We start from the raw sequence: 288,358 nt of genomic DNA on the forward strand, positions 1-288,358 counted from the left end.
AGAAATGATCACCATGTCAGAAGAACCCGAAGAATACCATAACGACCATGAAGACCACATCAACCATGTTAACACTAGAGAAATTGAAAAGCAACATCGGACAACTTGAACCATAAACATCACTGTCAATGCTGAATATACTGGATTGAATGCTGACTACGAAATTGAACTTGTGCAACTGATCTGACAAGATCCTCCTAGATCAAATCCTTTCTTGGCCAGATCAATTTTTTCAAACGATTTGTCCCTGATTTTTCACAAATTGTCTTGCCTTTATAGAACATGATAAAAAATAAGGCAGTATACAAATGGGGAAAACCGAAAGAAAATATTTTGAATCAATAAAGCAAGTCATAATAGATGCCCCTTCATTATCAACACCCATTTTTTCTAAATAATTTGTTCTATATACTTTTTCTTATGAACAATCATACACATCAGTTTTAACCCAACCAAATGAAGAACAAGTTGAAGCTCCCATTGCCTTATTTAGTTATAATCTACAAGGAGATGAGTTAAACCATTCAAAAGTGGAAAAACAAGATTTTGCATTTTTTAAGTCAATAAAACACTTTAGACCTTTTCTCCTGAAATCACATACGAAAGTGATTGTTCCTTTCCCAGAAGTTAGACAATTGCTTATTTAGAGAAAACTAGGAGAAAAGAGAGCTAATTAGGTTACTGCCTTGCAAGAATATGACCTAAAGGTAAAGCCAACTAAAATAGTTAGAGGTCAAGATTTTTGCAGGTTAATAACTGAAGCTTTTGACAGTATAACTAAAGAAGATTCGGGTAACAATGTTTAAGTTTCAAAGGTATGTCATATTGATACTAACTCTCAATATGTTGATTTACTTTTTTATTTGAAAAATAGTTATGCTCCAGTAGAAATCGATTATAGGAGAAAACGAGCTTTGAGGCTTAAATCCAATCAATACCAACTTGTCAACAATGTCTTTTTTAGAACAAATTACGACTTTGTCTTACTAAGATGTCTAGAGAAACCTAAAGCAGAAAAAGTGTTGCAAGAACTACACGATGGACCAGCTGGTGGACACTATAGCGGGAATACTGCTGCTCATAAGATCCTTCATGTTGGTGACTACTATCCGACTCTTTTCAAAGCACCCATGCTTATGTAAGGAAATGCAAATTCTGTTGAATAGCTTCAGGGAAAGAAAGTAAGCCAGCCTTTCCTTTGCATCGAGTTAATATCGAGCAACCTTTTGAACAATGGGGATTGGATATCATAGGTGAGATCGTTCCACACTCCTCTAAACAACATAAGTATATTTTAACTGCTACGGATTAGTTCACCAAGTGGGTGGAAGCAATACCCCTGAAGGTGGTCGATTCTGAAACTATTATCGATTTTATTGACCAACACATAATTACCAGGTTTGGCCTTCCTTGTGCCCTCATGTTCGACAATGCCTCTTATTTTTCTAGAAATGCTATTACTGAATTAGTACTCAAGTGAGGTTTTAAAGTAAAATATTATGCAAATTACTATCCTTAGGGAAATGGATTAGTAGAATCCACCAATAAAAACCTTATAAAAATCATTAAGCAAATTGTTGATGAAAATCAAAAGAACTGGCATAAAGCTCTAGTTTTTGCTCTATGGGCTGACATAATTACTCATAAAGCCTCTTTAGGCACTTCTCCCTATCACTTAGTGTATGGAAAAGAATCTATGTTGCCTCCTAATTTAGCTTTTCCTTCACTAGCCCTAGTGCAATCTATTGAGTAACAAATTTGCTCTGCTTTACAGTTAAGAATGTATCAAATTCTAAAGTTAGAGGAAGGAAGAAATAAAGCCAAACAAACTCATGCTCAACATAAACAAATGGCCAAGTCTTGGTTTGATGTGAGTTCAGTAAGAAATAATTTTTTTGAAATCGGTGAATTAGTTCTGAAATGGGATAAAGCCCATGAAGAAAAAGGTAAACACACAAAATTCCAAAAACTGTGGCTCAACCCATTTCAAATCATTGAAAAACTAGGCCTATCAAATTTTATCCTTATAGATTACATGGCAAGAGAGATTCTCTTCTCGTGAATGGGCTAGTTTTGAAAAAGTATTTTCTTGAAAATGCATATTCTGTTGTAAATATGTAAATAATCATATGTACATATCGGTGTCTTTAGGTTAGTTATGTTGAGTAATACTCTTTTGACTTCATATTGGGTTCTCTCATCATTAACATGGAGTTTTATTAATTAAAGGAGAAATTTTTAGAAAGAAATTATAACATTGAAGTTTAGTATTGCATCCATTATAATCTCTAAAATCTTTATCTCCATTAGTTTGTAAATATTTCATGACTTGAAACATTAAAAGATCTTGTTATCCTTTGATCTGTCATGTACAGTTTCTTAAAAAAAAATAAAAAATATCTTGAAGTTTTAGCATCTTATGACTTTGATTGTCATCCACAACTCCTAAGGAGTAATTTTACCTCCCCATTCACTGATTTTACATTTTTAGAGCATAGTTCAAAAATATTTAAAACTTGAAAGATAAGGGGTCTCATTATGAGTCAGCTTACCATGATCACAGGGAACTAATAATATTGACATTATCACGACTGGTCACCAAGCTAGGATAATGGCTTATGGTTGCATAATTATAGGATAAGAGGTCTCATCACGAGCCGACTTGTTCAATACCATTATAACCTATGAATGGAATTGTCATTATCTAGCTACCAAACTACGAAAATGGCTTCCAAGCAACTAAAAGAAAATTTCAAAAATAAGATTAATACCTCTATTAAAATATTACTAAAAGTGGATGGGATAATGGTATTATTCAGTTAAATGGTAATCCTGTCGAGGCTTTGGACGCCTAGTGGTAGCAATGGCTCTACCAGTGATAAATAAGTCAATCTTAACGCTAAACTTCAATAGTTCTCTATTTGATCTTTACAACTGATAAAATGACTGACAAAGATAATGAAGGTTCTTATAAATAACAAGTTATGGAATTTTACAAAATAATGAGATATTTTTGTTCAGAGTAAACTTAATCAATCTAAATTTCAAAGTATTTAGATCTTTCTAAGTCTTTTTCTTTAGTTATTAAAATTTCATTTACTTTTATAGAGATAACTGCTTCACCCAGTATGCTGCCAGTTGTTGTAGTATTCAACAACCCCCCATTTATTTTTACTTAGTTATTAATAAAAAATGGGGACCCTTCTTCTATTTTAATAAAATTCTTCAAATTTCAATAAATTTAGGACATTTTTGGATTTGTTATAAAATTTGATAAGTTTGAAGGTTTTCCTTTATCAAAACCCATATGTCAGAGCTCCACCTTTAAAAAAGTTACGATAAACATAAATCCTAATAAGCCCTCACTCATAAAGTCAAAGCTCCATTGGAAGAATCCATTAGATCCTTATTATATCATAACTTCCCTTTTAAGAAAGTTACGATAAAACCCATCTCCAATATGACTTCCTCCCGATCATTGCTTTATTAATATAACCATATTAAAGGGGCTTTTTACCAAGGCTTATGACAAGTGTTGCACGCCTTCATATAATGAATATAATAATCCCCTGGACCCACGACTGTCATTTATTATATCAACACTTACATTATCGTAACTTTTATCATGTGACACTTTTGATATCTTACTCTTCCATATCTTACTCCTTCGATATCTCACTCCTCTAATGTCTCACACCTCCGATGCCCTTCACTTTCGATATCTCTCGTCGTTGATACCTCTGATATTCCCATTAAAGCTCTCTATCAGAACTTTTACATCGGAAACATGTTCCTTAAATCCTCGATACAAAACCTCCGATATGCCACCTCTGATATGAGTCTCCCGATATCGCTTCGTGCCTCTTTTAAATAGCTGTTACCTTCATTGGAATTCCCATACATCAGAAGTTCTCACTATCGTAACTTTCTAACGCATCCCTCCAATTCATTTCTCTGATATTTATCCTTCGATATGCTGATTGGGAAAGCCCACATGATTTCACGTTTCCGCACCTAATGTTAGAGAGTGGTGAAGTTATTATTTTTGAAATCGTAAATGCTTTCATTCATTTCAGTTCAATTTTATCAAGATTTGCTTTAAAGAAGGGATTGTTGTTGTAAAGTCTCATTATTTGTGCTAAGTCCTCTATGAGTAATTTTTTTTCGCTCATCCCTGTGTTTTCTGCTACATGCTAGCCCCAACCGCTGGATCATTGAAGAAATGTCAAAAGAACAAAAGGGAAAGAAGAAAACCGTAGCACAACAACAATCTGCCACTCCTTTAGTTGAAAACATTGAAGACAAGAATGCTACACTAGGGTTGTTCTCCGATACAACCTGTTCTAAAGACTCTAGACAATCCTCATGGGAATCCATGTATAAACTCTTTGAAGATGAAGGACCCAAGGTCACACAAAGGATAGTGACTACTGACGATTCTACTCTAGTCTCAAACACTACCTACAATGATGTGGCTAATTCCTTCTTGCACAGGATTGCAACCAGGCCTAAAATTATTCCTTATACAGACATGGTTTGGTGGGTTGTAGACAATTTGAGCATTGCTAACAGGAAGATTGTTACAAGTAAGCAAACAGTCATCAAATTTTTTACCGGTGAAGACTTGAGGAGGATGTACCATCTTCCCGAGGCATAATGTAAATATGACAAGAAATTCATTGAAGCATTTATGAAAGAACATGAACATGCATCAGAGTTGATTAGAGGATGGAGGAGGGATCCAAACAAACACAAGCGAGAGGAAACCGGTAAGTATGTTGTAGATTCCCTTGTTGGTCCCTATTTCCAGGTAGCTGCTATGATGTGTATACTTTTTTCTCAGCCTAATACACATAAATTATTGATCAATGGGTACCACTTATTGATGGGGCTTCAGAGGGTTTTATCTTTGATTGGGGTAATATACTCTCAGATAACCTAGCCACCCATATCTTGTCTTTTAGAAGTAAGTGCAAAGTCTCTGAGAACATAATTCCCCCCTTGTTATAGACATTTTTGTGCCTTACAGCATAGAGCATGAAATGTCAATAATCTAAGGGATCCAAAGTCCCTAGACATGTTGTTCTTACCCTTAGAGGAACAAGGTCAGCAAACCACAGCACTACAAATCAGTTCTCCACTGAAAAGCACTCAAAAACAGGTCAATTTTGGATCAAAGCAACTGCTCCAAAGGCTACCTGCGCTGCATAGCAAGTGCAACAAGGGCTACCTGCGCTGCATAGCAGGTGCAACAAAGGCTACCTGCGTTGGGCGTACTTGGACATGTGGAGGAATCTTTTTCTCAATGTGCCAGTGCCCAGGAAGCTTCCAGAAAGACACTTGATCATAAGATTCGCCTAATGATGAGTTAAGAGCTTCTAAAACTCCAAGTGGAAGACAGAATCTCCAAGTGAAGAACTAAAGAACAACTGGAGTTGAAGAGGACAACAAGTCACACATCAAGCTGACTTATCTTCACTCCGAAACTCTATATAAGGATCTCATCCCATGGGATCTGGAGGGCGGAATTTTGTGCAAAGAATTGTTGTTGGTTTACAGTTGTGAGCATTGGGTGATTGCTTGAGGGAGGTGAAGAAGAGATTTCTCTCCGTCGGGAAGGTGATGCTGGATTGGACCTCTCATGGTTGTATCACCGCCTGAACCTTACTTCCATATATTAATAAAGCATTTGAGGTTCTTCTATTCGCATGTGTTTCAATGATGTATTGTCTTACCTGCGTATTTGATTTATGCTAATCCTTGAATCAGTTATGAATGCATGCCTCTTGTAGTTTCCTTTCTTTGTCTTGTTTGCAGGATCTCGTGTAGCTGGGCCCGTGAAAAGACTTGGAGCTGGGAGCAAGCGGCGAATAGAGGAGATTGGACCGACCATTTGCACAAGACATCGGTAAGTGGATCTCTTCCTTCTATCTCTTGCATGTCATAAAGAAGAAACTTTAGATAGCTTTGCTTTCAGCTGTTGCTAAGGAACTTTCACCCTTAGAGTGGGTTAGGGTCATTCCGAGTTGGATACTTTCCCCCACAACAGACTGGCGACTCCGCTGGGGATCGTGTCTTGTTGGTAGCTTGTGTTTATTGCTATTCATTTCTTAAACAAAGGGAGTACCGAATCGAACTGCATTCGAGTCCTTCGAATGCAAAGTAGAGGGCAGCTACTCTAGCCCAGTGCTGGGCATGTTTATGATTTGAAGAGCTGATCCACAAGGACTCTTTTTAGCTCTTTGTGATAGTGTTCATCTTCCTTTAATCATCCTCTAGTGTATACTTGACTGACAGCCTCTGATTTGGCCAAAAACCGCTCATTTTTGAGCAAACTGTGACCCGGAATCTGAGAGAGACGTGACTTGTCTCATCAGTGCAGCTGCCACAAAGGCTACCTGCACTGCAACGCAGGTCCCGAAGGGGCTACCTGCGCTGCATCTCAGATTCACAGTGCAGCACCTGCGCTGATCCAGTTTTGCCTTGTGCAACTTGGATTCTCCATTGTCTGTTGCCCAGTGTTCAGTATTGTTTTTGCAGCCAGTTGTCAACCTTTATACCCAGCTGAAACCACTTCTCTTTGCCTTCATTCCGCCTCAGTTGTATGAAGAAACCGTGATTGTTCTTATTGTATTTCTTGCTGTCATTCACAGTTTCCCATAGCGAAAGTGAACTAGTCTTGCTATGACCTCTTGAATCTAGACCTGTGAGAAAGTGTCGTTGTGATTCTAAGAGTTAGTTTATTGCTGTTCATAGCTGCTTGAGCATTTGCTTTCGTTATATGGTTCGAATTTCAGTATTTCTTGTGTTGAAACGAGTGAATCTTAAGGTGTTCTTTTGATTATTGGACAAAAACTTGTTTTCTTTCACTTGAAATTGAATTCGAAATTATACAACAGCTTTCTTTTTGTGATACATCAACATTAAGGAAGAAGAAAAGAAATACTTGCATTGTGCATGTGCATTTTGGCAGTTTGCATGTCGATTTAGGAAAAGTGCATCAGTGTGTGCTCTATGATCTGTTTGAAAAGATGATGTCTTTCTTTTCCTTCAGTAGTTAAGGTTTTCATAAGTTAAAAGAATTGAAAAAAGCTTGCTTATCATTCTTAGACTGCATTTAGGAGTTGTATCATACATCACGTGGTGATCCATAAAGGCAAACTGCTAAGCAAGATCAACCTAAAAAGAACTGAATTTATCTAACAACGCTTTGAAACATAACGAAACACAGTAGAGGTCTAGGTAGAGACGTGAACCGACGTCGTTAAACATAGTGACTGTCGATCTCTACGAAGGTGGGTGATTCCTCCTGAGGGACGATGGCACTAATACGGACTTGTGCCCCCGCGTACCGTCGCGTATATTGGGGGACCCCTATAGGAACAAAGCCTTTATCCATAGGAAGCCGTGTCGGCCGCCCTACTGATCGCGATGCAGTGAACACAACATTCACGAAGATCGACCACTCGTACCGTAAAACGTATTCTGTGGTTTCGCGAAAGGTTTGGCACACCCTTGCCTAGAACTCCAGAGTAGTTTCTTTTGGCCTTTTTCAAACTCTATAACTGAAAAAGTCCATCCGAGCATTTGTCACTTCGGGCTCGTTAATACATCGAAGGAGACTAGAGTCATCTTTAGCTTTTTCTCGACTCTTAAAACTGAAAAAGCAAGTTGTGTCTTAAAAGCGTCTAAAATTAATTCAATTCGAAAACAGATTTTACCCTGTGCATTGTTGGTTGATCAAGTAATCCGCAATCGTGGAAGAAAGTCAATCGATGAACCGTCGTTCGCGGAGGAACACGAGACAAACGTCTTTGTCCCTGGAATCGAAAACAACCCGGGCAAAGCGACCTCGTTCAACTGGTTCCAAATCTCCTGTCAAAGTTAGAACAAGTGTTCCAACGACATCTGAGGTTCCAGTTACTCCAAACATTTCTGGAAACCCTGCCCCTATTGAAGAAGTTCAACAGCCCCAGAAGGACAGTAACACTGATCCTAGTCTGAAAGAAAATACTTGTGTTACTGAATCAGGTCCATCAGTGATCGGTTCAGAGAGTCTTGCTCCTCAAACAACTGTCGCTGTCGAAACAACCCCTTCTTCGGCACCAGAGATATTCTACGGACCTAACGGTCTTCCTCTTCCACCCGGTCTGATCGCAATAGAAGAGATTGTAGAAGATCCGCAAGCAACTACTCCAACACATTTTGGAGCAGGGATCACTCTACTTCCTACTGCATCAGAAGCTAGCCTATCACCCAGAGAAGTTCCTGAAGAATCACTAGGCAATCTACTGGATAGACTCAAAATGTCTGAACAACCGTCAACATCTAGGACTGTGCCAAATGACATAGCGACAGCAGAACTCCCTGCAGTCATTCCGACAATGTTCGCCGGCATACCATCTGTCCCTAACTCTCAACAGCTGGAGGGGGTCCCTTCGGGGGCCATGACGACAGTATGGTCTGTTCCTGTTTGTTCTCCCGGGATAATGCCCGGTAACTCCTATGTTGGAACTCAACAGATTGATCCTTTTGGAAATCAGTTGGGGCAATCCGGTCCTCGAGGTGTAATAAATCCTCTCGGTTCCGGGCCACCACCGTATGGGGGGCAATATGCCTTTTCATTACCCCCTCCGGGAGGTTACCCATACGGGAGTTCACAACCATATTCAGGTTATACTGGAATAACTGCAAGTGGTTGGATTCCTATGCTACCCCAGCAACCAAGAGTTGTGTATTCTATGCAACAACAAATGCCTGTGACGAACATCCCGACGACACCAGCAATTGTGACTGTGTCGCAAGTTCAAACGACACCTGTTGCATGTCAACCTCAGTTTTCTCAGGTTATAATGCAACAACCCTTTGACCCTGCAACCCAACCGCAATCGCCGACTGGCGGGGCGACACAAGCACAAACGGGTACCCTTACCCCTCATCTTGGCCCAGTGGTAAGCATCGCACAACAACCAATGGTATCACAACCATGGTTGGTGCAGTATCAACAACCTCAGTTCCAGCAAGTGTACCAAGGTACCGAGCAGCAAATTTTTGCGAACAATGGACAACCGTACCTATAGTACGGTCAAAACCAACCACTCTATAGTGGAGTAGTCCATCAACCGTATCAATCATATCAGCATCAATTACATTATGCTGGTATGCAAAGGCCAACTGCTCAGGCAATTCCGTCATACCCTGGGTACGCTTCACCTAACTTGAGTCAGCAGCTGCCATTCGTGGCAACTCTGGAGTTACCCGATCTACATCGGTTGACAAACGATCCTATCGCCTACGCCCCTTAGTGGCCCATGATTCCTCACAATCTTCCATCGGACATTCCTAAATTCAATGGAAATCCAGGTGAAGACCCGTCGAATCACGTCATGACCTTTCATCTGTGGTGTTCATCGAACACCCTGAACGATGATTCAATAAGACTTCGCCTCTTCCAGAGGACATTGACAGGTCCGGCGGCTAAATGGTATATAGAATTGCCAAGAGCCTCTTTCGACAATTTCAGCTCCTTAGCCACGACTTTCTTAACCCATTTTCAATTACCAATCAGGTATGAAACAGGAACCGAAATACTGACCAACTTCAAACAGACGACAGCTACTCACATATCTGATCATATACATGAGTGGCGTCGTCGACGTAGGATGGTGAAAACATACGTTCCTGATCAGCTATTAGCCGAATGGTTTATAAAGTCATTACTTCCAGCTATAACGGAAGATGTGGCCAAGGGGGGAGTCGTAACCGAGGAGCAAGTCATTGCTCGTGCTCAATATTTAGACTTGGTATATACTCAGTCTGGCACGCTCTATGACAAAATACCTGATGCCCCCAGACCTGAATTTTCAATTCCTCCCCCTCCTAAATCGAATATTGACTCTCATGCCGGAGATGGCGTGATTGGCACTGCAAGCGCGAAGTCGAAAAAGGCTTCACCTCAGAAAGCCCGTAAGACTTCAGATCGAAATGCCCATGAAGAGATTCTTGCTTCGGAAGTAAATGCCATATCAGCAGATAAAGGCAAAGAAACCAATCAACCAGGAAGCAAGAAGAAGCAAAACAAAGGGAAGAAGAAGCAACAGGGCGATCAGTCACCTGAAAAAACTTCTTCGAACTCTCCTGAGAAAGGGAAAAAGAAATGGTCCTGTTCGATATGTGACGAAGATCACAAGACAACAGAATGTCCATACAAAGCCAAGCTCAAGAGATTCTTTAAGAGTCCAAAGAACCCAGCGGTATTGACTGATCCTTTTCCCAAACCAGGTCAAAATATGGTTGATAGTGGAAATGCTTCCCCGTCGCAAGTGCTAATGTTGTCGATCTCTAAGCAGCAAAATGATGCTTTGATTTCGACAAGGAGCAAAGATTACGGGAATCCGCAACTGTCAAACGAAAAAGGTAAAGATCAACCTAGTAGTTCGACAACAACTTCGACAGAAGTTGTCCCACCCATAATGCCAGAATTAATGAAAAAACCACCTAAGGGTGTAGTACACAAGTCGACTTTTAATCCTCGTGCCAGAGCGGTGCAGCATTATAACATAGTAGAAGATTTGGCTCAATCGCCATCCGCTATGTCGACTCTAGAAGTACTACAAAATTGTCCATCCCAGAGGCAGGCATCGTTATCGACAATAGGGGGGGTTGATCCTAAGGATTCCAATCTTGTGTCCTTTGATCACAAAGGGTATGACCCTCAGTTACCAGCTCAGCTAGCTTTCCTGATTCAAGTGAAGGCCCTCAACAAAACTGTTCACAGAACAATTATTGACGAGGGAGCATCGACATGTATTATGTCAATGAGCTGCTGGAAAACGCTAGGGTCACCAACCTTGTCGAGATCTTCGACAACACTAAAGGCTTTCGACGGTAGGACATATACCCCTTACGGTATCCTAAGTAACTTGAAAGTTGAACTAGGTGGAAAAACAGTAGAGATTGATGTTGAAGTCATAGATGGAAATCTAGATTACAACATCCTACTGGGAAGACCATGGATTTATGCCATGGCAGCTGTCGTGTCGACTTATTTTAGGAAGATCGCTTTCCCGTTTGAAGGAGGGATTACAGTCGTCGACCAACAGAACTTCCTCCTTAATAGTTCGCAAGTTACGGGAAGCATTCCCATGATCCATGAAAACGACCATTCAATTCAAGATATAGGAGTAGGCCTGTTGAAAGACCCCACGATGATGGGGACTTTCTCGCTACCAAATCATATGTACATAGGAAATGTACCATTGGTGGCTACCTGCAACATGATATCTTCCACGAAGGTCGCAAAAGACAAAGTCGTCATGGATCGGGCAATGGTGTTACACCCGAGCCCAATCGAAATATTGTAGCAATCAATGTTTCAGGCATGGGAGGCGAGCCCAAAACAACGCTCGTCAAGCATGTGGGTAGATAGGTCAAGAGAATGTGGCACCCCTTTGGATCCTTGGTCGCGAGTGCATGCAAGTGACGAAGGAATCCTGCAATCAATGATGATTGAGGGGGCACCATGGGATGATAACCACCATCGTTCCCTTCCAAAGGAAGATACTCAAGGCAACCTGTATCACCCTTCAGTATTTGAATTCCTAACAAATACTGTAAATACGGTGGATTCCGAGAGAAACCTATCCAATATAGAAGAGTCTATAGCCATAAATATCTCGACCAAAACAGACATTGTAGAGAATATTTATGTTGGCAAAGGTTGTTCCCCTTCAGAATAAGAAATATATAAAGCTCTTTTCCGCGAATTTAGAGATGTCTTTGCTTGGTCCTATGATGAAATGCCAGGCATCGACTCGAGTATAGTTGAACATGAAATTAAGATGTATCCTGATGTCAAACCAGTAAGACAACGGCTTCGGCAGGTGCACCCCAAGAAAGCCGCTGCCATCAAGGCGGAAGTTGAAAAGCTCCTCCATGCTGGTTTCATCTACCCGGTTCCTCTAACCGATTGGGTATCGAATATTGTCCCTGTTATGGAGAAACAAGGAACAATACGAGTGTGCGTCGATTATAGGGATGTAAATCAAGCTTGTCCAAAGGACAACTACCCTACACCCTTCATCGACCAGATAATTGATGAATGCGCCGGATGCGAAATCTTTTCGTTTATGGACGGATTTTCCGGGTATAATCAAATTAATATCCGCCCACAGGACCAGTCAAAGACTGCATTTATTTGTCCGTGGGGCACCTTCGCTTATCGAAAATTACCCTTTGGTTTAAAGAACGCAGGGGCGACGTTTCAGAGAGCAATGAATTATGCTTTCCATGACATCAAGAACATCGTTCAACCTTATCTCGACGATCTTCCAGCTCATTCGCAAAAGCGGACTGATCATCCGCATCATTTAAGAGCAATATTTCTACGTTGCCGACACTACAAGATAAGACTCAATCCACACAAATGTGTGTTTTGCGTCGATTCTGGTCGTTTACTTGGCTTTATAGTCTCCAAGGATGGGATTCGTCTCGACCCTTGCAAGGTGCAGGCAATCATTAATTTGCCTCCACCTTCGAACTTGCTTCAGATTCAGAAACTCCAAGGGAAAGCAAACTTTCTGAGGAGGTTCATTCCAAATTACGCAGAACTTGCTAAAGGTTATACCCGTCTCCTGAAAAAGGATGTACCTTTCGTCTGGGACCAGGTTGCACAAGCTTCCTTTGATGCTTTGAAAGAAGCGCTAATCAAAACATCATTAACGTACGCCCCAGACTATCTAAGGGATTTTAACCTGTATCTGGCTGCAGCAGATACGACCATTGCAATGGTTTTAGTTCAAGAAGTCGATGGAATTGAACACCCTATATATTATTTAAGTAAAAACTTAAATGATACGGAAAGTAGATATTCTCATGTTGAAACGCTGGCATTAGCAGCTGTTCAAGCGATTCAAAGGTTTCGACATTATGTCCTCTTTAGGAAAACCACTGTATTGTCAGATTGCAACCCCATGACTTACATACTGTCGCGACAGTTGCTTGGGGGCAAATATTCAAAGTGGATAGCTATCCTTCAAGAGTTTGATCTGGAATTTGTGAAATCCAAATCAAAGAAAGCTTTAGTTTTCGCAGAATTATTATGCGATCTCTCGTCATCATACAACGATGAAACGTCCAAAGAATCGATCGTGGACGAAAGTTTGTTTCTGATATCAGCGAGTGATGAGTGGTATGGAGATATAATAGTTTATCTCCAAACCCAAAAGTTTCGGCCAGACACCTCTCACTTAGAACAAAAACGCATTCGATACCAAGCAAAAGACTACATAATCGTCGGTGATACGCTTTACCGTCGTGGTGTCGATACGGTCCTGAGAAGGTGTCTCACCCCATGAGGAGGCCGAAAAAGCCCTGAATGAATGTCATTCAGGCACCTGTGGGGGGCATCAATCTGGATATGCTACAGCACAAAGAATCTTACGAGCAGGATACTTCTGGCCAACCATGTTCAAAGATTGCATAACCGCAGTTAGAAGTTGCCATGCATGTCAGATTTTTGATAGCAAAACCAGAAGACCCCCCGCTCCTTTACAGCCAATAATAGCTGTGGGGCCTTTCGCCAAGTGGGGCATCGATTTCATGCAATGTAACCCCACCTCGACCGGGGGGCATGGGTATATTATAGTCGCAGTTGACTATTTTACCAAATGGGCCGAGGCGATGCCTACATTGGATAACACTGGTGAAACAGCAGCCCTATTCTTTTTTAATCATGTGGTCGCTAGATTCGGCGTGCCACAGGCCATAGTAACAGATCATGGACCGCATTTTCGCAATCACATGATGGTTGAATTAACTGCCAAACTAGGATTGTCTCATGACAGCTCTACTCCGTACTATCCGCAAGCTAACGGACAAGTTGAAGCGATCAACAAAGTCCTGAAGCGCATGCTGCAAAGGATGGTGGGGGTTCACAAAAGAAGATGGCATTTGATCCTGTACTCGGCTTTGTGGGCCTACCGAACATCGGTAAGGAACGCCACTGGGTTCACACCGTTTCAACTGGTGTATGGCCTGGAAGCGATCCTACCAATCCAGTGTGAAATCTCGTCCCTTAAACTCGCAATTGATCTCCTCCCCGGAACCTCAGAAGAAGAAGCTCGTTTCTTAGAGTTAATCCAGTTGGATGAAACTCGTCGTGATGCCGCCTTGGCCAACGAAGCCCATAAGAAACAAGTCAAAGCGCAGTTCGACAAAAATGTCAAACCCCGCGTCTTCTCGAAAGGTGATTTGGTCTTGCTTTATGACCAAGAATCCGATAAATTGGGAGCTGGGAAATTCAAGTCCTTATGGATGGGCCCTTATATTGTTAAAAGTGTATTAGCAAAAGGTGCCTACGAGTTGGTAGATTATGACGGAGTTCCACTGGCGCAACCCCGCAACGGGTTGTACCTTAAGCGTTACTATGCCTAATAGTAACCTGTATGCTTTTGTTACATTTTTGTTTTCGCTAAAGCGTTTGTTCCGGTTTAAGTAATCCGCTTTTTACACTTATTGCAGATGTCAAATCCATTGGAACCGTGGGTTGGATATGCTGACGGAGCGAGTCGTAGTTCGAGGAACCTATCCTCTGCAGCATGGGCCATTTTTAACCCAAGCGGCGAGTTAGTGAGTTTCAGGGGGGTATGTATTGGTCAATCAACAAATAATATCGCTGAGTATAGCGCGTTGATAGAGCTCCTCTCTGATGCCATCACCCATGGCATACGCCGGCTAGTCGTCAGGCTAGACTCACAGCTCGTGGTACTACAGCTCAATGGTACCTACTCTGTCCGAAATCCAGCTATTTATCGCAAGTTCCTAAGAGTTAAAATCTTGGAAAGACAGTTTGATTTTATCCAATATCAACACATTTCCAGAAACTTAAACACATTAACCGACTCATTAGCAAACTATGTGTTAGATAGACATTTGCAAAATTGATAAAAAGAGAAGCATCATCGATGTTTCATACATGGATCACATAAAAACTGGAATAAACCCCGAAAATCAAAAATATATATAACTGTTTACGGTTTACATGTAATGTTCTGTAACCAAGACAAAATCGGTCATATGACCCCAAAACTCAAAAATGGCTGGGGGGCACCCTAGCCTAGTGATGCTCATGATAACATGCCACGGCCTGTGCGATCATGCGCAGAAGACGAGACCATCGTCTAGGAACACCAGCAGTATGTCGCTGCAATCGCAGAGGCAACTCGTCAATCCGTACATCCGGAATCCCGAAGGTAAGACCCTCGACCTGTTCCTGCACAGCTGCAAGAGTCTCGGCCAAGTCAAGGTCACGGAGAATAGCTCTCCCTGGAGCCTCCCCTGCTGGGGCAGCGGCCGGAACTCCCGGACGAACTGCTGGACGGACAGGGCCCACATCTGCATGCACACATGAGTTTGATTAGAGTCTTGATAGAGTAAAGCACAAGGACATTATAAATAAAAACAGTAAACAGTGATAAGGTCAAAATATTTACCAAGATCACCCCACTGCTCGCCATCCGGTAGTACCAAATCCGGATCACCTCGGAAGTCCATGCCAATATATGGATACTCGGAAAAAGCCATATCCTGCCGCTCAAACCACCTAAAGAAGGCATCAGTAAAAGTAATCTTAGATTGACCCGCATGTCTAGCCATGTGGTCAACCCACCTCTGCATGCGTGGCTCAGTAGGAGATGGCAAGTCGAGAACAATGTACTGAGGTTGCATCAGGGGTATCTTCTCCAAAGCGAAGGCAGTCAAAACTGAACCAAAGCCAAAATTCTTCAGTCTCCTGTCCTTTACTTTGGTCAACTGGTTTTTCATCTGAACCAGTACTGCATCACACCAGTTAAAAACTTTCGGCTGAAGACACTCCAGGGCGTGCTGCACATATGACCTGTTGGCAACATGAGGGGATGCACTACCGGCCATCCTACAAATCGTGTACAGAATAGACCTGAGAGACCTGTCAGTGACATCACAGATAGAAATCTTGCCGTCTCTGCTCGGCTGAGATCCCTCCCTGCAATACTGACGGATATAATCTTTCACGGAATCACTCCCTCGGGCCGAACCGGACAAGGAAATGGGGGCACCCCGCCTTGACAACCCAGTCAAGAAGTAAATGTCCACTATGGTCAAAGGGATGGACTTGCCCCTAATCTGGAACACTTGGTTAACAGGATCCCAAGCATCAAGCAGGTACTGCAGTAAACGTATCTGTGCCCTCATGCTAGATATGCGGAAGAATTTTAGCAAGCCACAGTTCCGCAACGCGCTCACGGTAACAGGATCATGGAGGGCAATCATGTCCTCCTCTTCATGCTCTCGTTCTCGCCACGTAAGAGTCATTCTGCTCCAATAAACTCTGCAAAACAAACAAGAGGAGGAGTAAGATCCCTGACTCAGTAAAGAAAATGGCAAAATCTCATGAAAAATTATGCAACCAAGATGTTTTCTGCGCCCAACGCAGGTAGGGAAGGGTCTCACCTGCTTTGGGAGGCAAACTGCCTTTGAAAATGAGAACCCCCAACGCAGGTTTCGATATGGGGCACCTGCGCTGATGGCAGAGCGCCCTAGAGAAACCCCAGGGGCTCATGGGGGCAGGAAAACAAGCATAAAACTGAGAAATAAGACCATGAAAAGATAGAGCTAGGGTTTAGCTCCTACCTGGTGGAAGCGGCACTGAAAATCGTCCACAGAATCTCCCGAAATCAGCTGGTGAAAAATCAAGAGAAAGAGGCACCTCCAAAGCTCCAACAAACCAAATGCACATGAAATGGTAAAATGAGAGGTAAAAACATCTTTTAATTGCTTTTTACGTAGTTCAAAGTGGAATATTAGTATTTTTACTTCATGTTATCCGTTTCTAACAAAGTTTGTTGCAGCAATTGATGATACAGTACTATCTCTGAAAAAGAAAAAGCTAGTCATGGTAAAATATGAATTTGATCTTATCAAACGAGCAGTTTTGGCATAGTTCATGCTCGTTAAAAAATAAACGCAAAACCGAGCAGTTTTAATGCGGAAATTCATGCTCGTTAAAAAATAAACATAAGCATGTGAGCAAGCTTCCCCCAGAGTTCAAGCTCATTAAGAAAAATGAACCGGTAAATAACCATTTGAGACCGTAAATTCATCAGCCATAAAAGCCTTGGTCGTGTTTGTGCACCGTCACCTCCACTTTTCATTTGGCCGATCATTCACATCCACTTGATTGTTTACCTATTTTGAGGAACAACTGCGAAGAGTGATTTCACCTAGCCATCCTTGTAATACTGCCGTGATTGGAAAATTCCAACCTGTACCTGGAATCTGCTGCTATCCCTGTTTATCACTCGTTCCTCAAAAGACGAGTCTTCTTTGAGCTCTTTTCACTGACTCGTAAAATATGAAAAGTTTGCCGAGTTTTGGCCTTCCAGCTCGTTAAAAGGACCGGAAGAGCTATCCCTCCTCTAGATTTTAATCTTTTTGGACCTGAGGGATTATTGCACAAAAAGATCGAGCGCTTGTCTAGTTCGGCTCGATAAAGATATCGAACATTCATCCCTTCTGTATTGTTTTATACTTTTTCGGACTTAAGGGATTAGATGACGAAAAAGGACCCCTGGAGTCTACTTTATGTACCCTTTTCAGACTCTCTAAAAAAGAAAAGGACTGAGTTGTCTTTGTCGCTGGGCTCGTTAAAAATATTAGATAGCGACAAACTTGTCTTTAGACGAGAACGAGTTTCCCTATCGCTAGGCTCGTTAAAACATAGCGATGGGCTTGCCCGAAGGGCAAGTTATAGAACAAGCATATGTTATCCTCCTCAAGCTTGACAAAAATAAAGAGGTACTGGTCAGAAATGACTGGGGAAAAATTGGGAAGAACCTCAAAGCTTAATGGTAGCAAGTCGCTCTTGAACATGACACTTTTGCCTCCGTAAATATCGGGTTGGTTATTATCATTCACCGGTCCCTTCACCATGGTCTCACCATACCATCCATACATGGGGTAATGCTACCGATCCATCACATCAGTGTCGTTATATGTTCAAGAGATGTCATTCAGAAAGTGTCAACCGGGTCCCATCCACTACCATACATCATCTTTCATCCTTCCATGACCGCCACCCTGAATCATATTTCACAGATCGTTTTCACCATCATCACTAGCTCCGTTCCGTGTCACTGATGTGGGATTCATTAAGGCCCTCCTTTGACGGATCACTTCTTGTCGACATCAGCTCATTATCCAAGAAGGTGATCTAGGAACACCCCCTCAGTACTTTGAAGCTTGCATGCCTCAATGGCAAGTTTCTCACTCCCGGCGATAGGTATACATTAATGACCTTCGACCAGGAGACTTTGCGTGGTGTTCGACGTCAGATCCTATATTCACACCACGTGAATTGTGCTGCAGTACCTTGAGGGTCATCATCATTATCGGTGATTCCTCTCGCGCTTGTTAACAGTTTACATTATTGACTGGTAATCAAGCGAGGTCTTTCCATGTTCGACTTCGGGAAATTCTCACATGGATCGACATGTACTAGAGTGAAGATCGGACGAGTTTGAAGACCCCGGATCTAGTTTCATCCATCCGGGCTGCGATATATATTCAGAGACATGTGCAGCAGATGATCATCCTACTAAAAGAGGATGATAACTAAAAGCAGAGAATTATCAGTCTATTATTAGACGATCGTCTGTTTATGTACGGCAAATGTATTTATAAAGCTGATCATGGGAAATGCCCACATCAGCTAGATCATGAAAAGAAAGTATGAAAAGATAATGTATTGTATTGTATTTTGTTACAGGTCACCTCCCGGCGATTGAATGAACTTCGGATCCTCCTAATAAAGCATCTCACCCGATAAACGACCTCATACTTTAGGGGGCAACTGTTATAGACATTTTTGTGCCTTACAGCATAGAGCATGAAATGTCAATAATCTAAGGGATCCAAAGTCCCTAAACATGTTGTTCTTACCCTTAGAGGAACAAGGTCAGCAAACCACAGCACTACAAATCAGTTCTCCACTGAAAAACACTCAAAAACAGGTCAATTTTGGATCAAAGCAACTGCTCCAAAGGCTACCTGCGCTGCATAGCAAGTGCAACAAGGGCTACCTGCGCTGCATAGCAGGTGCAACAAAGGCTACCTGCGTTGGGCGTACTTGGACATGTGGAGGAATCTTTTTCTCAATGTGCCAGTGCCCAGGAAGCTTCCAGAAAGACACTTGATCATAAGATTCGCCTAATGATGAGTTAAGAGCTTCTAAAACTCCAAGTGGAAGACAGAATCTCCAAGTGAAGAACTAAAGAACAACTGGAGTTGAAGAGGACAACAAGTCACACATCAAGCTGACTTATCTTCACTCCGAAACTCTATATAAGGATCTCATCCCATGGGATCTGGAGGGCGGAATTTTGTGCAAAGAATTGCTGTTGGTTTACAGTTGTGAGCATTGGGTGATTGCTTGAGGGAGGTGAAGAAGAGATTTCTCTCCGTCGGGAAGGTGATGCTGGATTGGACCTCTCATGGTTGTATCACCGCCTGAACCTTACTTCCATATATTAATAAAGCATTTGAGGTTCTTCTATTCGCATGTGTTTCAATGATGTATTGTCTTACCTGCGTATTTGATTTATGCTAATCCTTGAATCAGTTATGAATGCATGCCTCTTGTAGTTTCCTTTCTTTGTCTTGTTTGCAGGATCTCGTGTAGCTGGGCCCGTGAAAAGACTTGGAGCTGGGAGCAAGCGGTGAATAGAGGAGATTGGACCGACCATTTGCGCAAGACATCGGTAAGTGGATCTCTTCCTTCTATCTCTTGCATGTCATAAAGAAGAAACTTTAGATAGCTTTGCTTTCAGCTGTTGCTAAGGAACTGTCACCCTTAGAGTGGGTTAGGGTCATTCCGAGTTGGATACTTTCCCCCACAACACCCCTTTTGCATGAGTGCTTATATCATGGATTCCTTGTGTTTCACCATGAAATTTTCCTCTATGGGTTGGAAGACCCAACCCCTATTCACATATACCATGATATTCTTTGGGATTCCAAATATCTACCACATTTCTACAAAATATATCATGTAGTCATGCTACCCATCTACCAGATTATTTTTTATAAAAGAACTCCATGAGTATCTCTAGAAGTTGAAACTAATTTGCTCCGAGCAGGAAATTGATTCAGTGAGGAATTGTTCACCTATGTTAGAGTCTATGGGATTCTAGCCCACCCACATGTGTTACCTATGTTCATCCCTGCCAAACTTCTTTCTAGAGAGATAGCCTATCAGACAATGGGAAACGATATTTCTAAGGAATCCAATAAAAAGGTCTGGCATGTTTTTCTTGTCCAATGTGGTATATATGCCTTCGATAATTACAAGCATGCAGTCATTGAAATTAATGTTATTCAAGAGCTTGGTTTCCCCACTATTCCCAACAGACAATATGACCCTCATCAAACTGTCAAAAAGGTTACACCTGCATCAAGCATCAGGAAATTTTCCCATTAGCCAGATAAGTTTGATGATTTGTTAGAGAGAGCTTATACTTATTCAATGGTTGTGAAACTAGTAGAGCAACAATTAACTCCAAAAGAAATGATTCAGTTCACTCAGTACAGGGCCTCAAGGCTAGTAAATCTGCATATGGATTCATTACAGATTCCTCAAGAGAGGATAATTCCTGATGATGTTGTAATTGTTGGTTCTACACAATCTGTTGGTGCTTCTCAGTCAAGAGAAAATATCTTCTCCTCTTCTTCTCAAGCAAAGGATTTTATATCTAATGCTAGGCTAGAAGGGAACAATACAATCAGGCTCTAAATTTTAAGGTCGATGAACCTCAAGTTGCTAAAACTCCTTCACAAGAAAAGATCCAAGACACTTCCAAAAGCCATGAACAGACTTTGATAACAACAAAGGTTCTTGAGAAACCTTTGGAGGATAAAGATGTTGAAATTATACAGGCTTTCCCTTCTTCCGAGGTTGTGTTAATAATTGATTAATTTCCTCCACTGGACATTTTTTATATCTTTAGTCATCGGAGAATCCACAGTAAGAACGATTTTCTGCCAACGTTTCGAATCCCAACCGGGATCCATCATCAGGACAACATGAATGCTTTGATAGAAGAAGAGCAGACTATTAGGGTTTAAATAGAAATGAGGAGGGAAAATAAGGGAAGGGAAGGTCGGCTCTCAATTTTTGAGAAGTCGGCTCCTTCATGATTAATTAATTTTAAATTTAATTTTTATATTAATTAATTTTAATTATTATTATTATTATTATTTTTATTAGATATTATCTAAATAATAATTATTAATAAGTACTATTAAATATATATTATTAAAATTAATTGAATTGAATTGATTATAATTATTTTTATTCTTATTAATATATAAATTTTGAGTGAAAATTATTATTACTTCAACTGTTATTATTGTAATGAATATAGTTTTTTCAAGTTAATTGAAATGATTATAATTGTTTATTTATTTATTTTTTATAGCCTTCAACACAAGGCTGTGGTCAAGAGGGAGAGGAAGAAAAGAAAACTTGACCAGTCTCAGGCTCTAGTTCCTGACAATGCATCTTTTGAGGTATTGTGGAAAGGCTCTTTGGCAACTCCTACAGAATAATTGGGTAGGCTTACCCAATTTACAGGTGCCTATGCTTCAACTATAATGGACAAGGCTACAGGGGTGAAATAGTTGCTAAAGGAGAAAGAAGAAAGGATTGTGATATTAGAACAAAGCATTGAAACTAAGAAACAAAAGATCACATGACATTGGCAAGGATAGGTCACAGAGCTCCAGAACAAGTTTAACTCCCTTAGAGTTCAATATGATGTTGATTTACAGGTGCGAGACTCTTAGATTCAGGAGCTGCAAAGAATGATTGAACATCTGAGTGTCAATCCTGAATAACTGAGTTTAAGAAGGAGATAAAAGAGTTGAACACTCTTCTCACTCAACAACAAATTGTCTTTTGTCAGAAATTGGCAAATATTCATGATCAATGGAAGACAACTAGTTCACGGGTAGACCAATTATTAGATGTCAAAACTTAATTTGAGGACATAGAAGAGAAAATTGTTGGTTTCTTAGCATGGCAAGAAAGCATTGATGGAAGATTGGCCAATCTTCCCAGAATTGAAGAATCACACAAATAGATTGTTTTTAGAGAATGGGAACTTCACCTCAAGCAAGCAGAAGCAATAATATTTCACGCAAGGGATATTTCAAATAATCTCATTGAAGAAATTAGTGATAACTTGTTTCAATCCAATCTAATATCGAGTTGTCCCGAAGGAGCATACCTGATATCAAATAACTTACTAAGATGTGGCAAGATTCCTCCAAGAAGCGAGACAAGTTTATCAATCAACTGACCAAAACCAACTTGGAGAGTCATTGGAAATTTTTGGTCAAACCACACAATCAGTGGTTGATGCTATGATGTTTATCAAATACCACCACACAAATGTTGCCAACGTTGAGGGTTGCAATCTTCATTAGCCACATGCGAATACAACTAAGGTCTCCATCCAAGTTAAAGAACATGGTAGATATCTATGAGCTGTAATAACGAATCAAAGGATAGTCTTCCTCCCAAGCTTAGATAATTTGTTGCAATAGATTCTAAATTTGTCCCTTTTTGTTTATTTTGGTTACGTTTGTTGAAACCGCCTGAAGTTGTTATTGTATTTTCTATATTTTTATTTCATCATGAAGCTATAAATCCCCTCCATTAGTCATGAGAAGGGGTTTTGAATTTTTGAAAAGAAGGCTTAAGTTGCACTATTGTAACTCGGGTTTTTCTTAATATATAGTTGAACCATCGCCATTTTTCTCATGAGCAGAGCAATGATATATCAGGTACTATTATCCTTTTGTTATTCTTTTGTTTAGAGTTGAATGGAAATTTGATTTTGTTCATAATATATGTGTTTAAGCAATCGTGCATTATCACTATTGATATGTTGGATTGAAATCATAAATTATATGTATGAACAATGAGATCTCAATATATGTGACAAATTTATAAGATAATTTAATTAACTATTTAATTAAATTAGTTATCTTTCTCTGCGTTAACTTCATAGTTACACGATAATCTACATTGTCATGTCAATTATGAAATCTCTATAATCACATATACCAAAAACATTCTCGAGATAAATAATAAGTTTATTAATATTTATTTTTCAGTTTTAGTTATATTAGATCTTTATGCTTTTATTCAATCCATTTCATATAATTTCATATAAAGGAAAACTACTTCCATAATTCAAGCGAGAGCCATCATCCCAAATGGAAAAGGATCTGCTCTAAGGTCCCGCCCAAGTGGTTTCCCTCAATGTTGATGCTAACATTTCAGACCATCAACAAAACCCAAGGTTGAAGTTTTGCACCCATTGTTGTTTGGGCCAAAACCATGAGTAATTTTGGGTATGAGATGGATGGAGATGATAGAGGACGATGAGGAGAATCCAACGCTTCAAGAATCATCAAATTCTAAGATGTCCTTAATGAGTTATAAATTTTTGAAGTTGAAAAATGTATTTTTGGCACATAAGTCATGTAGGCTTGGTGTGAATGTGCCAATAGACATGTATATTCATTGACCCTTCTAAAGTGTATAAATAGGAGGTGTGTGAGGCTCATTTAGAGCATCCAAGTGCATCAAATATCATCAATACATCTATGAAATTAGGCCGAGCTCAAGAGGAGGACATGGCGTGGGAGTAAAGGATTGTTTTGGAGTGAATTTACATCCACAACAGGGCCGAGGTGCTACAATATGACAAATTCAAGTCTAAAGGTGATTTATGGGCATTTTGTGTGAGATAATTTGTCAATTTAAAGTCCAAATTAAGAGCAGAAGACAACCACTTGGAGAGAGGGAGTTTTTGTTTGTTTTGAGGGTGGTTTTGTGTGGGTAATACCTCTGTTCATGAGGCTATAGCCCAGATAGAAGACATGAGTAGGTCGTAGGCTCTACTATCCCTTGAATAGGGATCCATGAGGGGTATTAAGGGTTGAAAAGGAGTCTAAGGGAGAAACGTAATAGAGGAGGAGGCACAGAAAACAAAGCCGCAACAGTTAGGTAGATTTTGGTGGAGAAAAGCGGAGTTGAAGCAATAAGCTATCAACCCTAACCAAAACCAAAATCTATTGCAATCAAACTGATCTAAGAACAAGGTATGTTTTGGTGAATTTTTTGTTGATTTGATGCAAGGGATGGTATCCATGTGTGACATAATTTGTAGCAGCCTGTGATAGCCAATTGGAAGGCTTGTCTTGTTGGATGAAAGGCTATCCTAGGAGCAGATCTTGCAGTGAAGTATTGGGTGCAATTGGGCAGGTGGAGGGAAACGTGTTGGATACCCAAACTAGCCCTTGACAAGCAGTCATAAAGTGATGTTGACAATTGAAGTTTGGGTGAAGTTTGGAGCCTAATGTGTGGCTCTTTCATGGAAGAAAGAGGCTACTAGCTTGGTAGATTGGAGATCAGGTGTTGGCCAACCTAAAAGAGAAGATCGGAGCTCAGGTGTTGGCCAGCCTAAAAGAGAAGATTGGATAAGCTTGTGTTCATTGTAGAAGAAGTGACTTGCAAAAGTGATAGGTGGCAACCCTCCTAGAGACTCTATGTGTTGTCTCTTGATGGACTAAGGGGCAACTAGAGAGAAGAACGAGAGCAGAGGGTCAACAAGATGATATACGACATAGAGACTGCAACAAGACTGTCATTGTATCTTGTATCCCTTGTATGGGAGCCCTAGATGTCGTATGACTCAGTTGGTTTAATATAACCAAGATTGGGTTGTTGTACATATTTGTACAATATTTTGTAAAAAGTTGTCTATACTTGTTCATGTGTGATTTATTGCTTTATATTTTCCATTGTGAAAAGTAGCTTTTGTTGAGATTCTTGGTTTGGTAGCATCATAGATTCTATGTTAGGGTCCAACCCTAACCCCTTTATTTATGTAATAGGGTCGAGTCATAGTTATAGTTAGTTAAAGAGTCAATAAAGCTCGTATTAATAATTGTAAGTGGTTGACCCGCATTTAAGAAAGGGACCACAGTTAGTTGCAAATGAGCCATGGTATTAGATAGATGGTTTTGAGAGAACCATGGTAATGACCCATGGTATTGTATGTATGAATCCTATATAAAGGATAGAGACTCCCCATTGAGGAATATTGAGTCTTATTTTGTAATCGAGCTTTGCTCTGCTGGAGGTTGACCCCTCGAAGAGGCAAGTGAACATTGCTTTCATCTCTGAATAATAAAATAATTGTTGTTTTGAGGCTTTTGCGACCAGTGCTTTGTGTGTTGTTTTCTTCTGGAGTTTTCGCACAATTATTGATTTATCCTGATGATGAGCCATGTTGGAGGGCTCGAAACGTCGATACAAACAAATGATGGATGCGAAAAATCCGGAAGAAAACAACAAACAAAATAATTGTTGTTTTTCTCATTTTGTTTTGTGTTCTGGATTGTATTTCTTCTCATATTTGGTATTTTGGAATTTCTCGCAGGTCAAGAGCATAACAAGTGGTATCAGAGCACTTTCTAGGGCCGGTGGTACCTCCATTTTTGGCATTTTTTTTTTAGGCTAGAGACATGTTCTGGCATCTTTAAACCACGGGATCTGTCATTGAGCGCATAAACCTGTGGATTTGGGGAGGCATGCACGCAGGAAATACAAGAGGTGGTCACGCTTGTTAGACTCCCTTGTAACCCCTGTGGGTACCCCTTCGAGTAGTAACACATTAGACAGAATTGCGCAAGAAATGCCTTCCACGTACCCTCTGGGTATATCGAAAGCCCCCTAGGCTCACCTGAAACCTCGCCTTAGATAAACCGTCAGCTGTCTTGCTACTATAGTACACCGAGAACAACACTCGGGGAGATTACTCATGCGTATGATAGGGTAGTTGGGTAGCACAACTAAGGGTATGGTTGATCCTCCTTAGTTAGTGCCCCGAAAGATTGAGCAGAGTACTATTGTTGGACCCTTACGTATATTGCGATTTGTAGCACCTGAATTCCTTTGAGACCATAGTTCCCTCGACTCTCTGAATATTTCCCATTATCTTATTTTCCAGATCAGATCTAGCAGTTGGGGTTCTGTCGTCAGCGTAACAATCATATCCACCAGTTGAGGTTCTACCGCCACAGTACCATTCAGATCTAGCAATTGGGGTTCTGCCGCCACTGCATTCCAACTCGCATTTAGCAGTTGGGGGTTTCCCAGGTAGAACGGACCATTTGCGCAGTGAGCCTTGTGGCTCCTATAGCCTGGAGCGATTCTCGTAGGACATTGGGCAAGATCAAGTTTTCTAGAATTTGGCCACTGCAGTATTGATAAGATTTCCCGGGACGCTTACAAGAGACTTAGCCCATAAGAATCAAGACGACGAACTGATCAGAATAGTACCATTCACTTGTCAGCTTCAATTTTTGAGCGGTCCCAAATTTTTTCAAAGTGACAATAAGTGACCAAGATCTGTGTATGGTAGCAACCAGAGCTTAAGTCATGGCCAACGAGAAGATCGTGCGCCTTGAAGAAAAGTTGGATTCTTTCCAGAGCCTAGCAGACCAGATGAAGGAATTCTTGGCACAATTCAAAGTGATCACGTCGGGGTTGCATTCAGCTGCACATGGTATTAATGAAGACCTTGAAGGAGAATCTAGCCATCATGTTCACTTCCATGGAAATCACCAACATTCCCACCCTCACCCACCCAAGCTGGATTGTATAAATTTGATGGCTCTAATGATCCTTCTAAATGACATCCGAGATGATCCAACTAAACTACGTGTGGAAGCCCTTTACTTGGACTAAGAGAGATGGCAATGGTGGTAGTGGCAACAGAAATGCTATCCCGGGAACATAACTTGGCAGGTGTTCTCAAAATATCTTTGTGACCACTTTGATAGAGACTTTAATTTTTTGTGTCGTCTTACTAAGCTCCGACAGACAAGCACAATAAAAGAATACATTGCAGCCTTTGAGACATTGGCCATCCACACAGAAGGTCTAGGAGATGAATTCTACTTGGAATGTTTTATAAGTGGTCTCAAAGAAGCCATCCAAGCACATGTTTAGATGCACCACCCACCTACATGGATAGACGCTTGCAACAAGGCTATCAAAGTGGAACGTGCTTTAGCTACCCAGTCTCCTCATCCAAATTTCATAGCCAAGGGACACCCCACCTAGGCTCAGGGCCCTACCCAAACACTTAAGGTTCAAAAGGTGTCTCCAACAGAAATGGCTGAAAGAAGAAAACAAGGATTGTGCTACTACTATGATGACAAATACTCCCCAGGGCATAAATGCAAGGAACCCAAATTCTTTCAAATTGATGTTACTGATCACAGCTCATCTGAGGAAGCCCCACCCCTTGAGGGACTAGAGGATGAAGTTGAGGAAACCTAGCAGGACAATGAACTCCCAACTATGCCAGAGGAACCAATTATCTCGCTACATGCTTTGGTGGGCATTTCTGTGCCCCAAACTCTCAAAATCAGAGGCTTTATTAAACATCACCCTGTAGTAGTATTGATTGATAGTGGCAACACTCATAACTTTATCCATCAGTGAGTCGCTGAAGCTATTCATTGTTTTGTCAGGGTAGTCTCTAATTTCCAGGTCCAGATTGCTGATGGGGGGACAATGAAATGTGAAGGCCGCTGCAAAAATATCAAACTTCAGATGGGAGACTACCACCTAAAGACCCACATGTTTGCGATTAACATGGGTGGTTGTGACATTGTCTTGGGTGCTGAATGGCTTCACACACTAGGCCCAATCACCATGGATTTCCAGGAGTTATATATGAGCTTTAAGCAGAATGACCACATGCATACCCTCCGTGGACTCCAAGCAGGTGCTCCTTCTATCATCAGCTCGCATCGCATGGAAAAGTTGTTGAAAAAGGGCCATCATGGAGTTATCGCCCAGTTTAATTCCATCCAGGCCATCGAGCCCACTACTCTTCATATTCATCCTAACATGCAACAGGTCTTGAATCGACACCAGTAGGTATTTGACAAACCTAAAGAGCTTCCACCCTCTAGAGGGGAACATGATCATAGCATCACTTTGGTCCCAGGGGCACAACCGCTGAATGTGCGGCCATATCAATATCCTTTCGCCCAAAAGAATGAAATTGAAAAAATCATCAAGGAACTCCTTGAAGCCGGTGTCATTCATCCTAACATCAGTCCTTATTCATCACCAGTGGTCATGGTGCTTAAGAAAGATGGGGAATGGCACATGTGTCCAGACTTCAGGGCCCTCAACAAGCTCACGGTCAAAGACAAATTCCCTATCCCGGTTGTTGATGATCTGTTGGATGAACTACATGGTGCTCAATTCTTTACTAAGCTAGATCTTCGCTCTGGCTATCACCAAATACACATGAAAGAAGTAGACATTCCCAAGACTGCTTTCTGAACTCATGAAGACCATTATGAATTCTTGGTCATGCCATTTGGTCTCTGTAATGCCCCATCCACTTTTAAAAGGCTCATGAATCACCTGCTGAAACCATATCTCCAAAAATTTGTCCTCGTTTTCTTTAATGACATTCTCATCTACAGCCGAACTTGGGAAAAACATCTTCAGCATGTAGACTTGCTCTTGCAACTGCTCCGGAATCACAAATTATTTGTCGAATTGTCCAAGTGCTCTTTTGGCATGGAAGAAGTCGAGTCTTTGGGCCACATTGTGGGTTGTGCAGGTGTCCGGGTGGATCCCAAAAAGATACAGGCAATGTAAGATTGGCCCCAACCGAAAACCTTAAAGAGTTTGAGGGGATTCTTAGGTCTCACCGGCTACTATCGCAAATTTGTCTGCAATTATGGTCGCATTGCTAGACCCCTAACTAACAAATTATTTGTCAAATTGTCCAAGTGCTCTTTTGGCATGGAAGAAGTTGAGTATTTGGGCCACATTGTGGGTCGTGCAGGTGTCTAGGTGGATCCCAAAAAGATACAGACAATGCAAGATTGGCCCAAACCAAAAACCTTGAAGAGTTTGAGGGGATTCTTGGGTCTCATCGGCTACTATCGCAAATTTTTCTGCAATTATGGTCACATTGCTAGGCCCCTCACTAACCTTCTCAAGAAAAAATCATTCCTCTGGACTAATGCAACACAATAGGCATTTATGGCTTTCAAACAGGCCATGTGTTCCACTCCCTTATTGGCACTAATCGATTTCACCAAATCTTTTGTGATTGAATGTGATGCTTTAGGTACTGGTATTGGTGTTGACTTAATGCAGGAAGGTCAACCCTTGGCTTTCACCAGCCAACAACTAAGTGGGAAACATCTGGGACAATCTATCTATGAGAAGGAGATGATGGCCATCTTACATGCAGTAGATACCTGGAGACCATACTTATTGGGGCGGCGTTTCCAAATCTGCACAGACCATCAAAGCCTCAAATATTTTTTGGAGCAACATCTATCCTCTCCCCAGCAAAATAAATGGCTGGAAAAAATGCTGGGATATGATTATGAGATAATTTACAAGAAAGGGCATGACAATGTAGTAGCGAATGCTTTATCACGCCAATTTGAGGATGAAAGCACCCTGCTATCAATCTCTCTTCCCATACCAGATTGGATTGAAGAAGCCCACAAGGAATGGTTTTCACATCCCTCTCTCTCCCAACTCATTAATAACTTGAGAGCAGATCCTAATTCCTTAGTTGGCTACTCTTGGAAGGATGAGATTCTTCACTACAAGGATAGAGTAGTTATATCACCGACATCCACCCTCAAAACACGCATTTTGGCAGAGTTGCACTCATCTCCCACTACAGGCCATGCAAGCTTTCAGAAGACTTATGCTCGCACTCGTCATTCTTTCTTTTGGACAGGCATGAAAACTGACATTCTTACTTTTGTAGCTGAATGTGATGTGTGTCAATGCCACAAAGGAGAAACAATCAAGTCACCAGGCACCTTACAACCATTGCCCATCCCTGCCTCAATCTAGATGAATGTTTCTATGGATTTCATTACTGGTCTTCCGAAGTCAGGCAACAAATCAATCATCATGGTGGTTGTGGACAAACTTTCTAAATATGCTCATTTTTGCGCTCTACCCCACCCATTTACCCCTACTTTGGTGGCTCAATCTTTCATGGACCAAATATTCAAACTGCATGGCATGCCCACTTCCATTGTGTGTGATCATGACTTGACTTTCACCAGTAACTTTTGGCGAGAAATTTTCAAGCTACAAGGCACCTAACTCCAACTAAGTACTTCCTATCATCCCCAAATTGATGGTCAAACTGAAGTAGTCAACAAATGTTTGGATACATAACTAAGGTGCTTCACTTCAAAAAGCAACATCAATGGGTACAGTGGCTATCTGTAGCTGAATGGTGGTATAATAATAATTATCATGCAACCACCAAGATGACTCCATATGAAGCAGTGTATGGTCAACTCCCACCTTCACATATTTCTTATATCCTTGGATGTTCTAAGGTGCAAGCAGTGGATCAAATCCTACAAAATCATGTAGCCATGCTAGCCCGTCTCAAAGATAATCTCCATCAAGCTCAGAATCGCATGAAGCAACAGGCAGACCAACATCGTTCAGAGCGCACATTTCAAGAAGGGGATCAGGTATTCCTGCGGTTGCAACCATATAAGCAAACATCGCTCAAAGAAAAGGGTTGCCAAAAATTAGCTCCAAAATTCTATGGACCTTATCAAATACTTCAACGCATTGGAGCAGTAGCCTACAAGCTAGCTTTGCCACCAACTTCAAAAATCCATCCAGTCTTCCATGTATCATGCCTCAAGAAAGTGGTGGGGAACAATTGTAGAATTCAAACCAGTCTACCTGAATTGGATGAAGAAGGTTCACTCTGGCTCCAACCTGAACAGGTCCTCGATACGTGAGAATGACATTTGCGCGGCTACATGATCAAGGAAGTCCTCGTCAAGTGGAAAGACACCTCTCTAGAAGATGCAACCTGGGAACTAGCCACTATTCTTCAACAGTTTCCGTAGCTTTAGCCTTGAGGACAAGGCTGCTTTTTATGGGGGAGGGCATGTTAGGGTCCAACCCTAACCCCTTTATTTATGTAATAGGGTCGAGTCATAGTTATAGTTAGTTAAAGAGTCAATAAAGCCCATATTAATAATTGTAAGTGGTTGACCCGCATTTAAGAAAGGGACCACAGTTAGTTGCAAATGAGCCATGGTATTAGATAGATGGTATTGAGAGAACCATGGTAATGACCCATGGTATTGTATGTATGAATCCTATATAAAGGATAGAGACTCCCCATTGAGGAATATCGAGTCTTATTTTGTAATCGAGCTCTGCTTTGTTGGAGGTTGCCCCCTCAAAGAGGCAAGTGAACATTGCTTTCATCTCTGAATAATAAAATACTTGCCGTTTTTCTCATTTTGTTATGTGTTCTAGGTTGTATTTCTTCGCATATTTGGTATTCTAGAATTTCTCGCAGGTCAAGAGCATAACATTCTAAGGTTCTATCAACATGGTATCAAAGGGTGTTTGAGCTACTTTGGAAGACAATGAATCAGAGTGTGCACAACGAAGTACAACTTAAGAGGGAGTTGGTCACATTGTAGGTGAAGGGCTCACTACAATGTCGAAGTTGCAGGTTGGTCTCCAATATGAGGACAGGTTGGAGGGGTTGTCCAACTATAGTCCATGGAAGGAAAGGATCAAGTTGGTCTTGCAGGTCAACAGGATCTGGGAGTTCGCCGAGAAATCCATCAAGAAGCCAACTGACCCAAAGGAGTTGGAAGTGTACGAGGATTTGGATATGAGGGTGAGATTGATCATCCTTGATGGTGTGAAGGATCCCCTAATACCTCATTTGTCTGGGAAGAACACTACACATGAGATGTGGATGACTCTTCATAATTTGTTCCAGAATAAGAACGAGAATCAGATACTGATATTGGAGGATAAGTTGAAGTCCACCAAGATGATACAGGGTGAAGGAGTGACTTCGTATCTGACGAGATTGTCTTAGGTCAAAGATGAGATTGTTGTTGTCGGTGTGACTATTTCAGATTCTGATATGGTGAGGATTGCTTTGAAAGGGTTCACCAAGGAATGGAAGCCCTTCATCAAAGGGACTGCTGCGAGAGAGAAGTTGCCAAACTGGAATAGGCTGTGGGATGAATTCATTCAGGAGTATTTGCAAGACAAGGATCTTCATCTGAAGAAGAGGGCTTTAGATGATGACATGGCACTTACAACAAGAATGAAGGGTAAGCAGAAAAAAGACTTGACTAAAGTCAAATGTTTCAGCTCTGGCAAGATGGGTCACTTTTCTTCGAGCTGTCTGAAGAAGAAGAAGGGAGATGACGAGAAGAAGAAAGGGAAGAAGGTCGTCGGTGTTGCCACTTCCATTGAGATAGATGGTCTCACCAGAAGATTAGAGGAGGATGAATTTGCTATGATATCTCATTTCTCGCAGGGTACTATTGATGAGGATGGATGGTACATAGATAGTGGTGCGTCGAAACATATAACAGGGTCACATGAGGTTTTTGAGACTCTAGCTGAATGGGACTCGAAGTTGCACATGGTGTTGGGCGACAAGAGTTAGAAGGAGATCCGAGGATCAAAAGTTGTGCCATTCAGGATGGAGACATGACGAGTGATGCGGTTCCAAGATGTAATGTTTGTACCAGGACTCAGATATAGCATGACATTTGTTTCACTTATCGAGAAGAAGGGGTTTGAGGTCTTGTTCCAGGATGGGAAGGCAAGAATCAGATCTAGAGGCTCTATCTCCACAAGTATAGTGCTTGGAGTTAGAGAGCATGGTCTATACAGTTTGACAGGAAAGCCTATGGATCATGGGAAGAAGATTTAGGAGGACCAGGTACAAGTTCTAGAGAAGCAGGTGTAGGTGCAAGCTTTAGAGGGGCAAGTACAAGTTCCAGAGAAGAAGGTACAAGTTCCGGAGACTCAGTGAGAGTCGACTTTTAGAGAGAGTTTGCAGATTCAAAGGGAGACTTTGCAACCCAAGAAGAGATCGTGGTCAATGGGGAGCAAGGGTGTTTCTACATCTGCCAAGAAGGAATCATGGAGAGAGTGGGAGACATTCCAGGAGAAGAAGAAGAAGCAGGATGATTCCAATGACAACGATATTTATGATAGAGGTGTAGTTCATACTACAAGGTTCACTGCAGTATGAACAAGTGAGTAGTGCGTATGATGATGAGTTAATTCCTAGTCTTGGAAGTACCTCCCTCACTACGAGGGAGTGTTGATTTTTGAGTAGCTTGGGAGGTACTCCAAGCCCTAGGGTTCAACGTTTGGAGGGTAGAGCACCACAAAGTCATTTGTGGGCTTAGAACCCAACATTGGGGTTTTGTACCCATCGTTGTTTGGGCCAAAACCATGAGGCATTTTGGACATGATATGGATGGAGATGATAGAGGACAACGAGGAGAATCCAACGATTCGAGAATTGTCAAATTCTGAGATGTGAGTTATGAATTTTTGAAGTTGACAAATGTATTTTTGACACATAAGTCATGTAGTCTTGGTGTGAATGTGCCAAGAGACATGTCTATTTGTTGACCCTTCTAAAGTGTATAAATAGGAGGTGTATGAGGCTCATTTAGAGCATCTAAGTGCATCAAATATCATCAATACATATCTAAAATAAGGTTGAGCTCAACAGGAGGACATGACGTGGGAGTAAAGGACTGTTTTGGAGCAAATTTGCATCCATAACAGGGCTGAGTTGCTGCAATAAGACAATTACAAGTCTGGAGGTGATTTCTAGGCAGTTTGTTTGAGATAATTTGTCAATTGCAAGTCTGAATTAAGAGTAGAAGACAACCGCTTGGAGAAAGGGAGTTTTGGTTTGTTTTGAGGGTGGTTTTATGTGGGTAATACCTTTGTTCATGAGGCCACAGGCCAGATAGAAGACAGGAGCAGGCCACAGGCCCCATCGTCCCTAGAACTGGGATCCGTGAGGGGTATTAAGGGCTAACAATGAGTCTAAGGGAGCAACGTAATAGAGGAGGAGGCACAGGAAACAAAGTCGCAATAGTTAGGGAGATTTTGGTGGAGAAAAGAGGAGCTGGAGCAGTAAGCTATTAGCCTTAACCAAAACCAAAATCTATTGTAGTCAAACATACCTAAGAACAAGGTATGTATTGGTGAAGTTTTGGTTGATTTGATGCAAGGGATGGTGTCCATGTGTGGAAAAAATTTGTAGCATCCTGTGGGAGCCAATTGGAAGGCTTGTCTTGTTGGATGAAGGCCTATCCTAGGAGTAGATCTTGAAGTGAAGTATTGGGTGCCATTGGACTGGTGGAGGGCAGCTTGTTGGCTACCCAAAGTAGCCCTTGACAAGCAGTCATAAATTGACGTTTACAGCTAAAGGTTGGGTAAAGTTTGGAGCCTAATGTGTATCTCTTTGATGGACGAAAAAGCCTACTAGCTTGGCAAATTGGAGCTCAAGTTTTGGCCAACCTAGAAGAGAATATTGGATCAACCTGTGCTCATTGTAGCAAAGTGACTTGCAACAGTGATAGGTGGAAACCCTCCTGAAGACTCTATGTGTTGTCTCTTGATGGACTAAGGGGCAACTAGAGTGCATAATGGGAGCGAAGGGCCGACATGACGAGATACAACATAGAGACTGCAATGAGATTGTCATTGTATATTGTATCCATTGTATGGAAGCCCTAGACTGTTGTATTACTCAGTTGGTTTAATATAACGAACACTAGGTTGTTGTACATATTTGTACAATATTTTGTAAGAAGTTGTCTATACTTGTGCGTGTGTGATTTACTACTTTATATTTTCTGCTGTGTAAAGTAGTTTTTGTTGAGATTCTTGGTTTGGTAGCATTAGAGATTTTAAGATTCTATCCTAGACCCAAGATCATGGAAATTCAACAGTTGGCATTTTGTTTGAATCCATTTCATTAGATCACACTCTCTCAGCCAAATTCCCATGAATTTACAAATCGGGGTGCAATCCTTCGTGTATTGCAAGGATTCCTCAAATTTATTATGTAGCACTACAAACTTAGGGTTTGTTGTAGCCTTCAGTAAACACCTACCCTTGAGGCGGGATTGCCATTGAGCACCAAGTACCAATTTTTTAGTTTTGCTATTATTATGAGTAGAGGATCCGACCTACCCTGTAGTAGGCTAGTGGGTACCAGCTACAACATTTCGTTAGAAGGGGGTCGCAACCCTCCTCGCGGCTCCACTCATGCAACCAATCACAATGTCCCAACTTAATGTTTATTGGGCTTTCAATCGTGAAGACCTGTGTTCAAGTTTCCAACACTTAGTGTTTAGAAATTTTTATGAAAAACTATAACCCTAGCAGAACTCCTATTAACTAGTTTCAAATTTATTGAAAAATATTATCTAAAACTTGATTTAATATAAAAATTATTAATAATTCTAAAATTATTTAAAATTAGAAAATAAACACAATAAAATAATAATTAAATATACATATCATAAAATATTTTGAATTCAAAGTGATAACTCTATTCTATAAAATAGAATAAAACATTACCCTCTTCTATTTTATATTATGCCACATAAGTGTGAGAACTGGTTAATTAAAATCTTTCACTAAAATAATAATTAATTAATTACACAATAAATATTCAACTTAGCCTAGTGTTTCGCTCAAAAAAAACTGTTTTCCACTCATGAAATACAAAAAATTGTTTCCCACCCATGAATTCAACACAATATAGATTTGTGAAGATCTATGGCCAAGTGTTTTCCGTGTTCTCCGTCTCCATTCTTAATAACATTGACCACTTGCGATTTCGATGCAATATGTACATTTGTGAAAGATTTATGGCCAAGTATTGTCGATGTTCTCTATCTCCTTTGTTTATGGTATTTACTATTGACCACTGCCAATTTCGATGAAGATGGCAATGTGTCTGGGGACTGTTGATTTATTTGCAACCCGTTGTGCTAATGCAAAGGCAACAAGGCTACACAATGTGGGTGCTCATTTCCCGTCTCCTTCTCTGTTTCCTAGTATTCCAGTGCGACTCAACTGGTTGTTTACACGGGTATGGCGCTGTCCTGGCACTGTTTTCATAACATCCTCTGTGGGTAGACGATCACTGTGCGTCGCTTGCCTCCCCTCTTCAACTTCGCAGGACGGACCACCAGCACCATCTCCTCCTCCCAAGCCTTTCTCAACTAAGAAGCTTTATATTGGCAGTATGTATGCTTTCATCTATGCCAGTCTACTTTTGTATCAGAGCCTAGTATTTACTGTAATGAGGATCAATCAGTTATTGTTTCTACTTCCTCTCTGAGTTTTTATGATTCAGTCTTACAAGGATAAATCTTTCATGAAGTTTTTAATGTGCTCGTTTATACCCATAGATACAATCTCAAAGGATATCACACCGTAGTGGTTAACTCTTTTCATAGATGCCTCAGTATGAATTCCTATATTTCAAACAGCCATTCATTGGACATATTTTATTGAAAAATTTAAGCAGAGTCTCGGTGCTAGAAAATTAGGCGCATTCCCTTGTTTTAAACAGCATGTTTGGGTCCATCAGATTTTCCAATTCTGGTTGTGATTTCTTAAATTGGCATTAGACCTACATATGACAATTGTATTGGATGACTAATTGAAAAAAAATCCATCCACCCACATGAGGTGCAAATGCCAGTTTGAGCATTGCAAACAGGGCACCATATTAGCTACTGGTGCAAAGGTCCAGCTAAACTTCTACACCAACTGAGGCAGCCTAAACCAGTATATCAACTATAAATCACAGTTGCTCAGAGCACTGGTAGATTCTTTCGAGGTTGGAGCAAAAACTGACATGTTAGCACTTCACACCTATGCAGGAGTTCTAAACTGTGGGAAACATTGGATCCCTATGTATATTTCTTGCTGTACTGTTCACTGTTTAAAATTTAAATATAAGATGGATTTTCTGGAAAAAATATAACGGATCTTCCATGTCTTCTAGTTCGGCCTTAATTACTAATTCATGTAGGAGTTCCATACAAAACTGAAGGGTGTTTTGGCTCCAAGGGTGCAAATAATATACTTATACTGCACCAAAGGAAACTGGAGTTCTTTTAAGGCTCATGTTACTTGAGTTAATTTGAGGGGATTTTCTCCCAAGTAAACTCCAAAGTGGCAAATAGTTTATTGCTTTAGTCAAAACATGGATTGAACAATATTTAAATAAGTTGCAGGAGGCTTGCATCCCAGGCTCACAAGGCTATTAGCATGTGTTTTGTTGAATAAATCTTGGTTGGAGTTGTGGCATATCCGTAGTATATTCCGACAAGAATCACCGTAACCATTTCCAAACTAACCACCATATGGATAGAGTGAAATTTTCCGGTTACCAGAAGGTGCTATTAACCTAGTATATTATTTCTATTACTTATACACAACACATTTAAATCTTTAGTTGAAAGTAATAAATAAAAACATGAACAACACACCATTCACCAAATTAAAATTGCAGCGAAAATGTGAGAAACCAATCACACAATTAACACAAGTATTTTTGGACAAATGTCCCTCGAAAAACCTCAATGTGGGGAAAGCCAATTCTCAGCCTGAGGGTTTTATTATTATCTTCAGCAAAAACTGCTATTGAGAAAATACAACAACTGCTTGTCTCTCACTAGCAAAGCTCCAACAAAATAATTGATCTCCACCTCTGTTAATCAAATCGACTAGGGAAATAACCCTTCAGCCCCTTTTCTGCAATGCGTACTGCCTCCAGCAACTCGCACTAGCACTTTGGCATATCACATTGGCTCTCTGGCAAACTCGCACTACTCACATGTGCAACCTTTTGAAGCTTGATCTGCCTTCCTGGAAACTTTATTTGTCTTCTAGGCAATTTGCATTGATCCCTGGAGAATTCACAGTGTGTCCTAGAGAACTTGCGCCTTCTCTGGCAAACTCGCATTTGCTCCAGAAAATTAACTCAATCCTCTCTGCAGAAAATAAACTAATAGCAAAACTTCCCTTTGAAACTTGGAAGCTGGAAGTCTTTCAAATGAAGAATAACTCCGAAAAATCTCTTCCCAATCATTGCTGCTGAAACCCTCCTAGTGTTTTACTGAAAACTAACCCAACTCGAATGATCTCTTTGATTTGATCTGTCTCCAATGTTGTCCATCGATCTCTGTTAAATTTAGGTATGTTCTATGCTTAGAGCAATTTACTTCAATTTTTCATATTAGCCCAATGTCAATATTCAGATTAGCAATCACATCAGCGTGATAGTAAAGTGCAGATAGATCATATAACATAAACATAAACAGTAGAAGACAAGCCAAGACAAGAGGACACAAGATGTGGCACCAGCCAGGGACAAACTCCAATGTGGGGAAACCCTTGATCAATTCTTCTTATATTCTTCAACAATTCAGTAGAGAGAGAAAAATAGTACAAGTATACAACTTAGATATTGTATGACAGCAGCAGTAAGTCCATCATTCTGATAATGATGACTGTTCCAGGATGCAGCACCAACAGACTTCAAACACTCCCGAAGAGTACTGTAGCATATCCTTTTAGTTGATCATCGATGCTGCTGCAATATTCTTCTGATTGCCTGCTCCTGCAATTCTAGTTAGGGCACAAGAAGAAGCCCTGTAACCTTCCACGCTGTCAGCCAACTAAGCCCTTCAAGGGCTGCAGTCCACCTAGGAGAGTCTCTCCTAATCCACGCTGCCTCCTGAAATCAATGTACACTGCAATGCTACCTCAGAACAGCCTTAGCTGCTTGCTATGGCTTGCAGCCTAGCAAAGCAGCTAGCTGTAGCTTCAGATTCTTCCAACAGGCCCAAATAAATCCTTAACTCATGCCTAGTCATAACCTTTATTACAACGCTGTCACCTACAGCAATTCATGCTGCGTTAGGGCTCCTTTAGCAGTGGCTTGGAGTTTCTCTTAACTGCGTCTTGAGGCCTCTCTTTAGACTGCGTTATTAGGGCCTCCTTCTAGCTATGACTCCTTTGTTGTGGATAGGCCTCTTCTAGACAGCGTCTAAAACTCCCGTCTGCGGCTAGGTGACCTTGCTTTTGCTGCGGATAAGGGCTACACCTTTCAGCGGATTAGGGCTTCCTTTAAGACTGCGTATAAGGGCTTCTTTAGGCTGTATACAGGAGCTTATTCAGGCAGCGTATAGGACCTTTATTAACAACATATTAAGGCTCCTTTAGATCTCGGTTAGGCCTTCTTAATTGATTGCGGATTAAGGTCTCTTCTAGACCTGCGGGTATGGCTCTTTTAGGCCTTCCTTTAACGGCGAATTAAGGTCTCTTCTAGACCTGCGGCCTGGGCTCTTTGGGGCTTCCTTTGACAGCATATTGAAGCTCCCTTAGACAACGTATAGAAGCTCCTCTTGGCTATGGATTAAAGCCTCTCCTTGCTGTGTAGAAGAGCCTCCTCTTGCTGCATATAAAAGCCTCCTTGAATGTGTAGATTTCTCCTCTTGACTGCGGCCAGATCCTTCTCTTTTCCTGCGGCTATGTCTCCTCCCTTTAGGACTGCGTATAGGGCTGCAATTAGGGCTCTTTCCTTTAGACCTCTCTTTCCACCAAAACCCAAACGAGTGGAGAGAGAGATCACAAGAGATGAGTGTGTGAAATGACTTGAAGACCTCTTCTATTTATAATGCAACGTTGAGGATAAGTTGGGGTAATTTGGTTGCTGGCCGACCTTGACAAATTGTCAAATAACATAAATAAATTCATATCTCCATGAATACATGTCGGAATTGGATGATCTTTAGATCAATCCTACACCTCTCGGAGAGAGGAATCCAAAAAAAATATCAGCTGCCATAAATAAGATGACCCACATGGAGTTTAGCCCTAGTTGCCAATTTTAACACTCCCTCTTAACTAAGGAGAACTCCATTTGCTAATCCATTTGCCAGTCCGTACTATTGCTGCCATCAATGCAGTGCCCTGCACTGCTCTACTGAACTATGAAGAAGAAGAAGTGATCGAGAATATATCATACCATTCTCTACTGACCCAAAATCAGTTCCAAATAAAGAGAGTGTCTCATACCACTCTTACTAATCCGAAATTAGTTCCAAATAAAGAGAGTGTCCCATACCACTCTTACTGATCCGAAATCAGTTCCAAATAAAGAGAGTGTCTCATACCACTTTTACTGACCCGAATTCAGTTCCAATTGATCCCAGATCAATATCATCCTAGCATAGGGAGTACGGTAGTACATGATGTGTCCATCGGTAGTACTATGGTCCCTATCCTCATTTCTCTGCTCATTGGCTAAATGAGAGGTACTTCCCATGAGTCCCAGACTGCATGGGTAGGATGTCTCAGCAGGAGAAGGATGAACCACTCATCCTGCCTACATGTCGCCAGGGATATCCCAAGGGAAGGCTGAACCACTCACCTGTTGATTTTTGGTAGCATTGGATGTGCTCTAGCCTTGAAATTTGGAGGAGAGGCTAAGGCACATGAGATCTCCAAGACCCAAAAATCGTTTTGAGAAATTCCACCCGAATGAGGAGTTATTAAAATAATTAATATTTTTAATGGGTTCCTAAGTCTAAACTTAGGAAAACAAAAATATTAATGGGTATTAATAAAGATAAGGGTGGGAAGCTTCTAAGAGACGAGGATCAAGTTTGTTTTAATCTTAGTCGTTGATTAGGGACTTAATCTCGGTTGTTGATTCGTCAACATGAAAAGTATAAGAGAAGACTTGAGGTTCATTTGGAGACACACCGGCAGATACTCAGTATCTTAAGGAAAATTGATTCTCAAGTAGAGAAGATCGATTTTAGAGGGAGAGTTGAAGGGTGGAGGAAGAGGAGGGCATCAACAATAGGCAGTGACTGAGGAGGAGGTGTTGTAGGGACAGTGGGAGACAATGTAGAGAGAGATGCAGTCCAAAGGAGAGACGCAGAGCTTACATAGATTGACGCAGAGGGACGCAAAGCCACGCTGAGCCACGCAGAAGTGGGAGCAGGGTCTCCAAAGTGTAAGAAGGTCTCAAAGGGAAAGTCTCAGGTGTTTTCTTTCAGTTTCTCTGTAAAATCATTCCTTGTAAAAACAATTGCTACTGAAGATTAATAAAGCCATCATATGCTGCAACTGTTTTCCCACATTGGGTTTTTACGGGCACAGTTGTCCAAAACTAACTGTGTTGATGTGATTGGTTCTTGTGCATGTATTTTTCTTTGGGTAATTGTGTGGTAATTGCAATAGAATTTATTTTAATATTTGCTGAAGGGATTTCGTAAATAACTTATTGTGAATAATAAGTAGGTGAAATAAATCAGTTACTGCAGCAGTAGAATTTCAGTTTAGAAATTTTCACATCACCCTGTACACAACAAATCACTAGGGGAAGGCTGAACCACTCACCCTATGATTGTGTCTGTTATGAAACCAGCTCACAAGAAGATAGAAAAGAAAGATAAACGCCTTAGAATTCAACCTCTTCGAGAGGGCAACCTCCTTTACATTACACAAATGAATATTTTTTGGATGATACAAATGACAAGACTTCCTTTCTATATATAGGAGTCTAAGGGGTCATAATATAATCAAAGCCGACATAACAATAATAATGTAAGGCCACAATAATAACAATAGTGGGCTTCTATGGGGCACAATAATAAGAATATGGGGACTACATGGGCACAACAATATAATAAGGGGGTTGTACTAATAACAATAAGGGGTTACACTAGTAGTATAGGGACCTAACATGCCCCTCTCCTTCAAAAAGTGTTGTCCTCAACAGTTGAGTAGTTTTTGATGCTTCTGTATAAAATTCTTGTCCTCCCATGTGGAATCTTCAACGGGTAAGTTCTTCCACTTGATGAGATACTCTGAAATTGATCGATTTTGTAGCTGTCGGGTTCTTGTTTATGTGACTGCTTCAGGTTCCAATATGATTTTTCCTTCCTCGTCAAGTTTTGGTAGTATTGTTTGAACTGGGATCTTCTGCAACTTTTGAATGAGTGACCACACTTCTTCGTCCTTCTTCTATTCACCCCTTGCTTTGTTTATCCAATCTCGTTGGATAATAGAAATAACACAAAACAATGCTTCCACATCCTCATCATTTCTTACGAGTGCATCTACAACAACATTTTGCTTCCATTTTTTGTGGATGATTCCAAAGTCATAACCGAACATATTTGTGACCCATTTTTTCTGTTATTCTAAAGATAATTTTTGTTCTAAAAAGTATTTAAGACTATAATGATCCATTTTTATCTTGAAGTGTCTTTCCATTAGGTAAGGTCGCCATTTCTTAAGTGCATGTAGTATTGCCAACATTTCCTTCTCATAAATAGTTTTCTTGAGATGTAGCCGTAAAAATACCCAATCGCCTACATCAAAACTTCTTTCACTGCGATGTTGATCTGCATGTTGTTTCATTCGATTCTGCACCAAAGTGGCGTTATCCTTTAAAAGTTGGAGAACTTGTTGTTGATGCTCGATGTGATCTTTCACTGCTTGAATCTTTTTCTTCTTGATATGTCCTTCTATCTTGAGAGTTTGAGGAGTGGTAATTTCTTCCAATGCATTACAAGATATGGTTGGATTCATTTCTTGATGCTCGATGTGATCTTTCACTTCTTGAACATTTTTCTTCTTGATATGTCCTTCTATCTTGATAGTTTGAGGAGTGGTAATTCCGGCCAATGCATTACAAGATATGGTCAAATTCATTTCTTCTTTCTCGATGTGATCTTTCACTTCCTGAACCTTTCTCTTCTTGATATGTCCTTCTATCATGAGAGTTTGAGGAGTGTTCATTCTTGCCAATGCTTTACAAGATATGGTCAGATTCATTTATTCTTTGTCTGGGGTTGGTTCCTGGTGTATATACTCTTCTTTTGATGTTTCTTGATCCTTTTCTTCCTCTTCTTCATAATCTATGTAAAATCATTTCTTCTCAGCACACTTATGACCTTTAGTGTATTTGCTATCACAATTGTAACAAAGCCCTTTTTCTCTTTTTTCTTCCAATTGTTGTGGTGTAAAACTTTTAAGTTGTGGAAAGCTAGGAGAAAAAGCACTTCCATGCTTATAGTCATGAGTGGTGGGATTCCTTGTTTCCATAATTTCGCTTTTAGTTTTTCTTGCCAACCTGAATGCCTTCTCCAATGAATCAGGTTCCCAAAGATGAACCTCATGTTGAATGTTATCCTTTAAAGTCTCTATGAAGACATCAATCCTTTGCTTCTTTGGAATATAATTTACCCTTATATTCAATTTTTGAAAGTCCTTAATGTGCTCTGCCATTGAACCCTTTTGTTTGAGATTTATCAATTGGCTAAAGAAGGTGTTTCTCTTTGTATCCTCATAATGTGCTATCATTTCCTTTGTGAAAATTGACCACGTGACAAGTGGTTTACGAGAACAAAGCCCTTCATACCATAAAAATTGATTCGGTTCTAAATATAAAGATGCAATACGTACCTTTTGTGTGTTTTTCACATTATGTATATCAAAATATTGCTCCATCGTAGTATCCAATTTATCGGATCCTTGCCATCAAACTTCCTCATATCGCCTTTTCTTGATTTTAGGAACTCGATCTTGAAACAACTGTAACTCTGTAATTTCAGATCTCCAAGTTCTGAAATTGCGTCCTGCAGTAGTCTTCTGAGTTCTCTTTCTAACCCCGTAAGTCTGATCAAGATTGGATTCTGCAAGGAATAGTTATGTCAAATCTCCCACGATGGCCTGATTATAGACTGGTTCAGTAGAGCGAACTTGTATGAAGTGTCACGTGTCACTGTTTCAACCTTAGGACCTGAAACCGATACAAAGAAAACTACAGTCCATCCTCTTTCTGTAACTTCTTACGAAATTTCAATCTGATGCTCAAAGAAAAATTTATGACGATTTTCCCAAGGTCACCTATTTGGAATGTAATTCGGGGGCCTGCTGAAACCATAAATGTCTTAGACCGTATCTCCGAAAATGTAGTGAAGACAAATCTGAAATTCGGGAACGAGCTTCACAAGGTTTTTAGCTCAAATGGGTTTTAATTTCAGAGTCTGAAACTTTGTAGAAAAATAATTATAGCGAAAATGCCACGATGGCCTGTTTGAGATGGAATTCTGGAGCTTGCAAAAACCCTAACTTCCTAAAATCATATCTCCGAAAATATAGCAAGAAAAGATCTGAAATTCGGACTCGAGGTTCAACGAGATTTTGTCTTAAATGGTTGTTTTTTAGCTTCTGAAACGTCGCAGAGAAAACGTTATAGAGGAAATTCCACAATGACCTGTTTGGAGCAGCGAAACCCTAGAATCCAAAGCTCTGATACCAAATGTTATGAAACCAGCTCACAAAAAGATAGAAAAGAAAGATAAATGCCTTACAATTCAGCCTCTTTGAGGGGGCAACCTCCTTTACATTACACAAATGAATAATTTTTGGATGATACAAATGACAAGACCTCCTTTCTATATATAGGAGTCTAAGGGGTCATAATATAATCAGAGTCGACATAACAATAATAATGTAAGGCCACAATAATAACAATAGTGGGCTTCTATGGGGCACAATAATAAGAATATGAGGACTAGATGGGCACAACAATATAATAAGAGGGTTGTACTAATAACAATAAGGGTTTACACTAGTAGTATAGGGACCTAACAGTGTCTCAGCAGGAGAAGGATGAACCACTCATCCTGCCTACATAGCAAACCACTAGGGGAAGGCTGAACCACTCACCCTATGGTTTCTCATCACTCCAAGAAGTACCCCAAGCCCCCTGGAGCTCCTAAAGCTCAATATCCATATCATACAGGACCCTCAAGAGAGGGTCTCTCCACGACTCCTAGTCATTCTCAGAAAGGCAAGAATTTGACCTTTTACAGGGGCTTTGTCAGAGTATTAGCGACGTGCACATCCGTTTGTTAATTTTAGGTATGTTCTATGCTGATAGCAAATTTACTTCAATTTTCCATATTAGCTCAATATCAATTCCAGATTAGCAATCATATTTAGCATGATAGTAAAATGTCGATAGAACATAAACATAAATTGCAGAAGACAAGCCAAGACAAGAGGACACAAGATGTGGCGCTAGTCAAGGACAAACCCTAATGTGGGAAAACCCTTGATCAATTCTTCTTATATGTTCTTCAATAGTTCAATAGAGAGAGAGAGATAGTACATATACATCAAAAGTCAACACTTTGACTTGTCAAGATAAGAGCAGAGATCTTCTCTAAGAAGATGTCTCATGAGGTAGTTGATATGGACTCAGGTGATTCCATCACCTTGCTATACCTATCACAGTGCTGCACCATGTTGCACCATCATACCATGTCCATCATCATTGAGCTGCACCATGTTGCTCCACTGTTGAGTTGTACCTCATCATGCTGTACCCAACATGCTGCACTTCATCATTGTGCTGCACTGTTCATCATGTTGCATCACTGTCACTAAGCTGCTCTTCATCACAATGCTGCTCCCATCACCAAGCTGAACTCAATCATTACACTGCACTACACTACTGTCTCTAACACCATGCTGCATCCAACTACTACATCTAGATATGTAGCTGCATCCATCTGCTGTATCTAAACATGTTGCATCCAACCATGTTGCATATTCCAGAATGCTGTCCTCCTCCTGCATAAGGAGCGACACTACTTTTGTCATGCTGCCAAGACTGATACCACTGTCTTAGCTTCTGGCTATGGCCTACGGCCTACCCCAACAACATGATAAGCTATGATCCCACAATCTTAGGAACAATTTTACTCACAAGGTTGACATCAACATGTGGCCACTGAAATACAATGTTGATCCTTCAAGACTCTATGTGCTATTAGAGCTTCTTCTCCTCAGTGTATTGAGGTTTCTTATTGCTGTAGCAGTTCCTCTAGCCAGCGTAGTAGAGCCCTCCTTAACTGCTGGTTAGAACCTCTTGAGACAACGTATAGGATCTCCTCATAAAGCAGCTAAAGGGACTTCTCCCTTCAACGTGGTTGGTCTTAAGGATTGCGACCAAGATGTGCTAGGTAACAACACCTAAAACACATTCTTTAGGACTGTAAACTTAGCCTCTTTCTTACAACGAATTAGTGGTATAGAAGACTGCAACTAGGGCTCATTTGAGGCTTCCTTTGACAGCGTATGGAAGCCTCCTTGCTGCGTTGAGGAGCCTTCTTTTAGGATAGAGAAAGAGTCTCTATTTACATTGATAACACCTGTAGCTAGGGCATGACAAGACCTGCAGCTAGGGCATGATAGGACCTGTGGCTAGGGTATGATAGGACTGCGCATTAGGGATTTTCCTTCAGCTGTGTATAGGCCTCCTTCATCGTGCTAGATCTCCTCGCTTGGACTGCGGCTAACCTTCATGAACTGTGGCTAAGTCTCCTCGTTTGGACTGCGGTTAGATCACCTTCTTTAGGACTGCCGCTAGGGCAGTATTAGACCTCTTCTTGACTGCGGCCAGACTGTTTCTAGGGCTTCTTGTTTAGTCTCCTTTCCTCCTGCGTCTAGGGCTTCATCCTCTTAGATTTAACAAGTGGAGAGAAATCAAGAGTGAAGTTGATGGGAGTCAGTTGGTGTGAGGGATGATGGAGCGACAGTGGCAGAGCTAGAGTGCCAAAGTCTGAAGCAACGTAGTGGAGTGTTGCAGCAGTGTGGAAGGAACAAAGCAAATACAACAACAACATAGTAGCATCAGAGGGTTAGCATAGATTAGCAGCAGAGGTAGCTTCAGCGTTCAGGGACATCCAAACTGACCAACATGTCAGCTTTTCGGTGGTTTTTTCAGTTGCTTACTTCTCAGCAACTGAGTTGCAGTGCAACAGTTAGCAGTGGCAGTCCTATGGGTAGCATGATGCAACATATTGAGAGGTAGCTACAATACAGATGCAGTAGTGACAATGGCAGTGTCATGGGTAGCAGTACAAATTGCAGCAGTGCAGTGGATGAAGGGTAGCAGGCCGAGCATCAGCAGTGCAGAGGACCGATGTTGTGGATCAATGTGATACTTCTGTTGGGAAGTATTGCTAGAGCATATTCCTCGCTAAGAGGGAGTGTTGATTTTTGGGTAGCATCGAATGTGCCCTTGCTTCGAAATTTTGTGGAGGGGCTAGAACACATGAGATCTCCAAGACCTTGAAATCGTTTGGTGAAATTCTACCGGATTGTATTTTATTAAAATAATTAATATTTTTAATGGGGTTCCTAAGTCTAAACTTAAGAAAATTAAAACATTAATGGGTATTAATGAAAATATGGGTGAGAATCTTCTAAGAGACGAGGATAAAGTCTAATTTAATCTTAGCCGTTGATTAGAGATTAGATCACGACCGTTGATTTCTCACAGGAAAAGTATAAAGGAAGGTTTGGGGTCAACTGGAGAACACACACTAAGAGAGCAACACTTGAGCTAGTTTGAAATTCTGGGGCATGGTTTGCTGAGAATTTCGGAGTGAGTTTCTAGTGCAGAGAGGGGCAATTTGGCAGAGGGACTTCAGTCCAAGGCCGAGAATACATAGTAGATAGGTAGCACAGCACTAGGGAGAGACCATGCAGCTCTAGAAGGGGTGACACAGAGGCTAGAGGAGCTGACACAGTGACTTAGAGGCAGCGCTGGGGTTTCTGTGAGGCAGATCGTGTAGTAGTTCAAAAGATCATTTTCTGAGCCAGGAAGGCTCATTGGGAGGGTGACGCCGCTCCTAGAGGAGGTGACATAGTTCCAGCGCAGCGCTAGGAGTAGCCATCACTGCATAGCACTGGGGACAATGTAGTCACCTGCGGGGTTTGTTCATCCAGTTGCTGGATTCGCCAAAATATCTGTCTTCGGAAAGAGGTACTTCTACCAGGTTTATTCTCTGTTGGGTGAGCCGGATTTGGCACCCTAGTTGTATTCAAAAATATGCTTAATAATAAAACCCTCATATCTGTTGCACCGGTTTTCCCACATGGGTTTTTCCAGGGATGTTTAGTCCAAAAGTAAGTGTGTCCTTTGTATGGTTGTCTCATTTATTTTTCAGTTCTTGATCTATATAGTGGTGTAGGCTGCAGTGTATTTGTATTAATATTTTCTGAATATTTATGAAAATAACTTGGTAAAATGAAGAACACAAATAGGTAATGCAAATCAGTTTAATGCAGTAGGATTTCTGGTTTGTTAGATTCAAAAAATTTCACAAGATTTGCCCAACGAAAAAAAATGTGCTGCTCCCTCTCCCTCTGGAATCACTCGATCTAGAAGGATCGAATTTTTCTGCCCCTCTTAGAAAAAATCAGTCTTCCTTAAGCAATTCGACCTTCTGACAAAAGACTGCGCTGCCCTTGGGAATTTCGGCCTATTGCCCACACTGAGCAGTGAAAATCCTTTTTTTTGCCTCTAAGCTCTCCGACTATTCAATTGTGCTCTGATACTATGTGAAATTTTTATCTACTGCAACAGCTGGAAATAATTCTTCTAACTGAAAATTTAATTATGCAATTTATTTGCTACGACAAACAACAAATAAAATCACAACTACAATTTTAACCGTAAAAATACCGCGGAAAATAAAACACTGAAAATTGAGAAATTCTAGCACACACACAAGAAATTTGACACAATTATTTTTGGACAATTGTCCCTGGAAAAACCCAATGCAGGAAAACTAGTACAACAAATGAGGGTTTTATTATTATTCTTCAGTAGAAATTCTAAGTACAATAATTTATAAGCCCAACTTGCAATCTAATTTGAGGAAAATACTGGCAAAATTATTGTGAGAATTTTCTCTCATCCCACAACTACTTTCTGCCTCCGAAATTACCTCCCTAGCCTCTGCGCTGAGCCTCTTGCATCACCCTCTGTGTAGAGCTTACTTTGACCCTGTGAGAATTTCGTCCTTCCTTTGCCTCTTTCGGGGACTAGAAACCTTCGTCTCGGAATGTTGCTACCCCCCTCTTCCACCTGCTACTCACCCTTTGGGTCTATCTTCTCTGCTGAGCTATTGTTACTGATAAAATCGAACTGCTTGGGCTACTGAGTATCTACACTGGTGTCTCCTCGATCACCACATCGATCTCCTCTTATAATCCACTGTTGGAGCACCAACGACCAAGATTAAAACTTAATCAATAGCTAGGATCATCTCTGGATCGATCTATGTGAGTTTCTAGATGATTCTCACCTTATCTAAATTAATACTGATTAATGAACGATATTCCCTAAGTTTAGACTTAGGAAATATTTACAAAACGGTTAATAATCTAATTGAGATGCTTCTAGGCGGAATTTACAGAAACGATTTCTGTGTTTTGGAGATCTCATGTATTCTAGCCTCTCTATAATGTCCCTTCCTAAATATTTTCTAAGGCAAAGAACTCAATTTTGTAAATTTGTTAATTTTGGTCTAAAGGCAAATTTTGGAGGCAAGTCTTAGGAAAAGTGGGTCAAAGAGCTTTTAGTGGAATGTGGGGGCCACCCACCACAAATAATATGCACCCCTTAGTAGGTAATTTGAATTTCCTAAGGGAGGTCGAAAATCAAAGGAGGGACCCACATGAGACCAAGGGCCAACAAGTATAAATAGGTGGAGAGAAGCATCATTTGGGGCTTTTTGACATTTTGATAACTGATTGTCTCTCTAGCTGTTTAGTTGAGTTACAAGTGCTTCTTAGCACAAGACCTTCTCAAGGAGTGAAGCTCAACCTTTCTTCGATGGACCTTGAATGCCGCCCTAGGAAGGATTTACCTTGCTCTGGAGGCTGGGAGAGAGACATCAAGCATGTACATGCTATTTTGGTTTAGTTGGGACACAAAAGGAGAAGCCATGCAGTCATTGGGGAGGATTGGTACCGGAATTGAGGCCTCTACTGCTGCAGGGGTGTTTCTTGGTCAGATTCCAGCCAAAGGAAGAAGATTTCGAGAGGAAAAGGGGAGTCCTTCACTGCTGTACGAATCGCTGGAAAGTGGTACTACGCCATCCTCTACAGGCCTGTGCAATCCTTCTTGGGTGTTGGTTGTGTGGAGTGTCGGTTGGAGGATTTAGGGGCTGAGCTGTTGGGATTTCATTTGGAGGGTGATTGTGGGGAGATTGCTAGCATTTTGGAGCAACAAACATCATTTTCTGCTACAGGTGGAGTTTTCTGGTTTTGGAGGAGGGCCAAGCTATTTGGGGTCGAATTTGGAGGGTCAAAACCAGAGCAAACTCTTTCTGGGTTTTCTGTGATTTTGGCAAGGATCATAGCCCTAAATTTACAGAATTTTCTGGGCAGTTTTGAGGGGCTAAATCAGGGGGCCAAGTAAGCCAACAATGTAGAAAAACTGGGCCAACGTAGATTTCTGGAGGGAAAAACTATTGCAGTAGTTGCGCATTGAGATATTGATAACCTAGGGCTTGTAGCTTGCCTTGAGCAAGCCCACGTGCATTCCTTCCAATTTTTATTGTACTCCAATAGTTTACATATAAAAAATTGGCCATTTTGGTGTTCCAGAGCATTTTCTATTTATGGGTGTTTGCTGAAATTTGTTTGTGCTGTTATTTTAGTGCATGTCTTTGATTATCGCTATAGAATTTCTATTCAGAATATTACACTCTCCACCAAATTTCGTGGCTAGAACACATCTGATGCCACAAAAAATTAACAGATCTAGCCTCCTAGCTGTTGAAGAATCTTTGGGCAAAGTAGTGTAGTGTGATTCTTCGTTACTTGATAACAATTTGTGGAGTATTTTTACTTTTCCTTATTAGCTTATTCTTCTTCTTCTTCTTATTAGTGAATATGTGTGTACTTCATCAAACTGCTACCAAAACATAAAAACAAGAACACACGAAGTTGGCTCTCTGCCAGGGCCAAAACCTCTCTTCTCTTGAGAGGAAAAACTTTGAGTAAATTTCTCTTATTGAAGCTTCTATTGATCAATGCCAAACCCTAGACCCCTGACAAGAGTATCCTCCAAGCACAAGTCAAGTCCTTCCTTCTTTCTGCACCTTATTCCCCGACACTTCTTCCGGCACTTTGTTTTTCGACACTTCGTCCTCCTTCTTCCGGCACTTCATTACTCCTTGGTGGTAGGCTCTCTTTTGCTAGTTCTAGAAGAGATGTTTCTTCTTGATCCTAAGTGTACCTACTCACATAGGATGACTTTTCTTCTCTTCACCAATCGAGCTTCTTCTTCACGTAAGATTGCAGACTTGATGTGGCAGCACTGCAGCCCTATACCTCGCATGTGTGGGAGGTTTAGTGGTGTATTTGCTTCCTTTCTCCTTCGTATGTGAGACTCTCTTCTTCGCTCCAATGAGAGGCCTTAAAGGCCTAAGTTTCAGGCCCAAACAATAAGAAGTATGGCACTGTATATTGCTCTTGATATGTCCACAAAAAGCCCTCCTTTTCTCGCACATGTGATTGTGTTTTGCCCTAGAAATAGTCCTTTAATCTTCGCTTAGAATTCTCCCTCCTTTGCTGCATTAGAGGCTCTTTATTTTTGGTTTGTCTCACTCTAATCTCGGCTTCTTGTCTTCTCTTATTTTAGAGATCCTTTAATGTGTTATATAGGAGTGGACAACCTCTATATATAGAGGTTTGTCCCTCCATTTAGGCCGACTAGAAGGCTGACTTGTCACCTTGTTTGTAGGCTGACTTTGAGGGTTTTTTGGAGGCCGATTTGTTGAGCAGACTTTGGATAGTTTCTATGGTGGTGTAGCATGCTTGAAGGAGCTTCTTGATGGTGCTTTTGCATAGGAGTAGACTTGACTTTACTTGGAGGTTTTTCTCTTTGACTTTAATATATATTTATACATGATGTAACATGCCCTTAAGGTCTTCAACATAATTCTTTTGACTCTTTGACTCACCTATAGCACTTTGACATGTGCTAGACCTACTTCAATGAGCAAGAAACTCATCGACATATATTATAAAAATAATATTTCTTTTTTTGAATAAGTACAAATATCAAAAGTACATTTATGAAGATTGAACCTAGTTACATTTCCTTCAACACTCCCTCTTAATTAGGGAGGTATTCATACAACATTACAAGGTGTTTGGCTATTATCAATCTTTGAAGAATTCACATAAGAGAAACTGGATTAGCAATCCATCTGTTATAGCATCATATCCATCAACATTGTCATAGTGCAAGGCCTTGACTAACAACTCCATCTCTTCATGAGATCATGAGCTACAATGCTGGCGAGACCAATGATTCATAGACACCTTCAATCATTGTCTCTCAAGGTACATACCCACTCGGGTGTTCATTGAGTATGACCTTCTAGGACTATTCTTGTCTTGGGTTCCCAACCCTCAAAGAATATCGGTCCCCTTGCCTACTCCTGTCTTGGATGCCCTACACATCCTCAAAGAGTATCAGATGCCATATGATTACCCAATCCTCCCATTCTTTCTTCCCAAGTGAAGACAAGAATGTTGTGTCTATCTTATGTCTACATTTCCATTCATGGACTTCATCGGGAGTTACGACTGTCAGTTCTGGTCTAGTGCATGACCCATGAAATGGAAAAACACAATTGTCACTCCTTTGTAATCAGGGGTGATCCAAAACTCCCTCTTGATCAGGGATCTGTCAGAGCTCCCTCTTAACTAGGGACTTTTTCCTTCGTTAGCAACTTCTTCTTCGTGGGTTCTTCAGCTGCTTGATTTCCTTCCTTTCTTTGATGTCATGAAGTCTTTGTTCGAATTTCTTCTAGGTAGGGCACCATCCATCGTTCAATTTCCTTCTTGGTTTGTCATGTCATTGCTTCCTTTGTGGAAAGTTTCTTTCTTGCCATACATCAGGTTTCGTCACCTGGCTACTCTTTTTTCATCTGTCCATGCTTCAGAATACTCTTCTCATGGATGCTTTGTTGTACTTGCTTGTTTACATGCTTCGACCTAGTAGCCCATCATGACTTCATCCTGATATTGCTTCTGTTAGTGTCTATCAGTCCTGCCAGTCACCAGTGATCAAATGTACTCTTTCAAAGTTTTGATAGGGTCCTAAGTCAAATTTTTATAGTTTCAATAGGTTTTCAAATAAAAATTTGGTCATTGGTTAGTGTGTCTAGGTATGTTACTACTACTTTCGTTTCATAGTCAAAATGCCATCTTGGTCATGCAGTCACTCTTTGTGATGAGTCATCAATAAAGTGTCTTGATCACCATCTCAGTCATCATCTCATGGTCAGTCCCACTGCAAGGTTCAAAGTCCAAATCATCAGTTTCATAATCCATTAGGTGTCATTATTAGGTCAAGTCATCAAAATGGTCAAAAATAGTCATGACATCACTTATGGTCAATTATTATGAGAGTAGTAATTAAGGGAAAAAATGTTCAAGGAGATTTCAGCTTGTTTCAACATCCTCATTCATATTTCATGTACCTACCTCATAAATCCCCTCATTCCCTCCTAAACTCCTTTTTCCTTGGGAAAATCCTTAAATCCTATCCAAAACCCATTTTTCCTCTGTTATCATGTTAACTCCCAAACCTTAGTCGCATTTCCATTTCATTTACAAACTCTAGCTACGTTTCCATTGACTTGGTTAATATTCAAACTCTAGTCGTAAACCATTGTTTATCAAAGTATCACATCGCATTATATATAAACCCCGCGCCACTCCCGCTGTAATAAACTGGGCCTGCAGGCCATGTGTCGCCATATCACACGATCTCGCTATTGCATATCGCATGAAACAATAAAACAACCGCCCGTCACGCTCCACCTGTGATTGCGATAAGCTCTCCCTTTCCCGATTGCGATTGTGATATCACAAAGTTCCTTTCCCCTTTGCCGATATCGCATATCGCACGTTCCTCCCCGCCAATTGCGATATCGTAAGTCCCGTAACCCTTCCGCTCGCCGATTGCGATAAGTCTCCCCCCGTTGATTACGATATCACAATTGGGGATCACACGAGTCTTAAGTCCCTCCTCTGCCGACACCCTTTCCGAGTTGCGATTGCGATGGACCCGAAAAGTTATGGATTGTTGTTTTTAAGATTTTAGGCCTGGCATATCGAAAAACCATGAAAAATTAGTGTTAAAGCCCTGTTGACCTCTATTGGTCAACTACCCATGCAGTGCACCCCGTTTTTCTTGACAGAAAGAAGCAGCACCTGATCAGCATATCCGTGCCATCCTGCCATCATCAGCAGCTTGATTTTTTTTGATTGTAAACCCAGTCTGCATGTATTAATTGTAAATAATCTTAGCAGACATGAGTCATGTATGTATTTTGCCTAGGTGGACCTAACTTTCTGATGATAATCTACGTCCCGGAAGGTTTTTCGTCTCACCGATCCACGGATCGGCAGAGTTTTCCTTCAAACCTGACCCCAAAGCCGGGATTGATTTTGTCATTAGAACTTTAGGAGAATCCTAGTGTGTTGATCTGCTAGATTATCGTGGTGTCGCAGAGCTGGGTGATTTATGAGGGTCTGTATTAAGTGGGTTTGTCCCCTTGAGATGTAAATTGTAAAAGTCATGATGTAATGTGTCCTGAGGGTCGATTAAATCCCCTCATGAGTCCTAAGTCCTAGGTCCTAGGTGATGTTTCTGAAAGCTTAGTTCAGTGATCCATGTTAAATGAATTAAAAAATAAAAAAATGAATAAAAATAATAAAATAATAAAAAATAATAAAAAATTAAAAAATGAAGCAAAAACCCTAACTAATAAAATAATAATATTTTAAGTTAATAAATCGACGGATGAGATCAAGAGATGTCTTGATCCTCATCAACGGTCGAGATCATTTCTACATGGATCACTCGAACTAGCCGTTAGGATCATTTCCTTTATATAGGGTCTTAGGGGGTCATTTCAAGGCATTCGATCTGTGAGTCAAAGACTGAAGAAGCTCTCTTGTAAATTTGTTTCTGGTTAATAAAGAAGACTTTGGGGTCCATATCTTGCTGGTGTTACTCTCTTGAAATGCTGTGAGATTGTTTTTTATTTTCTGCATATGTTATTTTCAGCTGTTAAATAGCTTTGTAGAGTATTGTGGGTACAGGTATCTTGCTCACTTTCTAGGGTTTGGGTGCTGTTAGGGTTTCTGAAGTAATGGCAGGTATCTCCATTACTTCCTGAGATCTAGCAGCATTCTTGCCCTCTTTACTGATGGTTGTTTCTGAGCTGTGCAGAAAAACCCTTGCTGAAGAAGATTTGGTGGGCGTTAGAGGAAGTTCTCGGCTGAACTAGCCAACTCCCACAAGCATTTTCTGCTGAGCCCAGTGGATTTGATCCTGGGTCTATCATTCGGTTTTATTTTTCTGATCTGCATGAGAGAATTTCTGAAGTTTTTTCACAGTGACAATCTGAAATTTCTTCTCTTTAAAATTTTCCTGTTCTTATTGTTAAATCTGGCTGTGAAGGGGCTAAATCTGTACATTAAATTAGCTGATCTAGGGTTTCAATTTTTTTTTATTTTTTTATATACAGTTTTCATTAGGGTTTTGTCTTTTTGGCAATTGCAGAACTGCCATCAAGGGTAACACGCCGTCACACTGTGCATAAGCAACAGATTTCAACGAAAGGCATTTTTTGGTTTGCTGGTTTATACATGCACAAACACACTTTTCTGGGAAATATATTGGTTATTACATTTGCAAAATACAACATTCTGCTATTAAAATTTGTGCAAAGCAGTGAGGACGTAGTCTCAGCCGAATCTCATATGCGCGCATTTCTTGTCGTAAAGCTGAAACTTGAAAATCGAAAAACCCTGCAACGAGAGCTGGAAAACCCTGCATCGAGAGCTGGAAACCGCATAACAATCCATCACGCAGTCAACAGCATAAAAAATCGAGATTTGTTTTGGGCAAAGCCTGCTCGTTGTTTTTCAGAGGTTATATGTACCTCCGCCGTCTTCATACGTCTGCAAACCCTCAGGCGTAAGCATTCAGGGTTTTGACTCTGCTCAAAACGATTTCTTCCGGTCCGCCGCTATTACCTGTGCCATCATTTCGAAGGGATTTCATTGTTCATAACGTCACGATTCTGGGCAAACCCGTGGAAGCTCCAGGTAACAAAACCAACTTCTATTCGATCCTCAACCACTGCAATCCGTCCGCTGTCCTTTCTCTCGGGTCAGGTATGCTGCGTATCGATTTATTTTCGTAAGCGTGAATGAGTCCTGAGAGAGTTACGGCTCAGTTTTTGGTTTTGGGTAGATTGTATTAATTTTTAACATTACGCTTTTTTAATATTTACATAGTTCGTAAATCTTTTATATTTAAATTTTGATTTTGTGTTTAGTGTAGTTACGTTTCAGTCATAGTTTTTAGTTAGATTTTATTTTGTTTTATTTAGTTTTGTTTTAATTAAGTTTTTTAATATGTTAGCGTTAGTGCTTTAGGTTAGATTTTAGTTCAATTTAAATTAATTTTAATTCAATTTTTCTTTAGATTTATTTGGTAATTTTTTTAGATTTTCTTATAATAAAATAAAAAAAATAAAATATTTTCTTTAGTTTTATTTTTAATGGCTAGAATTTTTTTTAGATTTTTTCCTTTTTTGATTTTTAAAATATAAAAAATAAAAATAAAAAGGTTTAGGTTTTGTTTTATATATATATATTTTTTTATAGTTTAGTTTTAAAGTTAATTTAGTTTTAGAATTTTAATTTTTAGATTTTTTAATTTCCATAATATTGAAAAATAAAAAAAAAATTGAAAAAAGATTTAAAAAATTTTTGAAAAAATAAAAATTTTGTGGGAAATTATTTTTGCAAGTCTCAGGAGCTTTCACGTTATATCTTTATTGCTGAGATCTAAAGTTTTCAAGCCGAGATGCGAAATTGATATCTGGTTGATGGTTTATGATTCTCGTGGTGATTTAAAGTATTCATCTTTTCAAATTTTTAGCTGCTGGATATCGTTTTTGTCATTCTAAGAGCATTGTGTTTTAGCTGATGATAGATGATTGCTGTTCATGGTCCATCTTTTTATATCATTTAACAAGTAATCATTTTAATAACAATCTCTTAAGGCACTGGTATGCTAAATTAACCAAATCCATTGACCCCCTTTTTTTTATATATCGTATCTCGTGTTTCCCAACCAACTGGTCGACAGTTGGCCTCATCATCTCACAGGGACTACCCCCCTTAGCCGCGGGAAACAAGCTTAAACGGAGGGATCGGGGATCAGAGTGACAGCCCCCGGTCTGAGCGTTGTCGTGCCAATCCGCGCGACAACAAGCCCCTCCTCTGCTTTGCGATAGCGATGCCAAAAATCACCCTCCCGGACGCGATGTTTTATAGATTGTGTCTGTTAAAGTTTCGGGTCTAGCCCATCGGCAGCACACTATGAAACATGGTAAAAGGCCCCTCTCCTTGATACGATTGCGATATACAACGACCCAGATCAACGACCCAGGTTTAATCGGCCCGAATCAATAGTCCCAGATCAACAGTTAATAAATCCTCCCAGATGGTCAAATCAATTCATTTTTTGCGCTCCTGGACACGTTTTTTTGCTGTTTTCATATTATTTCCCTATTGAATGATCACGACCTCCTTTCACAGAGCACCAAATCATCCATTCCACCTCTGCTCAAACAAAATGCAGAAAAACAGGGACAACATGACATAAAAGACAACAAAGTAACAACACAGCTCATCTGTCAGCAGGATTAACATAAATGTCTATTCAAGGCCTCAGTTACCACCAGAATGCCCAAAACAGCACCAGAAACTCAGCTGACCGATATTATTAGCAGTTTGAAACTATTTTTATAATTTTTGTAACAAATCTTGAATTTTGTTTCAAGATATTTATTTTTAAATAATTGTATAAATACTTCAGATTTCGAAGTATTGTGGGTTGGATGTTTGTGAATCATAGCTTGGAGCTAATTCACATTTTGCAGTAATATAACAGGCAGTTGCAGTTATTATCTTGGGATTGTTGTGGTATGTTTCTGTGACAATGTTTTCTCTGATATTTCTTTTTCCTACCAGCTCTATGCTTTTCTTGTGATCATCTCATGAGTTTTAAACAAAATTCATAGGTTATATGCTCTGTTTTGTTGAGATTTTCATGCTAGTGTTTTTTCTTCTTGATGAATGAATTCATGGTTACATCCTCATTCTGATCCTCTACCTTTTCATCTCTGCACCACCCAACAACTTATTTCTGTCACTGATCACGCCTACCTTGCCCCATTATATCTCTGCAATTGATCATTAGAAACCTTAGCCTAGTTCCTAGATCTATGAGCTTCATCCAGCAAAAATCTAAAATCAACACCCTTGAGCTTAATATCTAGCCTAACATTTTATTTCCTCTCCAGTCACTTCATTGGCTGTGAGATCCTTGAGAGAGTCTTTGATTTGGTAGGGCTAGCTGCCAAGTCCAAATATTGGTTTGAGGTTACCTCCTTGGCTTCCTTTCTCAGCCTTGGGACACCGAGGAGTGCTAACAACTTCAACATTGCTTTTTCGTTTGTTGGATGGCTTCTTCATCACAACATCTTCATAGAGTAGAATCAGTTACCTGCATCTTTCATATCTCCAAGGCCTTCATAGGTGTCAAGGGTCCTTCCTTCCTTTGTCAGAGTTGTCCTGCCTTATTTCGGGATATATCTTCAAAGTATATTATCAGATAGTGAATCTCGTAGATGATGGTGTTCCTCACATGCTTGATCTCTTTCTTCATTTGCTCCTTCTTAGGTAGATAGGTCAACCATCTTATGCTTCTTGTGAGAGCATTTCTTCCTTGCTTGTTTCCTGGACTAGTCAACATTTCTTCTTGCTTCGTAGTCAGCAATCTTATACTCCTTATGTGAGCATATTCTTTTGTTGACCTTCATTGCATTGTAGTACATGCCTTTGAGCATGTTCTTGGTGAAAGAGATTCTTTCATACTTGATCATGTTATAGAACTATTCCCATGACTCAATAATATACAAATGACTAAACTTTGATGCATACATACCTCATCTTGATTCTCCTTTGATCATCTTAGCTTCATTTGGTTGTCCTTGGTGTGGCCCTTCTTGCTTCATCTTAGCTTGCCTGCATATCATCCTTTTCTTGAATCCCATGAATGGGATTCCCAATGAGACATCTGCTTTGGTTCATGAACCTTCTTTTGAAGATTCCATCATAGGATCTTAGAGACCCTTGCCTTGCAAATGTTCCTTTCCTTTTGATGATGGAGATCTTCTAAGATTCTTAATCATGATCAATTTTCTTTCATCATGGATGAGGTCCTATACTTGGAATGCTTCTTCTACATGAATATCTCGAGCTATATCTGCCATGCTCCTATACTCTAGAGGATATTTCTACCCATGCATTTTTATTCTTATTATAAATGGTACATCTTCATGAGTATCTAGAACTCTATGTACATCATGCTTCTTGATTCTAGAGGATGGTTCTAGCAATGCAATATTCCTACATGCTCCTATATTATTTAAAAAACTTGAAAGAAGACTAGAAGTAAATAGTTTGACTTAGTCATAGTAGAGATTCGAAGGATCTTCCTTCTTTTCTTCTTCTTTCACCTCTTGAGTCATGTGAGCTTCTTCCCTTTTTCTTTTGTTGTTGTTGTCCTTCTTAAGCTTAGGACAATCCCTTTTGTAGTGTCCATATTTTTGACATCCAAAGCATTGGATTTTGGAAATGTCTTTGTTGTTTGTTCTTCGTGGACCAAACTTGCCAAATTTACTCTTTCTCTTGGCCATGGTAGCAAATGCTTTTTCCTTTGATCCCACATCTTCTTTTGCCTTGAGCCTGGTTTCCTCTGTCCTGCATAGAGACCACATTTCACTGAGAGTGGTTGCTTCCTTCTTGGCATATATGCTTGATGTGAAGTTGCCCCAATCCTCAGGTAGAGCATTGAGTACTACAGTGGTCATTTCTCTGTCAGACATGACTTCCCCAAGCTCTTGAAGTTGATCTCTCATTTCAAATATTTTCATGAAGTAGGGAGCTATTCCTTCCTTTGTTATCTTCATCTTGTATAATTCATTCCTCAGAGATATCACTTCTCTGGTTGTGGATACCGAGAATAGCTCTACTAGCTTATCATAAATTTCTTTCGATGTCTCAAATTTGGAGACATAGGGAATGAGAGAGTCTTTGATTGATTCTATCAGAATCCTTTGAGCTCTTGTCTCATCCTTATTGTACTTGGCTAAGGCTTGAGTTTGTTCCTTAGCAGGGATAGTGATATTCCCTTTGACATGTTCTAGGAGTTCATTCTCCTTGAGAAGTAGATCAGTCCTCTTCTTCCATGCAAGAAAGTTATTGGTACCTACCAATTTATTGCTTTCCTTGCAAAAAGACATTGATGTATATTTAGAAGGGGACATGTACTTACTTGATAGATTTTGAGATGTAATGGATTTGCTTCCTCCTTGAAGACTTGATGGCTTGCCTTCCTAGGATCTTGATGTTCTTCAAGTTGCCTTCTTCAAGTGGACTTGCTTGATGATGAGATTTTCTTGATGACTTGTAGCTTGATGTAGGTCTTGCTTCAATTTGCTCTTCTTTGTAGGTGCCTTTATGTAAGGCTCTTCTTCTAGCTTTGTAGACCTCCTTGATGAATGATGGATTGTAGACCCTTCTTGTCCTTGAAGTGATTGAGACTTCTAGGCTTGATGCTTCGACTTTGTAGATGCTTCTCCTTGATGAGTGTTCTTGAGTTGCCCTTTCCTTGATGTGTCACCTTAGCTCTGATACCATGTTGAAGAATCTTAGGGCAAAGTAGTGTAGTGTGATTCTTCGTTACTTGATAACAATTTGTGGAGTATTTTTACTTTTCCTTATTAGCTTATTCTTCTTCTTCTTCTTATTAGTGCATATGTGTGTACTTCATCAAACTGCTACCAAAACATAAAAACAAGAACACACGAAGTTGGCTCTCTGCCAAGGCCAAAACTTCTCTTCTCTTGAGAGGAAAAACCTTGAGTGAATTTCTCTTATTGAAGCTTCTATTGATAAATGCCAAACCCTAGACCCCTGACACGAGTATCCTCAAGCACAAGTCAAGTCCTTCCTTCTTTCTGCACCTTATTCCACAGCACTTCTTCCGGCACTTCATCCTCCTTCTTCCAACACTTTTTTTTTTCTGGCACTTCATCCTCCTTCTTCCGGACTTCATTATTCCTTGGTGGTAGGCTCTCTTATGCTAGTTCTAGAAGAGATGTTTCTTCTTGATCCTAAGTGTACCTACTCACATAGGATGATGCTTTTCTTCTCTTCACCAATTGAGCTTCTTCTTCATGTAAGATTGCAGACTTGATGTGGCAGCACTGCAGCCCTAAACCTCGCACGTGTGGGAGGTTTCGTGGTGTATTTGGTTCCTTTCTCCTTCGTATGTGAGAGTCTCTTCTTTGCTCCAATGAGAGGCCTTATAGGCCTAAAAGGCCCAAACAATGAGAAGTATGGGACTGATATATTGCTGCTGATATGTCCACGAAATCCCTCCTTTTCTCGCACGTGTGACTACGTTTTGCCCTAGAAACAATCCTTCAATATTCACTTAGACTTCCCCCCTTTGCTGCACTAGAGGCTCTTTATCTTTGGCTTGTCTCACTCTAATCTCGGCTCCTTGTCTTCACTTATTTCAGAGATCCTTTAATGCGTTATAGAGGAGTGGACAACCTCTATATATAGAGGTTTGTCCCTCCATTTAGGCCGACTAGAAGGCTGACTTGTCACCCTATTTGTAGGCCGACATTAAGGGTTGTTTGGAGGTCGATTTGTTGAGCAGACTTTGGATAGTTTCTATGGTGGTGTAGCATGCTTGAAGGAGCTTCTTGATGGTGCCTTTGCATAGGAGTAGACTTGACTTTGCTTGGAGGTTTTTCTCTTTGACTTTATTAAATATTTATACATGATGTACCATGCCCTTAAGGTCTTCAACATAATTCTTTTGACTCTTTGACTCACCTATAGCACTTTGACATGTGCTAGACCTACTTCAATGAGCAAGAAACTCATTGAAATATATTATAAAAATAATATTTCTTCTCTTGAATAAGTACAAATATCAAAAGTACATTTATGAAGACTGAACCGAGTTACATTTCCTTCAACACCAGCTTCCTCCAAGCTGAACGTTCAGCCCAAGGAAGGAATTCGTCTAACATTTTGTAGTGATTCGTGGCAAATTTTTGTGTTTGCAGGTGTTTGATTTTTTTTTTTAGGCCTTAAGGCCTAGCCATTGTTGGAGTCATGATTGCCGTTACACCAAAACCCGCAGGTGGTAGGAAACGAACGCATCGCCAGAGTTAACGGATCCACGAGAGTTGGTTAAGCCATGTCGCGAAACACACGGGGAGCGCTGGATTATCCAATGCCCAACAATCTCCCCCCCAACGTGAGCCAGGTGTGATTCGAACTCCAGACCTTTGGCTTTGATACCACTTATTGGAGTCATGATTGCAGTTACACCAAAACCCGCAAGTGTTAGTAAACGGACGCATCGCCAGAGTTAACGGATGCACAAGATTTGGTTAAGCCATGTGGCGAAACACATGGAGAGCACTAGGTTATCCAATGCCCAACATCCGTCCCCCATTTTTGGCCTAGCTGTGAGGCCTAGTGGCCTCCTAGGGCCCTCGACCCTCCTTTTTCCCTTGGCTGCAACCCTTTTAGGGCTGGCCGTGTCCTCTTAAGGCCGTTGGCCCCCCTCTAGGGTAGCTGTCTAGCCCTCTAAGGGCCTCGGTCCCCTCTCTCTTGCTTGGCCGCAGCCTTGGGCTACGCTTAGAAGCCCTCGACCCCTCTTTTTGCTTACCCGCAACCCCTAAGGGGCCTAAGTTCTAACCCTTAGCTGCTGGACCTTCTAGGGCCTTTTCTTGCCCAACGTCAGCCTCTTAGGGCTTGACGTCAACCCTTGTGGGCTTGATTCCACTCATTATCCCTTTTTTGGTCTCATTTGCTCCATCGTTACCCCTTTGGCTGCTAGCCTTGCCTCTTGCCTTTTCTAGCCCTAGTCTTGGGGTTTTCTAGCTCTATAGCTCTTACCCTATCTTTGTTTTCAGTCATCTCTGATTTTTGCATTGTTTTATTGAGCTAATATCTTGTTTTGTAGTGTGTTTTCTTGCTAACTTGGTGGTTGCAAGTAGCCAAGCTTATTGGAATTCAAACTAGCCCTCAACTAGGCCCTTAGGCCTCTTGGTTTGCCTCTCTTTTCCTGATTTTATTCTCTATTTTGCTACAACCATTCATTTCAGTCATATAACTCTAAATAAAAACCATTAAAAGTGACAAAAAACCAGGTAACAAACACTTAATTCAATTGGTTAATCATTGCAGCTTATTTGGCATTGATAATTTGGCATCTTGTTGGCTTATGGAGGACTGAATCCCTGATTTTCTGAGTTGTTACAAGTATGATATATGTTTTTTTGAGGTCTGATCTGAACATTAAAAGTCTGATCTATAGCTTATAAGCAGTCTCACAATTGATTGGCAATCATTGGAAGGTTTGATGCATTGATTTTCTCGCTTATTCTTGACATCTTGCATTGTTTCTTAACTGCTGATATAAATTTGCAGACCTCTGAAAACAAGGTTACAGCAGTGGTAAATTGCATATGAGTCTCTAAAATTAACTAAGGAATAAATCTAATTCATGGGCATTCATTGTTGAAGGGATTTGGGCTTTGAATTTGGTCAAGGGGGCATTGGTGTCTTGTTTTTCACTCTTGCATAAGCATTATTTCTAAAAACAAGTGCTCTAATTAAATTGATGATTGTTTGATGAATTTGGTTTAAGGAGTAACATTGTGATTAATGCTCTTGTTTCTCATTGTTATCATTGGATAAGTGGATACATTTTCTCTTGTGGATTTTGTAATCTAATACACTCTTAAAGTGCTTAATCAAGTTTTATCATAATTGTGATAAGAGATCTAATTGTGTCCATAAGAAATTTATTCGCTCTCTTGTGTATCTAATTGGCATATTGGTTTTCCTGTGTTATGATCTTGAATATTTGCTAATTGTGCATAAAGGATTGCATCTAATCATTAAGAACATTTATCTTGTCTATTTTGCAATCTTGGCAATATTTCATAACCAACTATTTAATTTAAGCACTTTCTCTTGTGGTGAAGATTGTCATTAATTATTGCTAAGTACTTCATTGTATAAATTGAAAATCATCATAACTTGTCTTTGAGTACTTAAGAGTTCTAACAATCTTACGTTAAGAGTAATCATTCACATCATGCATTTACATTTTAGGATCAGTTTCTTGCACTCATTAATTAACTTCCAAGCATAAGCTTGGTCGATAGAAATATAGGCCCACTTTCCTCACCCAACTTGCAAAGTCTAGAACCTCATTAGTGGTAAACACGGTGACCTTGCAGCTTAAGTTGCACGAAGCGCCGAAAAGTTTCAGAGTTTCCGAAACGGGTATGTTTAGAAACTATACCTCCCAAAAATAGAAACGCTGACTGAAACGTTGCCCGAAACATTGTATATGTTTATATATAAAAAAGGAAATTTATAAATAAGTGAATAACAAATTATCTTGTAAGAAAAAGGGAATAAGACCCATAGATGACAACTTAGAAGGAAAACCAAGTCTATATTAACTCTTATAGATGATTACATGATGGTCGAGTTTCGGTCAAGTTTCAACCGAGTTTTAGAGTTTCAGGTACGGGTATGTCCCGAAACGTCAGGTTCCTAGAAGTTTCGTGTAACATAGCCTCGCAGTCATTAGAGCCATAGTCTTTGTAGCGTCGGAGGCATCGGGTGGTTAGAACCCAAGGGGAGGGAACGTTAATCAAGCCATAACTTGCTTCTCTCTCACAACCTACTTTAGAGACTAGCTCCAAAACAGTTGAGAGGAAGGATTCACTTAGGTAGGCATATAAATTTAAAATAAACCAAGATTCTGCATCTCACTTAGATTGTAAGATTTGCATTTCATATAGGATAGTGAAGCATCTTTTAAGCAACAATTGTTCATCTCGTGACTTGGTAATTATTTTATCTTAAGCAAGTAATTGACTCCATTTAAGGCACTGGTCTTCTACGATAATCTAATAAATCATTTAACTTGCCAATTTAACTAAGTTGCTAGGCCATACAGTTGTGTCTCCCGTGCTTGTTGGTTGCCAACCAGTGTCTCATCCTCACATTCAATGGGACTACCCCCCATAGCTTGCTGTAGGGAGACAACTAGAACGGAGAGGGAGGGATCAGAGTGATAGACCCTGCCCTGAGTGTTGCGCGTATTACCTATCTAGTTTGGGCGACAACACTTCCAATACAAGTGTTGCTAGACTTGAGAGACCTAGGATGGGTCCACACGAGACCTAGGTTTTTAGGATTGATCATGAGAGAGAAACCTTATATGAGGACACTAGGTCAAGACAGGGCTAAGAAAGGGTTAGAAATGATTAAACTTTGATGGAAGATAACCCTCAAGGAAGCCTTTCACTATGACGTCAAAGATTGATCTTCAAATTCCGAGCTAGGGTTTAGTTTTTCTCATAAATGAATCGTTGAAATGTTGTGAAACCTTGTGGATCTCTAGAAGGGACATCAACGCAAAGATTGGTCCAAACATAATTGAAACATCATCCATCTAAGAGATTTCACATGATGCCCTAGCAAGGCTGTGCAAGTGAGAGGCTGAAATTTAAAGGAGGAAGAAAAATGGTAAAAGGAGAGGTGACCACCCAATTTTCTTAGACTAGTGCCTTCCCCTTGGGCTATGGAGTCTTTATGATTTGAATTATGGACTAATTTGTTCCTCAAAGAGGTTGAAAAATGATACCCTAATACCAATCTTTCAACAATTATCCACCCAAGATCAATGGACTTTCATGGAAGAAAAGAGACTTCAATCCACTAGGAATATTCTTCTACTTGTTATCAATGAGTAACATGCACAAATTTGCAATCTAACATTCTTTTACAATGATATTCAACAATTAGGGCATGAAAGAACAAGAGCTAGTTGCATAATTTCCACACATTAGACATTATTCATAAAAAAAAATTCTTCAATAAAATTTACTTACAAGATAAAAAGATATATCCAATCCAAGATCAAGACAATGGCTCCAAGAAGAAATCGAACTAGCTTCCAAAGATATCGAAATGCATGAAAGAGTCTCCAATAATCATCCAAGAAGAAATGCTAATTTCTCAAGAAGAAGTAATCCAAGAATGTGATGATACTCCAATACAAATGAGACTTTCCTTTATTTATATGAGCCTTTAGAAGTTCGAATTAGCCTAATTAAGCCCCTAATAATATTTTAATGTGCAATAACATCTCCTTTGGCGACAAGCCCACAAAATAGCTCAATATGTGAAACATAAGCCATCCCACGAGGAATGAAATAGTGCAAAATGAAGTAAGAAGGGTCGTTGGAAAGCCAAGATGAGTCCTCTGTGTGCCATGATGAAGAGGAGGGCTCCATTAATGATGATCAAGGGGGTGCCCCTTGATTTCCAAGCAAAACATCATGTGGTGCTCCCAAGTGGCTGTGGGGCACAATCAATGGTCACATGAGTCTCCAGTGGCTCAATAACAAGTCGATGCTCCATCAGTGAGGGCTAGAAGATGATACATGCCCTCCTACGTCTCTCTGAATGAGACAAGACCCCATCTAGGCCCTGGTTTAACTGCCAAGTTTTGGATGCAAATGTATGGCCAATTGGGCAACGTGGTCCAAGTGCATCATCATCTCTGTATCGCTGGGGCACGAACAAGCAATGTGTGGTGCTGAAGAAGCCCATGGTGTGGAAATCAATGCTCTGCTATGGTGGAAGCCCATGGATTTCAATGCTCACTCTACAAGTGCCATTATGACCCTTTGGAGGACTTGGATCTCGTATAGGGAGACTAAGTCCAAGATGGAGACCCGCAATCGTGTATAAGATCCATTGCATCTCCTCACCTTCTAGTACAACCAATCATTAGTGCAATTGAGTAAATAAGCTTGCTAATCAAGGGCAAAAGTGGACACTTCATAGTGGCATGCCCTTCCAAATGGGCTTCAGAATGTACAGGTGTTTCCTTGCTCGACATGAGAGGTTAATAAATGACCCTATTAGGTGGTTTAAATCTTTAAGGGAGTTACGGGTCCATGGTCCATCCGTCAAATGGCAGGTGTCATGTGAAGTGATGATGGAACAAAGTGGGGCAATAGGGAAGGCTCCAAGCCACATGCCATGGTACAAGGGAAGCTACAATGAGGGAAACCCGCACTATGGGTATATGAACGTAGGAGGGAGAAATCGTGGTACATGAATTACTCCAACCTTTGTTTTTCCACCCTTCTTCATATGCCTTTTATTGATTTTTCTTCAATTTACCTCTTGGGGCTCCAGGGGATGAGAGCTGTTGATTTGTTGTAGCATAGGATGTGCTCTAGCCATGAAATTGGTGGAAAGGCTAAAGCACATGAGATATCCAAGACCCAGAAATGGTTTGGGGAAATTCCACCCGGTTGGAGAGATATTAAAATAATTAATATTTTTAATGGGGTTTCTAAGTCTAAACTTAGGAAAATTAAAATATTAATGGGTATTAATATAAAACAGGGTGAGAATGTTCTAAATGACATGGATCAAGCCAAATCTAATCTTAGCCGTTGATTAGAGACTTAATCTCGGCCATTGAAGACTCAACAGGAAAAGTATAAGAGGAGGCTTGAGGGTCAGTTGGAGACACACCAAGATTGATCAGTTAGTTCGATTTTCTGGAGTGGGGCTTGCTGAGAAAATTCGAACAAGTGATCTGTTGCAGCAAGGGGCAGTGAGTACATAGCAGAGAGGCAGGGATAATGCCAGAGGGTCAGCGCAGTGACTAAAGAGGCTAATGTAGAGGCAGCTAGGGCTACGTAGAGGTAGCAGAAGCTACATAGAGGCAGCTAGAGACTGCGCAGAGGCTGAGGGGCCTGCGTGGGTGACGCAGAAGGCCAGAGAGCCGACACAGAGAGTCAGAAGGTTGACGCAGAGGGTTCAGGAGCTACACTGAGGCTAGCAGGGTTGACGCAGAGCTTAGGAGAGGCCCCAAAATGAGTTTCGTGGGGTAGACTGGAATTGAGAGGCTGAATATCTGTTTTCGAGAAGAGGTATTACTGCTGTGTAACAATCTCTGTTGGGTGAGCCATTTCGGCACCCTAGTTGTACTCAAGAAATCTGCATAATAATAAAACCCTCAGAACTGCTGCATCAGTTTTCCTGCATTGGGTTTTTCTGGGGATGCTTGTCCAAAAATAACAGTGGCCCTTGTGTGTTTGTCTTAGTATTTTTCAGTTGCTGATTTGTATATGAGTTAAGGCTGCGTTTGTGTTTATTTTCAATATTTATATTTATAAATAACTTGTTAATGGAATAAAAAAGTAGGAGAAGTAAACCAGATAATGCAGTAGGGATTTCTAACGTGTCAGACTTAGAAATTTCAACATAGTATCAGAGGGTTGCAAATCATAGGAGGATTGAAGGCATCAACGATATCGAAAATTTGCAGCAGTAACAGTTGTCCCGAGAGACAAAGCTGCTCCTAAGCAGAAGGCAGCAGAGGAGTGACGCAGAGGGCCTACGTCATCATTTCGAGCCAGAGAGAGGGCCAGCACAGAGGCAAAGAGAGGCAAAAGAGGCTCACAAAGAGCCACGTCATCCTACTCAGCCAGGTAGGCTTGACGCAGTTGGCCAGAGGAGTGATTCAGCCTTTGCCGGGATTGCACAGAGCTGGAAGGCTCAGTTTCTTCAGTTGCCGGGGCCTAGGGAGCTGTGGGCAGATTGTGGATTGGGAAGCTGGTGGGGTGCTGTTTCTGTCGAAGCAGGACAGTACCTAACGGACAGAACCACGGTAGAGGGAGTCGCTACCTTGATTGATTTCTAGCCAAGAAATCCAGATTCGAGTTGCAGTTGCAAAGAGGATTGGAGAGGAGCGGTTTGACATTTGGCGGGAATATTTCCAGCAGGGAAATTAGAACTTAGAGGGAGGTTTCAAGGATGGAAGTCTAAACTCAGAGGGAGTCCAGAAGAGGAGCAAAGATGGCAATGAACGGATTGAGGGATCGGGACAGGTTGGACTGGGCTTCCAACTTTGTCATTTGGGAGGCTAGGATCCTGGTAGTCCTAGATAGACATCGCATCAAGAGCTTCGCCTTGAGAACCGTGGCTATCCCAGTTGACCTAGCTAATAATGAGAAGTATGAGGATGCAATGGCGAGGGCAAAGTGCATAATCCTTGATGGGGTCAAGGATCATGTTGTACCACATATTGCTGAAAAGAACACAACAAAGGAGATGTGGGATACTTTGACGACATTGTATCAGGGCACTTCCGTGCAGCGGAAGATGCTATTGGAGAATCAACTGCGGTCGTATCAGATGCAAAAGGGGAGAAGATAGATCTATACCTCCTCAGATTGCAGGAGATTCGTGACCAACTTACTTCCATAGGGTCCACGTCGGATCAGGAGTTCATGGTGAGGACCACCCTGAATGTAGTCTCCGAGGAGTGAGAGACATTTGTCCAAGGAATTTTGGGCAGAGATACTCTTCCAGGATGGAAAGAGATGTGGGCAGCTCTTCACCATGAAGAGATCAGACGGTTGACCAAGACCGGGAGTAGTGGGAAGGGAAGTCGAATCAAGAAAGAGGAGGAGGATGTGGCTCTGGCATCTATGGAACAACAAGGGAAGAGGAAGAAGAAGGATATCTCCAAGGTGAAGTGCTTCCATTGTGGGGAGCTGGGTCATTATGCATCCTAGTGTCCTAGGAAGAAGAACAAGGGAGAGGCTTCTGACTCTAAGGCAGGTCTAGCTAAGGCAGAGAAAGAAGTCGAGACTGATGATGACTATGCCATGAGTGCTCATGCACCTCTAGAGAAGAGGTGGGGTGACATTGAACTGTAGTCAGGAGGACTACAGAAAATGAGGGGCAGGATCCTTGAGGTGCCCAAACTCTTGGATCATATCCAGCTATGGGAGCCCTTAACGACAATAGTAGGATGACAAATGTCGGGTAGAAGCAAGATGCGATGGAGCAATAAGGTAGTTCTAGAGTGCAGAGGTCTATAGCAGTGTAGTGGGGGTTGTAGCAGTGCGAGAGGCACAGAGGTGTTTGCAGCAGCGTAGAGGCAGCGAGGGAGCACCGGATGGCAGCAGAGGTAGCTTCAGCATCTGGAGGCTTCTAGACTGACAAGGATGTCAGAGTTTTGGGTAGATCAGTTACTTACTTCGCGGTAACTGAGTTGCAATGCAACAATTAGCAGTGGCAGTACTATGGGCAGCATGGGAAACATGTTGAGAGGGAGATGCAGTACAGATGTAGCAGTGGCAGTGGTAGTGTCATGGGCAGCAGTTAAGGAAGCAGTAGTGCAAAGGATGTTGGGTAGCAGGCCAAGCATGAACATAGGTACCGGTGCAGAAGGATCAGTGTGATGTTCAGTGGTGGAGCATTACTAGAGCACATTCCTCGCTAAGAGGGAGTGTTGATTTGTGGTAGCATTAGATGTGATTTAGCCAGGAAAATTGGTGGAAAGGCTAAAGCACATGAGATCTCCAAGACCTGGAAATGGTTTGGAAATTCCACCCGGTTGGAGAGATATTAAAATAATTAATATTTTTAATGGGGTTCCTAAGTCTAAACTTAGGAAAATTAAAATATTAATGGGTATTAATATAAAACTGGGCGAGAATGTTCTAAATGACATGGATCAAGCCAAATCTAATCTTAGCCGTTGATTAGAGACTTAATCTCGGATGTTGAAGACTCAACAGGAAAAGTATAAGAGGAGGCTTGAGGGTCAGTTGGAAACACACCAAGATTGATCAGTTAGTTCGATTTTTTGGAGCGGGGCTTGTTGAGAAACTTTGAACAAGTGATCTGTCGCAGTGAGGGGCAGTGAGTACATAGCAGAGATGTAGGGATAGTGCCTGAGGGTCAGCGCAGTGACTGAAGAGGATGACGTCGTGGCAACCAGGGTTATACAGAAGCAGCAGAAGCTACGCAAAGGCAGCTAGAGACTGCACAGACGCTGAGGGGCATGCGTGGGTGACACAGAAGGCAAGAGATCCGACACAGAGAGTCAGGAGGCTGACGCAGAGGGTTCAGGAGCTACGCTGAGGCTAGCAGGGTTGACGCATAGCCTAGGAGAAGCGTCAAAAGGATTTTCCTGGGGCAGACTAGAGCTGAGAGGCTGAATATCTGTCTCCGAGAAGAGGTATTACTACTGTGTAATAATCTTTGTTGGGTGAACCATTTTGACACCCTAGTTGTACTCAAGAAATCTGCATAATAATAAAACCCTCAGAATTGCTGCACCAATTTTCCCGCATTGGGTTTTTCCGGGGATGATTGTCCAAAAATAACGGTGTCCCTTGTGTGTTTGTCTCAGTTTTTTCAGTTGCTGATCTGTATATGAGTTAACGCTGCATTTGTGTTTATTTTCAGTATTTATATTTATAAATAACTTGTTAATGGAATAAACAAGTAGGAGAAGTAAACCAGATAATGCAATAGGGATTTCTAATGAGTCAGACTTAGAAATTTCAACAAGAGCATGATGTGTATGATGAAGTAGTGATTACCCCTTCAAGGTTGGACAGTTCATCACCCACCAGGGGTTGGTACAATCATGGGTTCCTTAATGATGCAGGGGGCACTCATAGGGGCCCTTAGAACCAGGGTGATGGCCATAGTGATAGGGGTAGAGCTCACGCTTTACTTTTTCCCATGTGCCATACACGGTCTTACTAGCATCATTTACATTACAAATTTGTAGAATGGGTTTACAATGACTCAAGAGCTGATGGCCGATGATCTCGATCTTTGAAGAAAAGTATGGTACCACTGCTTCCTTGGAACTTTGACAAAATGTGTACAACACTCCCAACAACAGGCTATGGGGGGTAGTCCCTATGGAAAACGAAGATGAACGACAAGTTGGCAACCAACAAGTTCGAGAGACACGATTGAGTGGCCTAGCTACTTGGTTGATTTTAGCAAGACTTAAGGATCAAATTAGATTTGAATGTGAGAACAATGCCTTATGGAGTCAACTTCTTGCTTATTACCAATTAAATGCCAAGTAACTGGATGGACAATCTCTGCTTGAATGCTTAACTATCCTATATGCTATGCAAATCTTAAGACCTAGATGTAATGCAAAATCTTGATTACTTTTAATTAAATGGCTATTCTAAGTGTAACCTTTCTCTTAATTGTTTTGGAGTTAGTTTCTAGAGTAGTTTGTGGGATGGAAGCCAATGGGAAGCAAGCAAGGGCTTGGATTAACAATACCTCCCCCTGTGTTCCAACCACCCGATGCCTCTGGCGCCGTAGAGACTGTGGCTCTGATGACTGCAAGGTCACTGTGTTAACCACTAGAAAGGTGTTGAATTCCTCAAGCTTGAGCAACGGTGGCCCTAGATGTCTATCAACCAAGTTTATGCTTGGAGGTAAGTTATTAGTGCAACTAGACTTGGAGTGTGTTGACCTTGCCGCCTACACCTATCTACAAGTTAGTGAGAAAAAGCCTTCAACCCCACAAGGTGTGGTTGGTGGCAGGGAACTTAGAGAAGGGGTTGTCACACTAATCCTGAATCTCTTCGTTTGAGCTATCTCCTAGGTTAGCTAAGGCGGGTGGTCCCTAATGAAAAGTTAAGTTAAAAGATGTGAGTTTATAAGAGAATGTTATAGTGAAAATGGATTACTTTTAAGGATTTATGGGCAAATATGAAGTGAACAACTTGAAATAACAATGCCAATCATTAATATGATTAAAAACCATAAAACTAGTGCCTTATAAGGAATTTGCTCAACAATTTAAAGATATATTTGCTCAAAGTAAAATGCAATGCTCTCAAAAGAGAAAACAAAGTAACCCTGAAATGTAAATAAGAATTGTTAGCACAAGATATGTAAGATACAAAATGCTTTTGAGATAATCAACTTTATAAATCAAAACATGTGAAACATATCTTGCCAAAACCCAAAAATTAGTAATTAACTTGGAAATGTAAAAGAAAGGAAGTGCTAAACCAAGACATCAATATGCAATTAGACTTGAAACATGAAAATAAAATACTTGTTTGAAATGATTACAATACTTGCTTTTGGAATAGACTTTGCATATAAAAACTCAAACCATCAAGAGACAAGTAAAGTAAATGTAATTAACTCTACAACAAGATTACAATTTAACTCTTCAATCCTCAGACCTCACCTTCGCCCAATGATATGGATCTTACAGTGAGGAGTCAATACAAGAGTAGAGGAACTCTAAGATATCTACTTTGTTAAAATTGGCAACCAGGGCAAAACTTCATGTGGGTCATCTTATTCATGGCTAATAATATTTTTATTAGATTCCTCTCGTCGAGAGGTGTAGGATTGATATAAAGATCATCCAATTCCGATAAGTATTCATGGAGATATGAATTTATTTTGATTATGGAATTATTATCAAGCCGACCTACAACTCATGTAGGCTCAGAAGCCCAACAGTCGCATCTATTCACCCACCAACTTTGTGTATAAATATAAGAGGACTTTTCCTCATTTAGACTCACTCAGCTCATCACATCTCTCTCTCTCTACTGCGCAGATATGAGTCTCTTCTCTACTGCGCTGAAATGGGTCTCTCTCTCTCTCACATGTGAAGCCGGAAGCTGTTGAATTTGAAGCTGCAAACTGCAGAAGTAAAGATTGACTTGCGTGGCCTAGAAGATCTCCTCTTTGGAACTGCGTTGTAGGTTCATCTGAACCTCCTTTGAAAGCCACAACTTTTGGTGGTGGAATGAAGTCAATCCGACGAACGGTTTGCAAGATATCGACTGCCCTAGTTTGAAGCCGGAAACTGCTGAAACTGAGGCTGCAACTACAGAAGTAAAGATTGACTTGCGTGGCCTAGAAGATCTCCTCTTTGGAACTGCGCTGTAGGTTCATCTGAACCTCCTTTGAAAGCCGCAACTTTTGGTGGTGGAATGAAGTCAATCTGACGAACGGTTTGCAAGATATGGTCTGCCCTAGTTTGATAATGAAGCCGCTAATGCTGATGCTACTGATCTAGGGTTTGCTACTGCTGATATGAATCAGATTTATTGTACTATTTCTCTCTGCTGAATTATTGAAGATAAAAGAAGATTTGATCAAAGGGTTTCCCCACACATTGTGGGGTTTGTCCCTGGCTAGCCGCCACATCTTGTGTCTCTTGTCTTGGCTTGTTTTCTGTCGATCATTTAATGTTCTATCTGCACTTTACTTTATGTACATGTGATTGCTAATCGGTGGAATATAATAAGAAAAAGAAGTAAACTGTTATAAGCATAGAACATACCATAATTTAACATGGTATCAGAGTTGAGGTGAAGGCAAAGCCCGAGCAAGAGCAAGAGCAATCATTGAAGAGAAGATTGGCAAGGCTATCCTAAAAGAACTATGGGGTCCTCAACACTCTTTCCTGCCGAAGACAAGCTCCATGAGAAAGCTGACTATCACGGATGAAAGATGTCTATCGATCTAACCCTTGAAGATCAAGGAGTGCTGGACCATGTAAGAGGCAATATTGTTGAGCCTTCATCAAATGCATCTGCTGCTGCCTGGAACAAATGGAAAAATAGAGAAGTCAAAACAAAGAAGATCATCCGGGACTCTATCGACAAGCGCTTGGTGGCCTACATCTCTGATCTAGAAACCTCCAAGGAAATCTATGACAGAGTGGTGAGTTTATTAAAGTTAATGATGCAAATCAAGTTTTGTTTCTTAGAAATAAGCTAAGGGAAATCAAGAAGGGTAAAGATGAAAGTATGCAAGCATACTTCTTAAGAATCACCGAGATCAAGAACGATCTCCTATCTATTGGGGAAACTATTACTGACAAATAAATGGCACTCACAACTCTTGAAGGATTACCATCTGAATGGTATGTGTTCAGGACTACTCTTCTGAACTATAATGTAATTCCTGGTTTCGAGGAATTAATGGCTAGATGCATTCAAGAAGAAACAAGGGAAGAAGTGTAAGAAATGCCCATGCCTAAAGGTCCTCCTGCTGCCTTTTCTTTTCATGCAAAGAAAAGAAATAATTCCGGGACTAAATCAAAAGGAAAGGCTGGACCTAAGGCTAGAAGAAAATGACGATGTTACATTTGCGATAAAGCAAGTCACTATGCAAGGGAGTGCCTTGATAGAAAGGACTCACTCTAGGACGATGATCAAAATCCCTCTGATGGCAATCAAAGCAATGACAAATTCAACAACAAAGGTAAGAGGAGAGCTGGGAATCAAGGAAGAGGATAAGCATTCAAGAAGGCCAGAAATTCCAGGATGTATTAAATGCACCTGACCTCAAAAAGAACCTAGTGTCCATCTCGGGAACGAAAGACAAAGGCTACAAGGTAACCTTCAGCGATGGCAAGGTATGTATATGGAAAAATAATGTTAAAGATGCCTTTACTCTTGGGTTTAGTGTTGATTCATTATATCAGGTCGATGGAAGTCTGCTAGGTGTCATGTCTTATGACACATCTCTTCAGTCCGAACTTTGGCATTAGAGGTTTTCCCCCCTTCATTATAAAGCTATACTCGGTGTAAGACAAATGGTGATAGGGATGCCCGATTTCTGAATAGAGAATGAAGGTGTATGTCCAGGGTGTGCTGAAGGAAAGCTCAAAAAGGGGACCATTCCCCTCAAGCCAAAGCAAGACCTCTGATATATTACAATTGGTTCACTCAGGCATACCTGAGGTTGGCATTAAGAGGGAGACTACTACACCACATACTCCTGAGCAGAATGGTGTGGTGGGAAGGAAGAACCGCACGATGATGGAAGCTGTCTGGGCCATGCTACATGATCAAAGACTTCTGATGTTTCTATGGGCTGAAACTACAATCACCGTCGTATATGTACAAAATTGATGCCCTCATCAAGCATTGGGTTCCAAGACTCCTAAAGAAAAGTTCACCGCAAGGTGAACAATCTTTCGACTTTGAGGAGCTCTCAAGAAGCCAACACCAGGGAACCGAAAGAAAAGGATGATGAATCAATGCCTGATGTAGAAGAACCCATGGATCTGATAGATTCTCATCCACATGAGCCTTCCTCTTCTAGGAAGAGGCCTTCATGGCTTAGGGGGATACTTGATGATGCTAAAGGACATGCTGCACACTGAGGAACCTTCCGTCAAAGTAAGAACTTAATAGGTATCAAGGATACCTGACCATCATGAGCACGATCATACAAAATGAGCCTTCGTCATTCTCAGATGCCGTCAAGCATCAAGTATGCAAGGATGCTATGACCGTAGAATATGAGTCTATTATGGAGAATGATGTCTGGGAAGTAGTTCCCAGACCCTGGACAAGACAATTGTTACTTCAAAATGGCTTTACAAGATAAAGCATGCAGCAGATGGAAGCACGGAAAAGTATAAGGCTCGTTTTGTTGCTCGAGGTTTCTCCAAAAGGAAGGTATAGACTATGATGAGATATTTGCACCTGTTGCCAGATATACGACCATCCGCTCGATCATAGCCCTTGCCGCTTCACAAGGATGGAACCTACATCAGATGGATGTCAAGACTGCGTTCTTGCATGGCTCGATCAAAGAAGAGGTCTACATGGAGCAACCCGAAGGATTTGAGATTTATGATCGAAAATCTCATGTATGCAGGTTGAAGAAAGCTCTCTATGGGCTGAAGCAAGCAGCCCGAGCATGGTATGAGAGGATCGATAGCTACTTGATGAAGCTGGGATTCACTAGGAGTGAAGCTGATCCTAACCTTTACTTTAAGGTTGAAGATGACAAGCCTCTCATACTGGTATTGTATGTGGATAACCTCTTTCTAACAGGTGCAGACCCTCTCATTCACAAATGTAAGAGGGAGCTGGCCTCTGAATTTGAAATGAAAGACCTAGGACTGATGCACTACTTCCTAGGACTTGAAGTATGGCAGAAGCCAAGGGAAATATGTGGTAAAGATATTGGAAAGATTTGGTATGATGGACTGCAAGCCTGTGACTACCTCGAGGATCTTAACTTTTAGAAGTTATATGGTAGTGATGTCGGACCAGTTTCATAAACTCATTCGCATTGATGTTCTTGGTGAACCTCCGTCCGAACATATTTTTTGCAGTTAGCATTGTGAGCTCATATTTGGTTGAGCCTCACTGGATTGATGCCAGGAATCTTCTGAGATGTCTTTAGGACACAATCTCTCATGGATTAAGATACACTGCCGGAGATGTGAGACTACTTGGATATACTGATGTTGATTGGGCAGGCAGTGTGGTGGACCGTAAGAGCACTTCCGGGTGCTGTTTCACCTTGGGATCTGCTTCGATATCCTGGATGAGCAGGAAGCAGAAGTTGGTGGCTTTGAGCACCGCTGAAGCAGGATATATTGTTGCTAGCATAACCTCGTGTGAGGTAATCTGGTTGCGAAAGCTCTTCTGTGAGCTGTTTGGATTTACATTGGATACCATTGTGATTCTCTATAACAACCAGAGGTGGGATTCGATTATTGAGGAATCCCGTATTCGTCGATTGCTCTAGCAGATAGACATCATCTTGGATATGGTAAGTTGATGAGCAAGGAGGCTCCATCTTATTAAGATGATGTACAGGTTGATACACCTTGTCAAAGCCCCGAGGAAAGATCTAATCTGTGATTTTCCCAAACGACTTGGAGTCAGTAAGAAACCCTTGTACAAGGGTCCTGCATGTTGCATACATTGAGCTCTGGGAGCTCTGAGGGCTTGCGGTTATTACTGGAGCAACATACGACCACAGGGTGACTCACCCTCCCCTGGTGGTGCACACTGGAACAAGATGATTCGCTCTCTTGTGGGACAAGATGATTCGCTCTCCTATGTAGCAGGATGATTAGTTCTCCTGTGAGGCCTGGATTGGTGTGTTCTCCATGGCGATTGTAGCAGGATTGATGTGTTCTCCTGTGAGGCCTGGATTGATGTGTTCTCCATGGCGGCCTGGATTGATGTGTTCTCCATGGCAATTGTAGCAGGATTGATGTGTTCTCCTGTGAGGCCTGGATTGATGTGTTCTCCATGGCAATTGTAGCAGGATTGATGTGTTCTCCTGTGAGGACAGGATTGATTAGTTCTCCTGTCGAGGCATCCTACCCATGCAGTCTGGGACTCATGGGAAGTACCTCTCATCTGATCAATGAGCAGGGAAATGAAGTTAGGGACCATAGTAGTACCGATGGACGCATCGTTGTAACTACCGTACTCCCTACGCTAGGATGACCTCCATTGATCTGGGATCAATGATACTGGTCTGGGACCAGTGGTAGGAGTTGTACCATACTATGACGCTGACTTCGGGTCGGTTGAGACTGGTCTGGGATCAGTGGTACATACTCTGAGACTGACTTTGAGTCATTGGAGGATGATATTGGTCTGGGACCATTGGAGTTGTACTCACTATGACGCTGACTTTGGGTTGGTTGAGACTGGTTTGGGACCAGTGGTACATACTCTGAGACTGACTTTGAGTCAGTATGATACATCCTCGATCATTTCTTCTTCTTCATAATTCGGACAAAAGAAGAGTAGAACAGAACAATGCAAGAGCAGAGCAGAACAGAACAAAACAGTACAGATCAGTGCAGGGCAGAGCAAGACAAAGCAGAACAGGCAAAATAGAGCAGAGCAGGGCAAGGGTCAGGCTGTACAAGGCAGTGCATTTGATGGATGAATAGTAACGACCGATAGACAGATTGCAGATGAAGTTCTCCATGGTTGAGAGGGAGTGTTAAAATTGGAAACCAGGGCAAAACTTCATGTGGGTCATCTTATTCATGGCTAATAATATTTTTATTAGATTCCTCTCGTCGAGAGGTGTAGGATTGATATAAAGATCATCCAATTCCGATAAGTATTCATGGAGATATGAATTTATTTTGATTATGGAATTATTATCAAGCCGACCTACAACTCATGTAGGCTCAGAAGCCCAACAGTCGCATCTATTCACCCACCAACGTTGTGTATAAATATAAGAGGACTTTTCCTCATTTAGACTCACTCATCTCATCACATCTCTCTCTCTCTACTGCGCAGATATGAGTCTCTTCTCTACTGCGCTGAAATGGGTCTCTCTCTCTCACACATGTGACGCCGGAAGCTGCTGAATTTGAAGCTGCAACTGCAGAAGTAAAGATTAACTTGCATGGCCTAGAAGATCTCCTCTTTGGAACTGCGCTGTAGGTTCATCTGAACCTCCTTTGAAAGCCGCAACTTTTGGTGGTGGAATGAAGTCAATCCGACGAACGGTTTGCAAGATATCGACTGCCCTAGTTTGAAGCCGGAAACTGCTGAAACTGAAGCTGCAACTGCAGAAGTAAAGATTGATTTTCGTGGCCTAGAAGATCTCCTCTTTGGAACTGCGCTGTAGGTTCATCTGAACCTCCTTTGAAAGCCGCAACTTTTGGTGGTGGAATGAAGTCAATCCGACGAACGGTTTGCAAGATATGGTCTGCCCTAGTTTGATAATGAAGCCGCTAATGCTGATGCTACTGATCTAGGGTTTGTTACTGCTGATATGAATCAGATTTATTGTACTATTTCTCTCTGTTGAATTATTGAAGATAAAAGAAGATTTGATCAAAGGGTTTCCCCACACATTGTGGGGTTTGTCCCTGGCTAGCCGCCACATCTTGTGTCTCTTGTCTTGGCTTGTTTTCTGTCGATCATTTAATGTTCTATCTGCACTTTACTTTATGTACATGTGATTGCTAATCGGTGGAATATAATAAGAAAAAGAAGTAAACTGTTATAAGCATAGAACATACCATAACTTAACATACTTCAACCAACTTATGTTGGAGGTAAAATTTTAATAAGGCTTGGGGCCTTCCTACACTAAAATGCCTAGATGAAATGCAAGTTGTGTTAATTCCCCACATTAAAATAATGATACATGCAAGTGCTTCAAAGAGATTGATTTGCAATGCTTGAAAATGAAATAGTGTTCAACATAAGTTGCAATTATAACTTCAATTGGAGGAATAAAATTAGCTTACAAGTGTTGCATGTGTTTCATCAATGAATTAAAATGATACAAGTAATTTGCTTGAAAGTAAAATTTGTTTCAAATAGACAATGACAATAAATTGCTCCAATATTCAAGATAACAATGTAGCATACAATTGAAGCATGTATTCAAGTGCTCATGAAACAATTTACAAAGGAAAATTGAAACGAATCAAAGTTTGTTAAGAATATAAAATGCTTGCATGTAAAGGATGAATTGCCCAAAGTAAAGTGTAAGCTTGTAGCTTCAAGCAACAATGAGATAGAGAATGCAAAGCTCAAATGAAATTGTAACAAACTTTAACTTAATGAAATGTGATAGTGAGGTTGTGTTAATTCCCAATTAAAGCATGCATGTAAGTGAATGAAGTATGAAAGCTTAGACCATGCAAATGTCACTCCACCCAAGAGAAGCCTCTCTCTAAATGGGGAGATAGGATACCATGGGAGAAATCCCAAGCTCCCACAAGCAAGTTAGATCTTTTATTAATATTACAATGAGAAGAGGGCCCTTCAAAGTTCTCAACTATACTTCAAGGAGAGTCCTCACAATAATTGCTTGAAACTTGGACACTAGACCTCCTTTCTTGAGAAAGTAGTGACAAGATCTCACAAAACTTATGCAAGGAAAATAAGGTGTGAGTTTCCTCCAAATGCCCACGGCTTAAAGAGAAAAATGGGCAGCCCTCTAGTGAACTCGACTTGGCCAAAATAAGCCTCAAAAGGGCTCACGACATCCTTGGAAATCGAACCCCCAACACTTGCCAAAGGTCCTGCAAACACTTGTTAGATGTTGCGAGAAGTTGCTCTTCAAAATCTGCCACACAAGACTTAGCAAACAATCCAAACAATGGCTACAAAATAAGTTAAGTATTAATGGGAAAATCAACAAGATAAAATGTATATGTACAATTATAATTTACAAAAGGCTAAGCTAAAGAGTAAGAGTAAACTCTCGTTTTTGCTTAGCCACCTTCAATCTCTTAGATAGCAAATGAAAGAAATGAAGTACAATGTTTTTTAAAAGAGATTTAAATTTAGAAGTTCTCGACTTGTGTACAAGCTATGTGCCGAAATCCCTGCAAAACCACTTTGTAAGATAAGACTGTGAAGGTTCAAAGAACAATGAGAGCTCTTTTAAGAATGTATCAAGAGTGGGTTGGTCTCTCCAAAGACTTCCCCTCACGCTTGATTCTGTAATCCCAACAAGATGTTCCCTCTACAAAACTTCAATCAGGAATTAGTTCCATATAGATTTAGCAATAAACAATGATAAGAAACTCTAGAGATTTATTTAAAACCAACTAGAGCATTCTATACCTAGAGCATACTTCTAAATCAAATGTCAATGCAAGATAGCTCTACATTAACAAATCTACAAGAGCACATGGAAGCAAATTAAGTCAAAGCATGAGTAAAAGGAATTATACCAATGCTCAACATTTCATCCCACTTGAAAAGGAGGAACACCTCATGAATGAAACCCCAAAGTCTTTATTGATATTTCTGGAAGTGTACAAAGCAGCAACGCCTCCGCAAGCACAATAGCTAGTAACAATATTATACAATGTGAGAGCCCATGGCTCTATTATATAGAGAGTCGGAAGCAAATCCCAATGAAAAATGACAATGACAAATGGCATTGGAGCCAATCCCAATGTAGAAGTGATTAAATAAGTGGCATGAGGTGACAATCCCAATGTAGAAGTGATTAAATAAGTGGCATGAGGTGACAATCCCAAAGAGAAATTCGAATTTGTTGAATGGAGCTCCAATGCCAAGTGTAAAAATCAAATTCTAGCAAGTGGACATCATTTTCTTCTTCCCTTATGTGCCAAATTCGAATTTTATGGTGGAATGACAAGTGTATATGGGTGGTAACCCATGTGGGGATAATTTCCCACAAAATTCTCCACCAAATATTCTCCCAAATCCTCCCAAATGTGCATTAACTTCACAAATTCGAATTTCCAAGCAACGTTTTCATTTAATGCCAGAAATTCGATTTTATTTGAGCACATGTCCTTTCTTTGATTTTAGGAGTCCACATCACCTTGGGACTTCACTTTAACTCCCCCATAATTTTCCACCTCATTTCCACAACATTTAGCATGTGTAGATATTTATTTTTCTTCATTTATTTAATTTCTGGCTTAATTAATTGCTAGATTTCCCACTAAACTAGGGAAAAATGGGTTTTGAGGGTCCAAAACACATTATTATCCCCTTAAAGTGTGTCATAGTAGAAAGTTGAGAGTGAGAAGTGTAATTTTGATTACTCATACCCCATACAACTTCTCTAGACTACACTTATTACAATTTAAATACAATTTTATTTGCAATTTTTGACCTGCGGGAAATCTAAAAAATTAAAAAATGGCTATCTAGACCTAACCAAATTCCACAAATTTTTTTGTGTGATCTGCTATGGTAATATACATCGACTCTAGACACTAAGATGTATCAGGGGCTCAACCTTCAAACCGTCACCCTGGCTTTAGGGTAAAACGTGAGTGAAAAAACCTAGAAATTTATCCGCCTCTGAAAAAGAAGGGATAATTAACCAGATAAAAAAACACTCCAAGGTGTATTCGTTTGCTGATCGAGTCCCAAAATCTTAGGCCTGTTATAGATTAAAAACTCATCATTACTAGTATCACTTATTACAATTCCCCGTAGGGTGTGGAATCTGGGTACAAGAAAGATGATGAGAAGATAGAAGTAGAGTTTAAAAACTCTGTTGACTGACGATATCTGATGGTACAAGTGTCCTCTGGATCATCCTTGGGTATGGAGTCTTCATATAATCATCAGGTGCCACTCTAGTGGTCAACAGAGTGCAATGCAAGGATTATGAGTGTTTCTTGGGTTGAGATTGTTTAAGGTTTTAAGTACCTTAGTTATGATTAATGACAATAAGTACTTATCAAATGGAAAGAGACAATCCCAATCACAAGAGTATGTGCCAAATTATCAAGTGCCAACAAGATTCAAGATATATCCATAGTATAATTGCTTAAGTATCCACAAGATATATGCTCTTAAAGAAAAGATCACCAATATGAGAGATATTATCCACCAATGAACCAAGATAATTGATCAAATGTAGGAGATAAATTTAATGCTCTTCACAATGGTTTATTATCATTCACAAGAGATATTCAATATGAACCATAAACCATAAACAATTAGAGCTCTTATTTACTTAGATCAATTAGTTAATGATTCCTTGGTGACAAGATACTAAAATTATTCAACATGATGTGCTTTAATGCTAATATCCAATTAGATGCTTCAAAAGATATGAATCAATACTATCAATGAACTTATCAAGATAATGCCAAAGTTGCAATTAGATTTTTCAATGCCCACAATTATTGAAGAGATATATGATTAGATCAGCAATGTCCTCAAGATCTTTAATGCCAATGTGTGGCCAATATCTTAGCTTAATTGAGCAATCATTTAACAAGATTATGAGATTTAGTTGTCAAGAGTGATCTTAGTGTAGACTTTGAAGCTTGGGCAACCTACAACAAGAAAATGTGTTAGTGCTCTCACAACAAATGGAAACCAATAGGAATTTTACTTCAAAACTTGATCTTACCAATGCTAACTATGTTCAATACATCATTAAACAATTCCAGAAGCTTGAATGAGCCACAATCAAAATCTTGTGACAACAGTGAGTTAACAAATGCAAAAAAAACAAACCCATAATTCTCCTCTTTATCTTACTTTAGATGACAGTCAACAAATAGAGAGAAAATGCTTATGTGAAACGAGCCAAGAAATAAATGTCTTTATGATGCCACTGCTATTTAAATCAGGCCTTAATATTGCAGTCCTAGAAAGGAATGTGATAGTCATGAAACAATCTTATAATGCATGCCAAATTTGTATGTATGACTTATGAACATGTTAGACACCTTGCTAGTTGACTTTATACCGATTTCATCAAAATTTTGCCACTGATATGTGAGGTTCAGATGCTGCAAATGTGAGATAGAGAGGGCTTTGAAAGTTAGAGAACCAAACCGATGACCCTAGGTCAAGTAGAGCATTTTTCCAAGACCTCTTCAGTAGATGGACTACCTACAAGACACCACAAAATCACTCCAATTATCTGCAACACTACCAATGTTAGCTTTAGAAAATCTGTAGAGGTGAATGAGGTGAGAGTGAGGGCTAGGAAAGGAAAGAATCAAGGAAGAGAGGCATGAGGAAGGCCACGACAGGGCAGAGGAAAGACCCTAAGGGGCCACGGCAGAGGAAAGACCCTAAGGGGCCATGAAAGAGGAGGAAAGAGCCTAAGAAGGCTTGCGATAGAGGGACAAAGGTCGTAGAGGCCTATGACAGGGGTCAAGGGAAAAGAAAAGAAGGCAACAAGGGAGGACGAAGGCAAGGAAGAAGGCTGGAAAGGGACCCTAAGGCCTGCGGCCTATTGGATCAAGGCCTTAAGGGTCTGCCACAAGGGCAAGGATGGCAGACGGAAAGGAAAGAGAGACAAAGAGGGAGGAAAAGGGCCGAGGAAGAGGCTATGACAGGCAGGAGGGGAGGAATAAGGGCTGTCGTGAGGGGATAAGGGAAGAAAGAGGGGAGCCAAGGGAAGAAGAGGCCTAGAGGCCTAGGAAAAGGGTAGGAGGGCCGAGAGTTTGGGGAGGCCCACAGGGCCTGCGGCCAAGTAGAAGAAGGCAGGACGAGGTCTTAGAGGCTTGTGGCCTAGCCTAGGAAAGGCCGACGACAACCTAAAAGGGCGACACTAGGGCTCCAAGGGGCAGAAAAGGGCAACGACCAGGCTTCGGAGGGAAGATGACTAGGGTAGAGAAGAATGCCGGGCCTAAGAGGCCTAAAAAAATTCAAAACCCCTACTCAAATTATTTTGCTTCAGATCTTCAATTCCTGCAAAATTCTTCAATTTGCTGGCCCTGCAAAAATTTTTTAGAGGCTAGATCTTACCCTCAAGGGCCTAGATCTAGCTCTAATCCAACTCTTTTCACTTGATCTCACCTGCACAAATGAATTCACAATAATCCAAAACCCCAATATATACAAAAAATTCAAAATCTAAAAAAAAACCAGCTGCAAAACACGGGTTAGAAAATAAAAATAATCTACAAGATATATTGTTGCTTTGGGGTAGCATCGGATGTGCTCTAGCCATGAAAATTGGTGGAGCGGCTAAAGCGCATGAGATCTCCAAGACCCAGAAATGGTTTGGGGAAATTCCACCCGGTTAGAGAGATATTAAAATAATTAATATTTTTAATGGAGTTCCTAAGTCTAAACTTAGGAAAATTAGAATATTAATGGGTATTAATATAAAACTGTGTGAGAATGTTCTAAATGACATGGATCAAGCCAAATCTAATCTTAGCCATTGATTAGAGATTTAATCTTGGCTGTTGAAGACTAATATAAAAAGTATAAGATGAGGCTTGAGGGTCAGTTGGAGATACACCAAGATTGATCAGTCAGTTCGATTTTCTGGTGCAGGGTTTGCTGAGGAAATTCGAACAAGTGAATAGAGTTGCAGCGAGGGGCAGTGAGTGCATAGAAGAGAGGTAGAGATAGTGTCGAAGGACTAGCACAGAGTGTTGGAATTTCTAAGTCTATCTGTTAGAAATCCTTCATGTACTTTCTGATTTATTTCTTCCTACTTGTTCTGTTAATTAACAAGTTATTTACCATGTAAATACTGAAAATAAATACAAGTACATGCTCAACACATACAGATCATCAACTGAAGAAAAAAAACAAGCACACAAGTGACACCGTTATTTTTGGACTATTGTCCTCGGAAAAACCCAATGCAGGAAAATCGGTGCATCTATCTGAGGGTTTTATTACTAAGTAGTTTCAGAATACAACTGGGGTGCCAAAAATGGCTCACCCAACAGAGAATGCTCTCGGCAGTAGTACCTCTTAGTCGAAGACAGATATTCCGGCTAAAAACCCCGGATGAACAATCCCATAACTCTCAGCTCCAATCTGCCCTGCGAAATCTCCCAGCGTCTGCCTCTAGGCACTGCGTCAACCCAACGTTAGCCCAACTACCCCTGCGTTAGCCTTTGGAGGCTCTGCGTTACCCACGCTGGCTCTCCTTAGGCATTACGCAGCTCCTGGCTGCCTCTGCGTGGCTTCTGGCTGCCTTTGCGTGGCTTCTCGCTGCCTTTGCGTGGCCTTTAGCTGGCTCTGCGTCCCTCTCTCTCCAGCTTCTGCCCTGATGCTCTTGGTACCCTCTCTGCTTCTATATTCACTGCCCCTCAGCTGCAACTCTGATCACTCCTTCGATTTCTTCAGCAAGCCCTACCCTAGAAAATCGAATTCTTGATCAACTCGGTGTGTTCTCTAAGTGACCCTCAAGCTTCCTCTTATACTTTTCTCGTTGACAATTCAACGACCGAGATTAAGTCCCTAATCAACTGTTAAGATTAACTTTGCCTCGATCCATGACTTTTGGACCCTTCTAACACAATTTTATATTAATTCACATTAATATTTTATTTTCCCTAAGTTTAGACTTAGGGACTCCATTAAAAATATTAATTAATATCTCCCAAACTGTTTAGAATCTGCCCAAACCATTTCTGGGTATTGGAGATCTCATGTGCTTTAGCCTCTCCACCAATTTTCGTGGCTAGAGCACATCCGATGCTACCCCAAATCAATACAGAGACTGAGGAGGCTACGCAGAACCAGCAGGAGCCATGCAGAGGGCCAAAGTGATTGCGTAGAGGCTAGTAGGGCCTGCGTGGGTGACACAAAAGTCCAGAGAACCAACGCAGAGCAGCAGAAGGCTGACGCAGGGGGTTTTAGAGTGACGTAGAGGCTAGGAGGGCTGACACAGGGGGTTTTAGAGTGACGTAGAGGCCAGGAGGGCTGATGTAGAGCCTCAGAGAAGCATTGGAGAGATTTTCGTGGAGAAGACTTGTCGAATATCTGCTTCCTAAGAGAGGTATTAATTCCAGATAGATATCTCTGTTGAGTGAGCCAGTTTGGCACCCTAGTTGTACTCAAGAAAACTGCTTAATAATAAAACCCTCAAAACTGCTGCACCGATTTTCCCAAGTTGGGTTTTTCTAGGGGCGATTATTTAAAAATAATGGTATCCCTTGTGTGTTTGTCTGTTATTTCAGTTGATGATCTATAGATGGTTGACACTGCATTTGTGTTTTCTTTCAGTATTTATATGGTTAAATAACTTGTTGAGTAATAAACAAGTAGGTGAAATAAACCAGATAATGCAGGAAGAATTTCTGATAGTTAGACTTAGAAATTCCAACTTATATTATACAAATTTTATTTACAAAATATACAAGTATACAATGCTTAGAGAAATTTTTGAGAAATGGTTTTTTGTAGATGTTTTGATAATGGCTAAATATATTTCGAAAAATAAATGCAAACTACAGCCTTAGCGAAATTAGAAAACCATATAAAATATCCAAGATCTAAACATAATCAGCCTGTGCCCACAATTTGTGAACTTGGAACCCAAGGGCTCGGGAACCTGTAAACACTATATAATTTCTCAAGAGTAAACCGTTAGAACAACAATGAATCGGATCACCTAAGATAAACCCAAAACTTATCAATAGAATGTTTCTATCATCTACAATGAAATAACGATTTAATTAAAAATTTAAAGCACAATATGGGAATGCCCGTACCCAGGGCATACCACAAATCAGTAGAATGAAGACACCATGAACTGCACCGCAAAGTCTTTTATTATGATTATTCAAAACATTCCCAGCGGCATAGTAGCTTTATATTGGCTTTTACAGAGTTACATTAGCCGAACATCAGATGGCTTGAGACACAAATGGCCTCTAATTTATAGATAAATCCTCCAAGTGGAATATAATTGCTAGTTGATTTGATTCTCGTTACAAAAATCTCGACCGTCAATAGATCCTTGATCATCTTTTAATCTCCTCCATCGAAATAATTATTTTGAGCTAATTTCCTCAAAAATTTGACTTTGACTTAACCACCAAAGCTCAAGGATCCAATTTTTCTTGAAATTTCCAATATTCTCTTGGTGGGGGACCTCCAAATATTAACTTCTTTAAGACCCACGAATTTTTCCACCTGAAGAATTTAATTTATCTAGCAATTTAATTTTTTGATTCTAATTAATTAATTTTCTGGCTTAGGATTAATTTTATTTTTTGTTAGAAAAATTAATTAATTGACACTTGAGGGGATTAATTATTTTTCTACCCTCAAATATTTTAGCCATGGTGTCTAAATATGAGGGATCATGCACTAAAATATTTTTCACATAAGATTTTACAAAACTCAACCCTCAAAGGGGGAATACCCGTTCGTTATAGACCCTCAAATATTTACCCAATTCTGTGGCACAATCTAATCTAATAGACCAAGTGATTTGTAATAAAATAATTTAGCCAATTAGCTTAAATTATTCTCAAATCACTTTTACAGAAGACTTGAGTAGAACACTAAGACTCACTTAAGATTCTGACGATAAATTTCACCCTAGCTTTGGGGTGAGGCTGGAGGGAAAAACTCTGCTGATCATCCGTGTTTAAAAACACAAATGAATTAGTGAGACGAAATACCTCCTAGGATGAAATTTGTCGCCAACATAGTAGGCTTACTTAGGTTGTTACATATATACACGGTCTTACTAGCATCATTTACATTACAAATTTTGCAGAATGGGTTTACAGTGACTCAAAAACTGATGGCTGATGATCCTGATCCTTGAAAATTTTTGTCCAACTGCTTCGTTGAAACTTTAACAAAATGTGTGCAACACCTCCCATTAGGGTGGATTGTATGTTATCAGCAGTTCATTTTGTCCCAATATTGTGTATGCCTGGGTATCAAAAAGCAGGATAAGTCAGCATTGAAAATAGGACAGGGAGTTATTGTATCTCTTCTTGATGATTACAGCAGGTCCATTATGAATTGGATATACAGGCATATGCTTGAGGATGTCATTAACTCAGAAATGCCCAGACCCTATTCGAGCCCACCAGCAGCCACAGAGACTCCAGCATATAATTATCCAGACCTTAATCATTATTTTATCTGGTGGTCAAACTTAGAGGAAAGGTGCATTGCACCCTAGAGATGATGAGGTGGATGCACTGGATTGTGGATTTTAAATGGCATTTCTTTCTTGCAAAATGAGATTCTGGGATTCTCAAGAATTCCCTTGAGGAACACTTGTTCCCAAGTAGGAGCCAGACGTTATCCACCTGTAGGTATGGTAACCCTAGGGGCGTCAAACCTTTGTAGTTAAAGAATCTGGGCTAAAAATGGCATCAGAATAAATGCATTCTGATGAATTTGATTCTGCAGAGCTTTAGTCAGCTTTATCACGTAACGGTTGTCATAAATCAGAGCAACAACAGGAAGGAATGCTGCTACCTTAGAATGTCTATGCCTTGCAACTGTAAAAGGTCCTATTCAAAGATGGAAGTACTGTTCTGAAAGAAAAAGATGCAGCGAGGAATCCAAAGGTTCCAAGTACAAATGAGGGCTTACAGGTATTCTAATCTTAGGCACTGTACCATCACCAGTACTCTATAAATGAGAAGTCCATCATGATAGTCATCTCGATTCTCAACAGCCCAACTCTACTGCTTCATTTCTTGTCCTTAATGAATGGTAATAAAGCACTTTACCCATGCATCGGTAGCTGTGTGATATTTGAAAGGATTGGTGCCTAGAGATCCTTCGGATTATATCATGGATATCAGCAATACTTAATGACTTCCTCCAGGGCCATCATTTACATGAAAGGGCCTGCCAGCAGTGACACCCAGCAACTACACTTCTGACTTGCTGCTGTTGTAGAGTAATACAAGCATATTCCCGGAGGAGACACTTCACACAATGATCAGATGGACTCCTTGAAGTGTGATCGGATTGGTATGATTACAGTACTGTCAGCATTCATTGATAAACAACAGTAAAGGCAAAAATATTCATTGATAAAAGGCAGAAATGTCTTGGGAACAGAACAGGCCAAACTAGTATGCACATGTTATTTCAGATCTGAGTTGGGAATTCTCATAACTAAGTATATGTAGGAGAAAATATGTGATATGACAGTCAATATGAAGATCGAGTTCAGAAAAGGTGAAGACAGCAAATCTCTCTTCAAAACAGTTAGCAAAAATGATTGGAGTGCTTTTCTTATAAATGTGTGTTTATCCTTGATACTTGGACGGCTGACTTGTATAGTGCAGTGCATTATTAAAAATGGAAGTGCTGACTTATATGCATACTCAATAATAAATGTAAATTGGAACTGACCTGTGAAAGCTTGTTGGGGCCAACCTTAAGCAAATTTAGTTGAATTGACCTATATGTGCAAAAGTCCACTGCCAACCTTTGAGAGTTTAACTATAATGAAATCTGGGAGGTGTGCTTTGGAGTGGCAATGGCTTTTGACTTGGATTAAAGACCCTTCCACCATTTTGGCATACCCTTGAGGAACCTTGGAGGATGGGTTTATGTTGTTGAAGGCCCACACATCCAGTTGGAAGAGGTATATGTGTCATAATTGGTACTCTTTGGGGAAGTTTGTTGGCCATGTATCTGTTTTGAAGAGCCTTTGAGGTTGCACGTGCCTGCATGGTTTGTTGGGCATGTATGCTGCTAGGGAAGCTGTGTATCTTAGTGATCTGAAGTATTCAAGAAAATGTGTATGACTTCTGATTGGCATTTGCCCTGTTGTTCACCAATTAAAGAACATCTTAATTACTTTGTTCAAACAATGCATTAAGACCACAGCATGACACTACTTTAATACCCTGCATAGTGATATAACAAACAGCCAGCGCATTATATAACCAGCTTTGTATGGTCATATGCAGGGCATCATGGCATTCTAGCCTGTTTGTCTGTTTGGCAACTCATTCAACCATCCTTGTGAACAGTTACATTAACGTAACCTCAAAGTAACCTTGGTCATTAAGTTGGGCAATGTTGACATTGAGGAAAGTGTTGCTATCCATGTGATGACTTGTACATAGTTGAATAAGAAAAAGTAAGAGTTCTGAGCTGAACATTCTGTGCAAACCGTTTGGTTGGTTGACATCACAAACACAGTGGACTGCTCTTTATTGGGCACTTGTCCAGGCATTACAAGAAGCAAACCAAGTGTTAATAACTGGAGATAAACAGAGAAATCAATTCATATGGAAGGAGCAGCTTGATAATAAATTGTAGAACACCTATTTTTTAAAATTCCGTAGAGGATCTGTGTTGGCGAGATGGATTGGCTGTAGGCATGCAGTGTATGGATCATTCTTTGCCACACAGAAGCATATGTTTTTCTTATGCTTGCTCGATATATCAGCCAACTCTTGTCCCTTGTTAAGAAAAGATTGTTAGAAACTTGGACAATACTGGGGGCTGAATCTGTATTGTAGGAATTTTAAAACTTTCCTTCACTTGCAATGAAACTTAGGACACCAAGACATACTTCAACAATTAATTCGTATGAGCATGACAAGAATCAACATAACTAGCATGAATAGTGCACATAGATTCTTCAAACTTTTCTTCAATATCTTCATAAGAGCAAACTACTACTTGCTGTTACATAGTTCTCTGGCTACAATTGGCAGGAAGCAACTACTCCCTGATTTATCAGCTACAACTGAAAGGAGCTACAACCCCTAAGTTTATCAGCTTCTACTGAAAGGAGCTTCAACCCCTAAACATTTACCAACAACTACTGGAAGGAGCTACAACCCCTGATCTGCAAGCTACAACTTGCATGACCTCAATGATTCATCTTTCATACAATTTTCATACTCAAATCATGAAGCCATTCCCTTTTACAACATAAATCAATTTGTCTCTCAAACACTCACCAAAACCACCATTACAAACACCTTCAACAATCTCTTATTACTGAACAATTCACCATACTCACCAACAACATCAATCCATCTCACCAACACAATTCCACACCTCTGTTCCTAATCTTGCAAATCCAATTCTGCTTATAAATATTTTTGGACTGATATTTTTGGATTGGAACTTTAGTTATCTTGCTTTTGACTGCTTGCATGAATCCTTAATTTTGCCTATGTTCTGCTCAAATTGAGTCATCTGCAACTGATCTCCAAGTCTTCTAACTCACCTTACTTGTTTCTTGGAGAAATTCTAAGTTAAACTGCTCAAATTTGCTATTTTGGAATTTTTATCTGGATTTAGCTGAGGTTCTTCTAAAATGGCCAACGCCAATTTTAGCTTAACTGCTAGATTTACCTCTTAAACTGTCCATGCCGCTAATCCGAACTCTAACTTGTTCATGCCTTTATTTTAGAGCTTTGTCGCTCTAGCTGTTATGTTTGGCATAACTGCCAAATTCAAGCTGCCGACTCATTCACCCAAAAGCCCGAAGGCTTTTATATAAAAATGCTGCCAAATAAACCTCCGCAGACTCTCTTTATGCTATAGCCCCGAGGGCTTATTTTGCACTGCAAACTCCTTTGCGCTCTTGTTTGCAACAACACATAAAATCACCACAAAACCATGACCTGGGCGGGCATTTCGTTTTGTGATGGAGTTGTCACATCACGATAGCTTTTCTATCTCCTGGGTCCGTCCTTTCGACCATTTTTCTTTGTGCGCCTTTGTTTTCCTTCTAGGATTTTCCTTCCAGGATTTACCTTCAAGGATTTACCTTCTGTGTTTTGCCTTCAGGGTTTCGTCTTCCGTGATATGCCTTTTGGGTTTCACCTTCCGGGATTCGCCTTTCGGGATATTACCTTCCAGGATTTTCCTTTCGGGTTTCAGCATCCGCGATTTTCTTCCGAGATTTACCTTCTTGTTAGTTTTTGTAGCATCTGATGTGTTCTAGACTCGAAACTTTGGGGAGAGGCTAGAGCACAAGAGTTCTCCATAACCCAGAAATCGTTTATGGAAATTCCACCTAGAAGTGTCTTAATTAGATTATTAACCTATTTTTTAATGTTTCCTAAGTCTAAGCTTAGGAAAACTGGTTAATTAATCAGAATTAATTAAGATAAGGTGAGAATTCTCTAGAAACTCACACAGATCGACTTCGATATGATCTTGATTTTTGATTACGTTTTAATCTTGGCCGTTGGAGGTCCAACAGAGGATTATAATGTTAAAATTGGCAACTAAGGTCAAATTCCACTTTGGGTAGCTCACTTGATGGAGATAATGATTGCATTGAATTCTTCTTTTTGAGAGGACCAAAATCGACTCAAAGATCACTCAAATCGGATAAGGGAAAGTGTACTTGTGAAGAAAAGCCCACATGTGCATATTTGATCAGGGCGACCCTAAAGCAAATTGGACATCCTTGGAAGACTATAAATACAAGTGACCTCAACCTCATTTGGACATCATCATGAGACATTCTTCTATTCTCTTTCTTGGTTTTGGCTCGCACAGGTTTGAGGCACGTCTGCGGAGAATGGGTTTGCTCGAAGGAGAAATTGCAGGGTCTGAAGCTCGTATTTTTGTTTTAGGGTTTTGGGCCTTAGTCGTAGGCACAACACAAGGAGATCTCGACTGCAGTCGCTCACTGGCCGGCTCATCTGTGCGACTAAAGCATTTTAGTCACACGCACATCGCATCCTCCATGCGACTGGCATCTAGGGTTTCCGAGTCACAGTCGCAAACTTTCCGAAGGCTGATTTTGACTACAGTCGCTGGCTTACAAACTGAAGGGAGCGACTGAAGCATTTCAGTCACTCGCACAACACGTTCTCCATGCGACCGACACCTAGCGTTTGGTATTTCAGTTATTTGAAGTTTTCGCTCGTTGACTGCATGGTTTGGCAGTTGACCACAGACAATGACAGTTCGTTACAGGCTTTAGAATTAGGGTTTTGAGTATAAGCATTATTGGGTTCATTTCATGGATGTTTTGTAGTTTTTTTTCCTGGATAGTTGTATGGATGAAGATATGGATCATTGTACTCTCTTTTGCTGAATCATTCAATGACAATCTAATAAGAAGAAGAATTTGAAAGGGTTTTCCCCATAGTGGGTTTTGCCCTGGTCTCTGACCAATCCCGGTGTCTGACCAATCCTGGTGTCTCTATGTGTGAATACTTTTCTTCTATTGTTCTTTTATGTTCCGCTGCATTGATTATGATGATATTGTTCTTTCTATATAGTTGCATATACTACCGAATAATGATGTAGGTTTGAATAATGTTATGATGTTATGGGGTGAATGTATTATGTTAATGAAGAAATGCAATTATCAAAGCAAAGAACAATATAGCCCTAAGAAAAAATAACATATAAGAAGTCGTAGATGGGTAGATGGAGAACACGCTTGGTTCAATTTCCTTGGCAGTTCGATTTCCAGAGAGTAGCAACAGTTGCCGGAAAGCCAGAGAAGGAAGCAGAGACAAAGAGGGGCAGGGACAGTGAGTCCGGAGGAAAGTTTTTCCAAATTCGGAGAGTCAGCTATAGGAGGGCCGAGCTTCCTCAGTGAGGTTGTGTAGAAGCTTCAGAGACAGAGTTTGATTTGGCCAGACAAAAAGTCGATTTATTTGTTGGAAGCCGGGAAGATATCTAGAAGGTGACAGGGAGTCATTCTCAGAGGTTGGATTGGGCAGATGGCTTGATCAATTGCAGTTCTAGGCACAACGTTCTAGTGACTGCGCAGGTTTGACGTAGAACCTGATGCAGGGGTTTCGTTGAGCCCATTCAGAGCTAGTTTCAGAGCTAGATCAGTGCCGAGTGAGACAAAAGTTTCTCCTGTAGTGGATTGCTAGTTTGTGCATCCAAATTGTACTCAGAATTTCACTGTTGCATAATAATAAAAACCCTCAACTGCTGTACTGGTTTTCCCAAGTTGGGTTTTCCGAGGGACATTTGTCCAAAAATAACTCTTTTTTATGTGTGTCTGCTAGATTCTCTCAGTTTCCAACTTTATTTATCTTCCGCAGATTTTTTATTTGTGAAGTTTGCAGTAGTGAATTATTCGTTGTTTCTATGGGCAAACAAACTATTAATTAATTTTACAGTTAGAAGAATAATTTTCTGTTGTTGCAATATAATTTCGTAGCGAAATTTTTGAGCTGTAGAATAATTTCGTAGTGCCGAAATTTTCACATAGTATCAAAGCGTGAGTGGTCAGCCGGGAAGCTTAGAAGTGGAGAAGGGAATTTTGCTGTTCAGAGGAAGCAACAGGCCGAAATTACCAGATACTGCGCAAAGCCAAGGGCATACAGATTAAATTGCTTGGGAAAGTTCAATTTTCAGCTGCAGGGTTGCAGAAAATTCGAGGTGCCCATAATAGTTATTCCAACAGGTAGATGGAGCAGCAACAGCTCAAATTTTCACTAAGCAGATTCCATGGTTGGACGCAGAGGGTTTTGCAGCAGCAAAATCAACGTCAAGTGGAAGAGGAAAACACACACAACAGAGGGAAAGTTTCTCTCAGGGGATTTCGAGTTTTAGAAGTCCAATTTTCTAAATTGCTGATTGGCAGTAGCTGAGTGCAGATTTCCTCACTTCAAAAGGGAGTGCGTCTAACAGAACCAAAGGCCAAGCAAACGGAAAGAGGGAGTTTTCGACAGATTCTACGATGGCCATGGTAGGGCTTAGAGATTATGATAGGTTGGAGGGTTCCTCTAACTATGTCATCTGGAAGGCTAGGATGTCCTTCCTATAAGATGAATATGGCCTGAAGCTCTACATAGACAACGTTGTGGCAGTTCCCCAGGATGCGGATTAGCTGAAGGAATACCAAAAGGAGATGGCGAAGGCGAAGTGGTTGATCCTGGATGGATTCCGGGACCACATAGTCTCGCATATATCTGGCAAGGATATTGCTAAACAGATGTGGGATGATCTCGCCCAGCGGTATCAGGTTACTCCTGAGCAACGAAGATTTTCTGGGAAGAAAAGCTTAGATGCATCAGGATGCAGAAGGGGGAAGGCATAGATCCTTTCCTCACTAGGATTCGGGAGGTCCGAGATCATCTTGCAGCGATTGGGGTAGCACCTCAAACAATAGAGCTTGTACAGTTCGCACTTAACAGTCTCTTGGATGAGTGGCAAGTTTTCGTCCAAAGTATATTGGTCAGAGACATGCTACCAGAATGGGACAAGATGTGGTCCGACTTGTAGTAAGAAGATGTGAGGCGAGGTCTACTAAAGAGCTCCATCAGTAGTAGTGGATTGAGGGTGTTAAGGAGGAGGAGAATGTGGCCTTAGAATCTAAGGGTCCCAGTGAGGGACAAGGGGAGAAGAAGAAGAAGAAGGACCTGTCAAAGGTCAAGTGCTTAAGGTGTGGTGAGCTTGGCCACTACAACACGCAATGTCCTCTAAGGAAGAAGGACAAGCAGGAGAAGCAGGACCAACAAGCAGCATTAGCCGAGATAGACAAGTTGTCCTCCAGGCTGGAGGAAGGCTTTGCTATGATGGCAACCATACCTCCAGGAGTGTGGTGGGGCAACTTGGAGTTGTAGTCCATAACTGCAGATGTTCAGGCAGGGTCCATTGAGGTGACCTCCTCATGGATCATCACCTTGCTACAGGGGCCCACATTATTTAGTAACAGGATGGATCAATGTCAGTGATGCAGTCAGATTCTGGAGTGACAGTTGTAGACTAGTAGCAGTTAGATGCTGAGGAGTGCAACACAGAGTTGACAGCAGGGCAGGAGGCTGAGTAGTAGAGCCAGCAACAATGCAGATTCTTCCGTAGACAGTGCACTAGCTAGTAGCAATCAGGACTCAGAAGACAGATGCAGCAGGCACAAATGATTCAGTATTTTGGATGCTTCTTAGTTGCAGTATTTGCAGTTGTAGCTACAATAGATGAGAGGGAGTTTCAGTGCAGATGCAAAGTTGGCAGCAATATGGTAGTGTCAGCAACAGTACAAATGCAAGATCAGAGTTGCGTAGTGGTTGGTGGGTAGTATGGTTAGACATTACCAGCGTGACAGGAGGTGTTATAGAGATAGGATGTTGTGACATAATTTGTAGCACTAGAACACAGTGCTCGCTAAGAGGGAGTGTTAGTTTTTGTAGCATCGTATGTGTTCTAATCTCAAAATTTTGTGGAGAGGCTAGAGAATAGGAGTTCTCCATAACCCGTAAATTATTTATGGAAATTCCACCCAGAAGTGTCTTAATTAGATTATTAACCTATTTTTTACTGTTTCCCAAGTCTAAACTTATGAAAATTGGTTAATTAATCAAAATTAATAAAGATAAGGTGAGAATTCTCTAGAAACTCACACAGATCGACTTCGATATGATCTTGGCCCTTGATTAAGTTTTAATCTTGGTTGTTGGAAGTCCAACAAAGGATTATAAGAAGAACTCAATATGTAGATGGAGAACACACTTGTGAGTTCGATTTCATTGGCAGTTTGATTTTCAGAGAGCAGCAGTAGTTCCCTGAAAGCTAGAGAAGGAAGCAGAGACACAGAGGGGTAGGGATAGTGAGTTCGGAGGAAAGCTTTTCCAGATCCGGAGAGTCAACTACAAGAGGGATGAGTTTCCTCAGTGAGGTTGCACAGAAGCTTTAGAGGCAGAGTTTGATCTTGCCAAACAGAGGGTCGATTCAGTTGTTGGAGGCCGGGAAGATTTATAGAAGGTGCCAGCGAGTCTTTCTCATAGGCTAGATTGGGCAGATGACTTGATTAGTTGCAGTTCTAGGTAGATCATTCTAGTGACTGCGCAGGTTTGATGAAGAGGCTGACACAGGGGTTTCATGGAGCCCATTCAGAGCCAGTTTTAGAGCTGGATCAGTGCCAGGTGAGACAAAATTTGTCTCACTATTTTTTTTTGGCAAATTTCTCTTGTAGTGGATTGCCAGTTTGTGCATCCAAATTGTACTCAAAATTTCGCTATTGCATAATAATAAAAAGCCTCAGCTGCTACACTGATTTTCCCAAGTTGGATTTTTCTGGGGACATTTGTCCAAAAGTAACTTTCATATTTTTATGTGTGCACTAGATTTTCTTAGTTTCGAGTGCTATTTATCTTCCACAGATTTTTTATTCGTGAAGTTTGCAGTAGTGAATTATTAGTTGTTTGTATGGGCGAACAAACTATTAATTAATTTTACAGGTAGAAGAATAATTTCCAGTCGCTGCAATATAATTTCGTAGTGAAATTTTATGAGCTGCAGAATAATTTTGTAGCGCCGAAATTTTCACATGGTATCAGAGCGTGAGTGCTGAGCCGAGAAGCTTAGAAGCAGAGAAGGGAGTTTAGCTATTCAGAGGGAGCAACAGGACAAAATTCTCAAATACTGCACAGAGCCTAGGGAAAATAGATTAAATTGCTTGGGGAAGTTTGATTTTCAGTTGCGGGGTTGCAGAAAATTCGAGCTACCCAGAATAGTGATTTCAATAGGCAGAGGGAGCAACAACAACTCAAATTTTCACTGAGCAGATTCCTTGATTGGACGTAGAGGGTTTTGCAATAGTAGAATCAACATCAAGTGGTAGAGAAAATCACACACAACAGAGGGAAAATTTCTCTTAGGGGATTTTGAGTTTTAGAAATCCAAATTTCTAGATTGTAGATTGGCAGTATTTGAGTGCATATTTCCTCACTCCAGAAGGGAGTGCATGTAGTAGAACTAGATAACAAGTAAAGGGAAAGAGGGAGTTTTCGACAGATTCAAAGATGGCCATGGCAGGGCTTAGAGATCTAGATAGGTTGGAGGGTTCCGCTAACTATGTCCTTTGGAAGGCCAGGATGTCTTTCCTGTAAGATGAATATGGACTGAAGCTCTACATAGACAATGTTGTGGCAGTTCCCCAGGATGTGGATCAGCTGAAGGGATACCAAAAGGAGATGGCGAAGCCGTTGATCCTGGATGGAGTCGGGGACCATATAGTCTTGCATATATCTGGCAAGGATATTGCCAAACAAATGTGGGATGCTCTCGCCCAGCTATATCAAGATACTTTCGAGCAACGAAAATGTTCATGGAAGAAAAGCTGAGATGCATCAGGATGTAGAAGGGGGAAGACATAAATCCCTTCTTGACCAGGATTCAGGAGGTCCGAGATCAGCTTGCAGTTGTTGGGAAAGCACCTCAACCAACAGAGCTTGTACGGTTGGCACTGAATAGTGTCTCGGATAAGTGACAAGTTTTTGTGCAAAGTGTATTGGGTAGAGACATTCTACCAGAAGGGGACATGATGTGGTTCGACTCGCAGCGGGAGGAGTTGATGTGAGGTTTGCTAAAGAGCTCCATCAGTGGCAACAGTAGTAGTGGATCAAGGGTGTGAAGGAGGAGGAAAATGTGGCCCTAGCATCTAAGGGTGCCAGTCAGGGACAGGGGGAGAAGAAGAAGAAGAAGGACCTGTCAAAGGTCAAGTGCTTAAGGTGTGGTGAGCTTGGCCACTACAGCATGCAATAATATCCTCTCAGGAAGAAGGACAAGTAGGAGAAGCAGGACCAACAAGCAGCGTCAACCGAGATAGACAGAGAGGGGCAGGGACAGTGAGTTTGGAGGAAAGTTTTTCCAGATCCAAAGAGTCAGCTATAGGAGGGTCGATTTTTCTCAGTGAGGTTGCGCAAAAGCTTCAGAGGCAGAGTTCGATTTGTCCAGACAGAAGGTTGATTCATTCGCTAGAGGCCGGGAAACTTTCTGGAAGGTGCCAGAGAGTCATTCTTAGAGGCTGGATTGGGTAGATGGCTTGAACAGTTGCAGTTCTTAAGCAGAGAGTTCTAGTGACTGCGTAGGTTTGACATAGGGGTTTCGTGGAGCCCATTCAGAGCCAGTTTCGTCGCTGGATCAGTGCCAGGTGAGACAAAATTTTTCTCACTAATTTTTGTGGCCAGTTTCTCCTGTAATGGATTCTCAATTTGTGCATCCAGATTGTACTCAAAATTTTGATGCCGCATAATAATAAAAACCCTCAGTTGCTGCAATGATTTTCCCATGTTTGGTTTTTCCGGGGACTTTTGTCCAAAAATAATTGTGTCATATTTTTATGTGTGTGCTAGATTTTCTTAGTTTCCAACGCTATTTATCTTCTGCAAATTTTTTATTTGTGAAGTTTGCAGTACTAAATTATTCGTTGTTTGTATGGGTGAACAAACTGTTAATTAATTTTACAATTAGAAGAATAATTTCCAGTCGCTGTAATATAATTTCGTAGTGAAATTTTCCGAGTTATAGAATAATTTCTTAGCGCCAAAATTTTCACATGGTATCAGAGCGTGAGTGATCAGTCGGGAAGCTCAGAATTGGAGAAGCGAATTTCTCTGTTTAGAGGGAGCAACTGGCTGAAATTCTCAAAGACTGCATAAAGCCTAGGGTGGATAGATCAAATTGCTTGGGGAACTTCGATTTTCAATAGCAGGATTGCAGAAAATTCGAGCTGCCCATAATAGTGATTCCAATAGCCAGAGGGAGCAGCAACAACTTAGATTTTCGCTAAGAAGATTCCTTGGTTGGACACAGAGGGTTTTGCAGTAGCAGAATCAACGTTGGGTGGAAGAGAAAAGCACACACAACAGAGGGAAAATTTTTCTCAGGGGATTTTGTGTTTTAGAAGTCCAATTTTCCAGATTGCAGATTGGCAGTAGTTGAGTACGGATTTTTTCACTCCAGAAAGGAGTGTGTGTATCGAACCAGAGGCCAAGCAAAGGGAAAGAGGGAGTTTTCGATAGATTTAGAGATGGCCATGGCAGGGCTTAAGGATCAGGATAGGTTGGAGGGTTCCTCTAACTGCGTCATCTGGAAGGCTAGGATGTCCTTCGTGTAAGATGAATATGGCCTGAAGCTCTACATAGACAACGTTAAGGCAGTCCCCAAGATGCAGATCAGCTGAAGGAATACCAAAAGGAGATGGTGAAGGCGAAGCAATTGATCCTGGATGGAGTCCCGGACCATATGGTCTTGCATTTATCTGGCAAGGATATTGGCAAATAAATGTGGGATGCTCTCGCCGAGCTATATCAGGGTACTTCCGAGCAACGAAAGATGTTCTTAGAAGAAAAGCTGTGATGCATCAGGATGCAAAAGGGGGAAGGCATAGATCCCTTCATCACTAGGATTGGGGAGGTCCGAGATCAGCTTGCTGCTGTTGGAGCAACACCTCAACCAATAGAGTTTGTACGGCTGGCACTGAACAATGTCTCGGATGAGTGACAAGTTTTTGTCGAAAGTATATTAGGTAGAGACAAGCTACAAGAATGGAACAGGATGTGGTCCGACTTGCATCAGGTGGAGTTGAGGCGAGGTCTGCTAAAGAGCTCCATCAGTGGCAGTAGTAGTAGCGGATCGAAGGGTGTGATGGAGGAGGAGAATGTGGCCCTAGCATCGAAGGGTCCCAGTCAGGGACGGGGGGAGAAGAAGAAGGACTTGTTGACCACTGGAGTGGCACCTGATGATTATATGAAAACTCCATGCCCAAGGATGATCTAGAGGACACTTGTACCATCAGATATCGTTAGTCAACAGAGTTTTTAACTCTACTTCTATCTTCTCATCATCTTTCTTGTACCCAGATTCCACACCCTATGGGGAATTGTAATAAGTGATACTAGTAATGATGAGTTTTGAGTCTGTAACAGGCCTAGGATGTTGGGACTCGATCAACAAACGAGTACACCTTGGAGTGTTTTTTTTATCTGGTTAATTATCCCTTCTTTTTTATAGGCGGATAGTTTTCTAGGTTTTTTCACTCACGTTTTATCCCAAAGCCGGGGTGACAGTTTGAAGATTGAGCCCCTGACACATCTTAGTGTCTAGAGTCGATGTATATTATGATACTAGATCACACAAAATTTTTTGTGGAATTTGGTTAGGTTTAGGTAGCCATTTTTTAATTTTTTAGATTTCCCGCAGGTCAAAAATTGCAAATAAAATTGTATTTGAATTGTAATAAGTGTAGTCTAGAGAAGTTGTATGGGGTATGAGTAATCAAAATTACATCTCTCACCTTCAACTTTCTACTATGACACACTTTGAGGGGCTAATAATGTGTTTTGGACCCTCAAAACACACTTTTCCTAAGTTTAGTGGGAAATCTGGAAATTAATTAAGCCAAACATTTAATAAATGGAGATAAATAAATATCCACACATGCTAAATGTTGTGGAAATGAGGTGGAGATTTTTGTGGGAAATTGTCCCCACATGGGTTAGCACCCATATACACTTGTCATTCCACCATAAAATTCGAATTTGGCACATAAGGGAAGAAGAAAATGATGTCCACTTGCCAGAATTCGATTTTTACATTTGGCATTGGAGCTTCATTCAACAAATTTGAATTTCTCTTTGGGATTGTCACCTCATGCCACTTGTTTAATCAGTGCTACATTGGGATTGGCTCCAATGCCATTTGTCATTGTCATTCTTCATTGGGATTTGCTCCCAACTCTCTATATAATAGAGCCATAGGCTCTCACATTGATAATATTGTTATTAGCTTTTGTGCTTGCGGAAGCACTACTGCCTTGTACACTTTCAGAAATATCAATAAAGACTTTGGGGTTTCATTCATGAGGTGTTCCTCCTTTTCGAGTGTGATGAATTGTTGAGTATTGGTATAATTCCTTTTACTCATGCTTTGATCTAACTTGCTTCCATGTGCTCTTGTAGATTTGTTAATGTAGAGCTATTTTGCATTGACATTTGATTTAGAAGTATTCTGTAGGTATAGAATGCTCTAGTTGGTTTTAAATAAATCTCTAGAATTTCTTATCATTGTTTATTGCTAAATCTATATGGAACTAATTCTTGATTGAAGTTTTGTAGAGGGAAAATTTTGTTGGGATTACAGAATCAAGCATGAGGGGAAGTCTTTGGAGAGACCAACCCACTCTTGATACGTTCTTAAAGGAGCTCTCATTTGTTCTTTGAACTTTCATAGTCTTATCTTACAAAGTGGTTTTGCAGGGATTTCGGCACATAGCTTGTACACAAGCCGAGAAATTCTAAATTTAAATCTCTTTAAAAAAACATTGTACTTCATTTCTTTTATTTGCTATCTAAGAGCTTGAAGGTGGCTAAGCAAAGACGAGAGTTTACTCTCACACTTTAGCTTAGCCTTTTGTAAATTATAACTGTACATATACATTTTATCTTGCTGATTTTTCCATTAATACTTAACTTATTTTGCAGCTGTTGTTTGGATTGTTTGCTAACTCTTGTGTGGCAGATTTTGAAGAGCAACTTCCCGCAACATCTAACAAGTGTTTGCAGGACCTTTGGCAAGTGTTGGGGGTTCGATTTCCAAGGATGTTGTGAGTCCTTTTGATGCTTATTTTGGCCAAGTCGAGTTCACTAGTGGGTTGCCCATTTTCCTCTTTAAGCTGTGGGCATTTGGAGGAAGCTAACACCTTGTTTCCTTTGCATAAGTTTTATGAGATCTTGTCACTACTTTCTCAAGAAAAGAGGTCTAGTGTCCAAGCTTCAAACAATTATTGTGAGGACTCTCCTTGAAGTATAGTTGAGAACTTTGAAGGGCCCTCTCCTCATTGTAATATTAATAAAAGATCTAACTTTCTTGTGGGAGCTTGGGATTTCTCCCATGGTATCCTATCTCCCCATTTAGAGGGAGACTTCTCTTGGGTGGATTGACATTTGCATGGTTTAAGTTTTCATACTTCATTCACTTACATGCATGCTTTAATTGGGAATTAACACAACCTCACTATCACATTTCATTAAGTTAAAGTTTGTTACAATTTCATTTGAGCTTTGCATTTTCTTTCTCATTGTTGTTTGGAGCTACAAGCTTACACTCTACTTTTGGCAATTCATCATTTACATGCAAGCATTTTATATTCTTAACAAACTTTGATTCGTTTACATTTACCTTGGTAAATTGTTTCATGAGCACTTGAATACATGCTTCAATTTTATGCTACATTGTTATCTTTAATATTGGAGCAATTTATTGTCATTGTCTATTTGAAACAAATTTTACTTTCAAGCAAATTACTTGTATCATTTTAATTCATTGATAAAACACATGCAACACTTGTAAGCTAATTTTATTCCTCCAATTGAAGTTATAATTGCAACTTATGTTGAACACTATTTCATTTTCGAGCATTGCAAATCAATCTCTTTGAAGCATTTGCATGTATCATTATTTTAATTTGGGGAATTAACACAATTTGCATTTCATCTAGGCATTTTAGTGTAGGAAGGCCCTAAGCCTCATTAAAATTTTTACCTCCAACATAAGTTGGTTGAAGTAGGGATCTTAGGGATCCTCTACTCCTCTATTGACTCCTCATTGTGAGATCCATATTATTGGGCGAGGGCGAGGTTTGAGGATTGAAGAGTGAAATTGTAATCTTGTTGTAGAGTTAATTAATAAAATTAACCAAGAGCACTTTCCATTACATTTACTTTACTTGTCTCTTGATGGTTTGAGTTTTCATATGCAAAGTCTACTCTAAAAGCAAGTATTGTAATCATTTCAAACAAGTGTTTTCTTTTCATGTTTCAAGTCTAATTGCATATTGATGTCTTGGTTTAGCACTTCCTTTCTTTTACATTTCCAAGTTAATTACTAATTTTTGGGTTTTGGCAAGATATGTTTCACATGTTTTGATTTGTAAAGTTGATTATCTCAAAAGCATTTTGTATCTTACATATCTTGTGCTAACAATTCTTATTTTCATTACAGGGTTAATTTGTTTTCTCTTTTGAGAGCATTGCATTTTACTTTGAGCAAATAGATCTTTAAATTGTTGAGCAAATTCCTTATAAGGCACTGGTTTTATGGTTTTTTAATCATATTAGATTGACATTGTTATTTCAAGTTGCTCACTTCGTATTTGCCCATAAATCCTTAAAATTAATCCATTTTCACTATAACACTCTCCTAGAAACTCACTTCTTTTAACTTAACTTTTCATTAGGGACCACCCCCCTTAGCTAACGTAGGAGATAGCTCAAACGGAGAGAGTCGGGATTAGTGTGACAGCCCCTTCTCTGAGTTCCCTGCCACCAACCACACCTTGTGGGGTTGAAGGCTTTTCTCACTAACTTGTAGGTAGGTGTAGGCAGCAGGGTCAACATCTTTGGCGTCGTTGTTAGGGACAAGCTTTCTTGTACCTGAGAAATCGACTAACCTTTTGGTTTTAGCATTTTTGAACTTTAGATTTAGATTCTTGCTCAAGTGGCGACTCCACTCAATCCAAATTTTGCAAGTCTCTACTAGGAGAAATTCAAGTGGTCTAGTTAGCCCCTCTCCTGATCCTGAAAGGGTTTTTAGAGAGAGGTTGAATAGACTTTCTCATAGTAGAGCTCTTGCTAGTCTTGGGCAAGAGGCTATTTCTGATATTCATTTGCTTTTTCAAGAACAAGTAGAGCCTAACATCATGAATGATCTTTTTGCTCCTTGTGACTTCACTAACATAAATGGCTATCCTCACAATATCCCTGACAAGGCTATTGAAAAGTTGCCTTCCTTTCAAGGTAACAATGCCATTAGTGCTACATCACATGTGAAAAACTTTAATGTTTGTATCTTTAAATGGTGTAACACTGCTAATTATGAGGATGTGAAGATGAGGCTTTTTGTTTTATCTTTAGAAGAGGATGCTCTTGATTGGCTCACTGAGCAACCTGCTAACTCATATAACTCTTTACAAGCCATTCTGACTGCATTTTTAGATAAGTTTGGAGAGAAGAAGGAAAATAGGCATTTGATCAATGCCATTAGCAACATGAAGAAAAATGAGAATGAGACCATGGAGGAGTTTAACAAGAGATTCAATGAATTAGTAAAAAGCATGCCTGCTACTGTTAAACCTCCTACTGAATTTCTTTTATGCTCATATCTAGATGCTTTTGGGGTTGACACTGCCTAGAGGAAGGAGCCTACGAATCTAAGTGTAGCTCAATCTAAAGCCTTGAAGATAGAAAGGGCTAGAAAGCAATCAGGAAAATCTGAAATTCCTAGTTTCAATAGAGGGCCATCAAAATCAAATGATTCCAAAGGCAAGGCCAAGTAAGGGACTACACATGATCCTACTAAAGAATTAACTCAACTCATCAAGAGCATGGAAGCAAATCACATTAAAGAAATGCAAGCCATGCAAAATAGGTTGGTGGCCATGTAGAGATCACAAGTTGCAAAGATTCCAACCTAGGCCAAATGATAGAAGGCAAAAGAATAAAGGTCCTCAACAGGAGCATAGGCCTCCAAATCCATTGGAATCCACCAACATGGTAGATCAGATTCCCCCTTTTTGTAGGCCATGTAATCAGTTCCATGAAGAAGCCACATGCCCATATGTGAAGAGAATCATGTAAAGTGGCATGTTAGGAGATGAACATGTAGAGACAATTGGTCAAATCAATATGTTCTCCATGGAGGATCAGATATACACCATTGAGAGAAATCAAGAGATTGACCATATGCCTAATAATCTTGGGGTTTACAGTATGATTGCAAATTTTGACGAGGTCACTAAGATTTTTGGGGAAAAACCTACATCCGGACAGATTCTTGCTATGGCAAAATACAAAGGGATGACTTATTAGAGAAGGGATATCCAAGACCAGAATAATCACATAAATTTTTTTCCGCCTACTTCAAAATTGAATTTTGACTTAGGCAATTGGTTTAATAATGCAAAGGTGTCTATTCCAGTGACAAAACTTTTAAAGATACCATCTCAAAGGGCCAAGTTACTAAGTGCCATTGAAGTTACTCAAAGGGAAGAAAAGCCTAGTGATGAACCAGAAGATGAGGAAATTGTATTGAAAAGTATGAAATGTTATGTGGGGAATGAAGTTCATCTACCATTTTATGTTTCTTTGATAGTGAATGATCGTCTTTTACACAATTGCATGATTGATTCAGGGGCTTCATCAAATGTCATGACCAAGAAAGTCATGGAGCAACTGAATTTAAGGGTTTCTAGGCCCTATCACAACATATGCTCAATGGATTCTAAAAGAATTGAAGTGTGTGGGATAATTAAAGATTTACAGGTTTTCCTAGCTGCATACACAGATAGAATAATGACTATGGATATTGTTGTGATAGATGTTCCAGATTCATGGGGAATGCTCCTATCAAGAAAATGGGCATCAGATCTAGGTGGCAACCTTCAAATGGACTTATCATCTGCCACATCCCCATGGCTGATAATACCTTTGTCAAACTTGATCGAGAGTTAGAGAAAAGATATCATGTTGAAGATCCAAGGAAACCCAACAATGAGATTATCTATAGATCATGCCAGACAGAGAGTGATGCAGTGTTGACAAATTTCCTTCCCCCCTTAACAGAATAGATTCAAAACGAAGAGATTAGGCATAGCTCAAAAAGCTTGGGTACTTCAAATCTTCCATCAGAGCATTTTCAAGACAAAGCAGTAGGATTGGCAATAAATGCATCATCATCACCATCGCAACTAACCAAGAAGAAAAGAAAAAAGCGAAAAAAGAAAAAATATATAAAAAATGAACCACTAGTTTTGAGCAGGATCAAGCCTCAACGCACCAATAGTCGAAAAAGCAAAAGGAAGAGGTTTGGTATATCTGTTGGCCACAAACATGTTAAAATTGGGGCAAGTCATAATCCTATGATAGTCAGAATTGGGCAAGGCACATCAAAGAAAGAACCCATGGACTTGCCTGTGAGTAGGCAGGTTCTCAAGATGGATTTCATCGAAGAGATCTGATGCCATGGGGCATCTTTTTGTATCATATTTCTAACCTTATCTTGTGTCATTTTTGTTTAAGTAGTTTTATTTCATGAATAAATTGTCATTTATGCTCTTAGAATAAATTTCCATTTCTTCGTTTCTGTACTTTATTTCATTTGATAATATTTTGAATAAATACTGCTGATATATGTCTTTTGTTGGTGGATGCAGATTCCATGTTCTTGCACACTATCACTTCATATTTAGCATGCATTTCCATATGGAGCCAAAGGTTGACCACTGAAGTGGCACCTAATGATTATATGAAGACTCCATGCCCAAGGATGATCCAGAGGACACTTGTACCATCAGATATTGTCAGTCAACAGAGTTTTTTAACTCTACTTCTATCTTCTCATCATCTTTCTTGTACCTAGATTCCACACCCTACGGGGAATTGTAATAAGTGATACTTGTAATGATGAGTTTTGAGTCTGTAACAGGCTTAGGATGTTGGGACTCGATCAGCAAACGAGTACAGCTTGGAGTGTTTTTTTTATCTAGTTAATTATCCCTTCTTTTTGAGAGGCGGATAATTTTCTAAATTTTTTCACTCACGTTTTATCCCAAAGCCGGGCTGACTGTTTGAAGGTTGAGCCCCTTACACATCTTAGTGCCTAGAGTCGAAGTATATTACCATACTAGATCACATAAAAAATTTCGTGGAATTTGGTTAGGTCTAGGTAGCCATTTTTTAATTTTTTAGATTTCCCGCAAGTAAAAAATTGCAAATAAAATTGTATTTAAATTGTAATAAGTGTAGTCTAGAGAAGTTGTATGGGGTATGAGTAATCAAAATTACACCTCTCACCCTCAACTTTCTACTATGACAGACTTTGATGGGTTAATAATGTGTTTTGGACCCTCAAAACCCACTTTTCCTAAGTTTAGTGGGAAATCTGGCAATTAATTAAGCCAGACATTTAGTAAATGAAGAAATATAAATATCCACACATGCTAAATGTTGTGGAAATGAGGTGGAGATTTTTGTGGGAAATTGTCCCCACATGGGTTACCACCCATATACACTTGTCATTCCACCATAAAATTCGAATTTGGCACATAAGGGAAGAAGAAAATGATGTCCACTTGCCAGAATTCGATTTTTACACTTGGCATTGGAGCTTCATTCAACAAACTCGAATTTCTCTTTGGGATTGTCACCTCATGCCACTTGTTTAATCACTTCTACATTGGGATTGACTCCAATGCCATTTGTCATCGTCATTCTTCATTGGGATTTGCTCTCAACTCTCTATATAATAGAGCCATGGGCTCTCACATTGATAATATTGTTACTAGCTATTGTGCTTGCGGAAGCGCTGTTGCCTTGTACACTTTCAGAAATATCAATAAAGACTTTGGGGTTTCATTCATGAGGTGTTCCTCCTTTTCGAGTGTGATGAATTGTTGAGTATTGGTATAATTCCTTTTACTCATGCTTTGATCTAATTTGCTTCCACATGCTCTTGTAGATTTGTTAATGTAGAGCTATCTTGCATTGACATTTGATTTAGAAGTATGCTCTAGGTATAGAATGCTCTAGTTGGTTTTAAATAAATCTCTAGAATTTCTTATCATTGTTTATTGCTAAATCTATATGGAATTAATTCTTGATTGAAATTTTGTAGAGGGAAAATCTTGTTGGGATTACAGAATCAAGCGTGAGGGGAAGTTTTTGGAGAGACCAACCCACTTTTGATACGTTCTTAAAGGAGCTCTCATTTTTTCTTTGAACCTTAATAGTCTTATCTTACAAAATGGTTTTGCAGGGATTTCGGCATATAGCTTGTAAACAAGCCGGGAAATTCTAAATTTAAATCTCTTTAAAAAAACATTGTACTTCATTTCTTTTATTTGCTATCTAAGAGCTTGAAGATGGCTAAGAAAAGACAAGTTTACTCTCACTCTTTAGCTTAGCCTTTTGTAAATTATAATTGTACATATACATTTTATCTTGCTGATTTTTCCATTAATACTTAACTTATTTTGCAGCTGTTGTTTGGATTGTTTGCTAACTCTTGTGTGGCAGATTTTGAAGAGCAACTTCCCGCAACATCTAACAAGTGTTTGCAGGACCTTTGACAAGTGTTGGGGGTTCGATTTCCAAGGATTTCGTGAGCCCCTTGACGCTTATTTTGGCCAAGTTGAGTTCACTAGAGGGTTGCCCATTTTCCTCTTTAAGCCATGGGCATTTGGAGGAAGCTCACACCTTGTTTCCCTTGCATAAGTTTTGTGAGATCTTGTCACTACTTTCTGAAGAAAAGAGGTCTAGTGTCCAAGTTTCAAGCAATTATTGTGAGGACTCTCCTTGAAGTATAGTTGAGAACTTTGAAGGGCCCTCTTCTCATTGTAATATTAATAAAATATCTAACTTGCTTGTGGGAGCTTGGGATTTCTCCCATGGTATCCTATCTCCCCATTTAGAGGGAGGCTTCTTTTGGGTGGATTGACATTTGCATGGTTTAAGCTTTCATACTTCATTCACTTACATGCATGCTTTAATTGGGAATTAACACAACCTCACTATCACATTTCATTAAGTTAAAGTTTGTTACAATTTCATTTGAGCTTTGCATTTTCTTTCTCATTGTTGCTTGGAGCTACAAGCTTACACTTTACTTTGGGCAATTCATCATTTACATGCAAGCATTTTATATTCTTAACAAACTTTGATTCGTTTCCATTTACCTTGGTAAATTGTTTCATGAGCACTTGAATACATGCTTCAATTTTATGCTACATTGTTATCTCTAATATTGGAGCAATTTATTGTCATTGTCTATTTGAAACAAATTTTACTTTCAAGAAAATTACTTGTATCATTTTAATTCATTGATAAAACACATGCAACACTTGTAAGCTAATTTTATTCCTCCAATTGAAGTTATAATTGCAACTTATGTTGAACACTATTTCATTTTCAAGCATTGCAAATCAATCTCTTTGAAGCATTTGCATGTATCATTATTTTAATTTGGGGAATTAACACAATTTGCATTTCATCTAGGCATTTTAGTGTAGGAAGGCCCCAAGCCTCATTAAAATTTTACCTCCAACATAAGTTGGTTGAAGTAGACATCTTAGGGATCCTCTACTCCTCTATTGACTCGTCACTATGAGAACCATATCATTGGGCGAGGGCGAGGTCTAAGGATTGAAGAGTTAAATTGTAATCTTGTTGTAGAGCTAATTAATAAAATTAACCAAGAGCACTTTCCATTACATTTACTTTACTTGTCTCTTGATGGTTTGAGTTTTCATATGCAAAGTCTATTCCAAAAGCAAGTATTGTAATCATTTCAAACAAGTGTTTTCTTTTCATGTTTCAAGTCTAATTGCATATTGATGTCTTGGTTTAGCACTTCCTTTCTTTACATTTCCAAGTTAATTACTAATTTTTGGGTTTTGGCAAGATATGTTTCACATGTTTTGATTTGTAAAGTTGATTATCTCAAAAGCATTTTGTATCTTACATATCTTGTGCTAACAATTCTTATTTACATTTCAGGGTTACTTTGTTTTCTCTTTTGAGAGCATTGCATTTTACTTTGAGCAAATATATCTTTAAATTGTTGAGCAAATTCCTTATAAGGCACTGGTTTTATGGTTTTTTAATCATATTAGATTGGCATTGTTATTTGATGTTGTTCACTTCATATTTGCCCATAAATCCTTAAAAGTAATCCTTTTTCACTATAACACTCTCCTAGAAACTCACATCTTTTAACTTAACTTTTCATTAGGGACCACCCCCCTTAGCTAACCTAGGAGATAGCTCAAACGGAGAGAGTCGGGATTAGTGTGACAACCCCTTCTCCGAGTTCCCTTCCACCAACCACACCTTGTGGGGTTGAAGGCTTTTCTCATTGACTTGTAGGTAGGTGTAGGTAGCAGGGCTAACATCTTTGGCGCCGTTGCCGGGGACAAGTTTCCTTGTACCTGGGAAATCAATTAACCTTTTGGTTTTAGCATTTTTTGAACTTTAGATTTAGATTCTTCCTCAAGTGGGGACTCCACTCAATCCAAATTTTGCAAGAGTCTGTACTAGAAGAAATTCAAGTGGTCTAGTTAGCCCCTCTCCTGATCCTGAAAGGGTTTTTAGAGAGAGGTTGAATAGACTTTCTCATAGTAGAGCTCTTGCTAGTCCTGGGCAAGAGGCTATTTTTGATATTCATTTGCTTTTTCAAGAACAAGTAGAGCCTAGCATCATGAATGATCTTTTTTCTCCTTGTGACTTCACTAACATAAATGTCTGTCCATACAATATCCCTGACAAGGCTATTGAAAAGTTGCCTTCTTTTCAAGGTAACAATGCCATTAGTGCTACATCACATGTGAAAAACTTTAATGTTTGTATCTTTAAATGGTGTAACACTGCTAATTATGAGGATGTGAAGTTGAGGCTTTTTGTTTTATCTTTAGAAGAGGATGCTCTTGATTGGCTCACTGAGCAACCTGCTAACTTATATAATTCTTTACAAGCCATTCTGACTGCATTTTAGATAAGTTTGGAGAGAAGAAGGAAAATAGGCATTTGATCAATGCCATTAGCAACATGAAGAAAAATGAGAATGAGACCATGGAGGAGTTGAACAAGAGATTCAATGAATTAGTAAAAAGCATGCCTGCTACTGTTAAACCTCCTAATGAATTTCTTTTATGCTCATATCTAGATGGTTTTGGGGTTGACACTGCCTATGAGTTGAGGAGGAAGGAGCCTCCGAATCTATGTATAGCTCAATCTAAAGCCTTGAAGATAGAAATGGCTAGAAAGCAATCAGGAAAATCTGAAATTCCTAGTTTCAATAGAGGGCCATCAAAATCAAATGATTCCAAAGGCAAGGTCAAGGAAGGGACTACACATGATCCTACTAAAGAATTAACTCAACTCATCAAGAGGATGGAAGCAAATCACATTAAAGAAATGCAAGCCATGCAAAATAGGTGGTGGCCATGTAGAGATCACAAGTGCAAAGATTCCAACCTAGGCCAAATGATAGATGGCAAAAGAATAAAGGCCCTCAACAGGAGCATAGGCCTCCAAACCCATTGGAATACACCAACATGGTAGATCAGATTCCCCCTTTTTGTAGGCCATGTAATCAGTGCCATGAGGAAGCCACATGCCCATATGTGAAGAGAATCATGGAAAATGGCATGTTAGGAGATGAACATGTAGAGACAACTGGTCAAATCAATATGTTCTCCATGGAGGATCAGATATACACCATTGAGAGAAATCAAGAGATTGACCATATGCCTAATAATTTTGGGGTTTACAGTATGATTGCAAATTTTGACGAGGTCACTAAGATTTTTGGGGAAAAACCTACATTTGGATAGATTCTTGCTATGGCAAAACACAAAGGGATGACTTATCAGAGAAGGGATATCCAAGACCAGAATAATCACAGAAATTTTTCTCCTCCTACTTCAGAATTGAATTTTGACTTAGGAAATTGGTTTAATAATGCAAAGGTTTCTATTCCAGTGACAGAACTTTTGAAGATACCATCTCGAAGGGCCAAGTTACTAAGTGCCATTGAAGTTACTCAAAGGGAAGAAAAGCCTAGTGACGAACTAGAAGATGAGGAAATTGTATTGAAAAGTATGAAATGTTATATGGGGAATGAAGGTCATCTACCATTTTATGTTTCTTTGATAGTGAATGATCGTCTTTTACACAATTGCATGCTTGATTTAGGGGCTTCATCAAATGTCATGACCAAGAAAGTCATGGAGCAACTAAATTTAAGGGTTTCTAGGCCCTATCACAACATATGTTCAATGGATTCTAAAAGAATTGAAGTGTGTGGGATAATTAAAGATTTACAGGTTTTCCTAGCTGCATACACAGATAGAATAATGGCTATGGATATTATTGTGATAGATGTTCCAGATTCATGGGGAATGCTCCTATCAAGAAAATGGGCATCAGATCCAGGTGGCAACCTTCAAATGGACTTATCATATGCCACCATCCCCATGCCTGATAATACCTTTGTCAGACTTGATCGAGAGTTAGAGAAAAGATATCATGTTGAAGATCCAAGGAAACCCAACAATGAGATTATCTATAGATCATGCCAGACAGAGAGTAATGCAGTGTTGACAAATTTCCTTCCCCGTTTAACAGAACAGATTCAAAACGAAGAGATTAGGCATAGCTCAAAAAGCTTGGGTACTTCAAATCTTCCATCAGAGCATTTTCAAGACAAAGCAGTAGGATTGGCAATAATTGCATCATCATCACCATCCCAACTAACCAAGAAGAAAAGAAAAAAGCTAAAAAAGGAAAAAGGTATAAAAAATGAACCACTAGTTTTGAGCAGGATCAAGCCTCAATGCATCAATAGTCGGAAAAGGAAAAGGAAGAGGTTTGGTATATCTGATGGCCACAAACATGTAAAAATTGGGGCAAGTCATAATCCCAAGATAGTCAGAATTGGGCAAGGCACATCAAAGAAAGAACCCATGGACTTGCCCGTGAGTAGGTAGGTTCTCAAGATGGATTTCATCGAAGACCTTTGATGCCATGGGTGTAGATGTCTCATTCTCCTATGCCATAACTCATTCAACTCCTTCCCACTGCTATTGTCACTGCCTATTAGTGCCATTGGAGAATCAATCTGTAACCGGTACAATCTGTTACTTCGAACTCCAATCTGTCTTACCTTTTTCCAGCTTGGGTGTTTGACATACACTTTCTTCCTTGCGAAGTGAATATCATACCCCTTATCTTGTAACTGGGATACTAAAATTAGGTTCATATCGAATCCTGGCACATGCAATATATTTGTAGCGCTGGTGCTTGCCCTTGACTCCCTTTGAAAATCTATGGCACCTCTCCCTACTGGAGTACATTTCGTTCTATTTCCTTGTAATATTCCTGACCCAGAATATTCCTCAAACCCCAGCAAAAACTCCAACCAAATATGTGCAAATGATATAATAACTCAGAAGTGATAAAATAACAGCGGAACAGGATATAATAATGTAAACCAGAAATATAAGCAGATACACAAGAAATGCAGCGAGAAATGCTAAGCCATTTTATTATGCTGAGCAATAAATGAGTACAATAGGTGATTAGATAGATGACACCTCGACTTGCACAAGGCAAGTGAAGAAATACTCTCAGAATGACAAGAATGGCCTCTTTGCATGGATGTTGTTGCTGCTAGAAAACAAATGATGATTTGGGGCTGCTCCCCTCCTCAGAAAAAGCTGAAACTCTGGATTCGGGCTCTACTCAAGAAACCCAGAAAAACCCAGAAAGCTTTCCTGGAATGGCCTCACACTGATCTGCGTCCCAGCTGCTGGGAAACTGTCGTGCTGTTGCTGCTACTGGAAATCGAATGAGGATTTGGGGCTGCTCCCCTCCTCAGAAAAGGCTGAAACTCTGGAATTAGACTCTACTCAAAAAACCCAGAAAAACCTAGAAAGCTTTTCTGAAATGGTCGACCCCTGAAAATCACCCCCTTGGGGTTCTGCGCAGTTCCTCAAAGACGCTGATGAAACTGTTGCTGAAATGTTGATGAAACTGCTGCTGAAATGCTGATGAATCTACTGCTGGAATGCCAATGGAAATACCTTGCCCAAGCAGGCACTCGAAGTCCCCCGGGGCTAAGGGTGAGATCTCCGAACGGAGACACTCAATGCACTAAACAGTGCTGCAGACTAGCTAAACAGCCAGCGTGCTCTAAGTCGAAATGACTATCACAAATGTTCATAACCAGAATGATCCCAAATGAGGGGGTTCCTCTCTATTTTATAGCCTCTGCCTCTCACAATCCCTAGGCTCACTTTCTCTTGCGTGATCCCCTTCTTGCCATGTGTTCCTTCCCTCCTGCGCAGTCCCTCCATGTGTCTGTGTGGGCCCCATTTCTGCGTCCCCCTTTGGCCCCCTTGGTTCTCCCTTAAGTCACAACATTGTGCTACCTAGGAAGTGACATTTTATTCTAAAGTGAGTTATGTTCCCCCTTCCTCACTTTTTATTTACAAATAACTATAGAAGGCAAAAATCGAACAAAATCGAATATTCCAATTAGCCATAGCTAATTAGGAATATTACAGTCTCCCCCGGCAAAATGTTGCTTGTCCTCAAGCAACTGAAGTGATGGATGCTGTAAGATCTCCTCACTCTCCCAAGTGGCATCCTCATTCGACAAATTCTTCCACCTCACCAAGAATTCCCGGACCGTCCTGCTCCGCAACCGTCTCTCCCTAGAGTCAATGATAGCCTCCGGCTGCAATACCAAATGCCCCTCATCATCCATGGGTGGTAGCTCATCTGTCACGGTCACCTGCTGCCCCAATGCCTTCTTCAGGCATGATACATGAAAAATGTTATGAATCTTGCTGCCTTAGGGCAGCTCCAACTCATATGCAACCTGTCCAATCCTGCATATCACCCTGTATGGCCCATAAAAGCGGGGCTTGAGCTTCTCAACCCCCTTTTGCTTCAGCGATGACTGTCGGTATGGCTGTAATCGTAGGTAGACCATGTCCCCTACCTCGAACTGCCTCTCCACCCGACCCCTGTCAACATACAGCTTCTGTTGGTTCTGCGCTGTAGCCATGTTATCCTTGAGAGCTCGGAGGACATCCTGACTCTCTTGGATCCAAATCTTGGCTCTAGGAGCCCTGCTATCACCAAACATCACGTCGACAAAAGATAAAGGATGATACCCATATAAGGCATAGAATGGTGACATACCAATGGACATGTGATGCGAAGTATTGTAGCAGTACTCCCCCAGATGCAGCCACTTCAACCATGCTCGCTGCTGCCCACTGACATAGTTACGCAAGTAGCCCTCCAGCCACTTGTTAACTATCTCCGTCTGTCCGTCCATCTGTGGGTGATAGCTGGTACTCGGTGTCAACTCCGTCCCCACCAATCAGAAAAGCTCCTGCCAAAACCCGCCCATGAAACGGCTGTCCCTGTCACTGACGATGGTCTTAGGAAGACCATGTAGCCTAAAGATCTCCCTGAAGAACAGCTCAGCCACCTGTGCTGCTGTATAGTGTGCGGATATGGCAAAGAAATGTGTGTAGTTCGTCAATCGATCAATGACGACAAAGATACAATCCTTGCCCTGTACCATGGACAACTTTGTGATGAAGTCCATCGAAATACTCTCCCATTTCCCCTCCGAAATGGGAAGAGGCTGCAATAATCCTGCGGGATGGCTCATCTCTCCCTTGTTTTCTCTGGCAAACATTGCACTCCCGGATGTGTTGGAGTACGTCCTCCTTGAGGCCCTTCCATGAGAACCTCTCCCTAATGGCCCTGTAGGTTTTGGTAAAACCCTGATGTCCTGCCAATGGGGAATCATGTGATGCCTGGAGTATCTTCTTCTTGAGCTGAGACCCCTCAGTCAAGAAGATCTGGTCCCTGTAGTAGATGATCTCATTGACCACCCTGTACCTGTCATCTGCCACCTTCCCATCCAGAACCTCACATGCAAATCTGTCCTTAGAGTACTCTACTAAGAGTCAAGCCCTCCAATCTGTATCCAAGCTCATAAGAGACGACGTGGCTGGTCTACGTGAAAGGGCATCTGCTACCACGTTGTTCTTACCTTTGACATACTCAATGTCAAAGTCATATGCTTGGATCTTACTAATCCACTTCTGCTGCCTCTCCTGTAGCTGCTTCTGCTCCAAAAAGAACTTGAGGCTGTTGTGATCAGTCCTCACCCTGAACCTGTTGCCTACCAAATACTGCCGGTACTTAGCCAATGCATGCATGATGGCCAGCATCTCCTTGTCGTATATGGAATACAACCTCTCGTGCGGAAGGAGCTTCCGGCTCTCAAATGCTATAGGGTGACCTCCCTGCATCAATACTGCGTCGATCCCCTCTCCCGACGCATCACACTCCAAAACAAATGGCTGCGTGAAATCTGGCAATGCAAGCAACTCCTGGATAGCCCGCTCAATCTCATCCCGATAGGCCTTGGGGTGCCTATAGGGGGTGGTAATCACGGCTTGTATGCCCTGCTCAAGCTCGATGGTGTGCTCAAACCCCCGATCTGGTGGCTGTCCTGGTGGAATCTCCCCAAACACTATGGCATACCAATCAAGGATAGACTGTATCTCTGGGTGTACCGTCTGCCCTGTAGTTCCTGCCTCTGATGCACGCAGCTCCACTGCCCACTCTATGTCTCCCTTTCGGAAGACTGCCTCCATCCGATGAGCCGAGACAGTCTGAGGCGGATATGTGTGTTGTCCCCGTATCTTCTCATGCCTCCCTGTCTTCTCATCATCCCACTCCATCTCCAGGGTCTTCCAATCTGTCGTGGCCTTCCCTAGAGTGATAAGCCACTGAACACCCAGTATCATGTTGGTGTCCGGAATATCGACCACGAAAAAGTGGTCAGTCAATGTGTAGGTGCCCATCGTCACTGAAAGCTCTGGAACATAACGAGCACACGTCATGGTCTGATCTCCTGGGACCAAGACTGAAAACCCATTGAAGCTCTTTGTTTGTATACCTCTCCGCTCAACCATCTGGGCATCGATGAAGTTGTGGGTTGCCCCACTGTCAACCAAAACTGATACGCGCTGGCCATGTACTGTCCCTCATACGCGTAGCGTCAGATACTTGGGAACTCCCCACAACGCTGCAAGGGCCCCTCCGGTGGGTGCAAAAGATGCACCACCTGCTGCTGGTGGTGGAGGTGGCAAAGGTCCCTGTATGGCATGGCTATCTCCTGCCTCCACATCCTCCTTGTCATCCTCTTCTCCACTGCTCTCGAAGAAGACCTCAATAAAATGTGCTTTACTAGCAGCACATCTATGTCCTGGTGCCCATGGCTCCTGACAAGTGAAGCACAACCGCTTCTTCTTCAGCTCCCTCCTGGCATCATCGTCAAGCTGTACTCGTCTTGGATTCCCCTTTGGAGGTGGAATCCTCACATCCTTCCCCTTAGAATAGAAAGTCTGTCTCTGGGGGTAAGGTGTCCGGGTCCTGGGTAAGACATCCTATAAGTCCCGGGTCCTGCTGATAGCGTCCTAGAGCGTAGCTGGTCTGGTGGATCAGATTAGACCCTGAAGTGGCTCTGCTAACCCCTCAACATACATATAGACCCTCCGTGCCGTGGAGAGGTCTGGCACCATCACGGAGACCCTCAAGAAATCTGCAATGTAGGTCTCTGGGCTCCCTGTCTGTTTGAGCCTCGTCAGCTCAACGAAATGCTGCTCTGGATCCCTTTGATCAAATCGCAACATCAGTCTCCTGGTAAACTCGGCATATGACGTCACTGTGGAGTGCCCCAATGTAACCATCACATGAAACCACCAATCTTGGGCCTCGCCATCCAAATGCAACGTTGCCACCTTGATGGCCTCTGCGTCCGACATCTGGTTAAGCTGGAAATAAATGTCCAGCTTCTCCACCCAAGACTTTGCCGAACTGTTTGATGAGCCATCATACGTAGGAAAGTGGAATCTGTTCGCTGCACGGTGGGTGTCGCCATCATGGTAATGCCGGTACCCTCTGTGATGATCGCGGGGTCTGCTATCCCGTTGGAGCTGAACAAAATCTCTGAATGAGAGGGCTTCCCTAAACTCCTGCCTATAGGCCTGGTACTCTGCAAAATAATCGCCCATAAGCCCGGGCTCTGCCTCCTGCTGGGCTACGGCTCCCGTGTCTGCTCCTAAGAAGGTGGGCATGGTAGAGTGTGTAGGGGCATGTGAGGCCCCCTGCTGCGCAGTATCATGCTGCTCTGGCAAGTGATGGGATGCACTTGATCCCTCACCGATCTGAAAAACTCGTGGGCTCTCTCGCTGTCTGGCCTCTACTACCGTGAATCTCTGCCCCATCACCTCAATCTGCCTCGACAGATCTTGCACTGATTTGAGGAGCATATCCACAAATCTCTTCTCGTCCTCGTCTGCCATCTGCTCTGCGTCCACTACAGGCTCTCTCTGTTCTGCGTCTACCACAGGTTCCTCTTGTTCTGCGTCTACCACAGGTTCCTCTTGTTCTGCGTCTGCCACAGGAACACAATCTCCCTCTCCATAGGTATTCTCCAACCTACGCCCAGTGTCTCTGTATCTCTAACCTCTGTAACAGATATAGGGTTTTTCCCCCGGTGTCATAGATTGCTAGCTCCACAGGTTGAGCCAGATCTATGCTCTGATACCACTGTAATATTCCTAACCCAGAATATTCCTCAAACCCCAACAAAAACTCCAACCAAATATGTGCAAATGATATAATAACCCAGAAGTGATAAAATAACAGTGGAACAACATATAATAATGTAAACCGGAAATATAAGCAGATACACAAGAAATGCAGCGAGAAATGCTAAGCCATTTTATTATACTGAGCAATAAATGAGTACAAGAGGTGATTAGACAGATGGCACCTCGACTTGCACAAGGCAAGTGAAGAAATACTCTCAGAATGACAAGAATGGCCTCTCTGCGTGGATGCTGCTGCTGTGCTGCTGCTAGAAAACAAATGATGATTTGGGGCTGCTCCCCTCCTTAGAAAAAGCTGAAACTCTGGATTCGAGCTCTACTCAAGAAACCCAGAAAAATCTAGAAAGCTTTCCTAGAATGGCCTCACACTGATCTACGTCCTAGCTGCTGGGACACTGTCGTGCTGCTACTGGAAATCGAATGAGGATTTGGGGCTGCTCCCCTCCTCAGAAAAGGCTGAAACTCTGGAATCAGACTCTACTCAAAAAACCCAGAAAAACCCAGAAAGCTTTTCTGAAATGGCCGACCCCCAAAAATCACCCCCTTGGGGTTCTGTGCAGTTCCTCAAAGACGCTGATGAAACTGCTGCTGAAATGCTGATGAAACTGCTGTTGAAATGCTGATGAATCTACTGCTGGAATGCCAATGGAAATACCTTGCTCGAGCAGGCACTCGAAGTCCCCCGGGGCTAAGGGTGAGATCTCCGAACGGAGACACTCAATGCACTAAACAGTGCTGCAGACTAGCTAAACAGCCAGTGTGCTCTAAGTTGAAATGACTATCACAAATGCTCATAACCAGAATGATCCCAAATGAGGGGGTTCCTCTCTATTTTATAGCCTCTGCCTCTCACAATCCCTAGGCTCACTTTCTCCTGCGTGATCCCCTTCTTGCCATGTGTTCCTTCCCTCCTGCGCAGTCCCTCTATGTGTCTGTGTGGACCCCAGTTCTACGTCCCCGTTTGGCCCCCTTGGTTCCCCCTTAAGTCACAACGTTGTGCTACCTATGAAGTGACTTTTTTTGTTCTAAAGTGAGTTATGTTCCCCCTTCCTCACTTTTTATTTACAAATAACTATAGAAAGCAAAAATCGAACAAAATCGAATATTCCAATTAGCCATAGCTAATTAGGAATATTACATTCCCATAGTAATCTGGAAGTCCATATGCTCCTCTTTGTAGCTAGAGAAATATTCTCTAAGCCCTGTCATGGGAGCTAATGCTCCACTTCCTATATACCAGACTTCTTGCGAAGCTGATCTTGCTAAGCAAGCAAATTCGTCCTCCAATCTAGAAGAAAACTCTGAAGTCTCCTGAATGTTACTTCTGTCCATGGTTATGCTGAAAATTTTATAGTGTGTTATTCCTCTTTTCCACCCCGACGTTGGCTCTGCTCTAGCGTACTGCTGCAAAACTTCTGCTTTTAGCTAGAGATCTGCTCAACGAAAAAATTTGAGCTGCTCCTTCTACCTCGAATCACTCGATCTTGAAAGATCGAATTTTTCTGCCACACAGAGAAATCAAACCTCCACAAGTAACTCAACCTCTTGGCAGAATGACTACACTGCCTTTGGGAATTTCGGCCTGCTGCCCACAATGAGTAGCGAAATTCCTTCTCCCTTCACCTTTGAGCTCTTCGGTTGATCAACTGCGCTCTGATACCATGTGAAAATTTTCATCTATTCTAGCAACTTGAAATTATTCTTCTAACTGAAAATTTAATTATGCAGTTTATTTGCTATGACAAACAATGAATAAAATCACAGTTGCAATTTTCACCATAAAAACACCGCGGAAAATAAAATACTGAAAAATGAGAAATTCTAGCACACAAGAATTTTGACAGTTATTTTTGGACAATTGTCCCTGGAAAAACCCAATGTGGGAAAATAAGTGCAGCAGATAAGGGTTTATTATTATTTTTCAGCAACAATTATGAGTACAATAATTTAGATGCCCAACTGGCAATCTAATCTCAGGAAAATATTGCCAAAATTATCGTGAGAATTTTCTCTCACCCCACAACTATTTTTTGCCTCCCTAGCCTTTGTGCTGAGCTCCCTGCATCACCCTCTGCGCAGATCTTACACTGGCCCTCTTAGAGTTTCGACCTTCCTTCCTTTGCCTCTTCCCGGGACTGGAAACCTTACTCCCGGAATACTGTTGCCCTCCTCTTCCACCTGCTACTCACCCTTTGGCTCTATCTTCTCTGCTGAGCTGCTGCTACTGAGAAAATCGAATTGCTTGGGCAACTGAGTATTTGCACTGGTGTATCCTCCATTACCACATCGACCTTCTCTTATAATCCACTGTTGGAGCACCAACGACTAAGATTAGAACTTAATCAATGGCTAGGATCATCTCTGGATCGATCCATGTGAGTTTCTAGATGATTCTCACCTTATCTCAATTAATACTGATTAATTAACCATATTCCTTAAGTTTAGACTCGGGTAATATTTAAAAAAAACAGTTAATAATCTTGTTGTCGCACAGATTGACACGACAGCGCTCAGACCGGGGGCTGCCACTCTGATCCCCGATCTCACAGACAGACGGAGGAGATTTCAACGGTTTCACACAGGTAGACAGCAAAAATTGTGGAATTTTGCCGGACGGCTGAATGATTTGCAGCTGCAAGGAAATCGATTTCTTGCTTTCTCTCTGCTGTTTGATGTGTGCGGTTGAAGCTTCTTTAGGTGGACGAGATTGTTTGCAGGTTGTAATATGTACAGGTGCGATGGCAGAAGGAAGGGTTTGTAATGTGTGAATGCAGGGACTGTTTGAAACTGGAAGGCGTACAACGTTTTGCATATAGAGGCGTGAGAAATCAGACAGCAGGCAGCGTATTGGATTATGAAGAAAATACGCAGCTTCAGGTAGCAATAGAGATCACGTGAGGGAGAGAGGACTGACACAGGCTTAGTGGCTTGCTGAGAAAGACGGAGAAGAATGAGGGACGATAAAACTCAATCCACGCAGTACGCAGGGGTTATGGCAGCCACTTGTAAAATAACACTTCGACGGTTTTGGCAGCCAGAAATTTTAAAATTTTGAATCAACTTCTCCAGAAACCCTGAAATATTTCTAAAAAAAATGCACCTGTAACCTGCAAACAAAAACCCGGAAGATAATATATGCATAAAACAAAATTTGAAACCCCAGATCAGCTAAATTTTTTTTTTACAGTATTTACAAACTAAAAGCTCTTAAGAAGCCAGATTTATCAATAATCACAGTAATATTATCAGAATTTAATTTTAATGTAAAATGCTTCAGAAAACCCCGCATGCATTCATAAAAAATATTTCGAATGATAAGCCCGGGATCAAGAACTGGCTGGGCTCTTTCAGAAAACACAACCCGGGAGTTGGCTAGTTCAGCCGAGAACTTCCCCTAACGCCCGGTAATCTGAAAAAAGATCTCCTGCACAGCTTAAAATCAACCATTAACATAGAAGGAGAAAACAATAGTGAAACCCCAATCAAATGGAGATACCTGCCAATATATTTCAGAATCTAAACTATCATCAAACCTCAAAGATCAGACAAGATACCTGTGCCTAGATCAATCTTCATTAAGCTATCATGAATGGCTGAAAATAAAATTATGCAGAAAAAATAGAACAATCTTACAGCATTTTCCGAAGAGCAACACCAGCAAGATTTTTAAACCCCAAAGTTTTCTTTATTGCACAAAAAAAATGACTACAAGAGAGCTTCTTCAGCACAAAACTCACACATCCTCTCTCTCAAATGACCCCCTAGGACCCTATTTAAAGGAAAAAATCCCAACGGCTAGTTCGAGTGATCCATGTTGAAATGATCTCGACCGTCGATGAGAATCAAGATATCTCTTAATCTCATCCGTCGAATTAGTTAATTCATTAAAAAAATGAAAATTTGCATTTATTTACTCAAAAATATTATTATTTTATTATTTTAGGGCTTTTGCTTTATTTTATTATTTTTATTTATTTATTTATTTTATTTTTTTAATTTTTTAATTTTTAATTTATTTTTTAAATGGATCCTCGAACTTAGCCTTTGGAAAAATCACCTAGGACCTAGGACTTAGGACTTATGAGGGGATTAAAACATTTTGTAATCCTCAAGACACTTTAGATCATGACTTTTACAAATTTACATCTCAAGGGGGAAAACCCATTTGACATAGACCCTCATAAACCACCCAGTTCTGCGACACAACTATAATCTAGCAGATTAACACACTAGGATTCTCCTAAAATTCTAATGACAAAATCCATTCCGGCTTTGGGGTTAGGTTGAAGGAAAACTCTGCGATCATGGATCGGTGAGATGAAAAGCCTTCCAGAATGTAGATTATCACTTAGAAAATTAGGTCCACCTAGGCAATTTACAGACATGACTCATATCTGCTAAGATTATTTACAATTTATACATGCAGACTGGGTTTACAACATAAATTGATCAAGCTGTCGATGACTGTAGAATGGCACGGACATGTCGATCAAGCGCTACCCTTTTTGCAAAGAAAAGGGGGTGTACTGCTATGGGTAGTTGACCGGTAGTGGTCAACAAATCTAATTGAGGCACTTCTAGGCGAAATTTCCAGAAACAATTTCTAGGTTTTGGAGATCTCATGTATTCTAAAATCTCCACTAAATTTCGTGTCTAGAATACATCTGATGCTACAAAAACTTACAAAAAACCCCACAAGGGGGAAAACCATTTCAAATTCTTCTTCTTATTAGATTGTCATAAAATGTTCAACAGAGCGATACAATGCTTCAATTCATCAACAAAAGAGTCAAAGTCAAATATTTGACTATCCAAGAGATCTACCAACCAATATCCAATAAATGAGCCTCTAGGTCAAATCTGGTCAACAAGTCTGAAATTTTGTCAAAGTTAACAGTATTCAATGATGCCCTAACTAGTCCACTTGTTAACTGTCAAACTCCTCCAAAAGTGCTCCGTCAACTGCCCACAAATTCGGCCTTGAATGCTGGTCTAAATGAAGTCAAAATAGTCCCAAACAACTAAGTCAAACTCGGTCAATGTTGAGACAAAGTCCTCAGTCACGCCGCAGTGAAATTTTGCTGTCAACAGGAGTCAAATGCCCAAACAATCTCGGTCTTTGTGCTAAAGAATGCAGCCTCCAAAAATAGATCCAAACTAAAGTCAAACCAAGTCAAAGTATGCTTAGACACCAAAAAGTCAACGCCGGTCAAAGACAAATTTTGGCCCTTTTGAAATTGTCTCTCTCTTACTCGCACATGTGAAAGAAGACTTGCAATTTCAGAGTTGTATGAACCTCCAAGAGAAGAAGAAGATGTGATGATGTGGTGTCCAAAAGAGTTTGACTTATCCTATATTTATATGCTTCCTTGGAGACCCAATTTGTCCTTTAGGCCGACCTGAACTTTTGTGCACATGTGGGTTTTCACATCAAAAATATATTTTTTCTTAACCAAATTAAATTCTTCCAACGGCAAAGAAGGTCTTCTCTGGATGAGGAAGACTATCCAAAGGAGGGAATTTTTCCTTGAGCTGCCAAATTAACAAGGACTACATCAATGATGATCAAATGACCAACACAAGAATTAAGAGCTTGTTACCCACCACCAATGGGTGACCCCATAGGAGAATTTTTCTCCTAGATTTGTCTTCTACTAGCAGCCAACAACCCCAACAACAACCAGTGTAGCCGATATTGTGCCAATTGATCTCTGCTCCCGAGCCAGTGATATGTACCCTCGCCCCTCTATTGAGTTTGTTGAGAGCGTATGTTTGAAGGTGGGCCATCCATCCTAAAGGTATGTCTTTCATTGTGCAATCAGGTGTTTATGCTTGTTTCTCTTTGGGGACACTTGCGTATGGATTATTGGGTTGCTTGGAAGGAGGAAGGGTTTTCATTGTAGTCTTGTTCCCTCATCTTAAATGGGGGTTTAATCCTCAACACTAGTCCCATGGAATCTCCCCTATTGGCTTATAGCTTTAGGATGGGCACTACTTGGGCAACACTGATTTGGTTGGCGTGGTCCCATTTTCCCATTTCATACTTTTCACTCCTCTCTGCACATTACATGGCCTATTTCATCATCTTCCCTCTCTGGGTTTGTTGACAAGGTTAATCCTCTCTGTGGACAGAGACGATTCCTCTAGCCCAATGAGTTGTCTAGCAACTGAAGTGACAATCAACTAGACATCTTCCTAAGTTATAATTGAAAAGTAGAATGAAAGAGATAACCTACCTCGTTCTGATGCTATTTGATTTCCTTTATTGAGGGCCTCGAACCACTTGTGTCACGAACTTGTTCCTGCGTCTCTTAGCGCTTATGTATCTGCACAAGGGATCAAGAGACAACAAAGCATGCCAAAACCAATAGAAAATCCAATAACAACCTACTTAGCTGATCAAGGAATGCCAAGCTAATACATACATGAACATATATTTTGGGAAGATGAACCAACAGTTGTATATTATTTAAGGAATAACGGGAAGCTTACAACCATCGCCTTGATGTTGAAAGGATCTCCTTGAGTGGTAATCCGAGTCCAAGCCAAGAAACTCTTCAAACACTCCTTCTCCAAGTCTAATGAATAGCCTCTAAGCACAAGCTCAACATAGGGGTGCAAATGGACATAGACCAACCCAGCCTCTAACCTGACCAACCATTTGGGAATGGAGAAGAGGAATTTATAGGCTGGGAGAGGGAGTTAGGACTTCTCCAAAGATAGGATTAGGCCCACATCTCAAGGAGGTAGCTCATAAGGATAAGACAAAGAGGTCAAGTTAGGAGGATTCGACCTCATCTATACGAAACCACCTCTAGCTCGTTGCTCTGGAAGCTTCTAGATCACGAAGCTTCTCATCTTCTTTGGGAAAATTACCTTTTTGGGATCATCGCAGGTATGCCAGGGAACAGAGCGATGCCATCGTGGGTCAAACACAGTGCAACATGCGACCATCGCTGTTTTAAGCTTCATAAGGGCGATGACTCTCATTTTAGGGTTTTAAGAGCTATTTCTTCAGGGAAAGCTCAAGACATTTTCCAAATGAAGTCTTAGGAGGGATCTGAGCTATATACATGGATGAGTATACTGTATAATGGTCATGTTTCGGGCACTTCAGGGTATGTCACAAGGAAGTGCAGGAGGCATGACAAATACTATGTAAGAGATGCCCCCTAAAGCATGAAGGCAGAACGAGGAGTGATGGCTGAGATGCTTTACGAGCTCTTGCAAGGATGAGGACACACACTATCAGGAGACCTGTAAATCAAGGACGCATATACATATACATATCTGAGAGCAAGACATGAATCTACGGCATCGGCGCAGCCATCCGGATAATAAGGACTATATGAAAGGATCCATGGCATGGGCACAACCATCCAAATAAGAAGGATCATCTATAAATCTAAGATCCAAGGCATGGACGCAACCATCCAATATAGAAGGATCATCATAAATATAAAGTCCCACGGTATGGTCACAACCATTCGTATAGAATAAACATGTGTACAATCATATAACTCCACGCAGCCTGATTCATATCAGACAAGACTCGGGGTCTTGCGCTCCATCCCGACTTGATCAAAGTATGAATTCTAACATGCGAATGAACATTTCACAGTCGAACTTGCTAGAAAACCACCTGATTACTGGCCATTGATGTAGACCGTTAACAGGCATGAGAGGAACCACCCATAATGACAATGGATCTCAAGGTACGACAGTACAATTTGTGAATATGATAATGAAGCTCAAGTTGAACACTCGTGGAATCACCCGATCGAAGGCCAATAGTGAAAACCTGTCGTCGGATGCAAAGAACTTGCCATTAAGACATGCAAGCTCCAAGGTACTGAAAGGGAGTTTCTAAGTCGTCTTCTTGGATAATGAGTTGAAGTCGACATCAAGTGACCCGTGGAAGGAGGGTCATAATGATTCCCTCATCATCGACACGAAAAAAGGAATAAAGTGGAATAAGTTTCAAGACTGTAAAAATGACTCAAATAGTGTATAGGTAAATAACTGCAGATTGGACTTCTCTTGAACATATTGGCGACACGACTCCGGAGTGTGGCAGCATTTGACTCAACATAGGACCAAGGGTCATAATGACAAAGTGGAATAGTCAAATGAGAGGCAAAATGGATCACCCAAACCCGGAAGGACAAGTGACTAAGTGAGGATATCCCAAACCCAACACGAGAAATAGATGAGTGTCATGTTCAAGAGAGACATGTTGCCTATACAAAGGATGTTGTGTATAGGTAAATAACTGCAGATTGGACTTCTCTTGAACATATTGGTGACACGACTCCGGAGTGTGGTAGCATTTGACTCAACATAAGACCAAGGGTCATAATGACAAAGTGGAATAGTCAAATGAGAGGCAAAATGGATCACCCAAACCCGGAAGGACAAGTGACTAAGTGAGGATATCCCAAACCCGACACGAGAAACAGATGAGTGTCATGTTCAAGAGCGACATGTTGCCTATACAAAGGATGTTTCATCTTCATTTTTCCCCCACTATTTCTAGTGAGTACCTCTTTATTTTTACACAAGCTTGAAGAGGATACCATATGCTTGTCGTATAAGTTCATCCTTCGGATGAATCCATCCTAGTAAGTTTTACGAGCCCTAGGAAGGAGAAACTTGGTCTCATCATGGTGATGAGTCTTTCATCATAAAATTTTAATGAGTCTGACATAAGACAAACTCGATGTCTTTTTCATATTTAGAGAGTTTGAAAAAGAGACGAAAAAGAAAACTCCATTAGGTCCCTTTTCGTAATTTGTCTCTCAAATCCGAAAAGGTAGAAAACAATATTCGAGAGAACCTCCTAGCCATGTTCGACTAAGGTGTTCCTTTTCGTAAATAGTCAATCTCAGCCCGAAAAAGGGGTAAATGTATACTGAGGTGATGTTGATTCATTTACTTTAACGAGTTCGAAAAGACAAGTACTCGACAATCTTTTCATATTTTTGGAGTCTGAAAAGAGCTGAAAGAGGACTCCACTTGAAGGAATGAGTGGTATGAAAGGTTAACAACTAGTTCTGGTCATGAAAGAATTGCTCAAAACATGTAAAGGTTAAGAGGCTGGCTAATAAGACCACTCATCGCAGATGTTCCTCAGGTAAGGGTAAAACAACCAAGTGAAAGCATACGATCAGCCAAAGAGATGGTGACGATGGAATGAAAGAACCAAGGCTCATCTAGCAAAAATCGACTGATAAAAACAACAATCACGAGATGTAAAGTCGGAATGGTTTCATTTTTAGACAAGCTTGAAACAAAGATAAACTATGCTTGAGATGAGTTTGCATGCCCCCAACATAATGACTCAATTCGAGGTACATGCCCCCCAAGCTTCATTTCATTCACCTAAGTGGATGGAAAGAAGGTTCACTTACGAGATCAAGTGAAAGACTCGACTAGGATTTTACGAGATCTAATCGAAGACTCAAATGGGAAGGGGATTTGTTTTATTTTTTAATGAGCTTGACATAGCAAAAGAACCATTCTCATGACACTTATTTCATTTTTTAACGAGGTTGACATAGCAAAGAACTATCCTCATGGAACCTATTTCATTTTTTAATGAGGTTGACATAGTAAAAGAACTATCCTCATATCCCTTGTTTCATTTTTTAAGGAGCTTGGCACAAGACAAGGAACTCTGCTTGATCCCTTGTTTCATTTTTTAAGGAGCTTGACACAAGACAAGGAACTTTGCTACATCCCTTGTTTCATTTTTTAAGGAGCTTGACACAAGTAAAAGAACTTTGCTCCAAACACCTTGTTTCATTTTTTAACGAGGTTGATATAGTAAAAGAACTATCCTCATATCCTTTGTTTCATTTTTTAAGGAGCTTGACACAAGACAAGGAACTTTGCTCTATATCCCTTGGTTCATTTTTAAGGAGGTTGACACAAGATAGGGAACTTTGCTCCATATCCCTTGCTTCATACGCTTGATCACAAACCAAAAGAGGACATGGATTTCAAGAGGTTCTCATCAGATGGGGGAACAACACTTTGGAAGGGATACATGTCTAGGGATCCAATGGAAAAATCGGGCTCCAATGCCCCCAGTACATGGTGTACTACATCACCTACTAGATCATCAGTAGATGTGGGCATGGAACATGTGGCCACGTAATTAACTTGTGGCGGGGGTGATACTTCTTGCACATAAGAACCATTTAGAGATGATGGTTGAGTGGGAGTTGATTTAGGACCAATGAATGTAAGCTGATCAATGATCACAATGCTTCCTTCATGCGGGAAACACATCACTCGAAAGAGGGAAGAAACAAGAGCTCCCATGACATAAACATAGTCACGACCAAGGAGTAGATTAAAATCTAAAGGGCCTTGGACAACCATCACATCTATATAGACAGTCTTTCCTCCCAAAGTAATAGGTAACTTAGGAAGGATCCCTAACAGTTGACTGGTTCCTCTGTTAAAAGCTAACAAATTCTGGGTGACGGGGACAAGCTGAGGAGAACCTAAAGCTTGCCAAGCAGTTGAGGACAGAATGCTAACAGATGCACCCTCGTCTATGACTGTGCTAGGTACGACCATATGGTAAGCCTGTACTGTAATCTGGAAAGGCACATAAGACGAAAGGTGATATCCTGCCAGTCGACTCCAATCAAAAGAAGTGACTAAACTACTCGGAGGGGGTGTCGTAGGAACGTGAGAGCTACCCTCTTGCTCTATGGGAACATGAGAACTACTCTCATGCACCTCAGGAACGGGAGGATTTCCCTCTAGTTCATTTGAAACTGAAGAAACCAGAAGAACTTGAGCAGTATGAGGTTCACTCTCTACCAGAAAGGTACGATTAACTGAAGGTGGGGTCAAGTCTACCGGTTTCTCAATCAATGGTTGGTCAAGAACGGACTCACGAGACTCACTTTCAGAGAGAGTGGGGTTGACCAAAGATGACTTTTGATCAATCACTTGATCAACTAGCAAAGGATTGGGGGAAAACTTTTGATACCCAATCGGAACACGAGGTTGAGAAGCTGTAAGGTTTTCCAACTCTTTGGAAGCTTCATCCATTAAAGGACAAAGGTGAATGGGATGATTACCTTCACACAACTTACAAGGAAATTTGACTTTTCCCTTTTTCCCATGAGCTTTATTGTTACTAGTTGAAGGTTTATCACCAGCATGATCACCAGAGGCTAATGACAAAGGTCGATGTGAACCTACGGACCACACTTCTAAGACCTTGGGAATACCAAGAGAATTCCGAAGAAGGTGGTCACCCTTACATAACATGCAAGGGAATTTTACTTTCCAAGGCTGGTTGGAAGATTTTCCTACATCAGTTGCATCTGTAGCAACTGCTTGGTTGCCCCCTTGCTTATTTTGCTTCTTCTTCTTTAGCGTCTTCTTCTTCTTCTTAGCTTCCTGGTTACTAGAATCCAAACTTTCACAAGGCGAAGAGGAAGAACGGGGTGAAGAAATAGGCGAAGAAGGCGAGGGGTCAACATGAGGTTGATATTGTTCAGGTGGAGGAGAACTCAATTGAAAAACAACTTCAACACTCGGAACCACCGAGGTCGAAAACAACCAAACTTGCAGACCAATGGTCAATCCAGGAAGGGACAATGCCGCCATATAGGGAGCACTAATATTTCTGAAAGAAGGAAAAGGACTAGGATTCCCGTTAGAGGGGTTTCTTTGACTGGTAGACTCAAGAAATGTTGCCATTGGTATCAACCTAAGATCTACTAAGGAGTATTTCCACAGGAAGGATGTTTTTCCGCGGTCATTTAATTTATTTTAGAATTTGAAACAAAAACTTTGCCTTTTCATGTTTTAAGAGTCGAGAAAAGGATGAAAAGGTGACTCTAGTCGCTTTCATTGGTTTAGTGAGCTCGAAAGGACAAGTGCTCGATGATCTTTTCAAATTTAAAGAGCCAAAAAAGATCGAAATGACTACTCAAGTGAATCTAGGTAAAAGGAATACCAAGTAACCGTGAACTACAATATACACCTTAGCAAATAAATTTACTAAGGACTTGACGTACGTGCAGGCAATCTCCCCGAATGCTGTGTTCAGTGTATCACGTTTACAGGGCGGCAGACTCGGCTTCCTATGGATAAAGGTTTGCAACCTATGAGGGTCTCCCTTTATATACTCGACGGTATGGGGAGCACAAGTCCGTGCTAGCGTTGTCTAATGCAAAAGCGAACGACAACTGCTAAGTTTTAAAGATGCCGGAACACGTCTCTAGCCTAGACCACTAAGTATGAAGCGTTAATGTTTCAAATGATCCTTAGATTGATTGATAGATTTTAGAGTTTATCTTCAATTTTCAGATTTGGGCTCAAATCTATGTCACCTGAACACCTAAGATGCAACTATATGAGAAAAATAAAACTTTCGTTTCTATGAAAGCTAGACTAACCAATCAATAATGTATCAAACAAAATGCATCATGCAAAATGCCTTCCACTAACTTCCATTTTCGTCTTCCAAACACAATGCCAAATATATATATATATTTTCACTTTCCACTATCCTATATGCAACCTTTCCGAAAGCAAAATGATTTTGACTTTACAAAAATGCACTTATATGAATTATGCTTTTCTTTTCGTTTTGAACGATTTGATGCACCTAATATAGTTTTTTAGCTTTCAATCATCGAAAAATGTGATCTATTCTCAATGATGAATCTCAAAAAATAACTTCTCAATGCAACTAATCTAATGCATTTTCACGAAAAGTAAATTTCGAAATACAAGCTAAAACAGATGCAAAACGATGTTTTCAATGATTTCTACAGAAAACAACACTCAATCAATCAGCAAAACAAACATCTCAATGACACCAACAAGCAGCAAGCAATGACCAATGACTAGAAACCCTAGAATTCAGTCAGATTTCACTTCGAAGCCAACGAGACAAATTTTGCAAATTAATCAAGGCAATCAATCAAAACATTGACAAATCCAAGCATATAGGATGGGAAAAAAACTTAGGGGCCAAGACACACTGGATTCTAAGGAAGAGATCTTAAAAATTCTCATATTCAAGGATCATCGCTACTTTAGATACCCAAACCCGCGATTATCGCTACTTTGCATAGGCAAACTCGTGATGGCATCACAACTTTGTATAGCAAAAGTAGTGATGATTTCAGTACGACCAAAAAATGAATATTTTTTTTTTCTTTGCAACTGTAAAGGTAAAAACCATGATCATCACGACTGTAAAGGTAAAAACTGTGACGCCATCACAACTGTAAAGGGTAATCCCGTGATGGGCGAGGAATATGGGAAAAAACTAAAAAGATTTCAAGAAACAATCCAGACTTAGCACTCTAAGGCAGTAATCAGTGATGTTATAAACCCAGAGTGATATAGACAAGCCAAAAAATCGATGGTTGGTCAAACTAGACAAAAGATCAAGGTGAAAGATTGGATGGAAAGGGTCATAGAGTCCCCAGCGGAGTCGCCATTTTGTTGACAAGGTTAATCCTCTTTGCGGACAGAGATGATCCCTCTAGCCCAATGAGTGGGTCTAGCAACTGAAGTGTGTAATATTCCTAATTAGCCATGGCTAATTGGAATATTCGATTTTGCTCAATTTTGCCTTCTATAGCTATTTATAAATAAAAAGGTGAGGAGAGGGGGACATACTCACTTCATGAATAAAGACACTCCCTAGTAGCACAACGTTGTAACTTAAAAGGTGAGCCAAGGGGGGCCAAAGAACCACGTAGAGGAGGGGCCCACGTAGACACTTGGAGTGACTGCGCAGATGGTGAGAAACACGTGGCAAGAGGAAAGCTACGTTGGAGGAGGTGAGCCTTGGGATTGAGAGAGGCCAATGCTATAAAGGAGAGAGGAGCCTCCTCATTTTGGCATTCGATTATGTGCATTTGAGCTAGTCACTTCGACTTAGAGCACGTTGGCTGTTTAGCTAGTCTGCAACACTGTTTAGTGCATTGAGTGTCTCCGTTCGGAGATCTCACCCTTAGCCCCGGGGGACTTCGAGTGCCTGCTCGGGCAAGGTATTTCCATCAGTATTTTTGCAGTAGTTTCATCAACATTTTGGCAGGAGGATTGAGCATCTTGGATGACTGCGCAGTCTTGAGAGGGATGACGCAGTTCTTTCTGGCAGGAGTTCTGGATTGAGGTTTTGCAGGGGGATTTGTGCTGGGAGGTTGAGCAGGGGATCAACCCTTGCATATTGGAGGATTTTGGCTGAGTTTCAGGCAGAGTTGTGGTGGGTTTATTTCAGTAGCAGTGCAGAGCCTTGAGGGATTGCGTGGGTCCTCAAGGGGGCGATTTTTGGGGGTCAGCCATTTCAGAAAAGCTTTCTGGGTTTTTTTGGGTTTCTTGAGTAGAATCCGATTCCAGAGTTTCAGCATTTTCTGAGGAGGGGAACAACCCCAAATCCTCATTTGATTTCCAGCAGCAGCAACAACACGACAGTTCTCCAGCAGCTTGGACGCAGTTCAAAGAGAGGCCATTCCTTTGCTATTCTGAGTGTATTTCTTCACTTGCCTTGTGCAAGTCGAGGTGCCATCTTTCTGATCACCTCCTGTACTCATTCTATTACTCAGTATAATAAAATGGCTTAGCATTTCTCTCTGCATTTCTTGAGTATTTGCTTATATCTCATGCTTATATTATTATATGTTACACCACTGTTATTTTTATCATTTTGAGCTTCTCGGTTATTATATCATTTATATGTATTTGGTTGGAGTTTACTGGGGTTTGGGGAATATCTCGGAAACAGGATATTACAAAGTGACAATCAACTAGACATCTTCCTATGTTATAATTGAAAAGTAGAACGAAGGAGATAACCTACCTCGTTCTGATGCTATTCCGATTTCCTTTGTTGAGGGCCTCAAACCGCTTGTGTCATGGACTTGTTCCTGCTTCTCTCAGCGCTTATATACCTGCACGAGTGATCAAGAGACAACAAAGCATGCCAAAACCAATAGCAAATCCAATAACAACCTACTTAGCTGTATATTATTTAAGGAATAAAGGGAAGCTTACAACCATAGCCTTGATGTTGAAAGGCTCTCCTTGAGTGGTAATCCAAGTCCAAGCCAAGAAACTCTCCAAACACTCCTCCAAGTCTAATGAATAGCCTCTAAGCACAAGCTCAACATAGGGGTGCAAATGGACATAGACCAACCCAACCTCTAACCTGACCAACCATTTGGGAATGGGAGAGGAGGAATTTATAGGCTGGGAGAGGGAGTTAGGACTTCTCCAAAGATAGGATTAGGCCCACATCTCAAGGAGGTAGCTCATAGGGATAAGACAAGGAGGTCAAGTTAGTAGGATTCGACCTCATCTATACGAAACCACCTCTAGCTCGCCGCTCTAGAAGCTTCTAGATTACGAAGCTTCTCATCTTCTTTGGGAAAATTACCTTTTTGGGATCATCGCAGGTATGCCATGGAACAGAGCGATGCCATCACGTGTCAAACACAGTGCAACAGGCAACCCTTGCTTTTTTAAGCCTCGTAAGGTTGATGACTCTCATTTTAGGGTTTTAAGAGCTATTTCTTCAGGGAAAGCTCAAGACATTTTCCAAATGAAGTCTTAGGAGGGATTTCAGTTGTATACATGGATGAGTATACTGTATAAGGGTCATGTTTCGGGCACTTCAGGGTATGTCACAGGGAAGTGCAGGAGGCGTGACAAAATATTGTGTAACGGGGTCCACATGTCTTGGTTGGGCCTGGAACGTTGACCCGGAGGTTGATGTAGCTAAAGAAAAGAAAGATAAAAGCATATCATGGCCAGATACAAAAAGAAATAATACCACAAAATGAAAAAGATAGTCGGGTCAATATATTAGCGCGTGGGCAAAAGCCAAACATGAGCTCTATCCCCTTATGATTATGGCCATCACCTTGGTTCCTAGGGCCCCCATGAGCGCCCCTTACATCATTAAGGAACCCATGCTGTCCCAACCCCTGGTGGGCGATGAACTGGCCCACCTTAAGGGGGTATTCACTGCTTACATCATACATAGCATGCTCTTGTCCCCTCGTGCCCCGAGCCGTATAATAAAAGAAAAGTCAAGAAAAGGCAAAAGGCAAATGAAGAAGGATGGAAAAACAAAGGGCAGGGTAACTCAATTACCACGATTTCTCCCTCCTACATCCATACACCCAAATATGGGGACATCCCTCATCATTACCACCCTTGAATCCATGGCATTTGGCCTTGAGACCCCTATGTCCTGATCCACCTCATCATTATCCACATGACCCCTATCACTTGAAGGATGTACCTTGGAAATGTCTCTCTTTAGGGGTTGGGAACATCTAATAGGGTTGTTTATTAGCCATTCTCACCTAGGGAGGTAACAACATTACATGCTCAAAGCCCCAGATTTGGAAGGGAAACCTGGTATGAAGTCTCATTTGTACCCTTGATTAACAATCTTAGTTCTCTTAGATGCACTAATGAATTATTGTACTTGATGGTGAGGAGACACATTGGATCTTATGCATAATTGGTAGGTGGTTTCATCATGGGCTGGGCAACTTAACTGGGGCCCAAGCCCACCAGAGGATCATATTGACACTTGTAGGGGATGCGTTGAGAGCCATGGGACTTTGTCATGTGATAGAGCATTATCTCATCTCGTGGGCACCCTCAGCACCTTCAACGACTTGTTCATTGGCCCACACTATTCACGAGATGATGCGCTTGGACCAACATTGGCCTAATCGACATAGCAACGTACACATGGTTTGGCAGCTGATCTAAGGCCCGGAGGAGGTTTGTCTCGCCCTTGAGATATGGGAGGGCAAGAACCATCATCAATGCCTTTATTTGGAGTAGTTTACAAGCTTATTTTTCATCAAGAGACCCATGAGACCAATACTTGTGCCCCAGAACCACTTTGGAGCACTACGTGATGATTTACATAGATATCAAGGGGCCATCCCCTTGTGCATCATTTATGGAGCCCTCTCTCTCATCATGGCACTTTGAGGACTCAATGAGGATCTCCAATGGCCCTTCTGCATCACGATTTCATCATTTCGGCTCACTTATGGATGGCTTCTTCATCACTTTATTAGCTACTTGGTGGGCTTGTCACCAATATTTGTTGTTTGCACATTATTTTATATTTTTGGGGCTAATTGTGCTAATTCGAATTAGGAAAGGCTCATACAAATAGAACTAGTTCTCATTCTGGGAGAGCATCATCACTGGGATCATCATTTCTCTTGTACAAGAATTTTACACTTTTCCTTGGATGCTACTTGGAGATTCTTTTGATGCATTTTCATATCTTTGGAAGCTAAATTTCAATCTCTCTTGGAGCTATTTCTTTTCTATGGTTGGATATATCTCTTGTCATCTTGTAAATGGTATTTTGTTGAAATTTTCTTTTGGAATAACGTCTAACGTGTGGAATGATTGCAACTAGCTAATTCTCTTGTGCCCTAATTTATTGAAAATCATTGTAAAAGGTTATTGAGTTGTAAATTGCACATGTTACTCATTGAATGACAATAGATGAATGTTCCTAGTGGATGGGATCTTGTTCTTCTTCCATAAAAAACCCTAGATATTGAGTAGGTAATTGTTAAAGAGTGGTTGCTTGGGCATCACTTTTTAGCCTCCTTGAAGATGATTTTGGCGAATCTTGAACCATCATAGACTCCATAGTCCAAGGATTATGCATTGGTCCAAAGTGAATTGGTCATCATCCTTCTTTTCTACCTCTTTTCTTCTCTCCACAAAATTTCAACCCCTTTTCCTAGACGACTTCCTAGGGCATCCAACAAAATTCAATAGAGGGGGGAATTTTGAGATTTCGCTTGGACAAAACTCTTCCTTAGTGTTTCCTCTTGGAGACCTCAAATTTTGGTGGAATTCTCATGATTAATTCTCCGAAAATTTTAGGCCCTAGGCGTGCCCTAGAAGGGAAACCTAGTTAGTTTTCCTTGGATAAGGTGGCCTTCTTGAGGGTCATATGAATCTAATATTCAGTGGAATAAATCTTAAGAGACCCTCTCCCTTGTCTTACCTTGACCTAGTGAAAACTTTGGAGGAACATCCTCCCACGACTATTCCTAAACCCTAGGTCTAGCATAAGCTTTTCTAGGCCTCTTAAAAAGGAGCGAAAGGACTATTCTAAGTGTCACAATCACTTCGTTGCTTCCCTTGAGGTCCTATATCACATTTGGAATCTTGACTCTAGGCATACCTATCCTTATTGCAAATCCTGAGCCCTAGGTCTTGATTTCCCATCCTAGGTCTTTCTTGGAGAGCCTTTAGCTTCTTGGAAGCATTGAGCATTGATTGAGCCTCTCCTTGAATGGGCTTAGTGGAATCTTTTTTACATATAGATCATTGATCCTTCCTTTTTAAAACTGATTCATATCCTACTCGGACTCCTCCAATCCGTGAAAGTCCATAAAGAGCAGGGGACATTGACTAAGGTGATAGTGGGTCCTTGTCCCATTGTCTTCATTCGGTCTAGTTGTTGTCCCATAAGTTCCCCTTCTACGGCCTTGCTAGATTGTGTGGCAACAAAGCCATAGACTGCAGTTTTGTCATTAAGTCATCAAAATCAAAATGTATTACATAGACACTTAGTCACTACTACTATAGGTGGGAATGCCAATGGAAAATATAAAACAACATAGATACTAGAACCATAGATGGAATAATCTCATAGCTCGTGACTGTTTGTAAACATCCTCCACGTCATCATCATCAAAATCAATATCACTGCCATTGCATTCTCTTCCATCCTCCTCTATATCCAATCTAATCTCTGCATTTGCTGGTGTGGAGGATGACCCCTTAAGAGGATCACCATCATCAAAAGTTACGGGCTCTAGCACTGGTTCACTGAGATCCAAGTTGGCCAACTCAACATTACTGTCCAAACCCATATCATCAGGAAACACATCACATTTTGGAGGGACACATGTCTGAATCAAGGAACACATTGAGGGCTCATATTAGATATACATTTGCCATGTGTCCTAATCATGTCTTGTGAATTGGACATGTGCCAAATGCATATCCTCAGGAATTTGTCTTATACATTGGATTCATGACATGTGGCCCTTTGGGACATGTTAGGTAACTTAGGTTTCAAGCAGTGTTGATAATATCCGTATCGGCAAAATATTGGCGAGGGTCCAAAAAACATCTTATCGGCAATATCGGCGAAAATATCGGCAAGCATAAAAAATCAATTTATTTATTTATTTATTTTTTAATTTATTTATTTATTTTTTTGGATTTTTAAACATAGCCGATATTTTCAAAATATGGCGATATTTTGCCGATATTTTGAAACTATCGCGATATTTTGCCGATATTTTCAAAATAGAAAATATCGCGATATTTTCAAAATAGAATATATCGCGATATTTTCTCGACGATATATCGTTTTGCCGAAAATATCACGATATTTTCGAATATCGCCGATATATCGGCGATATTATCAACACTGGTTTCAAGTATATTTGAGAAAAGTGATGTTCTATTTGTGTATCATAGAATTCTATCACAAAGTGCCTATCCTACTGTATTTTTGGGCATTAAACTTATCTTCTAAAATAATGGTCATCTTTAGTAAACAAAGAGGTCTATCAAATAGATTATAGATAGATAGACCGTTGTTTCTATGCTACTAATCTAGCCACCCAAAGGAAGAATTACATGTCTCCCAAGATGTCCATATGCTTAAAGTGTAATGCAAGAAATAATAACCCTGACAAGATTTCAAATAGGGTTACAAAGACAAGTTCCTTTTGCTCTTATTTTCCTTGTGAAACTCCATCGAGTTATTAATATTATAGTCATGTCCACCTTATGAGGATTTCACAATCCTCTTAGAACATTAGATGATACTTGTTGCATTAAGAGAAGCAAGGTGTATTCTACAACCCAATATTGAAGAGATTGTAACATCTACCCACAAGATTTCAAGTAGGGTTACAAAGACAAGTTCCTTTTGCTCTTATTTTCATTGTGAAACTCCATAGAGTTATTAATATTATAGTCATGTTCACCTTATGAGGATTTCACAATCCTCTTAGCACATGCGATGATACTTGTTGCATTAAGAGAAGCAAGGTGTATTCTACAACCCAATATTGAAGAGATTGTAACATCTGCCCCATGTATTGTCCATATATCAATAGGATATATATATATATATATATATATATATCAACCATTTTTGCTAGAAGACATATACGAAGGATCTCTCTCTCAATATATATAAACAATAAAGTGTGTGAAATTTCCTTGAATGCGCCAACTGGAGTTTATTCTTCTAACTTATTAGTAGTTTATTTGTTTATGACAAATAATGAATAAATCACTGATGCATTCTTCACAATAAAAATACGTTGTGGAATATAAAATCAAGAACTAAGAAATAGATGCATATACACAATAAAAATGACACCAATATTTTGGACTAAATGTCCCCGAGGAAACCCTGAAGGGAAAACTGGTGCAACAAATGAGGGTTTATTTTATTATGCAACAATTTGGAAATTATTACCACTGGATGCCCAACTGGCTATCTTATGGAAATATACTGGCAAATAATCTAGCGATCAAAGATCTCCTCTGCAAATCAACTTGGCCTCCTCTGGACGCTTCAACCCCACACTAGCTACTTGCATTGCAGCTTGGAACTCGCATTGTTGGCTTTGAATAACTTGCACTGTCTGGAAACTAGCTCAACGTGAGTCATCCTGCCTCCCTCTTGTTGAATTTCCATGATCTTGGGTCTAGGTTAGAATATTAAAATATCTGACGCTACCAAACCAAGAATCTCAACAAGAACTACTTTGCACAGCGGAAATAGGCCGACTTTCGTCTCTGTTCGACCAGTGAGTCTCACATTCAGGCAGGCTTAGACCATTTTGCTTGCTTATTGAAAGCGCCTACCTTCGCACACCTCTGTTACTCTTTAGGGTAAATCACATTTGCACAAATATACACTTTAACAAAATTTTACAATATTGTACAATCACCAATCTCCTTTATATTAAACCAAATTTGAATAGTACAACTGTCTATGGTATACAAGATACAATGACAAACTTCACTGCAACTTCTATGTCGTATCTTGTCCCGCCGATCCTTCGCTCCCATACTGCTCACTAGCTGCCCCTTAGTCCTTCAAAGGACAACACATCTAGACTTCAAGAGGGCTGCCACCTAACACTGCTGCAAGTCACTTTTGTAGCATGTACACGGGCTGATCCAATCTGCTCTCTGCGCAGGACTAATTTGCGAGCTCCAATCTGTCCTCTAGTAGCCTCTTTTGTCCATCAAGGAGCTACTCATAAGGCTGCAAACTTCACCCAATCTTCAACTATATTCGTCACTTCAAGATTGCTAGTCTAGGGCTACTTTGGGTAGCCAACAAACTGCCCTCCACTAGATCAATGGCACCCAATACTTCACTCTCGATTCTGCTCCTAGGACCGACTCTTCGCCACCATGGAAGATCCTCCAGACGGAACCAACAGGTTGCAATATCAAACTGATCCAAACTGACCCAAAAACGCGGATCCAACACTCATCAACACTGTTGTCCAAGTATGCGTTACTGTTGTTATATCTGTGACTAGTTAGGGCACATTTAGTTGCTGTAATAGCCCCCAATCAACCACCAAAACAACCCTCCTTTTTTGCGGCCTAGTCTTGGAGAAATGCTGGCACACTTGGCTATTATTCTGGGTATAGAGAACCCTTAAAAAACTCCACGCTGCCCTCCAAAGATGAAGTAGGGCTTGCAACCCACCTACAACAGCATACACTGCCCTTCCTCCAATATTTCTGCACCCAAGAGCCCTCTACACATGCTGAAACAACCTTCTCTTGCCTCGGCCCTCTAGGGAGCTGCCTCGGCCTCCCCTCACAACAACTTGGTCCTCAAAATAACCCTGAAACAGACCTCAAAACCCACGCTGTCCTGTCTCCTCCTTGCTGCGGCTAGGGCAAAGAATTTCTTCTCTCTCACGAGTCTTTCTCAAGTGTGAGTGTTGCACAACTGGATACCTTAATGAATCCAATTCACCCTTTATTTATACACCATTAAAGGGGCTCCACGAATTCATGAAGAGACACATCTATTGGACAATTTTACTTCAAGCCTACATGACTTAAATACCAATAATTATTTGTCAACTTCAAAAATTCATATCGCCACTTCTACAACTCGGAATTTGACGATGCTCGAAGCATTGGATTCTCTTTTCTGCCCTCTATCGTCCCATACCATCAAATGTAGAAATGTGCTCCTAGAAATGCCCAAAACACGGTTTGGTGCAAAATCCCATACTTGGGTTCCAAGTCCACAAGTGACCCTTGTGGCGCTTTGCCCTCCAAAAGTTGAACCCTAGGGCTTGGAGTACCTCCCAAGCTACACAAATCAACACTCCCTCTTAGCGAGGGAGGTACTTCCAAGGCTAGGAAGTAACTCATTGTTATCATCGCTACTCACAACACTTGCCCAAATCTTGGTGCTAACAATCACAACAATCCCTGTACGGTGAAATATGCCCTTCTCGAAAGTGTCGCTATCACTACTGGAAGCACCCTGGTTCTTCTTCTTATCCTGTAACGTCTTTCACTCTCTCCATGATTCCTTCTTTGCAGTTGTAGGAGCACCCTTGCTCTCGATTGACCACACGCTCTTCTTGGACTGTAGAGTCTCCCTCTAAACCTGCAAGCTCCTTCTCGAACTCAACTCCCTCTGAGTCTTTGGAACTTAGACCTTCTCGGGAAGGTGTACCTTCTTCTCAGGAACCTGTACTTGCTCCTCTGAAGCCTGCACCTGCACTTGCACTTGCTCCTGCTTCTCTGGAACCTGCACCTGCTCCACCTGCTTCTTTCCATGATCCACAGGCTTGCCCGTCAACCTGTAGAGACCATGCTCTCTAACTCTGAGTACAATCCCATCAGACTTAGAGCCTCTGGGCCTGAGTCTTGCCTTCCCATCTTGGAACAAGACCTCAAACCCCTTCCTCTCGATCATCGAGACAGAAATCATGCTATATCTGAGTCTTGGTACAAACAATACATCCTGGACCCGCATCACACGTCTTGTCTCCATCCTGAATGGCACAACTCCCGATCCTCGGATCTCCAACTGAATCTTGTCGCCCAACACCATGTGCAACTTCAAGTCCCATTCTAGAGTCTCAAAAACCTCCTGTGACCTTGTCATATGCTTTGTCGCTCCATTATCCACGTACCATCCATCCTCATTGATAGTACCCTGCGAGAAATGAGAAATCATAGCAAAGTCCTCCTCTTCCAATCTCCTGTTGATATCATCTATCTCAACTAAGGTGGCAACACCGGTGGCTTGCTTCCCTTTCCTTTTCTCATCATCTTCCTTCTTCTTCATCGGACATCTCGAGGAATAATGACCCATCTTGCCATAGTTGAAACACTTGACTTTACTCAAGTCCTTTTGCTTACTCTCATTCGTGCTGTAAGTGCCACATCATCATCGAAAGACTTCTTCTTTGGATGAAGATCCTAGTCTTGCAACTATTCTGGAATGAAGTCATCCCACAGCCTATCCTAGTCTGGCAACTTCTCCCTAGAAACGATCCGTTTGATGAAGGCCTTCCATTCCTCGGTGAACCCTTTCAAGGCAATCCTTACCTTATCTCCATTTGAGATAGTCACACCGATGGCAGCAAGCTCATCTTTGACCTGAGACAATCTCTTCAAATACAAGATCACACTTTCACCCTTTATTATCTTGGTGGACTTCAATCCTCCAATACCAGTACTCGGTTCTTGTTCTTATTCTGGAACAAATTCTGAAGAGCCATCCACATCTCATGTGCATTTTTCCTCCCAGACAAATGAGGTATTAGGGCATCCTTCACACCATCTAGGATGATAAATCTTGCCCTCGCATCCAAATCTTCATATATTTCCAGCTCCTTAGGGTCGACTGGCTTCTTGAACCCTTTCTCGGTGAACTCCCAGATCCTGTTGACCTGCAAGACCCGTTGACCTGCAAGACTCGTTGACCACTAGAGTGGCACCTGATGATTATATGAAGACTCCACGCCCAAGGATGATCCAGAGGACACTTGTACCATCAGATATCGTTAGTTAACAGAGTTTTTTAACTCTACTTCTATCTTCTCATCATCTTTCTTGTACCCAGATTACACACCCTACGGGGAATTGTAATAAGTATTACTAGTAATTATGAGTTTTGAGTCTGTAACAGGCTTAGGATGTTGGGACTCGATTAGCAAATGAGTACACCTTGGAGTGTTTTTTTATCTGGTTAATTATCCCTTCTTTTTCAGAGGCAGATAATTTTCTAGGTTTTTTCACTCATGTTTTACCCCAAAGTCGGAGTGACGGTTTGAAGGTTGAGCCCCTGACACATCTCAGTGTCTAGAGTCGATGTATATTACCATACTAGATCACACAAAAAATTTTGTGGAATTTGGTTAGGTCTAGGTAGTCATTTTTTAATTTTTTAGATTTCCTGCAGGTTAAAAATTGCAAATAAAATTGTATTTAAATTGTAATAAGTGTAGTCTAGAGAAGTTGTATGGGGTATGAGTAATCAAAATTACACCTCTCACCTTCAAATTTCTACTATAATACACTTTGAGGGGTTAATAATGTGTTTTGGACCCTCAAAACCCACTTTTCCTAAGTTTAGTGGGAAATCTGGCAATTAATTAAGCCAAAAATTAAATAAATGGAGAAAAATAAATATCTACACATGCTAAATGTTGTGGAAATGAGGTGGAAAATTATGGGGGAGTTAAAGTGAAGTCCTAAGGTGTTGTGGACTCCTAAAATCAAGGAAATGACATGTACTCAAATAAAATTGAATTTTTAGCATTAAATGAAGAAGTTGCTTGGAAATTAGACTTTGTGAATTTAATGAGAGGATTTGGGAGAATATTTGGTGGAGATTTTTGTGGGAAATTGTTCCCACATGGGTTACCACCCATATACATTTGTCATTCCACAATAAAATTTTAATTTGGCACATAAGGGAAGAAGAAAATGATGTCCACTTGCCAAAATTCGATTTTTACACTTGGCATTGGAGCTCCATTCAACAAATTCGAATTTCTCTTTGGGATTGTCACCTCATGCCACTTGTTTAATCACTTCTACATTGGGATTGGCTCCAATGCCATTTGTCATTGTCATTCTTCATTGGGATTTGCTCCGAACTCTCTATATAATAGAGCCATGGGCTCTCACACTGTATAATATTGTTACTAGCTATTGTGCTTGCAGAAGCACTGTTGCCTTGTACACTTTCAAAAGTATCAATAAAGACTTTGGGGTTTCATTCATGAGGTGTTCCTCCTTTTTAAGTGTGATGAATTGTTGAGCATTGGTATAATTCCTTTTACTCATGCTTTGATCTAATTTGCTTCCATATGCTCTTGTAGATTTGTTAATGTAGAGCTATCTTGCATTGACATTTGATTTAGAAGTATGCTCTAGGTATAGAATGCTCTAGTTGGTTTAAAATAAATCTCTAGAGTTTCTTATCATTGTTTATTGCTAAATCTATATGGAACTAATTATTGATTGAAGTTTTGTCGAGGGAACATCTTGTTGGGATTACAGAATCAAGCGTGAGGGGAAGTCTTTGGAGAGACCAACCCACTCTTGAGACATTCGTAAATGAGCTCTCATTTGTTTTTTGAACCTTCATAGTCTTATCTTACAAAGTGGTTTTGCAGGGATTTCGGCACATAGCTTGTACACAAGCCGAGAACTTCTAAATTTAAATCTTTTTTAAAAAACATTGTACTTCATTTCTTTCATTTGCTATCTAAGAGCTTGAAGATGGCTAAGCAAAGACGAGAGTTTACTCTCACTCTTTAGCTTAGCTTTTTGTAAATTATAATTGTACATATACATTTTATCTTGCTGATTTTTCCATTAATACTTAACTTATTTTGCAGTCATTGTTTGGATTGTTTGCTAACTCTTGTGTGGCAAATTTTGAAGAGCAACTTCCCAAAACATCTAACAAGTGTTTGCAGGACCTTTGGCAAGTGTTGGGGGTTAGATTTCCAAGGATGTCGTGAGCCCTTTTGTTAAGTTTTGGTATGTTCTATGCTAGAGCAATTTATTTAAATTTTCACAGTTAGCAATCACATCAACATTACGATAAACTGCAGATAGAACATAAATATAAAACGCAGAAGACAAGCCAAGGCAAGAGGACACAAGATATGGCGCGAGCCAGGGACAAACCCCACAATGTGTGGGGAAACCCTTTGATCAAATCTTCTTTTATCTTCAAAGTTCAGCAGAGAGAGAGAGAGAGAGTACATTTACAACATAAGTCAACACTTTGACTTTATCTAGATCTAAGCATAGATCATCTCCTATAACGATGAGATCAGTTGAAGACATTTTGCTTCAACTGATACCTATCATCATGCTGCATCTGGTTCTCTAGTTGCACCATTGCATACTACATCATGCGGCTGTCCATGTCCATGATCTTATCCATCATAACGCTGCTCAAAAGGCTGCCCATGTTATCCTTCTGTTGCTTCACTATGGAGTTCATACACATATCAGCCTTAGCTGCTTGTTATGGCTTGCAGCCTAGCAAAGCAGCTAGGCTATAGTTCCACGTAATACTTCACGCAGTTCCATTATTTCCGTATAGGGTTTGCTCAGGGATATGGCTGTCTATGTGATTGTATTCCATACATTGAACTGGACAGCGTATTCCTTACATTACAGCGTGTACCTTCTTACCTTGCTACCTTGACTGCGTTCCATAAATATGAATGTGACTGCGTTCCATACATTGAACTGAACAACGTATTCCCATGTTCCTTCTTACGTTGCTGCCTTGTCTGCGTTCCATCTCTTGTGACTGTGTTCCATATATTGAACTTGATTCCATATTCCTCATATGACTGCGTATATATATGAACGGTATATCACCTCCAGCGTATCTGAACATTGTATTGATTGTGTGGTCCATGCCTTGACTGTGTTTCCCTGATAGCGTCTAACTTAACTGTTTCATTGCTGTGCATATAATTAGGGCATTGTACTGTAGATTACTGTGCGTATATATAATTCATTGAATCCTGTGCCTCTATCCATGCTATGCGTATCAATCTCTATGCCCAACGTATATATTTCTATGACCAACGTATCTATGCCCAGTGTATATATATCTGGACTGTAATATCAGCATGAAATCCATATAATATTGCATGTACTATCTTCTGTTGATGCGTATGTATATGTTTCCACTACGCTGCCAGATATATGTCTTCATTACGCTGCCAGATATGTCTTCATTACGCTGCCAGAAATGAGTGTTAGATCTTTTGTTGATGCGTATATATATGTCCACGTTACGCTACCAGACCTACGTGTTAGGTCTTTGATGATGGCTATATATGTGTCCACGTTACGCTGCCAGACCTGCGTGGTTCATATATCTGCGCTCTCTATAGCCCACTGATCTGTGGCTCCTGAAGATCTTGACCATCGCCGTTAACTGAGGACTGGACCCCACTGATATGCACCTCCTCGGCGATGGTTCCTTTGATACACAACCGAGTTCTTTCAAACTTGCATCAATCTGCTTTCATGAGGAATGCACAGGTCTGTCGTGCAGCATTAACTATAACCAGAACCCTTGCCTGTTCAGAGGATTTAGGGCTCACCTAGCTCTCCCACAGCCTCGCTTATCTTGTCACTGTTCCTCGAATAATTCGGCTATTCAGATATACTCAAGACCGAGTAATTTTCTTGTCAAACGGAGCAGATAGATAGATGACCTAGATTCGTACGTGAGAGAGTATCTCTGCAGCTATCCTTTCTGTGGCTCTTATTTCTGCGGCTCCTTCACCCTTAACTCACACTTCTAAAACAATCTTCTTCGCGTAGATATGGAGACCGAATTCATTGTTGTGATTATTAGTGTCTCAAAGACCAGCGTATGTCCTGTCTTTATGACCTGCGGCTAGGGCATGTTTGTACTGTAGCTAGGGCATTATACACTAGCATATACTCTCAACGTTTCTCCTTTTCCAAAAACCCAGACGTGGAGAGGAGATCACATGAAGAGTGTGTCTCAATGACATCAAATCCTCTTATATTTATACTAAAAATGAGGATGATGAATAGACACGTCGGATGGGCTTCTAGAGCCTACATAAGAGCTGGTCGGCTTGATAATAATTACATAAACAAAATAAATTCATATCTCCATGAATACTTATCGGAATCGGATGATCTTTGGATCAATCCTACACCTCTCGACAAGAGGGATCCAACAAAAATATCAGCTGCCATAAATAAGCTTACCCACATGGAGTTTGGCCCTAGTTGCCAATTTAACACTCCCTCTCAACTAGGGAGAACTCCATCCATTGATCCATAAGTCCGACTGTACTATCTCTGCCATCAGTGCCCTGCACTGCTCTGCCCATCTTTGCTCAGCTCTGCTGGCTCTGCTCTACTCTACTCAGCTCTGCTGGCTTTGCTTTGCTCTGCTCAGCTCTGCTGGCTCTGCTAGCTCTGCTATGCTCAGCTCTGCTGGCTCTGCTAGCTCTGCTCTGCTCTGCTCAGCTCTGCTGACTCTGCTAGCTCTGCTCTGCTCAGCTCTGCTGGCTCTGCTAGCTCAGCTCTGCTGAACTATGAAGAAGAAGAATTGATCGAGAATGTCTCATGCCATTCTCCACTGACCCAAAGTCAGACTCAGAGTGCGTAACACTGGTCCCAGACCAGTCTCAACCGACCCGAAGTCAGCGTCATAGTATGTACGACTCTCACTGGTCCCAGACCAGTACTGCACTGACACGAAGTCAGTCTCGGAGTATGTACCACTGGTCCCAGACCAGTCTCAGCCGACCCGAAGTCAGCGTCATAGTATGTACAACTCCTACCACTGGTCCCAGACCAGTATCATTGATCCCAGATCAATGGAGGTCATCCTAGCGTAGGGAGTGCGGTAGATACAACGATGCGTCCATCGGTACTACTATGGTCCCTAACTTCATTTCCCTACTCATTGATCAGATGAGAGGTACTTCCCATGAGTCCCAGACTGCATGGGTAGGATGCCTCGACAGGAGAACTTAATCAATCCTGTCCTCACAGGAGAACACATCAATCATGCTACAATCTACATGGAGAACACATCAATCCAGGCCTCACAGGAGAACTAATCATCCTGCTACACAAGAGAGCGTATCATTTTGTCCCACAAGAGAGCGAATCATCTTGTTCCAGTACGCACCACCAGGGGAGGGTGAGTCACCCTGTGGTTGTATGTTGCTCCAGTAGAACTGCAAGCCCCCCAGAGCTCCCAGAGCTCAATGTATGCAACATGCAGGACCCTTTTACAAAGGTCTCTCGATGACTCCAAGTCGTTCGGGAAAATCACATTTGATCTTTCCTCGGGGCTTTGTCCTGTACATCATTTTAGTGCGATGGAGCCTCCTTGATCATCGACTTACCATATCCCAGATAAGGCAGTATTTGATGTCTATCTGTTGGAGCAATTGTCGAATACGAGATTCCTCAATAATCGAATCCCACCTCTAGTTGTCACAGAGAATCACAGTGGTATTCATCATGTGTACAAACAGCTCACTGAAGAGTTTCAACAACCAGACTGCCTCACAGAAGGCCATGCTATCAACAATGTATTCTGCTTAGAGTCACTAACTTCTGCTTCCTGCTCATCCAGGATATCGAGGCAGATTCCAAAGAGAAACAACACTGGGAAGTGCTCTAGTGATCCTCCATACTTCCTGCCCACTCATCATTCAAATAATCATGAGGTTTCATATTTCCGCCAGTGTATCTCAATCCATGAGAGATTGTACCCTGAAGATATCTCAGAAGATTCTTGGCACCAATCCAGTGAGGCTCAAATATGAGCTCACCATGCTAACTGCATCCCATATGTCCAGACGGAGGTTCTCCAAGTACATCAATGTGAATGAGTTTATGAAACTCAAAGGCATTTCCCAAATCTGGTCCGACATCATTACCATATAACTTCTGAAAGTTAAGATCTTCGAGGCAATCACAAGCTTGCAGCTTATCTTCTCACATTCAGAATCCAACTCCCTCTGTCTCCTATAAATGAGAGGGTCTGCACCTGTCAGACATAGGGGCCGGTACGAGAGGTTTATCATCCACAACCTTCGAGTAATGGTTTGGATCGGTTTCACTCCTAGTGAATCTTAGCTGCATTAGACAGCTATCAATCCTCTCATACTATGCCCGAGGTGTTTTTCTTCAAGCCATAGAGGGCTTTCTTCCATCAAACTCCTCGGGTTGTTCCAAACCTGTGAACTTGCTGCATGAGGGGAAAGGTCCCCTTATAATATTTTCCTTCGGTACATTTTAGACATGTACTTTGTTATCACTAAACAAATTTCAAAGGAAAAGGGTAAGGTAAGAAATATTTGGTCTTGGTTATTCTCATGCTCCTTTCATGCATAAGAATCACGTGGCAAAATCAAGGTCAGCATACCTAAAAGTTCTTTGAAGGCTCAAGCAAGGCAAGTAAGGTAATCCTAAATTTTGATATGAATTACCTTTGTGAAGTTTCCCTTGAAAAATGGTGCCTCTGCATAGTTTCAAGGCAGATGAGAAGGACATTTCAAGATAAAGAAGCTCAAGACAGTCGAATTTGGCATGTAAGCTGTGTTTTTGAAATTACACAGCAGTTTCGTAGCGCGCTACGAAACTGCTGTAGGTGATGTTTTTTACAGGCATATTTCTCTGTTTTAAGGTAGTCAACTTCCAGGAGGTCTCTAAAGCAACTGAAAGCCTATTTTGGGAAATGGAAAGAGGTTTTTATTCCTAACAGACTGAACTAGAAAAACCTCCTTCAGTTTCCTCAAATCCATTACGATCTGAGAGAAATTAATGACCAAAGTTGCGCTACGAAACTGCTGTAGGTGCAGTTTTTCATTTCCTGTTTTACACCTGCTTTTCAAAGATAGATTCTGGGCGGTAGGGAAGGTGTTTCAAAAAACCAAGAGAGGTTTTTGTTAAGCACGGATTGGTTCACAAAAACCTCCTTCAGTTTTTCCAAATACGTTTTCTGTGAGAAATTATGAGCTCTGTCCCAAGACATATTTTTCAGCCAGAACAGCAGTTTCGTAGCAGCTGAAGCTAAATAATCCAATCTCAGTCACTAGTTTTGAACTTCAAGTGGAAATGTTGAAAAGGGAATATCTTCAAGGGATCCTTCAAAATTATCAATCTTCAGCAAAGTTAATACAGGTGGAGGAAACATGTATTCGAATGCAACTTTAAACTTTTGTCATAAAGTGAACACATTTACTACAGTCCAAAATATGTCAGACAACTTGGAGGAGTTTTTGTCTTCACACATGGACAAAGGTCGACAGCACACAAAGACGTGGCATTCTGATATTTTTGTATAATTAAAGGAGAAGTACATGTTACATTTTATTACAAAGATTGCCGCAGCTCGCAATGAACTCAGAAGTTATTACAGCCAGGTTATAGATACCCAAAGAGCTTATGTTATATTCAAATATCTCTGCAACTCATAACATCAATGCCATGGAATTAACATTCTGCAAAATATAGTTTTTTGCCTGGACACAGTAAACCTATTTGGCAGCCCTGGTTCTAAATGTGAATGATGCAGTGATTTTTATTGAGTATGGTCTCAAGGAGAATGCAGAAATGCTGGTTGCTTCCTACCTACAGTTTTTTCTCAGGGATCTTCTAAGGTCTTTACACCATCCACAGGTTGCAAGCTTATTATGTAACCGGAAGGCAGGAAAAGACTGGCAATGATTGGGCATTCATCGTTTGCTTTGTACTCATTTTTAAGTCAAGTAGCCATGGAGGATGACATGAAGTCAGACACCACAGTGCAGTTTTTAGAAAGATTGAGAGAATGTGCCACTTCTCATAGGCAGAAAGCACTTGTATTGCATCAACTGGGTTGTGTGATGCTAGAAAGGCAACAGTACAGGGAGGCGCAAAATTGGTTTGAAGATGCTGCTGAGGCAGGGCATGTGTATTCACTGGCTGGCGTGGCAAGAGTAAAGTTCAAGCAGGGCCATATACATTCTGCTTATTGCCCTGAGTAAAATAGAACCTAAATCATGCAGTGTGCTGTCTTAAATTGAAAGACTACAAGAAAGCAGTTAAATCATGTTCAAAGGTGTTAGAGTTTGAATCACAAAATATGAAAAGACAAATTGAAGATTTGCAGATGCAGCTAAGCCAGTAGGAAAGCTTTCCTTAAGGAAATCACACAGCAATTTTGAATAGCTTCAAGACGGTTGAAAGGGACATTCCAATATCAAAGAAGCTCAAGATAGTAAGATTTTGATGTTAAAGCTGTGTTTTGTGATTACACAGCAGTTTCGTAGCGCGCTACGAAACTGCTGTAGGTGGCGTTTTCAAAGCAAATAAACAGTTCGGTAATATGTGCGGGAATTTTCAAAAGGGAACACCTAAAGGTTATGTAAAAGATCAAATGAAGACATCCCAGCCATTCTGATCAAGACAGGTGTGCCTTCAAAAAGGTGGAATGTTTTAACCTAAGTGTAAATTTTTCGGTTATAAAGCCACTTTATTGCCAGTCATAGGGTGTTGAATGAATTGCATACATGGAATTTTGGCTTGCACACTTGGCCATCGATGGAGCATCCAACTCATCAGGAAACATGGTGGTGTTCTATTGTTTTTGGGTTATTAAAGAGACTTAAAGTACATGCTGCTGCATATTCGAAGTGATGGGGGACCAAAACCGAAAAGTAAGGGATATTCTCAGCCAACACGGAGCAGATTAAAGCCTTCAGTATCCAAAGCCAACATGGGGCATTAACTGCTCATCTCATGCCATCTCAGCCAAACGAAAAGGAAACCAGGTGTCAAAGCTGCAAGGAGGAATCATTCTACGAAGGAGATAGAGTTAGAGTTATAATTAAATTAGAACTCTTTAGAACTTCAGTTAGTGGTTATTGTATTAAATAGTTTGTTGCAAAGCAGATAGGTGTCATTAGTGGCAGTCATCGAGCTCCCCTCATGCTGGAGGAGGAAGCTCCAAGTAGTTATAATTATGTTTCTATATATAGCTGAATGATGAATGTAATTAGGGTTGGATATTTGAGAAAACAGAGTATTGTTTTGGCTTGTGTATAAACTCAGTTTCAGTAATACAATTTGCTGCTTTTCTTCTCAGGATTCATACAGTGTTTCAATGCTCAAGATATGTGGTTTTGCTTTATCCTTAAAGTTTTTACAGTTGTATAAATACACAATCACTCAGAATTCACTTATGCTGCTCTGATTTCCTGTGTGTATTTGTAAGCTGAGGTTTTCTATGAGATGTGTTTTGAGTATTTAAACATCACATGCCCTGACTTCTATGTATGAGTAGTGTTATAGTTTACTGAAGTGTGATTAACTCCATAAGCCCAATGGAAGTCTTTGTAATGTCTGTCCAGCCAGCATGTTTGTTAAATTCACCTTACAAGAGTTAGCCATCTTATCGATATTCAAAATCAATAACCTTTTGAGAGAGCCCTCTCAGGCTAGGGAGGCTAATCCTTAGTCAAAAGATTGGTCTGAAACAGTTACACAGAGTCTACCTGATCAGCAGCCCTTCAGTGCTTGATTTTGTGATAACATACTTCATGCTTCTTTTTGAATTCAGGCATCCTAGTCACCATCTGACTCACAGACCTCCAGTGCTGAGTCAATGGACATGGTCCCTAGTGGACTTCCTGCAACTTGATACAACCCTGAACTCAAAACATCTTTAAAATATCTATTTTCAAACACGTACCTTTCCATCGATAAGTGCCACCTTGTAACCTTTGACTCCCATTTCGAGATGGACATCAGGTTCGATCAGGTACATAAAATAGATTTTGGGGTTCCTTGCTTTCCTGGAAGAGTCGACCATTTCCTTGATGACCTGCATCACCAGTCATTCTTTTGATCATTGAAGATGTCCCAGGAATGATTGTTATCTTCATCAAGAGATGTGTCTCTGCCATTCGAACACTCCTTCGCATAACGGCCGAACTTATTTCAACAAGGCATCCACCTTTCATTCCACCCTTAGATCCGAACTTCCCAACGAAGTGATCATAATCTTCCGCTGCGCTATTCTGATAACATGGTATCGGAGCTGAGGTGAAGACAATGCCCAAGCAAGAGTGAAAGAGCAATCACCAAATACAGTTGGGACAAGACAAAAGGATCAATGGGTTCCTCATAATTCACCTAGGGTGAAGTTGAAGCAGAGAATGTTATTAGAATGGCGCAGCAAAACTTCTGATGGCATCACTTCATTGGGAAGTTCAGATCTAAGGGTAGGAAGGAAAGGTAGATGTCTTGGTTATGAGTTCGGCCCTTATGCGAAGGAGTGCCCGAATGACAGAGATGCGGGTCATCAAAGACAATGGTCGACTCTTCCACGAAAGCAAGGAACCCCAAAATCTCTTTTATGTACCTGATTGAACCTGATGTCCATCTTGGAAATGGAAGTCAAAGGTTACAAGGTGGCACTTATCGATGGAAAGGTACATGTTTGAAAATAGATCTTTTAAAGATGTTTTTGAGTTCAGGGTTGTATCAAGTTGCAGGAAGTCCACTGGGGACCATGTCCATTGACTCAGCACCGGAGGCCTGTGAGTCAGATGGTGACTAGGATGCCTGAATTCAAAAAGAAGCATGAAGGTACATATCTGAAAAGTACCGAAGGAAAATATTATAAGGGGACCATTCCCCTCGTGCAGCAGGTTCACAGGTTTGGAACAACCCGAGGAGTTTGAGAATCATGATCAAGGAATCTCATGTATACAGGTGGAAGAAAACCCTTTATGGCTTGAAGGAAAACACCTAGGACATAGTATGAGAGGATTGATAGCTGTCTAATGCAGCTGAGATTCACTAGGAGTGAAACCGATCCAAACCATTACTCGAAGGTTGTGGATGATAAACCTCTCATACCAGCACCTATGTCTGACAGGTGCAGACCCTCTCATTTATAGGAGACAGAGGGAGTTGGATTCTGAATGTGGGAAGATAAGCTGCAAGCTTGTGACTGCCTCGAGGATCTTAACTTTCAGAAGTTATATGGTAATGATGTCGGACTAGATTTGGGAAATGCCTTTGAGTTTCATAAACTCATTCGCATTGATGTTCTTGGAGAACCTCCATTCGAACATATGTGTTGCAGTTAGCATGGTGAGCTAATATTTGGTTGAGCCTCACTGGATTGGTACCAAGAATCTTCTGAGATATCTTCAGGGGCACAATCTCTCATGGATTGAGATACACTGCCGAAAATATGAAACCACATGATTATTTGAATGATGAGTGGGCAGACAGTGTGGAGGATCACTAGAGCACTTTTCAGTGTTGGTTCTCTTTGGATTCTGCTTCGATGCAGGAAGCAGAAGTCGGTCACTATAAGCACCGCCAAGACCGAATACATGGCTACGAGTATGATCTTGTATGAAGCTAAAGCCCCGGGGGAAAGATCAAATTTGTGATTTTCCCGAATGACTTGGAGTCATCAAGAGACCTTTGTAAAAGGGTCCTGCATGTTGCATACATTGAGCTCTGGGAGCTCTGTGGGGCTTATAGAATCTACTGGAGCAACATATGACCACAGGGTGACTCACCCTCCCCTGGTGGTGCGCACTGGAACAAGATGATTCGCTCTCTTGTGGGACAAGATGATTCGCTCTCTTGTGGAACAGGATGATTTGCTCTCCTGTGTAGCAGGATTGATGTGTTCTCCTGTGAGGCCTGGATTGATGTGTTCTCCATGGCGATTGTAGCAGGATTGATGTGTTCTCCTGTGAGGCCTGGATTGATGTGTTCTCCATGGCGATTGTAGCAGGATTGATGTGTTCTCCTGTGAGGACATGATTGATTAAGTTCTCCTGTCGAGGCATCCTACCCATGCAGTCTGGGACTCATGGGAAGTACCTCTCATTTGATCAATGAGCAGGGAAATGAAGTTGGGGACCATAGTAGTACCGATGGACGCATCGTTGTATCTACCGTACTCCCTACGCTAGGATGTCCTCCATTGATCTGGGATCAATAGTACTGGTCTGGGACCAGTGGTAGGAGTTGTACATACTATGACGCTGACTTCGGGTCGGCTGAGACTGGTCTGGGACCAGTGGTACATACTCCGAGACTGACTTCGTGTCAGTGCAGGACTGGTCTAGGACCAGTGGTAGGAGTGGTACTTACTATGAAGTTGACTTCAGGTCAGTTGAGACTGGTCTGGGACCAGTGGTATGCACTCTGAGACTGACTTCAGCTCAGTGGAGAATGATATGACTCATTCTCGATCAATTCTTCTTCTTCAAAGTTCAGCGGAGATGAGCAGAGCAGAGCAGAGCCAGCAGAGCAAAGCTAGCAGAGCTGAGCTGAGCAGAGCAGAGCAGAGCCAGCAGAGCAAAGCTAGCAGAGTTGAGCTGAGCAGAGCAGAGCCAACAGAGCTGAGCAGAGCAGAGCAGAGCCAGCAGAGCAAAGCTAGCAGAGCTGAGCTGAGCAGAGCAGAGCCAGCAGCGCTGAGCAGAGCTGAGCAGAGCAGAGCTAACAGAGCCAACAACGCTGAGCAGAGCAGAGCAGACCCAGCAGAACTGAGCTGAGCAGAGCTAGCAGAGCCAACAGAGCTGAGTAGAGCAGAGCAGAGCCAGCAGAGACTGCGTATATATATGAACGGTATATCACCTCCAGCGTATCTGAACATTGTATTGATTGTGTGGTCCATGCCTTGACTGTGTTTCCCTGATAGCGTCTAACTTAACTGTTTCATTGCTGTGCATATAATTAGAGCATTGTACTGTAGATTACTGTGCATATATATAATTCATTGAATCCTGTGCCTCTATCCATGCTATGCGTATCCATCTCTATGCCCAGCGTATATATTTCTATGACCAACGTATCTATGCCCAATGTATATATATCTAGACTGTAATATCAGCATGAAATCCATATAATATTGCATGTACTATCTTCTGTTGATGCGTATGTATATGTTTCCACTACGCTGCCAGATATATGTCTTCATTACGCTGCCAGATATATGTCTTCATTATGCTGCCAGAAATGAGTGTTAGATCTTTTGTTGATGCGTATATATATGTCCACGTTACGCTACCAGACCTACGTGTTAGGTCTTTGATGATGGCTATATATGTGTCCACGTTACGCTGCCAGACCTGTGTGGTTCATATATCTGCGCTCTCTATAGCACATTGATCTGTGGCTCCTGAAGATCTTGACCATCGCCGTTAACTGAGGACTGGACCCCACTGATATGCACCTCCTCGGCGATGGTTCCTTTGATACACAACCGAGTTCTTTCAAACTTGCATCAATCTGCTTTCATGAGGAATGCACAGGTCTGTCGTGCAGCATTAACTATAACCAGAACCCTTGCCTGTTCAGAGGATTTAGGGCTCTCCTAGCTCTCCCACAACCTCGCTTATCTTGTCACTGTTCCTCGAATAATTTGGCTATTCAGATATACTCAAGACCGAGTAATTTTCTTGTCAAACGGAGCAGATAGATAGATGACCTAGATTCGTACGTGAGAGAGTATCTCTGCGGCTATCCTTTCTGTGGCTCTTATTTCTGCGGCTCCTTCACCCTTAACTCGCACTTCTAAAACAGTCTTCTTCGTGTAGATATGGAGACCGAATTCATTGTTGTGATTATTAGTGTCTTAAAGACCAGCGTATGTCCTGTCTTTATGACCTGCGGCTAGGGCATGTTTGTACTGTAGCTAGGGCATTATACACTAGCATATACTCTCAACGTTTCTCCTTTTCCAAAAACCCAGACGTGGAGAGGAGATCACATGAAGAGTGTGTCTCAATGACATCAAATCCTCTTATATTTATACTAAAAATGAGGATGATGAATAGACACGTCGGATGGGCTTCTAGAGCCTACATAAGAGCTGGTCGGCTTGATAATAATTACATAAACAAAATAAATTCATATCTCCATGAATACTTATCGGAATCGGATGATCTTTGGATCAATCCTACACCTCTCGACAAGAGGGATCCAACAAAAATATCAGTTGCCATAAATAAGCTGACCCACATGGAGTTTGGCCCTAGTTGCCAATTTAACACCTTTGGAGGCTTATTTTGGCCAAGTTGAGTTCACTAGAGGGCTGCCCATTTTCCTCTTTAAGCTGTGGGAATTTGGAGGAAACTCACGCCTTGTTTCCCTTGCATAAGTTTTGTGCGATCTTGTCACTACTTTCTCAAGAAAAGAGGTCTAGTGTCCAAGTTTCAAGCAATTATTGCGAGGACTCTCCTTGAAGTATAGTTGAGAACTTTGAAGGCCCCTCTTCTCATTGTAATATTAATAAAAGATCTAACTTGCTTGTGGGAGCTTGGGATTTCTCCCATGGTATCCTATCTCTCCATTTAGAGGGAGGCTTCTCTTGGGTGGATTGACATTTGCATGGTTTAAGCTTTCATACTTCATTCACTTGCATGCATGCTTTAGTTGGGAATTAACACAACCTCACTATCACATCTCATCAAGGTAAAGTTTGTTACAATTTCATTTGAGCTTTGCATTTTCTTTCTCATTGTTGCTTGGAGAAAGAAAATTTACTTTGGGTAATTCATCATTTACATGGAAGCATTTTATATTCTTAACAAACTTTGATTCGTTTCCATTTACCTTGGTAAATTGTTTCATGAGCACTTGAATACATGCTTCAATTTTATGCTACATTGTTATTTTGAATATTGGAGCAATTTATTGTCATTGTCTATTTGAAACAAATTTTACTTTCAAACAAATTACTTGTACCATTTTAATTCATTGATGAAACACATGCAACACTTGTAAGCTAATTTTATTCCTCCAATTGAAGTTATAATTGCAACTTATGTTGAACACTATTTCATTTTAAAGCATTGCAAATCAATCTCTTTGAAGCATTTGCATGTATCATTATTTTAATTTGGGGAATTAACACAATTTGCATTTCATCTAGGCATTTTAGTGTAGGAAGGCCCCAAGCCTCATTAAAATTTTACCTCCAACATAAGTTGGTTGAAGTAGACATCTTAGGGATTCTCTACTCCTCTATTGACTCCTCACTGTGAGATCCATATCATTGGGCGAGGGTGAGGTCTGAGGATTGAAGAGTTAAATTGTAATTTTGTTGTAGAGCTAATTAATAAAATTAACCAAGAGCACTTTCCATTACATTTACTTTACTTGTCTCTTGATGGTTTGAGTTTTCATATGCAAAGTCTATTCCAAAAGAAAGTATTGTAATCACATTTCAAACAAGTGTTTTCTTTTCATGTTTCAAGTCTAATTGCATATTGATGTCTTGGTTTAACACTTCCTTTCTTTTACATTTCCAAGTTAATTACTAATTTTTGGGTTTTGGCAAGATATGTTTCACATGTTTTGATTTATAAAGTTGATTATCTCAAAAGCATTTTGTATCTTACATATCTTGTGCTAACAATTCTTATTTACATTTCAGGGTGACTTTGTTTTCTCTTTTGAGAGCATTGCATTTTACTTTGAGCAAATATATCTTTAAATTGTTGAGCAAATTCCTTATAAGGCACCGGTTTTATGGTTTTTAATCATATTAATGATTGACATTGTTATTTCAAGTTGCTCACTTCATATTTGTTCATAAATCCTTAAAAGTAATCCATTTTCACTATAACACTCTCCTAGAAACTCACATATTTTAACTTAACCTTTCATTAGGGACCACCTCCCTTAGCTAACCTAGAAGATAGCTCAAACGGAGAGAGTCGGGATTAGTGTGACAACCCCTTCTTTGAGTTCCCTGCTACCAACCACACCTTGTGGGGTTGAAGGCTTTTCTCACTGACTTGTAGGTAGCTGTAGGTGGTAGGGTCAACAAGACCAACTTGATCCTTCCCTTCCAAGGACTATACTTGGACAACCCCTACAACCTGTCCTCATACTGAAGACCTGCTTGCAACTTCGACATTGTAGTGAGCCCTTCACTTACAATGTGACCAACTCCCTCTAATGTTGCACTTCATTGCGCACAACTTTGATTTACTTACTTCCAAAGTAGCTCAGACACGCTCTGATCCCATGTTGAATTTCCACGATCTTAGGTCTAGGTTAGAATCTTAAAATCTCTGACGCTACCAAACCAAGAATCTCAACAAGAACTACTTTGCATAGCGGAAATATAAAGTAGTAAATCACATATGCACAAATATACACACTTTTTAACAAAATTGTACAATTTGAAAAAGAGTGGAATAACCTGTTCAAAGTTTTGTTAAACCCAACGTTTTAGACTACTATGTGAGTCCATCTTCAGGGGAACACCCAGATTCTTGAGAAGATTGGTGTGGATTAGGGCAATGGAATATTTAAGGATATATAATGATTGATGTGGGGACTGTTCTTGGTGTCGGTTAGCACAATTTTAATTAGTATTGTTAATATAAATTTTCTAGGGCTATTTAAGAGATAAATTTATTTAATGAGTTGAATATGACTATTATTAGAGATAAAATTGTACAATCACCAATCTTTGTTATATTAAACCAAATCTGAATAATACAACAATCTATGGTATACAAGATACAATGACAAACTTCGCTGCAACTTCTATGTCATATCTTGTCCTGCCGGTCCTTCACTCCTGTACTGCTCACTAGCTGCCCCTTAGTCCTTCAAAGCGCAACACATCGAGCCTCCAGGAGGGCTGCCACCTAACACTGCTGCAAGTCACTTCTATAGCATGTACACGGGCTGATCCAATCTGCTCTATAGGTAGGCCTAATTCCCGAGCTCCAATCGGTCCTCTAGTAGCCTCTTTTTTCCATTAAGGAGCTACTTCTAAGGCTACAAACTTCACCCAATCTTCAACTACATTTGTCACTTCAAGACTACTAGTCTAGGGCTCCTTTGGGTAGCCAACACACTACCCTCCACCAGATCAATGGAATCGAATACTTCACTCTTGCATTTGCTCCTAGGACGGACTCTTCGCCACCACGGAAGATCCTCCACACGGCACCAACAGGCTGCAATATCAAACTGATCCAAACTGACCCAAAAAGGCGGATACCACACTCATCAACAATGTTGTCCAAGTCTGCATTACTGTTGTTATATCTGTGACTGGTTAGGGCACATTTCGCTGTTATAATAGCCCCCAATCAGCCACCAAAACAACCCTCCTTGGTTGTGGCCTGGTCTTGGAGAAATGTTGGCACCCTTGGCTGCTGTCCTGGGCATAGACAACCCTTAAACAACTCCACGCTGCCCTCCAAAGATGAGGTAGGGCCTACGGCCCACCTACAACAGCATACACTGCCCTTCCTCCAAGATTTCTGCACCCAAGAGCCCTCTATGCAGGCTGAAACAACCTTCTCTTGCCTCGGCCCTCTAGGGAGCTACCTTGGCCCTCTAGGGAGCTGCCTTGGCTTCCCCTCACATCAACTCTGTCTTCAAAATAACCCTGAAACATACCTCAAACCCACGCTGTCCTGTCTCCTCCTTATTGCGACTAGGGCAGAGGATTTCTTCTCTCTCACGAGTCTTTCTCAAGTGTGAGTGTTGCACAAATGGATACCTTAATGACTCCAATTCACCCTTTATTTATACACCAATAAATGGGCTCCAAGAATTCATGAAGAGACACATCTATTGGACAATTTTACTTCAAGCCTACATGACTTGAATACTAATAATTATTTGTCAACTTCAAAAATTCATTTCTCCATTTCTACAACTCGGAATTCGACGATTCTCAAAGCATTGGATTCTCCTTTCCACCCTCTATCGTCTCATACCATCACATGTAGAAATGTGCTCCCAAAAATGCCAAAAACACAATTTGGTGCAAAATCCCATACTTGGTTCCAAGCCCACAAGTGACCTTTGTGGCGCTTTGCCCTCCAAACCCTAAACCCTAGGGCTTGGAGTACCTCTCAAGCTACACAAATCAACACCTCTGCCTCTAGAAGTGTCTCTCTCTACCTCCTGGAATATGATTCGGCCTCCGGCAACTAAACCAACCATCTTCTGGCAACTCGCACTTGGGTTTCTAGCTATTCACACTACTTGTACGACCTCCTCTACAAATGTATTCGACCTCCCTTTTCCTGCCACTGCAACACTGGAAAATCATTGGGAAACTCTCCAGAATTATGCTCCCAAATTATCTGTTACTCCCTCTCTCCGATGCTCTTCCCCTTGCTCGAACTGCGCCCTCATTGTCTCTGTGAACTGGGTAGCTCGATCTCCCATAATGATCACTTTGGCGACTCTGATGCTATCTCCAAGCCCTTCAACTTGCTCTTATAATCTTTCGTTGAGTCTTCAACGACTATGATTTAATCTCCATCGATGACTAATATCAATTAGACTTCATCAATAGAAGTCTGTAGAGCAGTCTCGAGCATCCTTAATTAATTATCTTTAATTTACCACTTTTCCTAAGTTAGACTTAGGATATAATTTAATTATGGCAAATTAATTTAATTAAGGTGTTTCCCAAGCTTATCTCACGAAACCTGTTATGGGTTTTGGAGATCTAGTGTTCAACTACCATAAACTAAAACTCCCTCTTAGTGAGGAAGGTGTTCAACACTACACCCATCTGTTCTTTGAAATAGATGAACTTAGCCCTCCCTAGAGCTTTCGTGAGTATATTTGCAATCTGCTGCTTTGTGGGAACATGCTGTAGTTGGACTGCTCCATGTTGCTGATGTCTGACATCTGTTATACCTCCTTTCTTCACATCTCAACTGATCAGACTCCCTGTCACTGAAAATCACTATGAACAAGTCAACTGACAAACACTGTCCATCAACCACTACACATACTCTGATCCACTTGCTACTAACTGTATCCGAATCAGTCTCTGATCCATTTGCTACTAACTGTATCCGAATCAGTCTCTGATCTATTGTGTCACTGCAACTGGCTCTGTCACTGTCCCTTGAGTGCTCTGGCTGCAACTAGCTCTGCATTGTCTACTGACCATTTGACTTTGCCCAACTAGCTCTGTTACTGTTGCTCACGCATCTCACTGCAACTAGCTTTGCACTGTCCCTCAAGATCTGACTGTGCCTTGTTGTCATCTCGATCCTCCTGCGACTCTGTACTGCGGGCCCCTGTAGCAAAGGTATTGATCCATGTGAACAACAACTAGATCTAATTTAGACTTCCTGCTGCTCTCCTATGGACCCTGCCCAAACTGGTCTCTGAAGCCTAATGCTCCCCCTCCTTCTTGAGGTATCGCTACTCTCAATGCAAATTCCTCGAATCTAGAAGTCAACTCATTGATCTCTGCCGAAGCTACTGTCTACTGTTGCCCCTTCTTGTCCTTCTTCCTTTGGGACACTAGGTGACATAGTGACCAAATTCACCACATCCGAAGCACTTGACCTTCGACAAGTCCTTCTTCTTCTCTCCTCCTTTTAAGTTCTGTCTGTAACTGGGACACTCTTCGCCTTACCTTTACCTACAAGGGCTATGTTTTCTTCTTCTTCCTTCTCAACTTTCGGCCCCTTGCTACTGCTGCTTATAGTACCTTCTGCGAGGCTGAGCCTTAGCTCCTCCTGAGTGAAGTCACTCCATAGGTGCTCCACACCTGGAAGTGTGCCTTGCCCATAAATGACTTGGACGAATGCACACCACTCCTTGGAGAACCCATTGAGAGCTGTGCGCACCAACTCATCATCTGCTGGTTTCTCTCCAACCACTACAAGTCCATCTCAGACACTTTGAATCCTAGCGAGATAGGAAGTTACGTTGTCACCCTTCTGCATCTTTGTTGTCCTCAGCCTCTCCTTGAGAATAATTTTACGATTCTCAGACGGATCTTGGTATAGCTTCACAACGCCCTCCCACATGTCCTTTGTTGTATTTTTCTCAGAAATATGCAGGACAATATGATTCCGAACCCTATCTAGGACCATCTTCTTGGCTTTGGCTATATCTTTCTTGAAGTTTTCCAATTGCTGTGCATCTATTGGTTTTGCCATGACATTTGTTACGAACTCCTTCAGGCCATGCTCATCTAGTAGGAATTGCATTATGGCTTTATAGACGCCAAAGTTTGAGGCTCTGTCAAGTCTATCCTGATCTCTGAGTCCTGCTGAAGCCATCTCCGCGAAACTCAAACAAACTGGAGATCTATATATTGGAAATCTCCTTCTCCTTTTGGCAGCTCAACCCGACTTTCTTCCTGCACTCACACTCCCTCTGGAAATGCACAGATCTACTCCTGCACTTTCCTCTAGTGTCCTTCCCGGAACTCAAATTGCCTGTTGTTTCTACTGGGTAACTCGCTCTAATTTCCAGAAGTCCTTCTGCAGAATCTGGCACACGTACTGCTAATCTTGAAGCTCGTATTGGTTGGAGTAACAAGTCTCCTACGACTTTCTGTTGCTAGAAATCACGTCTTCCTTTCCTGCACTGGAAAAATGGAAGCCCACTGAGAAATAAGTTGGAGATTCCACTTGTGTGCTTTTCTTTTCCTACCCTATGCAGGCTTGCAAATGCAAACCCTTTCTATAAATCTCTGCGCCCAAATCTACTCTGCGAAATTACTAATCTACTCACTGGAACCCTCTTTTTGTCAAATCCACTACCTGCTAGAATTGTTACTAGACAATTCAAACTTTTCCTCTCTGGTTCTGGAAATTGATTTTCCTGCCTGGAAATTCACACTGCTTGGCTGACCTGCGCAGATCTAGAAATATTTTGCTCAAATATCTCTCTGAAACTACACAATTTCACTTCTTGCATTTCTAAGCCTCTAATCTGACCAACAATGCTCTGATACCATGTGAAATCTCCTTGAATGCACCAACTAGAGTTTATTCTTCTAACTTATTAGCAGTTTATTTGTTTACCACAAATAATGAATAAATCACTAATGCATTCTTCACAATAAAGATACGCTGTGGAATATAGAATCGGGAACTGAGAAATAGATGCACACACAATTAAAATGACACCAATATTTTGGACTACACGTCCCCTGGAAAAACCCCGAAGGGAAAATCGGTGCAACAGATGAGGGCTTGTTTTATTATGCAACAATTTGGAAATTATTACAATTTGATGCCCAACTGGCTTTCCTCTGGAAATATACTGGCAAGTAATTTGGAGATCAAAGGTCTTCTTTGCTAATCAACTCGGCCTCCTTTGGACTGCTCGAAACCCACACTGGCTACTCGCACTGTTGGCTCCAAATAACTCGCACTGCCTAGAAACTAGCTCAGGGTGAGTCATCATGCCTCCCTCTGCCTCTGGAAGTGACTTGCCCTGCCTCCTGGAAGCTAATCCGGCCTCCCGTAACTAAATCGACCCTCTTCCAACAACTCACACTGGGGTTTCTGGTGATTCCCATTGCTTGTACAACCTTCTCTGCAAATGTATTCAGCCTCCCTTTTCCTGCCACCAAATGTTATGAAACGAGCTCACAAAAGATAGAAAAGATAGATCAACGCCTTAGAATTCAGCCTCTTCGAGGGGGCAACCTCCTTTACATTACATAAATGAACAATTCTTGGATGATACAAATGACAAGACCTCCATTCTATATATAGGAGTCTAAGGGGTCATAATATAATCAGAGCCGACATAACAATAATAATGTAAGGGCACAATAATAACAATAGTGGGCTTCTATGGGGCACAATAGTAACAATATGGGGACCACATGGGTACAACAATATAATAAGGGGTTTGTATTAATAACAATAAGGGGTTACACTAGTAGTATAGGGGTCTAGCGGAAATTCTCTGGAATTATGCTCCCAAATTATTTGCTGTTCCCTTTGGCATGAACTGTGCCTTCACTGTCTCTGTGAACTGGATAGCTCAATCTGCCACAATGATCACTCTAGTGACTCCGATGCTATCTCCAAGCCCTTCGACCTGCTCTTATAATCTCTCGTTGAGTCTTCAACGACCATGATTTAATCTCCATCGATAACTAAGATCAATTAGGCTTCATCAATAAAAGTCTCTAGAGCAATCTCAATCATCCTTAATTAATTATCTTTAATTTACCACTTTTCCCAAGCTAGACTTAAGATATAATTTAATTATGGAAAATTAATTTAATTATGGTGTTTCCCAAGCTTATCTCGCGAAACCTTTTTTGGGTTTTGGAGATCTAGTGTTCTTTCGCCTCTTAGCATCATCTAAGACTAGACCCCCTACCATAAACTAACAAAGGGTAGAGGATCTTTTAAGCATCGAGAGATTTGCATCTCATTTTTTTTTGGATCTCTCGATATTGAATGGAGTTGAAGTTAATATGAATCTATGCTGACTTAAATGCCAATGAAAATGTTAATGAATTATTAAGTAATGATATAGTCGAAGTCATTTAATTTGCAATATTCTATTTACCTACTCAGTTAATAAGTGATACTATAGAAAGTATTAGAAGGAATGTTTCTTCATGGTCCAATAAGAGAGTAAATGAGATTTCGTTCATATAATAGATTACAGGTTGCTAATATTCTGGAAGTATGCATATTTGATTGCATTATATGATATATACCATCTTACCATTCATTAGAATAATTATGAATGTAGTGGATTGCAGGTCCCTTATTTATTACCACAGAAGATAGATTAAGAAATAATTATGAATGTAGTGGTTTGCAGGTCTCTTATTTATTAGCACAGAAGATAGATTAGGAAATTGTTTTTTCATGCTTTGCTCAACTTGTAGAAGGTATATCTCTACCTTCTATCTCTAGTTTATGTGATTTCGTTTCTACGTTGTTATTTATATATATATATATATAAATATTTGTATAAAATATTATATCTAGCTAACATACACTGAGATCGTTGTTACACAGGATAAATGTTACAATGTCTTTAATACTAGGTTGTAAAATGCACTTTGCTTTTCAATAAATTTTTGATGGAAGCCATATACCAAACAAAGGATATCTATATATATGGGATAAACATTACAATCTCTTTAATGCTACGTGGATATCTATATATAGAGATAAATATTACAATCTCTATATATAAATATTACAATCTCTTTAATGCTAGGTTGTAAAATGCACTTTGCTTTTAAATTTTTTTTTAATGGAAGTCATATACCAAACAAAGGATATCTATATATATATGCACACTGAAGTAGATCCATTTTAATAAGTCATATACCAAACAAAGGATATCTATATATATGCACACTGAAGTAGATCCATTTTAATTTGGGATCTTTTACACATTAAGAAATTTGCATTTCACTTTTTTATATCCTTCTTCCTGCTTAATAGATCTGAAGTCAAATGCTGTTTTTAATGCTAATGAAAACGTTAACACTTGTTCAATAATTATTCAATAATGATATGGTCAAAGTCGTATAATCGGTATTAATATTTACATATTCAATTAATAACTGATATGATAGAAGGTATTAGAAACAATGTTTTTTCAAGGTCCAATAAGGAGACTAAATGAGATTTCATTCCTATGCTTGTTAGAGTACAAGTAGGAAACATTCTGAAAGTACGCATATTTGAATGCATTATATATCATCTTACCTTTCATTAGAATAATTATGAATGTAGTGGATTGCAGGTCTCTCGTTTATTACTACAGAAGATAGATTACGAAATTGTTTTTCACGCTTTGGTGAACTTGTAGAAGGTATGCCTGTGTGCTTTTATCCAACCAAAATTTGTATAAGAATGTTCTCCGCATTTTATATGCTTAGTTGACATGTTCTGCTGCAGTCAAAATCATGATGGATAGAGTTGCTAAACGATCAAAAGGTTTTGGCTTCATTGAATACGCAACTGAAGAAGAAGCAGAAGCAGCAATTAAAGGAATGGATGGCAAGGTATATTACGCAAATATTTTGATAAAGCATGGTTTTTAATCGGTCAAATAGTTGTGTAGACTTGTTTTTGTTAAGGTTGATCTTCATATAGAACTGTGAAATTTTCTCTCTTTGCAGTTCTTGGATGGCAGGGTTATTTTTGTAGAATTTGCAAAATCTAAGACTCAAAATAAACAGGCGTCTCCCCCAGGGACCAGAGAACCCCCTCCGTTCTTATGAGGAACAGCAATTGAATTGGGCGAGTGAGGAGTGAGGTAAGTTGTAAACATTCAAATAAAAAATGGGCCAGCTTGTCATGAGACATTCTTAAAATATTAAAATTGGGTTTCTTTAATAAACTACAACAATGGTAAAGAATGGATGACTACGGTGAGTGAAATGCTTATGATTAGAACAAAGCTGGAAGCATGCATCTATGCATCTAATGCAACAGTGGAGAAATTACAGGAGAGCTCAGTAAGGGGTATTTTGGGTCATGGTATATTATAAATCATATCAAGCATTCCTTGAATTGGGAAAGGTCAAAGTGCGTAGAACATAAGAAATCAAAGCTTGTGTGTTGGTCATGGTACTATGGTTGTAAGAGAGTTCAAGGTGCTCACTCATCAAACTCATCAAGGAAAGGATTTTACTAATACCCTTTTCTTTTCTTGCTTTAAGATCTCTAACTTTTTAATAATCTATATGTTTCTTAGTTATTATCTATTTTAAATACATTCTCCATATGACTTGAGGATTCTACCTAGAAGCTCTCATGCATATGTCATTATGTTTTATTGTAAATATTCTTTTTATCGGGACGTATAAAAGTTGATATTATACACACAACATGTAAGACTCAATGGTTTAAAATATAATTTGACTTCTTATTCATATGTTATTATGTTCCATTGTTTCATTCATATGTCATTATTTTCTATTGTAAGTATTCTTCTTATAAGGACTTGTAAAAGTTGATATTATGCACATAACATGTAAAGACCCAATGGTTTAAAATATAATTTCAATAGAAAATAAGGTTGTTTGAGTAAAATGTTGGTTGTGGAGGCACTAAACAATGTTGCCTTTTTGAGTTTTTGGCATCCACACAAATTTCTTCAACACCAACTCCATTTACAGATTGTACTTGATAAAATGTAATTGAATGCAGCATGCTTGCAATCAAGCTTGTTTGGCAAGAGTGTTGGTCATTGGTGACAGATGATACAAGCAATAATAGCATGTGTATATTGTTGAGAAATCAGTGCTAGAAGGATTAGGGTTAGATTTCTCTTTCTTGATAATTACTTGTGAATTATGTTGGCTTCTTTTACTTATTTGTTATATTATCTTTCATCAATCAATTACCAAATTATGGGTGTATGAAGATCACAAAAACACACGACACAAGATGTAGGCACTATGCTAGGGAAAAACCCCTATCTAGGGGAAAACCCAGTCAAAATCTCTTCCTTCAATAGTTCTCCTTGAGACTTTTCAACCTAGACAAAGATCTCCTCCACACCAAGCTAACCTCTCCTTCTTCGATCCAAAATTAGATCTAGTAGCAACAACACTTCGACCCTAGCAACTTCGACTTGGCAGCTTCCGACATCAGCAGCAGCAACGTCAACTTGGCAGCTTTCGGCATCAGTAGCAGCTTCGACTTTGACAAGGAGACTTCGATCTCCTAAACTAGCCCACACGAGAGAGAGAGAGAGATACCAAAACTTTGATTTTGTCCTTCCCTTCCTTCTTGACCAAACTCACACTCCTTTTAGCCTCCTTCTTCACCTTCGCACTTTTCCCAGCTTCCAGCGTCAGATATCGAACTATGTGAGAGAGAGTGAGATGCTCTAACTGAAGTCGAACTATCTTGTATATATAGCCTTCCAATGAGGTCGAATTGCCTTCTTTGAGGCCAACTTGATCTTCTTGAGGCCGACTTGGTGTGGAGGTTACATAATTAATTTTTGACTAAAAAACAATTCTTTTTACATTGTTCGAAAGCCCAAGAAGGGCCACATAAAATATACAATGACTCTAATGACTCTTTATTAATCCTAAGAGTCCACAATGGGGACTTTGACTCATAAAATGATGACCCAAGCATGAAACCCATGCTTTAATAAGTCATTATAACAATAATAAAAATTCTTTTGACAAATACATTTTATGAAGACCAAACCTAGTTACATTTTTCGACACTCCCTCTTAACTAGGGAGGTATTCATATGAAAGATCTCAAACTATATGAACTATGAAGAATTTAGGCACCGCAATGCCATGGACTAGATTCCTGACCAGGGAAGTCTATCCAAGGTCTCTCAATAGTTTAAGCACCACCATGCCACATAATAGATTCCCGACTAGGGCAATCTATTCAAGTGGGACTAAGATGGACTAAAACTTTCAACCTCTCTAGGTACCATCAGGCTTACTTAATAACCATCAACCCAGGGATCTAGGTGCATATCCGAGGTCAAAGCTCCATGACCAATGCCACCCTCCCTACTTCGGGAACTAGACATCAACACATAGTGCCGACCATGTATCCTCCCAAGCAATGTCTCGCACACAAAGCCTCAACTTTCTGATTATTCCAATCGGTAACAAATCCTCCCCGGTCAAACAAATCTTCACCAAATCTCTCCCAATCAAACTAATCGACAACTCTAGGCATGTAAAACTTGCTATCAAACTTACGAGAGATTTACCTGTACAAACACAACCCCAATCAGTAACAAACTTTCAAATGTACATAAATAGATACAAACCTCTGGGGTCTTCCAGACAACTTGATGTTGCTTCTCAAATTTTCATAGTAGGACTTAGAGCTTTCCCAATGAATCTTGACAGAAGATTCCTCAATGATGCAACTTCCTTTCCTACTTCTCATGCAACAACATATTCTACAAATAGATCCGGCTCTTCTTATCTCAGCAACCCCTCAAAATATATTCTCCATTTTTCTTCTCTCACTCATGGCCTTCACTAAGACAAATGGTTGTTAGTCCTGGTCTAGTGCATGACACATGAAGTAGAGAACCATATCCATCACTTCCTCTTAATCAGGAAGGATCTAATCATTCCTATACAAGGAATATACCCCCGCTCCCTCTTAACCTAGGGAGATCAACTTTCATCCAAGCTCCCTCTTAACTTAGGGAGTTCCATTTATTTTCTATGACATTGGAGAATCCTTCATTACTTCCATCCTTCTTATTAGAGTTATCATGACCATCATCATTCACATCATGTTTATCATATCAACGAACATCTTCACCATCTTGAAGATTATGTACTTGCACATCTTAGATAGCAAGTACAACCAAATCTATAGAAGCATGAAGTTAACCATATCAAAAACACGCAAGCATTCAAATTTGTATATTAGATGCCCCAACTTAATTATAAACAAGAGATACACACTCTTCAACTAGCTCATTGTAGATGTTGTCTTGTGAAGCCTTCTTCCATGTCCCTTGAGTATTCAACTAGTCTTTTCTAAACAAAAATATGACTAGAAATGTGATTAGTATTAATTAAACAAACTTAGATAAGTAAGGGAAACCAAATATAAAAGACAATACAAGGAGTAAGATACTTATCTTTGGAAGTTGGTAAGGGCTCCTTCCAAGCTTGAGGGATAGTAGACGGATATGCAAGGGATAGAGTCCCTAAGAGTTCCTAGAAAATAGGTCTTTGACTTTGGGTCCTTCCATGATTCATGTTCTTCTTTGGTGACACTTCTTTGGCAAAGTTTTCTTGAACCTTGTCCCTTCTTTCTTGGCCCTTTAGACTTCTTGATTTCTTTGTAGACTTATTCACTTTTCCTTTTACTAAATCCAAGACTTTATTCCTTTCGGGGATGAGATCTATCTTCTCATTGTAATTGAATAATTCTTGTAATTTGTTCACTTCCTTTATTGTGTTAGACATTGTCCTTGAAGATAGTAAGCTTCTTTCCTTATAAGGTCTCCTTATATGATTCTTTAATCAACCTCTTGAGGTTCCTTAGATTAATTTCAATAGATCCTTAAAATGTCTTTTTCCTCCTTCACCATTCTCCAGGCCTCTAATAGATTTTGTTATCTCCCAATTCCACTGTATGAGAAGATGATTCCTTTGATAGAGTGTGAGGTTGTTTACTCTTTCTTGTCATATGCCTAGATGCTTCACTGTCAATAATCCATGCATTATCATTATTAAGTGAACTTGCAAGCGTAGCCAAGAACCCTTGACTTTTGACTTTGTTGAATAAGTAGTAGAAGATCTTTTTGATACAATTTCCTGCAGTATTGAATCCCATTCTTATCATAGAAGGATTAATCATTTCCTTCAAGCCAATGAAGTGATATTCAATCTTCTTTGACCTTAGCTCTGATACCATGTTGAGAAATCAGTGCTAGAAGGATTAGGGTTAGATTTCTCTTTCTTGATAATTACTTGTGAATTATGTTGGCTTCTTTTACTTATTTGTTATATTATCTTTCATCAAGCAATTACCAAACTATATGTGCATGAAGATAAAAAACACAAGACACAAGATGTAGGCACTATGCCAGGGAAAAACCCCTATATAAGGGAACACCCAGTCAAAATCTCTTCCTTCAATAGTTTTCCTTGAAACTCTTCAACCTAGACAAAGATATCCTCCACACCAAGCCAACCTCTCCTTCGATCCAACCTTCGGCCTAGTAGCAGTAGCACTTCGATCCTAGCAACTTCGACTTGGCAGCTTCAGACTCTGACCTTAGCAACTTTGACTTGGCAGCAACAACTTCGACTTGGCAACTTCCAACATTAGTAGCAACTTCAACTTTGACAAGGAGACTTCGATCTCCTAAATTAGCCCACACGAGTGAGAGAGAGAGAGAGAGAGAGAGAGAGAGAGATACCAAAACTTCAATTTTTTCCTTCCCTTCCTTCTTGACCAAACTCGCACTCCTTTTAGCCTCCTTCTTCACCTTCACACTTTTCCTAGCTTCCAGCTTCTAGCTTCAGATATCGAACTATGTGAGAGAGAGTGAGATGCTCCAAATGAAGTCAAACTGTCTTGTATATATAGCCTTCCGATGAGGTCGAATTGCTCTCCTTGAGGCCAACTTGATCTTCTTGAGGCTAACTTGGTGTGGAGGTTACATAGTTAATTTTTGACTAAAAACTAATTCTTTTTACATCATTCGAAAGCCCAAGAAGGATCTCATAAAATATACAATGACTCTAATGAATCTTTGTTATTGATCCTAGGAGTCCACAATGGGGACTTTGACTAATAAAATAGTGACCCAAGCATGAAACCGATGTTTCAATAAGTCCTTGTAACAATAATACAAATTCTTTTGACAAATACATTTTATGAAGACCGAACCTAGTTACGTTTTTCAACATATATCCCTTTAGATTTTTTCCATGACTATGTGATTTATACTCAAGTGTCTATGGTCCAAGTTGCCAGGGTTTATAAGGATGGGGATAGATGGGGAAATGGATGCCATTTTTGAAATTTAAGTGTGGAGGGAAGTGGAGGTGCAGTAACATATACAATTTTAAATTAAAATAAATAAATAAATTTAAACGTAGAAATGAAATTTACGTGAATCTATAAAATTAAGATATAAAACAATATGGCTCATTAACAATGAAACTCAACAATGATCATGGTTCATGATATCCACTTTGTCCTGCTCATTGGAAAGCCCTTTAACCTTGGCATAATTGCCTTTCAAAATAGCAAGACAAAATCTACATTGGATTTTGGTTGTCCCACTTCCACGCTTGGTCCCATTAACCTTTGAAATATTTCCACAAGGTATTAAGAGGATTTTTCAACTTAGTCATAATATGTATGGATTGGATAACTATCCTAGAAATATAAATTAGACTTTGCGCTTGGTCCATTTAAGGAAAGAAGCTTTTAATTACTTGGTGTTGCTGCCATAGTAAAGCATTTGTGCCTAAATGATTAAAAAACATTGGGATAGAGGGATTTTTGAGTTTTAATAGTTCTAATGGTCTCCACAAATTGATTTCCTCTTAAAGATACAACCCAAAAAACCTCCAATATTTGTTGGGTATGTGTTATATTCTTTGTATGACTAGTTGCATGCATTGTTACTGTGAAAATTCGAGAACCCCACCCGATTCTACTACTACAACAACCGATTAAACTTATCCTATTTGTTAATTACTGAAACAAATTATTTACTGCTTCCTACAACAAATATCGAAGCTAATACAACTGCAACCTTCTCTTAATTAATTTTCCCAAAACAAGAACAAAACAATAGAGAAAGATACACACAAGTGATACAATATTTTTTGGACAAATGTCCCCGGAAAAAACCAATACGGGAAAACTGGTGCAACAAATCTAAGGGTGTTTATTATTATGTAGAAGTATTCTGAATACAACTTTGGATGCCCTCCCGACAATCTAGTTACAAAGAAAATCACTTGGTAAGAAAGACTGGTGAGATTACCTCACTCAACACTGCTGATTCCGACTGATTTGGCAGCTAAACTACGAGTTCCCCGGCTACTTCTGCACTGCCCCTGCGTGGACCCTGCATCAACCTCTAAGTCACTGCGTCAACCCAACTGAGAATCGATTTGCCTTCAAGAGCCTTTTCTAGCCCTCCTGGCTCAGAAGCATCAGCTCTTTCAACAAATTCAGACCTCTGCGCTAGAAGTTGCTGCGCTGCTCTGCGTGAACCCTTCTTGGCTCTGCATGACCCTCTCTGCCCTCTGCACTGCCTCCTCTATGTTTTTTTCTGCCTCTCTGCTGAGTATTCTTGGCTCCAGAGAAGATCATCCAACCAAAAATTTCTTTGCCCCTCTCCGTAACAACTCACTATCGAAATTCACCCAACAGTTGCTCTACTTCAGAAAATCGAATTTCTGAACTCTCTGTTTGTTTTTCCAAGTGATCCTCAAGCCTCCTTAAATAATCTCCTCGTTGAAATTCAACGACCCAAATTAGAAGCTAATCAATGACTAAGATCATTTCTACTTGATCTTCGTCTTCTTCTAGAAGTTACAACCACAATTTATATTAATACCCTTTAGTTATTTTATTTTCCTAGGTTTAGACTTAGGGTCCCATTAAAAATAATTAATTATTTTAATAAAAATGTTTATGGGTGGAATTTCCCAAAATGATTTCTGGGTTCTTTGTAATGCTTGTGCCTAGGCCTCTCTGCAAAATTTGAGACTTAGAGCACATCCGATGCTACAAAAAATTAACACTCCCTCTTAGCGAGGAATGTGCTCTAGCAATGCCTTAAATCTGAAGCATCACACTGACTTCATAACATCATCCTTTGCATTGCTGATGTCTGAAATGTTGTCCATCAACTGCTGCGCAAATGATGCATCTGTACTGCTGTTGAGCCTGCTACTGTAAACACTGCATCCGTACTGCAACTCCCTCTGAAATTCTGCATCCGTGCTGCTGCTGGCATTGGCACTGCCAACTGCCACCGCACTGCAAACTATTGTTGCTACTCCATCAGCGGCAGAAAAACATCCCAAATTACTGAACTAACTGTGTTGAGTATGATACCATGTAAATGTTGGAACCTGACTGCTGCTAGTCTCTTCGCTGACCCTCTGAATCTCCTGCATTGTTGCTGACCTCTGCTCTGTGCCATCTGCACTACTGCCAACTCTACTCTGTGCTATTCAGTCTTTGGCGCTCCTAGCGACTGCAACTGTCTCTTCGCCACTCCTCAGCACCATTCAACACTAGTCCATCCTGCTACCACAAAAGTGGGCTCCCATAGCAAGGTAATGATCCAAGAGGTGGGCTCCTCAAGGATCCTGCTCATATGTAGATCTTTCAAACTACAACTCCAAATCAGCCCACCTCCCTCCTGGAGGTATCTCGCCTGTCATGGCGAACTCCTCCTCGATCTTCGTGGGCACAACCTTCGAATTGTGCTTCTCATCTTTGTCCTTCTTCCTGAAAGGACACTGTGTAGCGTAGTGACCCATATCACCACACCTACAACACTTTATCTTCGAGATGTCCTTCTTTTGCCTTTGCTGCTCCTGTTGGCCCATCGATGCAAGGGCTGCATTCTCATCCTCCTCCTTGTTCTTCGACCCACTACTGCTGCTTCCGTCAAGCTTACACTTGACCAAGTCTCTCCTTAGCTCCTCTTGCTTGAGAGCGCCCCACATCTCATCCCAATTCGGCAAAGTCGCTCTGCCTAGGATACTTTGGACAAAGACTTGCCACTCATCTGAGACAGAATTGAGCACCGGTCTAACCAACCCTGAGTCTTGAGGTGTAGACCCCACACTAGATCACTCATCATGGGTCTCCTGAAGCGTCATGAGGAATGGATCCACACGCTCCCCCTTCTACATCTATGCATATCTTAGTTTCTTCTCTAGGTACATCTTCCACTGCTCAGAAGATCCCTGGTACAATGGAGACAATGCATCCCACATCTCTTTAGCAGTTCCTCTGCTAGCGATGTGATAGATTACATGATCCTTCACTCCGTCAAGGATCATTGTCTTTGCCTTCACCATTCCAATTCGGTACTTCTTCAACAGATTTGCATCTGTAGGCACAACCACCACGCTGTCGACATATGTCTTGAGAGCATGCTCATCTAGAAGGAATGACATTCTAGTCTTCCAGATGACATAGTTGGATGTTTCATCTAATCTATCTTGATCCCTCAAGCCACTGGTTTCCATCTCTGCCACTGAAAAAATGTCAAAAATCTCTTCTCTGGTTCTTACTGCTATTGTTCAGCCAATAAGAAAACGAACTTCTTGGCGGGAAGTCTTACTGAGGAAAAATTCCCTCACTGTGCTTCTCCTCTATTCTGACATCATTTTGCCCAGCAAAAATGGCCTGCAGAAAAACCGCGTTCCTCGAGCTCCTCCTCACGCTGAGGCTTCAACGCTGCTCCCTTTGCCACGACAAGATTTTGATCTGGAAGCCCTTCTCTCTGTCGACTCACTCAGAGAGAGACTACCTCGAAATTCAACCCTCCCAACAAGGACTGCGCAAACCCCTCTGAGGATTCGAATTGCTGCCTCCTACAACTTTTTCGACCTCCTTTTTCTACTCAACACTAGGTTCTATGGCACTGTTCTTCTTGCTTCACCTGCACTAGCTCCGATACGATGTGAACATTCGAGAATTCCACTCGAATTTACTACTGTAGCAACGGATTAAACTTCTCCTATTTTTTAATTACTGAATTTTTTTTTTTACTGCTTCTTACAACAAATATCAAAGCTAATACAACTGCAACCTTCACTTAATTAATTAATTTGCCCAAAATAAGAACAAAACAATAGAGAAAGATACACACAAGTGACAATATTTTTTGGACAAATGTCCCCGGAAAAACCCAATGCGGGAAAACCGGTGCAACAAATCTGAGGGTTTTTATTATTATGCAGAAGTATTCTAAATACAACTCTGGATGCCCTCCCGACAATCCAGTTACAGAGAAAATCACTTGGCAAGAAAGACTGGTGAGATTACCTCACTCAACACTGCTGATCCCAGCTAATCCGGCTGTTGAACTACGAGTTCCCCATCTACTTCTGCTCTGCCCCGGCATGGGCCTTGCGTCAACCTCTAAGTCAATGCGTCAACCCAACTAAGAATCGATCTGCCTTCAGGAGCCTTTTCTAGCCCTCTCGACTCTGAAACGTCAGTTCCTTCAACAAAATTCAGACCTCTGCGCTGGAAGCTACCGTGTTGCTTTGTGTGGGGCCTGCGTGAGCCCTTCTTGGCTCTGCGTGACCGTCTCTGCCCTCTGCGATGCCTCCTCTGTGTGCCTTTCTGCTTCTTTGCTTAGTATTCTTGGCTTCGAAGAAGATCCTCCAGCCAAAACTTTCTTTGCCCCTCTCTGCAACAACTCACTATTGAAATTCACCCGGTAGTTGCCCTGCTTCAGAAAATCGAACTTCTGAACACTGTTTGTTTTTCCAAGTGACCCTCAAGCCTCCTTAAATAGTCTCCCCGTTGACATTCAACGACCCAGATTAGAAGCTAATTAATGGCTAAGATCATTTCTACTTGATCATCGTCTTCTTATAGAAATTACACCCACAATTTATATTAATACCCTTTAATTATTTTATTCTCATATGTTTAGACTTAGGGTCTCATTAAAAATAATTAATTATTGTAATACAACTATTTTTGGGTGGAATTTCCCAAAAGTTAAAACTCTTTCTGGGTTCTTTGGAATACATGTGCCTAAGCCTCTCTGCAAAATTTGAGACTTAGAGCACATTTGATGCTACCAGAAATCAACAGTTACGTTGTGCTGGATGTAGCAGGAGGGGGGGGGGGGGGGGGGGGGGGGTCGCAGGGGCGACAACCCTCCCTGTTGGAGGGCGATAGCTCCCTTGCATAGGGTTTGGGGCAGCATTGTGAATTTGTTATGTGGACCCAAGGATGGGGGGCAAACCCAAGGATGGTGGGAGGACCCACCCATGGTTTTGCGCATGGTTTTGGGCATGATGGTTTTTCCCATGGTATTTTGTAGATCAGTCAAGGGAACTATGGTTATATTCTAATCCAGGGTTAATGGATTGGGGTTTATGAATGCTTCGACATGTATATAATGTATTGTAACATTGAAAGGAATATAATGAAAAATCAATCTGGTTTTCCCAATTTGGGTTCCAAGAGAAAAATCTCTGTGTATATTTTTTGTTCTCACCATTGTATATTTTTCTGTTTTAAGAATTCGTTTGCAAGTAATTTCTAAAGGATTAAAACCTTCAATATTGGGCTTAATAGAGATACCCTAGGGTTTGTGGCTGCAAGTTACTTCTTTTTTTCACTCAAAAAACATGTTTGATTTTTTTTTTTTTGGGGGGGGGGGGGGGGGAGGGGGGAATTTTTTCCCCTTTTTATGAGGGCACACCCATGTTATAGAAGTCCCTTGATTTTGGTGACTTTTACCCAAGGGCATTCCTTTATAGGCCATGGATTGTCTCTAGTTGTTAGGTAAATCTTGTATCCTCCTTGAGTATAAAAAAACACATCCTCATGTCAATGATGTGTCCCCTTGCAACCTAGTATGTGATATATAACGGTTCATGTTAATCCTCAATGTTTTGTCATTTTGTGCTAATCGACAAACAAGTGGTGGGTAAGGGATTATCCTAGAGAAGCCTATTACCACACAATCTAGTAGGGCCCGAAGAAGGGAAACCTATGGGGCAACTACTAAACTAAGTGACAACAATGGGACAATGACCCACTATCACCACAATCAAAGTCCCCTGCTCTTTATGGACTTTCACCGATGGGAGGAGTCCCAATATATATATGATCACCTTTGATTGATATTCTAGGGTTTATGGTGCTAGGTGATAAGGAAAAGTCTCTCAAAGGAAGCTCTATATGATGTTTCAACACTTCAAAAGGGCTTTCGCTCTCTTTAAGAGACCTAGAGAAATCTTGCACAAGGCCTAAGGTTTTATGAATAATTGTGTGAAGAAGTGCTTCCAAGGTCAAGGCAAAGAGGAGAAAGGGCTTCTTAAGATTTATTCCAATGAATACTAAGCTCATACAACCCTCAAAGAAGTCCCCAAATCAAAGGAATGCAAGCTAGGGTTTCCCTTCTAGGGCACACCTAGGGCAAATATTTTTATGGATGAAAACTCAAGAGATGACCACCAAACTTTGAGGTCTTGTAGACAAGACCTTAAGCTTGAGGACTATGCTCTCGGAATCCACCAACTCCCTCTCTAATGAATTTCACTCTATGCCCTAGCCTAGTCATCCAAGAAGAGGGGACCAAAATTTAGGAGGAGAAATTATGGAAGAAAGAGAGTGTGATCACCAAATGGCTTGGGTTAGTGCCTTCTTCCTTGGGCTAATGGAGTCCTAGATGCTTTAGATTGGCCAAGTTTGTCTTTAAGGAGGTTCAAAGTTGATGCCCTAACTACCACCTTCAACAATTACCTACTATTAGAATATGGAGTTTCATAAAGAAAAATAACATTTCATCACTAGGAATATTGATTGCATGCTATATCATGAGTAACACATGTAAGAGCCAACCAAATAGCTTCCAAAAATTTATTCAACAAAGTTAGGGAACAAAAGCATTTACTTTAGTTGCAACAATTACATACATTAGACACTTTCAAAGAAAGATTTTCATCAACAATAGAACCTACAAGATAGTCATGCAATATATCCATCCATATTCAATAAGTAGCTCGAAGACAAGATAAAAAATTAGCTCCAAATATCAAAGTGCATCCAAGATACTCTAAAAGATCACCAAAGAAAAAGTGTGAATTAGCCAAAGAGGTCGAAAATCCCAAGTGTAATGATCTCTCACAAATGAACTTGTGTTCTATTTACATGAGTCCTCCTAAGTCAAATTTAGCCTATTAGCCCCCAAAACATTATAATAATGGGCCAATACATGAGCTCTACCCCATCATCATGGTCATCACCTTACTTCGTATAGGCCCTAGATGAACCTCCTTTATCATTTAGGAACCCATGATTGTCCCAACCCCTGGTGAGTAAGGAACTGCCCTACCTTAAAAGGGTTATCCATTGCTATATCTCACAAGTCATGCTCTTACCCCTTGAGCCTCAAGTAGTTAATTAAAGAAAAATCATAAAAGACAAAATCCATTTAAAGAAGGGTGGAAAAATCAAGGTTGGGGCACCTCATGTACCATGATTGCTCCCTCCTATACATTATATACCCAAGTGTGGGATTCCCTTTTTAATAGCTACCCTTGTACCCCAACATGTGGCCTAGGGCTGCCCCTTTTCATTCCTTACTCCATTCATCTCTTTACTACATGCCACCACCTTTTAAAGGATGTACCTTAGACATATTACACCCTTTAAAAGTAAAAACCTCTTAATAGGATACTTGGTTAACCCATTTGGAGCTTGGAGACATTAGCACATGCCAAATCCAATTATGGAAGGCCATTCCGTTATGAAGTCCCCGCCTATTGTCCATGGTTTGTAAGCTCTTTTACTTGATTTCCTTGATGACTTCTTGTACTAGAAGGCTAGGGGACACATTGGATCTTATGCAGAATTGTAGGTGGTCTCCATCATGGGTTTGGTCTCCCTGTACGAGGTCCTAACCTTCCAGAGGGCTACATTGTTAGGTCCCTATAATACTAGTGATTCCCCCATTACTACTGTAGTTTTATCCCTTATTAATATTGTTGTGCCCCTATTGTCCCCATATTGTTATTACTGTGCCCCATAGAATCCCTCTATTGTTATTTATGTGCCTTTATATTATTATTGTTAGGTCGGCTTGGTTATATTGTGACCCCATAGACTCCTATATATAAAAATGAGGTTTTGTCATTTGTATCACCCAAGAATTGTTCATTTATGTAATGTAAATGAGGTTGCCCCTTCGAAGAGGCTGAATTCTAAGGTGTTGATCTATCTTTTCTATCTTTTTGTGAGCTGGTTTCATAACATTTGGTATCAGAGCTTTGGATTCTAGGGTTTCGCTGCTCCAAACAGGTCATCATGACATTTGCGTTATAACTTTTTTTCTTGCGACGTTTCAGACGCTAAAAAAACCCATTTGGGCCGAAATCGGTCTGAACCTCGGTTCCGAATTTCAGAGCTTTTCACACTATATTTGCGGAGATATGATCTGAGGAAGTTGGCCTTTTTGCAGACTCCCGAATTACATTCCAAATAGGTGACCTGGGGAAAATCCTCATAACTTTTGTTTTGAGAATCAGATTAAAATTTCGTAAGAAGTTACAGAAAGAGGACGGACTGTAGTTTCCTGTGTATATTTTTTAGATCCGAAGGTCAAAACAGTGACACGTGGCACTTCATACAAGTTCGCTCTTATGAAAAGGTATATAATCAGGTCATCTTGGGAGATTGTGCATAACTCTCTCTTGGAGAATCTAAATTTGATCAGAAGAGTGGCATTGAAAAGAGGACACAGAGGCCTACTGCAGGTCGCAATTTTAGAACTGGATGATTCGAAATTACAGAGATACATCAAATTCAATATTGAGCTCCTATAAAGTGAAAAAATGTGTAGTTTTTTTTTTTTAATTTTTGCATAAGTTTGGTTTGAAAAATTAGTTTGAAGGAATTCAAAGGGCATAGTAAAGCATTATTATCGGTAATTGATGCCTCGAGGAAAGAAAATGCAAACACCTAGTAAGCAATGTGAAAGCTTTAGCATGACTCATGAAGAAGAAGAATAAATGCAACATGATATATCAAAATTACGAGACCAAGTGCAACAAATGTCACTCACACCAAAAGTAACAAAATTTAAGATGGATGGTTTAAAGAAAGATGTAGAAGCTAGGATGTATGGCGTGGAAGCTAAGATGAATGATGTGGAAGCTAAGATGGACGATTTGAAGACATGCATGGAAGATTTGAAGACAGATTTGACAAAGTTTCTACAAGAAATGCTTACTAATGGTGAAAGGGTAGTAAAGGAAACTCATAATGAGAACAAAATAAATGTTAATCATGATTTCATAGACTCTAACGTTGGATCGAAGAACCACCATATTCCAAAAATCGATATGAGGAAGTTTGATGGCAAGGATCCTGCAACATGGATACTACAGATGGAGCAATTTTTCGATCTCCATAATGTGCAAAACACACAAAAGGTACATATTGCAACTTTATATTTGGAACCAAATTAGTTTGTATGGTATCGATGGCTTTGCTCTCGTAAACAAATTGGCACTTGGGCAATTTTTACGGAAGAAATGACAACAAAATATGAGGATACAAAAAGCAACACCTTTTTTAGCCAATTGATAAGTCTCAAACAAAAGGGTTCAATGATGGAGCACATTGAGGACTTCCAAAAATTGAACATAAGGGTAAAAGATATTCTAGAGGAGCATAGGATTGATGTGTTCATAGGGACATTAAAGGATAATATCCAACTTGAGGTTCACCTTTGGGAACCTAATTCATTGGAGAAGGCATTCAGGTTAGCAAGAAAAATGGAAAGCAAAATTATGGCAACCAGGAAGCCTACCACTTACACTATAAACATGGAAGTGTTGTGGCCCCTAGCCTTCCACAACCTATAAGGTTGACACCACAACAATTGGAAGAAAAAAGAACAAAAGGGCTTTGTTACGGTTGCGATAGCAAATACACTAAAGGTCATAAGTGTGCTGAGAAGAAATTATTCTACATAGATTGTGAAGAGGAGGAAGAAAAGGAACAAGAAATGTCAAAAGAAGAGGATATACTCCAAGAACAAACCCTAGATAAAGAAGTAATGAATCCGACCATATCTTGTAATGCATTGGCTGGAATTACCACTCCTCAAATTATCAAGATAGAAGGACATATCAAGAAGAAAAAGGTAATAATGTTGATTGATTCAGGAAGTACTCACAATTTTATTCATTGTAAGATAACAAAAGAATTGAATTGCTTCCTATATCCAGCACCAGAGTGTCAAGTGATGGTTGCAAGTGGAGGAACCATAAATTGCTCTGGAAAGTGCCATAATATCAAGCTATCCATGGGAGAATATGTTTTGAATAGCCCAATGCTTTCCATTCCAATGGGAGGTGCTGATGTTGTAGTAGGAGTCCAATGGCTACAATCCTTGGGTACAATATCTTTTAATTTTCAAGAACTTTTCATGAAATTTTCCGCGGAAGGAAAGGAAGTTGAATTAAGGGGTATTGCAGTGAAACCGGGAAAGATAATCAGCTCTAATGGTATGACAAAGCTTCTAAAAAAGGAAAAAAGAGGTGTAATTGCACAATTATGTTCGCTAGATGTTTCCACATCGAAATCATCTATTTCTCCAGATCTCCAAAAAGTCTTGGACAATCATTCCAAAGTATTTGAGACTCCCAAAGGTCTCCCACCTATTCGTGATCATGATCATGCTATTCATTTGATTCCAGGAAGTGTTCCTCCAAACATCAGGCTGTACAGATATCCCTATGCCCAAAAGAGTGAAATTGAACATATGGTTGCAGAAATGTTAGAGGCTGGTATAATTCAACCTAGTCAAAGTTATTTCTCTGGTTCAATAGTATTGGTGCACAAGAAGGATGGATCATGGCGCATGTGTCTGGATTATAGGGAGCTCAACAATCTCACTATTAAAGATAAGTTTCCCATTCCTGTCATTGATGAGTTATTGGATGAATTTCATGGATCAATTTACTTCACCAAGTTGGATCTTCGTTCAGGATATCATCAAATCAAAATGAAGATTGAAGAAATTCTGAAAACAACATTTAGAACTCATGAGGGTCATTATGAATTTTTGGTCATGCCTTTTGGCGTTACCAATGCACCTTCTACATTTCAAGGTTTGATGAATTCCATTTTCAAGCCCTTAGAAAATTTGTGTTAGTATTTTTTGATGATATACTAATCTACAACAAGTCTTGGAAGGATCATGTTGAACATGTTGACAGGGTGCTACAACTATTGGAGGAGAAACAATTATATGCAAAAAGATACAAATGTTTCTTTGGAGTACAAGAGGTAGAATATCTGGGTGATATTGTATTTCATGAAGGAGTTAAGGTAGACCCTAGCAAAATTAAAGCCATTAAGGAATGGAAAATCCCCACATCCATAAAGCATCTGCGATGATTTCTTGGGTTAACAGGGTATTATCGCAACTTTGTTAAGGATTATGGGAGAATAGCAGCACTTTTAACAACATTATTGAAGAAAGAAGCATTTTCATGGACTCCAAAAGCAACAAAGGCTTTCGAACATCTTAAAGAGGCAAGGTGCCAAGCACGGGTCTTAACTACACTGGACTTCACAAAAACCTTTATTGTGGAATGTGATGCTTCAGGAAATGGAATTGGTGCTGTTTTAATGCAAGATGAAAGACCCATTGCTTTCGAAAGTCGTCCAATCAAGGGAAAGTATTTACACAAAGCTATTTATGAGAAGGAAATGTTGGCAATACTACATGCACTTAAGAAATGGTGACCCTACCTAATGGGAAGACACTGCAGGGTAAAAACAGATCATGATAGCCTTAAATACTTTTTAGAACAAAGATTATCCTCTGAAGAGCAACAAAAATGGGTCACGAAGATGTTGGGTTATGGCAGATGCACTCTCAAGAAATGATGAGGATGTGGAAGCATTGTTGTGCGCCATTTCTATTATCCAACCAGATTGGATAAACGAAGCAAGGGAGGAATGGAAGAATGACGAAGAAGTGTGGACACTTATTTGAAAGTTACAACAAGATTCCAGTACATCTGATACATTTAACTAGAAAAATGATTCGTTATGGCACAAAGATCACTTATACCTCTGTAAGAATTCCCAACTCAAACAAGAGATTCTTATGGAATTGCACACTTCTTCCTTAGGAGGGAACTCAAGATTTTTAAAAACTTACCTAGGGTTAAGAAGGAATTTTTTTGGGATGGCCTTTAATCGGATATTCAAAAGTTTGTGGCGGAATGTTTGATTTGCCAACAAAATAAAGTTGAAACAATTAAGACCCCAGGTCTATTACAACCTTTATCCTTTCCAAGCCAACGTTGGGAGGAGGTTTCAATGGATTTTATCACAGGTTTATCCAAGTCTGAGGGAAAGAGTGTCATTATGATGGTAGTTGACAGACTTACCAAGTATGCACACTTTTGTGCATTATCACATCCATTTAAAACCAATATAGTTTCTACTACATTTATGGAAACAATTCATAAGCTACATGGAAACCCAAAGATTATTGTAAGTGACAGAGATCCCATTTTAACTGGAAATTTTTGGACATAATTATTTTCTTGTCTTGGTACTCAGTTAGCTCATAGTTCATCTTATCATTCTCAATCTGATGGAAAAACTGAGATAGTAAACAAATGTTTGGAAGGATATCTTCATTGCTTTGTATCTGATAAACGGACATAATGGGTGTAATGGTTGCCTCTGGCTGAATGGTGGTATAGCACTTCCTTCTATACTGCAACAAAAATGACCCCATTTATGGCACTTTATGGATATCAACCACCATCCATCACATCACATTTAATAGAAAATTCTAAGGTTCAAGCAATGGAACATCACATCGAGCATCAACAACAAGTTCTCCAATTCTTAAAGGATAACCTCGTGTTGGTGCAAAATAGAATGAAACAACAGGTAGATCAACATCACAGCGAAAGAAGTTTTGATGTAGGTGACTGGGTATTCCTACGGCTACAACCATATAAACAAATGTCCCTCAAGCAAGCTAAGAAGGATAATAAATTATCACCAAAGTACTATGGACCGTACAATGTGTTGCAAAATATTGGTACTATGGCATACAAATTGGAGCTTCTTGCAACTTCTCGAGTGCACCCAGTTTTCCATGTTTCATGTTTAAAGAAGGTTATAGGCAACAATCTCCCAGTTCAAACAATATTGCCAGAACTTGATGAGGAAGGGAAAATTATATTGGAACTGGAAGCAGTCACAGAAACAAGAACTCGATAGCTACGAAATCAATCAATTTCAGAGTATCTCATCAAGTGGAAGAACTTATCCACTGAAGATTCCACATGGGAGGATGAGAATTTTATATAGAAGCATCCATAACTACTCAAGCATTGAGGACAACACTTTTTTGAAGGAGAGGGGCATGTTAGGTCCCTATAATACTAGTGATTCCCCATTACTATTGTAGTTGTATCCCTTATTAATATTGTTGTGCCCCTATTGTCCCCATATTGTTATTACTGTGCCCCATAGAATCTCTCTATTGTTATTTTTGTGCCTTTATATTATTATTGTTAGGTTGGCTTGGTTATATTGTGACCCCATAGACTCCTATATATAGAAAGGAGGTTTTGTCATTTGTATCACCCAAGAATTGTTCATTTATGTAATATAAAGGAGGTTGCCCCTTCGAAGAGGCTGAATTCTAAGGCGTTGATCTATCTTTTCTATCTTTTTGTGCGGTGGTTTCATAACATACATTGGCACATGTAGGGTGTGTGTTGGGAGCCATGGGCCTCCACAACAGTGGACAACACTCCATGGATCTCCAGAGGTGTTCAGATATTTCCCGAGATTCATCTATTGGATGAGGAAGATGCACCTGGTTCACATTTGCTCAACCAGCGGCACAATTGTACCATGCACTTGACAGATGACCTAGGACTTGTATTCTAATGTGACATCACTTACACCATCATCTAAGCCCTTACAGATGGTCTACAAGCATCTTCGACTTACTTGAAGACTCATGAGGTCACTTATATTCCCTCATAACCATTGGGAGCACCACAAGTTTATTATGTGGAGAACAAGGGGCCAACATCCATTACTTTTGGAAGTACAATTCATCATTTTGGCACTTATGGACTTCATGAGGCCTCTATGAGAGCTCAATGACATGCATTATTGATTATTCGAACTCTTGAGAGGCTTGTTATTTTGCTTATGATCTACTTTGGTGGGCTTATCATGAAAAATTAGTTATTTGCACATTATTTTTATTTGATGGGCTAATGTAGGCTCAAATAGGTAAATCGAACTCATTAGGAGAGTATAAATACAAATGATGAGAGTTCATTTATGATCATCACTTAGATTGGTTCATTCTCTCTCTTGAGAATTTCACATTTCCTTCTTGGTGGACGAAATTTGAGCATGGATGAATTTTGATGTTTAGATTGCATTTTCTTATCTTGGAGCTTCTTAATTGGAAAATGTATTGATGGTTGGATATATTCTATTACATGTAAGTACAATTTTGATGCTATTTTATTTTACTTTCACATACATTGATCATGGGATTTTCGCTATTTTAGGGCTAATTGTTGCATGCATTTACTGCTTCATTGTGGAATTATGTTTCTATATAGCATATCTCTATGTATGGGGCATGTTTGTTGAATGAATTTTCCTAGAGATCAAAGTTATTTTCATAATGTGAAAATACCTTAAACCCGAAATCCCTACTACAGCAATTGATGATATTTCTCCTACTTGTTAATTTACATGAACAAGTTATTTGTAGTTTTCTATAACAAACATTGAAATACATACACTATAGCTTACGCCATTTAAAATATTATGCCGAAACAAGAAATTGAACAATAGAAAGATACAACACAAATGAGACAATTATTTTTGGACAAATGTCCTCGTAAACCCAATGCTGGAAAACTGGTGCAACAGATCTGAGGGTTTTTATTATTAAGCAGAATTTATTTCTGAATACAACCTATGGATGCCATGCTGGAAATCCAATACAGAGAATATCACTTGGTAGAAGAAATTAGTGAGATTACCTCACTCTACATTGTAAGTCCCGACTGATCCGACAGTTGAACCAACGAGGCCCCAACTACTTATGCGCTACCCCTATGCAGTCATTGCGTGGGATTGCATCATAACCTCTAAGGCACTGTGTCACCTCTTTGTTGAATCGATTTCCTCTTAGAAGTTGACTCTAGCCCTCCTAGCTTAGAACACCAAGCCCTCAGACAAATTTTGGACCTCTGGGTGGGAGGCTTTGCGTTGCTCTGCGTGAGCCCTTCCTGGCTCTGTGTCACCCTCTCCAGGCACTACGCTGCCTCCTCTGTGTGTCTCTCTGCCTCTCTGCTGAGCATTCTTGGCTCTAGAGAAGATACTCCAACCAAAACTCTCTCTGCCCCTCTCTACGTGATCACTACAAAATCACTGTGCTGCTCTAGCTTCAACAATTCGATTTGACTAATCAACTCTCTTTGTTTTCCAAATGACCCTCAAGCCTCAAATAATCTTCCCGTTGACATTCAACAACCCAGATTAGAAGCTAATCAATGGCTAAGATCATTTCTGCTTGATCCTTGTCTTCTTCTAAAAGTTACACCCACATTTAGATTAATACCAATTAATTATTTTAATTTCCTAAGTTTAGACTTAGGGACCCATTAAAAATAATTAATTATTTTAATAAATATGTCTCCGAGTGGAATTTCCCAAAACGCTTTTTGGATTCTTTGGAATACATGTGCCCAAGCCTCCTTGCAAAATTTGAGACTTAGAGCACATCCGATGCTACCAGAAATCAACACATAAGACATCTTGATTTGCAAACGAAGTATAATGCTTTAAGGTAACTCTCTTTTTTTCCCTAATGCTAAACGAAGTTGCCCTTAAAGCTTCCTTGAGATGGAAACAAGATCCACTCTCATAATGCTTCTTGAATCCATGTCCCCAAAGGAATTAGGGACTGATCCACCATAGGGTGATCACCTTAAAACCTCTTTTTCTTCACTTTTTCCCCTTTTCTAGGTCTAGCCACGCTGGGCCACATAGGGCATTGTTTTCCTGACAAAGTAGTCATAGAAAAAGTTCGATCTCCTGGCCTCTACTGTGCTGGTGTGTTCTCAAGGTCTCCTCCATATTTGAAGTGCAAGATATCCCAAGACCTAACCTTGAGACCAAAATTCGCCCTGGTGTTCCCTAGGCTAGTACCTCATAGGATCAATTTGGCACCTCTAAGTGGAAACTCTTGTTTTGATCCTTTCCCCTTCCTTGTTTAGGTTAAGATCATCATTGGTTGCTAAACTCCCTCCCCTTAACCTAACCTGGGTCTACTTGGTCCCGTGTGGTCCCATACCTTTGAAAAGTCAATTCTTCAAAAAACCACTAGGGAAACCAAGTTCAATAAAGATTTTGGGGTTTTGGAAGCTCCTTTACAATTCACACTCCTTGAACCTAGCCCTTAAATCCTCATTCCCTTATCCTAGAAAGCTTTGTACTTTGCTTAAGAAGCAAACATGTCCCATTCTTGCGCCTCCCCTAGGAAAGGGTCCCTGAGATCACTTCACACCCATCTTAGTTGATCTATCATTTATAAGCGATTCTCTATATATCGGGTCTCCTCCCATATTAGAAAGTTTATAAAGAGTAGGAAGCTTTAGCTGTGGTGATAGTGGGCTTTAGCTTCATTGTTGCTCTTGACCTAACAAGTACCCCTCTAGGACATCCTGCTAGTTTGAGCGGTAACATTTTGGTGCTGTTGTCAGGTACACGTGACGTATGTTTTGTTCCCCATACGACATTATTGATATATCATTTGACTACTCCATTGGAAGAATGAATCCCTAGTTCTTCATTGAAATTTAAGGTCAATGCTTGTAGGGTGAAACAAGCATCTCTCTAGGCATCTCTAAATTCACCTTGGCGACTCCATATCTAAGATCTTACGAAGATTTGCATGGCGATAAATGGCTCATTGGAGATGCTTATTTTACATGTTTCAAGATGATGATCCTCATTCTAGTGATCATGATGTCATTAGAAGCCAAGAGGAGCCTGATCCCCCTCTTAATGAATCTCTCGAGGGCCATGAAATTGAGGAGATTTCTCAATGCCCTGAAAGGGGATTGTGGTTCTTTCCAAGATATGATGATCGTAGTCCACCTTGTTCCTCCCTTGATAATCAGGAGAATGTAAATGTGGATGTGGATAAGCAATCTATCTCGCTATGTTATGAGGAGGATATGTCTAAGGTTGTTGTTCATCGAAAGTCTATGAGCTTGGTGATTGAGTTCTCCATATTTTCATTGCAAAAAAGGTTGTATGAGTTGGATTACTCTTTTCCCTCCTTGTTTACGACCATTGATGCATGGTCCTCAAATGTTCTTGCCCCCCACCCTTACCATTCATCGAGAAAATCTTGTAATGGGAAACGTGATATTTGGGCCCCTTGCCTCATGGTTCATAAGGGAAAATGTTTTTATATTGATTTAATAATATGTTGGTTACATTGGTTATATGATTATACTTAGCGCTTGCATAATGTTATATGCATGTTAGGGTAGGATGCATTGCATGTTGATTTTCGCATTAGAACTAATGTCATATGATATTTATCATTGTAGATTAGATTAAAATTTACAAATTTTGTTATGAGTCGATTTTATGGTTCTAATCCAAGCATGTGCAATCGTGAGACGCCGCGAAAACATGCTGCCCCATGTTTTTCATCTATTATATATGTACGTAACGGGTCTGCGATATCCAAGAGATTGTTGGAGTTCTCGTGACCTGCCATTCAAGTAGATTTGTCCACTTCTTCGAGAGATGACGTCCTAGTTGGAGCCATATGTTACCTACCATTTTTCGGGAGATGTCCCTAGGAGAAATTTTTTCTCCAAGATGGTCCTCAGCCGGCAGCCAACAATCACTCGCAACCACCAACTAGCTCGTTGTGGTACTTCTCTGCCACCTGAGCTAGCCATGTGGTCCCTCACCCATCTGCCATGATTGTATGGTTGAAGGTGGGCCTCCCAAACCTAAAGGTATGCCTTGTCATTTGGTAATTGAGTATTATAGTTTGCTTATCATGGAAACTTATGGCCATGGATTAATGGGGGGATTGGGCAGAAAGAATGGGCTAGGTCTGTGCTCTTGTCTCTTAGACCCCTTTTGGATGTTAACCTTGGATTCTAGTCCTGTGGGATCTCTTTTACTGATCCTTTGGGTTTAGGGATGGTACTTCATAGTAAACCCTAATTTTGGTTGCGTGGTACCAATCCCTCATCCACATATATTACCCCCTTTCCATGTTGATTTCTGTAGCTTGGGAGGTACTCCAAGCCCTAGGGTTCGGGGTTTGGAGGGAAAAGCACCACAAGGGTCACTTGTGGGCTTGGAACCCAAGTATGGGGTTTTGCACCAAATCATGTTTTGGGCATTTCCAGGAGCACAATTCTACATTTGATGGCATGAGACGATAGAGGGCGGAAAGATGAATCTAATGCTTCAAGATTCGTTGAATTCCGAGTTGCAGAGGTGGAAAAATGAATTTTTGAAGTTGAGAAATAATTATTTGGTATTCAAGTTATGTAGACTTGAAGTAAAATTGCCCAAAAGAGATGCCTCTTCTTAAATTCATGGAGCCCCTCATTTGTGTATAAATAGAGGGTGAAGGAGGAGCATTTACTCATCCATTTGTGCAATAAACACACAAGAAAAGGAACTCGGATTTTCTGCCCTAGTCGCAGTAAGAAGGAAGAGACAACGAGGTGACTTGGAGGATGTTTTTGGGTCTTTTTGTGGAGGTCGAGGTTATTTTTTGTAGGCCAAGCCTCTTCTTGGAGGCCGAAGGGAGAGTGGACTGTGCTAGGGCCATTTGGAGGAGTGCAAACCCTTGGAAGGGCTGTCGCAGCCAAGAGGAGGCTTGTTGTAGAAAGCCGCAACAAAAGGAGGAAGGCCGAAGTTGTTGGTGAGGGCTAGACTGCCCAGAAATCGCAGCGTAGGGTCTCCTCCCCTCTTAGAAGGGCATCCATAGTAAACAAGGGCACTTCTGGGTAGATTAAAGGACTGTTAGGGACTGTGGTTGGGTGCCCTAACCAGTCCAGAATTCGAGCAACCTAAGTACCCTAAAACAGTGAGCTGGTGCATGCTTATTGGAGCAGCGTTTGGTGTTTGTTGGGTCAAGGAAGTGACCAGTTTGGATTAGAGTTATTACAACCTGTTGGTGCTGTGTGGAGGACCTTTTGTGGTGGTGAAGTGTACATCTTAGGTTCAGAACTGACAGTGTAGTATTGGGCAGCTTTGGACTGTTGGAGGGCAGCATGTGGATGTCAAAAGTAGCCCTAGACTAGCAGTATTGAAGTGACGAAGATAGCTGAAGATTGGGTGAAGTTTGCAGCCTTATGAATAGCTCTTTGATGGACGAAAGAGGCTACTAGAAGGCACATTGGAGCTCGGGAATTGGCCAACCTAGAGAGCAGATTTATGAGTCCGTGTACATGCAACAGAAGTGACATGCAACAATGTTAGGTGGGAGCCCTCATGGAGTCTTGATGTGTTGTCCTTTGAAGGACTAAGTTGCAGCTAGTGAGCAATACAAAAGCGAAGGACCGACCAGACAAGATACGACATAGAAGATGCAATGAAGTTTGTCATTGTATCTTGTATACCATAGATTGTTGTATTATTTAGATTTGGTGTAATATCACGAAGATTGGGCTGTACATTATTGTACAATTTTGTTAAAAAGTGTGTATATTTGTGCATATGTGATTTACTGTTTTATATTTCCGTTGTGAAAAGTAGTTTATGGTCAAGATTCTAGGTTTGGTAGCGTCAATGATTTTAATACTCTAACCTAGACCCAAGGTCGTGGAAATTCAACATGGTATGAGAACGTGTTTGAGTTACTTTGGAAGTTAGTGAATCAAAGTTGTGCACAACAGAGTACAACTTGAGAGGGAGTTGGTCACATTGTAAGTGAAGGGCTTACTACAATGTTGAAGTTGCAAGCAGGTATCTGGCATGAGGACATGTTGGAGGGGTTGTCCAACTATAGTCCTTGGAAGGAAAGGATCAAGTTGGTCTTGTAGGTCAACATGATTTGGGAGTTCGCTGTGAAATAGGTCAAGAAGCCAACTGACCCTAAGGAGTTGGAAATATATGAAGATTTGGATGCGAGGGCAAGATTGATCATCCTAGCCGTTGTGAAGGATGCCCTAATACCTCATTGTCCATGAAGAACAATGGACGTGAAATGTGGATAGCTCTAGAGAATTTGTTCTAGAATAAGAATGAGAACCAGGTACTGGTATTGGAGGATAAGTTGAAGTCCACCAAGATGATAAAGGGTGAAATCGTGACCTCGTATCTGACGAGATTGTCTCAGGTCAAGGATGAGCTTGCTGCCATAGGTGTGACTGTCTCAGAGGGAGATATGGTAAGGATTGCCTTGAAAGGGTTTACTAAGGAATGGAAACCCTTCATTAAAGGAATTGTTGCAAGAGATACGCTACCAGAGTGGGATAGGTTGTGGGATGAATTCATTCAAGAAGAGTTGCTAGATGAGGATCTTCATCCAAAGAAGAAGTCTTTCAATGATGATGTGGCACTTGCAGCGCGAATGAAGGGTAAGCAAAGCGACTTGAGTAAAGTCAAGTGTTTCAGCTATGGCGAGATGGGTCATTATTCGTCGAGATGTCTGATGAAGAAAGGAGATGATGAGAAGAGGAAAGGAAAGTAGGCCGCTGGTGTTGCCACTTTAGATGAGATAGATGATCTCACCAGGAGATTGGAAGAGGAGGAATTTGCTATGATTTCTCATTTCTCACAGGGTATTATCAATGAGGATTGATGGTACGTGGATAGTGGTGCGATGAAGCATATGACAGGGACACAAGAGGTTTTTGAGACTAGCTAAATGGGACTTGAAGTTGCACATGGTTTTGGGTGACAAGAGTGAGTTAGAAATTCGAGGATCAGGAGTTGTGCCATTCAAGATGGAGACAGGACATGTGATGCAGGTCCAGGATGTATTTTTTGTACCAGGACTTAGATATAATGTGATTTCCATCTCTATGATCGAGAGGAAGGGGTTTGAAGTCTTGTTCTAGGATGGGAAGGCAAGACTCAGGCCCAGAGGCTCTAAGTCCTATTACCCACCACTTCGTGGGTGATATCCCTAGGATAATTTTTTCTCCATGATGAGCCTCAGCCGACAGCCAACAGCCCCTTGCAGCCTCCTACTAGCTCATTGTGCCATTTCTTTGCCACTTGAGCCAGCCATGTGGTCCCTCACCCACCTGTATTGATCGTATGTTTGAAGGTGGGCCTCCCGAATCTAAAGGTATGTCTTGTCATTTGGTAATTGAGTATTGGGTTTACTTATCATGGATACTTCTGGGTATGGATTGATGGGGGGATTTGGCGAAAAGGGTGGGTTTAGTTTGTGCTCTTGTCCCCTTGATCTCTTTTGGTTGTTACCCTTGGATCTTAGTCCCGTGGGATCTCCTTTATTGACCATTTGGTTCTAAGGTGGTACCACTTGGGAAACCCCGACTTTGGGTGTGTGGTCCCGTTCCTTTACCCGCATATATTACTTCCTTTCCACTCACTATACCCCATTCATCATTTCTCCCACATTTGTATACATTTCCATTTTGGGTCCACATAGGGCTAGCCTCCCTATCCCCTTGCCCCCACCTTGGGTCAGCCCTGGAATGATGTCCTGGAGGTTGAAGCAATTAAATGAAAAAGAAAAAATACATAATTTGCCACATTTAACAGGAAATTGTACCACAAATTGGAAAAGATGGCTGGGACAAAATAATTAGCATGTGGGCAAAAACCAATGCATGAGATCTACGCCAATCCATGGCTATCACCCTGGTTCCATAGGCCCTAGATGATCCTCCTTTATCATTCAAGAACCCATGATTGTCCCAACCCCTAAAGGGAAATGAACCGCCCTACTGAAAAGGGGTAATCACTGCTATATCTTACACATCATCCTCTTGTCCTTTCAGCGCCGAGCAGTTAATTAAAGAAAATTCATAAAAGGAAAAAGGCATATAAAGAAGGGTGGAAAAATCAAGGCCAGGGTACCTCATGTACCATGATTTCTCCCTCGTACACATTACATACCTAGGTGTGGGCATCCCCTTATCTAGCTACCCCTATGCCCCGATATGTGGCCGAGGATTGCCCCTCTCATTCCCTACTCCATTCCACTTATTTATCACTTGCTACCCCCATTAGAGGGATGTACCTTGGACATACTATCCTTGTTAAGGGCTGAAACCACCTAATAAGGTACTTGGTTAACCCCCTTTTGATCTTGGAGACACTAGCACATGCAAAAGCCCCCTACGGAAGGGCATGCCATTATGAAATTCCCACCTTGTTATCCATGATTCATAAACTCTTTTACCCGATTATTTTAATGACTGGTTGTACTAGAAGCCTAAGGGACATATTGGATCTTATGCAGGATTACAGGTGGATTCCATTTGGCTTTGGTATTCGTATACAAGATCCTGACCCCATAAGTCTACATTGCCACATATAGGGTGTGCATAGAGAGCCATTGTCCTCCACAACATCAAACAACACTCCACAGATCTTCATCGATGCTAAGAGATTACTAGTGATCCACTTTTGGGATGATGGTGATATGCTTGGTACATTATGCCCAACAGGATCTCGCAGGAGCCCTACACTCTTGGCAGGTGTCCCAAGACTTGTACGACATCGTGGCAACATTCATTCCACCACTCAGACCCTTGTAGAGGATCTACAGGCATCTCTGATTCATATGGAGACCCATGGGGTCATTTATGTGCCCTCAGACCCACTAGGAGCACCACAGGTCTACTACTTGGAGAACAAGGGGCCACCCCCTTGTCCATCATATTCCAAGGAATTTATTCCTCAATATGCCACTCCAGGACATTATTAGGCCTTTGGAGGGCCCTACGACATGTACATATTATTATTTGGTCCCTTGTGAGGCTTATTTTCCACATATGAGCGATTTTGGTGGGCTTGTTGTTGGGCTAATTTATTGACTAAATTAACACAATTATTTACTATCAATCCGGGTTTGTTTATTCTTGGAGGCAAATTCACTATGTATGAAGATCTAACAAATCTTGAAAGATAAATGATTAAAAGCTAAAGAAAATACATCTCATCACTCCAATTCAATTAGCTTAAAAGAGAAAGCATTGAAAGGGTTCTTGAACTCAAGAAGTCCTCCTTCACCTCAATTAGTACTTAAGGAATTAGAGATTGAAACTAAACTCAAGATGCATAAATTAGAAGTGAAATAAGCTCTTAACTTAAGAGACATATAAAATATCCCATCATAATTTATTCATCTCAATTTCTGAATCTAAATGGAAACAAAACTATTTGCATGTAAACAAAAGACTAGTTCTGATTCACCATTTCATAGAGGGAATGCCCAACTTGAACACTTGTTTTCCAACTCAATTAGATGATGAATAAACCATTAACAAATGAAATCAATCACTATGCATAACCATGAAGCAATCTGAAATAAGACTTTGAAAAACTAAAGCTACAATCAACCAGATTTGCAATGAAATAAAACTAGTTTAACTTGGAAGTGTACTTAGCTTGGAGTGGGGGCCCTCCACCCTTGCCTTGCACACTTTTGAAGATGATATCAGAAGCTTTATATCAGTCACACATCCATGTATTGAGCAGCAAAAATGAGAGTAACACAAGTCTTCAAATTAAGTCTTCAACCCAAAAATATTACAGCATAAAAGTATCATAAGTCAATTGTGTTGAGCCATCAAAGTGTGGCTCTTAAATAAGGAGTTCATGAAACCAACTGATCTAAAATCACTCTAACAAACATATCTACTCTAATCCACCTATCCAAGTCGAATCCACCTTCCTCATCCCAAGAAATATGACTAATATCTTGGAATCCCAAAACAACCCTATTTAGATGGGATTTCTGGATGACTAGTCATGATTGACTAGCTCCAAAAAGGCATAATAAAGCTCGATCTGTTGGAACCAAGCATAGGTGGCTTGGTCCTAGTTCCCAAGATTTCCATTCATGCATCCCATTCGTGCTGAAGTGGCCTGCATCCATATCAACCATGAAGTGATTACGGGAATTTCTGAAATTGCCAAAATTGCACTTAAAATCAAACTTTTATAAAAACTTTAGAAATTGACAAATTAAAGTTAAATACCTGATTATACTTCAAATATTCATTAAAATGAGATGGATGAAGTGAAAATGAAGGATAAATGGATAGTTAGATAAGTTTCTCAAAGCAAAAAGAGATCAAAACTGAAGCCCAACACTTGTCACCAATAGGGGTTTTATTTGCCCATTATTTTATCATTAGGGGCTAATGTAGGCCCATATGTTAATTTAAACTCCTTAGGAGGCTATATATTGATGTTAGATACATTCATTTGTATCATCACTTGACTTGGGATCTCTCTAATCATAGATAACTTCACATTTTTTGCTTGGTGGATATTTTTTGGAGATGGATGAATTTTGATGTATAGATTTGGGCTATTTTTCTTGTCTTGGAGCTTTGTCTTGCAAACAGAATGCTGGTTGAATATATTCTATAACGTTGTAATTACATTTTGACATTGTTATTCTTATTGCTACATACTGCTAAAATTAGGGCTAGTCGCTGCATAATTGAAATGTGGAATTAAGCATGTTTTAGCTAATTTAATGTATGGGTCAATGTTATATGAATGAAATGTCCTAGAGATTATTTGTCTCAATAAGCTTGCATCATTCTCTTTGAAGTATAAATGCTTGAAGGTCACTTTTCTTTTTTTTCTCTCAACATTGGATGATGCTGACTTTCTGTTGGAAATACTGAGATGGGGGGTGAATCAATACTCCTTTTCAATTGTTATTTTTACCAGTTAAATCATTTATATTTAGAACACAAATTGAACAATAGGAATAAATTCTTTTATTAATGTAGTCTTACTATAAATCAGGTACAATATATATAGGGCTACAACCATTGATGAAGACACTGATCTTCAATCTCACAGGCTCCAACTTGTTGCCAAGCACCAACTTGGTCTTTTGTGAGGCTCCAACCTCTAGGGCACCAACCCTATCTTCTCAAGGTACCAACCTTGTGTTTAGTGGCACCAACTCCAAGGACACCAATCCTTCCAATTCTGAGGCACCAACCCCAAGGGCTCTGACCCTATAGTTTTGCTTTTTCAAGAATTTTTTTGATTGTATTACACTGCTCTCAAAAACTTCTTCACTATGTTCTGTTAATCTAAAGCTTCACTGTAGTCTCCATGCTACATCATCAATGGCAACTTGTCTTCATACAAAGGAGTCTTCACAACTCTTCATATTGCCCAAATAGAGTCTGCAAAGTTACCTCATGATGATTTCAAATAGCCATCATGATCTCCAATAATGTCTCCAAGATTTGTTGATGCTTTTCAACAAGATATCTTTGATAAGTTGCGCTAAGCCCTCAATGTCTACACAAAAACAATTCTCTGTTTTCAACCTTCTGTTCTTATGGTTGTGGTAGTTGTTTCAAGAGTGACTGCTTCTCACTGCTCTTACTGTCGCGATATCTTACTTCCAATAAACAAACTCACAAACACTTCAATGCTGGTGCTGCCTATTGCTCCCTTCAAACAATGACAGATGAAACTTTATTTCCTTTCACAGAACTGTTCTTCAAATTGCGTTTTGTACTTCTTCCATAGATTAATTTATCACAGGTCTGAGCCTTTCAAAGATTAACCCAATCAACAAAATTTCTTCGTCCTTCGGCTTCCTTCTGTCCTGTTGGACCTTCGGCTTCCTTCCTTCTCGCTCGATCTTCGGCTTCCTCTGTTCCTTCAAGTTCACGAGTTGTGAACTGTTACTTCTTCTCTCTGTAATCAATACCCGAGATCCACACCTTGAAGTGAAGCATTTTAACTTGTTTTTATATGAGTTTCACCAATGACCAAAGGACACGTCTATTGGAGGGAGGCCGACTTGTATATTAAAAATATATATCAGAGAGTATTTTATCCATAGACTTGATTATTCATGGAAACCATATAAGAGTTGCTATACCCACATGCCACGTCATCACCTTTAATCCCACAATCGCAATTTCATGAGAATTAGAGCCATTCCTTTAATCCCACAACCGCAACTTCATAAAAATCGGAGGTTTTACAAGTGTGCACATGCTCTATCTTCCGATGGAGCGGATGCGTTATTCAATGAACTACTTTTAATGAATCCATCAGGTCGACAATATTATCACAATCGACAGTTAGGGGCTCTATCGCAATTGACGGTCCATAATACTATCGTAATCATCATACATCCCGTTAAGACTTGTGATATGAAAGTTCCGATACGCGGATGCGATATTACATTGGGTCATATTATAGTGGTGCAATCGGGTCTGCAGTAATATCGCAATCGGTGTTTTAACGTGACATCCTTTAAGACTTTGCAATATGACAATTCCGATAGGCGGATGCGATGTTTCTTTAAAGTGAATTATAATGGTCCCGTGGGTCCATATATATATCATAATTACAGATATTTTTTTTTAACTATAACGGTTATATTAATTATTTAAACTCGGTTGGGCCAAGGCCAAAAACAACCATCATTACAATATTCAGAAATACTTTTAGTTGTAGCTATCCTTTCCTTACATAGGTGCAGATTTACTCTAGATTTTGAGTGTGACATTCCTTTGCATTACATAACTTCTGATGTGACAGTTCCGGTATGGCGGATGCGATATAACAATAGAGCATATTGTTATGGAACCATTGGGTCCGTAATACATATCGCAGTCGAGGGATTCAATGTGACACATAATAAAGCGATAAAGCCGTCGATATTGATTTCTCTGATGCACTATGATCTTTAAAGAGTTTTCACGGTTTATTATTGTTAACTCCTCCGTTATGGCTCTTACTCTTGGGTATATGCGATAACCTGCTTCTCTTGCTTCGATAACCTGCTTCTTTGATGGCTTCTAATGAACTCTTCCTCTTACTCTTTGAATTCATGATGGCTTCTCCTCTTTGGCTTCTTGCTCCTATTGCTTCACGGATCTACTGCTTCTATTTTGTCTGTATATATATATTCAATCCACTTGGGTCCTCGATCTCATTAGATCATCATATATCAAACTATCCTCACTATGAGCATTATGATCAATGGGCATCAATGGGAAATCATGTATCAAAGAATTTTCCATCACTAACACTTCCATATTGACATCAATGACAACCTAGATTAACAATCTCCCCCTTTGTCATTGATGGCAATATTCTTTCCCTTTCAACAGTCTCTTCCCCTTTGACATCAATGGCAAATGGGTGGCTCCCCCTGTCAAATTGCTCCCCCTATCAAACTGCTTCTGTTCTTTATGAATAGTAGATCTTCATGGGTATGTTACTCGCCCTGTCGTGGTGCTCTTCTTTTTACTCAAGATAGAAGGATTGTTGCCTCATCATCAGCTAGCACATTATCCCCTCTTCATGTCTCAGAACTTCTTCATCATGGCTTCAACAGTGCTTAAAGATGCTCCACTTCAATGCTTCAAAACAGACTCCAACTAGTCATACACTAAATGTCCAGGTCCAATTTTTTTATGCTTCTACACCGTATTCTGTTGTCTCCATAGTCAGAATTAAGAGGCCTTCACAGTTCGAATCAAGAGAAAATGCCACTGAAATTGTCATTCTCGCTATCTTTCTTCAAACCAGGATTCCTTTTTATCTTTGTGCTTCTCCTTAAGTTGTTGAGCTATATTCGACAACACAACATTCTCCCCTTTTTTGATATCCAATCCGTGACTGTTTTTTTTTTTGAATTCTTTCTACTGGTTGACAACTTTTTGCAATGCTTCAATTATGTTAGATGCTGCCAACTTCTCTTGCTTCAAGCTTCATTCCCAGATGTATCTGTTTGTTTCAAGGTTGCCTCTATTTGTGTCCATAATTTATCTGTTCTCACATCAAATCCCCTAGTCGAAATATTCAACTTCTGTAATAATAGCAACATAGTTATTCGCTTAATAGCATTAGATGGCCTTCTACTGCTCCAATTTTTGTTTAGAGATCAAGTGGAAAATATTTTTAACAACAGTCCATTGGATAGATAGGATACCATGTTCTTTCAAAGGAATTGCTCCTGAGAGACAATCAATCAAAGGATGATTGTCCATGTGGCTCATCAAGGATTTCATAGGGCCCATTCACGGATAGCTTCTGCAAGAATGATTAATCATCATAAGCTCACCCTAACTGTATGCATGATCTTCCTTTTGGCAGAGTCTCCCCATCAAATGCTTAGATTGTTGAAGATCAGGTCAACAACATGTGTTGTTGGCTAGAGAGTTCAAGGGAATTTCGAATTGTATTTGCTTCCTTCTCCATAATTGTGTAACTTTCTTATCTGGCATAGTTATAGCTTGAGTAGGTTCCCAAATCAAGTTACAATTACGTGCCATATGACCAATGTTATGACACTTGAAGCATTCTATGTTTTTCATGAATAAGAATTCATGACTTCTTGCGAAATTGCTTCTCGGAGATTGACGGGGATCACTATAAGCCCTACAATCTTTTGCCATGTGTCCAAAGTTTGTACAAGAACTTTGGTACCTGAGAGATTTCCTTGATGTACTTCTGAAGTCTTTCTGCCTTGAGATCCTTTTATTATAACCATTGCTTCTTGCGTCCTTGACATCATTTGCATTTCTTCTTGGAATAGGTTTTCCTTCATTGTTGCCTTGACTCTTATCCTTGCCTTTGCTGGAACTGGGAGCATCAACATTTCTTTCTGGCTTCCTCACATCCTTGTTGTGTGAAGCATTTTCCTTCTTGTTTGAGGATTCACTTGCATAGCCAAGGCCTGATTTATCAAGGGGAGACCTTTGATGACTTAGGATGTCATCTAAGGTTTGAGATCTTTTCAAGTTCTTATTCAGCAAGTCAACTTCCTTTTTAAGAAAGACAATTTCTCCTTTCAACTTTTCACAATCTTCATCTTTCATAACTAGTTGCTTCTTCATTTCTTCCATCATCTTGGTTGCTTCACATGATTGGGCCTTAAGAGAAGTGATTTCTGATTTTAACTTGGTGATGTCATCATCCTTTTCTTCTAGTTGGCATATCATGGTGTTTCTCTCCTTTTCTGTCAACTTGTCCTACTATGAATGTCAGAGCTTCCATCACCATCTCAGCTCCTTGTGCTTGTTTCCTTGCTTCTTCTAGTTGAGATCTAAGGGAGGAGACCTCTTCCTTGCATTGACCAATCTTTGCTTCAAGTTTGTTCAAGATTTTGTGCCTTTGTTCAAGGTGGTTTAACAATGTATCTTCTCGTTTCTTTGCCTTATCCAATTGATTTGTCATGGATATGACTTCTTCATGATGCTTTCTTTTGTTTTGATGAAATTCTTCCTTAATCTTGGCAAGCTCCTCATCTCTTTCTTGTACTTGAAGTTTGACAAGGTCAACTTCCTTCCTTGTCTTGTCCTGGTCACCAACTTGCGCTTTCTTCTTAAGTTTCTCATTTTCGTTTTTCAAATTGTTAATCTCTTCTATGGTGGTGATAAGTTTAGTGAGGAGATCTTCTTAAAAATCTTCTTCATTCTCTTCATCTTATAGGTCTTCTTTAACCTTGGTGTCGTCACTATTATTTTCAGCTTCCTTGATGGGTTATGTATTTCCTTCTTGCTTTCTATCATCTTCTTGACTAGTGGTCATGGTCAACGCTCCTTTTGAGTGAACGCCATGAAGTTTGTCCCATATACCCTTTGCTGACGAACATTTTTCGAAATTGGCCTTTATAGAATTTGGTAGCCCATTCAATATTGCCTTCATCGCTTTTGCATTGTACTCCTTGGATTCTCCATTCATCATGTTACCAGTAATTATTGATTCCCATACTTCAATGTCTTGAGTCTTTAAGAAATTCCTCATTCTTGCCTCCCATATATCAAAGTTTCCATTGAACAATGGAGCCGTCACAAATTGATTGACTTCAATTTCAGTGGTTGAGGGAGACACATCTTTAGGAGGATTGGAGACTTTCTTCCTTGGCTTCGCCATTTGTGTTCTAATGATCAACCTTCAAGCTGTTAGGCTTTGAGTGAAGGTATTGGCTCTAATACCAATTGTTGGAAATATTGGGGGGGGGGGTGAATTAGTATTCCTTTTCAATTGTTATTTTTACCAGTTAAATCATTTATATTTAGAACACAAAATGAACAATAGGAATAAATGCTTTTATTAATATAATCTTTACAATAAATTAGGTACAATATATATAGGGCTCCAACCCTTGATGAAGACACCGATCTTCAATCTCATAGGCTCCAACCTGTTGCCAAGCACCAACTTGGTATTTTGTGAGGCTCCAACCTCTAGGGCACCAACCCTATCTTCTCAAGGCACCAACCTTGTGTTTAGGAGCACCAACTCCAAGGACACCAATCCTTCCAATTCTGAGGCACCAACCCCAAGGGCTCCGACCCTATAGTTTTGCTTTGTCAAGAATTGTTTTGATTGTATTACACTGCTCTCAAAATCTTCTTCACTATGTTCTGTTAATCTAAAGCTTCACTGTAGTCTCCATGCTACATCATCAATGACAACCTGTCTTCATACGAAGGAGTCTTCACAACTCTTCATATTTCCCAAACAGAGTCTGCAAAGTTACCTCATGATGATTTCAAATAGCCATCATGATCTCCAATAATGTCTCCAAGATCTGTTGATGCTTTTCAACAGGATATCTTTGATAAGTTGCGCTAAGCCCTCAATGTCTACACAAAAACAATTCTATGTTTTCAACCTTCTGTTCTTATGGTTGTGGTAGTTGTTTCAAGAGTGACTGCTTCTCACTGCTCTTACTGTCGCGATATCTTACTTCCAAGAAACAAACTCACAAACACTTCAATGTTGGTGCTGTCTACTGCTCCCTTCAAACGATGACAGATGAAACTTTATTTCCTTTCACAGAACTGTTCTTCAAATTGCGTTTTGTACTTCTTCCATAGATTAATTTATCACAGGTCTGAGCCTTTCAAAGATTAACCCAATCAACAAAATTGCTTCGTCCTTCGGCTTCCTTTTGCCCTGTTGGACCTTCGGCTTCCTTCCTTCTCGCTCGATCTTCGAATTCCTCTGTTCCTTCAAGTTCCCGAGTTGTGAATGGTTACTTCTTCTCTCTGTAGTCAATACCCGAGATCCACACCTTGAAGTGAAGCATTTTAGCTTGTTTTTATACGAGTTTCACAAATGACCAAAGGACACATCTATTGGAGGGAGGCCGACTTGTATATTAAAAATATATATCGGAGAGTCTTTTATCCATAGACTTGATTATTCACGGAAACCATATAAGCGCTGCTATACCCACATGGAGGTCCGACATGCCACGTCATCACCTTTAATCCCACAATCACAATTTCTTGAGAATTAGTCATTCCTTTAATCCCGCAATCGCAACTTCATAAAAATCAGAGGTTTTACAAGTGTGCACATGCTCTGTCTTCCGATGGAGCAGATGCGATATTCAATGAACTGTTTTTAATGAATCCATCGGGTCCACAATATTATCGCAATCGGTGGTCCGGGGCCCACCACTCTATCGCAATTGACAGTCCATAATACTATTGCAATCATCATACATCCCGTTAAGACTTGTGATATGAAAGTTCCCGATACGCAGATGCGATATTACATTGAGTCATATTATAGTGGTGCAGTCAGGTCCGCAGTCATATCGCAATCGGTATTTTAATGTGACATCCTTTAAGACTTTACGATATGACAATTCCGATAGGCGGATGCGATGCTTCTTTAAGGTGAATCGTAATGGTCCTGTGGGTCTGTATATTTATCACAATCGCAGTTTTTTTTTTTTAAACTATAACGGTTATATTAATTATTTAAACTCAGTTGGGCCAAGGCCAAAACAACCATCATTACAATATTCAGAAATACTTTTAGTTGCAGCTATCCTTTCCCTACATAGGTGTAGATTTACTCTAGATTTTGAGTGTGATATTACTTTGCATTACATAACTTTTGATGTGGCAGTTCCGGTATGGCAGATGTGATATCACAATATAGCATATTGTTATGGAACCATTGGGTCCATAATACATATTGCAATCAAGGGATTCAATGTGACATAATAAAGCGATAAAGCCGTCGATATTGATTTCTATGATGCACTATGATCTTTAAAGAGTTTTCACAGTTTGTTACTGTTAACTCCTCTGTTATGGCTCTTACTCTTGGGTATATGCGATAACCTGCTTCTCTTGCTTCGATAACCTGCTTCTTTGATGGCTTCCAATGAACTCTTCCTCTTACTCTTTGACTTCACGATGGCTTCTCCTCTTTGGCTTCTTGCTCCTGTTGCTTCACGGATCTACTGCTTCTATTCTGTCTGTATATATATATATATATATTCAATCCACTTGGTTCCTCCATCTCATAATATCATCATATATCAAACTTTCATCACTATGAGCATGATGATCAATGGGCATCAATGGGAAATCATGTATCAAAGAATTTTCCATCACTAACACTTCCATATTGACATCAATGACAACCTAGATTAACAGTTTCTGGGCCTCCTTGATCAAGAAACCAAGTTCTTACTCATCATCATTCTTGACTCCATATCCCCAAGTGAATTAGGCATTGATCCCCCAAAAATGGTGATCTTTTTAACCCTCTTTTAACCCTTTTCCCCCTTTTTCCCTAGGTCTAGCCCCATTAGGCCATCTAGGGCATCAATTTCTTTGAAATTGACCCAAGGAAAAGTTTCGATCTCCTACAGGCTACTGCGTTGGTGGGTCCCCTCCCTCTCCTCCAAATTTGAGGCAATTCTAATGGTGGAATCTCTAGGAATCCCAAACCCTAGCTCTAGGATCGAATTTTTCCTAGGCATCCCAAAAGCTAGACCTTAACAGGATCAATTCAACCTTTTGAAGTAAATATTATTGTTTGGTCCATTCATTTCACCTTGTCCAAGATAGGAACATCATTGATTGCTACATTCCATCCACGAACCTGGACTGGGTACACTTGGTCCCATGTTGTCCCACTTCTCAATAAAGATTATTTTTCAAGGACCATTTGGGAATCCATGTTTCCTAAGGATTATAAGGATTGAGAACCTCGTCTATAAGCCTATTCCTTCTCCCTCAACCCTCCAATCCTCGCCCGTTACCCCTGGAAGACCAAGTCCCTTGCTTAAAGAGTAGGCAAGTTCCATTCTTCACTCCATCTTTAGGAAAAGGTTTTCAAGGCCACTTTCCACCTATCCATTAACATATACTTTACAAGTGATCCCTAAACTACCGGGACTCCTCCCATTGGTGAAAGTCCGTAAAGAGCAGGGAGACTTAGTTGTGGTGACAGTGGTCTAAGCCTCCACTGTTGCCCTTAACCTAGTAGTTGCCCTCTTAGGAACCCCTTTCAGGTCCCCTATTGGTTTAAGTGGTAACAAGTTCGATGGGATTGTTCTCGGAGTTAGAGAGCATGGTCTCTATAGGTTGACGGGCAAGCCTGTGGATAATCCAGAGAAGCAGGTGGAGCAGGTGCAGGCTCCAGAGAAGCAGGAGAAGGTGCATGCTTTAGAGGAGTAGGTACCAGTTCCTGAGGAGAAGGTCCAAGTTCCTGAGGAGAAGGTCCAAGTTCCAAAGACTCAGAGGGAGTCTAGTTTGAGAGGGAACTTGCAGATTCATAAGGAGACTCTATAGTCCAAGAAGAGCGCGTGGTCAGTGTTATAGACATTTTTGGGCACTGCAACCCCAATCATAAATGTCCATAAACCAAGGGCTCCTAAGTCCCTAAAGGTGTTGTTCCAACCCCTAAAAGAACAAGGTCAACTGATTACAGCATCTCCCAGAAGTTCTCCATAAAAAACTACTTAGAACTGGACCATTTCACCTGCTCCATGGTCAAAGTGCATTGCATCCCACCTAAATACACACAGTAGGTGCGATGCATGTTGAAAAACCCTTCTATGGGGTGCGATGGGCGAGAGTGGACAAATGGTAGGGTCAATCCGCAAGGTGGAGGAGCATGGAATCTTCCAGAAACTTCTCCTGTGACACTTGCCTCTCTGCAATCGACCAGGGATGAGTAAGAGATCATCAATCTCCAAGTGGAATCAAGAACTATCAGAGAGACACACTAATCAAATCTCAAAAGCTGACTCATTCCCCTTGCAAACATCTATATATGGATCCCTCATCCTAGAGATCCAGAGGTTGGAATTTTGTATCTTGTAAGGAAGTGCTGTTGGTTTCTTGGTGCAATATCATAGTGTTGGGTGATCTAAACTTTTCATGAGGTGAAGAAGGGCTTTCTTGCTGAGAGGATGATGCTGGGTCAGAACAATTGGTTGTAATCCTCTTTGCTCTTTCTTGATTATCAATAAAACTATTCAAGTTTTCCTCCACATTATTGTATGATTGATGTTATATGCATTTGTGTGGTCAATATATATCTGGTCCTATATTGTTTATGATAATAGATCTATGTTCTTGGATAGTGTTATGCTGCTTTGATTCTACAGGTGCTCTTTGAAGCTGGGTAGACGAGGAAGCGAGTGGCGAAGACCTATCAGAAAGGAGAGGAATCGAGCAAGGAACCAAGCGCAAGACAGAGGTTGGTCTCCTTATTCCCCTCTTATCTATTTCTCATAAAGGAAAATGAAAGTAGTTTTTAGTTTGTTTGTTTCTAAGGTAGCTACCAGCCTTAGTGGGACTAGCAACTTTGCATAGACACTAGTTTTCCCGATAACAAAATGGCGACTTCGCTGGGGAGCGAATAGATTGTTTGTATATTTACATTTGTTTACTTTATAAACTTACAGACGGAGCCTGAAGTCAAGCCAGCTAGCCTTCGAACTGCATTTGCTATGCAAGTGCAAAGTAGATCAATGCTGCTTCAGTCTATCTCCGGGTTTTGTTTATGAATTAAACAATTGATTTACAAGCTCTCTAATTGCCCTTGTGGTGGCTCTAGTAACCTCCTTTGATCCACCCCTGTGATTGATTTACTGATTACCACTTGCTCGGCCTAAATCCCTGAACTGAGCTGCAAACTATGACCCGGAACCCAGCTAAAGTCTCGTCCCTGGTCCATCGCACTGTGTCTTCTCTGAAACCTGAATGCATCGCACTTCCCGAGTGTAGTAGGTGCGTTGCATTTCAGTTTCTCTGTGCTACAGGTGCGCTAATCAGACCTCTTTTGCTCTTAGATTTTGGCTTCTGTGTTCATACTTTTCAGCTCTATTCAGGAGTTTTGCTGCCTGTAGTCAGTACACCTCTATTGAAACCCCCTTCCTTGCCGTTATTCCGCCTCCATTGTGCAAAGAACTGTAAATGTTTTTATGTATTTTTGAGTCATTTTCAGTTCTCCTTTACAAAGAAGTAGCGTAATTGTGCTGTCGCTTCTTGATTTGAAAGTGTCGCAAGTGTCGTTTTCAGTCATAGAAGAGAATCTGATTGTTCTTGATAGTCGATTACACTGTTACTCTTGTATTTGATTTGAATTAGTAGTTTTTCAAGTGTCAAAAGCAAGTTTTCAATTCCAAATAACAAAGTGTCGTCATTGTCCTCATTTTGTTTTGAAAAGAAGCTTGTTAGTAATTGTCGCTTTGAAAAATAATTCAGATTTGCGCTTAGCTTTCTTTTTATCATTCACACATTAAGAAGGCTAAAAACAAATACATGTATGTGGATTTTCATTTAGACTGTTTGTTGGTTTGATTTAGGACAGTGCATATAGTGTGTGCTCTTTGCTCTTTGTTGAAAGAAAATCATCTCTCTTTCCTTAGTAGCTAGGATTTTCATTGCAAAAAGAAGATTAAACGACTGTTTATCATCTTAGATTGCATTTTAGGAATTGTACATCTACATCACACGGTGAACCTGAAAGGCAAATTTCTTAAGCAAGATCAACTATAAAATAAATTTAATGAATCTAAAAACGCTTTGGAACCTAACGCACAACATCTAGAAGTCTAGGCTAGAGACGTATTCCGGCGTCGTAAAGCCTGGTAACTGTTGTTTTCACTGTTGGTTGGGTGATTCCTCCACTTTGAGACGATAAGTGCCAGTACGGACTTGTGCTCCCACGTACCGTCGAGTATATTTTGGGAGACCACAATAGGCTATATCCTTTATCCATAGGAAGCCGCGTCTGCTGCCCTATTGATCGCAATGCACTGAACACAGCATTCGGGAAGATTGATTGCCGTACCGTAAAAAGTATTCTGCAGTTTTGCGATTGGTTTGGTAATCCCTCTGTCTAGATTTCTAGAGCAGTCCCTTTCGTTCCTTTTCAGACTCCTTAATGGAAAAGGTCCATCTGAGCACTTGTCACTTCAGGCTCATTAAAAATCGAAGGCGACTAGAGTCATCTTTTGTTTTTTCTCGACTCTTAAAAATTGAAAAAGCAAGTTGTGTCAAAGCGTCTAAAATTCATCTAATTCGGAAACATACTTCCCCTTTATTTTTAGTTGATCGAGTAATCCGCAATCGTGGAAGAAAGTCAATTGAAACCCCGTCGTTCGCGGAGGCTTACGAGTCAACCGTCTTTGTCTCCAGAGTCGAAACTGTTACGGACAAAGCGAACTCGTTTAACCAGTTCCAAATCCCCTGGTAAAGTTAGAACAAGTGTTCCAACACCATCGGAGACTCTGGTTACTCCAAACATTTCTGGTATCCTTGCCTTTACATAAGAAGTTCAACATCCACCAAAGGACAGTAGAACTGATCCTAGTGTGAAGGTAAATACTTGTGTTACTGAGCCAGCTCCATCTACAGTTGATTCGGAAGGTGTTATTCCCCAAACATCTGTCGCTGCAGATTCTATACTTTCTTCGGCACCAGAAATATTTTACGGACCTGACGGTCTACCTCTTCCACCTGGTCTGGTTGCTATAGAAGATATTGTGGAGGATCCTCCATTTAGTACTCCATCGCGATTTGGAGTCGGGATCACTCTATATCCTTCTTCGTCAGAAATTAGTCTACTGCCATCGGAAGCTCCTGTAGAATCACTAGGCAATCTTTTGGATAGACTAGAAATGTCTGAACAACCGTCGACATCTAGGAATGTGTCATCTGACACAGCGATGACAGAACTTCCTGTTGTCACTCCAACAATGTTCGCCTACATACCATCTATCCCAACTAGCTCTCAATCGCTAGAAGGGGCCCATGCAGGGGCTATTTCGACAGTATGGTCTGTTCTTGTTTGTTCATCCGGAATAATATCCGAGAACTCTTATGTTGAGTCTCAGCAAATTGATCCTTCAGGGTGTCAATTTGGGCAGTCCGGTCCTCAAGGGCAAACAATTCCTTTACCGCCGTATGGGGGGCATTATACCCTTTCATTGTCACATCCGGGAGGACAACCATACGAGATCTCACAAAAAAATTCAGGTTATGCTGGAATTACATCTAGCGGTTGGGTGCCAATACTGCCTCAACAACCAAGAGTTGTATATTCGATGCAACAATGTTTACCTATGTCAAATATACCAACTACGCTGGCTATTGTGACAGTGTCGCAAGTACAAGCGTTGCCTGTTGTATGCCAACCTCAGGTTTCTCAGGTGGTAATGCAACAGCCTCTTGTCCCTGCGACTCAACCACAATCGCCAACTAGTGGAATGACACAGGTCCAAACGGGTACAATTACCCCTCATCTTGGTCAAACGGTCAGTATTGGACAACAGCACATGCCTTCGCAGCCATGGCTGGTGCAATACCAACAACCGCAATTCCAACAAGTATACCAAGGATCTGAGCAACAAATCTTTGCAAACAATGGGCAGCCGTATATTCAAAACGGTTAAAATCAACCATTCTACAATGGTTATGCCCATCAACTTTACCAAAGTTACCAGCATCAAATGCATTATGCTGGTATGCAGAGACCAACTGCTCAGGCAATCCCATCTTATCCTGGGTATGCTTTGCCAAACCTGAATCAACAGTTACCCTTCGTGGCAACTTTGGAGTTACCGGATCTAAATAGGTTAACGAACGATCCAATTGTTTACGCCCCTTGGTGGCCAACGATTCCGCATAAACTTCCGTCAGATATTCCTAAATTTAATGGAAATCCGGGTGAAGACCCGTCGAATCATGTGATGACATTTCATCTGTGGTGTTCATCAAACACCCTAAACGATGATTCGATTAGGCTTCGCCTTTTTCAGAGGACGTTAACTGGTCTGGCAGCAAAGTGGTATATCGAGTTACCCAGAGCTTCGTTTGACAACTTCAGTACCCTAGCCACAACCTTTTTAACCCATTTTCAGTTATCAATAAGGTACGAAACGGGAACGAAACTTCTTACCAATTTCAAGCAAACAACGGCCACTCACATATCCGATCATATTCATGAGTGGCGGTGTCGTCGTAGAATGGTAAAAACGTATGTTCCTGATCAGCTTTTAGCTGAATGGTTTATTAAATCATTATTACCTTCCATTACAGAAGATGTGGAAAAAGGAGGAGTCGTCACTGAAGAGCAAGTCACTGCTCGTGCGCAATATTTAGACTTGATTTATACTCAGTCTGGCAAGCTCTACGATAAAATCCCTGACGCTCCCAGACCGGAATTTTCCATCCCTCCTCCTCCTAAATCGAACAATGACTCTCATGCCGGCGATGGCGTGATTCGTACGACAGACACGAAATCGACAAAGGCTACATCTAAAAAGGCCCGTAAGATTTCCAGTCAAAATGCAAAAGAAGAATTTTTCGCCTCGGAAGTAAATGCCGTCTCGATTGATAAAGGCAAAGAAACCAAGCAACCAGGAGGCAAGAAGAAAAACAAAGGGAAGAAGAAGAAACATGAGGAATCATCACTTGAAAATTCTTCTGCAAACCCTTCTGGAGATAGGAAACCAAAAAATCCATGCTTAATATGTGATGAGGATCATTGGACAAAAAATTGTCAACATAAAGCTGAGCTTAAAAGATTCTTCAAGAATTCAAACACCTCGGTAGTATTGATTGATCCGTTTCCAAATCCAGGAACAAATCTGGTTGCTAGCGAAAATGCTTCCCCATCCCAAGTACTGATGTTGTCGGTTTCGAAACAACAAAATGATGCTTTGATATCGACAAGGAATAAAGATTACGGGAATCCACAGCTGTCGAACAACAAGGATAAAGATCAACCTAGTAGTTCGACAACAACTTCGACAGAAGTTGCGCCACCCATCATTCCAGAGCTAACAATAAAACCGCCAAAGGGAGTAGTACACAAGTCTACATTTAATCCTTGTGCCAGAGCAACACAACATTATAATATAGTGGAAGATCTGGCCCAATCGCCATCCGTTATGTCGACACTTGAGGTACTACAAAATTGTCCATCCCAAAAGCAGGCTTTATTATCAGCTATAGGTGGGATAGACCCAAAGGATTCTAATCTTGTGTCCTTTAATCATAAAGGATACGATCCTCAGTTACCAGCTCAACTAGCTTTCCTCATTCAAGTGAAAGCCCTTAACAAAACTGTTCATCGAACAATTATTGATGAGGGGGCATCTACATGTATTATGTCGATGAGTTGCTGGAAAACTTTAGGATCTCCAACCTTGTTGCGATCTTCGACAACATTAAAAGCATTTGACGGACGAACGTATACCCCATATGGTATTCTAAGTAACTTGCAAGTTGAACTAGGAGGGAAAAAAGTAGAAATAGATGTCGAAGTAATCGACGGAAACCTCGATTACAACATCCTATTGGGAAGACCATGGATATATGCTATGGCTGCGGTTGTGTCGACCTACTTTAGGAAGATTGCATTTCCTTTTCAAGGAGGAATTACAATCGTCGACCAACAAACATTTCTCCCCAATAGTTCCCAAGTTACGGGAAGCATTCCGATCATCCATGGAAGCCCCCATATGCTTCAAAATATCGGAGTAGGCCTACTAAAAGACCCTATATTAATGGGGACTTTTGCCCTCTCTCCTCCAATCAATCTGGCGGAAGTGGCGATAGTAGGAACCTGCAATATGATATCTTCGATTCAAAAGATCTCAGAAAACGATATAAACATGGATCATCCACAGGTATTGCCTCCAAGCCCAATAGAAATATTGTAGCAATCAATGTTTTCGGCATGGGAGGCAGACCTGAATCAACACTCATCAAGCATTTGGATAGATAGGTCTAAGGAATATGGCACCCCTTCAAATCCTTGGTCGCAAGTGCATTACACCGACGAAGGAATTGTTCAATCAATGGTAATTGAAGGGGCGCCATGGGAAGATTACCACCATCGTTCCCATCTTCTGGATTGTCAAGAAGATACTTCTGATGACCTTCATCATCTTTCAGTTTTTGATTTTCTATCAAATACTGTAAACACGGTGGATTCCGAGCGAAACTTGTCCAATATTGAAGAGACTATCGCCATAAATATCTCGACCAAAACGAATGTTGTAGAGAATATTTATGTTGGCAAATGTTGTTCTCCTTCAGAACTGGAAATATATAACGCTCTTTTTCGTGAATTCAGAGATGTCTTTGCTTGGTCATATGATGAAATGCCAGGCATCGTCTCAAGTATAGTTGAACACGAAATCAAGATGTATCCAGATGTCAAACCAGTACGACAATGGCTACGGCAGGTGCACCCCAAGAAAGCCGCTGCCATCAAAGCAGAAGTTGAAAAGCTTCTCCATGCTGGTTTCATTTACCCGGTTCCTCTAACCGATTGGGTATCGAACATTGTTCCTGTGATGAAAAAACAAGGAACGATCAGAGTGTGCATCGATTATGGGGATGTAAATCAAGCTTGTCCAAAAGACAACTACCCTACACTCTTTATTGACCAAATAATTGATGAATGCGCCGGATGTGAAATCTTTTCATTCATGGATGGATTCTCGGGTATAATCAAATAAATATCCACCACAGGACCAGTCAAAGACTGCATTTATTTGTCCATGGGACACATTCGCATATCGCAAATTACCCTTTGGTTTAAAGAACGTGTTAGTGTCAGTCTTTCCAGCCTTCCTCCAGTGATCAAATATGCTCTTACAAAGTGGTTTCAGAGTTTCCAAGTCAAATTTTGTCATTTCAAAGAGTTTTCAAGCAAAATTTGGTCACTAGGCATTAGGTCTAGGGTTTGCTCCCACTCTTTTCAAAGTTGCCCAAATGCCCATCTATGTCACTATTCAGCTGAGCCTATCATCATTCAGAGGGTTGCTATCATCATATTAGGTTCCATTGGGTCATGTTTCACCTTATTCATGCTTCAGTTGTGCCTAGGCAAGGTCATTTCCCTCTCCTAGGGTTTTGAAGGCAATTTCTCTTGGATGGTCAAATCACCGGAAAAACTTGTTTTCTGATGTTCATACACCTTCCCCTATCCTTAAAGTACCTTATCAAACACTTCCCATCCCTTAGATCCGCCAAATTCCTCATTTTTGCACAAACCCTAGTTTCTAGCTACAACCTGGCAATTTTCTAGGTTTGGCCTGTGTTTCGCCCTTTTGGACCCCTTCCCCTCACTCAATCTCTGAGATTCCACTTTCCCCTGCTTCCTAACATCCCTCCTCACTCCCAAAAATTTCCCCAAGAATTTAGAAGCCCCCTATTCCCTTCATTTCGCTCCATTTCGACAAAATTCCTTGTTTCACACATCGGGACAAGTCGCACTCAAATGATGTTCCAGAGCAATAAAAGATGAATTTTGGAAAACTGAGAGAGGTTTTTGTCCACAACATGCAAAGGAAGAAAAACCTCCTTCACTTTTTGCACAGGTGTCATGGTTTCAAAGAAATGTCAAAAATACCGGCGAGAACGAAGGTGCTCCAAGGACGGTTGGCCAAAGCACAAAAAAGAAGGAAAACGCCTGATCCACTCCAAATTTTGGCCAAAGCCTCTTTGACTGAGCATGGTACTTGATTTGGGACTCTCAGCCCAAATTTCAAGAAATTTGGAGAAAATTTTGTCATTTGTGAATTTTTTGTGCCATTTGCAGGTTTTTCCCATTAACGGGTCTCACCCCCCGCGCGACCCTTCATCATGGCAACTCCATTTGGCAAAAACTCAGCATTTCTAGATTTGTCATGCAAAGTTACATATGCCCATGGATGGACTTGAGATTTTGTGCAGTTTTGGTCCCCCAAAAGGTAAAAAAACTACCAAAAAATGACTTTCTGGCCCTTTTTTGAGTTGCAGAAACCAGTCTTGGGAGAATTAAGTTTTGACAGGGAAAATGACCTCCAAATTCAAAAATTCCAGTTGGGTTGGAAAGTAGACTCACAGACCTTTCCAACAAGCCCACTTTTGCTCAATTTTGACACCTGCAAGTGCCTCAAACATCGCTCCAAAGGCGCGCAACCCGTCAGGCAGGGGCGCGCGACCCGTCAGGCAGTTTTTGCCAGATTGCATTGTACAGCCCAGAAAACGCAGTTTTGACTCAGTTTGACTTTTTGGGGTGGAAGATGATTATCTTTGATGTAATTATTGTAACTCTAAGACACTTTTACTCTTGTTTAACACTTCTAGAAGATTCATTCATGTAAAGGGTAAATATTTAATGAATGGATTGGTTTCCTAGCTTATAGAGGCAAGTTGTTTTCACTGCCTAGATTGTAGTGCTTAGTTTAGAAGTGGTTGAAACAGCTCCTAGGATAGTGAGCTTGACTCATGGAGGCAGGGAAAGAGGTTAGATCATCTATATTATGTACTTTCTTGCTCATTTTCATGGTTGGACTTTTGAGGGAGAAGCTATCATTGTATTATTCACTGTATCTCTGCAATTTTTGGCTAAGGAAGACCAGGGTTTTGCAGTCCTCTTTGGGATTCTTGTGGACTCATGTGTTGATGGTGTGTTTCTCAATGTACTTGTAAGCTTGTTATGTGATTCATTTCCTTTCTTTTACTTCTGCACATTAAACAAATGAAGTGTTAAAGTAAGAATTCATGCCTGCCATGCTCTACTTTTAAATTTGTTTAATTTCAATGTTTTCTTCTGTCTAAAGAGAATTCAAAGTTATTGTTTGCTCTCTTTAGCTCTTCATCTTTCATTCCTGATCATCCACCTCAGTTAAAGGCATCAACACTGTCTCCTACCTCGCCCCAAGAAACCCCCTGCAGAAACTGTGTCCAATCCCCGCACCCAAAATTGCCCTCTCCTCAATTTGCCACCAAAAACCCAAAAAACCCCAAATCAACCCTTTTGATCAGTTTACTAGCCTAATATCAGTGTTACCTTATTGGTCATCTCTTTTATTGAATATTTCACGAGATAGACCGGAGAGAGCCTTCTCCTGCCCCGTAGGGCTAGCTACGAGGCTAAATGGTTTGATGTTGCCTTGAGGTTTACCTTTCTCAGCCTGAGGTGAAATTTCAAGCGCTTACATACTGGCAACCATACTGGGGAGAACAAAATTGTTTGTTGATTGATGTGTTGGTTTCATAAGTCTTAGAAGGAGCCTGAAGTTACGCCAGGTAGCCTTCGAAAACGCTCTTGTTTTACATCAGCGTTAGTAGATAAACGCTGCTTCAGTCAATCTCTGTGAGCTTGTGGATACAACACTTCATTTGCATTTTACCCCAGTACATGTATCAAGTTCAGATCAGATTGTTGATGGTGGACAACGATCAGACACTTGAAAGGCTGAAATCATTCACTGGCGACTCCTTCACTGAAAACTCTAGAGATCAATGCTTCATGGTGACTTCACTGCAGAGAGATCAGTAGCCGTGAGATTTTCAAGATGGATCGGATTGCAAGAAGATATTCTCCCTTGAGCCGAGATCACATTCCAGGTTTTCCGAATAAAATTCCGAAGGTAGATTGGTCAAGGAATTTGCCTACATTTAATGATGATGGTAAGAAGGATGCTGCTTTACATCTAGTTAGATTTCATATGCATATTCGCAAGTTGAAGGTGTATTTTCCTGAAGATTGCTTGATGAAGATATTCTTGGCCACTCTTGAAGGTAAAGCCCAAACATGGTATGAAAATTTGCCGCCTGCTTGTATTTACTGTTTAAAGGATTTTCATGCCTTGTTTATTGAAAGATATCAAGCATCTTATCCATCATTAAATTTGGTTCATGACTGTTGCGAGCATGCTTATAGTTTTATTGAAAGCCTCGAGGAATATTATGAAGATGATAATTTTATGGATGTTGAGATCATGGAGGCTTTGTATGAGAATCCATTTCAGCAACATGAAGAGAACCTAGTGGATACCCATCAAAATGATCAGGATATTTTGCAGCAGAATCAAGATCAGCAGGTTGAAGATGGTCATATGGCTGTAATTGATGAAAGAGAAGAGCTTGTTTCAGATCTGCCCATAGAAGAAGACCAGATTGCAGAATGTGATAATGTTAGGACAGCTACTTCAGAACTACATTCAGATTGTGATGACCAAGCATACCTTGTGCTGAAGCCCATCAAAGAGAGCTCTATTGTTGAGATCACAGACAGAGTCTTGGATTCAGATGTTCATGAACAACAAGGTGAGATCTTTGTGCAAGTAAGTGATGAATCTCCTTTCAATAACTCAGTAATAAATGATAGTTTGAGTGCCCTATCGTATGAAGATAATTACTGTTCAAGCAGAAGAAAACAAAAGGCATTGTCTCCTTTGTCCGAAGAGGAGATAGATCAGCTCTTGAAAGGTCTTGTTACAGCCCAAGCTACAGCAGATTTGCAGTGCACACATAGTCAGGAAAGTGTTGGGCAAACTTCTTCCTCTGTTGAAAAAGATGACTGTCTTGTAGATCAGCAAACAGATAATGTTTACCTTCACAAAGATGATAATCCGGCTGTCATATCATTGGAAGATGACCTACCATATTGTCAGACTACAGAAGATCAGAGCATACAGGATTGCCTTTTAGATTCTTCATATGTTTCATGTGCCGAAATGCTTTTCCAAGAAGAGATCTGCCCATCCATTTGTTCAGAGTTTTTTGAAGTCCATGAGCATACTTTCACCGAAGCACATGAGGAAGGCAGATCAGAAATTGAAACAAAAGACACCTTGTTCTTTCAGCAGGAGGTGGCAATGTCAAGTCTTCATGTTTTCCATGATCCAATGGCATATTTGTTACAGTCAGAAGTGAAAGTGATTATTGTTGTGTTCAGTGATGAAGGAGATCATGGTCAGCTATGTTTTTGGATGCCCAGTGATAGGTTTGTATTGTTGACCAGAAGATCTGATAAGGAGAATCAATCAAGAAGGCATTTGCTTGATTGGTTGCATTGGCATTTTGATATAGTTTGATGTATATTGTCTTGTAAGAAACACAGGTGGTTGTCATCATGATTTCAAATCATGATGGATTGCTGCCCTTCAATAAGCTTTGAAAAGTCTTGTTTTAAGTCAGTCATGAGTCATTTGTGTTTGGTCTGTTGAGTGAGTTTTTCAAGTTATTTCAGTTTGCCATCGAGTCGGTTTGAGTCAAGGTCCAGTTAAGTTTCAGTCAGTTTTCAGTCAAGTTTTCATTCAATAAATGAGTCAAAGTCTTGTGTCGTTTGCCGAAATAATGGACTCCATAGCCCAATGGTTGAAAGCACTGGTCTGCTCTCCCAGAGGTCTGAGGTTCTTGGCACCTCCAAGGAGCTACCATCCCCATTGGAGCCAATGTTAGTGTCAGTCTTTCCAGCCTTCCTCCAGTGATCAAATATGCTCTTACAAAGTGGTTTCAGAGTTTCCAAGTCAAATTTTGTCATTTCAAAGAGTTTTCAAGCAAAATTTGGTCACTAGGCATTAGGTCTAGGGTTTGCTCCCACTCTTTTCAAAGTTGCCCAAATGCCCATCTATGTCACTATTCAGCTGAGCCTATCATCATTCAGAGGGTTGCTATCATCATATTAGGTTCCATTGGGTCATGTTACACCTTATTCATGCTTCAGTTGTGCCTAGGCAAGGTCATTTCCCTCTCCTAGGGTTTTGAAGGCAATTTCTCTTGGATGGTCAAATCACTGGAAAAACTTGTTTCCTGATGTTCATACACCTTCCCCTATCCTTAAAGTACCTTATCAAACACTTCCCATCCCTTAGATCCGCCAAATTCCTCATTTTTGCACAAACCCTAGTTTCTAACTACAACCTGGCAATTTTCTAGGTTTGGCCTGTGTTTCGCCCTTTTGGACCCCTTCCCCTCACTCAATCTCTGAGATTCCACTTTCCCCTGCTTCTTAACATCCCTCCTCACTCCCAAAAATTTCCCCAAGAATTTAGAAGCCCCCTATTCCCTTCATTTCGCTCCATTTCGACAAAATTCCTTGTTTCACACATCGGGACAAGTCGCACTCAAATGATGTTCCAGAGCAATAAAAGATGAATTTTGGAAAACTGAGAGAGGTTTTTGTCCACAACATGCCAAGGAAGAAAAATCTCCTTCACTTTTTGCACAGGTGTCATGGTTTTAAAGAAATGTCAAAAATACCGGCGAGAATGAAGGTGCTCCAAGGACGGTTGGCCAAAGCACAAAAACGAAGGAAAACGCCCGATCCACTCCAAATTTTGGCCAAAGCCTCTTTAACTGAGCATGGTACTTGATTGGGGACTCCCAGCCCAAATTTCAAGAAATTTGGAGAAAATTTTGTCATTTGTGAATTTTTTGTGCCATTTGCAGGTTTTTCCCATTAACGGGTCTCACCCCCCGCGCGACCCTTCATCATGGCAACTCCATTTGGCAAAAACTCAGCATTTCTAGATTTTTCATGCAAAGTTACATATGCCCATGGATGGACTTGAGATTTTGTGCAGTTTTGGTCCCCCAAAAGGTCAAAAAACTACCAAAAAATGACTTTCTGGCATTTTTTTGAGTTGCAGAAACCAGTCTTGGGAGAATTAAGTTTTGACAGAGCAAATGACCTCCAAATTCAAAAATTCCAGTTGGGTTGGAAAGTAGACTCACAGACCTTTCCAACAAGCCCACTTTTGCTCAATTTAGACACCTGCAAGTGCCTCAAACATCGCTCCAAAGGCGCGCGACCCGTCAGGCAGTTTTTGCCAGATTGCATTGTACAGCCCAGAAAACGCAGTTTTGACCCAGTTTGACTTTTTGGGGTGGAAGATGATTATCTTTGATGTAATTATTGTAACTCTAAGACACTTTTACTCTTGTTTAACACTTCTAGAAGATTCATTCATGTAAAGGGTAAATATTTAATGAATGGATTGGTTTCCTAGCTTATAGAGGCAAGTTGTTTTGACTGTCTAGATTGTAGTGCTTAGTTTAGAAGTGGTTGAAACAGCTCCTAGGATAGTGAGATCGACCCATGGAGGCAGGGAAAGAGGTTAGATCATCTATATTATGTACTTTCTTGCTCATTTTCATGGTTGGACTCTTGAGGGAGAAGCTATCATTGTATTATTCACTATATCTCTGCAATTTTTGGCTAAGGAAGACCAGGGTTTTGCAGTCCTCTTTGGGATTCTTGTGGACTCATGTGTTGATGGTGTGTTTCTCAATGTACTTGTAAGCTTGTTATGTGATTCATTTCCTTTTACTTCTGCACATTAAACAAATGAAGTGTTAAAGTAAGAATTCATGCCTACCATGCTCTACTTTTAAATTTGTTTAATTTCAATGTTTTCTTCTGTCTAAAGAGAATTCAAAGTTATTGTTTGCTCTCTTTAGCTCTTCATCTTTCATTCCTGATCATCCACCTCAGTTAAAGGCATCAACACTGTCTCCTACCTCGCCCCAAGAAACCCCCTGCAGAAACTGTGTCCAATCCCCGCACCCAAAATTGCTCTCTCCTCAATTTGCCACCAAAAACCCAAAAAACCCCAAATCAACCCTTTTGATCAGTTTACTAGCCTAATATCAGTGTTACCTTATTGGTCATCTCTTTTATTGAAGATTTCACGAGATAGACCGGAGAGAGCCTTCTCCTGCCCCGTAGGGCTAGCTACGAGGCTAAATGGTTTGATGTTGCCTTGAGGTTTACCTTTCTCAGCCTGAGGTGAAATTTCAAGCGCTAACAGAACGCAGGGGCAATGTTTCAGAGGGCAATGAATTATGCCTTCCATGACATCAAAAACATCGTTCAACCATATCTCGACGACCTTCTGGCTCATTCGCGAAAGCGGACCGATCATCCGCAGCATTTGAGAGCGATATTTCTACGTTGCCGACACTACAAGATACGACTCAATCCACACAAATGTGTGTTCAGTGTTAGTTATGGTTGTTTACTTGGCTTTGTAGTCTCAAAAGACGAGATTCGTCTCGACCCATGTAAGGTTCAGGCACTCATTAATTTTCCTTCACCTTCAAATTTGCTTCAGATTCAGAAACTCCAAGGGAAAGCAAACTTTCTGAGGAGGTTCATTCCAAATTACGCCGAACTTGCTAAAGGTTATACACATCTATTGAAAAAGGAAGTGCCCTTCGTCTGGGATCAGGTCGCGCAAGCTTCCTTTGATGCTTTAAAAGAATCCCTAATGAAAGCATCATTAATGTACGCTCCTGATTATCAAAAAGACTTTAACCTGTATCTGGCTGCAGCGGATACAACCATCACAATGGTTTTAGTTCAAGAAGACAACATAATTGAACATCCTATATATTATTTAAGTAGGAATTTAATGATACAGAAAGCAAATATTCCTATGTTGAAAATCTGGCACTCGTAGCTGTTCAAGCGATACAGAGATTTCGACACTATGTCCTCTTTCGAAAAACTACCATTTTGTCAGATTGCAACCCCATGACTTATATATGGTCGCGACAGTTGCTGGGGGGCAAATATTCAAAATGAATAGCAATTCTTCAAGAGTTTGATCTGGAATTTGTAAAATCCAAGTCAAAGAAATCCCTGGTTTTCGCAGAATTACTATGCGATCTCCCATCGTCGTCTAATGATGAAACATCAGAAGAAACGATCGTGGATGAATCTTTGTTTCTGATATCTTCAAGCAGTCCGTGGTATGGAGATATAATCATCTATCTCCAAACCCAAAAATATAGGCCTAATACCTCCCGCTCCGAACAAAAACGTATTCGATACCAATCAAAAGACTACATGATCGTCGGTGATACGCTTTACCGTCGTGGTGTTGATACAGTTCTGAGGAGGTGCCTCACCCATGAGGAAGCCGAAAAAGTCCTGAATGATTGCCATTCAGGCGCGTGTGGGGGGCATCAATCTGGTTACGCTACAACGCAAAATTTTTTACGAGCAGGATACTTCTGGCCAACAATGTTCAAAGATTGCATAACCGCAGTCAGAAGTTGCCATGCATGTCAAATTTTCGATAGCAAAACCAGAAGACCACCCGCACCTCTGCAGCCAATACTTGTTGTTGGGCCATTCACCAAATGGAACATTGACTTCATGACATGTAACCCCACCTCGACCGGGGGGCATGGGTATATCATAGTCACAGTTGACTATTTTACCAAATGGGCCGAGGCGATGCCTACATTAGATAACACTGGTGAAACAGCTGCCCTTTTCTTTTTCAATCATGTAGTCACCAGATTCGGCGTTCCACAAGCTATAGTCACAGATCATGGATCGCATTTTCGCAATCACATGATGGCCGAATTAGCTTCCAAATTGGGGTTGTCTCACGACAGCTCTACTCCATATTACCTGCAAGCCAATGGACAAGTTGAAGCAATCAACAAGGTCCTGAAGCGCATGCTGCAAAGGATGATTGGAGTTCACAAAAGGAGTTGGAACCTGATCCTGTACTCGGCCTTGTGGGCATACCGAACATTGATAAGGAATGCAACCGGGTTTACACCCTTCCAACTGGTGTATGGCCTAGAAGCAATCTTACCAGTTCAGTGTGAAATATCGTCCCTCAAACTCTTAATTGACCTTCTCCCTGGAACTTCAAAAGAGGAGGCTCGTTTCTTGGAACTAATCCAATTGGATGAAACCCGTCGTGATGCCGCTTTGGCTAACGAAGCCCATAAGAAACGAGTCAAGGCGTAGTTCGACAAGAATGTCAAACCCCGTGTCTTCTCAGAAGGTGACTTGGTCTTGCTTTACGACCAAGAATTCGATAAATTGGGAGCAGGTAAATTCAAGTCTTTATGGATGGGCCCCTATATTGTTAAACGTGTATTAGCAAAAGGAGCCTACGAGTTAATGGATTATGACGGGATTCCGCTGGCGCAACCCCGTAACGGGTTGTACCTTAAGCGTTACTACGCATGATGCAGTGTAGTAACCCATATGCTTTTGTTACATTTTTGTTTTCGCTAAGGGTAATCGTTTTGGTCAAGTAATCCACTTTTTACATTTGTTGCAGATGTCGAACCTATTGGAATCATTTGTTGGATATGCCGACGGAGCGAGTCGTAGTTCGCGGAACCTATCTTCTGCGGCTTGGGCCATTTTTGATCCAAGCGGCGAGTTAGTAAGTTTCAGAGGGGTATGTATTGGTCGGTCAACAAATAACATCGCTGAATATAGCGCGTTGATAGAACTTCTCTTTGATGCCATCACACATGGCATACGCCGACTTGTCGTCAGGCTAGACTCACAGCTCGTCATACTACAACTCATTGGTATCTACTCCGTCCGAAATCCAGCTATCTATCGCATGTTCCTAAGGGTCAAAATTTTGGAAAGGCAATTTGATTTTATTCAATATCAGCATATTTCCATAAACTTAAACACATTAACAGACTCATTGGCAAATTATGTGTTAGATAGACATTTGCAACATTTATAAAAGAAACATTTCATCAATATTTGCATCAGGATCATGTAACTTAACCAAAATAAAGCTCCGAAAATAAAAAAAAAAAATAAAAATAAAATATATATATATATATATATATATAACTATTTATGGTTTACACATAATGTTCTGTAACCAAGACAAAAATTGGTCAAATGACCCAAAACTCAAAACGCTAGGGGGCACCCTAGTCTAATGATGCTGGTGATAACAAGTCACCGCCTGTGCAATCATGTGTAAAAGCCTAGTCCATCGACTTGGCACGCCAGTAGTATGTCGTTGCAACCTCAGAGGCAGCTCATCAGTCCTCACATCTGGAATACCGAGAGTGAGGCCCTCGACCTGATCCTGTAATGCTGAAAGAGTCTCGGCCACATCAAGGTCGCGAAGGATAGCCCTTCCCACAACCTCTCCTGCTGGAGCGGCAGCTGGCACTCTCAGGCATACTACTGGCCGAACTGGTCCAACATCTGCATGAGCACATGAGTTCTGATTAGTCTTGACAAAATAAAGCACAAGGACATTATAAAGAGAAACGATAAACAAAGATATGGTCAAAGAATTTACCAATGGCACCCCACTGCTCGCCAGCCGGCAGTACCAAATCCGGGTCACCCCGGAAATCCATGCCAGCATATGGATACTCGGAAAAAACCATCTCCTGACGATTGAACCACCCGAAGAAGGTATTAGAAAAGGAAACCTGAGACTGACCAGCATGTCTGGACATATGGTCGACCCATCTCTGCATCCGTGGCTCAGTCGGTGGAGGTAAACCAAGTGAAATATACTGCGGCTGCATCAGCAGGATCTTTTCCAAGGCAAAAGCGGTCAAAATAGAACCGTACCCAAAGTTCTTCAATCTTCCGTTTTTCACCTTGGTCAATTGTTCTTTCATCACAAAGAGTACTGCATCACACCAGTTGAACACCTTTGGTTCAAGGCATTCTAAGGCATACTGCATATAAGACCGGTTGGCCACATGAAGAGCCGCACTACCAGCCATCCTAGCAAAAGTGAACAGAATGGTCCTCAAGGGCCTGTCAGTGACATCTCGGATGTTGATCTTGCTGTCTTTACTCGGCTGAGATCCCTCTCTGCAATACCTGCGAATGTAATCTCTCACAGATTCACCCCCACGGGCCGAACCTGATAATGAGATAGGGGCACCCCGCCTCGATAAGCCGGTCAAAAAATAGATGTCCACGACAGTCAAGGGGATAGATTTGCCCCTAATCTGGAACACCTGGCTGGTAGGATCCCAGGCATCGAGAAAATACTGCAACAAGTTGATTTGTTGCCTCATGCTAGAGATGCGGAAAAACTTGAACAGGCCGCAGTTCCGTAGGGCATTTACCGTAACCGAATCATGTAAAGCAAACATGTCCTCTTCTTCATGCTCACGTTCTCGCCATGTAACAGGCATTCTGCTCCAATGAATCTCTGAAAACAAACAAGAGAAGAGTTAGATCCTGATTTGGTAAAAAACAGGCAAAAATTTCCATTGAAAACTGTGCACAAATTTCCCTCCTTGCGCCCATCGCACCCCCAGCAGTGTTCTGGGTGCGTTGCATGCTAACTGTCCAGTGGGTAGGCCAACATGCAACACACCTTTCGATATAGAAAGGGTGTGATGGAGCCAGGGCGAGTTTTTCAAACCCCAGAGGCTCAGAAAAACCAGAAAACATGCTCAGAATGAAAAATGGAAAGGATGAAATGAAAGAGCTCAGGTCCAGACGGCGCCGAAAATCGTCCACAGAATCTCCCGGAATCAGCTGGTGAAAATCAAGGGGGAAAGCACCTCCAAAGCTCCAACAAACCAAAGTTCAAATGAAATGGTAAAATGAGGGGTAAAAGCACTTTTAAATTACTTTTTACGTAATTCAAGTAAAATATTAGTGTCTTAACTCATTTTTCAAACATATATTGTTCATTTCTAACTAGTTTGATGAAGCAATTGAGCAGGCAGTACAACCTTTGAAGGAACAAAGTTATTAATGGTAAAATCAAGAAATGACCGTTATATCGAGCAGTTTTAACACGGAATTCAAGCTCGTTAAAAAATAAACATAAGCAATGAGCAAGTGTTTCCCCCAACGTTTAAGCTCATTAAAAAATGAACCATTTTCTGGTAAATAACCATCGTGAATGTATTATCATCAGCCTTTTGAAGCCTTGGTCGTGTTCTCATCATCACCTCCACTCTGTATTGGCCGATCATTCACCTCCACTTGATTGTTTACCCCTTTTGAGGAACAGCTGCGAAGAGTGATCCTATTAGCCATCCTTGTGACACTGCCGTGATTGGAAAATTCCAAACCTTACCTGGAATCAGCTGCTACCTGAATCTATCACTCGTTCCTCAAAAAACGAGTCTCCTTTAAGCTCTTTTCAACTGACTTGTAAAATATGAAAAGATTGCCGAGCCATTGGCCTCTCCAGCTCGTTAAAGTGACCGGAAGTGCTATCCCTCCTTTAGATTTTAATCTTTTTGGACCTGAGGGATTATTACACAAAAAGATCGAGCGCTTGTTTTGTTTGGCTCGTTAAAATTACCGAAAATTCATCCCTTTTGTATTATTTTATACTTTTTTGGACTTAAGGGATTAGATGACGAAAAATGACTTTTGGAGTTTCCTTTACGTCCTTTTTCAAACTCTCTAAAATTGAAAATGACCGAGTTATCTTTGTCGTTAAACTCGTTAAAACTGAATAGCGACAAACTTGTGCATAATAGACAAGAACGAGTTTCACTATCGCTAGGCTCGTTAAAACATAGCGATGGGTTTGCCCAAAGGGAAAATTATAGAACAAGCATATGTTATCCTCCTCAAGCTTGACAAAAATAAAGAGGTACTGGTCAGCAATGACTGGGGAAAAATTGGGAAGAAAACTTGAAGAAACTTTGTTGGTAGCAAGTCGCTCTTGAACATGACACTTTCACTCTGCGTCCGAGTCGGGTTGGGTTGTTCCATTCACTGGTCACATCACCATGGTTCCGTCACACCATCCATATTTGGGGTTAATGCTACCAATCCATCATGTTAGTGTCGCCGATATGTTCAAGAGAAGTCGCTCAGAGAATTCACCTGTGTCTCACCCACTGCAATACATTTACGCTCCATTCTTTCATGACCACCACCCTGAACCTTATATCACCAGATCGTTTTCACCTCCATTAAAATCATTTGCTCCGTTTCGTGTCATTGATGTGGGATTCACTAAGGCCCTCCTATGACGGATCGCTTCTTGTCGACATCAGCTCATTATCCAAGAAGTCGATCTAGGAACAACCCTTTCAGTACTTTGAAGCTTGCATGCCTCAATGGCAAGTTTCTCACTTCCGGCGACAGGTTTACATCAATGGCCTTCGGCCGAAATATTTTGCATGGTGTTCGACGCCAAGTCCCTTATTCACACCACGTGGATTGTACTGTAGTACCTTGAGGGTCATCATCATTATCGGTGATTCCTCTCGCGCCTGTTAACAGCTTACATCATTGGCTGGTAATCAGGCGATGTCTTTCCATGTTCGACTCCAGAACATCTCTCACATGGATCGACTTGTACTTTGAGTGAAGATCGAACGAGATTGAAGACCCCAGATCTAGTTTCATCCATCCGGGCTGCGATATATATTCAGGAAAATAAAGACATCAAATTTACATCGTTGCTGCACAGATAGTCATCCAATCCAACGGATGATGGCTCTACCAGAATCATCAGTATACACTCAGACGATTGTCTGTCTCATGTACATGAAAGTGAATTTATAAAGCTGAGCATGGGAATGCCCGCCTCAGCGAGATCATGAAAATATTATGAAGATAATGTATTGTATTGTATCTTATTACAGGTCGCCTTCCAGCTTGAAAAAACTTTGGATCCTCATGATAAAGCATTTCACCCGACATCAAAAGATTAACGACCTCATGCTTTAGGGGGAAACTGTTATAGACATTTTTGGGCACTGCAACCCCAATCATAAATGTCCATAGACCAAGGGCTCCTAAGTCCCTAAAAGTGTTGTTCCAACCCCTAAAAGAACAAGGTCAACTGATTACAGCATCTCCCAGAAGTTCTCCATAAAAAACTACTCAGAACTGGTCAAAACTGGACCATTTCACCTGCTCCATGGTCAAAGTGCGTTGCATCCCACCTAAATACACACAGTAGGTGCAATGCATGTTGAAAAACCCTTCTATGGGGTGCGATGGGTGAGAGTGGACAAATGGCAGGGTCAATCCGCAAGGTGGAGGAGCATGGAATCTTCCAGAAACTTCTTCTGTGACACTTGCCTCTCTGCATTCGACCAGGGATGAGTAAGAGATCATCAATCTCCAAGTGGAATCAAGAACTATCAGAGAGAGGACACTAATCAAATCTCAAAAGCTGACTCATTCCCCTTGCAAACATCTATATATGGATCCCTCATCCCAGAGATCCAGAGGCTGGAATTTTGTATCTTGTAAGGAAGTGCTGCTGGTTTCTTGGTGCAATATCATAGTGTTGGGTGATCTAAACTTTTCATGAGGTGAAGAAGGGCTTTCTTGCTGAGAGGATGATGCTAGGTCAAAACAATTGGTTGTAATCCTCTTTGCTCTTTCTTGATTATCAATAAAGCTATTCAAGTTTTCCTCCACATTATTGTATGATTGATGTTATATGCATTTGTGTGGAATATATATCTGGTCCTATATTATTTATGATAATAGATTTATGTTCTTGGATAGTGTTATGCTGCTTTGATTCTACAAGTGCTCTTTGAAGCTGGGTAGACGAGGAAGCGAGTGGCGAAGACCTATCAGAAAGGAGAGGAATCGAGCAAGGAACCAAGCGCAAGACAGAGGTTGGTCTCCTTATTCCCTTCTTATCTATTTCTCATAAAGGAAAACGAAAGTAGTTTTTAGTTTGTTTGTTTTTAAGGTAGCTACCAGCCTTAGTGGGACTAGCAGCTTTGCATAGACACTAGTTTTCCTGATAATAGTCAGTGGGAAGGAAGGGTGCTCGTACAACTACCAAGAAGGAATCACGGAGAGAGTGGAAGGCATTAAAAGATAAGAAGAAGAAGAAGAGTGCTTCCATCAATGACATCGACACTTCTGAGAAGGGCATAGTTCACCGTATAGGGATTGCTGCGATTGTGAGCGCTAGGGTTTGGGCAAGTGTTGCAAACAATGATGATGATGACGAGATACTTCCTAGTCTTGGAAGTACCTCCCTTGCTAAGAGAGAGTGTTGATTTGTGTAGCTTGGGAGGTACTCTAAGTCCTAGGGTTCGGGATTTGGAGGGCAAAGCACCACAAGGGTCACTTGTGGGCTTGGAACCCAAGTATGGGGTTTTCCACCAAATCGTGTTTTGGGAATTTCTAGGAGCACATTTCTACATGTGATGGCATGAGACGATAGAGGGCGGAAAGACGAATCTAACGCTTCGAGAATCGTCGAATTCCAAGTTGTAGAAGTGGAGAAATGAATTTTTGAAGTTGACAAATAATTATTTGGTATTCAAGTCATGTAGACTTGAAGTAAAATTGTCCAAAAGATATGTCTCTTCTTAAATTCATGGAGCCCCTTATTTGTGTATAAATAGAGGGTGAAGGAGGAGCATTTGCTCATCCATTTGTGCAACAAAAACACAAGAAATGGAGCTCGAATTTTTTGCCCTAGCCGCAGGAAGAAGGAAGAGACAACGAGGTGACTTGGAGGATGTTTTTGGGTCATTTTGTGGAGGTCAAGGTTCTGTTTTGAAGGCCGAAGCCTCTTCTTAGAGTCTAAAGGGAGAGCAGACTGTTTTAGGGCCATTTGGAGGAGTGCAAACCCTTGGAAGTGCTGCCGCAGCCAAGAAGAGTCTTGTTGTAGCAAGTCGCAACAAAAGGAGGAAGGCTAAAGTTTTTGGTGAGTGCTAGACTGCCCATAAATTACAGCGTAGAGTCTCCTCCCCTCTGCCACAGTAAACAAGGGCACTTCTGTGTAGATTGAAGGACTGTTAAGGACTGTGGTTAGGTGCCCTAACCAGTCCAGAATTGGAGCAGCCTAAGAACCCTAAAACAATGAGTTGGTGCATGCTTATTGGAGCAACATTTGGTGTTTGTTGGGTCAAGGAAGTGACCAATTTGGATCATGGTTATTGCAGCTTGTTGGTGCCGTGTGGAGGACCTTCTGTTGTGGTGAAGTGTACATCTTAGGAGCAAATTTGACAGTGTAGTATTGGGCAGCTTTGGACTGTTGGAGGACAGCGTGTGGATGTCCAAAGTAGCCCTAGAATAGCAGTCTTGAAGTGACGAAGATAGCTAAAGATTGGATGAAGTTTGCAACCTTATGAGTATCTATTTGATGGATGAAAGAGGCTACTAGAAGGCAGATTGGAGCTCAGTAATTGGCCAACCTAGAGAGAAGATTTATGAGCCCATGTACATGCAACAAAAGTGATATGCAACAGCATTAGGTGGCAGCCCTCCTGGAGTCTCGATGTGTTGTCCTTTGAAAGACTAAGGGGCAACTAATGAGTAGTACGAAAGCGAAGGACCAGCAGGACAAGATACAACATAGAACTTGCAACGAAGTTTGTCATTGTATCTTGTATATGATAGACTGTTATATTATTCAGATTTGGTTTAATATAATGAAGATTGGGTTGTACGTTATTGTACAATTTTGTTAAAAATGTGTATATTTGTGAATATGTGGTTTACTGCTTTATATTTCCGTTGTGCAAAGTAGTTTATGGTTGAGATTCTTGGTTTGGTAGCGTAAGTGATTTTAAGACTCTAACCTAGAACCAAGGTCATGGAAATTCAACATTCCACTCATTATAGCCCCATTTATCATTTCTCCCACCTGGGTCAACATAGGGTTGGTTTTCCCCTTCCCCTTGCCCACACCTTGGGTCGGACCTAGAATGATGCCCCAGAGGTTGATGTAGCTGAAAAGAAAAGTAAAAGCATAATTGGTCACATTCAATAGGAAAATGTACCACAAAATGCAAAAGATGGCCGAGAAAACATTTAGCATGTGGAAAAAGGATAATACATGAGCTCTACCCCATCATCATGGCCATCACGTTGGTTCCTATAGGCCCCAGATGAGCCTCCTTCATCATTTAGGAACTCATGATTGTCCCAACCCCTGGTGGGCAATGAACCACCATACCTTAAAAGGGGTATCTACTACCATATCTCACACATCATGCTCTTACCCCTTGAGCCCTGAGCAATTAATTAAAGAAAAATCATAAAAGGCAAAAGGCATTTAAAGAAGGGTGGAAAAATCAAGGTTGGGGCACCTCATGTACCACGATTTATCCCTCCTATACATCATATACCCAAGTGTGGGCTTCCATTTTTACTCGCTACCTTTGTACCCCAACATGTGTGTTACGAGATAAAACACCATAGGGTCTGGGTTGAGAACCCCAACAGGTTGAAGGGCATGCACCAACAAGAAGCAAGAAAACAAGCAGTCATAATGCTTAAACTACTAAAGTGGGATGAAGAGATAGTACCCGTAGGTCCTACGTTTGAGGATGTTCCCGTAGGGTCCAAACCCTTTGCTTCCTCCAATGCTTCAAAACCTGCAACTCATTCCAGAAAAGCATATATACTAGTAGTAGTTCAAAGCATGTTCAAGATATGAATGTTAGATCATATAAGCATATAGATATAAAACATGAAATCATACATAATTAGATCATAACATGAGTTAAAGCATAAATATCATAACATCAGGAACAAGACAAAGCTTCTTTATTGATGTCTGTAAAGAATGTGGAAGAATACAACCTGATTCGTCCACAGCTCCAAGTGAAACCTTCCTTCAAATCCATCCAGCCCAAGCCTCAACAATCCTCTTTCAAATGCATACACATAGATGCCATATAAAGGAGATGTACATCCCTATGAGGAAACAAGGGTTTCCTATAGTTGGGAGTGCATGAGGCACATGATAAATCATGCTTGATCAGGGACCAATTGGATATAATATCAATATCCTATCTTTCTTTCCCTTTAGGCCTTCCCATGAGTTGTATTTATATCACCCCAAAACAATTGTTTCAGTTGGGATACAATTAGGCCACAGGCTCCTGTAGGTGGGCTTCCAGTGTAACCCGTAAACCCCACCCATAAAATAGGGATTTTATATTTGTTTAATATTTCAAATTATATATGCAGGTTGGGTATAGCTGGACCCGTGTGCACACGCTTTTTGAAGGGCAAAGTCACGTATTGAATTTAAAATAATGTTTTTTAGTAAATGGACCAAGTCTGAAGGGAAAGGGTTGCCCAAGGCCATGACTCAAAGCATCAAGTATACAATGGTGATAAATGATGCTATAACAGATGCCCCTAATATATGAGGTTAGAAGAGGTACATGATGGTCGAAATGTATTAAGTGTATAGAAAGAATCATGCGAGGACTTGGGAGGAGATCACCAGATTCTAGTTTGCCAAACCAGTGGAAGAGATTATAAAGAAAGCTCATGTTTGAGGCATGCATACCCATGCTCAGAGATAGTAAAGCATGTCCGCATATCAAGTGTACAGCAGATCCAATATGTATACAAGTACAAAGGAAACTGAGAAATACATAGTGGATCATCTGATCATAGCCGCAAAAGTACATATCAAGGCCATGTTACAATATCACATTTTAAATAACTGATCAATGATGTTGAAGGAGATCTCTGATCACTGATGTCACATAACTGATCCTCAAAGTACCAAGTCAAAAAGTGGAATAATGGTACTGCATGCAACTTGGGTGCTAACATATAAAATGCTACTGTGATGAACTACAACATATAAGGTGGATGGTGTCATTGGCAGCAAACTGGAAGAATTGTCAAGTGAACCAAAAAATGTTGATGTGACCCGAGGTCTTCACCGATCGCCATGGTACATTTCTACACTATGGGAATAAATGAGTTGAAGTCGACCATGTGAGAAATCGTTTGATTATCGGTCATTGATGTATACCGTTAACAAACACGAGACAACTCACTGATAATGATGATGAGAGTCAAGGTACCCCAGTACAATCTAACAAGTGCAAATAAATGAGTTGAAGTTGAACACTTGAGAGAATCTACTAATCAGGAGACATTGATGTATTCTCACTGTCGATAGCGAAGGAGTTTGCCACTGATGACTGCAAACCCTAAGGTACTGAAAAAGGACTCTAGACCTTATTCCCAAAGCAATGAGTTGGAGTCGATGGGAAAATATCTGCTGGAAGGAAGGCATTAAGGCATCCCACATCAATCCAGTGTGAGTGTAACCTGTAGGCCAACAATTTGGAAGGAATTGGACGAAAAAGGATGAAGTAACCATATTGAAGCACGTTTATGTCACACACAAAATGTGGTTAGCGCATGATATAAAACCTTTGAACCAACCAATAATGAAAAATGACACAGAGGCAAGGAATCCACCAATAGGGTTAAATGGAAACTAAAGTACTGCACGAATCTCAATGTGTGATAATGTAAGCTGATGTCGAACACAAGGGAAACGACTCAGTCAAAGACCCGTGATACTGATCGATGCTGAGCACAAGGTCACCTATCAATGATGGAAATAGGGCTAGGGTGCGGCTCTAGGCCTACTCTTAGAGAAATTTGTCGAAGTCGATAAGAGCAAACTCGCCAGCAAGAAGTCAATGGAGATCTTTTTAACCGGCATGAGAAAATGACCAAACAACTGATGTGATACTGAACATAACTCTGACAGACCGGGTATGGCCGACTGAAAATGAGTCAAGAGACACCTCTTGACTCCACAGAAAAGCCGACTCAGGGTTACTTTCCATGAACAAAAGCACAACTCAAATGTGACTGTATGGCAGCATATGATAACTTTGTATAAGTTTTTCATGCAAGAGGCATAAACAAAATCTCCATATAATTCGAAGAGATAACCAACCGGAGGAGTACTGACTCAATAACAAGGTTATGGCTCTCCTAAGTCAAACTAAAGCCCATCTCGATGGAGGAAAGACTTGCTTTGAGTGCTTTGTTCAAGGGCGACACAACTGACTCTTGCTGCCATCAATTATGGAAGTAAAGTCCCGTTCCCACTCTTTTTTTGCAATATATAATTTTTTTGTCTTTTTCATATTTAAAAAGCCTAAAAAAGAATAAAAGAATGCATATGGTATAGTGGAAAGAACGAGTGTTCAAATACAAATGTGCTAGTTCCTGGGAGTGGAACATTCCTATGCTCAATGCAAGGTGATGAAATTGGTTAATGACACTCAAAGGAATGTTCTTTGCATATGTATAAGGTGTCAAGTTGCAGAGGCTAAGTGATTGCAAGAATGATTTTGCAGAAAGACATTGTCAAAAAGTGGCTTATACAAGAGTCCAAGTGAAGCCGACTTAAGACCAAAAGGTACAAATAGTCAACATACAATGTAGCATTACAACTCAACATGTGGGAGCCTTTAGGGTATAAAGCCAGAAAGATAGCGAAGAAGAAGGAGAATGAAGCTTCATCGCAAAAGTCATGGCGAGACTAAAGAGGACTCTTGAGCCTACTCAATCTTTGCAGCATGGGCAACATATGCTAGCGAGGATCTAACTAGGAAGCCCATGTAAATGATGGCTCTACCATCATGTCATGATTTTATAAGTTGGCGAGTGAAAATGGTATCATAACGGAATGCGGCCGGCCCTATGGCAACATATCGCAGTATGGAGGCTAGAATGCATAATGCAATGGAAAAAGTGATCTTCCCTAACCTATATGCCAGTGACGAAAACGATACCTGCCATGATGGGTCAGTGATCATGGAATCGAAGTGGTAAGAAACATCTCAAAATCTCCAATTTAACCTGAAAAATAACCTATCCCAACACTCAAAGCTAAAAGGTCACAAAGTTTATAAAATAAAACATAAACTTTGCAAAAGTGGGTTTTTTAAAGTTTTTGAAATTACAACTTATAAATAGACCTTTTGACTTACCAAGCCTCATTTTTGCTTTAGACAACTGAGTGCAAGAGCTCTGGAGCAAAACCCAACAATCACAATACACCAAATTTCTCGGCCAGAACAACCATCAAAATTCCAGGTAATCTCCTAATTCGATTTCTCAATGAAATTTCATGCATTTCAAGTATTTCTTCAATAATTTTACTGTAAAAGGTTTATTTTTAGATTTTTACTTTGTGCGTATGTGGGTTGGGTATATCAAAGTCGCGTATTTGGAAGCCCTATACGCGACAGTGTATGAGGTGAACCCGCGTGCAGACAATCAAAAATTTTAAATCACGGATTTTAATGGATGAAAATGCTTGAACTTGCAGGATGACAATTACTTGGAAGGAAAGAGAGCACAGTGCAGTAGATAATGAAGTTATGAATGATCCATTAGCACTGGATGCATTGAGAGGATGTGGATTGTTGAAGTTTTTCAAAATGCCAAATATGAAAACCAATACAAGGTTGCTGGAAATGCTCGTCAACTACTGGGATCCAGAAGAAGATGCATTCATGATTGATTAGATGCCCTTGCGTATTGAAGTAGAAGACATATACTTCATTATTGGACTTTCCCAGAGAGGAGAGCTAGTCAATTTGCAAGGGAAGGCTCGAGGAAGCCTTAGTGTGGATGATTACATTCACATTTATTGCCTTGGAAACAATGAGAAGGTAGGGACACAGATCCCAATCAAGAATGTGGAAAGTATGCCCTAAGGTTTCTCATTTTTACCATTGTGAGGGTAGCGGGATTAACCTCATTGCACCAAGATTCTTGTGTTACAATGAGCTTAGCAGTAGATTGCCTTACCATAGTTTTTGACTGCCACACAACCCTCCTAACCAATCTGAAAAAATAAAAATAAAAAAATTAAAAAAAAGAAAAAAAAAAGAAAAAAAAGAAAAAAAAGAAAAAGAAAAGAAAAAAAAGAAAAAAAGAAAAGAAAAAAAAAACAAACTTCCGTCAAGAAGTGTAATACCAAAGCATCAAGTATACAAGGATGATAAATGATGCTATAACAATGTGGCCCAAGGCTGCCCCTTTTCATTCCCTACTCCATTAATCTCTTTACCACATGCCACCACCTTTTAAAGGATGTACCTTAGACATATTATCCCCTTTAGAAGTAGAAACCGCCGAATAGGATACTTGGTTAACCCCATTTGGAGCTTGGAGACATTAGCACATGCTAAAGCCCACTATGGAAGGGCATGCCATTATGAAGTCCCTACATGTTTTCCATGGTTTGTAAGCTCTTTTACTCAATTTCCTTGATGACTTGTTGTATGGAAGGCTAGGGGACGCATTGGATCTTATGTAGGATTATAGGTGGTCTCCATCTTGGGTTTGGTCTCCCTAAATGGGGTCCTAACCCTCCAGAGGGCCACATTGGCACATGTAGGGTGTGTGTTGAGAGCCGTAGGCCTCCAAAATAGTAGACAACACTCCATAGATCCCTAAAGATGTTTAGAGATTGCTCGAGATTCACCTATTGGACGAGGAAGATGCACCTGGTTCACCTTTTCCCAACCAGCCCCACAGTTGTACCATGCATTTGGAATATGACCTAGGACTTGTATGCTGATGTGGCATCACTTACACCATCATCTGAGCTCTTACAGATGATCTACAATCATCGTCGACTTACTTGAAGACCCATGAGGTCACTTGTGTGCCCTCACAACCATTGGGAGCACCACATGTTTATTATGTGGAGAACAAGGGGTCAACCCCTTGTCCATTACTTTTGGAAGTCAAATTCATCATTTTGGCACTTATTATCAGGCCTCTAGGAGAGCCCAGTGACATGCATTATTGATTATTTGATCTCTTGAGAGGCTTGTTATTTTGTTTATGATCTAGTTTGGTGGGCCTGTCACCAAAAGTTAGTTATTTGCACATTATTTTTATTTATGGGCTAATGTAGGCTCAAATAGGTAAATCAAACTCATTAGGAGAGTATAAATACAAATGATGGGAGTTCATTTCTAATCATCACTTGGATTGGATCATTCTCTCTCTGAGAATTTCACATTTCCTTCTTGGTGGACGAAATTGGAGCATGGATGAATTTTGATGTTTAGATTGCATTTTCTTATCATGGAGCCTCTTAATTGACAAATGTATTGATGGTTGGATATATTCTCTTACATGTAAGTACTATTTTAATGTTATTTTCTTTTACTTCTTCACATACATTGATCATGGGATTTTCACAATTTTAGGGCTAATTGCTGCATGCATTTACTGCCTCATTGTGGAATTATGTTTCTGTATAACATATCTCTATGTATGGGACATGTTTGTTGAACGGATTTTCCTAGAGGTCGAAGTTATCTTGATTAGCCATCTTGATTTGCAAACGAATTATAAACGCTTTAAGGTCACTCTCTTTTTTTCCCTAATGCTAAACCAAGTTGCCCTTAAAGCCTCTTTGAGCTAGAAACGAGAGCCACTGTCATAATCATTCTTGACTCCATGTCCCCAAAGGAATTAGGCACTGATCCACCATAAGGTGATCACTTTAAAACCTCTTTTTTCTTCACTTTTACCCTTTTTTCTAGGTCTAGCCACACTAGGCCACCTAGGGCATCATTTTCTAGAAAAAATAGCCATAGAAAAAGTTCAACCTCCTGGCCTCTATTGCGGTGGTGTGTCCTCAAGGTCTCCTCCAAATTTGATGAAATTTCGACTATGGGATTGCGAGATATCCGAATCCCTAGCTCTTAGACCAAACTTTGCGTTGGTGTTCCTTAGGACAGTACCTCATAGGATCAATTTGGAACCTCTAAGTAGAAACTCTTGTTTTGATCCTTTCCCCTTCCTTGTTTAGGTTAAGATCATCAGTGGTCGCTAAACTCCCTCCCCCTAACCTAACTTGGATCCACTTGGTCCCGTGTGGTCCCATACCTTTGAAAAGTCAATTCTTCAAAAACCACTTGGGAAACCAAGTTCAATAAGGATTTTAGGGTTTTGGAAGCTCCTTTACAATTCACACTCCTTGAACCTAGCCCTTAAATCCTCATCCCCTTATCCTAGAAAGCTTTGTACCTTGCTTAAGAAGCAAGCAAGTCCCATTCTTGAGCCTCCCCTAGGAAAGGGTCCCCGAGATCACTTCACACCCATCTTAGTTGATCTATCCTTTATAAGTGATTCTCTATATATTGGGTCTCCTCCCATCGGTGAAAGTCCGTAAAGAGTAAGAAGCTTTAGTTGTGGTGACAATGGGCTTTAGCTTCATTGTGTGAAAATTCGGCTAACCTCGAATCCTATTGTAGTAACTAATGTTATTTCTTCTATTTCTTAATTTAATTAAAGAAATTATTAGCTCTATGCTACGACAAATATCGAAACAAATACACTGCAACCTTCACAAAGAAAATACCACGAAAGAAATAAAAGAACTGGAAGAAATAGATGCACACACACAAAATACACTGTTATTTTTAGGCTAAGTCCCCGGAAAAACCCAACTTGGGAAAACTGGTGCAGCAGCTGAGGGTTTTAATATTTTGCAGTAGTGAAAATTTGAATACAAACTATGGATTCCTAAATTGGCCATCCAAACAAAGGAAAACTAGCAAAAATAACTAGTGAGGAAAATTCCTCACTCCACAGGCGATCCGACGCTGACCTCAACTAGAAACTGAGTCGTTCGTTGCTACCTCTGCGCAGTCTCTGCATCAGCCTATGTAGTTACTGTGTCCCTCTAGCTTGGAATTGCATCACCTCTCACTGTCTCGGCAGCTGCTGTCTGGGAAATTGATTCTCCCGACCTCTGGAACCTCTATCCAGTCTCTAGCACTGAGTTTCGACTTCTCCCCAGCAAAATGGAAATCTCCTCTAGAGGGCTCTGCACTGCCTCTTTGTGGCAATCACTGCCTCTCTGCAATGTACTCATCGGAACTGGAAAAGTTTCCTTCGACCTCATTATATCTGCCGCTTTCTCACTGCTTCGATCTCACTGAATCAACTCCGACAATTGAATGCTGCTACTCTGGAGATCGATTTCCCAGCAAAATCAAATGCTCAACTGATTTGGTGTGTCTTCTCCAAGCCCCATCGACTTCTTCTTATAATCTTCCGTTGAGACTTCAACGACCATGATTAAATATTTATAGATGGTTAGGATTAATTAGAAATTGACCAATGTACATTTCTAGAACATTCTCACCATGACTTAATTAATTCTGATTAATTAATCATATTTCCTAAGTTTAGACTTAGGAAATATTAAAAACTGACTAATAAATCTAATTAAGTCATCTCTAGGTGGAATTTCCAGAAATGATTTATGGGTTTTGGAGATCTCATGTATTCTAGCCTCTCCACAAAATTGTGTCTAGAACACATCCGATGCTACAAAAGCTAACACTCCCTCTTAGTGAGGAATGTGTTCTAATTATGCAACCCATTGAAACAACACCCTGTCTCTGCATCATCTCCTGTCACACTACTGATGTCTGGATTTTGCTACCCACCAATCATTGCGCAACTCTGATATGCGCTGCATCTCTGTTGCTGCTAGCTGCAACATCTGCAACTGAGAAGCATCCAAAATACTGAATCAACTGTGATCAGTATGATACATCTGTCACGCAAATCTTTGATCGCTACTAGTATCTACGCTGTCACTAAGGCATCTGCGCTGCTATTGACTCTGCCTTGTGCCAACTACATTGTTTCCAACTCTAAATTGCGCTCCTCAGCATCTGATATGCAACTAGACTCTGCATCTGTCACTCTGGCATCTGACTGCATCTACTGCCACTGGTACATCCTGCTAATGAAATACCATGGGCTCCCGTAGCAAGGTTCTGATTCAAGAGGTGGGCCTCCTCAAGAATCCTACCCATCTGTAGCACTCTGGGGCTAAAGCACCAAGTCACCCCACTTCACTCCCGGGGGTATGTCAGCGAACATGGAAAAGTATTCCTCCAACATGGAGGACATCCTATCGATCTCTACTGATGTTGCCTGCTGGTCCTGCTTATCCTCCTTGTCCTTCTTCCTGAGAGGACACTGGGTGCTGTAGTGACCAAGCTCACCACATCTAAAGCACTTGACCTTTGACAAGTCCTTCTTCTTCTTTCATTGCTCCCGCTGTCCTTGACTGGGACCCTTCGATGAGAGGGCCACATTTTCCTCCTCCTTCACCTTCTTCGACCTGCTGCTACTGCCACTGATGGATCTCTTCACTAAGTCTCGCTTCAAGTCCTCCTGTTGCAAATTGCCCCACATCCTGTCCCACCTTGGCAAGGTTTCTCTGCCCAAAATGCTTTTGATGAATACCTGCCACTCCTCAAAGACATTATTGAGTGCTGATCGTACTAGCTCTATGGCTTGAGGTGCTGCTCCAACAACTGAAAATTGATCCTAGATCTCTTGAATCCTGGTTAAGTAGGGGTCTATGCGTTCCCCCTTCTACATCTTGTTGCATCTCAGCATTTCCTCCAAGTACATCTTCCGTTGCTCAGAAGTGCCTTACTATAGTGTGGAAAGTGTATCCCACATCTCCTTGGCCGTTGCGTGGCTCGCTATGTGTGATACAATGTGATTTCAAACACCGTAAAAAATCAACCTCTTTTCCCTCGCCATCTCCTTTCGATATTCCTTCAGCTGATCTGCATCTGTGGTGATATCTACCACTACATCTATGAATGGATTCAAGCCATATTCATCTAGAAGGAAGGACATCCTTGCCTTCTAGATGACATAGTTGGAAGCACCATCCAACCTGTCTTGATCTCGTAGTTCGACAATGGCCATCTCAGTAAAATAAGTCGAAATCCTCCTCTTCTCTTCTGCTTAGCTGTTATTAGGCTTCACGCACTCCCTGCTGGAGTGAGTAAATCTACTCACAACGACTGCTGATCTGCAAGAGAAAAATGAACTTTTGAAGCTAGAAGTCCCCTGAGGAAAATTTCCCTTAGTGTGTACTCTTTCTTCCTCTTGACGCTATTTTGCACTAGAAACCGCTGCAAAATACTGCATCCAGCTAGAGATCTGGTCTATAAGGAAAATATTGGCTGCTCCTTCTACCTCTGGTAATCCTCAAACTAGAGAAATCTGATTTCTCTGTTGTTGTCTCAGAGAAATCAATTTTTTTCCTCATTTACCCTCTTGGCCAAGAAACTGTGCTGCCTTTGAGGGTTTTGAACTGCTGCTTATGCAAAGCTACGAAATTCCTCTTCCCTTCTGCTACCGAGCTCTCCGTCTTACAATCTGCACTTTGAAACCATGTGAAAATTTGATTAACCACAAATCATATTGCAAAAGCTGATGTTATTTCCTTTTTTGTTAATTTAATTAAACAAATTATTTGTTGTGTGCTACGACAAATATCGAAACAAATACACTGTAACCTTAAAAAAAAATACCGCGGAAGAAATAAAAATGTTGGAAGAAATAGATGCGCACACAAAAAATACACCATTATTTTTGGACTAAGTCCTCGGAAAAACCCAACTTGGGAAAATCGGTACAAAAACTGAGGGTTTTAATATTATGCAGTAGTGAAAATCTGAGTACAAACTATGGATGCCCGAACAGGCTATCCAAACAGAGGAAAATTGGAAAAAATAACTAGTGAGGAAAATTCCTCAGTCCACAGGCGATTTGACACTGACCTAAGCTCGAAACTAAGTCGTCCGTTGTTACCTCTATGTAGTCTCTACGTCAGCCTACATAGTCAATGCGTCCCTCTAGCTCAGAACTGCATCACCTCTCACTATCTTGTTAGTTGTTGTCTGGGAAACTGATTCTCCCAGCCTCTGGAATTGTTACGGGAATAATACACCCTAGGGTCTGGGTTGAGAACCCCAACAGAACAAAGGGCATACACCAACAAGAAGCAAGCAAACAAACGATCTTAATGCTTAAACTACTGAAGTGGGAAGAAGAGATAGTACCCAAAGATTCTACGTTTGAGGTCGTTCCCGTAGGGTCCAAACCCTCCGCTTCCTCCAATGCTTCAAAACCTGCAACTCATTCAAGAAAAACATATACTAGCAGTAGTTCAGAGCATGTTCAAGATATAAATGTTAGATCATATAACCATATAGATATAAAACATGAAATCATACATCATTAGATTATAACATGAATTAAAGCATTAAGATCATAACATCAGGAACAAGACAAAGCTTCTTTATTGGTTACTGCAAAAGAATGTGGAAGAATACAACCTGATTCGTCCACAGCTCCAAGCGAAACCTTCCTCTGGATCCATCCAACCCAAGCCTCAACAATTCTCTTTCAAATGCATACACATGGATGCCATACAAAGGAGCTAGACATCTCTATGAGGAAACAAGGTTTTTCTATAACTGGGAGTGCAGGAGGCACAGGGATAAATCAGACTTGATCAGGGACCAATTAGATATAATATCAATATCCTATCTTTTTCTCCCCTTAGGCATTCCCCATGAGGTGTATCTATATCACCCCAAAACAGTTTTTTCAGTTGGGATACAGTTAGGCCACGGGCTCCTGTAGGTAGGCTTTCGGTGTAACCCGTAAAGTCCGCCCATAAAATAGGGATTTTTTTTAATATTTTAAATCATATATGCGGGTTGGGTATAGCTAGATGCGCGTGTGCACGTGCTTTTTGAAGGGAAGAGTCGCGTATGGAATTTAAAATAATGTTTTTTAGTAAATGGACCAATTCTGAAGGGAAAGGGCTGCCCAAGGCCATGACTCAGAGCATGAAGTATATAAGGGTGATAAATGATAGTATAACAAGAACCTATATCCAGCTTTTGGCACTGAGTCTTGACTTATCCCAAACAAAACGGAAATATCCTCTAGAGGGCTTTGCACTGCCTCTCTGTGGCAATCACTGCCTCTCTGCAATGTACTTGTTGGAATTCGAAAAGCTTCCTCCAACCTCGCTATCTCTGCCCCTCTCACTGCTTCAATCTCACTAAATCACCTCTGGCAAATGAATGGTGCTACTTTGGAGATCGATTTCCCAACAAAATTGAATGCTCAACTGATTTGGTGTGTCTTCTCCAAGCCCCATCGACTTCTTCTTATAATTCTCCATTGAGACTTCAATGACCACGATTAAAGCTTAATCGATGGCTAGGATTAACTAGAAATCGATCCATGTACTTTTATAAAACATTCTCACCATGACTTAATTAATTATGATTATATAATCATATTTCCTAAGTTTAGACTTAGGAAATATTAAAAATTGACCAATAAATTTAATTAAGTCGTCTCTAGGTGGAATTTCTAGAAACTATTTCTTGGTTTTGGAGATTTCATGTCTTCCAGCCTCTCCACAAATTTTTGTGGCTAGAACACATTCGATGATGCAAAAACTAACACATTGTTTCTCTTGACCTAGCAAATGCCCCTCTAAGACCTCTTGCTAGTTTGAGTGGTAATAGGCCTATTTGCAAGAGAGGCTCAATTAGATGGTTTGCTTGCTTGAGAAGCAAGGTGTAAAGCTCTCTAGGAAGGGCTGAAGGGGTTCTCAAGGCTAGGGTTTTGGAGTATATCTTATTAAGGGAGCTCCTAGACACGAGAATCCTTGTGGAAACTTGGCTTCTATGTGATCTTTGTGAAATTGGCGTTAACAAGTTGTGGGACCACACGAGACCAAGCAGGCTAAAAATTAGGTCAATGGTATGGAGTTGTTCACCCAATGATGGGCTTAACCTAATTATGGAGGAGAAGAGGACCACAGGACAAATTTTATTTGAGATTTGAATTCAATGATCCCAATGAGGACACTAGCTAAATGAAACCTAGGGCAAGAAATGGTTCTTGAGTTAGGGCTTGCTATATCTCGAGATCCCACCGATGGATTTGCTTAAAATTTGGAGGGCCTCTAGAGAAAACCTCATCATAGTTATGGACCAAAAATTGAAGTGTTTGGATGGCTAGAATGTGAGATAAGTGATGCGCTAGGTGACCTATGAAGGCTAGGCCTAGAAAGAGAGGAGAGGTGAAAGAAATAAGCTTTAAAAGTGATCACCTATGGAGGATTAGTGCCTTGTCCTTCAAGAGAGATGGAGTCAAGGAGAATTTATGGTTTGGAAAGAATTCACCCAACCAATGAGGAGTTCAACAATTTCGCATGGCATTTAGAGCATGAGAAAAGCTGCTAGAAGGACTTTATACTTTGATTTGCAATAAATGATTACTTATCGAGATGTATTTAACATAGATTATCTCTAGGAACATTCACCCATTCATACATGGCCCATGACATGATGCAACACTATAAAAAACAAAAATTCCCATGATTTCATATGCAACAAGAGTAAATTTTAGACTTGTATTGTGAAAATCCCAGCGACCTTCATGTGACAAAAGTAAATGCCAAGAATCTACATTAAAAGAGCACTTACATGTATAAAAGAGTATATCCAATCATCAAATTATGCCAAAAAATGAAGCTCCAAGACAAGAGAGAGCTATCCAAACATCAAATTTCATCCATATCATCCAAACTCATCCTCCAAGTGACGATGATGAAAATGTATCATCTCACTTATATTTATACAATCCTTTAAGGGATTCAAATGGCCTAATTTGGATTCATAATGCCCCTAAAATAAAATAATGTGCATGATAACAATACTTTTGGTGACAAGCCCACCAAATAGCTCAATAATGTAAAAATAAGCCTTTCAAGAGGGCATAATGATCAATATAATAAGTCGTTGGGCCTTTGAGGAGGCCTAATGAAGTCCAAACGGTGCCATGATGTGAAACTAGACTTCCAGCATAGTTGACAAGGGATTGACCCCTTGTTTTCCTATGGTGCTCCCCAAGTGGATGTGGGTGTACATGGACATCCTCATGGGTCTCAAAGTGGATCGAAAATGCTTGTAGATCATTTATAAAGGCTAGGATGATGGGCTAAGCCCTCCTACAGCGGGAGACATCGTCGGGAGCCTGGAACATCAACCAAGTGTATGGTGCAAGTGTGGAGCTTGCTGGGCATAGTGAACCAGGTGCATCATCCTCATCCAAAAAGGTGGAACATGAGCAATCAACGAGCAATGTTGGGCATCCATGAAGTAATCTTTGCTATGGTGGAGGCCCATGGCTCTCAATGCTCACCCTACAAGTGCACATGTGGCCCTATGGAGGGCTAGGATCCTGTATAGGGAGACCAAACCCTAAATGGAGACCCACCTGCAATCCTGCATAACATCCAATGCCTCCCCTTGCCCTCCAATACAAAAAATCATTAGAATAATCAAGTAAAAGAGTTTACAAATCATGGAATCAATGGGGCACTTCATGGCGTCATGCTCTTCCATAGCAGGCTTTGGCATGTAAAGTGTTTCCAAACTCAATAAGGGGTTTAACCAAGGATCCCATTAGGTGGTTTCAACCTTTAAAGGGGGTGAGATGTCCATGGTACATCCATCAAGTGGAAGGTGGCAAGTGATATAATAATGGAACAAAGTGGGGGTTAAGGGAAGGATCCTGACGACATGTTATGGGACAAAGGATAGCTATAATGAGGGAAGCCCACACTCGGGTATATGAGTGTAGGAGGGAGCGATCATGGTATGTAAGTTACTCCGACTTTTGTTTTTCCACACTTCTTCATATGCATTTTTCCTTTTATTTATTTTTCTTCAAAACTGCTCGAGGCTCCATGGAATGAGAACATGATGTGTGGTATATATAGTAGTAGGTATCCCCCTTTAAGGTGAGGCATTTCATTGTCTACTAGGGGTTGGGACAATCTTGGGTTCCTTAATGTGGAGGGGGCTCATATAGGGCCCATGGAACTAGGGTGATGGCCATATATAAGGGGTAGAGCTTATGTTTGGCGTTTGCCCACGTGCTAAATTTATATGTCCTGACCATCTTTTGCATTTTATGGTACAATTCCTGTTGAGAGTGGCCAAATTATGCTTTTTCTTTTCTTTTTAGCTGCATCAACCTCCAGGGCATTATTCCAGGCCCAATCCAAGGTGTGGGTAAGGGGAGGGGAATGCTAACCCTATGTGGAGCCAGTGGACACATGTGGACCTTGATGGGGAAAATGATGAATGGGGTCAAAATGAGCAAAAGGGGATGATGTATATGGTGTCGGGAAGCGAGACCATGCAACCAAAATTGAGATTTCCTATGTAGTTTAAACCCTAAAATTAGTGGTTAGTAAAGTAGATCCCACGGGACTAGGATATAAGGTTAAACACCAAATCGGGTGGAGGAAACAAGAGCACATACCTAGCCTACTCTTTCCGCAAAATCCCCCCACCAATCCATGCCACAAAGCACCCATGAAAAGTAAACAAAATTACTCAACTAAACCAATGAAAATTCATATCTTTGGGGTCAAGAGTCCCACCTTTAAACATACATTCATAAAAAATGGGTGAGGGACCATGTGGCTAGCTCAGGTGGCAAATAAAATGGCACATAAAGTTATTTGGTGGTTGTGAGGGGGTGCTGGCTGCCGGTTTGGTGAGCTCCAATATTGCAGCAATAATGCTGCAACTCCTGGGGCTCCCTACTTTACTTTTATCAACCCGGTAGTTCGTAACAAACTTGGAAGCGACGATGCTGTATGCACAAGTACTAGCTCTTACTGCAGGCTGTCACTTGATCAGCTGGCGCAAGTTCGCTAGGAGCTTAAGCCAACTTCTATGAATTCTCAGAAGAAGCTTTTAACTGTGATGAAAGAAAGCTAACTCGAAAGAGGCTATTCTACTTGCAGAAAGAGAATGAAAACTGAAATGAAACGCAAACCCTAGCAAACCCTAGTCTACCCACTAACCCTACTGTTGCAGGAAACGAGATCAAAACTGATGAAATGAGTGCCATTGACTACTGAAAAGGTAAATTTCATTTATTCAAGCTACTTCTGAAGAGAAATGAGAAGAAATCATATTTTTGTACTTTTGAGCATTTTTATGTGGAATTATTATGCTTGTGTTTTAACTAGTTGTGGTTGTGCAGAGGTTTGGTGGCAAAGGGGGATGGAGTTGGCTTTTGAAGAAGGTGAGGAAGGTGTGGAGGGGTCCTAAGAAGCCCCTAGTACCCTTCTGAAGACTTCTATTGTGATTAGACTTCGAAAAATCACTCACAGGAAATTATACAGGAGGCTGCAAGGGATCTACATGAGGTTTTACAGGAGGATCTACAGGAGGAGGCTGAAAGTGGTTTTTGGAGGTTTGAAGGTGGAAAAATGATGAGAGAAAGGAAATGAAGGCTAGATGAAGGTGTTGAGGGGTCTAGAACTTTGTCAATGAAGATCAGAAACGAAAGAGATGGTTGGATTTGTTCAAAGGGCAAGAAAGCAACTTTGTGGGGAAATGCAGAAATTAGGGCAGATTGGCGAAGTGTGGCGAATGAGTGGGGAAATCTTGAGAGGTGAACTAGTATAGGCTGTGTTATAGAGGAATGATAATCTGGAATGTTTTTCAAGAGAGATGCACACTTACTTCTCAAAACTGACCACAACAAGAACCAAAAAACAAAGTTTTGTCTATTTTAACCTAAATTCTGACCTAAAACCAGAGAAATGCTGAATAGAACGTTATGAACAGAAGATTATGCGAGAAAACCAAGGTAAATGAACATGAAATGATCTAAGCATGTGAATCCAAACTAATATCAGCTTCTCCAACTCGAAATATCACACTAGCAATTGCATTGGAAAAGCAAAAACAATGTTTTTGGTGGCAGTAGTAGTGCCTTGATCTCAAATCATGGTCCCAAGGAGGGAGAGAGGAGATCAAGACCTACTAGTAGCCTTTTTGGATTTTTCTATCACTACAACAACTTGAAGAAAAATCAACTATTCTAACCATCAAAAGCAACCTAATCTAATGAAGCAGAATGAACCTAAACAACAGAAATTATTTCATGAATGAAAGCAACAGCATATAAATACACAAAGGAGGTACTGGGAAACTTAGGTTGGGCCCTAACCTAAGAGCTTCAGCCCTCTATAGAAGATCAGTGCTGGTTCAAAACTTGGTTCATCTTCATTTATCAAAAAATAGCAGTTACATCACAAAACTGTCTTCAAAAAGAGCTCGAAAATGAGCTAAGTATAATGCTTCACAAAAGTGTGAAAATCTACTATGAAATGGCTAACCTACTGAAGCTTGAAACCTTTTTATTTATACAAGTGGGGACTCCCAACAGTCCTCCTAAACTTAAGGAACTCGGCTGCCTAGAACTAAAGATAACAATAGCCTTACTTGATTTGCTCGGCTGCGCCTTGGAATCATCAATGTGGGCCTTTGTACTTCGAGCTGTTGATGAAGAATTCGAGGAAATGGTCATTAATGAAGGAGACACCCCTCCTATAATTCCTCATCCCTGTTTCCTAGAGTTTGGCTGTCATTTTGCTCATAAATTCCTGGTCCTTGTCCGAAATTGTCCAAAAAGATCTGCAATAAACACTCATTAGACTTCATGGCAAAGTGACCATCCCCATTCACTCTATTGACATAAATATATTCAAAAACATGCACAAAACTATTGAGAATGGTGGATTAAATGGAAATAATAGGTAGAATGAGCCCATATAGTTACCCATTTCTGGGGCTCATCATCAACCCCCCCGCTGAATGGGTTGCTCATCCTTTGAGCAACTAATCCAGTTCTTCATCTTTAATAGCTTTAACAGCTTCCCTGACATCCCAAGCCTCTGATGTGATGTCTTCCTCTTTGTCATGGAAACCTGCTTTCCTGTCCACTTCCTCCCATTGTTCCTGTTTTTCCCCCTCCTTAACTCCTTCCAACAATCCTAACAGTGGTGGAGGACTGAACTTAAGACCAAACCAATTGGCTTTCAAGTTTTACATTGATTGTTTATATAGGGGCACTCTCCTCATGGCTTCCCTCATTCTGATTGGGGAGTGATACTCCCTGATCTTTAGGCTATGTGATAATGTATTCCACTTTCTCATGTAGGCATGAAGGCAGTCATCACCAAACAATCTCTCCATATCTTCAAAGTGAGCAATAGCCTGTGCTTGCCTATCAACATAGTCAGGGGCAACTTGAGGATTGGCTGCAAGGTGCTGGTGGGCATAGATGAGATCCAATGGTTCTGCTGGTTCTGCCCTTATCATTAGGGGCTCACTTAGCTCCTTTGCCATGATTTTCTGAATTTCCACTGCCCTCTTTTCTTCATGGTTCAACCAAGAAGCCATAACCATGAGCTGTAGATCTCCTAATGCAACATTTGAATCCCATAAATTCATGTCAGGAAGTGCCATGTTGTGTAGGTAAAATTCTGCTAACTTGGCTTTATCCTCGGCTGAACTACTATCACATAAATGCATAAACTGACCATAATTTTGGAATGGGATTGTGCCCCTCTGGGCCAATGTTTTAATATGGAATTGGAGCCACTGGTCTTTGAGATATAGTGCATAGGATCTAGCTGGTTGTCTGCACTGCAAGACCTCTATTTCCCAGCTGGCCATGCAGGACATTTGGGCTTCCTTTTCCTGCAATTGCTTTTTCAAAATCAGCACTTCAGTCGCTGCCTGAGATTCTTTTTCTTGCTGCTGTTTCATCAGTGTTTCAACATCGGTCTGTGGTTCTTCTTCTTGCTGCTGTTTCTTTGCTACTTCATTATTTGCTAGGGGTCATTCTTGTTTTCGCTGCCCTTCCAAGATTGGCAACTTATATCCCCCTTGAGGTTCCAGTTCATGTAACTGTTTTTTTAACAATGCATTTTCTTCCTGTAGTTGGGTTCTTCTGATGCTTTCTTTGTGTTTGACCATGCTCAAGTCTCTGCCCATCTCTCTCAACTTGTTTTCCATATGCCTAATGTCTTCTACTCCTTTGGATTTTTCAATTTGCATCCATTTGTGGCTTCTCACCCTTTCTTTTTCCAATTCAAAGAACAGGAGCACAACAAACTTTTGTGGGATGATCTTCCCACCTTCCAGAAGGTTGTAGTAGGAGCCTAAGTTAGGCTGAGGGTCAGGCTCAGGTATCTCTTTTGCCTTACCCTCCTCTCGGGACTGTTCTTCTGCCTTCTTTTCCAATTTTTCAGTTTCTTTAAGCTTGGCCAATGTCTCCTGTAGAGAGGTTTGTGCCTCCTGTAGGACTGCTTTGGAGTCCATCAATTTGATCCTTTCCTTCTAGGTGGAGGTCTTCAGACTCCCTCTCTCATAGGTGATGGAGATTTTGGAGGGAGATTCCTCCTTTTTCACAATAGGTGTATCCTCAATGGTAATGGGTTCTTTTGATGGTGGCTGGGGCTTGCCCACCTTAATCCTGGTGCTCCTCCTGGCTTTGAAATACATTGATGTCTGTCTTTTTCTTTTTCCCTTTTGCTTAGCTGGAGTGCTCAATGCAGCAAGCACAACTGCTGCTTCCCTTGCCAGTGTCTCAAGGGACACTTCTTTTTGCTGTTCTTCTTCTTCATCCTCTGCAGTTTTTCCTGTGTCTGTTGTTTCTGCTTTTGTCTCTGCTATCTCTGGTGGTGTTTTCTCCTTTTCTTGCTGAGTCTCTGCCCTTCCTGTGGCAGTCTTTTTCTGAGCTTTCTTGGGCTTCTTCTTCTCAGCTTTTGTCCTCTTCCTCTTTTCTGCTTTTGATGCTGTTTTCTTTTCTGCCTTAGGGTCAACTGTGGTTTTGTCAAGTTTCTCCTCTTCTTTCTGTTTATCCTCTATTTCTCCTTCTGCTTGAATATCTTGTTCCTCCTCATGAATTTTCTTCTCAAGTTTCTCTGTTTGCTCCTCCTCTTCACTGCTAGATGGGCTAAGATCATCAGTAAGAGTTTTGATGTCATCTTCTCTGGACATGTTCCTGAAAATTTCCCATGCTATAGGGATGGTGTATGTGTGTAGGGCATCTTCTACCAACAATTTGATGAGCCCATGGTGGGCCAGCTGGTCTGGGACCCCTGCATTTAACTTGGTGCCACATTCTATCAAAGATTGGAGGAGGAAATATGGGAGACTGAGTTTCCTAGCTGCAGGTAGGTCCATCCCATATCTCAATTCATGCAATAACCTGAAGTGATAACCATAAACTATACTGAATCTTCCTTCACAAGTGATATATTTCATGATTTGGTAGCTGACCTCACTCCATGGAGGAGGTAAGCTTGTCCTTCTGACCCCGTTCTTATCCTCTACAGGATTCTCATTAGGTTGAAAAAATGTCTTTTTAGCAACCTGTCCCAATGGTTTTTCTTCTTTGCTCCAGGGGAGCCCAAGTGGAAGACCTGTGATTCTGCTAATAAAATTTGGTGTAAGTTCTAGGGTCAGACCCCTGAAGCTGATTGTAGCATGTGTTTTGGAATGGGGTCTTAAGGACAATAGAAATTATTCAGTCACCTCTTCGTCATAACCATAAATTCTCTCAAAGAAGGACATCCAGTTTTCCTTGGTGAAGAGGGCCATCACTTCGGGGTGCTCATGCAATTTGTTGGAGTTCAAAGGCTCTGTCATGGTGTTAGTGGTTTTTGAAAATGCTCAAGTGAGGAAGAAGGCAACAACTTTCAAACTGGAAACAGAGGGATGTTTGAGTTTTTTTTTTTTTTTTTTGAAACCAGAGATTGAATTTCTTGTGTTCTTCTTTTTTCACAACATTAACTTGCAATTTTTTCCTTTCTTCAAACTGTTTTTATCCTGAATTTGCTTCTTTGTTTTGAGGGAAAAAAATAAAGACTTTGACAGAACAGAGAATATATAACGCAGTGTTGTTTTAGAGTAAACAGACTTTGGCAAATTCGTTTTTTTCAAGCTTGATTTCTATGGTTGCATCCCCTTTTTGTTACAGAATAATGTGATGAAGAAACAGACAGATTTTGAATGCAGAGAAGAAAATGGAGTGACTGTGTAGAACTCAGAAAAACACAGGTAGAATTTTGAGCTTCCATTTCCTTTCTTTTTTCAACCCAATGCTCTACTTTTAACCCAAAACGGGAACTCTGGCCATTAGATCTATGGGATCACCTCAGCAGATCTCATGGCCACCATATTATAGCACTCAAACCCTTCTTGCAAGTGCACCACAACAACAACAGCAGTTGACTGGAAAGGAAAATACAACAACAGAAGCTGTTTCAGCAAATGAAATGAAGCTATCAACAGCTCAGAGAAACATCTACAGCAAAAATGTTTCTTCTGTGCAGGTTCCAACTGTAAATTCGTCTCCTTCTGTACTTGCCACTGGCCCTCCGCCCCCGGCAGCGCCACCACGGGCGGCCGGGGGGCGCCAATTTTTTTTTTTTTTTTTTTTTTTTTTTTTTTTAATAAAAAAAAACCATTTAATTTTTAAAATTTAAAATTTTAAAATTTTTAATTTAAAAAAAAAAAAAAAAAAAAAAATTAATTTTTTAAAATTTTATTTAATTTTTAAAATTTTTAATTAAAAAAAAAACCGACTTCATTTTTAAAATTTTTAATTTTTTTTAAATAATTTTTAAAATTTTAAATAAAAAAAAAATAAAATGGTTTAAAAAAAAACTATTCTTAATTATAACAAAAAAAAATGGTTTAAAAAAAAATAATTGTTAAAAAAAAAAAAAACTAATTTTCATTTTTTTTTTAAAACATTGTTTAAAAAAAAGTTTAATGTAAATTTTTATTTTTAAATATAAAATATAGGTTTATTTTTTATTTTTTTAAATATAAAAGATCTGTTGGATAATTTTATTTTAAATAAAAAATAGAAATAAAAATAAAATTTGTTTTTAATAATAAAAGAGATTGTTAAAAAAAAAAAAAAAAAATTTTGATTTTTTTTTTAAACAAAATATCTATGTTTAATAAAAAATAATTACATTTTATTTTATTTTTTAATAAAAAACACAAATTTTTTTTGTTTTTTTTTTTATAATTTGATTTTTTTTTTGTTTTTTAATATTAATTTTATTAGTTTTTAAATTTTTTTCATTAATTTCTATTTTTTTTTTTAAACTAGTTTGTTTTTAATTTTTTTTTTTCCCGGTTTTTTCTAATGTTTTTTTATTTATTTATTTATCTATTTTTACTTACTTAATATATATATATATTTTAATTTGGTGTTTTTTTTTTGTTTTCCAAATCCTTTTATGGTTTGTGAGATAATTTTTTTAACATTTTTTTTAAATATTAATTTTACTATTTTTTAAATTTTTTTCATTATTTTTTATTTATTTATTTTTTTAATTAATTTGTTATTAATTTTTTTTCCCTAGTTTTTGCTCATGTTTTTTTTTCCCTCAATTTTTACTGACTTATATATATCTATATTAATTTTGTTTTTTATTTCCAAATTGTTTTATGGTTTATAAGATATTTTTTTAACATTTTTTATTTTTTATTTTTGTCTTTTTTTATATATAATTTTTTATTTGTTTTTTAGAGAGAATTATTTCATTTGGATTGAAAATTTAATTAACGATGTATAAATATGTAAAATATCGAAAATGAAAAATATCGACCTTCTTCTTTAAATATGCAAATCAATAAAAACCTCACTACAAAAAAAATAAAAATAAAAATAAAAATAAAAACAAAAAACTATGAAGAGGAAGACCACTTCCAAAATTATTAAATTTACAAAATAATTATTTACATTTCATACATTAGAAAAGTTAAAGTCAAGAAAACAGGGTTTTTAAAAAAAGGGTCTGATGCAGAATAACCACTTTTTTAAATCGGCATGAAAATCACTACCATTCTAAAACGCAATGTACATAACAAGAATTTTAAAAAATTAAAGTGCCAAAAACTATGCTCTAAAAAAAACATGTGTGTTCTGCGTCACCCCTTTTCAAAATCGGGTCACTTTTTTGTTATCTCTACAAAACGGGTAACAATATCAGTTCCCATTTCAAAGTTTACATTGTTACATGTAGAGTGGGTTCCCGAGCCCACCTCAATTCAAGCTCAAATTTTGACAAAAACTCCAAATTTTTCTTCTGCAGAGCTGCTCTATGGCCTTCCTGTAGAAAACCTCCTGTAGACGGTGTTCCTACTCCTGTAGAATGTGTTTTCCGGTCCTGTAGAAACCCGATAAGCAGGAGGGTTTTGAAAAACTGGTAGAAAACGACTGGTTCGCTGTTCTGAAGGTGGTAGGTGAGTATTGCAGTCGAGAGCTTCGTTGATGCAAATGAAACAAAAGGTGGTGGAGGCTTAGACTGCACTGTACTTAAATTGATGGCGTAATCTGCGGTGACGAGGTGAGGTGGCCGGATGGGTACGTTATCCCCATCCGGACCGTTGGTCCTACGCCAGTGTCATTATGGTTTTTCATGTCGCCTGACCGCCATCACCTCCACTCTTCCCATTATACGCCGCCACCACTACCGGTTCTGAGTTTTTCTCTCCGAGTTGACGGGCCACACGTGCTGACTACGTATCTGAACTGCGGTTTGAATTGCACGAGGCTCATTTGAATTCCATGAGGGTGGTTTGAACTGAACGAGGGTGGCCAGTTAGCTGGCCACCGATTCCATTTAATCGTGACCATTCCCATAGTTCGTATAGTTCCTAAATAATATTCATGCAATCGAGGAATAGGTTTAGCCACTTACCTGCTAGTCGCTGCTGAGCTTCTGCATGCTGGACCTTGGCACTTCATTTTCTCATTGCTGCTGCTGTTGGTGCTCTGCATGCTCAGACTTGGGTTATGCTAGCGATGTTTTGATTAGGCTCTGCTCTTTGCATGCTGCATACCTTTTGGCTGCGCTGACCCTGTCTCTGGAGTTTGTTTTTCAAAGGGATCAGCTGCTACAGGAATCTTGCAGGATTTCCTGTAGTTGCTTCTCCTTCTGAAATTTCAGGCTGAAGCTTGAGCAGGGGCTAAAAAGACAGTTGAAAAAGGTTCTTAAGGAATAACAACTGGAAGGTAGCAGGTAAGAATAAGTAAAGAATGCTGCTACTTTATTCACCATCATTTTTTGTGTTTAAAGGATGAAAGAAGCAAAATTTCTGTATTTGTCTGTGTAAGGAAAGAAAAACAAGTGGGAATGTGGGTGCGTAGGGATGGAATGGAGAAGTAGGAGGATGTATGGTGGCAGGGAGGTCCATAGGCCTTCTGAACAATTTTCTAGCCCTTGGATTCTCTTCTAAACTTTGATTTTGATCTCTCTGTGATTTCTACAGGAGCCTCCTGTAGAATGCAAAGAGCTTCCTATAGAATGCACATAGTTTCCTATAGAATGCACAGAGTTTCCTGTAGGACGGGAAATCTTCAGGACTAGTGAGACCAAGGCCTGAGAAAAGATGATGGCAATGGAGGAATGGACTGTGAAGGGTACATGCAGCCTGGTCATGTCCTTTTCCTTGTATGACCCACCTGCATTCTGCAAATGTATTCAAAAAAGGTTAGTTTTTTCTATTTTTTTTTTTGAGACAACTTGGGCGCCTCCAGGAGGTTTTCACCCTCACTGCTTGCCCTGGGCGCCTCCAAGAGGTTTTCACCCAATGATCCTTTATTCTTTTTCTGCTTTCTTCTTTTTTTTTTTTTTTATACTTAGGGTGTGGGTGGGGTGGAGGTAGAGACCTGCTTCACTACCAACACCGTTTTCTTCAGATTGTCAATGAATTCCTGCTTGGAAAGGGGCTTCCTGTAGATCTTCAACCTATGCCCATTGACGAGCATGGGGATGGCTTCTTCATTGATGGTCTGGATCAAGACTGAACCATTATCATTGCATTTTTCTACTGTGTATGGTCCTAGCCATCTTGTCCTCAGTTTGCCCTTGAAATCTTTATATCTTGAATCATACAGCAGTGCCCAATCTCCTTGCTGGAATTGTTTTTCTTTGAGGTGTCTGTCATGCCATATTTTTCTTTGAAGTTGGACTATCTCTGAGTGGAGAAGGGCCTGTAATCTCTATTCATCCAATCCATTTAGTTGAAGATGCAGTCTTTCCTTTTGTGCATGGCTAAGATCTAGGTCTAGCTGAGCTGCCATCCTTAAGGTGTTATATTCAAATTTTATTGATAGTAGAGCCTTCTTCCCATAGACCAGCTCATAGGGTGTGAACCCTGTTGTGGTTTTCCAGGTGGTGTTATAGGCCCAAGTGGCCTCAACTAATCAATCTGCCCAATCTTTTCTGCTGCTGCTCATGACTTTGGTCAAAATCCCTTCCAAAGCTCTGTTAGTGACTTCCACCTGTCCATTTGCTTGCGGATGATAAGAGGTGGAAGTTCTGTGCTTAATCTTGTGATGTGTGAGCAGGTCTTCGATCAGATTGGAGGTAAACTGGCTCCCTTGGTCTGTGAATATTTCTCTTGAATAACCAAACTTGTAGAAGATATTTTCCCTCAAAAACTCAGTTACTTTTTCTTCTATTGCTGCCTTGATCACTTTTGTTTCTGCCCATTTTGTTAGATAATTAGTACACACAATGATGTAAGATTTCTGTTTTGAAGGAGGGTTGATAGGACCCACAAAGTCCATGTCCCACTTCTCAAATGGCTCGAAAGTCACTTGAGGTTGCAGGGGCATCTCACCCCTTGGAGTAGGTTTCCCCATCCTTTGGCATCGGTCACATTGGCTAATATATCTCCTGACATCTTGATAAAGAGTGGGCCAATAGTAACCTGCTTGCAGAATTTTGAAGGCAGTTCTCTTTGCTGCAAAGTGGCCCCCACAGGGCCCATCATGACAAGTTAGGAGGATGTCAAAACTTCCTTCTCCCTGACACATCGCCTCAAAAATCTGATCTGGGCCAAGTTTAAAAAGATTGCCCCCAATCCAGGTGAATGGGGCACTTTTTCTCACGATCTTGCTCTTCTCTTTTGAGGACAGGTGTGGCGGAAACTGTGCTGAAACCAAATAGTTTACCATATCAGCAAACCATGGAGAGAGTACTGAAATAGCAAATAGGTGTTCATCTGGCATTTGATCATCCACTATTCCTTCTCCACCTGCAGGCAGATCTAGTCTAGACAGAAAATCAACAACAACATTTTCCTTACCCGGCTTATCAATAATGGTCAAATCAAATTGCTGCAATAAAAGTAACTATTTAATGATACGAGCATTTACATCCGGTTTATTCATCAAATACCTAATTGCAACATGATCAGTGTGTACGAATGTTTGATAGATAGTGATGTAGTGTCTGAACTTATTTAGGGAATGGACTACAGTTAGAAGCTCTTTTTTGGTTACAGTGTAGTTTAATTCTGCCTTGGACAAGTTTTTACTGACAAAGTATATGGCATAAGGCAACTTCTCTTGAACTTGCCCTAAGGATGCTCCTATCGCTTTGTTCGAGGCATCTATGTGAATGTGGAAAGGTAGGGCCCAGTTTGGACCTCTCAAAATTGGGGTAGTTACCAGTTTACCTTTCAAGGCATTCAGAGCCTCTTGACAGTTGTTAGTCCATATGAACTCAGTGTCTTTTCTCAAAAGACCAAACAATGGAGAGGCTAGCCTACTAAAATCCTTAATGAATCTTCTATAATATCTTGATAATCCTAGAAAAATCCAAACATCTCTTACCTTTTGAGGAGGTGGGACCCTTTGGATGATAGCAATCTTGTTGGGATCCACCTGTAATCCTTGTTGAGAAATTGTATGACCTAGCACGGTCCCTTCAGTCATCAGGAATTCACATTTTTCAGGGCTGAGGGATAGGTTCATTTCAATACACTTGGCTAAAAATTTTCCCAGGTTAGTCAAAGCTTCCTGGAAGTTAGAACCATAAGGGGTAAAGTCATCCATATAGATTTCCACTGAATCATGAACCAGTTCAGCAAATATGCTCAGTACTGCTCTCTGGAAAGTGGTGGGAGCATTGCACAACCCAAAAGGAAGGACCCGGTAGGCAAAAGTACCCCAAGGACAAGTGAAAGTGGTCTTATCTTGGTCTTCCGAGCTGATTTGGATCTGGTTGTACCCGCTAAACCCATCTAGGAAGGAAAAGAACTTCTTCCCTGCCAGGCCATCTAACACTTGATCTATGAAAGGCAAAGGGAAATGGTCCTTCTTGGTGGCCTTGTTTAGTTCCCGATAATCTACACAGATTCTCCACTTCCCATTTTTCTTTGGCACTAGCACCAAAGGAGAAACCCATTTGCTGTCAGAGATGGGTAGATGAATCCTGCATCCAACAACTTTTGCAGTTCTTCTTTGACAATGTCCTTAAGGGCTAGATTCATCCTCCTTTGAGGCTGACTGACTGGTTTAAAATCTTTTTTAATGTAAATGTGATGAGTACAAACTGAAGGGTGGACTCCCTTCATCTCCTTATAGCTCCAAGCAAAAGCATCCAAGTGGTTTTCCAATAAGCTACACAGTTCTTTCTCCTGAGAGGTGGACAGGGATGAGTTGATCTTCAAGATTCTTTTTGGGCCGAATTCCACATTCTTAACTCAGAGAGGGCTCGGATCAGCCACACAGAGATCAACTAAAGCATTGGTTTGGGTTTCTTCCACCAAATCTTCTAATGGCAACACACTGGAGGGTGGATTCTGAATCAAGTCCTCAATGAGATCATCCTCGGTTTGTGGACCCCCCGTGGTAGCTGCTACTATGCACAATGGTGCGGAATAGACTTTATCCTCATCTTCTTCCTCCAACCAGAGAGGTAAATCATGTTCAAATAGAGGTTGGGCAGGAGGATATAGGACTAGCTGTTTGGACATATGCCCATTCTTGATTGTCATGCTCTCAGCTCGACAACTAATGTAGGCATCTGCAATAGCCAACCAAGGTCTTCCCAGGATGAGAGGATACCCAGTGAGCTTTTCCTTTGGCTAAAGAACTAGGAAGTTAGCAGGGTACTCCCAGGAGTCAATAGAGACCATTACATCTTCCACAATCCCCTCAGGGGTCATGGTGGAGCGGTCTGCTAACTGCAGTACTGTTGTGGTCTTCCTCAGGGAACCCTGAAGGTTGAGTTTGAGCATAGTGTCCCTAGTCATCACATTAATGGCAGCCCCTAGATCAATCAAGGTATGGGGGATTATGGTGCCATTGATGTGGACATCGACTACAAGACTCTCAGGGTCCAGATATTTCGGACAGATCACCTGCCCCAACATTAGGCCAGACAGTTGTCCTATGACATTGATAGTTGGGGCATCTCTCTTGCACCTGCCTGTGTGACTGAAGCACTTCTCCTTGATCAACTTGTTGTAGATTGGTATGTTATAGACATTTTTGGGCACTGCAACCCCAAGCATAAAATGTCCATAAACCAAGGGCTCCTAAGTCCCTAAAAGTGTTGTTCCAACCCCTAAAAGAACAAGGTCAACTGATTACAGCTTCTCCCAGAAGTTCTCCATGAAAAACTACTCAGGACTGGTCAAAACTGGACCATTTTACCTGCTCCATAGGCAAAGTGCGTTGCATCTCACCTAAATACACACAGTGGGTGCGTTGCATTTCAAAAAGCCCTTCTATGGGGTGCGATGGGTGAGAAGGGACAAATGGCAGTGTCAATCCGTGAGGTGGAGAAGCATGGAATCTTCCAGAAACTTCTCCTGTGACACTTGCCTCTATGAATTCGATCAGGGATGAGTAAGAGATCATCAATCTCCAAGTGTAAGCAAGAACTATCAGAGGGAAGACACTAATCAAATCACAAGTTGACTCATCTCCCTTACAGACATCTATATATGGATCCCTCATCCCAGAGATCCAGAGGCTGGAATTTTGCATCTTGTAAGGAATTGCTGTTGGTTTCTTGAGGCAACATCATAGTGTTGGGTGATCTAAGCTTTTCATGAGGTGAAGAAGGGCTTACTTGCTGAGAGGATGATGCTGGATCAGAACAACTGGTTGTAACTCTCTTGGCTCTTTCTTGATTATCAATAAAGCTATTCAAGTTTTCCTCCATACTCTTGTGTGATTTATGTTTTATGCATTTGTATGGTCAATTTACATCTGATCCTAGATTGTTTATGATAATAGATCTATGTTCTCGTATAGTGTTATGCTGCTTTGATTCAACAGGTACTCTGTGAAGCTGGGTATACAAGAAAGCAAGTAGCAAAGGACTATCAGAAGAGAGAGGAATCGAGCAAGGAACCAAGTGCAAGACAGAGGTTGGTCTCCTTTATTCTTCTCTCATCTATTTTTCATAAAGGAAAACGAAAGTAGTTTTACTTTGTTTGTTTTTAAGGTAGCTACCAGCCTTAGTAGGATTAGCAGTTCTGCATAGACACTTTTCCCTGTAACAAAATGGCGACTCCACTGGGGAACGAATAGATTGATTGTTTATATACATTTGTTTACTTTATAAACTCACAGACGGAGCCTGAAGTCAAGCCAGCTAGCCTTCGAACTGCATTTGCTATGCAAATGCAAAGTAGATCAACGCTGCTTCAGTCAATCTCCAGGTTTTGTTTATGAATTAAACAATTGATTTACAAGCTTTCTAATTGCCCTCGTGGTGGCTCTAGTAACCTCCTTAGATCTACCCCTGTGATTGATTTACTGATTACCACTTGCTCAGCCAAAATCCCTGAAATGAACTGCAAACTGTGACCCGGAACCCAATCAAAATCTCGTCCCTGATCCAGAGCACTATCTGTTCCGTGAATCTCAAATTCAGTGCACTTCCCGAGTGTAGTAGGTGCGCTGCATTTCAAATTCACTGTGTTACAGGTGCGCTGATCAGACTAGGCATTGTTCCTAAATTTTGGTTTCTGTGTTCACTCTTTTCAGATCTATTCAAGAGTTTTGCTGCCTGTAGTCAGTACACCTCTATTTGAAACCCCTTTCCTTGCTGTTATTCCGCCTCCATTGTGCAAAGAACTGTAAATGTTTTTATGTATTTGTTGAGTCATTTTCAGTTCTCCTTTACAAAGAAGTAACGTAATTGTACTGTCGTTTCTTGATTTGAAAGTGTCGCAAGTGTCGTTTTCAGTCATAGAAGAGGACCTGATTGTTCTTGATAGTCGATTACCCTGTTACTATTGTATTTGATCTAAATTAGTAGTTTTTCTAGTGTCGAAAGCAAGTTTTCATTTCCAAATCGCAAAGTGTTGTCATTGTCTTCATTTTGATTTTGAAAAGAAACTTGTTAGTAATTGTCGCTTTGAAAAATAATTCAGATTTGCGCATTAGCTTTCTTTTATCATTCACATATTAAGAAGGCTGAAAACAAATACATGCATGTGCATTTGCATTTAGACTGTTTGATTGGTTTGATTTAGGACGGTGCATATAGTGTGTGCTCTTTGCTCTTTGTTGAAAGAATACTGTCTCTCTTTCCTTAGTAGCTAGGATTTTCATTGCACAAAGAAGATAAAACAACTGTTTATCATCTTAGATTGCATTTTAGGAATTGTACATCTACATCACGCGGTGAACCTGAAAGGCAAATTTCTTAAGCAAGATCAACTATAAAATAAATTTAATGAATCTAACAACGCTTTGGAACCTAACGCACAACATCTAGAAGTCTAGGCTAGAGACGTATTCTGGCGTCGTAAAGCCTGGTAACTGTTGTTCTCACTGTTGGTTGGGTGATTCCTCCACTTTGAAATGATAAGTGCCAGTACGGACTTGTCCTCCCACGTACCGTCGAGTATATTTTAGGAGACCAAAATAGGCTTTATCCTTTATCCATAGGAATCCGTGTCTGCCGCCCTATCGATCGCAATGCACTGAACACAGAATTCGGGAAGATTGACTGCCATACCGTAAAAAGTATTCTACAGTTTTGCGATTGGTTTGGTAATCCCTCTGTCTAGATTTCTAGAGCAGTCCATTTCGTTCCTTTTCAGACTCCTTAACGGAAAAGGTCTATCTGAGCACTTGTGACTTCAGGCTCATTAAAAATCGAAGGCGACTAGAGCCATCTTTTGTTTTTTCTCTACTCTTTAAAATTGAAAAAACAAGTTGTGTCAAAGCGTCTAAAATTTATTTTAAACGGAATAATCATCACCTTTCCTACGTTGGTCTTAGGTTGAGAAAATGGAGTCCACCAACCAAGGAGTTCCCCTTGGAGGAAATCCTAGTCCCTTCTCCTCTTGGGGAGATGTTGGTGCACCCCATATGGCCACATTGTCGCTTCCAGGATTGACAATCAGCTTGCCCGTATGGCTTTTCTCAACCTTCGTCGTTCAGAACACCGCAATTCCTAAACAATCGAGTCAACAACTAGACAATTCCAGAGTTACCCCCCAACCCTCTACTTCGTCCAATTCTTCCTCTCCTCCTTCCTCTTCGCTTGATGAGGCTGGTAAAGCCAAAAATCAAGTACCTGAGAAGAAGAAGGAAAAGAAGAAGAAAGAGAAGAAGAAGAAGGAGCCAAAGGTGAAAAGGGGCAACCAAGCGTCGTCTAGCGAAAATCCACACACTACACCGACCAGGCCTAAATCGCCATGTGTCATTTGCAAAGGAGACCACTATCATAGAGATTGTCCCTGCATCCCTCGGATCTTAAGGGACTGGTCTCCTCGTTTGCACAACCCGGTGTCGTCAACCTCTGATGATCATGTTGAAAACACACCGTCGACTAGTGAAAGTGAAGCCCCTGGACAAAAAGGAAAGTGCAAATTTCCTTGTAAACTGTGTGAAGGCGATCACGCCGTCCACCGTTGTCCCTTCTTAGATGAGGCTAAAAGAGTTTTGGACGATCGTCCGGTTTCACCGTTACGACTTCCTCCTGGATATAAGAAACTCTTGCCGAGTCCGTCACTAGTTGAAAATCCGGCTGACCCGCCCAGGTGGTCAGCCGAAACGTCTATTATTGAAGATAAACTATCCGAACCCATACCAGACAAAAGTCAAAAGGTCGAGGTGGCAGTTGACCCGGTCTTGCCTTCAGAGGTTCCATCTTCAAATGATACAGTCATCGAAGAGAACAAGGACGACACCGTCCAAATTCTTTTCGTACAGACTCCGATGAACATGGGGGCAATTTACCCATTCCTTTACCGCAGGAAGGAATTTCGTCAGAGTCGTACCCGACTGTCTATTCGGTCCCACCTCCAAGCAACCTAGTTGTTTCCTTCGACTGGAATCAACTAGGCAGACCCCGTTTACTGGCTAGTGTACCATTCCGAATCATTGCTCAAGTATATAGAATGGTTATGGCCGGTACCATCATAGATGAAGGGGCTTCTGTGAGTATCCTTTCCTCGACTGCTTGGAAAGCGCTTGGTTCGCCATCGCTTTTGCCTGAGATGAGAAATCTAACAGGCTTCGACAAAGGAACCAGTCGACCGTTAGGGATCCTTCCCAATGTGCCCATAACATTGAGAAGGAAAACCGTTCAAATGAACGTAATGGTAGTCCAAAGACCCTTGGATTATAATCTACTCCTTGGACGAGACTATATTTATTGCATGGGAGCCATTGTCTCATCACTCTTTAGAGTAATGTGTTTTCCGCACGAAGGAAGAGTGGTCAAGCTCATAGACTAGCTTTCATTTTCCAGTTCACACATGGCAAATAGTCATATACCATCCCTGAATGGTCTTTTCACGCAAGGAATGTCTCATCAATCCCCAGTCCGTCCACCTGATGAGCGCGAGTGATTCGGGGGACATGACTGAAACCCAGGGGGCATGCACCCTGGTCTACTTCGGCAGGAAAACTTCAAGTATAGGATAGGTTTCCGCGAGAGATATATGACTAGTCTGACACTCCCATCCGTGATTGGAAAAGGGGGTTAGACTGGAATAAGATTCCCTTGTCAAAGTTATGTGGGTGGAGGCGTCTGCACCACTCGCCTTTGTCTATTTCGGTAGGCATCGCCGAAGAAGTGTTTTGTTTGCGGTGCAGATAAAACAATCTTTGGTAACCTGAAAGAGGTAAGCCTTTCCCGATGAAACAAATGTTTTGTCGGTAGATTGAGAGGTGACCTTGAAACTCTATTTTATACCTAGGGGCATGCAAACCTTTTGGCGTGCAAGCGAAGAGCGACCATTTATTTTTTTTAAATTTGTAGGTCCTCTAACCCTTTAAACTCGTAGGATTGGTCGTTTCCTAACTTGCATAAAGAAAGGATGTGGGGCAAAGATTTGAAAAATTGCCGTTTTTATATATGAGACATCCTTATTATACGACTGGATATATCGAGCAGTTTTAACGCGGACTTCATGCTCGTTAAAAAATAAACATAAGCAATGAGCAAATGTTTCCCCCAGCGTTTAAGCTCAATAAAAAATGAACCAATTTTCGGTAAATAACTGTCGTGAATGTAGTACTTCAACCTTTAAAGCCTTGGTTGTGTTCTCATCATCACCTCCACCCCGTATTGGCCGATCATTCACCTCCATTTGATTGTTTACCCCTTTTGAGGAACAGCTGCGAAGAGTGATCCTGTTAGCCATCCTTGTAACACTGCCGTGATTGGGAAATTCTAAACCTTACCTGGAATCAGCTGCTACCCAAATTTATCACTCGTTCCTCAAAGACGAGTCTCCTTTAAGCTCTTTTCAACTGACTCGTAAAATATGAAAAGATTGCCGAGCCATTAGCCTCTCCAGCTTGTTAAAGTGACCGAAAGTGCTATCCCTCCTTTAGATTTTAATCTTTTTGGACCTGAGGGATTATTACACAAAAAGATCGAGCGCTTGCTTTGTTCGGCTCGTTAAAAGTATCGAAAATTCATCCATTCTGTATTGTTTTATACTTTTTCGGACTTAAGGGATTAGATGACGAAAAAGGATTTTTGGAGTTTCCTTTACGTCCCTTTTTAGACTCTCTAAAATTGAAAAGGACTGAGTTATCTTTGTCGTTAAACTCGTTAAAACCTAATAGCGACAAACTTGTCCATAGCAGACAAGAACGAGTTTCACTACTGCTAGGCTCGTTAAAACATAGCGATGGGTTTGCCCAAAGGGCAAATTATAGAACAAGCATATGTTATCCTCCTCAAGCTTGAAAAAAATAAAGAGGTACTGGTCAGCAATGACTGGGGAAAAATTGGGAAGAAAACTTGAAAAACTTTGTTGGTAGCAAGTCGCTCTTGAACATGACACTTTCACTTCGCATCCAAGTCAGGTTGGGTTGTTTCATTCACCGGTCACATCACCATGGTCACATCACACCATCCACATTTGGGGTTAATGCTACCAATCCATCATGTCAGTGTCGCCGATATGTTCAAGAGAAGTCACTCAGAGAATTCACTTGTGTCTCACCCATTGCAATACATTTACGCTCCATTCTTTCATGACCGCCACCCTGAACCTTATATCACCAGACTGTTTTCACCTCCATTAAAATAATTTGCTCCGTTCCGTGTCATTGATGTGGGATTCATTAAGGCCCTCCTATGACGGATCGCTTCTTGTCGACATCAGCTCATTATCCAAGAAGTCGATCTAGGAACAACCCTTTCAGTACTTTGAAGCTTGCATACCTCAATGGCAAGTTTCTCACTTCCGGCGACATGTTTACATCAATCGCCTTCGATCGAAAGATTTTGCGTGGTGTTCGACGCCAAGTCCCTTATTCACACCACGTGAATTGTACTGCAGTACCTTGAGGATCATTATCATTATCGGTGATTCCTATCGCGCCTGTTAACAGCTTACATCATTGGCTGGTAATCAGGCAATGTCTTTCCATGTTTGACTCCAGAACATCTCTCACATGGATCGACTTGTACTTTGAGTGAAGATCGAACGAGATTGAAGACCCCGGATCTAGTTTCATCCATCCGAGCTGCGATATATATTCAGGAAATAAAGACATCAAATGTACATCGTTGCTGCACAGATAATCATCCAATCTAAGGATTGATGGCTCTACCAGAATCATCAGTCTACACTCAGGCGATTGTCTGTCCTATGTACATGAAAATGAATTTATAAAGCTGAGCATGGGAATGCCCACCTCAGCTAGATCATGAAAATATTATGAAGATAATGTATTGTATTGTATCTTATTACAGGTCTCCTTCCAGCTTGAAAGAACTTCGGATCCTCATGATAAAGCATTTCACCCGACATCAAAAAGATTAACGACCTCATGCTTTAGGGGGCAACTGTTATAGAAATTTTTGGGCACTGCAACCCCAAGCATAAAATGTCCATAAACCAAGGGCTCCTAAGTCCCTAAAATTGTTGTTCCAACCCCTAAAAGAACAAGGTCAACTGATTACAACTTCTCCCAGAAGTTCTCCATGAAAAACTACTCAGAACTGGTCAAAACTGGACCATTTCACCTGCTCCATAGGCAAAGTGCGTTGCATCTCACCTAAATACACACAGTGGGTGCGTTGCATTTCAAAAATCCCTTCTATGGGGTGCGATGGGCGAGAAGGGACAAATGGCAGTGTCAATCCGCGAGGTGGAGAAGCATGGAATCTTCCAGAAACTTCTCCTGTGACACTTGCCTCTCTGAATTCGACCAGGGATGAGTAAGAGATCATCAATCTCCAAGTGGAAGCAAGAACTATCAGAGGGAAGACACTAATCAAATCACAAGCTGACTCATCTCCCTTACAGACATCTATATATGGATCCCTCATCCCAGAGATCCAGAGGCTGGAATTTTGCATCTTGTAAGGAATTGCTATTGGTTTCTTGAGGCAACATCATAATGTTGGGTGATCTAAGCTTTTCATGAGGTGAAGAAAGGCTTACTTGTTGAGAGGATGATGCTGGGTCAGAGCAACTAGTTGTAACTCTCTTGGCTCTTTCTCTATTATCAATAAAGCTATTCAAGTTTTCCTCCATACTCTTGTGTGATTTATGTTTTATGCATTTGTATGTTCAATTTACATCTGATCCTAGATTGTTTATGATAATAGATCTACGTTCTCGTATAGTGTTATGCTGCTTTGATTCAGCAGGTACTCTGTGAAGCTGGGTATACAAGAAAGAAAGTAGCAAAGGACTATCAGAAGAGAGAGGAATCGAGCAAGGAACCAAGCGCAAGACAGAGGTTGGTCTCCTTTATTCTTCTCTCATCTATCTTTCATAAAGGAAAACGAAAGTAGTTTTACTTTGTTTGTTTCTAAGGTAGCTACCAGCCTTAGTGGGATTAGCAGTTTTGCATAGACACTTTTCCCTGTAACATGGTACATCTTTTATTGCTTGGAGAAGTGGTATCTTTACACATAACTATTTCAATTCTCCCAGAAGTTCAGTTTCTTCTAGGGTCGGTTGTGTGGTTCCAGTTAGTCTCTCAGGAAAGGGTGGAATGGTTTTTGGTTCACTTTCCTGTTTTTCTTCCTCATCCTCCTTAGGAGGAGGTTGGCTATTTGGGAGAACCTTCCCAGATTGTAGGTTAATCTCCTGAATCTCCACAGCAAAGGTTGGGCATGTTGTTTCTCCAGTATATACCTGTTGGGCCTGTCTGTTATTGGGGTTCGGGTTCGATTGAACAGGTATTTGGGGTTATTTGGGAGGAGCAGGAGGTAATGGTTGTGGTTGAGTAGGTGGTGGAAGCAAAAGAGCGGGAGGAGAGTTATACTGGGGCCTCCACCACTGATGAGGTGCATTCCACTGAAGTTGTGGCTGAGCATAAGAGTGAAACGAATGAGAAACTGGTTGAATATGATGTTGAGATGGATACGACCAAGGAGGGGGTGTGGACCAGGAAGGATGAGCAGGGGGACCCCAAGAAGGCATGGAAGTGGCTTGATTGGTGTTGTAATAAGTCTGGGATGTCCCTTGCATTCCCTGCTGGTAAGGTCTAGGTCCATGTGGCCTCCTTTGGTTCATGAAATAGAGTGGTTCAGTGGCTCCTTCAGCCCCTTGATATGAACTTTTAAATCCGGGTAAGGAAGGGCACTAATTCGTAGAATGGTCTTCTTCACAAACAAAACACACTTCTATGGAGTGCAATGGACATTCGTTCCTAGGATGCTTTCTAGTGCACCTGGGACAAAAAATGGCCAAAGCCCTCTCAGCTTCCTCTTTCTTCATTTGGATACGTAAGGTATCCATTTTCATGGCAAGAGTCTGCCTCATCTCGCTCTTGAAATCTTCCTGCTGATTCTCAAGTTCATTCTTAAGGGATGAATTGGATAAGGGTGTAATGGTTAAAGGTTAACTTCCCCTACCTCTTTTTCTGACTGCCCTAGAATGGTTTCTAAACACAGTCTTTATGTCATCATAAGGCAGTTGGTAGATGTCTCCCCCAGTCAGCAAATGGACGATATCTAGAAGGTCTTCAGGGACTCCTCTGAGCAGAACCAACTTCAGAGATTTGGGGTCAAGTGTGCACCTGACCCTTTTATAACTGAGTTGAAACCCCTCTTCATAGTCTTCTAAAGATTCCTCACTTCCCATGGTCATTCAGAATATTTCTTCTTTGGTATCCTTTAATCTACAGTAGTCCCGGTATTTGTTGTTGAAGGCTTGCTGCATCTGAGCCCAAGTTGTGATACTGTTTCCAGGTAACCCCATGAACCAGCGTAATGCTGCATCCTTGAGGGTAGAGGGAAACCGTTTCAACTTCTGCTCGTTTTCTGCATAGTCATAGGTTCGACAGAGAACAACAAACTCAAACAAGAAGGTATCAGGGTCTTCGGTAGTCAATCCATGGAAGTGAGGTAAGGCTAAGGGACTTATGTTTTTCATTTTTGTGTCCCCATTGGTCTCTCAGATAGGAAATTCACCTTATATTCTTTCCCCATTTCCTCTAACATTTCTATTTTCAGCCATGGTCTCAGGAGGAATGGTTTCTTGCTCTTCTTCTGTTATAGGATCTTCGTATATCTCTGGAGGTTCACCTATAGGTTCTTCTGGATCACTGCCACCAAAGAAGAGAGAAGGGTGACTTAGTGATGTGGTGGGGGTGTTGGGTAGTGTAAGGACCACATCCATACTATATATATATATTTTAAATAAATCACAACAAAATAAAACTAGAAGAGAAACACATTGGGAATTCAAATTTATTCAGCACTGTCTACCACATTCCTGAAATTCATTTCAGGAAAAATATCGTAAAATTGACATACATTTAACTAAGACTATAAAGCAATCATAAAAAATAATATTGCAACACGTATGTACCGTTCACCAGAAGACGATACTCCACTTACTTTGTTGTTACTTGTATTCCCTGGTTGTCGGTCACCTCCGAGAGTGAATGACGATGTACTTGATTTGAATGCGATGACCCACCGGTTAACCTCCCAGCCTACTCCTTGGGTACTCTTCTTCCCGCCGGACCCCCAAGCTGCAATGGGGTTGTACAATGGAGGAATGAAACTAGCTGGTAGAGGAGAGCACTTCTTGGCTCAAGAGTCCCCTCTCTAAAATCCTCTACCTCACCAAACTCACTATAGTTTCGTAATCACTGCTCTGACATTGTCTCATCCATCCAACAATAGGGTTTCCAAAAGTCCCTTCTCCCATGGCTTGCCCCTTCTTTTATAGGAGTCCTCATAGGTGACACTTGGCATGTCATGCATAATTAATTATTTTTTATAATTCAATAGCTTGATTATTCACCCACCCATGTGTCACTCTCTCATCAAGGGTCTCCCAAAATTATTTACTTAAATTTTAATTTAAAACTAATATTTTCCTCACCCCAACAAGATTCCTATTTCTTCTCCTAGTTGCTTCTTTATCCCCCTTTTTATTCCTTAATTTGTGTTCATTATTGAAGTCAATTAACGAGTCAATATTTGATCCCCTATCTACTCCCTAATTTAACTCAAGTTGTCTCTTAGATGGATATTATTATGTTGGTTGTTGCCACATGGAGGTTCTCTACATTTCTCTAAATTTAATTTATTAATCTTATTTTAATTCACCTTCCTCTTCTCTTAATTAGGTTTAATTATTTTAGGATTAATCTTTATCCTTACATTTATGTCTCTCTTTCCCCTTTTTACCTAATTAAACTACATAATCTACGTAATATTTTCCAACATGGGGAGGTGTTGAAGCCCCGAAAATCGGGTCGACAACAAGGGGGATACCCGCCCGGTCCGGACCTTGGTTGGCAGCTCCTTATCCGTTTGGTATAGCGGGTCCGACTGGGGACAATGGGACCAGTTTCCCAATCTATGGGTGTGTGTGTGTAGAATTGGATGTTGCTGATCTAACAGTAACTATCTAAGCTATTCTAATTCAAACTTTAATCTAATTCTATGCTATGGTAATCTAATAAAAACATCACATCTAATCTATACTAGCCCAGGATGTAATTCTTCTATTATGCGATCTAAAGAGATTTCAAATAACAACTGGTAATAAAGATCATTCAGCGATTATAAGAAAGGAAATCAATTAAGATGAACTATTTCACATAAAAAGTTAGGCAAAACAGTTGTGAACAACATATCGCATAATAAGCTATTCATACATTAAACATAAATAAATAGTTACCACCGTACAAAAGTGCCAAATGGTAACTCAAGCATTCATGCAATAACATATAAACAACTAAAAAATGTATATCACTTTAACATATAAGCAAAAACGGTCAAGAGATAAAAGTACCATTTATGACTGGTCCTACTCATAAGCTTCAAGCAACAATGATTTATCTCTCCTTGCTCTAACATCTACTAAGAGTACAGAAGTGCAACATCAGTAGCAGATATCAAATGCAAACAACAAAAAATCTTGATCCATTCATTCACCAAAACCTCCTCTGAGGGTGCAAAAGTGCATGTTCCGAGGACAAGTTTTTGATAAATTTCTGGACCCTTCTCTAAATGCATGAGAAGGGTTTAAATGCTACGTCCTAGTTCTAATAATAGTTTATTTACAAAAATTTAGGATGCGGTTTTCAAATGACCGCCCTTTTTCTAAGCAAAATTTAAAGCGAAAATTAAATTCAGAACTAAACTACTTTTGTATCTGGTCTTTAAAACTGCATGTATTCAACATTGGTTTAAGGAGGGTCGGCTGGCTGACTTCTGCTTTGAGCTGGGCTGAGAAAATGGAATCGATGAGTGCTGGTACCACCTTTTCGGCCGCATTTATGATACACTTCACAGTCATCCACTGACTATGCAACTTCACCAAGTATGTCCAGTAACATTCCCAATTTAACCTGTTTAGTGCTTGGATTGCCTTTCCCTTTTCTTGCGCTCTCTGCTTCCATTCCGCCTCTAGTTGTAGTTTGTTTGGTAAATACCCCGGGGTGGTTTCTGCGATTAAATTAGCTCTGTGCAAATTCTCATTTACACAGTCAATAAGAATGCTTGCTGTCGTGGCTGCTGTTTCTGCCGCTTGTTCTGCCTCCCTGATTTGATCGTCCCACTTGTTAAAGAGCAGCTCTTTATGATTCTCATTTATCCTGGGTGCACCTGCTCTTTTTCCCTCGTCCTCATCCTGCCAAGCCAAGTACTCAGTCACTCGTTTGTCAATCAGATCATATTCACTTCGTAAGTCGACCACTTGATTAGTGATCTTATCACTCATTTCGCAATAATCATTCCACTGTGACATCTTTTGTCCCAACACTTCTTGCTGCTGCAGTAGTTGTTCATTCAAAGAAATAGATTCTGAAATAAACTCTGTAAGCTTAGGGTCGTCCCTGTGCATTTCTTGTACATCCTGTAACTGTTTTCCCTTCTCGTCCAAACTTCTCTGATAACTTATCTGCATTTGCTGGAAGTCTTCCTGCAACTTTTCAAGCTGTTTGTGTGCCTCATTATTAGTATTGGCTTGTTGCAATTGTAGTTGCAGTACCTGTATTTGATCTTCTCGCTCTTTCAACAATTGCTGTACTTCTGATGCTTTGTCAATAGTCGCAGAGGCATATGCTCCTGCGATCTGAGATAGTTTGGTGAGATTTTCAGTCGGATTACTGGCGGGATCTTTCCATAAGACGTCTAATTGCTCAGCATCCTGAGAGAGTGTATTCTCTAACTTCCTTTTCTTTCTCTGTCTTCTTACCACTGCTTTATGTTGGGGACTATAAAATATGTCCAGAGGGGGAATTTCTTCTACATTAAGTAGAAGCTCTGAAGACGGAGCGATAGGAATATGCTCTGTTTCTGAGACATGGCTGACTATGGTTGGGACCACTTCCTGTACTACCTGTATATTGCTTACAGGTGTTTTTGGGGCTTGTCCTTCAAGATTGATCAGTTCGTTGAAGGTTTCCCATTCCTTATCTAATTCTGTCGTGACGGGTGGTGCTTCAATGACGAGAGGGGGAGGATCTCTTTGCGGGGAGGCAATAACCTACTGTTGTGGAAGTTCCATTGACTGAGCGGTGTCCTTAGCTGACTCTTCGCTCCTATCTTGGTCATTTCCAGATCTTTTAGAGTGTTCAGGCATTTCTTGTACAGACTTAGATTTAGATCCGTTAGTGCTTGAATTCCCACTGAGGCTAATGCTTGGAGTCGGTTCTCTGGCAGACAGTCGCAGCTTTTCTAGAGGAACACTGGCTAGTCTTCTTTCCCTGTATACCATGAATTTTTGAAAGTCTTCTGGAGACAATTGCAATTGGGCTTCCCGCAAAATTTCTTGAAGTGAGCTTTTATTTTGGAATATATCATCAAATAAATCCTTTTTCCCAAAGAACACTTTTATCTTGACTGTAGTTGTGAAATTCTGGGCAACCTCATTTGGGTCAAATGGTCTTCCCGGGAATTTAAATAATTGTAGACACGTCATATTCTGTACTTCAGTGACAGCGTGACCTACATCGAACAGCGAAAAGGCCCCACAAGCCACAGGAAACTGTGGCCATATAGCCTTCTTTTTGTCCTTTAAGTCTTTAGTTAGGCCGCCTTCTGAACAGGTTTGATATGCAATTTCTCGAGCTAGGAGCTTATCAGGGATATACAAAGGTAGAACATGAGGGGGTACAGTACTTCCAAAAACTCTAACATAAGTAAACAATTCTTCTCCGAACCATCTTGCGATGGGGAGGATATCTATCTGTGCTTCAGGCGAGCACCTCGGGGGTTCTTTATCATACAACATTCTATACAAGGGCAGCATGAGTCCGTGACAAATCTGGTAGAAATATGGAGTGAACTGAGAGTCCCACAATATCTTATGATAGACATGGATAGGTAAAGGGTCTTGAGTTGTCCACTTCCAACCCATAACAGGGAATTTAGACACATAACATATTGAATCCATAACATATGCGGCTAGGTAAAAAGGAGGATAAATCCTTTGAGACGTAGATCTTTTGGACCGGTAACTGACAATAGCCATGATTAGGTTATCAGATAGAATCTTGGCCCAATCTACAATAGTGGCGTTTGTGGCAGCATCTAGTAATGGTAACCATTCAGATGAAAATTTGTTGATATCTGGCATTCCAAATAATCTACAGAGCATGGCAGCAGCAAAGCAATATGGGGAGGTAAGGGAACCAGTACTGTACATACCGTGTTTATCTTTCTTGAGCGGTTCATCTTTTCTGGACCAATCTTTGGTGGTCTCCGACAGGTTCGGGTTCTCCTCCACAAATTTTTCTATGAATTGCGTATTATAAGTTTCCTGCGGCTCAGGCAGATGATACATAAGCTTTAAATCCTGTGCAGCGAATGACCCGATGAGCCCTTGACCATGAATCTTGAACTGTCTATTTTTCATTTCTGCGCTATCAAGTATCCACTTGATCATGTCTGTGTATGGGAGAATTTTGGGCCTTGCTGCTATCCGATGTAGGAATGAGCATGCTAGCTCTTCTAGGGATGCTTCGGAAGAGCCCTGTGAGCCCGCGACAGCAGTAACCTTCATCACTCTGGGATTCTCTTCTTCGAGCAGTCTGTACATGCCTTCCCACGTCGATATTCCTGCGTCTCTGTTACAGGCTGTGTCTGTATATAAAGGTGCCATTTCCTTCACTTCGGAGCTCTGAGCCTTGTTTTTCTTCCCCATTTCAACCTGCGTATTGCCTTGTATCGTCCTCCGTTCTCCGTTCCTACAATTCACAAGTAAAATGGAAATGAATGACCCGGACGGGTGATGGGAGAGTTCTTAATGCCGCAGACATACCAAATACACCACCTTACGTGAAGTGATTCTTTGAAAAGCACGCGTCCATATTTTATTAATAACTGGCAACTAACTCCTGTATTAGCATTTAAAGCACGTAATTATGTGTCAGCTTATGGCAAGTGGCTTTTCTTGAATATTGTGCCCGAACGATCTGCGATGGAGCGATTTTGCGATTTGCTTCGCAACATCGCAGATCGCACCATCGTAATATCGTAAAATCGCACAAATGTAATATCGCAACGCTGGTGTGGCTTGACATCGCAACCATCGCTATATCGCGATATCGCAATATCGCAGATCGCAGAAGTTTATGTATGACAAATTTATTTAACCTGTTTTCCTGCGATATGCGATCTTGCGATCGGCGTCATCGCAAATCGGTAAATCTTGAAGTTTTTCTTATAAGGTTTGCTTATTGCGACGCGATAGTTGCTTTAATACCATAATCTCGCACATGCCGGGATTGTACTTGTATGGTGGGGTTCTACTACCGTTTATACGATGCGTTTTAAAGATTTCTTCCTCATCATAAACTTTAGGTTTTAAGTATTCGAAGGAGTTTCCTAAGCTTATGATGGTAACTTTATTTTGAGGAAAAGAAAGCTAAGCCCTACTCTTGCTTTTCCTAAATTTTAACTAAGGGTCCCCACACATTTAGTATTTTGGATAACACTTAAATGAAAAGGGGGGGGGGGGGTTGTTGCTGGTCACAACAGGAGGGTAGAGATTTTAAGATAAAATATTTTATTTCCTCCCATGATCCTCTTAACCCAAGTTTTATTCTTGATTTAATTACCTCGGTTTCTAACATCATTTACCCTTGATGTAAATTTACCTATTTTTCATTTCTTGATTATATTTATTAATTTATTTATTTTTAATGATTCCAAGGGTGCCAAGTTTGGTCGTGCCCTTCAAGAACTTCCCTTGAAGTTCCAAGGGTGCCACGCCTAACAATTTATTTGTGATGCCAAGGGTGCCAAGTTGGTCGTGCCCTTCAAGAAATTCCCTTGAAGTTCCAAGGGTGCCACGCCAGTTGCCCTTCAAGCATTCAGTGGCTACGAGGGGAAAGTATAGGTGCAACAATAGAGACCACTATAATCTCTTATGTTGCCTGCTATAGTGAGACTAATGGTGTCGGGGATCAAGGAATCTGCCTTGATGCGCGCCCCTCGGTAAAATCCTCATGAGCGACCCAACTTTGGGACCTGCCCTCATGACATCGTGATCTTCAAGGCGAAGGTGTTTTAACCCTTACAGCCCAAGTCATGGCGGGAGTGCTAGTGGGTGAGATCAAGGACATTGTCCCACCCGTCCCATGTAGTTCCATCCACTTGTACAACTCCATCACCCATATGTGAGTCATTCGGCCAAGCAACTAATTTGTGCCTGTAACCACTAACATCTCATCACAATATAGATAAACATATATAACAGGTTTCAAAATCGACTTAGAATTTCAAAGATAAAATAATATAAATTTTTATCAAACCAGGTGTCGTCAACTCGTCATGTGTGAGTGCCTCTGGTGGTTTCCTGCCATACTTAATAATAATCAGTAACAAGGTTTCTCAGTGTTAGTTATTGTCATAATAGCATTATTACCATCACCTGGTCATTCACATCATTGTTCATTGTGAACCAGAACTAATGCAAGTAGGTAACATAAGGGACATCCATCATGGCTATCATCATCATAACATCAATGGAAGCATACATATTCATCAAAGCTATCAACATCATAACATCAAATAGATAACAAACATATCCAATTATGCCACGATCATCATAATATCAATAGAGAACATGCATAACCATTAATGTTATCTTCATCATAGTATCAATGGAGATCATACATCAACATCATAACCACTAATATCACAACCAATAATAATAGACTCATGTGTCTGGATCCTCAACTTGAGGTCCTCAAATAATAAGGTGTGAGCCTTAGGGCTAAATAAATGTTAATCTTATATCACTATTAGTCAACTAGAGCGGGACACTACATACACCCCCTCTTAATAATAGACTTCATCTCGAAGTCCTTGGAATAGGTAATGAAAAAGGTGACACATATCCTTGGCGTCCTCCCAAGTAGCTAATGTAGAAATATAATTGTCCCACTGGACCTTAATTTGGTCCACTAACCATCATCTAATCTACAAAGTTTGCTGGTCCAGTATGCGAACTGGTTCAACCATTACTGTTCCCTTGACCGAAACCTGCAAATGACCAAAGTCAATAACATGCGAAGGATTTGAAATATAATGACGTAAAACAGAAACATGAAACACATCATGCATACACGCTAAAGATGGAGGTAAGGCAAGCCTATATGCCACTGACCCTTTCCTTTCTAAGATTTCAAAAGGTCCCACAAACCGTGGAGACAATTTTTCTCCTTTCCAAATTTTATAGAGCTTTTTTTTTTTTTGGGCCTCACTCTCAGGAACACCCTATCCCCCACTTCATAACTTTGGTCTACCTGATGAGCATCATCATAGTTCTTTTATCGATCTTGTGCTTCTTTTAGCCTCCTCCTAATCATAGTCATTTGTTCTTCCATCTCTTGCACCACTTCTGGTCCTATTAATACTCGGTCCTCTAGTCGGTCCCAACTGAGAGGTGTTCTGCAAGATCTTCCATATAAGAACTCAAATGGCGCCATTTTTATGGAACTCTGATAACTATTATTGTAAGCAAATTCCACAAGTGGTAAAAACTCCTCCCATCTCTTTTGTTGGTCCATCACATACATCCGAAGCATGTCTTCAAGAATTTGATTAGTCCTCTCTGTCTGCCCATCTGTCTGTAGAAATTTTGAATAATTTAACACATATTCAACAGAGATTATCCTGATCATGTACTATTGCGGAATACATACACAATACATAAGCTCCTCTACGTTGATCATCAATATAGCAGCATCAATAACAATAAAACATCAAGAGCATTCACACATTAACACAATATGTAACCCGGGGAAAGCATCTCGCTAAAAACCCCAACTATCTGTATATTAATGATTGAGACCATGTAACATTACAAAGTACAATGCTTATCACAAGCAATCCAGTACCAGCTCCACCTGTTACACACAATACAGCTCAGATCTGATCTTCAAATCTATTCCACTGCTTGCTTGCCTCCACTGCTCAATACCTGCTCAAGAATTTATGAGAATAGCTTCCCAAACTCGTATTTCACCTCAAAATAATCACTCACACTTTGTTGGACGTGAGCAAAGGCTACAATACTGGGAAAATACGTGAGCAAACTCATTGGCATACTCAATCCCTTGATTGTGCAAGATCTGGTGCACAACTATAGTCACAACTGATAGCAATCTGATTCTCTACCACCTGTCCCTGTTGAACTAAACATGCACTGACATGCAACTGAGTTAACTGATGTATTCATTAGTTGCATCATGAGTTAATAATTAGTTTAACAACTCATCATTAGTCTATTTGCAGTTAGACTAATTACAACTAGTTTAACTAAGTCAAACTGAACACAACTCCATCAACTCCACAATCAACTCCACCAAACTCAACTAATTGAGTTCTAACTGAGTCATGCATGCAACAACTCAACTGACTCATAAGAAAAGCGTATTTCCTTCTGACAGCTGCATGTGCCACCTCTGTAGTTCAAAATGAAGTGCTCCAAGAGAATAAGATCAAGTTTATAGTCCAAATATTATTATGAGACAATAATATTTGACTTTTCTATTTTTGACAGCCAGTCTAAAAATAGACTTTGATCACTCACACTGTGATCACTCACACTTTGATAAAAAATAGAAGTCCATCTATTTTTCCCAACTTGACCAATCATCCATAAATAGCAACCTGCAATCCATAGACATGATCCATATGTCTAAAAATAGACATAGTCTAAAAATAGACTTGCGCCAAAAATAGCCTGCGGGCCCACTTAGTGAAGGTGACTCTTTTCACTAAGCTCCATCATCTTGTTGCAATCTCAACACTCCCTCTCGAAAAGATATGGATTATCAGCAACCCCTATCCTGCCTCAGTGGTACTCGAATTTGCTCCTGGTGAGAGCCTTCGTCAGAATATCAGCATCCTGATCCTCCGTTGGAATGTATGAAAGCAACATGATCCTCCGCTGCACACAATCTCTGATATGATGGTACCTGATGTCAATATGTTTAGATCTATCATGAAATACAGGATTAGCCGAGAGTTTAATGCAACTCTGGTTATCATAGTAAATCACAGTAGGATCCAAATGAGAACCGAACAAACCAACCAGGATCTTCCTCATCCATATAGCCTTGCATGCAACCAAACTTGCTGCCATATACTCGGCCTCCGCTGAACTGAGTGCCACGGATCTCTGCTTCCTGCTGTACCAAGAAACTGCTATTGATCCGATACTGAAGACCGCTCCTGATGTGCTCTTTCTGTCCGTTGGGTTCCCTGCCCAATCTGCATCCGTGAAACCACATAGCTTCACCTCATCCTCCTGTCTGTACCACAAACCATATCCCGATGTGCCTCTCAAGTAGCGCAATACATGCTTTCCCGCCTTCCAGAAGAGCTTGGTAGGCTTAACCATAGCTTGTGAAAGCTGGTTAACTGCATAGCATATATCGGGTCATGTATTGACCAAATACATCAGCGACCCCACCAACTGTCGATAAACAGTGGCATCCACTTCTTCTCTCGAAGTGGCATCCTCCTTCCTCCAACCTTCAGGAAGAGGAGTATCAACAGGCTTGCAGCCATGCATGTTGAACTTCTCCAGTATCTCCCGAGCATACTTGCCCTGAGAAACAAACAGTCCACCACTGCGCTGCCATATTTCCAATCCTAGGAAATAGTGAAGGAGGCCCAAATCCTTCATCTCAAACTCTGTAGCAAGATCCTTCTTGCATGACAGTATCAACAGCTCATCACCCGTTAGAATCAAATCATCAACATACAGTACAATGATAAGCAACTTACCCTCCACCACAATCTGGTATAGGTTAGGATCCGCCTCGCTCTTGGAGAATCCAAGTCCTGTGAAATAGCTGTCTATCCGTGTGTACCAAGCACGTGGTGCTTGCTTCAACCCATACAACGCTCTCTTGAGCCTGCACACATGCGACTCACTGCTGAAGACATCAAAGCCTTCGGGCTGCTCAATGTACACCTCCTCCTCAACGACTCCATTGAGGAACGCAATCTTCACATCCATCTGATGAATGTGCCATCCCATCTGCGCTGAGAGAGCAAGAATCGTCCGTATGGAAGAATACCTTGCGACAGGTGCAAAGGTCTCCTCATAATCGATCCCCTCAATTTGTGAAAAGCCTCGGGCAACAAATATTACCTTGTACTTCTCCACACTCCCGTCAGCTGCCTGCTTAACTTTGTAGATCCATCTCGAACCCACCACTGATTTCCCTTCCGGTCTAGGAACAATCTCCCATGCACTGTTTCTGACAATAGAATCATACTCTTCCACCATGGCGTCTACCCATGCGGGATCCTCCACAGCTTCCTCGAAAGAGGATGGCTCAGTCACAACACACTTGCTCATCAGAGCCATGTATCCAGTGTACCGATCAGGTGACTATCTCTGCCTGCGTTGGGCTGTAGGTGGTCCTACAACTTTCTCTGCATCTTGAGCCAGTCGCTCAGCTTCTGTCAAGCGCTTTCGCCTTCTGATGGTTGGCGCTGCATGAGTGGTCTCTTCCACTCCATGAACCTCGTCCTGTGGCTGATCCACGTCCTGAAGCTCATCCTTAGGAACTAATAGCTCCTCATCTGCATGCAAGTGTAGCTCCCTCTCAAGCGAACACTTCATGGCTTTCTCCTCCTGAAATTTTATATCCCGTCGCACAACAGTTTTACCACTGTCTGGCAAATACACACGATAGTAGTGGGGCGTATCAGTGTACCCCACAAATATCCCAACCTCTGCGGTCGGCTCCAACTTCTTCTTGGCATCCTTCGTCACATGCATGTAAACGTTAGCACCAAAAATCCTCAAATGAGAAAGATCAGGCTTCTTACCAAAATAAGCCTCCTCAGGTGTACTCATGCCAAGTATCCTATGAGGACAACGGTTCTGCACATAAACTGCTGTATTGCATGCTTCCGCCCACAAGTGAAGGGGTAGGCCCTGATCATGCAACATTGCCCGTGCAGCACCCACGATCGTTTTGTTCTTCCGCTCAGCTACCCCGTTCTGCTGTGGGTTATGGGGAGCTATGAGCTCTCTACGAATCCCTTTTGCCTTGCAGAAATCCTTGAACTCGTCCGAGATGTATTCACCACCATTATCGCTCCTAAGAGCCTTCACCTTCTTCCCCGACTCCTTCTCGACCAGTGCTTTGAATTCACAGAACTTTGAATATGTCTCGCTCTTCTTCTGCATGAAGAAGATCCAGCACTTACGAGAGAAATCATCAACAAAAATCACATAATACTTCTGTTTTGCTGTCGAAGCAACTGAGAAAGGTCCACACACGTCTGTGTGAATTCTCTCAAGGATCGTCGTGGCGCGACTATCCTTCTCGTGAAAGGTGGCTTTCACAAACTTCCCCAAAGTACACCCCTTGCACTGATCTGACTGCGCAAGTGTGCCTTTAGGAAGCCCTGTAGTGATCTGCTGCAGTATCTTCAAGGCTCCATGGTGAAGGTGACCCAATCTCCTGTGCCACAACTCACCATCATCCCGACTCACCAATCCTTCTGCCTTGCCCGCCATTGCTGCGCATCCATCTACATGCAACTGATAAAGGTTCCTCACTCGAACCCCTATCTTCCGGGTCTCACCAGTTGTCTTGCTGCGCAGGAAAGCCTTTCCCTCGCTGAAAACAACATCATACCCCTTGTCTTCTAACATCGCCACTGAGATAAGATTCTTCTTCAATCTTGGAACATGCATGACTTCCTTCAATACGAAGGGTTTACCAGACTCCCTCTCAAAGGAAATGGTACCGATACCGGTCGCACTGTATCTACCATCATCGCCCATCTCGATGTGCACTCCAAGATCTTTGTCCTCCAGATCAGAGAACAAATCTTTATCTCCCGTCATGTGAAAAGACGCACCACTGTCCAAGAACCACACGGATCCCATCACACTTGAAACCAAGCATGCGATCAATGAAAAATCAAGCTCAAACTGAGAAGCTAAAGCCTCTCCTGCTGAAGATCCAGCAGCCTGCTTGTTCTTCTTCTTCTGCGGACGATTAGTGGCATAGTGTCCGTGCTGGTGACAGTGAAAACACTTCACCTTGGACATATCCTGCTTCTTGCCTTTGGCACCAGACTGAGAAGCTTTCTTGTTCTTCCCCTTCTTTGCTTTGGCAACCAAAGCGCAATTCTTTTCATCAGATACCTTTGATGAAGATCCATTCTCATAATTATTGTTACTGAGTTTATCCTTGAGCGCCAGGTCGCTCTTGCTTTGGAATAACATTCGCAATCCGTTGAAAGACATTTCAACAACACTGCTGCAAATTCGAATTCCACCAGCTACCAACTCAACCGCTTCTGATCTAAGATTCGTGAGAACACAATATTTCTCGTACAGAGATTGACTGTATGGGCATTCACCAGATATCTCACCTTCCAAAGGAAGGATGAATCCAGAGGCTACCTGGCCTGATTACAGACTCTGCCTAAAGAAATAGAATGTAAACACTTCCTGAATAGTAGATCTGATGATCAATCCTCGCTTGATATCCTGTAAAAATCTCTTCTACAAATCAAGCAGCTCCGATACCATGTAGAAATTTTGAATAATTTAACACATATTCAACAAAGATTATCCTGATCATGTACTATTGCGGAATACATACACAATACATAAGCTCCTCTACGTTGATCATCAATATAGCAGCATCAATAACAATAAAACATCAAGAGCATTCACACATTAACAAAGTATGTAACCCAGGGAAAACATCTCACTAAAAACCCCAACTATCTGTATATTAATGATTGAGACCATGTAACATTACAAAGTATAATGCTTATCACAAGCAATCCAGTACCAGCTCCACCTGTTACACACAATACAACTCAGATCTGATCTCCAAATCGCCTCCACTGCTCGCCTGCCTCCACTGCTCAATACCTGCTCAAGAATTTATGAGAATAGCTTCCCAAACTCGTATTTCACCTCAAAATAATCACTCACACTTTGTTGGACGTGAGCAAAGGCTACAATACTGGGCAAATACGTGAGCAAAATCATTGGCATACTCAATCCCTTGATTGTGCAAGATCTGGTGTACAACTATAGTCACAACTGATAGCAATCTGATTCTCTACCACCTGTCCTTGTTGAACTGAACATGCACTGACATGCAACTGAGTTAACTGATGTATTCATTAGTTGCATCATGAGTTAATAATTAGTTTAACAACTCATCATTAGTCTATTTGCAGTTAGACTAATTACAACTAGTTTAACTAAGTCAAACTGAACACAACTCCATCAACTCCACAATCAACTCCACCAAACTCAACTGATTGAGTTCTAACTGAGGTCATGCATGCAACAACTCAACTGACTCATAAGAAAAGCGTATTTCCTTCTGACAACTGCATGTGCCACCTCTGTAGCTCAAAATGAAGTGCTCCAAGAGAATAAGATCAAGTTTATAGTCCAAATATTATTATGAGACAATAATATTTGACTTTTCTATTTTTGACAGCCAGTCTAAAAATAGACTTTGAACAGCCAGTCTAAAAATAGACTTTGATCACTCACACTGTGATCACTCACACTTTGATAAAAAATAGAAGTCCATCTATTTTTCCCAACTTGACCAATCATCCATAAACAACAACCTGCAATCCATAGACATGATCCATATGTCTAAAAATAGACATAGTCTAAAAATAGACTTGCGCCAAAAATAGCCCGCGGGCCCACTTAGTGAAGGAGACTCTTTTCACTAAGCTCCATCATCTTGTTGCAATCTCAACACTGTCTCCGGGTGATAAGCAATGCTGAAGTTCAACTAGGTTCCCAAAGCTTCTTGGAAACTGGTCCAAAATCTTCCTGTAAACACTGCTCCTCTATCAGATATGATCTTCCTAGGCACTCTATGCAATCTCATAATCTCATTAATAAAAATCTGGCTATTTCTGGTGCCTTATATGTAGTCTTAACTGGTATGAAATGGGCGCTCTTGGTCAATGTGTCTACCATTACAAATATGGAATCATGTCTTCTTGAGGTCATTGGTAGTCCCACAATGAAGTCCATTGATAAACTTCCCATTTGGATTTTGATACCTCATGGGGTTGCAATAAACCTGCTGGATGTCTGTGTTCAACTTTTACTTGCTGACACTCTAAGCATCTTGCTACCAAGTTCATGACATCCTTCTTCATCCCTTTCCAAAAGAAGAGTGCTTTCAGGTCCGCACTCATCTTATTAACACCAGGGTGTGCCATGTATACTGCCTTACTACCAACTGAACCGGGAGTTGGCCTGGAACTTTGCTGGAAAGAGCTAGACTGTTGGGATCGGTGCTGAGGTGGTGTGACTTGGTGTTGTCGCATAGGGCGGTGTTGTTGTGGTTGATGAGTTTTTTGAGGTACCCTGTGCGAATGCTGAGCTGGATGCCTATATGGTGTTCTTTGATTTCCTGTTGACCACTTTTAATGATTGAGCATAGGACGCCTTTGAAAATTTCTACGTTCCATACTATTTCCACTTGGTACTCCTGATCCTGTGGGCCTTGTTGACTTGCAAGGTCCAATTCTCATGATTTCCTCCTCTGCAATGATCGCTCGCTGAGTTGCCTTTTCCAAATCGCGACGTACATAATTTCTTGTAGTGTTTTTGGGTGCTTCATTTTGTATGACAAGTCCTCTGTGCTTCTGTTCCAAACGGTGTATTAATGCCTCAGACATGTGTTGGAATGATCTCATTAAGTTCAACACTTCTCCATCTGATATCTGTTCTGGTGTTGTGATGTTTTCCCCATCATTGGGTGTGGTGGTAGGAGTCAGTTGTTGTGGTGGTGCCATGTTGCGCCCTTTAGTTGCCCCACTCCTTCTTGTACCTCTTATAACCATGGTTCACCAATGAATCCTACTACAATTTAACATGATTTTTCCTTATAAGATAAAAATCAGATAAAATCATAACCCCTTAGTGGTTCTATAATTTACCGTTATGTTTATATACTTCCAAAGGAACAATTTATGCATTTATAAGTTCTTGATTATATAATTCACCTATCAAATTCAAACATTCCTATAAGATTTTAATCAAAAGAATACAATCAATCTACTCAACATAGTAGGCTTAGACTACATTATGTCATGTAAATGGTAGAGGTGGTTGGTAGCATTATCATAACATAAACTGAGAATGTCATTAGTAAAACGAGAGAGAGAATAAGTTTCTAATGTTTTATGATTTCAATATTGGAAGTACCAAAAACCCTAATATTAATAATAAGCATAGGTAAATATTGTGTTATATAACATACCACTAGCATAAGGTAATTATTATATTACATGCATGTATGATAGGGATACCAATTCGAAACAATAATTAATTTGGGCTTACATTAATGGCTATTTATATATATGTGTTTATATAGCTAAAAGTGTATGGTATGACACAATGTTATACCTTAGTATATAAGATATCTAAGAACAAGTATTAATAATGAAATAATATATAATAATAAATTCCATTATTTATATGGAGAAATAATTAAATAATTAAAAGAATGTAATGATTCTAAGAATGTTAACTAGCACAACCATGAAGCGTAAATGACTAGAATAGTGCAAGAACTATTTGAGATATTATTTACATTTAGGTAAAGAAGTGTTTTTACCGACAGATTTTCTTAACTTGGTTAATTTCCATCTATAATTTAGGGCGTTGGTTAATTGCTAGTGTTACAACTATCTAGATTAATAAACTATTTGAGATATTATTTACATTCAGGTAAAGAAGCATTTTTACCGACAAATTTTCTTAACTTGGTTAATTTCCATCTATAATTTAAGGCATTGGTTAATTGCTAGTGTTACAACTATCTAGGTTAATAAATATATGCGGCTATTAAAGACTTGGTAAGTATTTGAAAATCAAAAGACATTTTGGGGAAAGTACTCTTGTAAAAATATTTAGTTTTGATATTAACATTTAGACAAAAACTAATTTGAATAAATCAACCTTTTGGACCACATTTTACCAGAATAATAATTATATGTATAACTGGTCGACCATACAATCCTGGGTTTACGTTGTGCCTATCCACGTATCTGTAAATGTGCTCTGGCAATGTTGAAAATTCCAGCATTGACCGCCAAACTACCATTTCACCTACCTTTACACTATTGTGGATTTCTCCTATATTTCTTAATTTATCATCTTCCATTTTAATTTTTATTTTGAGATTAATCATCTTTTCATTATCCTCAAAATATGGCATGTATAGTAATCTAAGTGCGGGTTTGAAATACTTAGCATCTAATCTTGCCAACATGTTAATTTATTTATGTTAAAATGACTTTAATATACAAAATGGATCCATTAAATCATGGAACGACATGCTTAAAGAGGTTAATGTGTCACCTTGATTAACAATATTTCTCACCAGAAATTGTTGTGGTATTAACAATGTTTCCTGCTAGAAGATTTTCTGTGGGGCAAACAACAAACTAAACATGTTGGGTATAATTAGTAATTTGTTTACCTCAAGGTTTATTCATTTTTATTTACTGCACTTGTTTTTCCTCATTAAAATATTTTAAACATTCCAAACTGGTCAAATGTGGAAGTTTCTATTGTACTGCATTTGAGAGAAATTTACTTGAATTTCACAAATTTACTTTATTTCCTGCCATTATTAATTTAATTTCCCCAATTTCTCCATCTAGTATGTCAAATTAGATGTCAAAAAGGAATTTATGTTATAATCAGAGCACATTCCCATGAGTCTTCTTCATTTCACTTACATTATCATTTATTTAGTGCGGTGCCCAACAACTATTGCGAAACAGGAAGATGATCCATTCATTCCTTCCTGCATTTGTCGCATCTGTTTGGGCCACTAACTTTGAAGACATCTCTAAATCCGCTTGCATTTCTAGGTAAGCCCATGGCCTTGAACCTGCCGGCTACAATTTATTTTTCTGCAAAATATTTTATTGAATGAATGGTGTACTTCTTGTTCGAAGTAAGACATCTAACTGTTAAAAATTAAAAAGTGGAGTTTCCTGTTCGTTGACCGAAGAAAAGAACTTTAAAAAGAAAAATAAAGCACAGTAAAAGTCACATTGAAGCTTCTGGCTTAGTGTCACAATGTTGGTAAATCTTGGTTACTGAGACACACACTCGTATGAATCCTTGTCAATCATCAACTCGCCATCTTACCCACCATGGTAAATATCTCGCAGAATCAAGGAAGATTCATGGTTGGAATTAACAAATTTCTCCAAGAAACGTTTCTCTGGCAATGCAACAATAGTTCGGAAACTCATCTTTGTTTTCAACCCCTGCATGGAATTGAATGCCTCCAGTACTCTGTACCGAGGAATTATCCTCTTCTCCAAGCTGTATGAAAACATCATTGGAACCTTAACAAAATCATCCAAAGAGAGTCCAACATGATTGACCAGAAAATCTATATTACGCTTCAATTTTTCCTCTGTATAGCCCACAATCCATGGCGATAATTGCAAAATTTGTTTCTCTGAGAACCCAGAACTGCTCAAACACTGAAGTCTCATATCTATGGTTTCTTTTGGTGTACACAAAAAAAAACACGCATAGCAATTACAAACATCTTAGATCCCTTCTTGAGCCCCAGATGCTCGGCCATTTTCACTGACTCCATAATTTTTTTTTTCTCTGGACACATGAGCAAAAGAGGGTAAACGACCACTAATTCTGATAGCGCTCGATCTTCAATGCCCAATCTTTGAAAAACTGAAATTCTAGATTTAATTTTATTGTCTCCGTAAGTAAATATCCGTGCTCCATGGATAAGTACTTTAAATAGATCCTCTTCCTTCATGAAAGTCCGGAGGAGGCTGAGTTTAGACTTTAATGTTTCCTTTGACATTTTTTAAAAATCCCAATGTGAACTTTGTTTTTGACTTTACTCATTAACCCACTAACTTTGAATTTGAATTTAGTGTAAATATCTTCACAAAAGCTAAATCTGCAAATGGAAACTTAATAACCTCGGTCTCCTAGAGCGCTGACAGAATAAAACATAATTGAAAACCTAAGAGAGGAACAATGGCGCTAGCAAAGAGATGAACCACAATTGTCTCCTTAGCTAAAGAAGCAAGGCCGCAACATTAATCCTTGGGCACCAAATCTTGGATCCGAAGGAAGAGAAGGAAATAAGGGTCGTGATACACAATAGCAGAGAGAGGGATATTGTCGTATGGAACGGTCCTCCTTCACAGCTACATCGATCTCTTCTTAATGCAATAATCTTTCTACCTCCATGAAGATAATATCGCTTCCACGACTTCCACAGATTACTTCCAATTCAATACGATTATTAGAAAAAAATAAAACTCAGTAGTGTGAAAGATGCATAATAAAAAAAAATCTCTGAAGCATACAAAGAGTAAATATTCCATCTTTTTAATTTCATTGCTTTCTGAATCTTCAACAACTCATCTTGTGCAGAAAGATCTCCAGAGAATATTTTGCCACGTGGCTTCAAACTCCATCGAAGATCTCCGCACAATCTTCAACTCTGGCGAGCAGATCTACTCAGATGCAACTCCATGCAGTCAACAACGATTCCTCTTAACGCTTCATGTTGCAGATTCTCCCAGCGATCCTCAACAACAGTTTTTTGCATTTCCTTCACTATCCCATGTGAATTCTCCTATTTGACAGTGGCAAAGAAGAAACATAAAGTACTATTGCTGACAATTTTCCAGTAGAGAGAGCACGCCCAGGGTAGACACATTACCGACATATCTTTCCCAGAATCTCCATTCTTCATTTACTATGTGAGTTATTTATTCTCTCATCTCATGGCTAGGGTTCCATCATCAACAAAACTATGACAATTCCCATGTTCATTAAAGAACACTCAGACTTCTGTTAAAAGTGTTAGTTTCCTTTCTTTTAAAACTCACTTTCATCTATTCTCATCGCTATTTGGTGTACTATAAGTGGGCCTCAACGCAAATTCATTACTCCGCGAATCAACCTTCTTACAGAAGATCTCTTTTACAATGGTTGGGCACATACCTCCTTTCCCTAACGGCACTGAGACCTTCCCCTCACTAACCCATCTTCTATTGGCCCATTGTACTCCAATGAATTCCTTTTTCGACACAAGTTCCTTTAACAAAAATCGATGAGGTCCATTCAGTATTGCAGGCCGAGATTGGTAGCTGCCCAAAAAGTTATTCTGTTGGGTTCATCTAAAACAGACTTGGATGACGATCAAATGCAGTCCAAATGGACTATAGCTCATGTGCCCAAGTAACAAGCCTCTACATTTAAATGTGCAAGCTAATTTTTTGCAGAAAACCTGGAGGAATTTCACTGACACTATTTCTTGTTTAGGGATAACTTTCTGCTGTAAATGAAAGTTGGTTGTTCTGTCTTTTGCTGTTAAAAAAATTGCTATTAATTTCGTTTTTGTTCACCATAAGGTATGTGGTTTCCATGAAAGATATGCTACTGTAAAATCCTAATGCAACTTGAAGTTTATAGGTATAAATGTGGAAAACTGCAGGGAAATTTTGAAAAAATGGTTCCATTGC

At 40.6% G+C, this 288,358-nt stretch overlaps 1 protein-coding gene across 1 annotated transcript; it reads left to right on the forward strand.

Moving 5' to 3' along the window:
• The first annotated feature begins 35,807 nt into the window (after positions 1 to 35,807).
• On the forward strand, positions 35,808 to 168,716 carry LOC149235402 (organelle RRM domain-containing protein 2, mitochondrial-like). The gene is made up of 4 exons (XM_089461384.1): positions 35,808 to 36,261; positions 167,594 to 167,662; positions 167,749 to 167,855; positions 167,973 to 168,716. The coding sequence occupies exons 1-4, from the start codon at positions 35,955 to 35,957 to the stop codon at positions 168,072 to 168,074; spliced, it is 585 nt and encodes a 194-aa protein (XP_089317510.1). The 5' UTR covers positions 35,808 to 35,954; the 3' UTR covers positions 168,075 to 168,716.
• Positions 168,717 to 288,358: the final 119,642 nt, after the last annotated feature.

This window comes from Pinus tabuliformis, chromosome 8 (genome assembly GCF_031772625.1).
Source record: "Pinus tabuliformis cultivar Carrire ecotype Pingquan chromosome 8, CPIR1, whole genome shotgun sequence".
Lineage (NCBI taxonomy): Eukaryota > Viridiplantae > Streptophyta > Pinopsida > Pinales > Pinaceae > Pinus > Pinus tabuliformis.

Bases quoted from the DNA above. Each gene is read 5' to 3' on its own strand.
- LOC149235402 (XM_089461384.1), top strand. From the start codon at position 35,955: ATGAAGATGGCAATGTGTCTGGGGACTGTTGATTTATTTGCAACCCGT. The intron at 167,663-167,748 runs GTATGCCTGTGT...GTTCTGCTGCAG, and splicing joins CTTTGGTGAACTTGTAGAAG to TCAAAATCATGATGGATAGA. The intron at 167,856-167,972 runs GTATATTACGCA...CTCTCTTTGCAG, and splicing joins TTAAAGGAATGGATGGCAAG to TTCTTGGATGGCAGGGTTAT.